Source organism: Indicator indicator, chromosome 8, assembly GCF_027791375.1.
Source record: "Indicator indicator isolate 239-I01 chromosome 8, UM_Iind_1.1, whole genome shotgun sequence".
Taxonomy (NCBI): Eukaryota; Metazoa; Chordata; class Aves; order Piciformes; family Indicatoridae; genus Indicator; species Indicator indicator.
Window position 1 is genome coordinate 37,242,244 of NC_072017.1, and position 263,446 is coordinate 37,505,689.

The following is a 263,446-nucleotide window of genomic DNA, read 5'->3' on the forward strand; positions in this document are numbered from 1 at the left end:
AATAGCTGCAGGCATGGCAAAAGTACACACACCAAAAAGATTAGTCCCTACTAATCTTGGGAGTTGAATTTTGCTCAAAACACCATCAAAACTGCATAACAGGAATACACCTATTTCATTAAAAATGTAAGATTTGCTGGGGAAGCTGTTTCCTAGCCACAGCTAACTATGTCTTTGGGGCATCAGTTCAAATCCTCAGCATTCTGAATACTGACTGCATGGCTTTTTCCATGCCTTGGTTCTAAAAGCAACATCTCATACCTCTTACCAAGTGCATAAATGTCAGTCCAGGAAGCTCTTACATTAGTAAAGACACATGATACAATGGTCTTGATCCTCTATTCTTAAGCTTATTAGAAAATGAGGTAAACTTTTGTGTTGGAAGAATTTAACTTGAAGGTTGGACTAACCACCTGATGCTGTTAGTGGGGGCTGGTAAAAGCTTGAGGAGGGGAGATTTAGACTGGATATGAGGAAGAAATTCTTTACAGTGAAGGGTGGTGCGACACTGGAACAGATTGCCCAAGGAGGTCATGGGAGCCCCCTCCTTAGAGGTGTTGAAGGCCAGTTTGGATGAGGCTTCGAGCAACCTGGTTTAGTGGAAGGTGTCCCTGCTAATGGCAGGGCATTGGAATTAGATACTCTTTAAGGTCCCTTCCAACCCAAACCATCCTATGAATCTATGAAATAAGCTTATTTGTTAATGTAGAGCTTCATGGCAATGGAGAAAAGATGACTAGGGGTAGGTGATTTTGTTTGGGTTTGGTTTTCTGTCTGTTCTGTCAGCTACTTTGTCATTATTGTGGTTTTTAAAAAGCCAAAATCAGTTGTTAGTAATCCTGAGAGTCAGGAGCTCTTTAGTACCTTTACATATGGACTCAACATCATTTCAGACCAAATCGGTTTTCAGTATTGTATACAGAATTTTCAAGGTATGAGACAGAAGTGGATTTATGAGGGAAAAATTGCAACTTCAATCAGCAGTTTCTATAAGTAAAGTATTAACTCGAGTCCTGAAAGATCTCATAGATCTCATTTTTATTGCAGTTTTAGAGTAGAGAGAGAGTGTATTTGTCTCATTGCTGTGTTCTGGTCGTGTAACCATGTGGAAGCTTAACCACTTCAGTCATAGCAAGCGTGGAGGTCTGAGGTGCTAACTGCTGAGGAATTTATGGAATACCCCAAATATCTGTAAGTTTCTATATCAAAAATTACTTCAGCAACCTTTTTTTTGTTGTTGTTGTTGTGCAAAGCGGTTTTTCATATTTTAATGCATATTAAATCTTTTCTATACTGCTCTTTCTGGCAGTTTAGTCTGTTTAAACAAAAGAAAGGAGTTGTGTCTACATACACTATTGATTCCCAAGTTTTCATAAAGCAGGTAGCATCTAACAGCTCTTCTACAATCACAAGGATTAAGTTCTAATTAGAAGAATGTAATCATAATGCCTGCTGGGCCCAGATAATTCCAAGATGTAGCACAACAGTTTTTTTGTTCAGTTGCTTTGTTAGGAACACTCTAAAAGGGAGGTTGGTCAAACTGTAGTGACTAGTCGATGCCATTTCTTTTACCTATCAGTTCCTAGAATTAGACAACCCCACATAACGAAAAACTTTTTTGCTGTGAGGATGATACAACAACACTGGAACAGGCTACCCAGAGAGGTTGTGGAGCCTCGTTTCCTGGAGACATTCAAAACCCATCTGGATGTGATCCTGTGTGACCCATTCCAGGTGATCCTGCTCTGGCAGGGGTATTGGACTGGATGATCTTTCAAGGTGATTCTAGCAGCCTCACTTGCCTTGACTTAAACTGCCATGGTGTTACATTGACATGCAGGAATCTGGTAAGTGTTACAGCAATTGAAAATAACCAGCATTTGAAGTTCCTCTTGAGAACATTTTTATTTTCCTCACAAGCTACTGGTGATGCCTTTTCATGAAGTCTTGTTTGTAGCAAGCTTATTCTCACATGATGTGAAAGAAAATTATCACAAGAGCAATGAAAATTCAAATTACCAGGTGTGTTTTTTCAATTTATGTTCCAATTCTGAATTCTGAGTGATTTCCACTTCCAGGACCTTTGATGTCTTTTCCTTTACAATTCTGATAACTAGAAAGTATCAACTACTTCACAGAATTTATTTTCCTTTGAAGGTCCTTAGCAAAAGCAGGAGCTGCCTAATTAGCAGTATCAATAATGCACAAGATTGCTGCAGCAGTTGCACACTTGTACCGAAGATAAATAGAGGAGGTGGCAGAACTTGAAACGTTTCAGAACATGTTTAAAAAAAATTTGGAGGAGAATTAGTTTTTAAACATGTTTTTCTTGCACCTGTTTATGATTTTCTGGTTTATATTTTCTTAAAGCAACATATGTGTGTTTTATTTGTTGGTTTGTTGGGGTTTATTTGTTTTTCAGATGTTAGGAGAACACTACTTTAGAGGCATCAGGAAACAATATCTCCAATTACACCCTGAATCATGTTACCACTAAAAGAGAAGTGTCAGCTTTAGAAAGGTCAGGAGTGTTGGAGGGATGTCCTCTTTGGCTGGCAGGGAGTTTAGTATTTCTTCCCTTGTGTCTGTTGACATGAGCAGAGACTCTGCTTGTGAGAAGTTGAGGCTTTGTGGTATTATTGAATGAAGTGTTTAGTGGCACAAGAAGCCTCAAGCATGAGGAAGAGTTGGTGATAATTAACCATCTTGGCAATCTGCCAGCCATGGGTAATGGTATTCTCATAAACTGAAAAGATGTTCTCTAAATTAGTTTCAGTGTTAGAAGATGAAAAAAGGGGAGGAAAAATCAGACAAAATCCCATTTAGGAAAACATTTGTCAGTATCTGCTGTTTCCATAAACATTCTACAGGCTATAGGTCTGAGCTTTTCTGAATAGAGAATGTTATGAAAGGTTACCTGATGGCCTGGTGCTGACACAAAGGAAGAATAATGAATAGCATTCAGCTGCAGTAAAGGGATTCCCTCTCTTTTGCTTTGGCAGCTGAACATGCTGCCTTCGTTATTCACAGTAGAGCTTGGGAGCAGCCAGGAGTAAAAGTGGAACTGGAATCCCCGGTATGTGTGCTGGATGTTTTCATCCAGCCTGCTGAGCATGTGCAGAGCTTCTGAAGGGTTGGCACTCTGACTGCCTATCCAGATGTTCAAGCTTACCCATTTCTGGTGCTGTGGCTGTGTTTCTAAGTGCCTTATATCTTTACTCAAAATAGAAAGCCATTTGTTTCCAAGCTTCCCCTTTTCCTCACCCCGTTCAAACGATGATTTCTAATTAATAAAAGTATTTTATTTGCACCAAACTTTTCAGCCATCCAATGTGTTTGGGAAGTTGAGTGGAAAACATCTCTGCAACCATAACTGGCCTCTAGCAGTGTGGATGGATTGGTTCTGCAAGAGGAGTGCAGCTGCTGAGGAATGCAATGTGAGGGGTCTGTCCACTGCTCCATCTATGTCAAACTGCAGCTAGACCATGGAGCAGCGTTGCCCTTCCAGCTGCTTCAGCATCCTGTGTCCTTTCAGAGTGACTGGTATTGGATGATCCAGGGTGAAATGTGAGAAATCCCTAGTGGGCAGGTTGTCCTTCCTGGAGTTGTGTCTCCACCCAACATGTTTAGAAATCAGCTGAAACCTTGCTGATGTGTTTTTCTAATCAAAGTAATCAAGTATTGTTGACCTTGGATTGAATAATTTCATCTAATGAAGAGTTTTGCAACATAATCACATGTGAAGATAAGTATTTTTTTTCTTTCTGAAAGTTGCCAAACACTCCCTACGTTCCAGCTCTGGGGAGAATGGGAGGGTACAGAGAAGGACAGAGAATGTTTTACTATCTCCTGTTCTGGGGAGGAGAAAAGATAGCAAACTGCTCTGTATCCATTTTTCTTTGATACGCTGTTATGTCCTCTTCTTAATTTGCTTTCTAAGGCTTTTCAGTTTCTTGGTATTCTTGGTTTCTCGTGGTGTTCTGTCTTCCCACACTACCTGCTAGGACCATACTTGAGGTAGGGTGTCTGGTACTCTGCAAGGTACTGCAAAATGGTGTTGCATGAACTGATTTACATAAAGGTGGGTGTCACCAGCCTTTCCCCTTTTCTACTCTTTTTTTCGTCCTAATTTTGTTAGTGAACTCTGTTAACAGTAATACCTGGATCTTTAAATTAAAGAGTGTGATAAAAAACAAAATGTGTAGCTTCCTGGAGAAGTCCTAAGCAAAGCAGAAACAACCTGTGAGCTATTTTCCCTCATCAGTGGCAATTTCCTAAGGCAGCAGGGAGAATCTTCCAGTTAGTTTTTAAAGGCATGCCCTAAACTCTGAAGCAAGGAACTGAAAGTAACCAAAGTCTTGTAAAAACTCTGCACATCATGGAAAAGGTCTAGGCAGGACTTAGTGAACAGTTAGGACTTGTAGGAGTGTCCTTCAGCTTTAACTTGTGAATTTGACATGAATGAACTATAAAATGGCTTAGAAACCAGCCTTTTCTCCAACAGGTTGGCAGTCTTTCTTCCTGAGACACTAATGGGGCAGACAACACGTCACCTCAAAGGAAGCAAGAACTGTTACCCAAACAAAGAGTGTAACCACAAAGCCCTTGCACAAATGTGCTTTGGAGAGCAGGTGAATGAAGTATGATTTCCTGAGAAGGGAGTGGGGTTAGAGTATGTTCTCTTAAAATATTTAGGGATATAAATAAATTTAGGGATGCTCCCTAAATATTTGCATAAAATGGCAGAATATTTAGAATGGGCAGTTGTGACTCATAGTTTGCACTGAGCTCTGGTGTTTGTTTGTAATGACTAATGTGAAGTGACTTAAAAATAAGCTGTGCATCTAGGTGGTTTCCTCTGCTGTAATTAATGTTTGTTCTTGTCTGAGGTCACTTATTATTGCTATTTGGAGGTTTGGGACTCTATGTATTTTATTTCAATTCCACTCTCATTCTCTCTCGTGTATTTGAGTGGAGGGTGTCAAGCAGTGCATAGCTATTATTAACTCTCAGCTACTAGTGCTGAGTAATTACACAGGTTTCACTGAGGACCCCTGACCACAAGGACTGCACTGTGCTACGTTCTGAGCAATCCTTGTTTCTCTCAATGATGATGTGAAATTTACATATTCTCACACTTCAAGCCATGAGTCATTCACAGGTGGAGTGCAGGTCCTTCAGACTGCCCAAGTGCAGAAACCACTTGGGTAAATAAGGGATCCTCAGCTCTTTTTAATAGTGCAGGGGCCAAGTTAAGGACTTGAGCTCTGTCTCTGTGGCAGACTGATGCAGAGGGCTGAAGCACCTCTCCTACGGAGAAATAATTGGGGCTGTTCAGTCTGGAGAATAGAAGTCTCCAGGGAGACCTTAAAACTACATTTCATATCTGAAGAGGACTTACAGGAAAGCTGGGAAAGGACTGTTTAGAAGGGCTTGTGGTGATAGGGTGAGGGGCAGTGGTTTTAAAGTGGAGCAGGGTCAGTTTAGGTTGGACATCAGGAGGAAGTTCTTCCCAATGAGAGTGGTGAAATAGTGGAACAGGTTGCCCAGGGATGTGGTTGAGGCTCTGCCCCTGGAGGCATTCAAGATCAGACTTGATGTGGCCCTGGGCAGCCTGATCCAGTTGAAGGTTGCCCTTCTTACTGCAGGGGGCTCGGACTAGACAACCTTTTGAGAGTCCCTTAAAACCTGACTGAATTTGTAAAAAAAGAAGCCTGAAACTGGTGGATGCTCTACCTGATGCAGGGGGTGTATCAAGGGAAGAGCTGAACTTTTCTATCATGTCAGTGCTCTCTGATGACAGATTGTACTGCCTTCAGCAGGAGCCAGCCTTGGAATGGCTCCAGAATTAGGAAACCCTACACGAGAGATTGCTGCCTGTATTTTCCTGGCATGTCAGTTGTGTATTTCTCCATGGAGTTGTGGTTCCAGTGACAGCTTAGGCTGATGTCTCTGTGCAGTTATGCTGAAACGAGAGTCTCTGACCTGTCCCTACACATTCCCACCACCTCCTTTGTGGCAGTGGAAACAGTTGGGCAACTGCTTCTCCTGAGACACAGGATTTCACAACAGGGCAGCCAAATAAACTCTGGGAAAAGATGCCTGTGGCATTCACATCACTTCACCCATTTTCATGATTTCAGATGGCTGTTTTGGAAGGTCTTAAGTGCTCAGCACCTCGAGGAATGGTAAATATAAATTTCATTTTATCCCCCTGAAAAGACGTTAGTGATAAGAACCTAGAAATGAGCAAGACTCTTCACTTTGGGACCCTGTGCACCCACAGGATTGTAAGGCTCTTCACCACAGAGGTGCACTGGTGTTAGTACCAGCTGCACAGAGACCTTGTGGGCTGCAAAAATTGTGCTGGGAAAATGGAAGTTAAAAACTGATGTGCCATTTCCATAGCTAGAACAAACTTAACACTGAACTTGTGACTTTGAACATTAATGTACTCAAACAGCAGTTGTTGCCATAGATGGTTTTCTAAGTTAATTCCTAGTGAGTTGTCCTGTGTTACCACACTGGGGTCAAATGTCAAGCTGCAGCCTTTCCCTCTTGGGCTGATTCTTTCTTCATCTGAACTTTTTTTGGGGCATATTCTGTGCAGTGATTTCCTGCCCTGATGCAAGCCATGTTTGTGTGTGCAGTCCCAACCTGAATAATAGCTTACTGCTGAGCCATGATTGTTTCTGGGGACTTTCCTGTCTACCAATTTGTCATTCCTGTATTAAATTCCTAAAGATGAAAATTATTTCTTTCAGAATTTATGCTTGCAGTTCACCAAAGATAAATCTACAAGCGGGAGAAAGCACACAAGAAAGTCCAAGCCAACAAAGAGCCATTAAAAAGTCTTGGAAGAGGGAGGAAAAATTATGACTGTGGGTTATGCAAGCACCTTATAACTGCAGCTCAGGTCTCTGTGCTACTGGCTTAATGCTACAGAGCAATTTGGACAGGTTGGCAATGCTGTAATTAGAATGTAATTTATCACCTTCTGCCTAGCGTAAGCACTTCTGATTCCTTGAGTAAGAATTTCTCTCTGTAACTGGAGTCCAGGTCTTTTCCCATGTGGTGTCATGCCTCCCAGCATGTTTAGGAAATCTTACAGCCATAATCCACTGCTGTAGAGAAAATAGAATCTATGTTCAATGCAAGTTGTTGGTAGATCTCATAGAGATCTCATTAAGATTAGGTATCAGGAAAAATGTCTTTACTGAAAGAGTGGTCAGACATTGGAACAGGCTGCCCAGGGAAGTGGTGGAGTCACCATCCCTGAAGGCATTCAAGAAATGTGTAGACATGGCACTTCAGGACAGGGTTTAATGTTGGGTTGATGATTGGACCCTTAGAGGTCTTTTCCAACCTTAATGACTCTATAATTCTATGATTCATCTCTGTCTTCCTTTACCAGAGCAGAAGAATTACTATATTTGTACTGTCAGAGCTCACATTCTACAGTGAGCTCTTCTATATTTGAAGAGAGATTTTTGCACTTTGTGTACTGTGTCCCTGTTGGGGAAGAAAATAAAAAAAAAAAAAAACCCAACCAAAACTGTCTTTACATTAAATAGCCAGAGTGCTGTTACTACATCTGGAAAGAGGAAAGGAACTTTATGTGCTGCTCTTTTCATGGAAACACAGGAATTTGGGGTTCATCCTTCTGACTTCTGGGAAAATTCAGGCTGTTTATTAATGGCTTGTAATGGCCTTGCTGCAAGAAATGCTGGAGATCTTAGCTCATATTTGCTGCTGAAGGTGAGAGATTTTGCAGCAGCTTCTCATCACCAGACATGAGATAAATCTCTCAGTAGATACATGGGGTTTGGAAGATGTATCACATCTTCCAATGAAGATGAATCATATGTTTTATTCCATTCCACTGTATTTTCTGTTTTGAAGTGTAGTATGCAATTGTTAAAAGAAAGACCTTTGGCTATTGTTTTTCAAGTAAGATGCTTTGGAGAATTTTGTTGCGGGGGGATGCTGAAGGTGGGAGGAGGAAACCCTGAGAGGACAGCATAGAACTGCCTTAGCGGGAGAGCTTCAAGCTGTCTGCTGTGGATTTGGTATTGTACAGATGGGGGTTTTTATCTGCTAGTTCATTCTTACCTTCCACCTCTGGAAAGGTGCCTGTGAACAAACAAGGAAGCCCTGTGATGAAGGAAACAAGACAGAGGATGAGGAAAAGGGCTCTGGCATCCCTGTAATCACAACTGAAGTTACATCTAACCATATGATTTCCTTCATGATGGAAATATTCTGTAACTGGGCTCCTGATTAATTTTGTCGTTGTACTCTTATAGCTGGCTAATAAAGTTGTTGATTCTGTAATTAGGTTATGTGCTTTCCCCTTTGGAATGGGTTTGTGATATGATGCATAGCACCTTCAGTCATGTTCTTTCTGTGGTCAGGGGAGAGATCTCTGCTCTTGCAGTTTTGTGCCTCTGAGAATCCAGTTGGTGAGGCATGTTTGGAGTTACTGTGCTCTTCTAGAGTTTCTTATTTTGCCCAAGGAAAAAGTTCTTCAGAGGGTCACCTGTGTCCTTCTGTCCTACCTTAAAGCTTGTTTCAGGTTTTCTTTTTTATCATGACGAAGACTTGAATGCCCTGATATTTATGAAAGAGACCCTTTGGATTTGGAAACACTTTGGCTGGGGTCTCTCTTACTTCTTCTGAGTGTCATACTTCAGTAGAACTCTGTCTAGTTTTTTCCTAGTAAAGACTTCCTTGAATTAAAAATAGCCCTGAGACTATAGCTTGAAACATATCTCACTTTTGTAATTACCTGCTTGATTTCTTAACCCTTTTCTTGCTGGAACTGAGGTCAGTCATGTGTGTATAATTCAGAGACAAGAACCCTGCTGCTGTGCATGCATGAATCACTTTCCTCCAAGTGCCATTTCTTATTGGCAGAGCACATGGATGCCAGAAGGCAAGAGATTAATTTGCACCTTCCAGGAAAGGAAAGCTCATTCAACTGGTTTCAAGTTAGCAAAAGTCTAACACTTTTTTACCAACTACCGTGTAAGGATTTCAGTGGTTCAGAAGAAGCATGAAAATGTGTCGAGGAGCATGGAGATTCTGTGGGATAAGGTAATCTCAAACAAATGACTGACTAGGAAAGACTTGAGCCTTGTCAATTTCTTGTTTAACAAACTCCAAGGCTGTTTTGTGCTTTGCTGCTCTCTTCTGTGGTTGTTTCACTGAAGCAGAGGGATAGCAATAGTCTTGTTCCTCAAAAAAGGCAGATGTTCAGGTAAGGCACAAATTTATGATTACCTTAATCACACTTATAAATCATTGTTATGCCATGATGGCAGCCTGGTATTGCATATACTCATCAGATTCAACTCAGCACCATGCCATTCATACAAACTGTTAGGTGGAAAAAACCTTTAAGATCGTTGAGCTCAACCATTATTTAACTCTACCCAGTCTAGTGCTAAACCCTGTCCCCCAGCAGCACATCTCTGTGCTTTTTAAACACTTCCAGGGATGGGGATTAAACCACCTCCCTAGGGATCCTGTTCCAGTCTTTGAGAATCCTTTCCTTGAAGAAGTTGTGTCTAATATCCAACTGAAACCTCCCCTGGTGCAACTTGAGGTCATCATTTCCTCTCATCCCATCCCTTGCTACGGGGAGGAAGAGATCAACACCCACCTGAATCCAGCGTCCTCTCAGAGAGTTGTAGAGAACGACCACGTCTCCCTTCAGCCTCCTTTTCTCCAGACTAACCATCCCCAGTTCCCTCAGCTACTCCTCACAAGACCAGACCCTTCACCAGTTTCGCTGCCCTTCTCTGAACCCCTCCAGCGATACGTAGCTATTGAAATCCTTTGGTCAATTGCAAGGAGAGAGATGCGGGGGCACGCACACGGACGGGACACCACCTGTGTCCATCGGGCGGTGGGTTGCGCCAGCTGTCACCGCAGAAGGCCGCTGCCGTACCGACTCCCAGCCGGGCTGCGGGCTCCGCCTGCCCCGGGGATCGCCCCGTCAGGCAGGACGGCGGGGAGCTGCCCAGCCCAGCCCAGCCCCTCTTCGGTGGCTGGCGGGAAGGGGAAGAGGAAAAACACGCACAAAACACCCTGACCGCCGGAGGAGACGCCCTCCGCTGGGGCTCGCCCACGCCCGGCGTGGCAGCCAGCGCCGCCCGCCCTAGCCCAGCGAGCGTACCCGGAGGCGGCCCGCTGTCTTGCCTCTGGAGCAGGAGAAGGGCCAGGACCATGCTAACAGGGCTGGGGCGGGCGCTACGGAGCGGCTGGCCGCCGGGCAAACGGCATCCCCCGGTCCTGCTGGGCGGCCGAGCAGCGCGGGGCAGGTGGAATGACTGCCAACCGCACGCAGCGCCTCAGGTAAGACAGGCAGCGGGGCAGCGGGCGAGGGTCATGGCGGGAGGAAGCACAACTCCCTCCCGCGACTGCTGCCTTCCAGCCTGTTTTTCCCAACGACGGCCAGGGGGCCCGGGGCTGCCCTGAGGCGTGGCGGGGCTCGGCGATGGCGGCGCCGGGGGTTCAAACTTGGGGAAGTTCAGCACCGGCGTCGTGTTACCCAGGCCGGGCTGGAGCCAGAGCAGCTCTGGCGCTTCACTGAGGGGCTCTCCCTCCCCGGGGAGCCTGGAACAGCGACCAGCTGCGGGACGGCGCCCCCGGGACGCGGCCCCCGGGACGCTGCCTGGCCGGGAGAAGTCGCGGTCTGGGGACAGCCGGAACGCATGGTGTGGCGGCGTGGCTGCTGCTCCTCCCTTAATACAGCTTTAAGAGTTGTTTTTTCGGTGGTTGTGTTGCCTTTTCCGAGCCCGGGCCGGCTGGAGAGTAGTCGGTGAGTGGCAAGCTGCTGCGGTATGGTACAAGAGGGAAAAGGGAAGGCAAGTTTCCTTTAGGAGCTCTCCTGGTACTGCCTGTGCATGTGAAAATTATTAGATTCATCTGCCCCCGAGTTTCTCTCGTCTTTAACAAGTCTCAGAGAACCTAGGACTAGGAAGAATGAAGGAAAGCACCAAGCCATAGAATTACTTCGGTTGGAAAAGACTTTGAGGTCATCACTTTGAACTGTTATTTTACTCTGCCAAATCTGGTGCACCACATCTCTGGCTTTTCAGCACCTTCAGGGATGGCGATTCACCCATCTCCCTGGGGAGTGTGTGCCAGTCTTTGAGAAGCCTTCCAATGAGGAAGTCACATGAAAGCACAATGACTTTAGACATCTGCTAGGACACAGGACAATGCAGTTATAGAGGCCTGAGTGGCTGCCCGCTGGGAGAGGAAACAGTTTAATCCTTGGTTATTGTTGTTAATAACAGTGTTTATGCTTGCAAACGCTGATGAAACACAACAAAACCCTGCCCCTGTGTCCAGGGCCAGTCCATAGGAAGGAAGTTGGTGTCATGCCATGTGGTGGCATTGTCAGAAGTCCAGGGTGCCCTGGGTCTTCTTAATGAGCAACTTTAACAGCCAGAGTCTTGAAATGTGTGGTGGCAGTTGGACTCAAGGAGTAGTGCAGAATGATCTCTGTGCTTTTTGTAAGAATTTCTGCACAAGCTGTTCAAACCCCCTTTTTCCAAATCCCATGGGATTAGTTTACCCTGCCTCAAGTGAGTGGCCCTTCTTTGCTTTGTCATGTGTGTATGAGGGCATTTAAGAAGGGAATTTAAGATAAATATTGGCTTAGCCTCTTTAATCTTCTAAGGTTCAAATGGGGTGTGCTAAAAACATCTTGTGCCTCACTGACAGCATTGTACGCTGTCATTCAGCATGCACTGATATTACATATTCAGTTTGTCACCTCTTAGCTTCTCTAGGATACTGCTTTGCAGACAGGCTTCATGCTTTTTTAAGGCTCTAAAATGAGACTGAAAGCTGACAAAGACTCAAGAAGAGGAGGAGGAAAAGCTCTTGCTTTGGCAGTCCTGCCATTATAAGAAAGAGCAGGAAATGATTGTCTCTGCTACTTTGTGGGATGCAACACGATGATGATATGACTCAGGAGTTCAATTCTTGCACCAAATAGGTTAAGGAGAGGAATGTAGGGATGTTGTGATGTTGAGGGAAACTAATTGGGAAAAGTCTTTAATGCAAGATTTTACTTATTTCTTAAATGGGATTTTTGCTGTTGTGTGTTGCCACCTCTGTTGCTTGCTATTACTGTCTGAGATATTTTTGCCTCTAGCTCTAGGAGGAAAGGTTAGAGGGCCACAAAGGTGATGAGGGCATTGGAACATCTCTCTTATGAGGAGAGGCTGAGAGACCTGCAGCTCTTTAGTCTGCAGAAGAGCAGACTGACAGGGGATCTTATCAGTGCTTATAAATACCTAAAGGGTGGGAGTCAAGAGGATGGGGCTGGGCTCATCCAGTGACAGGACAAGGGACAATGAATACAAAGTGGAACACAGGAGGTTTCGCTTAAATATAAGGAAAGATGTTTTTATTGTGATGGTGACAGAGCACTGCCCAGAGAGGTTCTGGAGTTACCTTCTCTGGAGACTTTCAAAACCCATCTGGATGCATTCCTGTGCAACCTGGTGTAGGTGATCCTGCTTTAGATCATCTCTGGAGGTCCCTTCCAACCTCTACCATTCTGTGACGCTGAGTGGCTAAGGAAAGCAGAGCTCTATCACATGTTGCTTTTGTGTTTGGTGTGGTCTGGTGCCATTGCAGGGCACGTTCTCCAGCTTGTTTCATGCTGTATTAGGTGATGGGAAATATCTTCTGCGGCACTGACTGCAGGTTTCCTTGCAAGGCTGGAGGTGAGATACTCCAGTGGCTGTGCAGGGTTGTAGTATGTGTACTAGGTCATCACATACTGCAAGACGTTCAAGTGTTCCTGTGTTGGTGGGCAGGTGTGTAAGCAAAACCCTCTTGTGGGTGCACAAAACCCCCTTTATTGCAGTAGCTAATTTGCTGTAATTTTTCTGTACAGTCTGGGATTGCTGTCCTAAAGAGCTGTATCCTTAATTGTTAGCTTCTCATTTCCTCATCTGCAACTCCTCAGATGGCTTTGATGAGCTGCTTTGCCTTCTGAGCCATGCTTGTACAAATTCATCTTTGTTTTGTGAAGTTCAGTTTTTAGTTATGTGTGCTTTTTGATATTTGTTTATTTTTAAACATGAGTTGTCCAAGCTATGTGAAGCATGTTCTATTGTGTTCTTTGGACAGGCTGTCTTATTCCACAGGGTTTTGTTCCTGGAAGGGTGCAGTCTCATTTTGCTCGAGTCCCAGATTTGTAACGCTGCTGTTATTTTGCATGTGGTGAAACCTGAAGGTTGCCAGCACTTTCCCTTCGTCTTCACTTGCATGTTTTAACTCCTGCAGCTCATACTGATGGAAATGTCCTGCTTGCACTGCTCTCCAGGAGGAAGAGCTCTCCTCACTGTATTGCAGAGGAGAACAGAGGTGTTAACACAGAATCAAGGCTTATAATTGATGGGGATTTTACAGCTTCATAAAACTTCTAAGCCAGGAAAGATTGAAGCAACGGGATTTAATTTTCACAGAATCACAGAATGTCAGGGGCTGGAAGGGACCTTGAAAGATCATCCAGTCCAACCCCTCTGCCAGAGCAGGATCACCTATACCAGATCACACAGGAATGCATCCAGGCAGGTTTTGAGTATCTCCAGAGAGGAAGACTCCACAACCCCCCTGGGCAGCCTGTTCCAGTGTTCACCCTCACAGTGAAAAAACTTTTCCTCATGTTTCCATGGAACTTCCTATCCCTCAACTTCCACCCATTGCCCCTTGTCCTGGCATTGGGCATCACCAAGCAGAGCTTGACTCCATCCTCTTGGCACTCACCCTCTGCATATTTATAAACATTAATGAGGTCACCCCTTAGTCTCCTCCTCTCCAAACTAAAGAGCCCCAGCTCCCTCAGTCTTTTAGATGATCCTAGTTAGTTTCTCTGTAGTGCTGAATCCAACTGATGTAAAATTGGTTTTTTATGGTCATTTGTGTACATGACATTCTCAGTTTAGTCTGTATTATGGGAGACCTGTACCAGCATGCCTGCATCACTTGGGGTGGGCAGCAACTGTGTAACATGAAGCCTGGGTTGTGCAGTTTCTCTTTGCTTAAAACCAGGTTTCTTTGCAGTGGCACAGCTCCTTTCGAGATAAAACTATTTCTGTCCTATATGAAGACGCTGAAGTGGTGACATTTCTCCTGCAAATGCCAGGGCTTGCTTTGAACAAGTATGGGTGAAGAAATTGAAATGGGAAAACTTTCATTTGATCCAAAATTTGAGTTTTACATCATTAATTCAGAGCACCATTCCATTTTTGTGTGCAAAGTTCTCTTAAAATTGTGCCTCAGGAATATATTGGTGAGGGGAAGGAGCGTGTGTAAGCTGGCAAGATCAAATTGCAAAGGCTTCTGTGAAAAACATTCCAAATTTGTTTTCTTCCTTGATTAGGATATCACATATGCTTGTTGCTGAGGGGAATTTTCTTCCTACTTGCAAACTGCAGCCAGTAGCAGAGTCACTGGTTTTGTTTATCTGCAGAAAGCAGAATAGAGAGAGGTTTATTTTGGTTTGGGTTTGGTTTTTGTTTTTTTTTTTTTTTTTGTCAGTTCCCAGCATCATCCATATCTGTCAAATATGTTTCTTGTAATGCTTTCAGCTGATAAGTTGATTACTAACCAGTTCCTTGGACTGACTTGAACTTTTTTCCTGTTCTTTAGTTTTTATAGTTCTTTAGTTTTCCTGTCCTTAGTTTTTATAGTTCCTCTTCTTGCTCCCAAATTACCATAACGCCCCCAGCCTTCTACCTACCCTATCTGTCTTCCAGCTTTGTACATTCTTATGAGCAAGGATCTAAAGGTGTCCTAAATAGCCACAGGGTATTAGGAAATATTTTGAGTTTTTTGTCTTCTCTTTTGCACATACTCAGAACAAGTCTTAGGAGAACCAGTTGAGGGAACTGGGATTGTTTAGTCTGGAAAAGAGGAGGCTGTGGGGAGACCTCATTGATCTCTGCAACTACCTGAAAGGAGGTTGGAGTGCTGTAGGGTTTGGTCTCTTCTCTCTACTATCAGGTGATAGCATCAGAGGAATTGGACTTAAATTGTACTGGGGAGGTTAGGTTGGATATTAAGAAAAATTTATTTACAGAAAGAGTGGTCAGGGTTTGGAACAGGCTGCCCAGGGTGGTAGTGGAGTCTTGAACACCTGTGTAGATGTGGCAGTATGGGACATGGTTTAGTGGGCATGGTGGTCTTAGGTTGACAGTTGGACTTGATATCTTAGGGGTCTTTTCCAACCAAAACAGTTCTAGGATTCTATTCTCTTTTGTTGGGAGTTCGAAGATACTGTGTCAAAGCAGTAACCCCAGGACAATCCAGGCAGCTACAGAAAAGTGAATTGTGCAACTGAGTGTTTCAGATAAATGTAGGTTACTCCCCTGCTTTGTATTTTCAAGCTACTCAGGTTCTTTGGAAATCGAGGTCTAATTGGAGCCAAGAAGTAATTTGTGGCTGCTGGGCCTGTGTTCCCTTTCTTCCCTCCACTTTGAAAAGTCTTGCATAACAAAAGTTAGTTTGTTGATCCAAGTCTTGTTTCCTAAATAGAAACCTCATGCTAATACTGGCATGTGTCAACAAAAATACACAACCCACTGAATTATTTGTTTATTGCAGTACTATTTACTGTTCCCTCTTACACATGCTAATTTCAAAGTGCCTTACAAGAGCCATTTGGAAGTTCTCTGCCTCGCTGTAGAAAATGTGCCTGTCTCAGCAGGTTGGTTTATTTGCCTTTGATACTGTGTCTGTGCCAGAATAACAGGATGGCGTTGGCAATGGCTGCTCTCCACAGGCTCTTCTCATCTGGCAGCTGGGAGATGGCAGTGTTTTCTCTGGTAAATACACTTTTGGGGAGAGATGTGGTACATAGCACAGAAATTCATCATCCTTTGCCATTCTGCACGTGCTATCATAGAATGGGTTGGAAGAAACCTTAAAGATCACATAGTTCCAACCTCCCCCTTCCCCACCATGGACTGTAACATCTTCCACTAGATCAAGTTGCTCAAAGCCCCATCCAGCCTCACCTTAAACACTTCCATGGAGGCAGCTTCCATAGCTTCTCTGGACAACCTGGAACATCTCTGGAGCACCTCTTCTATGAGGACAGACTGAAAGAGTTGGGGCTGTTCAGTCTGGAGAAGAGAAGGCTCTGAGGTGACCTTATTGTGGCCATTCCAGAAAGCTGATGAGGGACTTTCTAGGGTGTCAGGTAATGATAGGACTAGGGAGAATGGGGGAAAAAAAAAGAAATGGTAGATTCAGATTGGATGTTAGGAAGAAATTCTTTACCATGAGGGTGGTGAGACACTGAAACAGGTTGCCCAGGGAGGTGTTAGAAGCCTCATCCTTGGAGGTTTTTAAGGCCAGGCTGGATGTGGCTCTGAGCAACCTGATCTGGTGTGAGGTGTCCCTGCCCATGGCAGGGGGGTTGGAACTAGATGATCCTTGAGGTCCTTTCCAACCCTGACAATTCTGATTCTATGATAATGTCTTACCACCCCACAATAAAGAATTTCTTCCTAATATCTCATCTAAATCTATCTTTTTTTTTCAGTTTAAAACCATTATCTATCACTATACTCCCTGATAAAGGGCGCTCCCCAGCTCTCCTGTAGGCCCTCTTAAATACTGGAAGGCTGCACATGCAGCTTTCTCTTCTCCAACTCTCTCAGCCTGTCCTCATAGGAGAGGTGCTCCAGCCCCCCTGTTTGTCTTCCTGGCCCTCCTCTGCACCCGCTCAAGGAGGTCCATACCCTTCTGGTGTTGGGGGCTCCAGCACCGGACACAGGCCTCACCAGAGAAGAGTAGAGGGGCAGAATCCCCTCCTTCAACCTGCTGACCATGCTGCTTTTGATGCAGCCCGGGATACAGTTGGCTTTCTGGGCTGGGAGTGCACATTGCTGGCTTAACTCAGTTTTTTATCCACCAGCTCTCCCAGGTCCTTCTCCACAGAGCTGTTCTCAGTCCACTCACTGCTCTTCTGCATACTGTTGTCTGTGCATGTAAAATTACCTGCAAAACACTCATTTCCTTGGAGGGTTAGGAAACTTTTAGTAACCAGCCTCGGTGCTTTTGAAACTGGTATCAGCAGTGTGAGTTCCCAAAATAGCTGGTGGTTGGTTTTCTCTCCAGCAGGGCAGATGACAAAACCGCAGCAAACTGAGATATGTAGATCAAATGAGCTCTCCTTCCATGGAGTATTAAGATGCTTTTCTGCCTACTCTGAGTACGTGTTAGTAGGTTGTGTGTCTTTGATGGTTGTGTGATTTGGACAGTTCCTATGAAAGGATCAAAACCCAGCTCCTGCAAGGCTGGAGAGACCACAGTCCTGCTTTTCAGGATCCCAGGATTAAAAGCAGTTGGAGCTTTTGTGTGCTAAGTACAGGCTGTGTGAAACTGCAGAAGATAGAAAGAAACTCTAAAACTGAAATGCTGTCTCCTGGGTGATAATAGGAGTATGAGGCTGTGCTTCCCAAAGGTTGGGAAGTACATTACTCCATATACATGCAAATAGGCTTATCATAAGGGAAAATAAAACTCTGCATAACTTCCTGCCAATAACTGTAGTGACATTGTTAATTTATTTTAAAATATCTTGTTAATTTAAAATGAGGGCTGGATTAGTTACACCATGAAGTGATCCCTGTATTGGGTGCTCTCTGGTTAATAAAGCAGATGACAGAAAACGATGCTGTGATTTAATTTGAAGTAGATGCTGTGGCCACACAAACAGTGCTCTAAGTGTGAGCAATTTGTTGTTGTTTCTCACCAGATGAATATTGAAGTCTGGCACTGCTCCTTCCAGCACTCTGGGCAAAGCTTTTACTCTCAGGTTCTGTCTATCTGTAAAAAGACTAATACTAAACCTCCAGAGGATGTCTGAGAAAATTGCTTTGCAGAAGTATCTTAGCTGCTCTGAAGATTTACCACAAATCACTGAAGTGCTGAGTACTTAATGCTGTTTACCAGCCTAGTGCATTTTTTAAGACTCTGAGTCTTTTCTGGTGATGTTTTGGGGTTTTTTGTTTGTTTTTACATTTTTATGTTTTAAAAACATGTTCTAAAGCTTACAGGGTCAAAAGCCAGACCTTATTCTGGAGTTTATATTATCTTAATTTCTAGAGGAAAGAGAAACAATTTGTTTTGTTTGGTTTGGTTATTTTTTATGTGTGTGGTGTTTTTATTCTTGTGGTGTGGACTTTACCTTCTGGAATCCTTCTTGCACAGTAAGATTTTTGGGCCTTTAAGAAGAAGCAAACAGTACACCTGTTGTCAACATCAAGTTAAACATTAAAATCTTGATTTTTCTCCCCCCCACCCATTCTTGAGGGGATATGAACTGAAGGAAAAGAAGTGGAATAGTTGGGCTTGAGCCAGGGTTGCTTTCTCTAGGATCATCTTCACCCTGATAGCATACCTGCAAGTCAGCAGCAAAGGTGACTTTCTCATTGGGTTGATCACTGGCACAGGGGTTCCTACAACCAAGTGAGAAGGAAGGCTGTGAAACTCTTCTGAGCCCAGAGGTGTTTCACTGTCACTCCTGGGCCCTGTTATATGATGTTAATAAAGTGTCTGTTAAGGGCTTGTAACACCAGCTGGTGCTTCAGGTCGGTTTCTCGTCTCTTTTGCCCTTTTCCAGAAGGACAAAAGAGAGAGACAGGTTGTCTGTGTTGCTACCTTGTCCTCTATCTTGCTGTCAAGATACTGAGTAATACATTGGTGATTAGGGTTGTATGGGGAAGAGGTGGCTTTTGTAGGGTTGCTTCTGCCACTCCTGTGACTGCTCACTGTGTTGTTTGTGGTATCCCAAGCTAACATGAGGAGCCCAGTGAACAATTCAATTGTTTCTTCTGTGAGCTCGTAGGAAGAGGGTGGTTTTCAGGCCTGCAAGTTATTTGCTCTGACTTTTTCCATTCTCAGCAGACAAAAAGTCCTGGATCATCTTGAAATTGCATCCAGTGCAATTCTTACATGTATTCTTACATGGTGTCTCCAAAACAGTTTGTTTTGTTTTTCCCAGACAGGCCACTCTTTAATTCCTGCCATCTTTGGAGAGTGGCTTGGTCTGTAAAAAATGCTGTACACCCATTTCTAACTGATACAGCATGTGAGGTATTTCTGGTGTGATCATGGTGAGGATAGATGGTTTATAGGGGGGATGCTCGACCTAAAGTCCATAATCCCCAAATGCTGTGAAGGTGCAGATCTATCTCTGAAGGTCAGGTCCATCACTAGTAAAACGAATCCTTCATGTTACTCTGTTTACTGTAACACAACAGCTGAAGAAAGGAGTAGAAGTTAAAAATGAGCATTGATCAGATGCCTGCCTCCTAAAGATGGTAACTTTTGTGATCCATAAACTAATTCCCCTCCATCCAAGTGGAGCTGGCTGGCTTAAGTGGCCCTGCTGCTCCCTGCAGATGTGTCCAGTGTCAGCAGTAGGTGGGTGGATAGAGAAATAGCTTTGTGCTTGTGTGATAATGACTGGCAAAGTACAACCTCCTCTTGCTGATGAGGAAACATTCAGTACTCCCTCAGCCTGAGATGGAAAAAAGATGTTTACTGTAAAAAATGGGAAATTTATACCTTTTAAAAGGTGCATTTATCATCACAAGCATAGACAGTGCCTTTTCAGAAGGACAGAAAAAATGAGTCCATTATACACAGGCAAGATATAATTTACTTTTTTTTTTTAAACTTCAGGTAAAGAATTTTGAAGCAGTTATCTTCACATTTTTTACTGTCTGGTCATCTTAGATCAAAATTACTTCAGTCTTCATATTCTAGTCAGATGGAGAGAAATAAATAATCTTCTTTATTAAAAATGTTTTGTTTATCTGTAAAGTAGGCAAAGATTTCATCTTCCCAGTATCTCCCTATTGGTACTTAACAGTCTAGTAAAACACCATAAATTTGACTTAGAGATTACAAAAACATCTGTAAGTGTCTTGTGTGTTTGCCAGAGTGGAGGAGAAGTTACACTGCATTTCTTTCTGGCAAATCAAACTTTATATATCCTGAGGACATCACTTTGGTCAGAGTGCCATGATGGGAAAAAAAAAACTGATTGCTATCCCTGTTGCCTGTTTTACCTGAAGTGCTTATGCCATGCTGCTCACGGAACAACATGCAAATGGTTTTGTTTGAGGTTTCTTTTTTTCTAGGGCCTGACCTCTGTAGGTCAGGTCTGTAGAACCTCTTTTTTATGAAACATATCCCTCACCTTGATGTGTTTGTTCTAAGCAGAAGTGTAAAGGTGCCAGGCCCCTGACATGGAGGAGCATCTACACTCCTAGGGACCTCTGTGGTTGCAGCTGCATCTTATCTGGCCCCTCTAGGCTGGAGCCTCTCACGTGAGAGGGGGTGAAACATCCTCCTTGTGAGGAAGGGCTGAGGGAGCTGGATCTCTTTAGCTTAGAGGAGACTGAGAGGTGACCTCATGTGTGAGGGGTGAGTGTCAGGAGGACTGAGCCAGACTCTTCTCAGAGATGCCCAATGACAGGACAAAGGACACTGGGTGCAAGCTGGAGCATAGAAGGTTCCATGTGTACATAAGGAAAACCTTTTTCACTGTGAAGGTGACAAAACACTGGAGCAGACTTCCCAGAGAGGTTGTGGAGTCTCCTTTGGAAACATCCCAAACCCACCTGGACGTGTTCCTGTGTAATCTGCTCTAGGTGATCCTGCCCTGATGGGGTGGTTGGACTGGATGATCTTTTGAGGTCCCTTCCAACACCTAATGTTCTGTGATACAGTCATGACAGGATTCTTTGATCCAAGAAGCAAGCCTAGCACAACCATGGGCTTGCAGCTGCAGCACCTTTGAGGGTTGCAAGGACAGGAGTGGAGGGAGGGTTGGTGTAGTGTTGGGCTGATCTCCAGGTTGGCTAAAGAGAGGCTGGGTGCTGAAGTGGTGACTCAGCTGGGAGTGGGGCAGAGATTTTGGCTAGCCTAGGGTATGTGGTTGATTAAGTGTTAGCAAATAATTAAATTTTTAGTTAATTGCAATAAATTAAGAGGGATTAAGTGTTTAAAAGTGGCTGAGAAGATGGCGAACCCGCTGCATAACCACAAAGTAGTTCAGCTTCCTTTTCTGCAGATAACATCAGACTCTGCCTTGCCCTAGATAAGGAGAGAAGCTGAAAGAAGTGTTTACAAACAGTAAAATGGAAACAATTACAAACAGAATCACAGAATCATTCAGGTTGGAAAAGACCCTCGGGATCATCAAGTCCAACCATTAACCCTACTTTACAAAGTTCATCCTCAAACCATATCCCCAAGCACCACATCTAAATGACCTTTAAACACACCCAGGGTTGGTGACTCAACCACCTCCCTGGGCAGCACATTCCACTGTCTGACTCCTCTTTCTCTTTCTACAGAATGACAACACAAACATGTAAGGCCAGTGGAAGAAATGCATCTGTAATAAAACAAATACTGTGTGAGAAGTTGAAGTTAGTGGTCTTCTTGTCCCTGAATCAATCACAGGATGGTGTAGGGCTTGGAAGGGATCTCTGGAGATCAGCTAGTCCAACTCCCCAGATGCTGTACCCAAGGCCCAAGTTCTGAATCAGCTTTGTGGTGGGAATCTTGATCAGTGTCTGAGGTAAATACTTGATGCTGCTAATACAGATAAAATAGCTGAAACTTTAAAGGCAGTCATCTTTCACAACTGCCTCATAAGAGCTGTGTGTCAGATTTGTGTATCTTGCATGTTTCAAGGGGATAGGATGCCTGTGAAATGGCAAGGTTAGGAGTTCACAGAATCGCCCAGGTTGGAAAACACCTTCAAGATCATCTAGTCCAACCTATCACCCAACACCATCTAATCAACTAAACCATGGCACTAAGTGCCTCATCCAGTCTTATTTTAAACACTTCCAGGGACTGTGACTCCACCACCTCCCTGGGCAGCCTATTCCAATGGCCAATCACTCTTTCTGTGAAGAATTTCTTCCTAACATCCAGCCTAAACCTCCTCTGGTGCACTTTGAGACTGTGCCCTCTTGTTCTGTCACTGGTTGCCTGGGAGAAGAGACCAACCCCCACCTGGCTACAGCTTCCCTTCAGGCAGTTGTAGAGGGCAATAAGGTCTCCCCTGAGCCTCCTCTTCTCCAGGCTAAACAACCCCAGCTCCCTCAGCCTCTCCTCACAGGGCTGTGCTCCAGAGCCCTCACCAGCTTTGTTGCCCTTCTCTGGACACATTCCAGCAGCTCAACATCTTTCTTGAACTGAGGGGCCTCTTAGCTTCTCAGTGGATCAGCTTCAATTTACCAGCCCTTCCTCCCCTCCCACCCCTTCTCCAGCAGCTTTGCAGAATTTTAAAATTCTAGATAAAACTACCAGGAAATTCTAGATAAATTCAGTTAACCTACCAGGTTTTAAAGTTTGCATTGAGCTCATGAATTGACAGAACCAAGGGAGATGAATTCCCCAGCCCTGTTTTGTCAGCACTACTCAAGTTAATGTTTGTGGCTAAAGGCAGGCAGTCTCTTAAATTTGGGCAGGGAGCAAACGGAGACACAGCAATTAGAGATCTTGAGCAATCTGTTTGGTGCAGCTGCCAGAGGCAAGAGAGTGAGTGTGTCTCATCTGCATTTCTCTCTCTGGATTTGGCTGCTGGATTGCCCCAAACTGTATTTAAACAGGAAAACTGGATCAAGTCCTTGGAGTTTTTTTGTGAGAAGCCTTTGTGGTCAGTAACCAAAAGCCATTATTGAACCCTGTGCTGTATCTATGTTACATGGGAGTTTGCTTTTAGTTTACCTGTTCGCTTTTAATCTTACATGCACCTTCCCAAAGGCTGCTTTTAAATGAGTCCTGACCTATGCAGGCATCACGTTACTTGTGTTTGTGGCACACCTCTTGGCAGTTCACTTGCTGGTCTGGAGTGAGTTTTTGAAGTGATAATGTGTTCCCTATGATATCCCCAAGTGTAAGCCTTGCTGAAGGTGGAACACAAGGAGACTTTGAAGGTTCTGAGTAGGGAGGTCCTGGGGCTTTTGTCCTCAGTTGACCTGGGAGATGGCCTGCTGCAGGATGAGTTCCAACTCATTTAAGCCCTAATCAGAATCTTGAGACAGGATTCGTACCAAAACATTTTCCCAGGCATTGGCACCACAGCAGTATCTTTTATCTTGCAGTCAGTTCTGACTGGTACACTTCCTCAGCTTGCTGCAATGGCTTTCAGTCCAAGGCAGTTCCTTCTAGGGGAGGTAACACTGGTTTTTACAGAGCTGGAGGCTAGTCACAATTTAATGTGCAGACACTGAAATTCCTGCACTGAGGTTTCTACTCCTTCCTTTCTCGCTTTAAGCTGTTCATTGTGAGAGCATTCTCCAGTATTCTTTAGTGTAGTAACCTTATAAACATTTTATCTCTGAAACCATGAAGTTTGGTGTATTGTAGGATATGAAACTACAGTTCATGTTCAGCTCTGTGTGCTTTAGTCAGAAGACAAAGGTGTGCACTCTGTGTGGTAGCTTTTCTGGTGTAATAAAATCAGGGGTGATTAGAGGATCAAAGTTTGAAGGTTGACGTTTCAGGCTTGGTCTTGCAGTACCCTGTGGCTGTAAATACTGGATATGTGACTCAGCTGGAGTCACAAAAGACAGAAAGAGACATCTAATAACCCAGGCCCCAAAACTGAATTATATATGTAGTCCTTTGAGTGCCATCCCCAAGCTGCTCTTCCTGGCAGTGGAAGTGTAAAGTGAGTGTATTTTGCTATAGATCACACCCTGACAGGACTTTAATTTGGGTAAACCATCAGAGTGGTGCTGTCCTTCAGCATTTCAGAATGCTGCACCTACTGTAGCTTGTTTCCTTGTAAGTTGATTGCCTTTCCTTCTGCCATGGCTGTGCTGTTTTTCTGGTAAAGAGGGATGTAACTGACTGTGGGGATTCCTCTGAGCCAGCAAGTGAAAGCTGTAGCTTTACTGGCGTTGAAACAGAAAAGCAGTTTTGGGTTGTTGGGAGGCAATCTCTTACAACCATGCACTCTACCATGCACAGCCATGGCATTAACCATCAGCAGTTAGTAGTTTTCCTGTCATATTACAAAAGCTTTTGTGCAGGTTATGAATATTCATAACTAACGCAAGAACTAACTGCATGAGGTTGCATAAGGTAGATACTATCAAAAGTTATTAACAGGCTGAAACAAAAATGCTGGTTATCAATATGCTGCTTAAAATTTTGAATGTCAATATAACATTTGGAATTCCAACCCTCAGATACTCGTGTTGGCCTTTGTGGTGTTCCTAGTGGTTTCTAGAGTTTGGATGGGGCTCTGCAGTGGTGGGGCAGCCTGTTATGCAATCCCATGGCTCAAGGATTTGGGATTTAAGAAAGCTACACAGCACCCTATGGCAACAGTCAAATGAGCAAGATCCACTAGAAAAAGGCAGCAGCAGTTTGCTGGGTCAGAGGTCAGTGCATGCTCCTATTGTACAGGCTAATCTTACCTGCAAGCCTGCAAGAGAAAAGCTGGATTTTCATGGCACAGATGTGAAATGCTCCCCATACACAAGAAACACAATGTTCTGGGAGTGGCTGTCAGAGGAACCACCTTCTCTGCTGTTTTATTTCATTTGTAGTCAAACTCAAAACTGGGATGGCAGGTCATATATTGTGTTTAAATTGGAGGTTGCTAGTGGCAAAGTGGCTCCCTTGCTACTGTTAGGATTTCATGGGATCGCAGAATTGTTTCAGTTGGAAAAGACTTTTAAACTCATTGAGTCCAACCATCATCTAACTCTATCAAGGCTGTTGATAAACCATGTCCCCTAGCACCACATCTCTGCCTCTTTTAAACACCTCCAGGCATGGGGATTCAACCACCTCCCTGGGGAAGCCTGTTCCAGTCCCAGGAACAATTTCAGTGAAGAAGTTTCTCCTATTGTCCAACCTAAACCTTCCCTGGTGCAATTTGAGGCCATTTCCTGGTGTGTGTCGTTTCAAAGGAAAAAAACAAACACCCCAAAACCAAACAAATGAAGAAAGAAACACAAAAAAACCCAACCAAGAAACCCACAAAACAAAACCCAGATAGGGTTACTGACACCACAGGTAGCAGTTTGCTATCTCTGTCTGATGCCTGCTCCAGAAGCCTTGGTGCTCTTTCACTTGAGCAGTCACTGTCAGGCTCAGCCTAGAGCCCTGCAGAGTGTGAGGGTTGTGCTGCTGCTGTGCTGGTTTCTCAGCCAGCATTGGGTTGTGATGTGGTTCTCAGCGTTCTCAAGGGGTCTGCTTCAGGGGGAAGCTGCAGTTGGAAGAACTTGCTTTTGTTTTGTTCCCTGCTTCTGTGCTTTGTCCCTGTCCTTCCCCTTCATGAAAGCAGAAAAACCTGATGTCTGAGCTGTGGAAAATATGGTTAAACCCCAACAGCACACATTCAGAGGGAGGGAAATGTTGAACAGCAATGTTTGCTTGAAGGCAATGGATGAAAGCTCAAAATTGATGGATTCTTGCTTCCAGCCCAAACTATCAAGTAATACTTGGTGGGCAGTTTGTCTACATGTCCGTGGTTCGTTGTAGCATTCACTGCTCAGTGTAAGGTGCACTCTGGTATTTATATCCCCTCATCAGTGCAGAACTACTCAGGCTGTCTCTTTTCATTTAAGTTATTGTTTAATAGTGTTAATCAATGCCTCTGTTTAAATTGGAGTAGTTTGTGTGTTGCTTCAGAGACTTCAGCTGGTCTGGCAGATGGTATTTAACTGAACTTCAATCATCTTATTCTGAGAGTGAAAGAAAGATAAGAGGGAAACAACCTACAGAGATTCATCAGCCTCCTTGTGCAGACAGAAAACAATTGAGGAAAGAGGTTTTTCAGTACGTTTATTAATGCATATCAAATCCTTGCTCTTGGAAGTGGCACGCTGAAAAAGCATATTGCAACAAAATATGGTGTTGTCAAAGAGACTGTCACTCTGTTTCCCTTTGTACTTTCTTCCAGGGTGATATATTGCCAACAAGGATATGAGTCTCTGTTGCTCACTTGTTGGTGCTCAGGTGTTCTTTCTTATTTGCTATTTCTCATTTTAATCAACTATCACTGAAAAAAAAAAAAAAAATCAGGAACTATTTTGCCCTCCAGGAAAACTCAGTAATTACCGAATCCTAAAGGTGTTTGTTACAAGCTACTGCAGCTTCTCCAAACTGCAGTCTGCTCAAGGAGATGCAAGTTTTCTAATGTGAGAAAGATTTCCAAGAAACCTTTTCCTGTGTATTTGTGGGGAACTCAGCTCAACTCCCACGGTCTTTCTTCCTCACAAGAAGGCAGCAGTTTGAGACCATGGCTGATGCCATTTTCTCCGTTTTGCTGAGGAGGATGGAGAGCCCTGGGTGTCTGCATCTCATACTGTGGATGGTCTTGGATGCAGATTGGGCTCTGTGGGCATGGTTATGCTTTTGACTGCAGCTATTTCTGAGTGGGCTGCTATATCCAGAAGAGATGTCCATATGGAGAGACTAGCTGGGATCCTGGAACCAGAAAGCCCTTCTGTACTGTGCAATGTGCATCTAGTGTGCAGCTTCTCAGCGGGTTGGGAAGAGAGCAGTGGTGCCAGAACTTGTTTCAGGCCCATGCTTCAAGATGCATCTTTCTATCTGAGTGTCAAATTCAACAGATGACACAAAACAAGCCAGAATATTCTTTAACCAAAGTTTGTTCTAGGGTGGAGAAACTGTAGAGATACTGTTCACTCTGTATTCCTGGCAATGAATGTCTTCTGTGTCCACCTCAGTCACTTAACAGCAAGCAGTCCTTGAATATTTTTTTTGTGCATGTGTGGTTTCTTGGGGGTTTGTTTGTGAGTTTGGGGGGTTTTATGTTGATTTTGTTGTTGTTTGGAGGTTTTGTTTGGTTGGTTTGTTTTGAATGTTTGAAATTCTCAGAAACGTTAGGCACTTACTTTCTAAACAGATAGTTCTGTGTACTTGCCTCCCCTGGGATTTGAACCTTTGAGATGGATTTGAATAGTGGCTTGGGAGTTTTTTTTCCAAGTTTTTCCATAGTTAAGAGGGTGTCACGTGGATGGGGCCAGGCTCTTTTAAGTGGTGCACAGTAATAAGAGAAGGAACAGTGGGTTCAAACGTGAACATAGAAGATTTCACCTCAGCATGAGGAGAAACTTCTTTACAGTGAGGGTGACGGAGCACTCCCAGGCTGCCCAGGGGGGTTGTGGAGTCTCCTTCTCTGGAGACTTTCAAAACCCACCTAGATGCATTCCTGTGTGGACTACCCTAAATGATCCTACTCTGGCAGGGGAGGTTGGACTCAACGATCTCTTGAGGTGCCTTCTGACCTCTAAAATACTGTGACAAACGATTCTTGTGTGAGAATCTTTAGTCTTACTGATATTCTTGTCCTGTAAACAGGCTATTATAGACGATCCAAACAAAAAAATAAAAGCCCTCAGAAAGATTTGGAGCCTATACAAGCCTGTGAGTAGCTAATGGATATGTTTTGCTGTTTGGGATTGGACTTCTTTTTATTTTTTTTTTTTAACTTGGTCAGCACTACTGGCCTAAGTTAAAGATTAACTTGGCTGAATGTGAGGGGTGTTGTTTCAGAAGGGAGTGAGTTTCAGCTTCAAATTGATTTTCCAAACAAAGGAAGTCTAATTATTGCCTTGATAATTTTTCAAGTATTTTTTGGTCTCATTCAAAGACTGAAAATGCTTTTGACTTTAGCGTTTGGCCTCTCCTACATAATAAAGGAGCCACTTAACTCATCCTAGCATGATTTAACACAAAGGAGCCTGAACAGACATCGTTTTGCTAGTAGAATGCTTGAATTAATAAAGGTGTACCAGTCAGAGCACTGCTTGTGTTGATATAGCTCCATCAGCAGCAGGAATTCTACCTTTGGAAGCCTATAACAAACAGGAAATTTTCCAGACAGACTCCAAGAGTTGGTGAAAGCCAAGGAATGGGTGTTAGTTCTAGTTTAAGATCTTTGAAGGAAATATAATCAGTGTAATTATTTACCTGTATTGTATATGTGAGTGTTTCTGTACTGAGAGGCTTTGTTGGTATAACTACACTGTGGACACTTTGCCAAACAGAAGACAATGTTTATAAGCACAGTTTTTGAGCTTAACTTACAGCAGTTACTAGTCAGCTACTTTCTGTTTGCTGTGAAAGTTCTAAGCTTAAAGTGTTTAGAATAGCATGCTATTATAATACCAATATGCTTACACGTTTATTTTAGGGTAGAGTATTTAAAATAAGAAATATGAAAGAATATGGGGGGTGAGCTCTGATAAACACACAGTCAAGTCTCAGCATCTAGCTTTGTAATTGCCACTAGATTTTGCTCTTGATTGATCATTTTCTCATTACAGCTGATAGTTTTGGTAATTAAGGGGGAAGCAAAGTTGAGTGGATTTCTTATGAGACACTTCAGAGCCAGTATTAGGACTCCCACAGATATCTCAACAAAGACACGGGATATATATTTCCTGATAATTCCTATATCAATAAGCTCTTCCTAATGTTGACAGAGCTAATATGAAAATATCTTAAACACACGTAACTGCTTCTCTAAGATCTTAGTTATAGTGAGGCAAGAGCTAAATGCAGTGTTGAGCCAGCTGGACACCACTGGCTTGTATCTCGTGATGCTGTGAATCAAGGTGAGCAGCTTGTCAAGCATAACATGTCAAACTGTCTTTTTCTTTGCTAAAGCAGAAGTGAAGCATACTGATAGGTACTCAGTGGAAGCCAGAGGTGCTGTCTCTCAAGGATGTGAGATGCTGCCAGCCAGTTAATTGATAATATCTTGCCTGTAATTGAGGCAGTGACTCTGTTTATGTTCTGTAGAGCTCTGTGGGAATCAGGACCTGGGAGCTGATGACTCTCAATGCACTGAGATGCCAGCCCTGCACCACCCTGGTCTTCTACATTAGCCATAGCACATCTTTGTGCACCAGCACCATGGGATGTTGATCTTTGTTTTATAGAAAGAGCAGAGATCAAACTGGAAGCTGTTTTTTCTGGCCCACTGCTAAATGTAATATAATAATCTCTTTTGTGGCCAGTAATGCTGAAGTAAGTGTAGCTCATGGTAATAAAATGCCTGCAGAGTGAGTCCTGTGCACTTAATACAGAGGTGAAACAGCTGGTGTGATAATGAGATCTGCTGGCTGTGTATCTGCAGTTATATTTGGGAGTGCTGTCCTGGTGTTACTCTTCTAATGGTGCACCTGACAGTTGAGCTGGAGTTACAGAAATAAATGATGTTCTAAATTCTCATTAAAAAAACATTTCTTCTGTGGCAGATGTTCTGACTAGAGGGGGTTGCTGCAAATCAGAGATACAAGGGAAAACTGCTTTGTTCTATCATTGCAGTGGCACCTAAAAGACATAAAAAGAAGTTGCAGTGTTGCTGAGACTCACAGATGTGCCCAGAACTGCACTTCAGATTGGCCCTTTGGATTTGATGCCTCTGTAACATTTTAATCAACGTGAATGTACTTGATTTTCTTACCAAATAGATTTACAGACTGGGATCCTGTAACTCCAGCTTGCCAGTTTCTGAGGTTGTGTGCCTGTTCTTTTCTGTGAGCTGCTTCAGTGATCCCCTTCCAGTTTTGGATGTTGACAGGAGGAGCAGAGCTATAGAGAATTCAGCTGACTCTCTTTCCTGGGGAAATCTGAACATGCTGGATACTGTAAGTAGAGTTTTAACAGGCTCAAGACATAAGGAAAGAGGAAAAGAAGAGGGAGAAGTGTTAGTTGTAATGCCAGCCACTCCTTCCTTCAGACTCCCCAGGGAAGGAAATGCCCGAATGCTGGCGTGGAACTGTGGGCACTCACTTTCTGTCTGGCAAGGATTTTTGCATCCTCAGAAGGGTGCAATACATTGGGGCTAGTCTGTGTTTGCTCCTGACCTTTCCCTGTAGCTTCTGGGGCCTGGAATTGGCTGATGGGTTTTACCATGTCTGCCCTTCACCACCATGGTCAATACTGAGCTGGAAAACAGTTGATTCATAGCTGTGAAATGCCACTCCTCTGTCTCCTCTAAATAATTTTAGAGACTAAGAGCCATTCTCCTCTCTTCCTCTTGAGGAAAGAACAAGTTTTTCTAATTTGTGAAGCTGAAGCTCATAAAGCAATAAGTGTAGAACAAACATGCAGATGATTCCTTATCTGAGCAGATGAGTGACCAAAGTTCATTTCAGATTAAATGCTGTTGTAATCTATGAGTAGGATGCATTCACCTCCTGAAGGCAGAGTATGCTTATGTTGCTAAACATGATACACTGTCAGCCTCAGACTACAGGAGAAGATGAAAGCATAATGCTGGAGTTAAGGAGAGCCAAGATGAGAAGTATGTTGGCATGATTCTAGCAGTTAAATATTTACTAGAAGCAAACTGCTCTCAGAGACTCCTTTTTCTTCAACCATCAGCATAATAAGGTAGTAAACCATGCAGAGATCGTAGTGCTCTGGAGAAATGGCTGCAAAAGGTTCTGCTTCTTGAGCAAGGACAATGAATGTCTGGTTCGTTTTTAAAAAAGAAACCAGAAAATATTGAGTATTTGTTGAGAGTCACTGGAAAACAAAGTTTCTACTTGAGCTGTAGAGCCTGCGTGGTACTGCCTAAAGGAGTGTCCTGCCTCTGAGTTCACTTCTGGGAGTATCAGGATGGTGGCTGCAATAGGATGGCTCTTAAAATGGACATGGATCTAGTAGGTTGATGGGATTGGATTTTCACAGTATTACAGTACATTAGAGGTTCGAAGGGACCTCAAGAGATCATTGAGTCCAACCCCCCTACCAGAGCAGGATCATTTAGGGTAGTCCACACAGGAATGCATCCAGGTGGGTTTTGAAAGTCTCCAGAGAAGGAGACTCCACAACCTCCCTGGGCAGCCTGTTCCAGTGCTCTGTCAACCCCCACTGTAAAGAAGTTTCTCCTCATGTTAAGGTGAAATCTTCTATGTTCAAGTTTGAACCTATTGTTCCTTCTCTTATTACTGTGCACCACCAAAAAGAGATTGGCCTTGTCCACTTGACACCCACCCCTCAGATATTTATACACATTGATGAGATTCCCCTCTCAGTCTTCTCTTCTGAGGACTAAATAGCCCCAGGGCTCTCAGTCTCTCTTCATAGGGGAGATGCTCAAGTCCCCTGATCATCCTCATGGCTCTCCATTGGATTCACTCCAGCAGGTCTCTGTCTCTCTTGAACTGGGGAGCCCAAAACTGGATGCAGTATTCCAGGTGTGGTCTCACCAAGGCAGAGTAGAGAGGTAGAAGAACTTCTCTAGACCTGCTGGACACACCCTTCTTGATGCAAGTTCAGTATCTGATCTTAGAACCGTAGAATGGTTTGGATTGGAAGGAACCTGGAAGATCATCTAGTTCCAACCCCCCTGCCCTGGGCAGGGACACCTTCCACTAGACCATCTTGCTCAAGACCCCATCCAGCCTGGCTGTGAACACTTTCAGGGTTGGAGTCTCCACAATTTATCTAGGCAGACTGTAGCAGTGCCTAACCACCCTGGCGGTGAAGAACCTTCTCTCTCTTTAGCCTGCCGTTTGTAAAGGAAAGAGATTTCAAGCCTGTGTTCCTGACAGTAGTTTGTGCCAGTGTTGTGTCAGTCGGCAGAGTGATTAAGCAAGGCCTCCCTCCTTACCATAAATTGCTTTTTCAGGCATGCTCATGAGTTTGATGACTTGATTTGGTGTTTTCTTCCTTCACAGCCCCATTCGTGGTCACTCTGTTTTCTCCCTCTGGACTGAAATCCTTTATGCTCCTACAGAGGTCCAGCATCTGTGTGAGGTGGAAGAAGAAGAGCAGCATGGCAGCAGCTGCTGTGTCTTAACACAGCTGCTAACATCACCCTGCAGCTGCTGCTGCTGAAGAGAGAGACCATGCCTATGTGTACCTTGTGTTTTGTTTATGTACAACTGGAGGTGAAGTTCCAAAGGGGTCAGTATATTTTTTTCCCAGGCCTTGCTGTCTCACTGATGCTGAAAAAGACAAGAGTCATTTGATAAAAGAACTGCAAAATCCTCTTATGGCCCGGTGAAATCCAGTGGCATAGATGTTGAGACAGAATCTGAAAGGTATCTGAAGAGCAACATAAAAGTGACAGACTTCAGAGGGATTGACATCATACTTATTTTGTAATTTTTGTTATAATAAAGTAAACTTGAAGGCACTTGATATTCCATTTTACTAGGCACTATCTCAGTGCTAGTCAGGAAATTGCTAGTCAAAGGAAAAGAGCAAATGCAATACCTCTGTCAAGCTCCTCTCCACTGGGAGGAAACCCGCTGAATTTTGGCACTCCTGAGAAAAATGTTTTAATGCTGAGGAAAAGCTTTGTGAACGTGCTGGAGTGATAGGAAAGACCAGTGCAAATTTGTATTACCTGTGCATGAGGAATTATTTCAGGGGCCAAGAGAATACGAGGGCTGGTATGCCAGTACCTGAAATATTGTATTAGGCTTCAGTGTTTCTATTATCATAAAGATATTGATCACTGAAGGGAAATCAAAAGCAATGTAAATGGACAGAAGCTGTAGAGATTCATTTATAAGTTAAAAATTAAGCATTAAATATGTATAACTTCCAAAGCAGTGACTACAGGGGTTCATAAATCTAACAGGCATGAGAAGTACAAGCACAGAAAAAAGAAAAGAACTCTGTACAGAGTCAGGGATAAGGCTGAAATGGAAACTTGGAGTATCCTAGGCATGAGTTCCTGAGAGCACAATGGTCTGAGCTATTACATACCCTCCTTTGGGAAAGGATAGGAATTCATTACTTGATGTACACAGAGCTACAGAAAGCTAATAAATATGTAGTAAGAAAAATCCTGTCCCTTTAGGGTGATTAGATACATGTATTGAGTCTGGCTTCGTCCCATGACGTTAGACACATTAGCTCTCAGCATTGTTTGAATCTAGTGTGAAGGACACAGAACACAAGAGTTAACTGTGCTGCTTTGGACCCTACAGACAAATGTGGATATATAAACCTGACAGTCTCCTCACTCTCTGCTTGTCCTTGAACACCAGGTTGAGGGGAGGAGAGTGTCACAGTCCTTTTGGATCTCTCAAAAGCACAGGACAACGTACTCTAAATTAAACTATTTCATGAGTTCATCGAGAAAGAAAACGAATGTGTCAAAGGAGCTCAGTCCCCTTTGTACAGACCAGTGGAAATGTGAATTCACTAATTCATCACTTCATGAGGGTTGTGGCTCCCAAGTTCTCTAATTTGTAACTTGTGCACCTGTGAACAAAGATTGCCTTGCTGAGGGTGACAGTATTCATCCTTCCTCCTCTCACATGGAGTGGTTGTCCCTCTGTCACACTGGTGATATGATTTATGATCCTCCCCTCGACCACAACAGTTGGGAAGCAGGAAAGTCCCTCTGCTGCCGGATGTGCTTCAGAAGCTTTTTGGGGAAGCTCAGGAGGCTGACTCTGTACCATTTCCACAGGTTAGTGGATTCTGAAAAAAATGCCAGATGATTGAAATGCAAGGATGCTGGCTGCAGGAAACGGCAAACTGCAGGTGCTAACAACCTGACCATTGTGCCCTGCCAGTGCATTGTTTTCCCTCTGACCATCCCCCAGGTGGGATGGGCTCCAGGTTAGTCAGAATCTGAGCAGGAGCTGAGTGAGCATGCACAGAGAGACTTTCTTAGACCTGCCTCTCCATCTGATGGTCAGGCTGAAGCTAAGTGGCAACAACTCCTCCCCCTTTGCTGGGGAATCAGTCTTGGACCTTTGTGCTCTTCCTTCAGGTTCTCTTTTGAGAACGTACCGGTTGCACTTTCTGCTATTTACAGTCCCTGAAGTGTGCAGGCATGATTGAAGTCTACCTGCAATGGGCCAGGGTCTGAAGTAGGGCTTGTTGCCATATGGTTGCTCTCTCCTGCACTTGTTTCTTCTGCTTGTTGCAACTATTTAGTATGTTTAGCCAAATAACTGAAGACTATGAAATCAGATCTCCTAAAGCCAAGTTGCTCAGTGCCTTTCATATGTGTTGTGTTTGCAGTTATAATTGTGAGGCAAAGAGAAACATAGTGTGACAAGGACATCAGGCTGCCATACTTTGTGAAACCCACATTAGATGCACTTGCCTTTTGCTCTTCCAAAGAGCAGATGTGTGAGATGCACTGTGAAAGGAACTGAAAATGTGCTTGCCCTGTTATCATTCCTCCCTGGGCATCCCTAAGGGTTCTGCCCACTCACAGTTGGGTGGGGGAATGCTGAGGGAGCTAGACTCTTGTCTGGACCGCGGGGGACATCTGCAGGGTGTGAGATCAGTTCCTGGTTTCAGTGTTTTTCCTGTGGCCCCAAAATACAGGTAAAAAAAAAAAAATCCAGGGTCCTTTGATTAAAAAATAGGTAAACAGCCAAAAATTCCCACTTATTAAAGAAGTGGGATTTAGACATTACAGATTTAAAATTTCAAAGTTGTAGGCAGATAATTTAAAATGTAGTATTCATCTTGATATGGTGTTCTGGGGAAAGAAAATTAACTCTATCCCAGCTGAAACCAGGATGTAAGGGTTTCTTCTGCTGAGTCCTAGAAGAGGCAAGCCCACAGTACCTTTTCATATGTGATGCAGAGATGATACTTTGATAGACAAGCTTGATTCTTTACTCCACCACAAGCTTTACTTTTGGCAAGTCACTGAAAACAAAGTCTTTTTTCTATTTGGCTACAGAAGTAATTGTATTTCCCTGCCTGCAGCAGTTATTTGAGGATCAGAGGCAGAGATACTCAATAATAATAAGAAGAAAGAGATTTAATCAAATTAAGTGCTCTAAAAGATAAGGGCGTGTTTGCTGCTTCCAACCTTTCCCTCTTTTCCAAGATTTTTTTATTTCAAACAGGTCTTTTGGCAGGGTTGCTGCTTTATGCTGAGCTGCCAGTACTAACAGCTGTTATCTTCTGGGTTGAGGTGCTCTTTACTATCTGTGCCTGAACACCCAGCAGCTGAAAACAAAGCACTGGGGAGGATTAAGATGCCAAGTGTTCATTCTGTTTCATGTTTAGGATGCCAGCTGTGATTACCATCTGGAGTCAGGCTGTTGAAGCAGAGGCATCCTTCAGACAATGTGAAGCAGGGAGCTGCAAAGGGCTGTCTTAGGGCACCCCATTCTCCTTTTTTGTCAGGTGTCAGTCAGCTCCTGACTGTCACAGGCTGGGACCTATCAGAGCAGCTTCTTCTTGGGCATCTGCTGTAGTGAGACAAGAGCATGACTGTCTTTGTGCAACAGGAGGTGAACAGCAATGTAAAATAAAGCTCACAGTTTGGTATAAAGATAGAGCACCCTATGGAGACATAGGAATCCTGCAACCCTACAGAAAATGTTTATAGTTTAATTTCCATAAAATCATAGAATGGTTTGGGTTGGAAGGGACCTTAATTATCATCTAGTTCCAACCCCCCTGCCATGGGGAGGGACAACTTCCACTAGACCAGGTTGCTCAAGGCCCTCTCCAAACTGAACTTGAAAACTTTCAGGGAGGGGGGAATCACAGCCTCCCTAAGCAACCTGTTCCAGTGTCTCACCACCCTTACTGTAAAGAATTTCTTCCCAATCTCCAGTCCAAATCTACCCTCCTCCAGTTTAAAACCATTGCCCTCATCCTATCACTGCAAACCCTTGTAAAAAGTCCCTCCCCACCTTTCTTGTAGGTACCGTTCAGGTTCTGGAAGACTCTTCCTAAATTTGAGCTATTTTGTTACAGTTTAAATGCAGCTGTACCTTGAAGAGTTGGATTCACAAAGAATGTTGTTAATTCAGTCAGGTGGTTAACAATTACTTTATAAAATCCCAGTGAATTTACCCAGTGCAAAGTAAATGTGCAGGTTTTCAGCACTTTGACTCTGCGTAGGTATCTTATTGGCTCCTGGAGCCTGGCTAAGTCCTCACGCTCCAAGCCGTTGGATATTGTCAGTAGTTGTTCCAGTTCAGTCATCCTTGCAATGTCCACAGATTCCCAGTCAGCTGAGAAGTGAAGCTGTCAAAACAGCTTGCCTGGGGATGGTAAAGAAAGAGCTATCAAAGAAGTGGCAGGCAGCTTCCGGGCTCAAGTGTTTCACTTCAGGAATTTCAGCACCATTTCCATTTTGCATCATTTCTGAGAAATGCATCCATAAAAATTCTCTCTCCCCCCTTTTTTTTTTTTGTTGCTGTTTTTGTTGTTTGTTTGGAGTTTTTTTTTTTGTTTGGTTTGGTTTTGGTGTTTGTTTTTTTTTTGTTTGTTTTGTTTTGTTTGTTTGTTTGTTTTAAGGATTTTGAAATGTCCAAACTTGCCATCTGGCTTTTTGGTTTTGGTGGATTTTGACTGGCTTTTGCCTTGGAAAAGAAGAAAGGAAGAGGATTTATGTATGCTGTAAAAAAATGTACAGTGATGGATACATTTTTACAACTTAACTACCTGACCACATTGTCTGCAGGCAAGTGGTTGGACCTTATTATTTTAAAGTTTTCCAAAGAGACTGTCATATTAATAGTAGGATTGGCTAAGTACCCACAAGTAGAAATGCAGCAGTTGAGGTCAGCTATTTCCCACCTGGTTTTGTAAATACAAGTCTGCTTTTCAGATGGAAGAAAAGAAAGGAAATGGTGCTTTTGATTTGCCTGGCCCCATGAAGGTGTTACTTTCACTCTCTAAGGAGAATAGGAATGGGATGTGACAATGGTCTGATCAGGGATCTAAGTGAGGTTATATCAAGGTCAGGTTGGACAGGGCTTTGAGCCACCTGGTCTCCTTAAAGAGACTTCACTGCAGGCTGGTTGGACTAGGTGACCTGTGAAGGTCCCTTCCAACCCAAACTTTAGATGATTCTGTATTATGAAAGCAAGCACAGACTGAAAAAGAGGGCAGCTTAGAGAAATATGACAAAGCTGCAAACAAAAGGTCACCCTTCTGGGCAGGAGGGATGAGGATATTGTGCCTTTCTCTGCCACCATGCAGTGTCTACCTCAGAAGTAGCTGCTGGCTTTGGTGACTCATTTTAAAAAAGGGAAATCTGTGTAGTTATTGTAAACTTGGTCTGAATACTGATCACAGGATGTTAGGGGTTGGAAGGGACCCCTGGAGGTCATCAAGTCCAATCCTGGTTGGGCAAGAGCTATAAACTCAGTAGACTGTGACAGCACCTGCTTTTTTTTTTTGACTCTTTCCCCTTGGGTTTTAAACCTTTCTGAAATGTCTGTAGGTAATTTCTTCTGAAATTGCAGATCATTACTCCAGTTTAAGTAATTAAATTAATAGCCTGGCTTGCTTCCCCTGGAGAATCAGATGGGAGCCAACATCATTCATATGCAGAGAACTTTTAGGTGTGTTTATTAGAGATAGAAGAACATATAGGTCGGTATGGACAATATAAATGGCTGTTTAGAGTATGTGCCCACACTCCACAATGGCCAATATGTACCTGCCCTCAGTTTCCTCTTGGTGCAGACAAGCAAGAAGTATCTTAGAGAGTTGACTTGTCTTGCTCTCTCCTTCACAGGCTTGGCAAGATCAGCACTGGGGAGAAAGATGAATATGGGGATACTGGCTCATCCAGTGACACCTGGAAAGAAAAGCCTCAAATTCATTTGTAGGCATTGCAACTGCTAGTTTCCCCTGTGAATTTACTTCCCCAAGTCCCTCTCTAGCACCTGTGTGGAGGGCACTGTAGCAGGACATAACAGAGGTCTCCTCTTCTGCCAGGGGAAAGGCTGCAATATTGCTGTTGAAAAACAGACTGCAAGATACGTTTTAATCAGTGTTTGCTGTGGTATAATTAAGGGTACAAAGCTTAGTGGAGTAGTGAGTTTTATTAGTGTGCTTTTCTATTTCAGATTGTTAGTGTTGTCTTTGAAGGAAATGAGAGTATGGGAGGCCATAGCATTCATAGCAACAGTCTGCAGGAGTAATTCTTTGTGAAAGCTGCTTAGAAGTTGGACTTGAGGCATTCTCAACAACATCTCATGCTAGAGGAACAGAATACTTCAGTTGTGGCATTGCAGAGTTGAGTTGCCCCTATGTTTTGGTTTTTGTTTTTTTTTTTGGTTAGGAAGAACAGCTTTCTACTAGTGAAACCAAACTAATGGGGGTTTGAGTGCTGAAGGAGCATTGCATTATTTTTTGCTGTTGAAATAACAAATGAAAATTGCCAGACCTTCTGAGATGACAAACCAGAGGCTGCTTGTGTGGAACAGCTAACTGCTGTCCAGAACCTGCAGTGTAGGTAGGTTCAGTTAGTTGCCAACCTCAAAAGCGAAAAATGCAGTATTGCTATTCCTGTCTCTCCCACTCCTTGTGCCTGGCTGCTTGGTTTTTCAGCTCAGTTATGCTGCTGCTTTAGTCCCTAAAGCTGTGCTGCAAATCGGGTCATTGACGTTTCCACTCTGACTTCTGAAATGGTGACTTCTTTGCTGTTAGAGACCAGAGGTACCCTTAGCAGAGAGGTACTTGTTTAAAAAGGATATATATTTTGTGTGAGACCAGCTGGTGTTCTTAAGCAGAACAGATTGGATTACCTTTTAATCACAATTAACAGTCTGTGCCTTAAATTCTCATGAGTTTTCGTTCTCTGAGTCCATGTCTTGAACTGCATCAAGAGATGTAGCACACTGTGGCCGACTGCTGCTCCTGGGTGGAAATGGTTTCAAGCTATGCCAGGGGAGGTTCAGAATGGGTATTAGGAAATATTTCTTCACTGAAAGGGTTCTCAGACATTGGAATGGTCTGCCCAGGGCAGTGGTGGAGTCACCATCACTGGAGGTGTCTCAAGTGGCACATGGACATGGTTTAGTGTTGACCCTTCAGTGCTGGGTCAAAGGTGGGACTGGATGATCTTGGAGGTCTCTTCCAACCAGGTATATTTTGTGATTCTGTGTTAAGAAGCAAATACAGCTGAGGGAAGAAGGATGTTTCACAGCCAAATGCTGTTCACAAGCTTTTGGCTTGACTCCTGAGCACAGCTGTGATTGCGTTAGAGGTGTTTTAGGCAGCTGTCCTGTCATATGTACGTTTGGGCTGCAGAAAGATGTAGAAGAGCTTTCTGTAGCCTTCATGTGGTTGGGTGAATTAGCCAAGAGGTGTGTGTATTTGCATATAAGTTAGCAGTAGGCTGTTCTCCTGGCAGTATCTCAGTGTTGAAATCATGATACAGTTAATTCAGGTTACACTGCTCCTATTCCAGCTCCCACTGATTGTGAGGAGAGCCTTGTTGGCTTGGTCCTGTAGTTCAAGTCTTTCTTTTAGCTGTGGTGGTTTCTGTCTTCATTTCTTTTTCAGTTGTAGGGTAGGAGTCATTCTAAGCAACTTGAAAGGGACACAGGGATTTGGCTGTAGGGCACAGGCATGGTTTAATCACTGAAAACAGATTTAAATCTGGAAATATAGGGAGAAAGCCCTAACTCATCCCTTCATAACTCCCAATCAATCAACCTTGAGCTTTGATGTGGAGAGTTCATTATATGGAACTCAGCTCAACTTCATGGCTCGGTGGCTTTTGCTTATTTTAGGCTTCACTTGTTCTTTGCAGATGATTTTAATGGGTAGGCTGCGTTAGGGTGCTGGTTGATAGTAGGGTGCTGGTTGATAGTAGGCTGAACATGAGCCAGCAGTGTGCCCAGGTAGCCAGGAGGGCCAATGGCATCCTAGCCTGGATCAGGAATAGTGTAGCCAGCAGGACAAGAGAGGTTGTTCTTCCCCTGTACTCAGCACTGGTCAGGCCACACCTTGAGTCCTGTGTCCAGTTCTGGGCTCCTCAATTCAAGAGAGATGTTGAGGTACTGGAACGTGTCCAGAGAAGGGCAATGAAGCTGATGAGGGGCCTGGAACACAAACCCTGTGAGGTGAGGCTGAGGGAGCTGGGACTGTTTAGCCTGGAGAAGAAGAGGCTCAGGGGTGACCTCATTGATGTCTACAACTGCCTGAAGGGAGGTTGTAGCCAGGAGGGGTTTGGTCTCTTCTCCCAGGCAACCAGTGACAGAACAAGAGGACACAGTCTCAAGTTGTGCCAGGGGAGGTACAGGCTGGATATTAGGAGGAAGTTCTTCACAGAGAGGGTGATTGCCCATTGGAATGTGCTGCCCAGGGAGGTGGTGGAGTCACCATCACTGGAGATGTTCAAGAGGAGATTGGATGAGGCATTTGGTGCCATGGTCTAGTTGATTGGATAGGGCTGGGTGGTAGGTTGGACTGGATGATCTTGGAGGTCTCTTCCAACCTGGTTGATTCTATGATTAACAGTCTAAAAAAGGAGGATGGGAAAAAAAGAAGAAGTTTCAGTATATGGAGATTTTTTTCAGTGGCTCTTGAATGGTAATATTGAAGCCCAAAGAATAATACAATTAAATATCTTAAGGATGTTATTTCAGTAAGTATAATTTAATACATTAAATATGTTTAACTTAGTATATTTAATGTATCTAAAATGTTAGCATGTATTAATTGTTGAATGCATTGGTTCCTTTGTAAGTAAAGTAGATACTCAAATTCACATAAAAAGAAACTAAATTACCTTCAAACACAGGCTGAGTGCAGTTCAGTGCCTGGGTCATGTTGGATGATAGATACCTAGATACTGATTGCAAAGTAACATGCCAAGAGTCTATAAGAAAGTTAATTCCTTAAATATATCACAGAATGGTAGGAGCTGGAAGGGACCTCTGAAGATGATCCAGTCCAGCTCCCCTGGTGAGCAGGGTCACCCAGAGTAAATCACAGAGGGATATCTCCAAACGGGTTCAGAATGCTGACAGAGATGGAGGCTCCACAATCTCTCTGGGCAGCCTGGTCCAGTGCTCTGCCACCCTCACAGAGAAGACTTTTTTCCTTATGTTTAGGTGGAACCTCCTGTGTTCCAGTTTGTGTCCACTGTCCCTTGTCCTGTCACTGGACACCACTGAGAAGAGTGTGTCTCCATCCTCCTGACACCTGCCCTATAGATATTGATCAGCATTAATGAGATCCCCTCAATCTGATCTTCTTCAGACTAAACAAGCCCAGGTCTCTCAGCTTTTCCTTGTTAAGGCAGGTGTTCCAGTTCCCTCATCACCTTAGGGACTCTCCATTGTACCCTTTCCAGTAGCTCCTTGTTCTTGAACTGCAAGTCCTCTGAAGACAAACACCACAGTTGTTAGATTCAAGGCTGTGGTGCCCTACCATGGACCATGCCCATCAGCAGTTTCAGAGTCTTGTGGCAAAGCAGATGACAGACATGTTGAGTGTTGTCTCCCTGCTGCTTGGCTATGTGTCACTAAATGTTCTGCAGGTCCTTGTAGATGGGGTGATAACTGGTGAGCTGAGCTGTGTCCTGCTCTGCTCCAGGGAAAGTCTGTTGCTGTGCTGGAGAAATGGATGAGTTACTGCACGAGTCCTAGCTCTGGGTGTTTGTGCATTCCTGGTGTCTCCCTTTTTAAAACAATACTCTTGTGTTTAAGGTATTTTGCTGTTTAGTTTAGGTTTCTGGCTGCCTTGGATGCCTGAAGGTTACAATACACAAATTTCTCAGTGTTGCAAACTCCCAGAATGGTTTATTTTCTTTGTGTCCTGAAAAGTCCTTGTTCCAGAGAGAAAGTTGGGGTGAGGTCAGCATCACTGAAACACATCCATTCCTTTTACAGATGGATTCTTTCTGTACCCTAATACCATATTCCTTTCCAAACAGTCAAACTTGTGATTGTTTAAACCCAAACCACGTGGACATGGTGAGCAGTGCCTGCCATACGGAACGGGCAGAGGCTTCTTGCTCTTGCAGCTTTCCTTTTCCTGCCTTGGCGAAGGAGATCAGTTTGCAGACTCCTGAAATGCTTTGGCCTTCAGAAAGATGAGCTATAAAGCTCACCAGAGGGAGAATAGATCCTTGTCATCTCTCTCCACATCGTTTTCCACTTCCCTCAGCTATCATATTTCAAACCCCAGGCCTCAGGGCGTTGGTCCAGCCCCCACACAGTTTTTGTAACCAGCTTATTCAGGGATGTGATTTCCTTTCCTGCTTCTGCCTGTTACCCTTGGCTGTGTGGGAGTCACTGCAAAAAAATTGTTCCTCTCCTTGTGCACAGGGACTAGTTATAGAAGCAGAGGACTTTTCCTGTGGCAGTTGTTGCATCTTCCACAGTCTGCCTGGAATGCTTTAACTATGTAAATTCATAGAATTGTTTCAGTTGGAAAAGCCCTCTGAGAGCACTGAGTCCAACCATAGAACTAACACTACCATGGCCATTAAACCATGTCCCAAAGTCCCATGTCTATGTGTTTTTTGAACACCTCCAGGGATTGTGACTCCACCGCTTCCCTGGGCAGTGTATCCCAATGCCTGACCACTTGTTCGGGAGAGAATTTTTTCCTAGTATCCAACCTAAACCTCCCCTGGTGCAACATGAGGACGTTTCCTCTTGTCCTATCACTTGATACTACAGAGAAGAGACTGACCCCCACCTCATTGCCTCTTTTCAGGAGGTAATGAGAGGTTGCAGAGAGCCAGAAGATCCGCCCCCCCCCCAGCCTCCTTTTTGCCAGAATAAACAACACCAGGTCCCTCAGTCTCTTCTAATATTACTTGTTCTCTAGGACTTTCAGCAGTTTCCTTGCCCTTCTCTGGACCTGCTCCAGCACCTCAATGTCTTTCTTGTAGTGAGGGCCCCAAAAAACGCAGCATTCGAGGTGTAGCCTCACCAGTGCCGAGTACAGAGGGACAATCAGTTTCCTGGTCCTGCTGGTCACACTGTTGCTGATCCAAGCCAGGATGCTGCTGGCCTTTGTGGCCACCTGGGCACACTACTGGCTCATCTTTGGCTGCTTGTCAGTCAACACCCCCAGGTCTTTCTTTACTGGGCAGCTTTGCAGCAGCTGCTCTGCCCCAAGCCTGCAGGCTTTATGAGGTTCTTGAGACCCAAGTGCAGGACCCAGCACTTGGCGTTGTTGAATCTCATACAGCTGACCTCAGCCCATTGATCCAACCTGTCCAAGTCCATCTGCAGAGCCTTCCTACTTCTGAGCAGATCAACACTCCCACCCAGTTTGATGTTGTCTGCAAACTTACTGAGGCTGCACCCAACCCCCTCATCCAGATCACTGATAAAGATCTTAAACGTGGGTCTCATCAGAGCAATTTATCTTCTCTGTTTTGACATGGCTGGGGTGAAGTGTGTTCAAGGTTCTCACCAAGGTCTCTGGAAGGCATGAGCTTGGGAGCTCAACCACTCAAGTTCAAAAATCTGCTGCCATCCCTTTCCCAGAGCATAGGGGATACTTACTGCGTCTGGGTGTGCCTCCTTCAGTGTGCTACCAGAGGCTTGTGGTGCTCTAAGTTGCAGCAGTAGCTCAGCTGGAGAGGAGGATGGATTTGGAGAGGATATTAGGAAGAAATTCTTTCCAGTGAGGGTGGTGAGAGACTGCAGCAGCATGCCCAGGGAAGTGGTGGATGCCCCCTCCCTGGAAGAGGTCAAGGCCAGGTTGGGTGAGGACTTGAGCGACGTAGTCTAGCGGAAGGTGTTCCTATCCGTGTCATGGGTTTTGAAACATTGAGGTCCCTTGTAACCCAAACCATTCCATGATTCTATGAAACAGCCAGGTTTTGGCAAGCTGCGTTGTTGCTGTGGTCTTTTAACACCATGAGTGTAAGCAGTTAACTTTTGTCATGTGGTATATAAATAGGAAGCCAAAGGGAGCGACCTCAGTCGCTTGTGTTTTATTGGAGGTCATGAAGAGTGCCATTCTTTTCATGATTCAGTAGTAAAAGGCTTCACTGAAACCATGCCTGCTGCCTGTGGATTCTGAACTGCTACAGAACACTTCTGCCTTCAGGCACCACGATTTTGCAAGCAGCTGCTTTTTGGAGGAGAGGAGAAGCCTTGTTGTAAGAGTTGTATAAAGCACTTCAGAAGCACTGTAATATTCCTCCCCTTCCCTTTTTTCCCTGAGTTATTTAAATCATGCTAGACAAAATGTTTAACTATGGACAAGACCTTAATATACCTTTGGAAATGTTTGTGTTTCTGTAAGGATGGTTCTGTCCTTTACCTAGAAATTGTGAAGCAAAGGGACACCTCTGCTGTGAGATCATACAGAAGCAGATCACTTCAGCAGGCTGGATACTGCCTTTGAACAGATCATTCCTGCATCCTAACCTTTCTGAAGCAAGCTCCCTGTGTTTGTGCTGCAGGTGCTGCTGTGGAGGTATGGTGGAGCTTGGAGGGGCTGGGAAGGAACACCTTACAGCACACTGGTGCCATCTGATGGTAAGCTTTCCCAGCAGGTTTCCCCCCTTCCCATCAATGCCAACAAGCTTTTATTTATTTTGTGGGAATGGGGTAAAGTGATATTACTATATCTACATATCTCCCAGAAATGGAATCGTAGATTTGTTTTGATTGGAAGAGACCTCTGAGGTCCTTGAGTCCAAGCAGTGACCTAACACCACCATGGCCATTTATCCACTTCCCAAAGTCCCATTCCACTGTATTCATCAAAGACATGTAAAATGTTTTGTGTGGTTTTCTTTATTCATCCCCTGGTTTTACAACAGCTTTTAAATGAAATGACAACTTAGGATATGACATTTTCACTTAGTTTTCTTCTCTCTCCTCCCTCCCCACTGCTCCCCAACCCAGTAACCGTTAATTACAGACATGGTCTTCCTGTGATAACTCTCATGCTGCCCACAAGAAGTGAACGCTGTCAGTTCACTGTGAAGCCAGCACTGACCACCGTGGGAGCATTTCTGCAGGATGTGCAGAGAGAAGATAAAGGAATTGAGAGGGCAGAGGTCTTTACAACAGGTACCTGAGATTTCTCTCATTCCTCAGAATGAATTAATCCCTTTTCAGAGGGGCTCTCCTGAAGCACAGGTTCAGTCTTCCCTTAGGTTTAGGATTGTTGCTGTTGGAGTCACTACTGAATGTTTCAGGGGTTTAAGTGGTGTTTCAGATGTAGTATCTGAGCCTTCTTGGAAAGGCTGATGAAAAGTGCAGAACTGGATGTATTACTGTTACCTTACTTATATCCCAGTAATATCTTCTATTATCTTGTAGTTTCTCTTTGCAATGCTGTCTTTTAAATGAATGTCTCTCCTTTGCTTTCCTTGATACCTTTTTCTATCCTTGTCATGTATGATTATTCTTAAAGACAACCAGTCAGGCTCTTGAATGGGATGTCTGCCAGTTGTTCTGTGTCACCCAGAGCTGCAAGAATCTGTTTGCCGTACTACAAACTAACTTACATGGAAAACTTACTAAGAGCTAAGCAGGCAGATAATGGGTTTAATGATAAAGGGCAACTTTTCGAGTCTTTGAGCTCACAACCCCACCACTAGTGCTAAGCCACTGCCACTAAACCACATCCCTAAGCACCACATCCATACGTCCAGGGATGGTGACTTTACCATCTCCCTGCCCAACCTCTTCCAATGCTTAAAAACCCTTTCTGTGAAGAAATTTTTCATAATATCCAACCTGAACAAGTTAGTTAAATGAGTTTTCTATTTTATTTCCAAGACACCTTGGTTGGTATTTTGGCAGTGCTTTCTAGTTTTTACACCAAAGTCTTGCAACCTCTGCCCTGGTCCTAGAGAAGAACTCAATGTCAAAAGCAGAACTGAGATGAAGCTTTCTTGTCTGAACTTAGTAGAAGAGGTACTTGAATTTGGCTAACTAAAAGCAACTGTTTATTCCTTTCCCTCTCACCTCCCTAAGAAGGAAAAAAGGACAGAAACCCCAAAAGGATAGCTTCATCCTTACACAAAGACTTATTTTCCATCAGTTAACAGATGAAGAAAAGAAAGGGTGGGGTCAAAGAATCATAGAATCATCAGGAACCTCAGGGGTCATCTAGTTCCAACCACTCTACCATGGGCAGGGACACCTCACACCAGATCAGGTTGCTCAGCGCCACATCCAGCCAGGCTGTAAAAACCTCCAGGGGTTCTACCACCTCCCTGGGCAACCTGTTCCAGTGTCTCACAACCCTCATGGTAAAGAATTTCTTCCTAACATCCAATCTGAATCTACCCACTTCTAGTTTTGCTCCATCCCCTCTGGTCCTATAATTACCTGACACCTTAAAAAGTCCCTCCCCAGCTTTCTTGTAGGCTCCCTTCAGATACTGGAAGGCCACAAGAAGGTCTCCTTGGAGCCTGCTCGTTTTCAGACTGAATAGCCCCAACCCAAGAAAGTTAGTCTAGTCCAAAGTTTCCTAGCTGAGTACATTCATAACGTTCTTTTTTCTTCCTGGTTGATACTACAGAGGGTTGCAGGGACTTTTAAAGGAGCTGAAAGCAGTTTGATACTCCTGGAAGATCAGGAAGCCACGGGTCTAAAGGAAACTCCTTTAGTTGCCTTTGAGACCATTTAGCACAACAGGAAAACACCCCTTAGAGCAAAACACTTCTACCCTCCAGAGCAGTGGACACGTGGTCTCTGCAGATCAGAGTGTGTGCATGAGCTTTGTGTCCACAGGATCTTTGGCTTTGTTTTGGATTTCTGAATGCTATGTCTGCTAGGCAGAAAAGGTAGAAGATTCTCTTGAAAAGGTAATTTTGTAAGAGACTTGTATTTTCAGGAGATAACCAGTGGTCATTGCCAGCAGATGGCCTTCCCCTTGACAGGGAAGTTTTTACCAAAAAGGATTCTCAGCAGGGTGAGGCAGGGCCAGCCAAGAACATGTGCTGGCAAACAGTTAACCTCAGGGTACTGCTATCTGGCAGAGCCATCCATGAGCAGAAGTGTTTGTGACTCACTGCTGAGTCACATTCCTCTGTGCTAGGTCAGCAACAGCTAACTGCTCCTGCTGCTTCAGTGCAAGCATTGGGTCACTTGTGAAACAGAAGATAATTTCTGTGAGGAGCTTTCCAGTCCGATATTTTTGGCATGGACAGGCAGCAGGTTCAAAAGTAAAAAGGAATTTGAGTGATTTTCACCTGTTTTCATCTGTTTGAACACACCCCTTCCCTTCACCCCCCCATCCTGACACTGGAACAGAAGCATTGTCTGCTTTGATTAAATCAATGACTGTTAAACAGCTCTCTGGTCTGTAGGCTTCAAGTGCTGGGCAGTTGTAATGTTAGAGAACAGCTTAGATGTTTAATTTATTAGGAAATCGATGCTGTAAAGAGAAACTAGTGGCCAAATACTGAGAGTTGAATTTAAATATTTATCATTAAAGAAAAAAAATCGCAAAACCTTGACTTAGTGCAGACTCTTCTGTGTCATGGAGCTATTAAATGAAACCCACCCTTAGCTGAAAGTGTGAGTGCTGTGTATGATGACTCACTTCCATTTGCAGTTCATTTGATTTTGATCCTGCACACCTTCTGTAGGCAAAACCCACCCCTTTGTCCACATTTGAACACTTGTGTTTGGGTATAGGAAGGATGGTAGCAGTTTACTGAAAGTTTGTGGGGTATTTTCTAAAACAAAACATCTCTCTTCTCCCTAAACCTTTCTGCTTTTCAGTTAATGAGAGGTTGGGCAGGTCAATAAATCTGTGTGGTATCACATCCAGAACAAAAAGCCTGACTGGCACTCCTTTTGAAATACGTTTTGCTCAAATGTAGCTTTTTAAATGCCACTTTAATTATTTACATTCAAATGAGCTTTGATGTTCTATTACACTGGGGGGGGGGGTGTGTTTGTGGAAATACATGAGTGGATGGGCACATTAAAATTTCAGATTTTGGATTGCAAGTGATAGCTGTTCAGGTTTGCTTTGCTGCCCACACAGAGCAGATTAGGGAGCCAGGTGGTGTGTTAGCTCACAGAGCTCTGTAGTCCCAGCCTCAGCAGGTGGGGGCCAAGAATAGAGTTCCAGTGAATAAATAATTGCAGGTGTGGAGCTGTCGCTGATGCCTTTCTGTCATGGGCACATAGGGACAGATGGAGGAGCTGGGGCAGCAGCACTGGGACAAATATTTACATAAAAATCTTATTGTGTAGCCTGTTCATTATTCATCTTAGGAGTAGAGCAGAGCTGCTGCTTCCCACCCCTTGGCAGGGGAAGATGCCCTTCATACGTATAGGGAATAAACACCAGATCAAATCATAGAACCATAGAACATTAGAGGTTGGAAGGGACCTGTAGAGATCATCAAGTCCAGCCCCCTGCCAAAGCAGGATCACCTAGGGCAGACCACACAGGAATGCATCCAGGTGGGTTTGGAAAGTCTCCAGAGAAGGAGACTCCACAACCCCCCTGGGCAGCCTGTTCCAGTGCTCTGTAACCCTCATTTTAAAAAGTTTCTCCTCATGTAGAGGTGAAATCTTCTATGTTCAAGTTTGAACCCATTGTTCCTTGTCCTATTACTGTGCACCACCGACAAGAGCTTGGGCCCCTCTGCTTGCCCCCCACCCCTCAGATATTGATAGACATTGATCAGATCCCTTCTCAGTCTTCCCCAGACTAAACAGCCCCAGGGATCTCAGTCTCTCTTCATAGGGGAGATGCTCCAATCCCCTAATCACCCTTGTGGCTCTCCATCAGACTCCCTCCAGTAGGTCTCTGTCTCTCTTGAACTGTGGAGCCCAAAACTGGACTCAGTACTCAATACCCTGTGGTTTCATCAGGGCAGAGGGGGAGAAAAGCCTCCCTAAGACCTGCTGGACACACTTTTCTTGATGCACCCAAGGGTACCATGGAGCAGCAGCTGATTTTTTTTTTTTTTTTTTTTTTTTTTAATACACCCCTCCCAACCTTCCCCACCCCAATTTCCCCCCACCCCAATGCCACAGCAGCACTGGTGTGTGGCTCTGGGGGTTCTTGGGCCAAGTCTGAATGATGATGTTGGAGGAAGCCTTCAGGCACACACTCAGTGTTGATATCTTCCTCCTTGCTGTTTACTATCAGTTCCCAGATTTACTAAGAGCATTAATGATGTTGGGAAGGGTGCTCTTAAAAACCCTAGCACTTTTCCAAAGGGATATCAATGTAATACTTAAAATTCTTTATAATAAGTTATTTCGAACTTAAATCTTTCTTCTGCAGATGGTAGCAAGGTCTCTGATGCAACTTTGATGGAGGTCTTATTGTTGAATGACTTTAAACTTGTTATCAACAACACAGCATACAGTGTGTCACCTCCTGTAAAAGGTAAGAGCAATGCTTAGGAACTCTGACTATTTCACTTCACCTAGGGGAACACATGGGAGGTCTCAGGAAACTGGAACCTGTCTGGAGAAAGGGATTTGATTTCTTTGCTGTTTTTACCATCAGATGGACCTGCTTTTGGGAGTTAGAGGTGGGGAAAGAAGGAAGGAGAGCAACTTCTTGAAATGTTTTATATGACAAATATTTTCCTTCCAGAAAAGCTGAGTAGTGAGCATGCTACTGAAATGGAAGATGTCAAATCCTTGGTGCACAGACTGTTTGTGGCTCTACATTTAGAAGATCACCAGATCAGGAAAGAGAGAGAATTGCTACAGAAACTGGACCATCTGAAAGAAGAGCTGCTGCCTCTTGAACAGGTTGGAAAGTAGGGTTGTTGGGGTTTTTATAACTCAGGAGCATTTCTTTTAAGAGTAAGTCCCGTGATAGAAGCAAACGAGTGTGAACAGCTGGGGTGTGTCTGTCTGGTTGGTTTTGTAGACAAAGGTCACTTCGAATGTCATTTGCATGATTTTCAGATCACTTTTCCCTCCTGCTGTGCTGATTCTTTGAGTAGAAACCACACCACCTGGAGAAAGCTGTCATGAACAAGTCTCAGCATGGCTAGTATTGGGTGTGAAAATCTGCTGCTCTGGCAGTTCTGAAAAACAAAAGTGGAGTGAAAATAATCTGAGGCTTAGGCTAAGGTTTTCTGTATCAGCAGTCATGCATATTAATGGTTGTCAGAACCCAAGAAGGGAAGGTATTCATGTTGATCTAGGGCAGGCTAAGCTAACCTAGCATGAGGGGAGGGAGCCAGTAAAAGCCTGACAAAGTTTTGGCTTCAGACCTGCTTTGTGAGAACCAGCCTCAGAGTTAACCAGAGCTGCCTTTAATGGTAAATGGAAGTTCGGTGGACAAAAATCCCTCATAGTGGGAGGGGGAGATTAAAAGAAGGATTTCTTGATGCACAACAGCCAGGAGTTATGGTCGTCCTTGGATTTCAGTCCTGTTCTTTCTCATCAGGCTAAGTTGGTAAAGAAGAGTCACAAAAGATGCTGAAAACAGTCCTAGCCCAGCAGGAGAAAACATAATTGAGGAGCACTCAGCAGGTTTCCATATTTCTTTTCCTTAGATGAAAGCCAGAATCATGGACAGTGCAGAAGCCAAGACTTCTAGGCTTCTCTGGATTGGCTTAGCTCTGATGTCAACACAAGGGGGAGCGTTGGCCTGGCTCACCTGGTGGGTCTATTCCTGGGACATCATGGAGCCAGTCACCTACTTCATCACTTACGGGAGTGCCATGGCTTTCTATGCCTACTTTGTGCTTACTAAACAGGTAAGTCCTCAGTTTGTAAATGCCTGGAGTGCTGTAAAGGAGGAAACACAGCTCTAAAAATCAGTGTTTGGGCTCTGTGGGAAACACACTTCACTGAGTAGCCTGGCCATCAGTCAGGGGCTTGTTTGATCCCCAGCGCAGCTGGATATATGAATGTTGTGTTACGGAAAATGAAGCCAGGTCCTGTTACACGTGAGCTGCAGACCAGCTGCTGAGCATGACTACTGTCTGTAAGGTTTTTTAATCTAGGGAACGAGAAGTGATGAAAGAGGTCTCTCCTTTTACATTTTTGTAGATCCCTTTGAATAGTAACTGGCACCTTGCTCACTGCTGCACAGGGAGGGCAGCTAGTGGTGCTGTGCCACTTTGTGAACGTCGCTTTATAAAAGCAAATCACTGACCAGCAGCTTTCATCTGCTGGAGTTTATCTATAATGGGTGCAGGGTACCAAACATTTTGGAACCCTGGCAGTTGCATTACTGAAATACACCTAATTTAGTGCCTGAAAAAATATATTGCTTTGCTCTTTGTAATCTGACTGCTTTTCCATGACTGTGAATGAATGGAGTGAAATCAAGGACAGCTGGAGTGGAGCAGGAAACAGGCAGTGTTTAGAAGAAAAAGATTTTGTTGAGCAACAAAACCCACAGATCTTAACTGAGCTGCACAATACAGACTTGTCCTGAAATCCTGTTAAGGTTTGGAAAAATGCTGCTTTTTCCTGTTGTAGCTCTGTACTTTACTCCCAAAGTGGATATCTTGATAATGTTGAGCTTCCTGTGACACAAAACTTTTTGTTATGGAGGTATGTGGAAGAGTAACCAACACTTGCTGCCATATCACCAATGGATCTTGTGAGATATTAGTGAAAAGGGGAGATGTCTGTTTTTGTGAACAGCTGGTTCTGGATGTGAATTTTAGTCCTCCTCACTGATTTTTAAGAACAACTAAGGCATTCCTACTTTTTCTGAGCAGATAAAGACATTGCTACTTGGGCATTTTTTAACAGCTGCTGATGTCATTGCTTGCAACTTTCATAGAATCATAAAATGCTTTGGGTTGGAAGGGACCTCTAAAGGTCATCCAGTCCAATTCCCTCTGCAGTCAGCAGGGGCATCCTCAACTAGATCAGGTTGCCCAGAGCCCTGTTGAGTCTCACCTTGAATACCTCCAGGGATGGGGCCTCAACCACCTCCCTGGGCAACCTGTTCCAGTGTTCCACTACCTTCATGGTAATAAGTCATTGAGAAATAGTAGCTGAACTTTCTCAGGCTCCTTGGAAGTAGTATCCATTTACTCAGGCAGCTCCAGCCATGAAGATCACACTGTCTGTATTATACATGAAAAATCCTTTAAAATCCATAAAAATTATTCCTTGTGTGTGTCTGAAAGGCACTTAAGACCTGTTAAGGTAGCCTCCTAACAGAACATGTGTCTGTGTGTTGAACTAGATAAATCTTCCTGGAACAGGCTGAATTTCTATTGAAAACTCAATTCTGCAGATCATCTTCTGCTCTCTATTCGTTTTTCTGACTAACCTCAAATATGTGCCCTGCTTTCTCCACCAGGACTACATTTACACTGATGCCAAAGATAGGCAGTTTCTCCACTACTTCTACCGGAAATCCAAAACCCAGCATTTTAATGTGGCACGATACAACAAGCTCAAAGAAGACCTAGCAAAGGTATTTAAATACAGCCCTTAAAGAATGAGGTAGCCTCTGGTTTAAGACTTTTTTCCCAGTAAATTCTAAGCTAACAGAAAATTGACCTCAAGCTTTGCTACCTGCATTCAAAACAGTGCACTGCTTATCAGCCCAGTTCCAGCTGTTCAAATAACCAAATGGTGTTTGCCACTGACATAGAAACTACTGCAGTAAGTCAGCAGAAAGGGAGACCTTCATGAATTTAATTTAAACCCAAGTCAATTTATCATTCTTAATTCCTCTTTTTTTGCATTCTCTAATGGTGTTTTTGGCCATTTTGATAGAATAGCTGCATTGCTTTAGGAGACAGTAAGTTTGCTATGCTGCTGTGATAGTAACAGGCTCCTCCCTTCCTTGGAAGGAAACTGTCTTCCAGAGTTCAGCATTTGACATCTTAATCCTATTCCTTAGGCAAAAGGCTTAGATTTACAGAATACAGGCAACTGGATGGAAAAGGTGAGGTCTGCACCTAGAAGAAACCTTGTGGTCTTCATGACGGAGTGTAGGAAATCTCTCACTGCTCAGTTCTTACTCTACCAACCCTGTGTTCAATGTCCTGTAAAAGAAAATTGGAACTACCCCTAATTACAGCTCAAGAGCTTTGGTTCAGGGTATCATTTCCTGAGCCACATTTAACACAAGGATGTTTTTTTCAGTAGCCTGCAAGTTCTGTAATTGGAATTTCAGGAAAATGATACTTTGGGGGGGTTGGCAAGTGGGTGAACTGGCAGCATACTTGCTTCTCCTGAAGATGGGCTGAATGACCTGAGCAGGTCTGTAGATGTTTAGCATCCTCCATTTGATTAGTTTGGTTTCTTGCATAAGGTCAGTGCCTTCTAAGAAAGGAAAGATACTGATGTGTGAAAAAGGAGGCTAAAACAGAGCGCTGCAGAAGGATGAACTCTCACTCTCTCTTGCATTGGCAGGCAGAAGAATCCCTGAGGCGTCTGCGCCAACCTCTGCACCTGAAGCTTCCAATCCAGGAGATCAATGACAAGGACTGACTTTGGTTTTGTACATATTACAACTGCCCTTTGAAAGCTGATACAAACCTTTAGTTACTCTACAGAAACTGGATATTTTTGACCACTATAGTTTTGAAAGTTGCAATAAATATCTGTGAAAATGATTTGGTCCCTCAGTGGTGTGGGTTCGGTGGTGGTTTCTCTTAAGGCCTTATGAAGAAGCTGCTGAAGCAAAGTTCTTCAAGGTATTTGTTAAATCTCAGTAAAATAAATCACAAAATGTTAGGGATTGGAAGGGCCCTTGAGAGATCATCCAGTCCAAGCCCCCTGCCAGAGCAGGATCAGATAGGGCAGGTCACACAGGAACACATCCAGGCAGGTTTTGAATGTCTTCAAAGGAGACTCCACAACCTCTCTGGGCAGCCTGTTCAACAGAGGCATTCTGCCTGCTGGTAAAATGAGGGGGATGTTTCTAGAACAAGGGCTGTCTCTTTAGTACCACTTGGTCTCAGGTTGCACCACAGGAGGTTTAGGTTGGATATTAGAAGAAACTTCTTCACTGAAAGGGTTCTCAAAGGCTGGAACAGGCTCCCCAGGGAGGTGGGTGAAGATGTTTAAAAGATGTGTAGATGTGGTGCTGAGGGACATGGTTTAGCACCAGCCTTGGTAGAGTCAGATAATGGTTGGACTTGATGATCTGAGAGGTCTTTCCCAATCAAAACAGTTTTATGATTTACTGTAGCACAGCAGCAGCTCATAGAACAATCAACTTCTGCATTGAGTATTAAAGATTTTTTCCCTTCACATGACTGTTTCCTTTTCCCTAGCTCTATGAATTGACTCTGTAGGTGCAACACCACCAGTGGAGGTTGGACCTGCATCACAAGTAAGCTTTTTGTAGTAAATACTGCTCCAAAACTCACATGTATCAAATTCATTTACTATAAAATCAATTCTATTTCACTGCTGCATTTTATTGAAAGGCTTTATCAAAACATTCAAACATACATGACTAAAAAAGCTTAAAACAGCCATAGATTTCAGTAGTAGCCAAGACTTAGCATTTACTACTCAGAACATGGTATATGGAAAGATTTAACTAAAGCAAAGGCAGTAAATTGATTTTATACCCAGGAAAGTGGCTTAAGACACTTTTCTCAGCTTGAGTTCTCCATTGTTCCCCAGAGTTAAGCATATATACGAAAAAATGTAAACAGTAATAAAAGAAATCCTGACTTCTAGTCAGTATCATGGAAATCACTGATGCTGCAGTAGGAATGGTCCTATAGTGACAACCCCTTTTATGCACACATAATCTCTGTGGCTAGGAGGAGAAAGAGGCTGACCCACCACCAAACCCTGAAATATGAGGGTTCCTAGAATGGCTTAGGTTGGAAGGAACCTCAGAGATCTTCTACTCCAACCCCCCCTGCCATGGGCAGGGACACCTCTCAGCTAGACTCGGCTGCTCAAGGCCTCATCCAGCCTGACCTTGAACACCTCCAGGGAGGAGGTATCCACTACCTCCCTGGGCAGCCTATTCCAGAGTCATATCGAAGAGCTTCTTACATGGAATGGTTTGGGTTGGAAGGGACCTCCAAGGTCATTAGTCCAACTCCTGCTGGACTTTCCCCATTCTTCCTAAGATCCTGTCTAACCCTGGTCTCACTCAGCTTCAAACTATTCCCCTTTGTCCCATCTCTAGACACCTTTATGAAAAGTCCCTCTCCAGCCTTCCTGTAGGATCCCTTCAGATAGTGGAAGGCAGCTCTAAGGTCCCCCTGGAGTCTTCTCCAGGCTGGATAACCCCAGCTCCCTGAGCCTATCCTCAGAGCAGAGGTGCTCCAGCCTGTGGATCATCTTTGTGACCCTGCTCTGGACTCACTCCAACAGAGTTTGTATATATTGTGCTTTGCAGAACTGTCTAGAGGTGTCCCAGCAGTCATCAGTGAGCCTGGAAGCTTGAAAAGGTTTTGCTTTAGCTTTAGAGATGTGTACAAGGTGAGCTTACCCAACGTGATGCTAAGCAAGCTGTACCAGCTCTCATTTCACTACTGCTTGCTTTTCCCCAAAAAGCACCAGCAAGCTCTAATTGTGCCACAAACATAAATGATGTGCAAGCAAAAAGAAGCCCCTTTTCCATAACAGTGCTACCATTGTGCACAAGGAATTAGGTTCCTCTTTAATGTTGGTTGAAAATAAAAAAGTATCTAAAAATCTCAATAAATCCACAAAAATTGGAGAGTGGATCTTGCTGTCCATAGCTTTAAAAAGATGCCCTGTAAACTGTGCTCTTGGAGCCAGACAGGCTGATCTAATGCAACCATTTGAAATGTGTTGGAAATGCTAAAATGTGCCATAGTTAGATGGAAATCAAGCAAAAAAGGGAAAAAAAATAGAGTACCAATTTCAATAACATCTGAGCACCTTTTCCTGGTTTTGCACCAACTTCTCCCAAATTCCCTGAGATGGACAGAGTGGCAATATTAGCCTTAAAATTGCTTCAAGATTTGAGAAACTATTGATGTATACAAACTCCTAACACCTGATCCCACTGTTTTTACAATCAATCTTGTGGAGTCTTAGTCTCAGGAACTAAGATGGTGTGGGGTTTTTTTTTTATCTCCTGCAGCCAGCACTAGTTAATGGCTGTCATCGGTTAATAACAATCTACTTAGATTTTGGATGAAAATACAATTTTTTAGTTAACATTGAGGCAAAACAAGGAATCTGCTTTTTTCCTACAGCATTGATGTCTCTGCACACATCCACTCTGCGATGAGATACTTTCCTGTTCACAACAGTGAGCAGCTCTGTGAACTCCAAGGATGAGCCATGCTTCCTAAGCGCCTCACACAGATCTTGAATGTACCAGGAGCCATTCACAGTTTCACGATGAGAGTAGTAACCTATTGCACAACAGGAACAGAAAGGTGGTTCCAAATGTAAGTAGTGGTGCCACTGGGAAAGTGTTTCTGAGTTCCTGCTCACAAGCTGCATCTGGAAGGCCTTTTACTAGTGGGTATAAGTCTGTCTTTGCCAATTATGTGATTGCACTGGAAGTCATAGACGGGAAGTGGCTTTGATAGTGCTCAGCCAAGAGGAGCAGAGCTCAGGGACTGGTAGCTTACAGAATTTTATCTGTGCAGATGAGATTGAGGACAAGACACGTGGAGGACTAGAAAAGACAGCCATGGAGTGCAGGGAAATTTGTAAGCCACCAAAATCCTCAGATCCTGGAAAAGAGGGGAAGGGAATGCTTGCTGTCAGCAGACAGCTCAGCAGCAAGATCGGTGAGAACGTTTCTGCTTGGCAAGTTTAACTACAACCTCGATGGTTTATTTTCACATTGTCCTTAATGTGTCAGGCTCTCTCTCAGAGATGTCACTTTTCAGGCATATCAAATGGATGCCCTGGAACTGTTCTTGTTAGTTTGACTGGAAAGTGAAGTCATTCAAGATGGTTACAGCGAAGTACCAGATGAATATTAGAACTTACCTTGTGCCACAGAGTAGCACATGATAAAATCTGCACCAGCAGGCAGGGTATAGACACCAGCTGCATCCACTTCAGTCTCATTGACAACGGACTCAGTGCTACTGTCTGTTGAATCCTGGGCAATAACTGGGTCATCGTGCTTGTCGCCTCGGCAAGCCTGTTGGTGAGAAGTTTTGGTGTGCTTTCACCTCTGCCTTAGTGTGATACTTCTGACACTAACCAGAGGGCCCTTCGGTTCAGGTAGGTGTTCCATGTTACCACCAGTCTGGATTCATAAAGATCCATTTACTTACTTCTCTGTCAGTTAAAGTACTGGTGATGAAGTCCAATGAAAGCTCTGAGATGGTCACAGAATCACTAAGACTGGAAGGGACCTCTTGAGATTGCTTAGTCCAACCCCCCTATCTAGAGCAGGCTGTCCAGGACTATGCCCAGTCAGCTTTAGAGCATCTTCACAGATAGAGACTCCATAATCTCTCTGGGTTACCTCTTTCAGTGTTTGACCACTCTCACAGTAAAAAAAGATGGTTTCCGTCTTGAGATGGAATTTTGTGTTTTAATTAGTGCCAGCTGACATCCTGTCACTAAGCACCAGTGAAAAGAGCCTTCCTCCCTCTTCTTTTTTCCCCTCCCACCAGATGTTTATGACATTGGTGAGATTCCCCCAAGCCATTTTCTCCAAGCTGAAGAGTCCCATCTCTCTCAGCTACTCCTCACATGAGAGATGCTCCAGTCCTTTAATCATCTTTATGGTCCTTTGCAGGACTCACTCCAGCAAGTTCATAGTTTTGTTGTACTGAGAAACCTAGAACTGGTCACAGAAGTTCAGATGCAGCCTCACCACTTCTGAGTAGAGGACAAATCACCTTCCCTGGACCTGTTGGCAAGGCAGCATTGAAGCACAGCCATCATTACATGCTGTGACACTTCTGCTGTTAGTTCAGTCTCAAATGTTAGTTGAAGGAGAGTTTTGTGGTGAGAAGCCAGTGAGTGAGCCCAGTATTGTCAGTGTTGCAGAAAGGCTCTACATGGAGGATAAAAGGGTAAGAACACTCAGAACACACAAAGTAGGTAAGGAGCATTACTTCAGAGCAATCACTAAGGAGAGGAACATGAAAGTCTTTTTTCATTTACAGTAATGAAGTTCCATCCTTGCTGTTTCCTCTGATTTCCAAAGAGAAACACTAAGACAATTGTGCTGTAAAAGAACTCAGATGAACTGAACTAAGTTAATTTACTTTTTGATGAGTAGATATTTAAAATATTCCCAGGTCCTTAAAATATGTAAATACTTTTTTATCTTTGGGATCTGGTTAAAAAAGCAATATTAAAAATCAAAGCTGAATGAGTCCTAATGAAAGGATGAATGCACAATATGCTGATTCTTGAAGTGGCCTTGTGAATCTTAGAACTGCACTACAAACTACTACAGTTACAGGCTGCTGAAGGCCAGGTTCTCATCTAGCTTTGCCAATTGTAATCTGGATAAAGATGGGATAAAGCCCTGTGTAGCCTGGTTTGACCCTGTAACTGACTGCTTTGAACAGGAGGCTGGATCAGAGACCTCCTGAGGTCCCTCCCACCTTGCATTATCCTATGAACCAAGGAGTAAATCAGGAGGCTACAGGTGAGCTTTATTTGACTGCTTAGCACAAACAGTATTTCTGAGACAATAAAGCCTTACACTGATTCTTTAAATTCTACAGAGATGCCAACTATTTGTCACAGACACAAAAGAAGCAAAATAAATCAACAAAAACCCCAAACCATCATCACCACCAAAAAAACATGAAATCCCATGAAAAAACAATTTCTGTAAGGATGAACTAAAGGGACCTGGAACGAAAGAGTGAAGGAAAGAGGTTTGATACCCTCCTATGGCCTAGCCTAGGGCTGTGAGATGTGAGGAGTAGGAAGTAAACTGAGGCTGTACACCACTTTCTCCAAAAAAATCTTAGTCTTTGCCATTAGACACTGACAGGCTAATATGGGCTTCTCTTAGGTTGCTCTTCATAAAATTGCTTCTGATGAGATACAGCTAGAATTATAATATTAATACTTGTATGCATATTAAAAAACAAAGCCAACAAAAAAACCTCAAACAAAACAAAAAAAACCAAACAAACATACAACTCTTCCACTCCCCACGGAGTCAGTGTTTACTCCACTGGATTCAGAAACAAACATCTTACCTGGATGATAAATATCTTTGGTTTTCCTACCAGACTCTGGCACTTGTCTCCTCTGAACATGTCTGTGATTGTCTCAATTTTGATTTGGGCATCATAGGCATAAACATAATCATTCTCACCATGACTCAGGAACACACAAAGCAAGCAGTCAGCATTCCTGTGGTCATCCTTAGAAGCTGAAATAAATAGTCAAGTGGTGTTTAGATGACTAAAGAATGATCTTCAGGTTTGCAAAAGATGTTAAATTTGCTTTGTATCAGTTAATCTCCAATCAGTCCGTTCCCAAAACCAACTTATTTTCAGGTAATGAAACACTGCAGAGATTTGGAGGTGCAATGATTCAAAATTGCTGAAAGTAAAGGCTTCTAAAAGTAAAATTAATTGGCTGCACATGGCTTGGATGGGTGGACACTTTGCTTGGTTAAGAACTGTGTGAATAACTGGGTCCAGAGAGTGGTGGTGAATGAAGTTAACTCCAGTTGACAGCTGGTCACAAGTGGTGTTCTCCAGGGCTCAGTATTGGGGCCAGTTCTCTTTAAGGTCTTTATCTGGATGAGGGGATCAAGGGCACCCTCAGTAAATTTGCAGATTATACCAAGCTGGGTGGGAATGCTGATCTGCTTGAACATAGGGAGGCTCTAAAGAGGGATCTCAACAGGCTGGATTGATGGGCCAAGGACAGTTGCATGAGGTTCCACCAGGCCAAGTGCTGGGTCTTGCACTTGGGTCACAACAACCCCGTGAACACTCCAGGATTGGGGCAGAGTGGCTGGAACGCTGCCCAGCAGAAAAGGACCTGGGGGTGCTGGTCAACAGCTGACTGAAGAAGAGCCAGCAGTGTGCCCAGGTGGCCAAGAAGGCCACCTGCAACCTGGCCTGGATCAGCAATAGTGTGGCCAGCAGGACCAGAAAAGCGATTGGTCCCTGTGCTCAGCACTGGTGAGGCCACACCTCAAATACTGTGTTGAGTTTTAGGTCCCTCACTATAAGAAAGAAATTGAGGTACTGCAGCAGGTTCAGAGAAGGGCAATGAAGCTGGTGAAGGGTCTGGAAAACAGGTCTGGTGAGGAGCAGCTGGTGGAACTGGGTTGTTTACTCTGGAGAAGAGGAGGCTGAGGGGAGACCTCAATGCAGTCTACAGCTCCCTGAAAGGAAATTGTAGTGAGGTGGTGGTTGGTCTCTTTTCTCTGGTAAGAAATGGAGGACAAGAAATGGCCTCAAGCTGCACCAGGGCAGGTTTAGGTTGGATATTAGAAGAAAATTCTTGACAGAAAGGGTTCTCAAACACTCAAATAGGGAAGTAGCTGAATCCCCATCCCTGGAGGTACTTTAAAGGGACAAAGATGTGGTGCTGAGGGACATGGTGGAGTTAGATAGTGGCTGCACTTGATGAACTTGAAGGTCTTGTGCAACTGAAACAATTCTATGAGTCTAAAATGAAGACTGCTATTAACTTCTCCCAGCTCCAGGTACTTTCTCTCAGCTCTTAGTGCCTTCATTAGTTCTCTTCACAGAAGCTTCATTTACATTACAACACATTAATCTGAGGTCTAACTCCTTCAAATGCTAAACAACTTCCTTCTGCACAAAAATTATTTTACATTTAGATGGACAGAGAGAATGGAAGGAAAGAGGCTCTGGCCAGCCTCATCTAGTGTGAGGTGTCCCTGCCCATGGCAGGGGGGTTGGGACTAGATGATCCTTGTGGTCCCTTCCAACCCTGACTGATTCTATGATTCTAACATACCTGGAAATTCTGCTACAATTAGATATAACCAAAATACAGTCTCCTACCTACCTTTATAAATTTCCTGAAGCACATCTTCTGCTTTCAGATCATCAAAAAGTCTGACTTCAAATCCAAGGTCTGTCAAACTAGAGTTAAAATACATCAGTATTAGTTAAAAACCTTGCTCAAATTGTGTATCAGTTTCTTTCTGAGAGAATGAATATCCATACTTATGCATGAGTTACAAAAGAAAAAAAACCCCACTGAAGTTGATTTTGAACTCAAACCAGTATCAAGTGCAGGTACAATAGCTAAAGTTACTTCAAAGAGTTTGTTACTTCAAGAGAGCTCTGGACTCACTGTAATCACAGGACTCTGTCACAGCAGTTTCTGTGACTTGAAGAAACATGCCTTGAAGCTATTTTACCATGGCTTTCTTTGCTGAGTTTACATAGGTTCTTATGCCTGCAAAATCTTTTGTTCTATACTTAAACATAAGATTTAGGAAACTGCTTCTTTGACCATGAATTCTGAAGTTTAACTTTTAAAGCTTCAGTGGAGAAACCAAGTTTCTTACCTGCGTTTCAGATTATTTCTGTCTGCAAGAGTCCCACGTCTGTCTGGCAGCCTTAGATGCCAAAAAAAGTGTTCATGATTGAAGATTAAGGCAATTCCCCTTCTTTGGTGGTTCATTTTGTATTGCACTTCAGGATCCAGTGTTTGCCTGTTGCCAGAGATGGACAACATTCTTGGTTAATGAGTTTGTAACTAATTGAGCTGCCTTCCAATATTCCTACAAGCTGAGATTTTTTTTAAATGACTAGAGACTTGAAGGATCCAATTTCAGAAGACATCATAATGTGCAGTATTTTAGGAAGAGCCTAAATCACTAGATCTTTTTGAAAAGCTTGGGCATGTTAAGCAAGTCAGTAAAAACAAATGTTGGGTGTCTACTGGGCCCTGTCAAGGTAAAGGGAACAGTTTCTCTGCAACGTGTTTGTAGTTTTCTCTTTAGTAACACAGTAAGCCATGTAACAGTGTACTTCAGACTGGGCTCTCATTCTTCATGGTCTACTTCAGCCAATGTTTCATTACCCTTACAGTAAAACATTTCTTCATTAGATCTAGTTTTAATCTCCCTCTGTTAGTTTAAAACCATCACCCCTTGTCCTGTCACAACAGGCCCTGCTGAAATGATTGGCCCCCTTTAAGTATGTGGAAGGCTGCAGTAAGATCTCCATGGAGGCTTTTCTTCTCCAGGCTGAACAAGCCCCAGTTCTCTCAGCCTGTCCTCATAGGAAAGGTGCTCCAGCCCTCAACAAACTTCTGTGGCCCTCCTCTCAGCCCACTCCAACAGGCCCTTGTCTTTCTTGTTCCAAGGACTCCAGAGCTGGACACAGTTCTCCAAGTTGGATTTCATGGGAGCAGAGGGGCAGAATCACCTCTCTCAACCTGTTGGTCATGCTCTTTTTGATGCAGCCCAGGACACACTTGGCCTTCTGGGCTGCAAGCAAACATTGCCAGCTTGTGTCCAGCTTTTCACCCACCAGAACCCTCAAGTCATTCTTCATAGGACTGCCCTCAATCACATCATCCCCCAGCCTGTGCTGATACCAAGGATTGCCCCAGCCCTGGTGCAGGACCTCCCACTTACCCTTGTTAAACCTCATGAAGTTCACATACATTTTTAGCAACCACTCAACAAAATCCTAACACTGAAGGACAGTATCGATGGAAAGAACAGATGACCTAGGACAGTGTTGAAGGAAAGAACAAATGACCTACTCAGCTTCAAGCAGAGGCCTTCAGACTATGATGGCAGCAAATGTGTGGAGCACCTGTGTGTTTGAAGTAGCTTTCAGCAGTTCCATTGTTTTATGAGCAAAACACAACATAAAAGTCTGCAATAATGCACAACAGACTGTGTACACTTGGACCTAAAAGGTTGTTTCCAAGTGTTGGCATGGCTCTATTTCAAGAGACACAGACAATCTTGCTGCTCTTTTAGGCAGAAAACAGAGAATAAAATATTTCTGGCAATAGCCCTGGCAGTAGACAAGGCCAGTGTTGAAGGTACACAGGACAGTGCAGGTCATGCTGCCATAGGACTGATTCTAGTCAGAGCTGTCATTTTTGCCATGTCACTCTTGTTCTTCCTCCTATGGAATATTGAATTTTGATACAATTGGTGGAACAAGTTGCTTAGAATATTTGCTCACAGACATTACTTAAAACTTCTCAGTTTCATGAGCAAAATGCATTTGTTTCATTACAAAATGGCCAGAGTTACCCATAAACTATTTGTGCTTCTCCACTGTTATGAGCAGCCCCCTAGTAAAACAGCTTTCTGCAGCAAAGTCTGCATAAGAATTCAAACAAGGAACAGGAATTCTGGATTCTGATTTCTACGGTGTTGGCTGGATAACCAATAAGAAAAGTTAAGTGAAGTATTTTACCACAATCTTCTCAGTTTAAGTACTTAACATGATCAAATGCAAAGATCATAACCTTTAGCCCTGTAATGGTGAATGGTATTTCACCTGCACCAGGCTTTATTTGGATTTTGGCAATTTATCTTCCTTAGGATTTAGTTAGACATAGGGCCAGTAAGGATTTTGGACAGTTAGGTCTCTAGATCCTGTGAGTGACTGCTAAAGGTTGGTTCACTAAATGTTCTCTTTTTGCTCATTTGTATTCACTGAGTGGGTGAGGCAAAGGAGGTTATCAGGCAGGTAGTTTACATTTTTCAGGGCTAGATGATTAAGGCAAAGTAGGAAAAATTCACTGTCCTGTGGTCTCTGTGTTACACTCTGCCACTTAGTCTGCCCAACTGTACCTTCGACTGTGATAATGGTTTTGCCACAGTCTCTGCACATTGCCTAACTCTTCTGCATGCCTTCATGATAAGAAGGGTGGTTCTAACTCTGGTATAGCTAAAACTAGAAATGTGTTCTGTGAGTGGGTGGAGTTGAGTTGAATAATCCAGTCACATTCTTAACAAAAATCAGAAAACCCTGCACTGGCTTCAGTGCCGTGGACCATCTCTGGCACTGCCATCAGAACTTTACCTTACATCAAGTGCATCTACTTCTGTGATGTTTTCATTTCCATCTGTAAGAGAGATGAGAAAGTAATTTAACTGCTAAGTCATTCACTGAAAAGAAACAATTTGAACTCATGCATCTAGCCTTAAAGTTCAGCTGCTAATATTAACCAAAAGTTCATTCACACAGCAGGTAAGCAGGCATGCAGTTTAACAGCTTCGTTACCATTTGTCTGATCCCATAGCTTTCGGAGCCTGTTCTTAAAGTTTTGACTCCAACAATCTGAATTTTAGGTGCTTGAGATTTGTATTTTATATCTGTGTATCTATATAGACATATTCAGAGATCATAATTTTATATAACTAGCTAGCTGGCTGTATTTCTTTAAGCAGAGTCTCTAATTCAATAGTTACGATTTTAAATAATAAAATACCCACACTGCTCACTAATGCTGCTAATGTAAAGCTAAGCACTCTTTTTGAGGCTGGATGCAGCATGAGTCACAGAAGGTATTTAACAGTATGCATAGATAATGACAATTGAGAAGATGCAAGATTGAGAGTTTTACTTCTACGAAACCATATAGAAGTAAGTTACTCCAGTAACTGAATGCATATACAGGTAGCACTGTGGGAACAACAAAGGCACATGCATGTCTTGGGAGTGTGCAGAACTAAAGACTTGGAAATGGTTAGGTCAAAATAATTATTCCTTTTGATTAAACATCTCAGTGGGCTATAAAATCAAAGCTCTTGTTATTACTGGTGAAAAGTAACTACCACACTACGAGGACAATACACTATGCTGTACCTGTGGTGGTTAACGGTGGTCGGCCATCCAGTTGGACCTGGCCTGCAATTATAAGAGAAAACAAGCCATGTACACGCATTTTGTAAACCGCTTTGTATATACCATCTTACCCTTTCACATCTGGTTTTCACATCTGATTAAAGCCTTTTGCAAAATAAACTAACGTGGCTAGGTATTGATAGAGGAGAAAAGTTCCTAAAGACATTAGAATAAGCTTGTAGAAATCTAGACTTTAGGAGCTGTTTAGTTGAACACCATAGCAACAGGGGGAAGGAAGGCTCAAAGGAAGTCACATGCTTCTAAGTGTTACTACTCACATGCAAACTTCCACAATCAAACATCCATCACTTCAAGTGTTGAGTTTTATCACCAGTAAACTGAGCGCACAAAAGAAGCACATAAACCTATTTCAGTTTGCTTGAAACTTAACACATAGGTCAGGATGATTCTGAAGTGTGGAAAAATTCGTGTAGATAGAATGTAGCAACATCACCTGTGCCTGTTGATAATAGAAATCGGAGATCTTTCAGAATGCATCTGTAGACTTAAATTTACACTGTATTTTATTTTTACTTGTGCACCTGAGATCTGGCTTGCACCTCAATGTAAGGCGGGGGTGGTGGTAATCTACTCCCCCAGAAACCAAAAGACTATGATGTTATAATCATCAAACTTCTAGAAAGAATCATATATTCATAGAGTGCTAGGTGTTGGAAGGGACCTCCAAAAGCTGCCACATAGGTACAGGAAGACCAGCCTTTTGGGCCAAAGGAAACTGGGGAAGGGTGGCTTTCCTGTTCTCTTAATCCTGTTTAGTCAGTTCCCAGACTTTACCTTTTCACTGTCGGTGTCATACTTCACTCAAGTAAACACTACTTCGATTAGCATTACTTCTGAAAAGCTTCCTGCTTACAAAACGCTTGTTCTAAAACCTTGATTGCTCTCAATGAGACTACTTGGTTTGTATCTTGGTTTCCCTTCCCTTTACGATGCTGGCTTTCTTCTGTGTCGACAAACAACCCCTCCCCAAGCACCGTGTCCTATGTCGCGGCGCAGCGGGGCCCGGGCTCTCTGTCGTTAACCCCTCACCCCTCTTCGTTTCCTTCAGCTGTGGCAGGACGAAGCGCAAGACTTTCCCCTCGGCGGGCTGCGAGGGATTTAAAGCTCAGACCTACTTCCGCCATGGCTGTGGCTGCGCTGCTTCCCTTCTTTCTCTCAAAGGAACCGAAGGATCCTCTCCCCACAGCCCCTCGCAGCTATCCCTTTCCCGCTCTTCTTCCTCTCTGGGGGACGATGGACACCGTATCAGCCCCGGGCGCCACAAGCCGAGTCCAAACTCCTGTCGCCAAGAGCACGGTGGGCGGCCCACACCGTGAGAGGGCCCCGCGTTGACGAGGACTTCGGCAAGCTCCGAATCGTGCAAGCCGCCGCCGTGGGCGGCCGCCGCCCCGCTCGGTTCCCCTCGCTGCCCACCTACCTGCCGGCCTCCGCCGCTCCGAGCCCGACATGCCTGCGGACAAAGGCGCTCCTGCTCGGCGCCGGGCGTGCGCACCCTGCCTCGCCTCCCCGGCCCGGCCCACCCCCTCGGCTCGGCCTGCCCCAAGCACCCCCTCCTGCGGTGGCCGCTACCTCTGTGAGGAGTAGGGCGGGAGATGGGAGAAAGCGCTGAGAGGCCGCAGGAATCCCAGAGGCAGAGGCAGCAGCACCCAGCACCACCCCTAATGCATGGGCCCCAGGCCTCCCGGGACTGCAGCCTGAAGGTAAGGTAAACCTGTAGTGCTCGTGGCTGCCTGCGGGGCAGGCTGCTCTAGGCCGAAATTCAGCCGGGAACATTGCGGGGTGGTGGCGTCTTAAAGTGTCTTCTATTACTTTTTAAGTTTGTCGTCTCATCGTCTGTATTCTTGGGATATGTACTTTAGAGACCGCGTTTCATTAACTGCGCTGCCATAGACAAAGGCATCGTCGTGAAATAGGGTGAGAAGCTGTTTGTTGAACTGAGGTTTCTCAAACCCGCCCTAGAAGTCTAAAGGCACATACAGCTTCCTTTGCTGTAAGACTGCTGCTACTCAAAATGTATTTTAATTTGGGCATCTACAGATAAATGTTTAGGAAACTTGGATGTAGATAGAATCAAAGAAAAGACCTTTAAGATCATGAAGTCCAACCATTCCCTAGCTCTACCAAGTCTGATGCTAAACCGTGTCCCTCAGCACATCTCTGCCTTTTTTAAACCCCTGCAGAGATGGAGATCCAACCACCTCGCTTGGCAGCCTGTTCCAGTGTTTGAGAAGCCTTTAATTAGAACAAGATACTGTTACAAGAATTTAGCACCTTCTTCTGTGAAACTTTTAAACTCCTATTAAGCAGAGGGGTTTTTTTGTTTGGTTGGTTTGTTTGTTTGTTTTGTTTTCTTGCAAGCTGCAAATCCCAGATCTCTCAACTCACACTAGAGCTGTCCCTAAACCCACTGGCAGCAAGAGTCTCGTGTGGAGTAGCAACAGAATTTGAATCTGTAACAACTCGGCAGTTTGCACTTGCATCAGTTATGTTCTTCAGTCCAACAGCCTCCTTGGATCCTAGTCAGACAATCAAATGTCTTACCACTTTGTTTTGCTGGAGGACGAGAGCCTACTCATGTCAGGCACGGTATTCAGATGAGTTAGCAGTAACTTGATCACAGTGTATGAAGCCTAAGGTAATGTTTGATTGCTGTGTGTTTCCAGTTCTTTTAATGTAGGAGAGTTTTTGTTACACATGCATGTTCCTATCTTGAAACAGTTGCAGATTGTTGCAGTAGGTCCACCATAAATAAGCGGGTGTTTTTTGGAGAAAGCATTATGGATCTATCAGAACTGCAGTTTGAAGAAGTTGGATTGTGAGGACACTGTTATTCAGATCAACCAAAAAAGCAAATCAGCCCGAGAAAGGTAATTGTATTAAGGCTTTAACCTGTGGAAAAAAAATCATCTCACTGCAACATTCAATGACTATTACTCAGTAGATAAAACCATACATTATTCAGCATGGATGTGCCATATAGTATGGAATAGCCCTTCAGGCAGCTTGGGTTGGCTGTCCTGGCTGTGTTCCCTCCCAGCAGCCTATGCCCTTCCAGCCTCCTTGCTGGCAGGGCAGGAGAAGCTGAGAAGATCTTAAGTATAACTACTGCTTAGGAGCAGCGGAAAACATCAGGGTGTTATCAACATTCTTCTCATTCTAAATCTAAAACACAGCACTGTACAAGCTACTAGGGAGAAAATTTAAACCCATCCCAGCCAAAACCAAAGTATATATATATATTTTTAACATATATATATATAAAAAATACATAACTTGTTAAATGGTATTATTAACTCTGGGTGTGATAGCTAGCCTTCATTTTGGGGCTGTGGTCTGTAAAATGCATTTTATATAGTTTACAGATGACTATAACTAAGGATTTTTGCTACAGTTAAAGCTTATGCAAAGCAGATTGTCTAGAAGAAGTCAAATGCTTCTCTCTTGCCAGCAGAACTACCAAAGAGCTGTCCAACATTGTCAATGTTCTTTCCAGTGCTATAAATGGTTTGAAGGAAACTCTGTAAGGTATAATTACAGGTCAATACAGAAGGAAACAAAACCCAGCTCCTTCCAACAGTGACAATTTTCAGTGTTCATTTAAGCATCTATTTTAAGCCCTTTACTACCCAAGAACCAACTAGTTGATTTACAGTGTTTTGGATTCATTGTGATACTTCTTTTAAACAAGCAATTCTATTACCATTCCCTGCTTTGGTGGTAAAAATCTTTTTTAGTTCCAACCATGGAATTCCAGGTTAATACAGAGTTGTTTTAATTCTGCAGCAGAAAATAAATGTCACCAAATTTAGAGGAACTACAAATTCTTCAATCATGTTTTGTAGAAGTTTTTTGTAATGCTTTTCCCACAATGCTACTTCACAGCCACAAATACAAAAAGTAACTCTGAAACACGGCCAAAGAATTTTAGCAGAAACTTTATTCTATGAGGCACTTCCATTCAATGTCATGTACAGTAAGTTTTAGTTAAAAAACAAAACAAAAATACCACAAACAAAGAGTAAAGAACAAAAAAAGTAAAAGTAGCTTCAGAGAAAAAAAATCACATTATAGTCTGTGAGTTGGGTAAATGTTAGGCTTTTTAGCATGGTTTCCACTCCCTGTTTGCAGATGCAATATTTTAGTTTTCATCTCCTGTGGATTTTTTTTTTTTAAGGCAGAATCAAGGCAGCAGGAGAGCAAGTCAAAATCTTCATGACCGAGAACCTACCACAAGTGACTAAGGACTGACAACTGACGGTGAGCAATAAAAGATCGCTACTGAGAACAAATCCCAAATAATTCAGCCATCAGGTGATTTCAGCTAGAGAAGTCAGAGAGGGAAGAGATGACAGACACACAGGCTCAGGTGTTTCTCAGCCTCACAGAGGTCATGGGAAGAGATGACAGAAATACAGGCTTACATATCTGTCAGCCTCACAGCAGGCATTTCAAATATAAAAATTTGTTTGGCACACTGATCCTAACTGTGGAGCTTTCTTTTTGTTTTCATCAGAACAGGCTAAGTGAAAGCAAAGATGACTACAGCAACCAGGCTGTTCCACAACACAAAAAATAAATCAACTGCTTTGAATAATACATAAGTTCTTTTGCATACAATACACCACACAGAACATTTTATTTGAAAAATAAACATTTGATTCATTTTTAGAAATAACATAGCAACTACTTTCCACTGTTTTGTCCAATCAAAAGTGTATCCTTAGGTTGCAAACTCTTCATTTTAGTGGTCTAGCCTTAAAAGGATCATTGTACTTGATCTGAAAAGTCCTGCAGAAGTCTGATATAGAAGCAGGTAGAAATATGTAGTGCCACTGTATACCCTTGCCAAGGGCTTGAGACCTTGTGTTTGTTTTGGCTTTTTCAGTCGTTTGTTGTTGTTGTGGATTTCTTCTTTGTTTGTTTGGGGTTATTTTGGGTTTTGGTTGTGGTTTTTTTTTTTAATGGGACTGTATTCATCTGAGAGAACTCAAGGCAACTGTATCACAAGCATGAAGGTACAGTCTATTTAAGATGTCATTAACACACACACACACACAAAATGCTCTTTCAGATGCATCTGCCAGTAAACTTAAAATTTGACCTATATTTATAATAATCTGAGAATTCTTCTTCTCTGATTTCCCCATTATGGGGTTTTCTTAAAAGCTATAAAAAAGCACTAGTGCTTTTATGATAGTGTACCCTGAGTGGACATACACCAAAGGAAGCTGGTTTCAGTTTCCAAGCTTCTGGCATAATGGGGAAAGAAGACTGGTGTGCGTTTTTTTTTGTTTGTTTGTTTGTTTTCCATTAGGAAGAATATCTTAGTGACTTTAAAAGCAGTATATTCATCTCAGTGTTTTATATAGTACTGTCTGAAAAGCATAAAGCTTTGTAACCAGACACTTGCTTCATTCCAGCTGAATCTTTGACTTTATACTACACCATGAGGTCTGGGTGCCTTCTTTCTCTCAGAGGTCTGTCTTATCCTCATATCGACACATACACGCAGCTCTCTGACTATCCAGGTATGGTTTACATCCTAAATGTATAACCGCATCAAACAGCAGCTGAACAGTTGATTCACAGGCTGCAAGCAAAGAGGAGTTCAGTTAAAAGCACTCTTTGAATGGAATATAAAACTAATTACTCTGGCAACCTGAGAATGATTCTAAGAAAGAAGCAATCTCTGGCCATAGCAAACAGACTGAACCAATAATTACCTTAAGTAAGAGTAAAGGCTTTTCATATGCCAAACAAAATGAACAAGAAAATTTATTGCATATAGAATGTTATCAGTGTTAGAAACATCAGCTAGTCTTGGAGAGATCAAAGAGTTGTTCTACCTCTTTCACTTTCTGCATCCCAGATTATGCTGCCTTAACAGCAGCTCCACAGACCTGAACTCACCAGTTCTGACACTGAACACTAATATCATGATTTATTTGCAGTTAAATGAATTTGAGAAGCTCAAACACAGCCTTGCTCTAAAAACTTACTGCTCTCAGTGGGACTACTTACTGTAAAAGCGTGGCTGTGTCATGTATTCATCAGGTGAAGGACAACAACCAGGAATACTGAAAGGCCTGTTACTAAAATTTATTCACTAAGTGATAGAGTATCAATTACTTCCATTATGAAAATATATTATTCTAATATTTATTTCATAAAAGGAAACAATTCACTGTTTTTCTACAGTTTACTAGCCATGACACATAACAGACATTTAGAAATCCTCCAGCAGAATAGAACATTCAGCTATGCTACAGTAAACGCAAGGATTATACAAGCATTTTGATCAAGTTGTGTTCCATATTCATGCTCTTAAAGGGTAAGCATTGTTTTTTTTCCTCAAAGTTGGTTTTAACCCTGATTATTTTCCAGAGTTAATGCTCTGTTGCACAAGTGTCTGGGCTACACAACAGAGGGACAGAGCAAGGCTTCTTTCAGCAATAGCACCAGCTATGTCATTCCTGGGCTGCACAAAGATTCTTTGCCAAATAAGCTCACTTAAACTTGGGGGGAAAAAAAAGTCTTTTCACACTTACCCTGAACACTCTCTGAGATTCCAAGTGTCTTCTGCACATTTCTGCAAATTTTGGAAAGGCAGGATTGAAACTGCTCATCACAATCATTTTTTTTATTGCCACAAGTGTCATAGCACCTGTCATGATGATTGCAGCACTTTGTCATTGAAGGGATACCAATGTCAAACTGTGAAGAAAACACACACACTCTTCATTGGTATTTCAGTTAAGAAAGATATACCCTATGCATAGACTAACAGAAATTAAAATCTATTACACTCAGTCCAGCTGGGTTGATCTCTGTATTTTACTGTTCACCTCTGGTAAACTGTAGTGGTTTGGCCCTGGCCAGCAGCCAAGCAGCTACATTGTTGCTTGCTCTCCCCTCCACAGAAAGAAAGTCCCAAAGCTGTGCAATCACTTTTCAGCACTGTCAGTACTGGTTTAGCCCAAAATTTCAAACACAGTGACATGCAGCCTGCTAAAGAAAGTTAACTTCATCCCAGCCAAATCCAGTACAAAACTTAACCGTGTTTTCTTTCTAGTGTTAAGGAAAATGGATTATCATCAGTAAGGACAGCAAGAGGCAGAGCCGAACTCTCCACTCTCACAGGGCTAGTGTTGGGGTTATGCAATGGTTTCAAAGTCTTGAGAATAAAACACTAAACGAAACATTAAAAAAAAAAATCAGAAATTATTCATCAACATTCCACTTTATCCCTGGAATATTTCATGTCAATGATGAAAATAGGTATGCTATGTTTGTTTATAATACTAATACTTTCCATATGTTGTCACCAAAGCATGTGTTGGAGCTGATAAAAGCAGAGACATTGTATGTGGATGTTGTCTCATCCCCAGAATGCTCAGGAGGAGAAAAAACAAACACACACACACACACGGAGAAATGTTGATGTATGAAAGACATAGAAAGAAGGCCCAAAATGGAAATACTAACCTGAACTCCAAATAGAGGGGATCCGCAACCGTTTGGTGGTGATGGTTTATATCCGTAGCGAGGAAAGGGCTTGGATCCTGGAAAACGTTAATTTATCATGCCTTAACTGGATTTTTTAATTTTAGTACTGTTAAAACTCACCACAGGCTTTTGCTGGGCTTCAGACATTATCAGTTTTATTTTTAAGTTTAATATTCAGGCAGTTGAATATCAACAATTCTAACCAAATTACCACTTCAGAGTAGTAAGCATTTTTTTTAAGAGAGGGCCCAGACACCTGAGGAAATATGTTAGCTTCTCAAGTTAAAAAGAAAAAACAATCAAAACCCAACCAAACAGAAAAATCTGAGTCACTAAAACTGATGTGTCAGTTAAGTTTGCAGTATGTAGGATTACATTAAAGAACAGAATACTGTAAATTCATCAATACTTTATAATTTATTAATGGTTTCTATGCTATCAACAGCTGTGCTCTTATTTCTATTGTTTTTTTTAGCTTAACCTTTAAAACCAACTGGAATAAACCATCTTTTTTATTTCTAGCACTGGGACATTGTAATAAAATTTAAATTAGTAGAGACTGATAAAAAGTCACATCTCCCCAAGCACTTACTAGTACAGCAAGGCACAGAATTCTGCACCCCAAGTTAAGGAAGATTGTGGAGTTTATCTGAATTGCAAACAAACCAAGGCCACAAAAATAATGGTGAAGAAAACCTGTATTTGGAGAGGGCATATTCTACTACAGAGGAAATGTCATGGTGCCCTGACCGCTCTTGTGGAGCCCGTCAGTGCTCATTTCCTGACCCACTAACTACTTCAACCCAAGTAAGCTCGGGGTAAGTGGGTTCAGCTAAGAGAGACCAAGAGGGTCTACCTGAACCTCCCCTTTTAAGGTACTCCTGAAACACCGATGAAGCCTGTCAAGAAACCCCTTTTCTGGGGACAGTGCCCGCCTGAACAACCCTCTGCGGCAGCCGGGGAGCCGCCTCCCGGCAGGTTATATAAACATACATATATCGGCGTAAGACCGCGTTACTGAGGGTTGCCCTGCGGCTGCGCCCCGTTTTCTTGGGAGCAGCGGCCCTGGACCGGCGGCAGAGCTGCCGCCAGCCACCCGCCGCCTCAGCCGCTGCGGCTCTGACCGGGCCGGCCCCCGTGGAGCGAGCCGGCCAGCGGAAGGACAAGGGTCGCGGCAGCCCGGAGGGGTCTCTGCTGCCCCATCAGCCTCCCGGCCCCACCGCCTTCCTCACCGTCGCTGCACTTGTACTGGCAGAGGCCGTCCTCGCCGCCCAGCAGGTCGAGGGCCGCGTTGAGGTACACGTCGATCTTGTGCACCCCGTTGCGGATGGTCTTCAGCGTCGTGCGCCAGTCGGGGGTCTGCGGCGCCTCCTGGCACCGCGCCGGCCACGGGCCCAGCCAGGCGCAGGCTGCCGCCAGCAGCAGCAGCAGCAGCAGGGCGCGGGCCATGACGAGCGGCGCCCCACCGGGCGCCTGCTAAGCCGCCGCCTGTCCGCTCCCGCAGCACCCTACCGGCCCGGCGCGGCTGGCCGCCGCCATCATCGTTCCTCCGGGCTCCGCCCGGCGGGGAGGAGCTTCCTGCTGGCGCTCACGGAGGGAGCGTAGGGTCGCGCAGCCCGTTCCCCCGCAACCGCCCCGGTAAAAAGGGGGTGCTGCCCGCCTTCGGGGGCCCGCGCCGGAAAGGGGCAGGCTTGTGTGAAAGGACGGCAGGAGAGGAGGTCGCTCCCCCACGGCCAAGCCGTCTGTTTCCGGGCCGCTGCCGCCGGTCACCTGTCAGAGGTGGGCTGGGGAGAGAGAAATCATAGAATGGCTTAGGTTGGAAGGGACCTTAGAGATAATTTACTCCAACCTCCCTGCTATGGGCAGGGACACCTCTCAACTAGACTTGCTTGCTCAAGGCCTCATCCAACCTGGCCTTGAACAACTCCAGGGAGAGGGCATTCACAATCACTCTGGGCAACATATTCCAGAGTCTCACTACCCCTGTACTGAACTACTTAGGATCTAGTCTAAACCTACTTTCCCTCAGCTTAAAACCGTTTCCTCTTGTCCTATCGCTAGACACCCTTATGAAAAGTCCCTCTGCAGCCTTCCTGTAGGATCCCTTCAGGTACTGGAAAGCAGCTATAACGTTTCCCCGAGAGTCTTCTCCAGGCTGAACAACTCCAGCTCCTTCAGTCTATCCTGGTGTGCTTCAGTCTTTCTATCATCCTTGTGGCACTCTGGCCTTGCTCCAACAGTTCTATGTCCTTTTTATGATAGGGACACCAGAACTGGATGCAATATCCAGTGATGTGTTAGGAGGATGGAGCCATACTCTTCCCAGTGGTGTCCAGTGACAGGGCAAGGGTGTGGACACAAACTGGAGCACAGGATGTTCCACATAAACAGAAGGAAAAAATTGTACTCCTTGAAGGTGGCAGAACACTGGAAGAAGCTGCCCAGAGAGATTGTGGAGTCTCCCATCTCTGGAGGCATTCCAAACCTACCTGAATGTTCCTGTGTGATTTACTGTGTGATTCTGCTCTAGCAGGAGGGTTGGACTAGATTTTTAGCAGTCCCTTCCAACCTCTGCTGTTCTGTGATTCTGTGATGATTCTGAAGGGGGGAAACTGGGGCCAAGCCTTTCACCCCACATACCCTACAGAGGCATTGTAAAGCACAGCATGACACCTTCCCCGTTACAGCATGGCCAGTTTCAAAAGGAGAAACATACCATCTTCAGCAGGTCATAGTGCCCCTTGTTCTGTTATATTTCCCAGATACAAACTGGGAGAGCACCTGGCTACCAGTTGGCATAACACAGTGGCAATGGCTGGGCAGGGCCTGGGGGAGGTACTGGTACTATCAGATAACAAGAAACCCCAGGCCTTTTTTATTTGGAAAACTTTAATTTGGTGACTGTGTTACAGACGCGGTGAACTTGGCATTGCTAAACATGAGAGAAACAGCAATAGCATTTTGGAGGAAAGATGGACAGGCTGATTTTCTAGCTAGCCATTAAGATATTGTGACCTCAGGGCTGAATAGAATGAAGGAAGGGCAGTTTTAGTGCCAGTCACATCAGGGCTTGCTTAGTGTGGTGGTTCAGAGCAAACATCACCTGTGGAAAGAGCATGTCCAAAGCCACATTGCGCTCTCCTTCGACACAGTCTGAGGGAGAACCTGTGCTAATACAGCTGGAAAAACATGACCTTTGGAAAGGACATTTCTTTAGAAGCCAAACCAAGCAAAAACAAAAACAAAAGGCAGAAGGGAATCTGTACTTGAAGTGTTAAAACTGCAACCTATTTTTCTGGTGGTGTTCAATGTGAAGGAAACAGATGCAGTGATTTTTACACATATCAGTGATTCACTTTCAGGTAACATCATCAAACATGCAACACCAGAAGTGTGCAAAATGAAAGTATGTTTATTAAACATTAAAAGTCCATATTGGATGAAAAATCAGACAAAAATTAACTTGATTGCAAAATATCCTGTTTGGCTTTTTATTTTTTGTTTGTCATTATAAAAGGTTTAGTATTTTTTTCAATTTAAATTCTAGATGCTTCACAGATAAGCTGAAGTGGAGCTATGTGAAAATTGTTACTTTTTTTTTTTAAATGAAACCAGCAAATGGAAAGGAAACTAGGGGCCTTCCAGATCAACAGGTGAATATTCTACTGGGTTTTCTTCTTTTGAGCCTCAGTGTTTAAAATTATTTGTTAACTGAAGAAATAGGTGGAAAAAGTTCTTTACAGAAGTAAATTAAGTCAAACAAAAGAGGAAGCTCTTCCTAAACATGGATGATCCTTCTTGGCATTACTGTTTCATGGTTTTCTATTTTGGTGTAGGAAGCTTGTGCTAATTTGAGAATCTGGTGGAGGGAGCTATGACTGAGGGTTTTAGTTTCTAACTTAGATCTGTAACTTGGTTTTATACAATTAAGTCTGTAAGTATAATATAGAGACTTTTAATTTTTATATATTTATATTGTCATAGAAATTGTGTGTATGTGTATGTGTGGTGTAGATACATATGAATATATCTATATACACATATGCAGTAAAACTCTACTTGCTGTTAAGAGTTTGTTGGATACCAGAAATACACTAATACATACACAGAGAACTTAAGATAGTAAAGATGCTTTTTATTAAAGAGTCAAGTTCTTTGTTGTTTGTGACGAGATACAGTTAAATTAATAAAACTTAGAGCTACAAAAATTGACCCAGGCTGGATGATCTGATGAGGTGTATTAAAAGTAGATAGAAATTGTCAGAGTTTGTAGCTGAAAAAACTGTCACCCGACAGAGTTGCTACTTGGGTAACTGTGGCATTGCACCAAATCTCATGATCATAGTCAGTGTGTCAATGGAAGGTCTGAAGTCTGCTATCACAGTAAGCCTAAAGAATCAACCTCAAAGCAAAACAGCACCCTGAAGGTTTCTGCTGACCTAAACCTTGAGGTCCTGGAAGTTCTTTAAAGTCCTTGGGTTGATGTCCTTTCTGTGAGGTTCACGTACTGCCAGTATAGTCATTTTCAAACCACTGCTTCAGTATAGTTGTCCATTTCAAATAAATAAACAACCACAATTGAAATGCAATGTGAAATGTGGGGGGGAAAAAAACCCAACCAAACAAAAAACACAGCAAAGAAAATATATTTTAATTTTCCCTGCCTTTTTGCTGTGGACTCATATGACTGTAAAATTCTCTTCCTGCAGAACGGTAGTGTTGCTAGACTGTTAAGAATCTTCAGAATATATTCTGTAGGGATTTGTGCTTATTGTTGCTAAGTTACATGGGTGCTGATTGTAAAAAAGGGGTAGTGTTCATTTTTGCATGGGTGATAAGAAGGAAGTGTTTGATCTTCAGGTATTGTAGCGTGAAATGAGACTCCTTGTCACATGATGGCTAATCCAATCATAGTAGCTGGCCACTTTTGTGTACACTCCAGGGTGACCAGCATCCCCACAGTTCTCACCCCAGCTCACAATACCCCAGACATGTGCCACATTTTCTGCATCAAAACACACCAAGGGCCCTCCTGAATCACCTTTGCAGCTGTCTATGGAGCCATCATAAGTACCTGAGGCAAAAGAGGAAACAAAAAGCAAAAGTAAGTTTATACACAAGCTAGCACACAAAACAGAGCTCAGACAGTTTTTAGGGTCTGTATGGCTTCCTCACAGATGTTTGCTTAATGGTCACCTGTAAAGGAGGCTCCTAACTTCTTCAGTCTATTGCTCCCCAATTTCTTTCAAGTGCAGGGCCCTGCTTAAGTTCTGCGGCTGGCCTGAACTCTTCTCAGTGATGCAAGGAAAAGTGCAACAGAGAAGAATTCAGCCGTATTGCTTATTATATCATTACAAGTAGCTCACAAAAAAAAAAGTGAACAAAACCAGGAGGAAAAAGGGTGAACGGATTTGTGGGCTGTTTCTTGTGGAAATGAAGCTATTGTAATGTGTGTATGCCCACATGTCTGCCTTTGGCATCCTCTCTACCCAAGAACTCATTAGCCAGTTTCATCTGTGCAGAGCTGCACAGAGATGCAGAGGTCTCAAAATTATTTTCTCTACTAGCTTGATGAAGTGGGCAGGTACAAGAAGGAGAGCATGTCAGTGCTGGGATGGGAGGGATAGCAACTATGTAAGTACCCTCACTGCAAAGTCTCAGTCACAGTGTGGCCCATTTGCACCACTAGACAGCAGCACTGAGGCACAAGTGTATGTAGGATCCAGTGCTCTATGTAAGTGTCAGGATTTATGGAACTGTTTGCAATTCAGCAAGTAGAGTGCTCCTGAGAAAATGAATGAAGAGTGAAGGATATGATAGACAGACTGCTGCAGAGCTAGAATACGGTTTATGCTTTGTCCTATATACTTAATATATTAATCAGCTTATTAATTCCTAACACCCTTACTACACTTTCCTGCTTGGTTGATTGATGTAGCATGAAGGAACCCATACTAAGAGTAAGCATCCAAGTTTTAAATAAAAGTGTAACTAACCTCTTTCTTGAATCTCTATGTGACTAAGAAAGAGTTCTGTGAACTTTCCAGAGTTGGAATTACTAATCTATAAAGCAAGACTTTATTGCCTTTACGCAGTTTAATTAATGTTTGCTTTATAACTAACTCCTAGAGAGTTAATTCCAAGATTGTATTTGCCTCAGGGAGGGGAAGCTAACCCCTGATACCCCCTTTCTGATGTTGTCCCATGTGATACTCTCTTTGTTCCCTCCTGGTAAAGTATGAAATAGATTGAAGATCATGGAAATACATTATGGAACTTGCACAATAGACAAACCCAGTATCTTAATAGATGTCATGCAGAAGTTATAAAAAATTATTTGGCTTTTACATCTGTTTTTTAATTTTTCTCATTAAGTAGTTTGTTTAACTACTGCCTTTACTTCTGGATCATAGAATCATGGAATGGTCTAGGATGGAAGGGACCTCCAAAGGTCATCTAGTCTGACCTCCCTGCAGTCAGCTAGATCAGATCAGATTAAAAGATCAAAACTCTCTGCCCTGTGAATGGAATATGCATTGCTCTTTTAGTCATGTATATGGTGATGATTTTGTTACTTTAAGAAGCAAAAAAATGTGTATTCAGAATCCTTATTTTAGCATTAGGAGTGTCAACCGGTTTCTTGGCCAGACTAATCTTAGTTGGAAAAGTGAATGTTGTTTTTTTCCTGATGTGCAGCGTGGTAGTAGTAAATGGCCAAACAGGTGAGTAGTCAGTCACATTCTAGTCAAGGGGACTGCTAGTGTCCTCTAAGCAGACATCTGCTTAAAGGTCACAGAATCACATAGAATCACAGAATGCTAGGGGCTGGAAGGGACCGCAAAAGATTATCCAGTCCAACCCCTCTGCCAGAGCAGGATCCCCTGTACCAGATCACACAGGAATGCATCCAGGTGGGTTTTGAATATCTCCAGAGAAGGAGATTCCACAACCCCCCTAGGCAGCCCATTCCAGTGTTCTGTCACCCCCACAGTGAAAAACTTTTTCCTCATGTTTCCATGGAACTTCCTATGCCCCAACTTCCACCCATTGCCCCTTGTGCTGTCACTGGGCATCACCCAGCAGAGCCTGGCTCCATCCTCTTGGCACTCACCTTTTACATATTCATAAATATTAATGAGGTCACTCCTTAGTCTCTTCTTCAAACTAAAGAGCCCCAGCTCCCTCAGTCTCTCCTCATAAGGAAGATGCTTCACTCCCTTGATCAATTTTGTCGCTCTGTGTGGGACTCTCAAGCAGTTCCCTGAGGTCCTACTTGAACTGAGCAGCCCAGGACTGGACACAATATTCCAGACATGGCCTTACGAGGGCAGAGTAGAGGGGGAGGAGAACTTCTCTCAACCTACTAACCACACACCTTCTAATACACCCCAGAATGGCATTGGGCTTCTTGGCCACAAGAGCACAAGGTGTTGCTGAATCACAATCAAATGTAGTAAAAGTAGGAAGTTCAGTGGGCTGTAAAGTGCTTATGTCCTTAGCAAACGTATCTCAAATTGCATGCCAAAATTTGCTCACATAATCATAGAGACTTGGCATGGTGTCATCTTAATTCTGTGTATAAATAGATATACAATGGTGGCTGCATTCAGGCCCCAATGGCTGTCATTTTGCTAACAACCATACTGTGACAATCTCTTTATTGTCTTTCCCAAGGCTAAAAGATGCCCATCCAGTGTGTGTGACCTTATGAACAGTAGATTTGATGGTAGAGAAATTCTAATAAGAAAATTGATGCTTACCTGCACATGCCATTTTGTTAAAAAATCGTCCTGGATACAATTCAGAACAATTCTGAAATAAATTAATGTTGCCCCACTTGAGGATATATTGTTTGGTATAACCTAGAAAAGAACAGAACAGATTTTTCTAAATGAAAAATGGTAAGTAGGTATTAGACACTTTTAAATATCATAAATTAAAAGTTACATATTTGCTTGCAGAATATAATCTTGAATATTATAAAGTAGATACCATAAACTGCCACTATAACAGTTACCCCATCGGAATTGGAGTACATTGGCCATATATTCCAAAATAAAAGCAGAAGGGTGTAAATGCAGTGTTAAATACATTATTTCATTTTGAGTTTTTCACCCTTTCCTTGTCTTCCTCAGTTTTTTTGGACTTGATGGAAAAAGTCTCTAAGACTTCGAGGTTTTCAGACCCTGGGAGAACTGGTGTGTTGTTTTCTATGAAATGGAGATGTGGCTCTGATCATCCTTGTTATCTTTTTTCCCAACTCTTACTCTCTTTTTGGGATGAGTGGACCAGACAGTCAAGACACCTACACGTAAGCTAGGTATTCAAGGTACTCACAAGGTTAAGGAGATTCTTTCTTTTATTCCTTGCCCTTTTGCTAGTAATTCCCAGCTTTGCCTTTACTTTATGATCTGCTAATGAGCATGAATAGAAGCCTCACAAACAGAGTGCAGTAGCTGCAGCACCGGGCTGTAGTGACTGTGATACAAAAGAAACACTTCCCAAATCTTCTGATTACATTTGGCTGACCTATCTCTGCAGTCTTTTCTGGGCTAAACTCACACATGGCTGAGACAAGATGTGCTGAGTTTTGCAGCTGTTTGCTGAAGCTCCCATTCTCTTGGGCAGGGGACAGAGGACAAGCTGTGGCTGTGGGCTACTGTGAGCTAACTGCCATGTGTTAAATATCATTACCAGGTCTCTACAGCTAATATAAATTGGTTTGCAAAAGGAACATTTCTGATTGTTGGGGTAGTTTGCAACCAGGAGTGTCCTTCAGATCAGTTTATTAGGTGGCTGAAACAGCAGAGGAAGCAGTAGAAGAAGAACCAACAGTGACAGCTGAATGCCAAACCATAGCCTATGCTTTCTGTACTCAGCCTCTTCTGAGTGCTTTGTGCACAACTACTCTTCAGCCTTTTCAAAATGAAAGCTCACCATAATTAGAAAATGAGTGGTAAAAATTACATCTTGTAGTAAGCACTAAAGCAAATACCTTTCTCTAGTCCCCATCCAGAAACCTTGCATCTGTCACCAGTCCTGAACATATACTCTGACCAGGGGATACAGGCAGGTGTGGTGTATTGCAGGGAGCATCCTCCTGCCCCAGAACCTCTCAGCTCCAGCAGAGCAATGTCATTTTCATAAGTGGATGCATTATAATCTTGATGGATTATGAGCTGTTTTAGCCTGAAAGTGTCTGTCTCTTCGTCACGCTGCACGGTATGCAGCAGCGCAACCCAGACACGGTACAGGTGGACTCGCTTGGCGCTGGAAAACAAACAGTTGGAATCAAGTATGTTGTGGTATTTAACACAAGGACTGTACAGTTCAGCTAGCTGTAAACTTCTGCCTTTTGTCAAAGGTTCTCTAGAATAAAAATATCATTTTACATACATATAGTTTCTTTCTGGACTTGATGTCCGGGTTTTTCTGAAGTGTAGCAAATGCAAGGCACAGGACACTTATATGACCCCAGGGATGTTCTCAGGGAACAGATACTGGATCTCTCCAAGGCAGAGATGGGGAAGAGAGGAGGTCCTTTGTATACCCCTGTCAGGCACACCTTTCCTGCCTGCCTGCTACCTCACTGAAGAATGCCAGGTCTCTTCAAGCGCATAATTACTTTTTCATCCTTCCATTCACTGGCAAAAGACCATAGCTTCTCTTAATCTTCCCCATCGTTAATGGGGGTAAATTGGTATTTTTAATTGTTTTATTCAACAGGCAAATGGGAATTAGCAAACAGGTAGCTACAAAAGGCAATAATATCCAAATCAATCTTTCTGCTTTACAAGAAGAAAGCAATTTCCCAGTCTGTTTCCTCAGTTTTTACCTGACACAGTGTGCAGCAGTCAGAACCCAACAGCCACCAATATAAACCCCTCCACAGTACACTGTTGAACCTTCATTGCCAGTGTCTTTAATTGCCACTTGCCAAGGGAATTCACCCTGTTCAAACAACAAACACACAAATAATAATTACATCATAATAATTACAATTGTAGTGCATAAAGTGAAACACACTTCTTAGAACAACCTTATCTCCTTGACTCTATCTAACTGTACAGAAAACACCTGCTATCCGGAAACCGTGAATTGGGCTCCATCTGATACAAAAGATATATCTACTAAAGTGCAGTAATTTTCTTCCATCTTCTGACTTTGCGTGTTGCCTTCTCCCCTCCAGCTTTCTCCCATGAAAACCTTTCATAGCCTGGAGAAACAGATGTAGAAGCTGACCTGGTATGATCAAGTCTATCGTTTTGGACTGTATTCTCTTTCAAAGGTGCAACTTTAAAGTCCATTTTGTTATTCCTAGCTATAGTATTAAGCATTTTGCTGAATCATTTTCAACAGGTACTGTAATGCTCAATTTCACAACTCTCTATTTTTACTGTATGAATTGTGCTTCTCTTTACTTTTGTTCAGTGCACTGCTACCACTGCTGCAAAACATGAAACCAGCACTGTAGCTGATTATTGCTACTTCTGTACATTTTACCAGAAAGACAATAATGCCTATTTAATTATGAATGAGCTAATATCTAGTAAGGTGTTTTAATTTTTTTTACCTTTTTTGCAGTCTCTCCACCTACGATTCTTTTCCGTCGAGTTAATGTGTGATTTGTAAGACCACACTGTACTTGGGGAAGAAGTTTCTTTATCGTTTTTATTTCTTTAACAAAAAGGAAAGATGTATCTCAGAACTCAGGTATCCATTTGGAGGCAGGCTTATGTTTGTCTTGAAAATTTTACTCCTGTTAGTATGCCAGTAGCTGAAGTAGCAGGAAAGCAAAGAGCAGAACTTTTGGCATGTGTTTTTTGCTTGGAAAATTACACCACATTACGTCTCATTTTCCACTGCTGCTTGCATTCAGGCAAATAATTTTAAAGCAATTCCCCTAGATTTGCTGAGACTTTGCCTCCACCAGTTGCCAAGACATGCAGACATGGGTTCCTGAGCCAGGATGAATTATTATGGCATTCTTGAAATTAGTGGAAAGTGAGACAAATAGTAAGCTCCAGAGTGTACAGTACTAAATCACAAAGTCCAAATTTTTTGCGTGTTCTGGATCTGGACAGCTCACTGTTAGTTAGGAAGCCACTAATGAGGGACTATGCTGTTGGTTTTGAAGGGTTAGTTACACTTACCTTCATCCATACTGCCATTTTCAACATCTTTGTATTTGCCTGTAGTAGAATAGCAAAATACTGAAAATACTGGCAGACATTTAAATTTATTCTATTACTTGACTGTATGTTTGTGTGCCAAAATCATTTCAAGTGCAGAAGGGCCCACCATGGTACATGTTTTAAATGCAGAAGGGTACACCGTTTCACAGGGACAGCAACAGGCTCTCAGCCTGGTGCCTGCTCTGTCCTTTCCTATTTAGCCATTCTTTGGCTGCCTCAGCCTACAAATGACTTACATTAGCCTACAAATGACCTACATCCAGCAACCACTCATTTGCACTTCTGCTCTACTTCTGTAAAGAAAATCTGAGAAATGCTCTTTTATTGTTGGTTTGGTTTTTGATCTCTAATGTGAAATCTCATTCTCCTCTACCAGGAAAAACCAGAAATTCCTCCTCCTGACCTATCAACCTTTTGAAGCTTTCTAAAGTGCAAAGGAGCATCAGGTAACAAAGTTTTTTTTGTTTGTTTGTTTTGGTTTGGTTTTTTTCCAATTTAGATGATTCTGTTGTGTACTGTATGCTTCCTTTCAGAACGTAAGGGAAGCTATTCAATATGAGAGGTAAATGAAATGCTTCCTGAATCTGGTTTGTCAGCTTTTTTACTCAGACAAAATGCTTGTTAAATTCAGCTCCTGAATGGAGGCTGAGAGCTGGGCCTGTTCTTGTGTTACTGATAGTAATGTTTACACTGGGAGTTCAATTTACCTTTACCAATTACCAGTTACCACTAGTGTTTACCTTTTGGCTTTAGACTTTGTCGCTTATCAGAGCAAGGAAAAACACTCTAATGTCAAAACAAAATCTTTTCAACAGTGAGGAGAACAGCACAGAATTATTGTATTGACAAAGCAGTTGAATTCAGAACTGTGAGGAAACTATTCCTGCCTGCCCTGTCTAAGCATTCTGCATAAATAGGGGTTACTAGTTTGAGAGATGGCCATGTAAGCATAGGACATAATCTGCCTTAAGCCTCCTGAAACATCATCTGTTTTTTCCTGCCTTTAGTTTTCTTTCTATTCTTTTCTAGAAGGAATGGGAGGGAAATTACATAATCTTTTCTTCCTACTATGTGTAACAACATTTGGAAGACTAATTCTTGTGTGCATTTTTGTTTTGCTAATCTGCTAAATAATTTGACAATATGCATTGTGTGGTCTCTTATTATAATTGAGCAGAAAGGGAAGGAAAGAAACAAAAACATCTTTCAGAAAGAAACCTGCACAGAGAGCTTGAGCTTCATCCTCTCCTGTGAGGCAGTCGATTTCCTTGTTACAGACACTCTCATTTGGAATACAGATATCTGACCGACAGTGGAAACTGTTCTCTCTGCACTCTGTAACACAAAAGAATTACACATGGAAATCACAGGACTGTCATAGTTAGATAGAGGTACATAGTTACATACTTAGAGAGCTTTGAAAAATATAAACACAATATAATATCTACATTAAAGAGATCCTGGCTGTTCATAAACATCACAAAAGCAGGCTCTGTAAATGTATCACAAAATCAATACTTGGCTCTACTCATTTTACAATCTTGAAGTTTTAAGACTTACAAAATGTATCTGTTACCTCTTCACTGCTGTACTTCTAGGTTTGGTATCGCTTCTTACCAGTTTCATCCACAACACTCAACTTGCAGCTAAAGAACCCTCAGTTTTGCCAACAGTACTGATCATCTCAAATGAGGAATTTCTGATGCTTTGGTCAAAGGTGCCCCCCAAAATCAGAGTCTAAGCTGGAATTTGATTGAATGAGCCAAATGCCTAAATACAGGGTTAGGAATCAAGAGTCCTGTTTTGAAGATACTGGATTGAATAATTTAGTTATTCTAAAATTCTTGATTATCTGGAATGTTATAATAAACCCAAGAACCCTCTTCCTTTTAATTCTTGTTATCACTTTGTATGTTATCAAAAGCAAAGCAAGCCTTCAATTCATGGCTAGGGTTTTTGAGCTACTTTATAACTTATGTCAATCTCCTATTTAAGATCTATACTGTAAAAGTAATTCTTTAAAAGTATCCAGATATCTCAGTATGATCCAGAGACCACCAAACTCAGTTGATATGTTTTTTTTTTTATTCCAGGAAGCATTGTTTTCAACCCATACAGCTGGAACAGCACCATTTTGGTCAAGCGGAATCTGAATAAATCTGTAGATAGATGAAGCCACAGGTATTTATTTTCTTTGTTTTCTACAATGCCTGTGACTGTGCTTCCATGATTATGAGATTAAATTTACTGACAATTGTAAAACTACAAAATTAAGGTGATAGAGGGACAGTAACAGGATTTGTAACTCACATCACAATTTGGCACCTGAAACCCAACTTCTGAATGCATTCTCCTGTGTTCTGATAATGCTAAAACCCATTCCTAGTTTCTAATCGAAATTGCTACACCTGGAATTGCAGATCCTGAAAGAATGGCTGCTCATGAACAAGGCAGGAACTGTTCACAGATATTCTATGGATAATCTTGCATTAGCAATAAATTTAAGAGAGGTCTTACTTTGGTTTTAAGAAAAATAGTATCTTTGTTTAATTGGATCTTTGTTTAATTACTATTGATTTTTCCCAACTAAAAATGCATTTTCATTTTAACAGGGTTCTTTTTTTTTTTTTTTGTATCATTGTTTAACAGCCTCCTAAAAACATCTTATTGCATTTCCACATCCCCCAAAGAAATCCACATTCTCAGAGATCAGTTACCCACTTCCAAAAATTCTATTATGCCTACTTTTTTTTTGTACTTGTGTATACTTACACTATGGTTTGATTCCTTTAATGTGGTTACTGACTGGAAAAGAGACTTCAGCTGTTACATCACTGTAAAAATTCTTGGGGGGTAGTTTTTTTGATGAAATTATTTTCAAAGAGGTGAAAAAGGAAACGATTACCTCTACAGCACAGCTCATCACTTAGGTCTCCACAGTCGTTGATTCCATCACAGGTCTTATCCAAAGAAATGCACTTCTCGTTGACACACTGGAACTCACCGTGTGAACAAGCTGTGGAGCACGATGCAAATGAACTTACTGTGAAAATGTCTGCAGGTTCACAACTGCCCAGGAAAACATTCTGCTTGTGCATTTTATTCTACCAGCCCTTTGGTCTATCAACAGAAGGCGCTTGAGTAATATCAACTTTTTTTTGCATTGTTTTAATTGCCTTCTCATCAAGCTCTCGATGTGACCACTTATTTTCCTCCTCCAACCTGCAGTAGCCTGGCAGGAAGAAATTTTTTTCTAGATGTCTTCTAGATGAGGACTAAACCAGAAATGATCAGTTCAAACCCATTTGAAATTATTCAAGTGATTAAGATGATGTATATTTCCCCTCTAAAAGGAAGTCATCAAAAGTCTCTGAATTTCTGCTTTTGTGGCATTAGAAAAAACTGAGATGCTAACCAGCAGCATCTCAGGCTGATGCTTGTCAGTGCCAAAGAAAACTCACTACAGAGAACAGAAAACTGTTAGCAGGCAAAACAAGAACTTCGATTCCCTTACACCAGCAAGAAACTGAAGAGTCCCAAAACCCCCCAGAAGACTGGAGTAGTTCTGCTGTAGTGATGCTTGTCTGGTTACAGTGCTACTCATATCCTAATTGATGTCTCTGAGATAAAGCACCTGTCTCCTCACCAGTTAACCCTGGAGAGGAAAGATTTATGGGATACAATATGCTTTGATACCCTTGGAAGGGATAGGCAAACAAATAGAGCCATGGGTGAAATATATTTACTTTTGGGAAATATCTGTAAAAATACTTTAGGAACAACAGTGATTTTTCCAAACTCATAAACTCATGAGACTGGTTTGGCTCAAAACTACCCCAATCGTCTCAAAGTCTGCAAAAGGAGTATTAAAAAAAAAGTCAAAAGTTTTTGGTGCAGGTTTGCTGTGGCTGAGAGTTCAGCAAACTACATCCTAATTATGTAGAATAAACTTAAAATGTAAGAACCCCAAATAGATACAAAATTAAGAAACTACTAACTTCTGAGATTTTCATGGCACTGGAGGCTAACAAATCCCTCATGACGGTCTCTTGATTTTACTTCTATGTGACATTCAGCAAGAGTTGTCTCTAGGCCCCTGCAAGTTATTTGCAGACACTGCAATGAATTTAAGGCAGATGCTGTGATGCTGGACTTGGCTTGGTAATATTCAGCACCTCTGTGAAGATACAAATGATAATAACAACAAATGATGCCATTTCTTAATGGATTGTCCACTGCTTTTATTGTTTAGAATTCACAGTTTTTTTGTAGTGTTAAAGAATTTTGGTCATGGCTAAGAAAAAGAGCAAACTTCCCATGAAAATGTCTGGGGGTAAGGAGGAGATGTTTGCTTTGATAGAAGAAGAAAATAAAGTACTGATTTTTGCAGGTTGCTGTGCAGAATTGTCCCCAAATCCATATGAAGCTCTGTGACAGTCCCTGTGTATAATGAAGGATAGAAAAGTCTCCTTCTGTAGCAAAACTTGTGAGCTCAGATCTCTGTGTAGACACAGGTGAGCCATAATTTGGAAACCATCCTGTCTGGGGTCAAGTATCCTTGATGTCATCAAAACCAATGCATATTGAGGAAGCTCAGGCCAGTGCACAGCTAGGATTAATAAATCCTGTCTTCCTTGGTTTTACCTGAGCAATATCCTCCTCACAGTGTTTGTGATCCCTACCTTAAAGAAATATGGATGAAGTAAGTAGAGAGGCTTACAATGGGACTCCAGGGCTGAGTGCTCTGTCCCAGGAGGAGTCCTCCTCTGCCATCTAAGGAAATACTGATCAGAACTAGGAAATGTTTGTTTCTTACCTAAAGGGAGCAATAGCACTCTTAGTCTTCAGGTAGGGTTTGGGAGGTAGCTACATTAAACTAAATTAAATAAGGTTTTTATGTGTAATATGTGATACATGTAATACCAAGTTGACTCCTTGTGAGAAGCTGAATGTGCAACTCAGATCATCAGTGTAGTTGCAGGGAAAAGAGCAAGCTCTGTGTGACTGCAGCCATTCCTGGGGCCATAGGAGCAAAGGCAACAAGGGCAAGGGGTGAAGGAAAAAAAACATGTTCTCATTCTGGCTGGTGCAAGTGGCAAAACAGAGCTGTACCCTGTTGTCAGCTATCATAAGAAACTTTTCTTTGCATACAGGCAGCTCAAAGCTACTTTGGAATGGTTCATCTGTGCACTTTCCCTTACATAGACCTGATAGAAAACTGCGTTGGTCTTCAGCTCTATTTTAAAAGTGAAAATAAAGTTCCCCAAACTTACAATTCAAAGCCGAGGTCCTTGCAAGCCACATTTGCTTCATTCATAGTCCACTTACTGTCACATACAAAGAATTCATTCATTTGATTCACAGGTTTGACTCGAAGCAAACGTGAATCACCATGGTCCACAGAGACTGAAAATGTTTCTTAGGAAAAAAAAAAGGGAAAAAAACAGTCCCCAAATGAAATCATATTATACAGATCTATCTAGTGTAAAGACAGCAAAGAAACAAATCAGGATTAACTTTGTGCTCACAGCCAAAGTTAATGTGGAAAGAATGGCAGATTGGGAATCAGAAGCCTCAGGTATTATTCCTGGTTGTTTTGAGGACTGACTTTGCGGTTTTGAGAGTGCCACTTTTTCAGAATACACCAGTTTTGGGATAAATGAAGGTATTGGTTCCTACTGTTTAAGAGAAACAGAGAACCTGGAGCTCTGCTGAGGAAAGTTTGCATCTTGATATAATGACTTTCATTAGAGGACTTTTGATAACGAACCAGTAACATTTTAGCTGAGATGGCCAGGCCCTCCTTCTATATCTAGGTAGCAGCAAAACTTCTGCTGTTTACAGTGGAGCTAAGGTCCTCTGCTTCACTTTGTGAAGACAGAGAACACACCGGGAACACACAGAGGCTCTTCAGTCTTTTTCAGTGAAATAGAAAAATATGTTGCCACCCTGAGGTCGATGAGTTGAGCTGCTGCTTCTGTGGGGAAAGGGCCGGATGGTGCTGGGACAGAGACTGGGCAGGAGAGCCCTAGGCTCTGCTTGCTGCTGTTCCTGCTGTGTTTGGTGGAGGTGGGGCTGCAGGGTGGCTGTAGGAACAGCGACAGCTTTGTCTCAAAGAGGCCATCTACCTAGTTAGCACTCAGATGACAAAGCAGCTTAGTGCAGCCTAAAAAACACTTGTCAATGCACAAACCATCAACTGGTTTGCAGGGCAATAGCTTCCCATTTTGATGAAATCCACAGCATGAAGATGATTGAAGTGCATATGGCTTACCTTCTCCCCTTGCATTCCCACATACACCTCAGCAGTATGGCTCCACTCCTTGGACTCTTGTTCCTGTGAGATCTGTCCTTCCAAATGTTACCCTCTCTGCTAATGTTCTCAGCAGACCCTCTCCCATTGAGCCTCCCAGCACAGACAACACCTTGCTTGGTGTTGCTTTGAGCTCTTTCCTGTGTCTATTTCTTCCCTTTCTACCTGATGATTTGAGAAACCTACCAGCAGCAGGGTGACCTGGGCCTATCAATCACTTTATTTTTATGAAATTCAACAGACACTGCCCATTTTCAATGACTTCTGATTTTTTGTTTCTTGCTCTTACCAGCCAATGGAGACAAACAGACTTTCTGAGCTGTACATTGGAAGCATCTCCCTGGCCACAAACGACTGATAGATTTGGGAAAAGGAAGTGATTATACCTTCAGACACGCAGTTTCCTTTGTGCAGGAACTTGGCTTCGGGACGCTGGCACTCATAGCTCTTCAGCTGACAGTAAGTACGGAAGTTCTTTCCATTGGTAGAACAAACTGAAGAGCCATTCTTAAGGCACTGGTAGGGGAGCTTACAAAGGCATTTTCCCTCCACACATCGTTCCCATGGATGACAAAAAACTTTCTCACAGGACTTGTGTGTGAAGTGCTTGCTTAAACATTCTTCTATGAGGTATGAGTCTTGCTCAGCTTGCTGGGCAGGCTCAACCTGCTGAAACTGTCTTTCTTCAGTATTAGGTGTTGCATTCTGCAAGACACACAAAAAGGAACTAAGACTAGGAACTGCACCAAGAGTTCTGCAGATCCCTTTACTGACCTCAACAGAGTGTTCATTCATAAGCCTTCTCCTATTTTATGAGCACAAAGGTGCTAAATATCATTTAGGTGTTTGTTCTCTTGTCTTCAGCCACCTCAGCTTTCCCAGGGTTTCTGAACATTTCTTTTGGTTCATTCATCTGGTGTGACCTTCACTTTTAGGGGTCTCACGTAAACGTTATACTCTTTACACTTTAAATATCAGAGGAAGTGCACAGTGGATTATAAACATTTTTTAAGCCAATGGTTTATAACACACCACAACAATGTGATTAGAAGCAAATAAAAACATAAGGGGACTTAAAGACCAGAAAGCTAAAAATAAACAGCAACTTGTATTTTTCTGAGACTTTTTTTATTGGCTCGATTGGCTTTGAGTTTAAGTATCATCTGTAAATAATTGTGAACTACATAGAAGCAAATAAAGAAATCTAAAATTAATGATCTGTTTCATTGTATGGCAATTACAGTCATTGTATGACTGAATTAACAAGTACCTTAAAGAAATTGGAAATTAAGCACCCTTCCTTATCAGTTCGTTTCCTGTCTCTTGCACAGCAGTGGCTTTGCAGTGTGGCTGCTGGTCATCACTGGACTGCAAGCACAGATCCTGACCCTTTAACTGCCTCTGCACCTGTATTTGTGCAGCTCTCCAATGATTTTGTTGCTGGCTGAGTGCTTTTGCTTACTACAATCTATGGGTAGGAAGAATGTTGAAACACGGAAAACCTATGTGGGTAGACCTAGCATTTAAAAATAGGAAAGAACAGTTAGTCCTGAGATGTGATTTACCAGCTTTGACTGTGTCAACTGAATCAATACAGCTGAAGTTTAAAGTTCTCATGAAGAAAGCCTGGCCGTAGTAAAGTCAGTGGGGATCCAACAAACCCCCTTTTAACATTGTATAATCCTTCTAAATTTGTCCTGCTGTACTCAAGTCAGTAGAATCTGAACTATGAGCCAGATCCGTCTTGGCAAACCTCCCATCCTGTACTAGGTGTTTCTCCTGAACAGGAACAAAAGGTGCTGATTGTCATCTACGGGTTTCTCTGAAAGACTCGGAGCATGCTGAACCCAGATGGGCTCAGCCATGATGGGTTTCCTGGTGCTCTTCTGCAAACCTTCAAGCAGTGCAACATACCATGGCCCCATGTTAGAAGATTGCGATCTCATCTCTCACGAAAGAGGGGCAGGGAAAATTGCAGCACCTTTCTGTGGTCAACCATGCTTGCAAATTTGGTTTAGGATAGGATCACGATTCAAATCTTTTCCAGAAGCCTGTTAGTGTAAATCCCAGATGGAATAAATACACAAAAAGAGAAATAGCAAGCTTCCAATGTTCAGGCTGGGCTAAAACAAATGGATGAAACACAAATACTATGGAAGGAAACCTAAAGCAATCAGCTGGGTTTATTTTTGTAACAATAAGCTGATTCTTACTGTTTGTTTCTTTAAGAAATAAACTACTGCTACTACAACAAAATAAATTCTTACCTTTGATCCACACAAACAAAAGAGTGACAAGAAAACCAAGAAAACTGGGACCACTTGCATGATGAAATTCTATCTCTCTCTATAGACAGACTCTTCTTTTGAACGTCACTTGTTAGATTTCTGTTTAATTTTTAACCATTAGTAAAATACTTTGAAGTGTGTTTAGAAAGTACAAGAGCCTCAACTATTAACTGATAAATCTGATCTCTCAAAAAAAGGATCCCACCTCAATTTAACCAGTTTGAGTGTAAGTGCAGGACTAAATAGGAAAAGTAAAGCCTTTAGCCTTAGGGTAAATGACTAAAAGGAAGCAATTATTAAGAATACCCATTTCCTTTTCTTTTTTTTTTGCCAGAGGAGACTGAATTGTCATGCTGGTTTTCGTGATTATAGGCATTGTGAAAGATAAATGTGTTCTTATGTAAGAAATATGTATGTGGTGATATATATGGGGAGAGGGAAACACCCCTATCCATGTAATGTCTATTGTATACTGAGCTAGATTACAAACTCACATTACATGTTTTAGAATAGTTTGGGTTGGAAAAGAACTTTAAGATAGAGTCCCCCATTATCTACCTGTTGCCAAGTTGGGTGCTAAACCATGTCCCTCAGCACCGCATCTGTGTCTTTTCAACACCTCCAGGGATGGGGATTCAACCACCTCCCTGGGAAGCCTGTTCCAGTCTTTAAGAATCTTTCCAGTCAAGAAGTTGCTTCTAATATCCAACCTAAACCTCCCCTGGTGCAACTTGAGACCATTTCCCGTCCTCCTATCACTTGTTGCTTGGGAGAAGAGACCAACACCCACCTGGCTTCACCTCCTTTCAGGGAGTTGTAGAGAGCCAGAAGATCTCCCCTCAGTACCTTCTTCCCAAGACTAAACACCCCCCTTTCCCTCATCTGTTCCTCACACGACCTGTTCTCCAGACCCTTCTCCAGCTTTGTTGCCCTTCTCTGGACCCGCTCCTCACTGTCTTTCTTTGTATAGTGAATTTTCAAGAATTTGACAAACGCTCAAGGTCGGTTTCCCGGAAATCTTTTAATTGAAGCCAGCAAAGCCAAGCCACACCACCCACTCTCTGAATCACTGTAGCCGGTCTAAAGTATCGGGGGAACAGCAGAACTGCTCTCCCAGACTGGGCAGGGGGTGCAAGGTCCTCTTTGTTAGCAGAGCTGCTGAGGGCACCGTCACACCGGTGTTTGGAGCTCGGGGTATCACACCAGTGCCCGCGCACCGAAAGCGAGGCTGTGATCGGGGGTGCTAACAAGTGTCTGTCACGAGGGGCCGGGTTGTCAGACAGAAACAGCTGTGTAAGGAGGCAGATCGGCAGAGCGACGCCGTCACCTGCAGCTGGTACAAACTGCACACGACCACATGTAGGCCAGCGGCGGTGCTCAAGAGCTTCCGCGCTAGCGGCGGAGGGGCGGGACTGAGGAGTTCACGCTGTACTGGGAGCGGGGAAGCTCGCCCCGCTGCGAGGCGGCTCTAGTCCTGCTGGCAGCCCTGTTTAACATGGGGAGCCCGTGCTTGTGAGCGGGGCTGCGCCCCGCGAACCTGCCTGTTTTGCCCCCGCAACGCCAGGACCTGCGGTGCCCCTTCACCATGACTCGCGCTGAGACTCCTTTTGCGACAGTGTCGCCCGCAGGTACCGCTTCATTTACGGCAGACAACCTCGTTTCCGGCGGTGCGGGCGGTTTCCCGGTGACGGCGACGCGCACGTGGAGGTTTGTACGGCTCCGGACGTGTGTGGGGGCGCGCGGGGGGTGCGTGTTTCTCTCCCGATCCTTCTAGCGACCCTTCGTCTCCTCTCAGCGCTCTCCTGCGGGCAGGGATCCCGCCTGTCCCGTACCCCCAGGGCCCGGAGCAGCCCTGAGGGAGGACCGCGCCGAGATGCGGCAGGGGAATCGGAGGCTCGGGGGCGGGTGCCGTTCGCGGGCATCCCCATGCACAGGCCCCAGGCGGTGCCCCGTGAGCTCTGTGAGGTGCTGGGGCAAGGTGGCGTCGGTGTGGGCAGAGTCTAGGTGGAGGCCCGTGGCTGGTGGTGTTCACCAGGAATCAATAGTGGGTCCAGTCTTCTTCAATATCTTCATCAGTGACCTGGACATGGGACATGGTGGGCCCTCAGCAAATTTGGTGACGATACCAAACTGGAAGAGTGGCTGACACCCCGTCGGGCTGTGCTGCCATTCAGCAAAACATGGGCAGGCTGGAGAGTTGGGTGGGAAGAACCGAACAAACTTCAGTAAGGGCAAGAGTAGGGTCCTGTGCCTGAGGAAAAACAGCCCCATGGATCAATGCAGGTTGGGGGCTACCCCGCTGGAGGGCAGCTCTGGGGATAAAATGCTGGGAGAGTTGGTGGACATCAAGCTGACGATGAGCTGGCAATGTGTCCTCGTGGGCAAGAAGGCTGGTGGCATCCTGGGGTGCCTTAACAAGAGTACAACCAGCAGGTTGAGCGTGGTTCTTCCCCTCTGCTCTGCTCCGGTGAGGCTTTATCTAGAATACTGGGTCTGGTTCTGGGCTTTCCAGTTCAAGAGAAACAGGGAACTACAGGAGAGAGTGCAATGGAGGGCCACTATGATGCAGAGAGAATTGGAACATCTGCCTTATGAGGAAAGGCTGAGAAAGCTGGCACTGTTTATCTGGGAGAAGAGGAGACTGAAGGGTGATCTTATTCATGATGATCAATATCTAAAGGGTGAGTGTTAGGAGGATGATGTCAGACTCTTCTCCATAATGTCCAATGACAGGACAAGGGGCAGTGGGCACAAACAGGAAGATAGGAGGTTCCATGTGAATAAAAGGAAAAAAAATCTCCACTGTGAGGGTGGCAGAGCACTGAAACAGGCTGACAAGGGAAGTTTTGGGGTCTCTTTCTCTGGAGACATTCCAAATCCATCTGGAATTGTTCCTGTGTGATTTGCTCTAGGTGACCCTGCTCTAGCAGGGGTTTTGGACTAGAACCTCTTCAGAGGTTCTTTCCACCTCCTACCGTTCTTTCATTCTGTGATGTATGTGTGCTTGGTCTGTTCTTGCTTTGTGTGGCTCCTTTGCGGGGCTGAGACTGGAGAGTTGCAGTCTTCTGGGGCTGGTGAGTGCCACATTCAGCCTTCACACACATGAGCAAAAAGCATGCCATTACTGCTAGCCAATTTTTACAGGGAGGTGTTGCAGTGAATGACATCTTAGGTGTGAAGTTGCTTTTTTTTAACGTGCCTATGTCTTCTTAGTGAGGAACTGAAGTGGCTGACTGTTAAAAGAACAAACAATGCTGTCAGGGGACTTCAGTTTGTACAGCAATTCACATGTGCAATATCTTTTACATTTTAACTGTTGCTTTTTGTCCACAATTTAGGAGGTAGCAGAGAATGTCTTTTCGTGGAAGAGGAGGTGGAGGAGGAAGAGGAGGTGGCTTCAATCGTGGAGGAGGTGGCGGTGACAGAGGTGGCTTTAATCGTGGTGGACGAGGTGGCTTTGGACGGGGAGGTGGACGAGGAGGCTTCAACAGAGGCGGATATGACCAGGGGCCTCCAGAAAGGGTAGTTTGTAAGTCACTTAAAGAGATGATATTTCTTCCATTTGCATTGACTGCTCCAGATTTTTAGCTCGCTTGTTCTTGATTTCAGTGTTGGGAGAGTTCTTGCACCCATGTGAAGATGACATTGTTTGTAAATGTAAAACAGAAGAAAACAAGGTGCCTTATTTCAATGCCCCAGTGTACTTGGATAACAAGGAACAGATCGGCAAAGTGGATGAGATCTTTGGGCAGCTGAGAGATTTTGTATCCTTCAAAAAGTGTGTGATGTACTGTATGAGATTTTTAAAGGCTGGTTGATTATTAAATGGAATTTCTGGAGGAAAGTGCCTATCTTAAAGCTTTTCCAGTATGACAGAGTACCTTATGTCAAGCAGAGGTTTTCAGTCAGTGCAGGTGTCCTTGGATCCATCATAGTTCAGGATGTTTCTTTACCTAGTTACATGACCAAATTTTCTGCTCTAGATTGCTCACCTGTAATGGAGTTGGATCAAGGGAGCAGGGTTTTTTTTGTGCATTAGGAGGCCTGGTTCACAATCCAGCTTATTAATTATAAAGGTGAGTTTGTGCTCAGGTGTCCTATTGCTTACAGTCCATCTTGTCACTCATACTGCCAATAAGAGCGAGCTTGTGCTAGGACATCATTTTGCAAAGCTTGTTGAGACCGAGGCAATGTCAGTTCTGTTGTCACTGCCACATTTACAGAATCCATGGCAAAACTGGGTGAGTAACCCTGTAACATAGCAGTAAGACTTAGCTTCTGCTGGATTTTGCAACTCCTTGCTTCCCCAATTAAACTTGGAGTTTTAATCAAGCAGAGCTGGCCAGCTGCTCTCTTTTAGGAACTGCATACCCCAGTCCTTGTGTACTGGAGAGCCGAAAGATGTGTGCAAGACTGCATATGGGGTTACTCAGAGTGTCTGCGTCTTCACTGTACGGTGAGGCTGGACACTCTGCTGGCTGCTCACTTTCCACAGCCAGGAAGTTCTGCTACCCAGCAGCAGCAGCAGTGGTGGAGCCCCTGCAGCATGTAAATTGTTCCAGATAAGCTTTGAGGTCACCGTGGGGCTAAAGGAGTTGTCACTTGCTGCACAAATTCATTTATTTACAGTTATGGTTGCAGGTGCTCTTGTCACTGGTATGTTCTTCCTTATGCCTTAGTAGATGGAAGGAAAACATAATTTTACCACAATTTGTATGTGTAACTCTGAAAAAAACCCTGAGGGATAGTGGAATTCTGATTTTTATTTGATCTTTAGCTTTATTTATTAAATACTAATTTAGAAAATGTCTGAATGGGCCTTTAATGTAATAAAAACTCACAATTTTTGATGTTTTATTCCTGCTATGTTCCTTAAAGAAGCTAAAAGTATTTTTCAGTGAAACTGTCTGACAACATGAAAGCCTCTTCATTTAAAAAGATGCAAAAGGTGAGCCAAGCTCCATAACAGAAGCTGACTTTCTCTCCTCAGTTAGATAAATCTACTCTGTCATCAGATAAAAGTTTTATTCAGTTTTTATTAACTTTAATAAAAGCTAGTTCTACTTTGTAAACATAAACATTAATTTCTTTTTCCCTTTCACTTTGATATCTGCCGTATTTCTTAATTTTCCCTGCCCTGCAAAAATATAGAACAAATTAAGCCCAAGCAAATATCACCTATTAATAACTTTGTAACCCTGTGATTTATTTCTTGCATGCTTGCTTTATTTGGCTATTTGCAGAGGTCAGTTTGACAGAAAGGGTTAAGACCAAATTGTGGGTGTTTGACATAATGTATTCTTTAGCCTTGGTATTTTCAAAGCCTACTGGAATTCTCTTCCTACAGTTCTACATCGATCCAGCAAAACTGCTGCCACTTCAGAGGTTTTTGCCAAGGCCACCTGGAGAAAAAGGTGCTCCCCGAGGAGGTGGTAGAGGAGGACGTGGTGGTGGACGTGGAGGAGGAAGAGGGGGTGGGAGAGGTAAGATCCCAGAATGTAGGAGTTTTTTTGATGTGGATTGTTTCATTATTCTGGTTTGTTGTTTTGGTTTGGGTTGTTTTGGATTTGGCTTCTTTTTTTTTGGTTTTGGTTTTTTTGTTTTTAAAGCTGCAGTTCTTGAATATTAAGAGCTGTATTGCAAGAAGAATGTTATGCATATTTCTGTTTGATTCAGTGAAATAGGCAGTGGTATCTTTCCAATGGGAGGACCAAGGTCCTCTAGCCTTAGCTCCAGTAATTGGGAAGGGAGTGTGCTGATGTCTAACAGTCAGAGAGCATAACTGCTAACCACACTTCTGCTAAAAGGTAATGCACACTCAAAACTGTCAATGAAAGCTGCATTTTTAGTGTGTTCTGAAAGTCTGGTTTGGACAAAGTACTTGAAAGGCAGAGTTTGAGAGAGGAGTGAATGACCTGGTAGTGGTTATCCTTTGCTTTTTAAGCATCATCTGTCTTGTATTCCTCCACTAAAGCTGAAGTTTGTTTTTTGCTTACATTGCAGTTTCTTGCCTCTGTGCCCTACCCTGCCCCTTTGCAGCATGGCACGAGTGTTTGAAAGCTTTCTGTTTGGTTTGTTTTAATCTTCTATTCTAGTTTTTGTTTGTTTTTTTTTTTTATCTCATGAGAGAAGTTTATTGTGGAATTCTGTTGGTGTGTTTAGTATTTTGAACATTGCAGAAGAGATATTAAAAAAACAACCAAAAAATGCTGCAGATAGTCCCTAGAAGAGACATGGTGCCAGTAATTGACCCAGTATCTATCTAGTAGCTGGCAGTTTCTGGTGGTTTGTTGTTCTTTTTCGTTCAGAAGCTGTCAATGAAATAAGTTGTTGTGCACAATGAAGAATTGATATGTACCTCGATATGTATTTTATTTCCTATGTTTAGGAGGATTTGGAGGAGGAAGAGGTGGAGGAAGAGGAGGAGGTGGCTTCAGAGGAGGAAGAGGAGGAGGAGGCTTCAGAGGAGGCAGAGGTGGTGGAGGAGGCTTTCGGGGTGAGTGTGCAGTTTTTAAGTTTCAGTAATAAGAATGGCTCCTAGTTTCTAGTACTTTAAAATGTTCTACAGAATGTTATATTTTAAATCTCTTAAGAGATATTTGTAGTTTCCTGCAAAACTATTTCTGTGCATCACAGGAGCCAGTTTAAACCACATCCCAGGGTCCTGCATTTTTTTATGCTTGGGTAATAAGGTCATGCTGCTTTTTGCATTGGAAAAGGACTGAGAGAACAGATCATGATAACTACTTTATTCTAACAAATTATTTAGTATTATGTATATAATGTATTTGTTTTAAATGTATCTAAGATATGAATTGTTTGCTGCATTTTTCTTCTCTCTTAAAACAGGAAGAGGACATTGAACACAGAGCTGCCAGTATCTCCCAGATGGTTTACCTTATCTGCAGCAGTGAAGAATAATGATTTTTTTTATAAAGGACACTTAAGAAGTTCTTCTTATGAAAAACTTCAAGCTGTAAGATGACAATTTCTTTTTACACTCAGTGACTGTTGATCTGCACATGAGGAACAGCTAGCCCCAAGTGAAGAACTAAGACTATACTTGAACTTTTTAAATTAAGCCAGGGTTAATCTTAAACCTTTTGTTTGGGACAAAGGACACAGTAAATGCTTTACTTCGGTTGGAATCTGGAGTAAGCAGTGAACTGAAAAGTTGTCAGTGTGAACTCACCTATGTGTGACTGATGCCTAGTCCTCATCCCCTTTTTGTATTGAATCTTTTGGCTTGCCTTCAAGTGTGACATACTGTTTTAACAGCCCTTTTAATCTATTTTTTTGTTACAAACAACTTCATTTTGTGTTTTTGGGGTTTTTTTAATAATACATACCATGTCATAGGAAGACAGCAAATGACATTTTGTGGATTTTTCTGTACAAATCTCAATGAAAGCCAAAGGCATGGGGGTTTTTGTCTCTGCTTTTCTAAATTATTTATTTCCTTTAGAAAAGCAGAGCCAACAAAAGACATGTTCTTAAAAGGTGCTGTCTAATGAATAAGACAAGGTTAATTAAGTCACCTAATTGTATCTAATTACACTGATACTGACATTGTTAAGCGTTTTTAACTGCCCCATCCTCCCCCATAGCCTGCTTCTCTTGAGGATTGTTGAAAAGCTAGGAGCTGCCTTTTTCTTAAGGATGGAGGAGATTAGGGTGCATCTCTGTTCTTAGCTTTGGAAATAAAGTAAGAACAGAAAAGTAGAATCTCCCTGGATTTCATCTGGAGCTAGGATTCTGTTCACAGACTCATACCAGACTACAGACCCTTCTGAAAAGGGGTCTGTAGAATACACAAAAGTGTTTTGAGCATGTTCAGTGGGGAAAGATTTACATTTGAGTTGATCATACTGTTACACTTCTCTATTAATGAGTGCAGTAATGAGCCAATGAGTCACAAGAGCCTTCTTAATTAAAACAATTTGTCAGGACTGGACAGTTACTGCTTGTTTTAACAAATATGAATAGCTTCTGAAAACTATGAAAACAGATGTTCAAGAATTAAGTCTGAAGAGATGCTGCATAGGACGAAAGATAAAAATGTTCACAGAATCACAGGTTGTGAGGAATTGGAAAGGACCTCGAAGGCTCATCCAGCCCAACCCCCCCGCCAGAGTAGGATCACCTGGGGTAGTTCACACAGGAACACATACAGGTGGGTTTTGAATGTCTCCTCTGGAGACTCCACAACCTCTCTGGGCAGCCTGTTCCAGTGCTCTGTCACACAATGAAAAGGTTTTTCTTTATGCTCACATGGAACCTCCTATGCTCCAGCTTGCACCCATTGCCCCTTGTCCCGTCATTAGACATCACTGAGAAGAGCCTGGCTCCATCCTCCTAATGCTTACCCTTTGCATCTTTATAAACATGAATGAGGTCATCCCTCAGTCTCCTCTTCTGCAAGCTGAAGAGATCCAGCTCCCTCAGCTTTTCCCCATAAAGATCATGTTCCACTCCCTTCATCTTTGTAGCTCCATGCTGGACTCTTTCAGGTAGTTCCCTGAGCACGATATTCCAGATGTGGCCTCACCAGGGCAGAGCAGAGAGGAAGGAGAACCTCTCTGGACCTACTAACCACACCCCTTCTAATACACCCCAGGATGCCATTGGCCTTGGCCACAAGGGCACATTGCTGGCCCATGGTCATCCTTCTGTCCACCAGGACACCCAGGTCCCTTTCTACTACGGTGTTCTTCAACAGGTCAGTCCCCAACCTATACTGGTCTGTGGAGTTGTTCTTTCCCAGATGCAAGACTCTACACTTGTCTTTGTTGGCGTTCATTAAATTCCTCCCTGCCCAGTGCTGTCCTGTCCAGGTCTGGCTGAATGGCAACACAGCCTTCAGATGTGTCAGCCACTTCTCCCAGCTTTGTGTCATCAGCAAACTGATGACAGAAATCTCTGAGAACTTGAAACAAGCTAGCAAATAGAATGTTCCAGAATTCAATTAAGTCTGAACAGGTGCTGCATAAGACAAAAGAAAAACGTTCAGCTTATAAAACCAAATCACAAACTGTGGGAATTCCTGGTAGATTTGCTTTTGTGAGAAGAAAGTGAGTCTGCTGTTCAGCCCCAGCACAGTCAAGAATTGAGGGATACTGATTACTTTCTCAGTGTGGCTACAGACTTCACTTTAACCAGGTCAGTTCAATCCAGACTACTGAAAATCTCTAAACTTTTGTTACTCTGTGTCACGGAGCCTAAGTGAATCAAGGCTCTAAGGGCAGTGTAGAATTGTCCTTTATCCAGACAAAGTCCTCTGGAAGTGGTTGCATCTCTGGCACACTATGTCCAAGCTGAGCAATACCACCCTGCAATGGAGCTGAAATTGTCATTACTTTGGTCATCTTTGTATCTGCCTCTGCTGTGCTGTGTTTCTGTACTGATGCTTCAGTAGCTAGTTGTGAGTAGCTGACTTGGATATTTCCTTATTCTTCTGGCTTTGGAAGACTAACACAATACAGGTCTCACTTTTATACCCAAACTCATGCTCTGCTTTGCTGTTCTCATTGCACACTTTAGGGACATGCTCTTTCCCAGGAGATTACAGGACTCTGCTGCCATTCCATTTTAATTGCATGATGTGACAGCTGATGTTTCAGTTGCATGAAGTTGCATCTTGGAGCCTCAGCCAAGAAGCCTATGCTTTGAGTCTCACAGCAGATGGAGCAGTGAGTCAGGCTCAAGCCACTGCAGAGCCAAAGCCAAGGCTTTCCCACCCTTGTGCCAGGGGTTGAACAACAGTATCTGCTACAAGCCTGGAGAGAAGGTTGGCCTCTTGATGATAGGGAACTGAACTGCAGCCCTGGCTGAGAAATGCGTAAGAAGCCTTCTGCAGTACCCTACACAGACAATGTGGGATGAGATTAACACAAACACCCAGAGAGAATTTAAAATCTTAGATCTTTGTGAAGGTTTTAGGATGTTCAGGTGCTGGTGGAAGTGCCTGGGTGTGAAATCTGCTGCCCTGTGAGGAAGCCATGTCTGGACATGTCTGCCATGTGATGATGCCTTTTCTAGTTTTGTCTTTTTCTTCCCTGTTTTGGGTAGGCATCATATTTGGTTGTGAGAAGGCCCATCCAGTCCTTGTGTTCTGTGCTATGGCATGGCCTTGCCCTCCTGGTGCAGGTAATTGCTAACTGTAAGAGGTGAAAATTCTGGGTTTTAAAAAATTAAGACTGTGTCTTGTCTGCAGTGTAATACTGCAACGAGCTAAAATCCAACCTATCTAATTTTACGTGGCACCTTCCTCTCTGTCTTGAGCTTTTCATTCAAATCCTGTCTGTGACTATTGCTGTGCTCCTAACCCCAGTAAGCACAGTGAGGTGTGAGTTTTATGTACATGCTACCACACATCCCTGGCTTCTGCAGGGAACAGGACAGGTGGGCACCCTAACACCACCCTGGCAGGAAGAGGTATGTTGGCAGAAATAGGGAGTTCCAAGTACCTGTGGTGTCCGTGAGGGGAAAAAGTCACAGTATGGTGTGCAGTGAGGGCATGGGGGAAGCTGTTAAGTGTCACCGAAGGCTGTAGGTGATAATTTGGTGTTCCCCAGATTTCCCCTTGCTAGTAGCCATTGGAGCAACTGGCTGGTCCACCCAAACAGCTTGTCACCCATCACGTGCTCCAGCAGCATGAAGGGCATTGCTGTTCTGCACTACTCCCCTGAAGCTCAGGAAGGAGGTAGGCTTCAGTGCACTCCACAGTGCTTGGCTCTTGTCCTGGTTTTGCAGTCCAGGACTTCAGGCCATTAGCAGATCTGAGTCAGCCAGCACAGCTGACTCACAGGGGTATCCCATCCCACTCAGTACAGAGGAGAAAGTCTGATGTGGAGAGGGAGCCTCCTGCTTGGACTTCGTCTCACGCTTATACAATTATAGAATTGTTTCAGCTGACAAAGACCTCTAAGATCATTGAATCCAATCATTGACCTAACATCCCCATGGCCATTAAACCATGTTCTGAAGTGCCATGTTTGCACTTCTTTTGAATACCTCCAGGGATGGTAACTCCACCACCTTCCTGGGCAACTTACTCCAATACCTGACCACTCGGTGAAGAAATTTTTCCTAATATTCAGCCTAAACCTCCCCTGGTGAAACTTCAGGCCGTTTCCTCTCATTCTATCACTTGATATTGGAGAGAGGAGCCTAACAACCACCTTGCTCCAACCTCCTTTCAGGGAGTTGTAGCAAGTGAGAAGATTTCTGTTTAGCCTCCTTTCCTCCAGGCTGAACACCCCCAGTTCCCTTAGCCACTCCTCACCAGCCCTGGTCTCCAGACCCTTCACCAGCTTTGCTGCTCTTCTCTGGACCTGCTGGAGCACCTCAGTGTCCTTCTTGTAGTGAGTGTTTATCTCCTTGTATTTCCTGTGGTAGCTGGGTGGGATGGTTCAACAGAGCTCATAGACTTGCTGTGTTAGTTGCACAGAGAAATGTAATGAAGTTCAGAGAATGATTGGAATACATCAGCATAGGTTTGCATGCTGGCTGTTGTGGAACCAACGTGAAGTCAGGGACGTTCACCTGCAGCAGTGCTGGGCAGTCACACACATACTGGTGCAGAGCTGCCTGCAGTTGTGCAAAGCATTTTGTTGGCAAGAAAATGTGTTGTCTTTCAAAAAGACAGAGCTACTGTATCAAGTACGGCAAGCGAAAACCCTTGTGAGGTCATCTTTTTCTGCAGGTTTTCCTCAGTCAGCTGAAAATTTCCTTAGCTTAGAGTCAAATCAACAGTAAAAATTTAGTAAATGTCTCTGAGGGACCACAAAAAAAGAATAATTCATGTTTTCCAGTGGGTTTGAACGTTTTAAATCCGTTTGTGAGAAGATTAAAGGCAAATCCTGCCTTACAGAGCCCTCTGCTGGGGATGTATTTGGCATTAGAATCAGAATAGAACCATATGGTTTTGTTTGAGTTTGAAAGGACCTTTAAAGCACATCTTCAACTAGATCAGGTTGCTCTGACCTGGAATGTTTTCAGGGATGAGGCTTCTACCACCTGGGCCAGTGTTTCACCACCCCCATACCTATACAGATGCCTACAAATTAAAGACCAGATTTAAACAGCAGTTGTGTTTTATTGCTGCTGCTCTTGAACAAGTGGGAAGGAGAAGCATCACTTAAGAGTACAAAAAGCCCCCCTGATACTAGTAATCCTGACTGTTACTGCAGGATGAAAGCAGCCTGAGGTTTGGGATTTTTATTTTGCTAACTTTTTTTTATCTGGCTTAGGAATTGTGGTTCCAACTTCCTGGATTATTTGCGTACCTTAATATTTAATTCCTTTGTATTTTTGGTTCTGTTTTGTGAACTGCAGTGTTGTGGAAAAAAATTACTTTTAACAATAAGTAATGCCTGCCTTTAATTTTGACTTTTTTTTTTTTTCTCGTCTCTCACCTCTGTTGCTGTAAAATTAGCCAGATTTAAGAGAAGAGGAGGTAGAGACAGTGTGATGGGATGTAGGATGGGCTTGCATTTTAAGCAGCAAGTATGTATAAAATCTTCATGGTCTCATTAACTGCTGCTCTAAGTCTGGAATCCTGTCTGAATAAAAATAGTAATGGTTTGCTTTTTCTGAGACAGTCAGCATTGCAGGCTCTGACTTCTGTGGAAGCTGCAAGATCTGAGATGCTTTTGAAAATCTTGCCAAAGTTTCAGGGGAGGAAGGCAAAGAGATCAGATTATCACTCTACTTTTATCTTCCAAGGCAGGACCACGGGGCACTAGGGAAGTGGCTTCATTGCCAAACAGATCATCTTTCCTTTCACAACCCTCCCACTCTGTTCCTGCCTAATCCTCTTATGACAGGCAAAATGCCATAATAATACAAGCACCCTGAGGACTGGAAGAGTGGAAGTAGATCAGTGGCATTAAAGGAAATGTTTGCTGGTAGAACATGCTGGTCTGTGGTGATGATGACTCTATGTTGTGACTGCACAAAGTTTTGTAGGAATTTTTTCTTACCTTTAGAGGCAAATTTGTGAATCTATGATTCTATGAAAGTTGCAGGATGTCTGTTTTGGAAAGCTGAGGAGTTGGAGGGATGCTGTCTGAGTATTTTGTGGGTTAGAGAGGGGAGAGCTCTTCAGATCTGGAGACCAGGTCATACAAGGAGCAGCTGAAGGAACTGGGGTTGTTTCACCTGGAGAAAGAGAGGCTGAGACCTCACTCTCTGCAGAAGAAGGTAGGAGTGAGGTGGGAGATGGTCTCTTCTCCCAAGTAACAAGTGATAGGAAGAGAGGAAATGGCCTCAAGTTGCACCAGGGGAGGTTTAGGTTAGATATTAGAAGCAACTTCTTCACTGAAAAGGTTCTCAAAGACTGGAACAGGCTTGCCAGGGAGGTGGTTGAATCCCCATCACTGGATGTGTTTCAAAGAGGCAGAGATGTGGTACTGAGGGACATGGTTTAGCACCAGACTTGGCAGAGGTAAATAATGGTTGGACTGGTTGATCTTAAAGATCTTTTCCAACTGAAATGATTTTAATGATTCTATCCTTCCTATCTGTGGATGGTTAAATTCCTCGATAGTGCCCATGTCACTGTGTCCTTAGTGCTGCTCAGAAGACACAGTCCTAGCCTGGGAGCCTGTTTGAGCTGCCTCTGAACTGTATCCACATGAAGAACCACTGACTGCTCCTCCTTGTCACTCATACCCAGTATGAGTATAAAAGTGGAGGCAAAATCTGTGTGATAGTGGAGTGATGGGAAGCACCTTCTTTGATTGCTTCTACTGATGCTGTTTGTCAGCTCTTTTGGCAAGAGCTTATTGCAGCTAGAATTTATACAAGGTTTTGTAAAAGCTCTTTGACATGCTGCTGCCTTCTTGCAGAGCAGAAAACATGAGCTTTCGCTGCTCAAGACTTTGGAAAATGCCTAGTAATTTTCTCCTTTTGACATGCTTTGGAAAAGTTACCCAAAGTAGGTTTACATGTGTGTGTTTGGGAAGGGGACGGTGTTCCACAACCATTTCAAACATTTTTCTGCAGACCAGGCTATTTTAGAAATGGAGCAATTAACTTTTTCTGAAAGTCATGCTTCACTTTGGAAAGTATAACACACACACATATATATATATATATATATAATATATATATATAATGGTCTAGGTTGAGAGTGACCTGCAAAGGCTGTCTAGTCCAACCCCACTCTGTAGTCAGCAGGGGCATCCTCAACTAGAGCAGGTTGCCCAGAGCCCTGTTGAGTCTCACCTTGAATATCTCCAGGGATGAGGCCTCAACCACCTCCCTGGGCAACCTGTTCCAGTGTTCCACCACCCTCATGGTAATGAACTTGTTCTAAAATACACTGGGCTATGTTCTTCTTGTTTCTATTTCAACCTGAGAGTTTGTATCAGACTAAGAATCTTGAAGAAGCAGGTCTTTAAGGACTGTAGAGTAAGCCTCTCCTCCTTTTTAAAGGAGCTGACATTTGTGTCTCTAGGTTGTGCTGTGGTTTTGTGCATTTGCTGTGGTGATGGGAATTAATTCCAAGCCAGGCTGATGGCCAGCTGACCTGAGACAACTTTTGTTGAGGTTTCCGAACCATTGCACAAGAAGTTTGAAGAGAAAAGTTTGGGGGCATGTGACAGTTAATCTCTTTAGCAGTAAGAATGAAGTTTAAGCATACTGTTGAAAATGTGCTGGGTTCTGTGCTGCTCTTTGTTTGAATGAACAATCTCCTGCACAGATTGGGAGTGTAAACTTCTTTGTACCTTAGTCCAATTAAATCGTGCTTGGAGGCTGTCAACGGTGGTGGTGGTGGGAACTCCCCCTAGCCCCCTTTTTTTTTTTTTTTTTTGTAGTGTTTTTTTTCTAATTGTCCAGTGAGTCTATTGAATAATGAAAGAACTTGCCTGACAAGGATTTTGTAGTGTTCCTCCGCCTTGATGAATTATTGCAGAGGACAGAGGACGCTCTCTTCTGTCCAAAATGCACTGGAACGATTCAGCCAATTCCTCAGAAAGTGACAGCGAAGCTCATTCAGCCTTTACACAGACTGAGCACAACATAGTTGCAGCTTACTTAATAACAGCAGGTATGGGCATGGGTGGGTTGCTGCTTAACTTTTTCAGGTGGAACTGCAGATCCGGATGCTCGTGTTTGTATGGTAACAGCGAGGCTATTTCGTTTTGCCTTACAGAAAGGTCTGATGGCTTTTCCTCATAGTTTTGCTGACAAGCCAGCAATCAGCAGGCTGGCTGCAGCGGGCAGAAACATCTGAGTTTTCTGCTTTAGCTTTGAAGGCAGTGCTGCGTCTTGAAAAATGCATTTTGTTGATATGCAGCTACAGAGGAGACCGAGAACTCATTTCTGCCAGCTTGCAAAAGAGATAAAAATAGGGCATAGCTGTCACATCTTGCATTTTTCTGTGATGTGCTCGAAGCTATCTTGAGATTTCTCCTGGGCCGCATGTTCGTAGTAATATATGTGTAGTCTGAGCATGCGAGCGGGTGTCTGCTGGGGGCTGTAATGGCAAGGGATGGAATGTGACTTAGAGGGAGGGAGCTGGTTGTTAATCAGAGAAGAGCAGACTCCAGTTGCAGCTGTATTTTTCACTGATGACACATGTTAGAAGCAGCATGCTGGAAGGCTTGACATCGTGTTCGTTCCCTGTGGCTGCACTGACCTTTGGCTAAACTTGAATCATTATGGAATTATTATTATTCTCCCCCTCAAACTTTCTCATTATTGTAACCACAACAGCTTCAGTAATGTTTTCTTGAAGCACTGTGTGCTACAGCAATGAAATATCAACTTGAAACTTACTGGGTTTGCAACTAGACTTTCAATACCTTTATTATGGAAAAACTAAAGCTGTTTATAAATATTTTATCCAGGGACTGTACACTATACATGTTCTATGCTACAATTAGCCTTTAAAACACTTTAAAATATTAATGTACTTTAGCTTTATGTACAATAGTGTTGCTGATGGTCACATTTTATTTAACATATCTGTTTGAAGTGGTGAGTATCAAATTGCTGGCACAGAGGCTATTTTTGAATGCAAAACTCAGCTACACAGATCAGTAGTCTTGTTAAGAAGCTGCAGAGATGGATGATGATCAAGTATCGGAAGGCTAGATACATTCTGCAGTACTTCCACACTATTTGGAGGTAACTGGATCTATAGGGTGCTGCAGATGTGTGGGATAGTTGTTATTATATTAATTAAACTTGATTACATTGTCTGTGACAAGGTGTTTTCTTCAGATAATTTGACCATTTGCTGTTAGGGGCCAAAGCTATCCTAGGTGATCAATGGCTTTAGCCAGGATCAACCCAGATGTTTCTTAATCTTGAATGGAAATGGACTTTGTTGTTTAAAAAAAGAAATAATTTAAAAAGTTGGGTTACTTTGTGGGATTTTTCTTTTTTTCTTACTATAATTGGGAGAGTGCAGTGAAGCTTTCACCTGTAGCTTGGATTTTGCTTTCTTAATGAGGAGCATTTTTGACAGTAAGGACTACAACATCTTTGAAAGTGTGATTGATTGCTTTGCAAGTGCCTTGTCACAGCAAATCTCCCATCTGGAAAATTTTAGCTGTGTTAATAAACAGCTGTCTGAGAGTAAGAATAAAGTACAAATAGTGTGTTCATCATTCTGCTGCTTTTTAAACTTTATGCTACTTTTTGAGTGCTTCTCTCTTTTGCTGATAATTGTTTTATTTTCTGAGAAGGAAGTACTTATTAAGTAGTGCACTCTCCAGTGGTCAGTGTAGTCGTTTTGGTGATGACAACAGGGATACTCAGGTTGCAAGAAGCCATACAGCCTCCTGGAAGTCCTTCAGCTTATAATGGTGAAATGCTCTGCTGTAATTTCAAAATGCTAACTGGAAAACTATATTCCGTGACCTTCATTGTGTTGATGCTGCTACCCAGGTGTATTGCTTAACTAGGTTAGGATTTGTATTTGGTCTGCCTTTAATTTTCATTGCTTCCCTGGAAGATCTGCTCTTTATTAGGTCTTGAGGATTTTATCTTCATCTTCACAAAACTAGAAGGTTTAAATAAGGAAATATGGGAAGAGTTGTCTAAACCTAAGATGTTTCTCAAACCAAGTGGCATCATCCATATGCCTTTTTTTTTTTTTTTTGGATCTCATGAGCTCCTCCCAGATGATGATTTCAGGTTATTCAAAGTCTTGGCCTTGCTCTGCCTTCCCTACCCTCTAGCAAATTGCAGAATCATTTAGGTTGGAAAAGAACTCTAAGATCTTTGAGTCCAACTGCAAACATAACACTGCCAAGTCCACCACTAACTCATGTCCCTAAGTACCACACCTACATGTCTTTAAAATACCTCCAGGGATGGTGACTCTGCTGCTTTCCTGTGTGGCCTGTTCCAATGCTTGACAACTCTTTGATAAAGCATTTTTTCCTAATATTTAAACCTCCAATGGTGCAACTCGAGGCCATTTCTTGTCCTCTTACCCATTATTACTAGGGAGGAGAGACCAGTGCCCACCTGGCTCCAACCTCCTTTCACAGAGTTGTAGAGAGCAAGAAGGTCTCCCCTCACTCTTCTTTTCTCCAAGGTAAATAGTCCCAGTTCCCTCAGCTGCTCCTTGCAAGACCTGTTCCTCAGACCCTTCACCAACTCTGCTCCAGCACCTTTCCTGTAGTGAGGGCCCCAAACCTGAACCCAGGACACATGATGTGGCCTCACCAGTGTGCCCCCCCAGGACTCATCTTCAGCTGTCTGTACACCAACACCCCCAGGTCTTTCTCTGCTGGGAAGCTTTCCAGCCACTCTGCCCCAAGCCTGGAGTGTTCCTGGGGTTGTCGTGACATGAGTGCAGGATCCAGCACTTAGCCTGGTTGAATCTCATACAACTGACCTGAGCTGGATCAATGGATCCAGCTTGTCCAGGTGCCTCTGCAGAGCCTTCCTACCCTCAAACAGATCAACACTCCTCCCAGCTTAGTGTCGTCTGCAAACATACTGAGGGTGCCTCAATCCCCTTGTCCAAATCATTGATGAAGATAGTAAAGAGAACAGGCACCAGGACCGAGCCCTGGGGACCACCACTTGTGACTGTCCATCAGCTGGATTTATCTCCATTCAGCACCACTCTCTGGCTACTAATTTACATAACTGGAACGGAGAAGTATCATTTAAAAGCTGAAGAATTAGTGCCTGTTTCTCAAAATGTCATCTTTGTTATATATGTCTGTAATTACGATTGCACTGCCTTTCCTTCTGCCCCTTTTCATATCTGTCGTGGCATTACCATAGCTCTTGCTGAGTGTGGTGGTTCAGGTGGTACTTCTGATGTGAGCCTAGAAATGTCTGCCTTAGTTTGATGCACTGGGGTGTGTGCTGGTATTTCTAAAGCTGTGGATCATGTTCCTTTGGACTGCCAGTGACAGGGTCCACAGGACTTCTCACAGTTTGAAGGGACTGCCATACTGACATCAGTTGTAGCCTTCAAAATTCAACTGTGGAACCGAAGTGCCCAGAGTCTTGCCTGCAGGGTTTCTAACCCTGCTTATTTGAGGTTATTTGTATGGTGGCATGTTTAGTCTGACTATAAACTGATGCTAAAGATTTTTAACTCTGTGCTGCAGCATTGCCAGTGACAGAGATGGAACAACATTGTATAAGACTGAAAAACCTCCTTGCCCTTTCCACAGAGGCATGTCAGCAAAGGCTAAGCTGGGTGTGTCAGGCTTTTGCTGAAGCCAGTAGAGGAGGAGAAATCCCATCAGTGATGGATTGCTAGGTACCAGAGCAGGATGGGCAGTGGCTGTGAAAGAAGATAGATCTGCTTTTGGAAAACAGAACTATGCCTCAAATCTGTGATGATGAAAGTATTTTGATTCATGCATAGTTGATACTTTTTAAATTAAAAAAAAAAAAATTCTGAGGGGCATGTCTATGGATAATGTGCTGTTGGGCCCAAGCATTCCACTTGGTATTTTTAACTAAATTTTATGGATTTTTAACTAAATTTTAAGGCTGTGCCAGACTAGGGTAATCTATGAACAAATTGTAAATTCCTACTATTATTTACAAGTTATTTTCTAATTGCTGTGTTTGCTTGAATGTGTTGGAATTCTCCACTTTATTGAATCTTTCTCTGCTGAGATGCAAGGGGGAAATTTTCAGCTTTATTAGCTGTTTATTAATAGCTTGTATTAATAGTGGGTTAAGTTTAGAGAGTGGGAGTTTGTTCTGGGTATCTCTGCAACAGGTTAGAGTCTGAAGAAAATACAACCACAACAAAAAAGCAACCCTCTTTTGTGGGAGTGCCATGGAAACTCACTCCAAGAGCCATCCAGTAAGATTTGGCTAAGAAAGAGGAATAGCAGTAGAAAAGGAAGAGCTGGAGGTTTCAATGTAGATCACCAGGACTGGAAAAGTCTTGCTGATGCAACCCACCCAGCTCTAATGCTTGCAAAGAACTAGGGCCTCATGAGCAGAGAGGGAAGTTTAGTCTGGCTGGGATAGTGATAGCAAAGTCAAAGCTTCTTTATCTTTTGTCCAAGATTGTTGTCCGAATGCACAGTGTGAACAGAAGATCTCAGCTGATGTCATGGACCTTCTGATAAATCAGATGCATCATAATCACTGCCTTTTTTTTTTTCTTTGCTAGTTTCTTGGGGCTTTTTTATTGTGTGTGTGTTTGGTTTTGGTTTATTTTGTTTGTTTGTTTTTCCCATGGAAGACAGCACTGTACTTGGTGGTTTCAGATTTTGAATCGTGATCCTAGATGGTTTTGAATTTCTGCTATGCTTGTTATTGCATCAGAAGTCCCAGGTTTGGCAAAATACTTCACATTTTGGGCCTTTCTGAACTCAAGTAAAAGCTGAAATCTAATTGAAAAGCTTTTTTTCTGCCTTTCAAGTGCCTGTCCTCAGCGCAAAATTATGCTTGATTGAAAATAAAACTTGTTTAGAACTTAGATATTGCAACAGGCTGCATTTTCTTCTGTGGGTGTATTTCTGGCTGGTGTATATCCTCTGTAAAGCTTCCCTTTTTCTGTTTTTGCAGGAGTGATCAGCATTTTCAGTAACATTGTTGTGTTAGGCATCTTTGTTAAGTACAAAGAGCTTCGGACAGCAACCAATGCAATTATCATCAACTTGGCTTTTACTGACATTGGTGTTAGTGGCATTGGCTACCCCATGTCAGCTGCCTCGGACCTGCATGGAAGCTGGAAATTTGGATATACTGGATGCCAGGTATGGCAGAGAAAGTTTTGAGCACTTAAAAGCAAACTGAGAAACGAGTAGTAGCCCTGCCTGGTATGAATTCTTTTAAGAAATAAGATAGAGATACACAATTTTTGTCTATGCCTGAAGCTGATGTTTTGTGATGTCAGCCATTTCTGGATACAGGGTTTTGTACAAGCTCAATTCCAAACTTCTCCTCTAAAAACATTAAAGTGCAACCTTATTTATCAATGAGAGATTTAAAAATATCTCTAAGAATGCTTAGGAAATGAAATCCTCAAATGAAGGAGGTTATAGTAGCATGTGCATATTCGATGACTTATTTGACAGCTAAAATACTTTGGATGTGGCTACTGTTTTGATAATAAGCTTCACTGACCTTAATGAGCCTAGATTCTTTTGGATGGGACTATTAGGATATCCAAAATAAAGGCCTGCAAAGCTAATGATCTCCATTTAAAGATTTAAGCTGGGTTTATTGACTGTCTACTTTTAATAACAGACTGACTGAAAAATTGAACTTCTGTAGCTGAAAGATGATTCTTTTGCTTGGTGTGTACTGTGATTTAAGTCTGCTTGTTAGTAAGACTGTTGGGCTTAAAAATGTGACTTAAGGAAAGTATAAGCCACACATTTTGGACCTTTATTGCTTGGAAAATCTGACATCACTTTCCTGAGTACACAATTATTTCAAGCTCAAAATTCAGTCACTATTTGACAGGAAGGCCTCACTTTTAGCATCTTTTGATCTAGACTGGCTTGTATTGGGTTGAAGATGTGAAACATTACCACCAATGCTTTGGGATTTAAGATCTCCTGAAGCACAGTTCACATCAACCTAAATTAATGAACCCTTGTGAACTGAGATGGCTAAATACTGTATGGTTCTATTATAGCCACTGCTGACATATGGTCTGGTACAGAGCTCTGTGTTTCCAGAGTGCCAGTGGTAATTCAGCCCTCCCAGTCATTTGTCCTTCCTGGTCAGATACATTTGGAGCATGTTGGGATTGCAGCTGGGATTGCAGCATGTGTTACTCTGTGCAGTAGATCTGACATGTGAAAATGGGAGCTGGTGGGGAAAATGAAGGGGCCTTATCTCTGGAATAAATGTAGTTATACAACAGAGGAAAGAGTGGCAATTTGGGATCTTACATTTGCTAAACCCTTAACTTTTTGAATGAATCAAAGGCTTTTCAGGTTTCTTTAATTTACATCAAGAACATGAATTGAACCACCTTAACCCCAAAATCTTAATCTCTGAATCTCAACATTTACTTGCTGAGTTAGGATGTTTGTTTGCTTTTCAACCTAATCTCTTTAGAATTTCTGATGTGCACACAAGCAGGTTGCTTTTGAAATGTTTCATTTTAAAATGAGCCAGCTCCAAACTGCTGGGACTGAATTAATTCCTTCCATACCTTGCTTATGGAAGAGAACTTTGGCTGATGTGCCATAGTGCCTTTGATTGAGTCCACTAACTTGTGCTTAAAACTTTGAAAGATTTCTCAGAAAGGGTTTTGCTTGTTTGTTTGTTTGAATTTCAGATCTATGCTGCCTTAAATATCTTTTTTGGGATGGCCAGTATTGGTTTGCTCACTGTGGTTGCCATTGACCGTTACCTGACAATCTGCAGGCCTGATATAGGTATGGTATCTATGGTTAAATATTGTTCAGTGTTGGGCTTCTACGAAATAAGAGTCTAATGGTATTGTTTCCTCATGAATGACTCTAGAATTACAGTGCTGGGCATGATATGAATTTAGGGCATGATCCTGAAGTACTTCATAAGTGCTTCCATGCCAACTAGATAAGTTATCCACCTGGCATGAATGGTACTGCTTGTGAAAATGAAAATGTCACAATTAGGCTGTTTTTTCTCTTTGCAAGTTGTATTTTCGTGGCTGTTTTCAGCTTTTAGAGGGCCACATCCATATACAGAAGCACATGAAAAGCCTCTAGCTGTGGGAGGTTTTGACTTCTGTCTAGAGACTGTGTCTTGAGTGTTAACACTGTACCAGATGTTTTTCTCTCCTCTCTGTCACAGCTGTAATGTAATAGCAAATCCCACTCCTGAAATTGGGCAAAGCTGGCCTTGAAGGCACTGTTGTACAATAAGCTTTTAACGGGGTTAACATTAGGTATTGCCTTTATCATAGAATGATAGAAAGGCTTGAGTTGTAAGGAGTCTTTAAAAAACATCTAGTTCTAAGCCCTCCCACCTCCCGCTAAACCAGGTTGCTCAAAGGCTCATCCAGCCTGGTCTTAAACAATTCCAGTGATGAGGGATCCACAACTCCTCTGGGAAACCCATTCGAGTGTCTCACCACACTCATAGTAACAATCTTCTTTCTAATGTCTAATCTAAATCTATCCTGCTCTAGTTTAAAGCCATTGCCCCTTGTCCTACTGCGACATGCCCTTATAAAAAGTACTTCTCCAGCTCTCCTGTAGGCCCCTTCAGGTACTGGAAGGCTGCTGTGAGATCTCCCTGGAGCCTTCTCAAAGTTGGAACGGGTGATGGCTTTTAAGTGGTGTTAAAGGCTGAATAGCTCCGGATGTCTTTTAGCAGTATGAAACAGCTATGCTGCAGTGAAGGTGGGGCAGGGGCGGGGGACAAGCCTTTGAAAGGATCATTACCCTGGTAGGTGCTTGCCACTTGTTCAACACTTGAAAGAAATAAAAGATGACAAGTTGAACACTGGGAAAAAAGCCAAAGATGACAATGGTTTGTGATTGTCTGTGCTTGGCCACAGGAAGAAGAATGACTACCCGTAGCTATACTGCTCTGATCCTTGCCGCTTGGATAAATGCAGTCTTTTGGGCTTCCATGCCTACTGTAGGCTGGGCTAGCTACGCTCCCGATCCAACTGGAGCAACCTGCACAGTAAATTGGAGGAAAAATGATGTGTAAGATTCTCCTTCACCCTTTCTTTTAAATTCTGCTCTCTCCTTGAAGGCTAAAAGTATTTTATGCACTGCTACTTAAGCATAACTTGTTCTTTTTGAAGTATGAAGCATGGTTGATAAAACAATGGAAATAATGTGGAACAAGTCTAAAAAGAAAAAAAGAAAAAAAAAATAGGTTGAGCCCTGCTTGAAAACTGCAAGACTTGTAGTTGCTTGTGATGGTTTGAAACTGTCTTTTTAATTTTTCTTCTCAAAGTTCAAGCAAAGAAAGCAAAAGAGTGTAAATAAGTCACTATTGGGTGTAAGAAAGCAAAATAATGATTGTTCTAAACACTTCCATTGGATAGATAGAAATGTTTAAGAACTACTCAAAACAAAATAGTCACAGTCAGGGCAACTTGCTGGGCTGCCTGACTGCTTTTTCTTCTCTTCTGGCTGAAGATAACACACTGACCTTGGCGAGCTAAGTTAACAATCCTCTTTGCTTTTACCTAACTCTGCTTTCTTCCAGGGGGCCCTGGGAGAGAGGCCCCCTTGGGAAAGGTACCCTTTGGGGGGAAGTGAAGGGAGCTTGGTTGTGCTTTTCTGTTGATTGTATATATTTGTAAATGTTGTGAATCTCGTATATTTGTACACATTCATTGCATTTTATCATAGATTGTAGATTTTGCTTGTAAATACAGATTTCATTCGCTTCCAGACTGGGCTAGCCTGGTTGTTGTTGGTGTGGGGGGAATTTCAGCTCACACTGACACATCGCTGATGAGACAATTAAAACTCAAGAAAATGTCCTTAATTCTTTAAAAGATTGTTTAAAACTGTCATAATCAAACCTCAAATGATTTAGTAACTTTCCCTGGATGGCTATTTGTAAGTTACTGTGTTTTGTTTTTCTGTCTTATCAGGTCCTTTGTTTCCTACACAATGAGTGTAATTGCTGTTAATTTTGTTGTACCTTTAACAGTCATGTTTTACTGTTATTACAATGTTTCCCGGACAATGAAACAATATGCCAGCAGTAACTGCCTGGAGAGCATCAACATAGATTGGTCTGACCAAGTAGATGTGACAAAGGTATGGTAAATGAAGGCATTTTTTTGTTTTAAGCATGTTCTTTCATGTTGAAGTCCTGGGGGCAAAGGAACAGAGTACTTTTGTTTCCTATATTTCCTCCTCTTCCTCCTTATAATACGAACTAGTAAGTGAAATTTATTCTTGCTGAAAAGTTTTGGCTTGACTTACACCACCAGATTCTTTACTTTTGGCCTAATATTCTTTCCAGATGAGGTTGGGAGCAATGTGAATTTTCCTTGCCTCTGCCCTCTGTCATCACATAGGTATTTCAGAGGTGTCCTAGGAGGACTTTGTGTCCACAGAGTCTTTGGACCTTCTACTAAGTTCACAGGGGTATCTGGTCTGCAGTGGGCTGGCCAACAGGATTTAAACTCATGGCCTTGAACTAACAGCATGTTTCCAAGTACCCAAGCTTTTCAGTCTGTTGATCTTACCTCTTTCTTATTTAAACAGCATCAGCTGTGAGTTATGGCATAAAATGAGATCCTGCCTGGAAGGTAGATTCAGAGATTCACAGATTGCACTGGGTTGGAAGGGACCCTCAAAGGTCATCTTGTCCAACCTACCTCCAGTGAGCAGGGACACCTCCAACTAGATTAGGCTGCCCAGGGCTACATCAAATCTAATCTTGAATGTCTCCAGGGACAGGGCCTCAACCACATCCCTGGGCAACCTCTTTCTTGTAGTGTGTAAAAGTCCTTGAGAAAGCTTGATGTTCTCTAGCTCCTTTGATTTTGTGTAAAGATATGATTTATGGCTGGGCATCATGAAAGTATGAGAAAGAATTGGACAGGAGATCATCTACTTGTTTTTTGAATTGCTTATCAATGTAAATTTAATATTCCTTGGAAGAGTTTCTTGTTAAAATCTAAAAAAAAAGGTTTTTTAAACTAAAAATAATTTAAACATTTTGTTCTTCTGAAGAGCTTTCAGAATGCTTGAAGATAAGGATTCAGTTATAAATTTTATATACATTTATATATACATATATATATATATAAAATTGTCTTCATATTTTTGAAGAAAAGAGAATTTGTGAAGAATTCCGTCCCCCCCCCCCCCCATTTTACAGTTGACAACATAAAGTTTCATTTTTTAAAAAAGAAAAAAAAAACAACAAAAGATTGAAGTTTTGGAGTTAAGCAGTAGCCTTCTTTAGAACTGGACTGCTTGCTTTTCTAAACATTAGTATCTTCTAAGCTTACTACACACAAAACTCCTAATTGAAAGGGTTCTTTATGTTATCATCAGTAGGAATTGCCTTTTATATCTGAGTAAGAATCTTCTCTGGAGAAAGGTACTGCTTGTGTATTGTTCAGGCTGTAGAACAGCTCTCACAAAGCAGACATTTACTTCTTGTTTCTCATGTTGTTTGTTGCCAAAAAAACCTGAATAGGGGGATAGGTAAACAATGCTAAGGAATCTTGCTCATACAAAGAGCCCTGCAGTTTCATTTTGTTTCCTAAAGGTTTGTCTTCTTGATTAATTTGAGATTTCCATTCCAATTTCTATTTCCCATTCACGTCTCTGACAACAGCCAGAAAATGTGTCCTGGTTGCTTTCTCTCCTACCCTCCCACTACATCTAATTTGCCACTGTTCAGTTCTAGCTGTCATGTGATGTGTTCTGGGGTATGAGCCCAAACATGTCCGGGTTGTTCTCCCTGACAGGCAGGCAGAGAAGATATGACTGCTCAAGTATTGCCTCAGTATGAGGCTTGAACATGGCCATCAGGCTTCATTAAACCACTGAGTTCTTTAAATATATGGACTGAGCCCTTGTGTCCTACAACATTTACTTTTATTTCTGTGTCCTGTAGTAAAGTCTTATGAAACATTTTTATTAGAAGCGTTATTCAACATTTGGCTTAATTTTTTCTCTCTGTATTTATTGTTTGTAATAGCATCCCAAGGCTACCTGTTGTGGTGGTCATAATTCATGTCTGAAGCCCTCTCTGACTGTTTAAACTTCTGATGGACAGATTCAACATAATGAGTAGTGCCAGCTGTGAAGGAAGACTGTATATAATGGATAACACCATGCCCAAAAATATATGGAAGTGTAGATGTGCTATTAAATCCCCAAAGTAACATTTCATTATAACCTGCCAAAATTCGTCAGATGTGCTTGGTTACATGTTGTTATTTGGGTCTAGATAGCTCTATTTTCACACATGTGATTTGGAGGATAGGTTCTGGGGTCTGCAGCTTCAGGTAATACTACTTATGTGTCTGTTCCCTTTGTTTTACAGATGTCTGTTGTGATGATTTTAATGTTTTTGGTGGCATGGTCTCCATATTCTATTGTGTGTTTATGGTCATCCTTTGGAGACCCAAAGAAAATTTCTCCTGCAATGGCCATCATAGCTCCTCTGTTTGCAAAATCTTCCACTTTCTATAATCCCTGCATTTATGTTGTTGCAAACAAAAAGTAAGTGTTCCTAATTTGGTACCAGTCTACTTCATGATTTGAGCATATCATTAACTATAGGAAGATCAGTTTTAAAAAATGTAAGCTCAATAGTGAAGAGATCATCGAGTAAGCCACAGCTGATTAAACAAAGATGATCTTTTGGACAGCAAAGTCTAAAAGAAATTGTTTTGGTCACAATCAGAACACATTCATGAAGCTTTCATAAGACAGGTCTGAAAGACAGTAAGGCAGTTTTGTAAGACACTTTAGGTTTCTCAGAGGGACTCATAACAGGTTTCGGGCTGCATCAGCAGTAGATTGGTTTTAGTAACTATGGCCAAAATGTGTGGCAGATTAGTGACCTGTAACTTCTGAAGATTTCCTTGCTGGATTTGGGATGTGTCACGTCCTGACTCATTAAGATGAACTGACTGACTGAAAAACTAAATGAAGCCTATTCCTCTGTTTTGAGCAAACATATCAAATGCTTTAGCCAAGCCAGTGCCTCTGACTGAGATCTGATTTTGGCAGAAGCATAGTTCCTTTTGGTACTACCAACTTAGAAGCAGAGTCTGTGATCTCTCTCTAGGTGAACTTATCTGATCCTGCTGAGGCAATGGAAAACTGTCTGGTTTTTTTCCCATTCTGTAAGTTCCTCTTTGTCATGGCTATACCATGTCCTGGGATAACCAAAAGCTGCTGTGACCCCTCTTGTAGATAAGCACTGAACTTAACTGAGTTATTGCTGTACATGAAAGTGAAAAAGACTCAGGTCTTTTTGAATTCCAAATGCTCTATTTTTCATTAAGTAAGTTTTACTAAGATGGAAAACTGTTGTGATACTTAAGGTCTGCTTAGTCAGTTTTCCTTTTGATTTGGATCTCCAGCTCACAATCTTTCTGCTATCCCTTTCTTGTCCCTTGCAGGTTTCGGAGGGCAATCCTGGCCATGGTGCGATGTCAGACAAGACAAGAGATAACTATAAACAATGCCTTGCCCATGAGTGTGTCTCAAAGTGCATTGACATCCTAGAACTCATGTCATTTGCCTGCATAAGTTACCTAGAAAGGAGTGAAATCTGTGTTAAAATACATTAGTCTTCTGGAAGATCACAGAATCATAGAATTGTTTTGGTTGGAAAAGTACATTCAGTCCAGCCATTGACCTAACATCACAGTGCCCATTAATCCATGTCCCAAAGTGCCATGTCCATGTGTTTTTGAACACCTCCAGGGATGGTGACTCCACCACCTCTCTGGGAAGCCTGTTCCAGTACCTGATCATGAATCTTTTGGAATAACAATCTGCCCCAGCCAGCTGGTTTTTCTTAATCACAATAATCTTTTTAGATAGGTTAAGAAGACAAAAAGACAGAATCCACTAAGACTTTATTTTTGAAAGTGAGATTTATTGGTCCAGTTTATCTGTCTCAAATGAAAAAGGTGAGTAGAGTGATCACTGTCACTCTCACAGGACTTGACAAGGTGATACAGGGACAGGAAAAAACTGAAACAGGAAGTGCTTAGGTTTGGTAACATAGATTTTACACCTGTAATTCCTTTCATGAATTACTTTCCCTTACCTTCCCTTGAAACTTTTCCAGACTTGAAATATTCTGAATTACCCCTGTGTGAATATATTTCTATACCAAGTGCCCAGGTTAATATGCTTTGCAGAGTTTTGTTCCTGTGAACATGTTATCAAGATATCTAGCCGAACCCGATAGAACCTGTTATCAGCTTTTAGGATTTTGAAGGAGTTTCAGGGTATTTAAAAAGTTTTTGCTCACAAAACCAAAGGAATTTGGAGGAAAGACAGCTTTTTTTTTTTTTTTTTTTTTTTTATTAGCAGTAGTACATTTCTAGTGTTTGTGACTGCACAGCAAATCCTGAAAATGAGACAAAATGCACCCTAAAGCTTGACACTTGGGAGTCACACAAACCTGCGTAAATACCTAGGGTCACTCATCATCATTTCTAAGCCAGACTCATGGCTCTGTAGATCTGTTCTCTTAATTTTTTTACCAGTACCTTTGGTGGTGTGAGCAATGGTTTTATTCAGGATAGAAAAAATGACTCTATATAGATCTATTTATGAATGGTAGCATATGCACTCCTGATGCTTCTCAGATTTTGAGAATAAATATCTTCTATTACTGTGTGTGCATTCGTCCTAAGTTTGGCTTTGCAGTGTGTTAGTTATTTAAAATACACATGGGTATTTTTGGTAAAAGCTTGGTTTTGCAATACTTTTTTTTTTTTTTTTTTAAAGCTCTGGTATCTAGGCTTCCTCTGAATTTGTAATTTTTAGTATTAAAGCAACTACCATGCAATATCTTCATGCTGTACTAGATTTCCTTCAGGAACCTGGAAACACTTTATGGACAATAACTGATGCATTGCCCTTTAGAGGGAGCAAAGAGATATTTTATTACATGCTAACCCTACAAGCTACATATTGAAATAGCCTTGAAACATGGTGGATATGATTTGAAACAGAGCATGTTCTTCTGACAGAATAAAGATTGAGCTGACTGAACTGATCCCTTTCAGGATACATTTGAAGGTTAAGCAACTACAGATCTCAGCTAATCTGTTGTAATCTGCTGTTACTAAATGGATGTCTACGTTTGCATTGGTAGCACAGTGCATATAGTGTGCCTAGGAATAAAGTTTTCACGTTTTTTCACCTCAGTTCTGCTGGGAGGAAGCCATGTATTTGTTTATTTACTTCTACCTCCTCATGAGCTTTTTTGAAGAAGCACATGGGTTTTGTCCTTCACAATGCACTTGCGTTTACCACGGCAGGAGTGATGGCACTGGAACAAGGTAGATCCTTTTTTTCCCTTATAAATTGCCTTGTATAATGAATAATAATTAAAAGGGTTAAGAAATTGGAAACAATGTTCTCATACATTGCAAATTAGTTCGAGCATAGCTGAAATAAAAACGTATTTTGCACTGGTGTTATAAAGTTATCAGTATTCCTGAACAGGAGCAGATGGTGATTATGGCTTTGTACTTAGCAAATAGCTACTCTAAATCATCAGTTTTTGCAGAAGGTGCTTTCTTTCTGCTCCATGATTTTCCTGTTATTGTAGAGGGGGGGGAAATCTTTTATGTTTCTAGAAACTAGTTGTCTAAGGTGATTCTGATTTAAATAAATAAAATATCTTCTTCCTTTTTAACCTGCAGGAAAAACACAATTTTTGGTAAGAAAGAAGTTAATTTGGAGTTTGATCTGGGTACTGTCACATCAATTTTGGAAGATACTGTTTGTCATTACTACTTATTGTCACAACATATGTATCAGAAACCTGCACGAGGAGAAAGTAAAATAGAGGAAGAATATAGAGCAAAGGGGGAGAAAATTAAAGATGGGCTTATTGAAGGGAGGGGAATTGTCAAGCTAATATGTACAGGCAATGCAGTCCAAGGAAACAAAACCAAACTAATTCTTGAAAATGCTGAGAAATCCCAGGAGCACCTCTAAAAAATAGGTAATTTCCATATGGACACTAGAAAGATGGCTGGAAAGCTTTTCTTTAGGGAAATACGCTAACATTTTCACTTTTCAGTCTGTTCTGCAATGTAAATATAGACAAATATTTGAATCTTTGTCATGCAGAAAAATGGAAAATCAGTAATCCCGTTTTCTGAATTTTACTAAAACGGGGCATGCAGCTCCCACTTGAGATACATGCATGCATTTATTCCTTACACAGTGGCCTCTGGTTTTCAGTTATCAGTGGAACAATGGGCAGAAGATGGTGCTTTGGTGCTTTAGAATAAAGCAAATCTAGCTTCCTGGTGGAAATATCATTGCTTTTTTTTTTTTTTTTCCTGTAGAAACTCCATGTTTGTCTTTTCAACTTTTAAATGCAGAGGACTGCTCTTGATTTGATGCTCTTTATTCTGCTAGTAGTGTTGCAGAAAGTGATAGTATTAACATTTAAATCCGAAATACAAATATCTGATAAAGAAATGCCAATCTCTCCCTCTCTCTCTTTTTTTTTTTTTTTTTTTTTTTTTTGGGGTGGCGTTGTTGTTTGTTTATTTTGTCTTTTTTTTTTTTTTTTTTAAATGATGCCAGGTCTGTGCTCTGTAACGATCCTGACATGTATGAGATCCCTGTGAATGTTCCTGTGGATACTGTAAAACTTCGTATAGAGAAAACTGTCATACGAAGGATTCCAACTGAAGCCTTTTATTACCTAGTAGATCTCAAGTACCTGTGGGTAACTTACAACTGTGTAGCCAACATTGATATCAGCAGTTTCTATAACCTGAAACAACTGCATGAGCTACGTCTGGATGGTAATCTGCTCTCCACTTTCCCTTGGGAATCCCTGGCGGAGATGCCCAGCCTACGGACTCTTGATTTACACAACAATAAAATGACCAGCATTCCTGCTGATGCTGGCAGGTACCTGAGAAACCTCACCTACCTGGACATATCCAGCAACAAGCTAACCACCTTGCCATCAGACCTGATGGACATTTGGCCTCCCTTCTCAGAAACCATCCCGTCGAAGAGCACAGACATTCTGGTGACCCAGCGAGTCATTTTGGGTATGCTTGCACAGCTTGTCTTGTTCCTTATTAAAGGGTATCTAAATGTTAAGTTGCAAGTGATACTAGGCAGGGGACCAGCCTGGGATTAGGAGGGCAGGTTTTATCCAGGTTAGTCTTCTGTTTTCTCTATTTATTTTCTGTTGGTGATAGAAAATATAACATGTCGGTGATTATAAAATGAAGATGTCAGGTGACTTCCACGTTGTTATCGCAGGGCTACAGAGCAGAAAGTAAAATCTATGGATCCTGTAGATCTGTGGTCTATAAGAATATAGGCCATATGGCATATTCAGTATCCATATAAATGCAAGGCTTCCAAAAGTTGTTTCTGATGACATTTCTCTCATCACCAAATGCGGTTACAACTATAAGCATGTTAATTTGTAACTGCTTTTTCCAGTGGCTCACACGCCAGACAAGTAGCTAGAGTTGATGCTTGTGCAGAGTTCATCCTCAGACACAACATTAAAGACAGTCTTGGTTGCTCAGAGTAAGGCACCTCTGCTCTCCCCGTGATTCCCTGTGACCTTGCATTACTCTAAAGATGACTTGTTATCCTGAAATTTTCCCCAGTTTATGTGCTGAATATGTGAGAGAATGGGAATCTGATCTCTACAGTGAATAGTATTTAAGGTAACTATATAAGAATAGTTTGACTAGACTGAGTCTTTTCATACATCTATTCCATCTCTGTAGTATACCATCACATCAGTTCTGATTGTGCCTTTGTGTTTTATCTTACACTTAATCTCCACTTCCTAGTCTTGCAGGTAACACCTTCAGCAGTCTCAGAACATGGCTGGAACACCTCTGTTGGTAGTGTTATGTAACTGTTTATATATAAGAGTATGTTTTGATGTTTGTGTTGTGTAGTGCAGTGGATGGAAGGGAGGATAAAAGACCTTTAAGATCACCAGGTCCAAGTATTTTCTAACTCTACAACTACTAACTACGGTAGTTCTGTAGCCACTTGTAAAGGTCTGCGCTGCATTGTAATGCTCAATATTTCCAATTCCTTGATCTAAACCCCCACAATTCAGTGTTCCTTTGTTCAGCTGACTTGTTTCACAGCAGAAGATGCAATTTGAACCTCTCATTCAGATAGATTGTGTGTAAGCAACAATAGATGCAAGGGGGGCAGATGAGTTCCTCACCTACATGGCAACTGTAGGTTTGCAGCATTAAGAGAATTGTTTTATTCAGAATTAAAAGAAAAACAAATGTAAAAGTCCATCGCAGTTCCCCTTTTCCTGTCCCCACACTGAAGGCCACAGGAGGCAGTAAAGAAGGACTGACTGTGCCAGATCTGATCCTCCTGATGATCTCATGTGGGAGTCCCAGAGGATATTTGGTTTCCTTGGTTTACATAGCCCTCAGCACTTAAATAAAACCCAGCAGAAGAAGCAAGCAAACAAACAAACAAAACCCCCCAAGCCAAAAAAAGAACCCAAAACAAAACAAACCAACCCCAGGGCTGGAAGGAGGACCCTGGGGAACTACTGAGCTATCAGTCTGACAGTGATGGGGAAGGTCATGGAGAAGACCATCTTGTGCCCCATTATGCAGCATGTGCAGGGCAACCAGCAGATCAGGCCCAGTCATCATGGGTTGATGAAGGGCAGGTCTTGCTTGATAACCTGATCTCCTTCTACAACAGGGTGACCCACTTAATGGATGAGGGAAAGGCTGTGGGTCTTGTTTATCTGGAGTTCAGTAAAGCCTTTGACACCATCTCCCGCAGCACCCTCCTAGCTGTGCATGTGTTGGACGAGTGGGCACTTTGCTGGGCTAGGAGCTGTGTGTTTGGCTGGCCCAGAGCGTGGTGGTGAAGGGAGTCAGCTCCAGGCAGCAGCTGGGCACAGGTGGTGCTCCCCAGGGCTCAGTGCTGGGGCCAGTTCTCGTCAATGCCTTTATCAATGACCTGGAACTGAGGCATTTGCAGGTGACACTAAGCTGGGTGGGAGTGGTTTCTGCTGGGGGGTAGCAAGGCTCTGTGGAGGGGCCTGGCCAAGCTGGATCAGCAGGCCCAGCTATGAGGCTCAACAAGGCTGCGTGCAGGTCCTGCACGTGGGTCACAACAACCCCATGCAGTGCTCGAGGCTTGGGGCAGAGTGGTTAGGAAGCTGCCTGGCAGAAATGGAGCTGGGGGTGCTGGCCAACAGCTGGCTGAAGATGAGCCAGCAGTGTGCCCACATGGCCAAGAACACCACCAGCATATTGGCCTGGATCAGCAGTAGTGTGGCCAGCAGGACCAGGAGGTGATTGCCCCCTTGTACTTCACACTGGTGAGACTGCACCTGAATATCTTCAGGTTCTAACTCCTCACTACAAGAAAGACATTGAGGTGTGGAGCATGTCCAGAGAAGAGTAGTGAAGTTGGTAAATGCCTCAAGAATGGGTCTGGTGAGGAGCAGCTGAAGGAACTGGGATTGTTTAGTCTGGAGGAGAGGAGAGTGAGGGGAGACCTTATTGCTCTCTACAACTACCTGAAAGAAGGTTGTAGAAAGGTGGGCACCAATCTCTTCTCCCTAGTATCAAGTGACAGAATGAGAGGAAATGACCTCAAGTTGCACCAGGGAAGGTTTGGATTGGATATTAGGAAAAATTTCTTTACTGAAAGAATGGTCAGACTTTGGAACAGGCTGTCCAGGGAGGTGGTGGAGTCACCATTCCTGGAGGTGTTTGGAAAATCTGTAGACGTGACACTTTGGGACATGATTTAGTGGGCACGGTGTTGTTAGGTTGATGGTTTGCCTCCATCTTAGAGGTTTTTTTCCAACCAAAACAATTCTAACAGTCTGTGATTCTGTGAAAAGGCAACCACCAAAAAAACCAACCCCAAGCCACACACATTCTTCCTTCCTTCCCCTTCCCCCTGGTAACCATCTGCTGGCTCTATTGCTGTGGGTACTTTGCCAGCCTCCTCTAGTCCTGGTGCTAGTGTTGGCTTCTCTAGAGACTTGGGATGTGATCTTTAGATCATTTTCATTTAATGAGCTGCAATTGGCTTTGAACACAGATCCCTAGAGGGGAACACACAGAGGGTCAAGCAGCACCCTGCTTCTCTTGTTTCAATGTTATGTGCTGAGGGAGACTCTGTGCAGTCATAAACTTGGATCATAAACTTGGATCTGAGAATGCAAAATGCCAGGCTGCATCTTCATTGTGAGTAAAGCTACCTGAGGTAGCCTGTGAATTTTCCTTCATCGATACCATAGCCTTCTGATGAGTATAACCCAATGCAGAGAGACAGTGCTTGCTATATAAGAAACTCTATAGTGAGTAAGAAACCATCTCCTTCCTCTGGAGATGAAGTGGTGCAGTGCTCTTTGTGTCATGGGTTAATCTGAGAAGTTTACTTAGCTGGCACTAAGGTTCATAATCAGTTACTGGCACTTGTGAAGTTGTAGCTAGGCCACTCACAGTCACTGCCAGAGGCTCATCATGTGGTTGCTGTTGATGGGCTGTTACAAAGCAGTTGTTTTTCAGGAATGAAATGGTTGATAGAAACTATCAGGCTAGAAATTTGAGCTAGAAGTTGGGTATGTTGGCATAGAAAGACAGAAGCCGGATGTGTTCTGTGATATTGCTTCCTCTCTGATGCCCCTCCTGTGTCTACCAGGATTGCTGGAGAATGAGGGAGGAGAAAGTGTCCCATGGATACTCTTTTCCTCTGAGATGAAGATAAGGATCACAAAGGTGATCAGGAAGGATTTTGGAAAGGCCTCTAACCCTCTGCAATGTAGATTCAGATGAACAGAACCATTTTAGTTAAATCAGTGCTGGTCTTTAAGCCTGCAGCCAGACCCTTCCAGAGCATTCTATAGTAACCTCTTCAAGTGCTTATCCATCAGGGGAGTGAGAAAGTTTCTCCTAATATCTAACCTCAATCTCCCTTACTGCAAACTAAGCTGATTACCTCTTGTCCTACTTGAGATGGACATACAGAAAAATGAATTGCTATCTCTTAGAGTAATTTTTTATACATTTCCCTTCCCTTAATTAATCACATTATTTCTTTCACCAGTTTCTTGCAGACCCTGAGTTTTTTTTTTTTTTCTTATTATTTGATGTCAACTCTAGTTACTGGTTCCCTTTAGACTCCCTTGGGTTTTAAGATAAGGTTGCTCTTAAAATATGATGCACACAAGTCTATGCTTTGATGCTCAAGAGTGTCCTATGTGCTCCAGCTGTTCTCTGTGGGACCATTCACCCTGATCTGTGTGCCTGCATGGAATGGTAACTGCAGCCAGAACTCTGCTAGAAGCTGGAACCTAAAGCAAATAAATGCTGGTTTTATCTAGACAGGAAAACAGTAACCACCATTCTGCTTTGTATAAGCAATGATGGCTTGAGCTGGCTTCTCTTCTAGTTCTGGCAAAACAAGATTGCATTTAATTAACAAAATCAAATTAAAACAAAATCAAAACCACAAACCCCCAAACTCAAATCTTTGGGCATATGTATATTTCACACCAGAAGGCAATTTTGTCTTCAGTGTCTTGACTGAGCATCAAGGGGTTTGCATGTAAAAGAAAGTTTAGGTTCCCTGTGTTTACTTCAAGGCTTCTTGGAGGAGCCACAACTGCTTTTGCCAGGGGACTGGCAGATTAGCATTTCCTTATTCAAATTCATAATCTCTGTAATTAGAGTTTAGGGCTTTTTGTTACCCGCCACTGCAGGATGTTCTTCTGTGTGGACACAACACTAAATGAAAGAAGGTCAGGGAATGATTCCTGGTCCAATGGCTAAGTGACTCACTCTGGCTCTCATTCACACAGTTTAGGGCCAGCTCTCTTTACAGCTGATGGGCATTCCACACTTTGTAAGATGCAGCCCTTTGTTTTCTGTGGGCTGTATGGGATGCTGCAGTGACTCAAAAATGCAGCTGTGTGGGTAGGGTGGTTTTCCTTTGGTTCAAATTGGCTGCAGTAAGGTGAGAGTTGCATTGTGAAGTATGGAATTGTGCTTTTGTAATTAAAAAATAGCAAGGGTGTATTGTATGCCTGATAGGTATGCAGGATAGTTTGAAGGTGCAAAGTCCACTTGCATTTACACTGGGGCCAAGATCAGGATAGAAAAGGCTGTTCTTGGTGTGGTCTCATCCATGATCTTTTTAGGGAGCAATCTTTGGAGTGTGAACCTGTCCCTGTAGCAACATCTGGCTTTATCTTGGAGAGCACCCACTGAAGTAGCTGACTAGTGTGAGCTCCTCTAGCTCTCTGTTGTTACCTCTGGAGCTACAGTTTGATACTTTGATCCAAATCGCAGATAGGTTTCAGCACTGGCTGCTGTGCAGGGCTGAAATTTCTGGTGTGAGTGATGGCAGTAGCATTTCCCGCATGCAAAATTACATCTAGTGAGTCATTGAGAGGAATGGAGGGATCCAGGACTTGACAGAGCGACAGTTGGATGAGATCTTGCCTCTGTTGCATGTAGATGTGCCAAAAATTTGAAATGCTGCAGCTCCATCATGCTCCCAGCTGTTATACTGGGCCATTTAGTAGATGCTGCTTTTCCTGGAACTACTCCTTAGCAATTACTTTTTTGTGGGAAACGCTGGGACACAGTGTGGGAAGTGGGCTTTGCAGTTTAGAGCCGTGGATCAGAAATGGTATAGCTTCATTTGGAAGAGAGCCTTGGGTAGGTTGGCCCAAGCTGTGGTGAATATTTCCATTGGCCTCAAACATGAATATTTCACATACTGCCATTTTACAGCAACTGAAAAGCATTTTGTTATGGAAGCTGTGGTCTGAGATTGGTTACTGATTTACAAAGGGAATTCCATGCAAAGCTATTTCAAGTGCTAAAGTCTGTATTGACACAAACCAGGGAAACCCTGTTGAGAAGACTGCAAAAATGTGCATACACAGGCACATATGCATGTGTTGGCCATTTTACATGCAAAACATGCATATAAATAGCCTGAACTTAGAATAAAGACAGGTTTTAAGAGCAATTTATAATCCATACTTCCTGCTACAATACGCTGCATTGCTATGTTGCAAAACATTAATTTTTATCAACTTTTTTTTTTTTGCCTCAGCATTTTTTTCCCTTCAGGCTGACAAGCTGCATTAATAATTCTGCACACACACACACACACACACACAAAGTTACAGGGTTTATAATGACTTGCTATTCCATCAGATGCATATGGCATTGGAGACTTACCATGATTTTTATTTTCTCTTCTTATTTTCCCCAGGGGATCCCTTCTCATTCTTTTATTAAAGCTCCCCATTTTTTTCCCAGGTTTGTTGATATTCCCCCTCTCCCCCTGCTTTTAACCATTTCTTTCTAGTGTTTGTTCTCACTTTTACCATTTTGTAAACACAAGCTGTTAAATTCCAGAATGCCCTTTGGAAGCTATGTTTACATTCCACTTCTGTTCTCTTTAATAGCTAACTGAAGTATGATCTAACTCGCTTGATTCTGACTCACTGTTTTATCTTTGATTCCAACTCAAGAGGGCTTCCATCTTTTCATTTGGTGAATTCATCTGACCTGAGGACTTAAAACAGTGGTGCAAATTTACTAAAAATATTGTGAGTACTGTCAGATATTGGCAAGACACAGATAAATGTAAGGACTGAGCCATGGAGGCAAGGAAGGGACTCCTGTAGCTGTATATATTATATATGTAGCAAAGAAGTAAAGAGTCTTCTGGGACTACAGCTTTCTTCTGAAGCTGAAACCAGGCCACTTAGGTGTTGGTCTCTTCTCCCAAGTAACAAGTGATATGAGGAGAGGAAATGGCCTCAAGTTGCACCAGGGGAGGTTGAGATTGGATATTGGAAGAAACTTGTTGACATGAGGGGTTCTCATGGACTGGAGCAGGCTCCCAGGGAGGTGGTTGAATCCCCATCCCTGGAGGTATTTAAAAGATGAAGAGATGTGTTGCTGAAGGACATGGTATAGCATCAGCCTTGACAGAGTGAGGTAATGATTGGACTCATTGATTTTAAAGACATTTTTCAAGCAAAATGATTCACCTGATTTAAAAGGTGAGTACAAATAATTACACATACAGGCTTGATTGAACAGATTTTTTATCAGCACAAAGGAGTTGATGTGCCTAGACATATGGAAAACATTCAGATGCTATCTCTTTTGCTTGTGAATATGCGTGAGGTTCACAGGAAATATTTTTATATTTTGGAGGTTTGATTGCCTGTTTTAAAAAAAAGAAACAAAACCAAAACACAACAACAAACAAACAATAAAAAAATCCCAGCAGTTGCTGATACAGTTTCCTTGATTTCTCCTTCTCTGTTCCAGTGAGCAATAAGTAGTGAATAGATGTGAAATCTCTTATGTCTGGAAAGGGTGAAATTGGATTGTGATGTCAAAGTCATGGAATCGCTTCAGGTCAAGCCTTGTTTTAAAGAGTGGGGATTAATTGGGGTTTACCACAGTTTGAACCAATCACTACCATTGTGCTTAAAATAGCCTAATCTTGGTCAGGCAATGAGAGGAAACAGTCATTAATTATTCAGGTATTCTTTCACCTACAGGTTTCTTCCAGAACCAAAAAAAAACCCAAAAAACCCAGAATTTTTCTGTTAGCTGTTTTGCTAATACCTAAAAATCCACATCGAACAATATTAGCAGATGTTTTGGGGTTGTTCTTTTTTGATGTGGTGTTTTGTTTCTTTGGCTATTTTTTTTCTTTTCTTTCTTTTCATTTTGGTATAATTAATATGACTTACCTGTTGAACTGATCAGTAAATTGAGTAGTGAGAGGCTCTAGCATACCACAGCTCAGTTCAGGCGGCAAGTTTTGTTTGTTGTTATTAATACTTGAAAAGTATGACAAAGGTATGCCCAAAAGTCAAATGTGAAACTAATGGAATCTGTGGATGATATGCTGTGTGGTGTTCTGCTTGATGAAGCCATTGTTGCTCTATGAAGGTCACCATAGCAGAGGAATCAATACCAGCTGAGGATTTAGACATATTCCTCAGAAATGGCTTTTTTTCTTTTGCCACAATGAGTTCACCAGGAAGCAGAAACCTCTCATTCAAAGATTTGGAATCAAGAAGCAAATATTACAACCTCTAACAGAAGAGGAGAAATAACATTCTTGTGTGCCATCATAAAAATATTATAGTCATCACCTTTTTCATTCCCATTTTCTACTCTTCTGCTGCTCTTTTTGAACATATTTCAGAGATTGCCCTAAGTTGAAGCCAGATTTCTAAGTATATTGTTATAGTTCAGTGCCAGATTAGAATTTTATCTGTCTAAAGCTTTTTCTCCTTAGCCTTTATCCGTTTTCCAAGGGGCAGAGATTTTGGTGTAAGCTCTAAACCCTTAAATTATCATCTTCTCTGCAAGCATTGAAAAAAGGGTCTGGGAAGATCAAACTGTAACAGCCCAAAGAAGGACCAAGAGCAGAGGAGTGTGACAGGATACAATACCCCTGAGAAGAAGAATCTTTCAAAAGGCAAAGGCAGGTGAAAATGTATCATCAGCCTTAAGACATCTCTTCATTGTTTTTTTTTTTTCTAGATAAATAGAAAAGTTAAGCAAAGATGATGCTGTTTTATTAATATGCTCCTGTAAATTAAAAAAAAAAATAGCTTAATAAACGTTTTGTACTATTCTTCCTCACCTCTGCAAAAACATCCCCACCAATCAGCTGAACAAAAAAAAAAAACCAACCAACCAAACAAAAAAACCCCAAAAATCCCCCTGAAAGACAGATTAACTCAGGTCATGGTTTGTCCTGGTGTCATGCTGTAATAACAATATCCTTATGTTGTCTGAGAACATTTTATATATTTTTTTAAATTTTTTTCCCCCCTTCCCTCCCCTCTTCAGGTTTTCAGGACAACCCCTGGTTTTGTGACTGTCGCATCTCAAAGCTTATTGAGTTTTCCAAAATTGTGGACAACTCAGTTGTTCTTCTTGATCCGTTGATTTCATGTAGTGGACCTGAGAGCCTGGCAGGAATCTTGTTCCAGAGAGCTGAGTTGGAGCAATGTCTTAAACCATCCGTGATGACATCAGCAACAAAAATCACTTCCCCTCTGGGAAGCAACGTTCTGCTCCGCTGCGATGCAACTGGGTACCCAACTCCACAGCTTACTTGGACTAGGTCAGACAATATACCAGTGAACTATACAGGTATAATTGCTCTTTTATAGGAACTGGGAGAGTCTGAAATTGTTGGGTTGTTTGTGCTGAAATGTGTCCAGAGAAGTGCCACAAGGATGATCAGAGGGCTGGAGCACCTCTCCTGTGAGGACAGGCTGAGAGAGTTGGGGTTCAGTTTAGAGAAAAGAAGGCTCCAAGCTAGAGGACAGGAGATTTAGATTAGACATTAGAAAGAAGTTCTTCCCCAGAAGGGTGGTGAGACACTGGAACAGGTTGCCCAGGGAGGTGGTGGAGGCCCTGTCTCTGGATTTTTTTTTAAAGGCCAGGCTGGATGTGGCTCTGGGCAACCTGATCTAGTGGAAGGTGTCCCTGCCCATGGCAGGGGGGTTGGAACTGGATGATTCTTGAAGTCGTTTCCAACCCTGACAATTCTGTGATTCTGTGCTTTCATTCATTGTTATGAATGAGAATGGACCAAGTATTGCACCAAGCTGCCAATTGTATCTGTGCAACAACCGTTAGGAGATTCTTTGTCAAAGTTTGGTCTGAATCAAACAAACTGTTTTGATTCTGAATGTGTTCTGTAATGAGAACAATGTGCATGGAGGGGGTAAATGGATGAAGTGGGGGGAAGGATAACAAAAAATGGAGGTTAGGATATTTGTGCCCCAACTCAGAAGCTGAATTTGTTACTGGAATCTCTGTTTTGGTTCAAAGCGTTCATGTTAAAAAAAGCTGGTGAGGCCATAACTGAGCCACATACAACTCAGCACAGGGTTTCCCAAAATTGTGTTTTCTATGTTATTAGTTAGGGTTGGCTGATTGGTTGGACTTGGTGATCTTGACAGTCTCTTCCAAACTGGTCAATTCTGTGATTTGCAAGTGTTTATTGTTTATTTGCAACAATCATCTTGAATGCTGAAGAGGCTTTGATTATCTGATCTTTGGGCTTCTCACTCCAAGAAAGACACTTGAAGTGCTGGAGTGGGTCCAGAAAGTGCTGAGTGACACAGTTCAGCACCAGCCTTGATAAAGTGAGATTATGGTTGGATATGATGATCCTAAAGGTCTTTTCCAACCAAAACAATTCTATGATTCTGTGGCATCTCTCTAGCTGCTAAGGTAGATATTATGTGCAGTGGCTTAAATATAATAAAATGATCCAAATTGCAGTTACCTTAAACTGGAGGTCTGAAGAAGCCAATAGCCCAAAATACTGAAATATCTTTAAGACAAAGGTACCTTCCAAAAATGTTTTAAATGGTTTGTGTGTTCAGTATCCCTTGAAATCAGTAAGACTTGTGTTTCCCAGCCACTTAGCAGCTTTAAGATGCTTGATTTCTCTTGATGTGTTTGTTTTACTTGGTGATACTGCAAATTATACTGTAATGCTTCCAGACATTCAATTCCATTTTGACCCAAGCTGAACACTTCTCTGCAATAATATAATAAGTCAGGGAGTTCCATAGTTTGTGTGTGGGGGTTGATTTGGTTTGGTTTGACCTGGGATGCTTATTTGGCATGGGGCTTTTTTTGTTTTGTTTTCTTTTCTTTTTAAGAGTTTAATATACATGACTTCTTCTAGCAAAAATAAGAGAAGCAGCTCCCTTTTATAATGTTTTGCTCTTTGCATTTTCCTGTAGTAATTCAAGAATCACCTGGAGAGGGTGTCAGATGGTCCATAATGAGCTTGACAGGGATTTCATACAAGGATGCAGGAGAATACAGATGTAAAGCCAAGAACTTAGCAGGAATGTCAGAAGCTGCTGTTACTGTCACAGTGGTTGGTGTTGTTACTACAACTGTGTCACCGCAGAAGTACGGAAGGAAGCAAGAGGCAGAGAGACAGAATACCACTCAGGAGGAATCCAAGCAGGAACCTGAGAGGACAACCACACCTCTTCCCACCACACCAACCACCACAGCACTGGTTAGTACTGAAAGATCAACGAGCAGCAAATTTACTGACAAGAAGCAATCCAGGCCCGTGTTTGATGGAAAGAAAAATTCAAAGGCAGTGACAAATGGAACCAAAAAGCAGACTGTGCAGCTAAGCAAGAAAGTGGAGGAGATTCCACTGAACACAGCAGGTATTGCTGAGCAAACTGTTGCTGTGAAGAACCTAAGAGTGATCAGTGAAACTGATGAAAGAGTGACCTTAACTTGGAAAACTGTCAATGCCACAAGCAGCTCAGCAGTGACTGTGTTATACTCAAAGTATGGTGAAAAAGATATGTTGCCTCTCAGCACTGATTCTAGCAAAAACAGAGTCACAATTGATGGTTTGGAACCTAGTACTCAATATATGGCATGTGTCTCACCCAAAGGAGTGCCACCTACAAAAGACCAGTGCATTATTTTCTCCACCGATGGGTTAAATGATGAAAGTGACTCTCAGTTTTCTATTCTGATAGTGGGCAGCAGTGCAGCATGTGTAGTTGTTTTACCTTTGATATTTTTCTTGCTCTACAAAGTTTTAAAACTTCATGTGAGACCCAAAACTGCAAAGGAAGCTGACCTGGCAAAAGAGACCTATGTTAAATTTGAAACACTCTCTCTGAAGCCTCGAACAGTGAGTGCAGGAGAGCAGCTCTGGGCGCGAAGATACACAGATGAGTCAGAAAGACTTCTCCTTTGTTCTAGGTCAAGCATGGATTCTCAAATGACCTTCAAAAGTGAGGGCTCTAGGTCGGAGTATCTGTGTTGAGCATGGGGGAGGGCGGAGCAGACAGAATATAAAATAGGTAAAATTATGATACTGCAGCTGAAACAAGATGGTGCTAGATGGTGGTCAGAAAATATTATCTGGTGTAATGCAGTCTACTGGATGGGTAGGATGGTGGGTAGGTGGGAGAATAGAAAAAAACCATTGCCTGTTAAATTTATTTTTTTTTTTTATGTTTGTGACTGTATGTGGAGGAATGATATTTTTCAAGAGATATATACAGCATGAAATGGTTGCCTGGTTAAAGATCTATTATTTGTTTTAATTAAAACATCACTCTGTTTTCTCTTTTCTTGTTTTACTCTGACATGCTAGTTGCATGTATCAAACAAGCACAACCTTCATAAAAATGATGTGCTTAAAAATAACAGAAAACCAGTTTAAGATACTTCTATTGAGGTCAAAACTTTATTTGCAAATGCAAGCTTTCATCTGACATCAGCTGTGCTTTGAGATGTTACACAGCTCACAGAGTTTATACAGTGTCTTGGAATGGAAGCGATCTCAGGGCGATCAAGTCTGAATCTAGGGAGCCACAGCTCATGGACTGTTAAGTCAGTGCACATCATAGTGTCATTTTGCAGATGCTGAAGGAAAAGAGCTTCTTCAGTATTCTGAAGCTCAGGTAAGATATCATCACGAGTAACTCTGTGAGAGATACTAGGTATTGACAGTGCTAATTTACGTCAAATGATCTTACTGCAAAATCTCAGCCTTAGAATTTACTTGGATACATATATCTATATACCTCAACTGCAGAAATCTCTGTACAAAATATCTTGTGGTACTGTGTAATACAACACACACTCTTATATGTACCTTTATATATAGATATATAGTACATAGATATTGCACAATATTATGTACTACACTGTAGTGATATAATACAATTTGCGATACAGTAAGAGGAGGTCTTGTCCTCGGGTCCTATTGGATGTGTAATGAGGTTCAATGAGCATAGTGAAAGTTCATTTTGAGCATGCTTCCCAATGTTTAAAAACCCAGGTATTAGTATTAATAGTGACAATGAATGCAGAATTGCCTATTAATAATGATTTGTCTGTTCTGAAGCAGCTTTTTTATTGCCTGGAGTAAATAACAGCTTTTATTGCTGAAGGTTCAGATACTATGGTTAGGTGTATGGATGAATTCTCTGAATTCAGTTCTTCCTAGTTCTTCCTAAAAATTACAACTGCATTGTTTTCTTGGACCTTTCTATGCCTAGAAGAACCGTTTGTATTGCTAGGAAATTTGGAATCTTTTCTTCCCAGAGTAAGAAATATTACTCAAAGTTACAAAGCAAAGTTTAGTTAGCTAACTTTAAAATAGTAGCATTTCTTGGTGTCACCAGGATTAAATTTTGCCTGCTGGAATGCTGGAGAGTGTATCTTGGAAAGCATAGCCTGGTGAGAGGAAAACGTTTTGTCAAAAAACCTGCAGTATAAAATCATTGCAGAAGATGAACACCTGGAAAAAAATCTTCATGGCAGTTACACGAGAAAGCTTGATGGTCAGGAACAACAGAATGAATAACGAGACCAGAGGAGCTGTAGGATGCAGGTGAGATGTTCAAAAGTGCAAAATTACCTTCCCTGCATATGCTTTTAGAACCAGCCTTGCTGTTCCTTTCTGTGTTGCATGCCTGGTTAAAAAGGGATCCTTCTTTTTTTTCATGGTTGATTTTGATTGCAGGGAAAATATTTTCAGTTTTCTGAGTAAACTATCATTTTTAATTTTCAGGTTTGTTTTTTCTTTAAGGAGAGCAGATTCTTTTTTTGTGTCAAAACCAAGGTTCATCTGACAAGCAGTTTATGATAAACTAAATTCTTGACAGTATCTGGAATGTTGCTTTACTTGCCTTCTGTTTTTCATATGGGTAGTAGTAGCCAGTAGCTATTGCTGAAAGTGTTTTGAATTAAAGCCACTAAGTTTATCATTAGTGAGAGCAAATATTTTAACACTGTTTTTTTTAATTCCTGGAGAATATTTTCTTTCAGTTTTCACAATTTTGCAAGAAATTTGAGTCTAATACTGGAGTTCAGCAGTGCTATCACCTGACTTGTAGGTGACACATCAAACTCATCAGACTCAGGTAGTACAAAGCTCTTTTGAGAGAGCTCACTTGCAAATGTGAAACCTTTTGGTTTGACTAATCCTTGTGGAATTAGCAGGTCCTAAAGTTAGAAATTAATCTCTATGACCATGTGTACTATCAGTATATCAAGGATGGAATGTGTTATAAAGGGCATAGAGAACATGAGATACATGATTTTTTTTCATAGTTTCAGAGACAACAGAGTTTTGTAACCCAGATGTGCTTCTGTACCTCATGTCAAAACAGCAAATAAGATGGGGAATTTCAACTGGAATTTGATATAGAGGCCAAATTACACTCTGTGGGTCACCTAGGCTTAGTTCAATTAAAGAGATGAAGAAATACTTCTGGTAACATGTAAATTTTTCTCCTGTAAATTGTTAATCTCAATGATAGAATCATTCTGGCATAGCTTTGTCACTTGTAATCGACTTATGTAATATATTCTGAAACGCAATTCTGAATCTGGTTGCAATGAAGGAAGAGACAGCCTCTTCTCATTTGTGCCCTGTGATAGAACAAGGGGCAATGGATGTAAACTACAGCACAGGAGGTTCCATCTCAACATGAGGAAGAGCTTCTTTACTGTAAAGGTCACAGAGCACTGGAACAGACTCCCCAGAGAGGTTGTGGAGCCTCCTTCTCTGGAGACTTTCAAGACCTGTCTGGACACGTTCCTGTGCGACCTGAGCTAGATTCTATGGTTCTGCTCTGGCAGGGGGGTTGGACTCAATGATCTCCAGAGGTCCCTTCCAACCCTTAATATCCTGTGATCCTGTAATTCATTGTGACTGTGAACAGTGCTGTCTGTAACCTGTGCTTGCCTGGTAGGTGAATTTGGAGAGAATTTAACCAACGTTTTTTCATCGCCTTTCATATATTTTGCACTTTGTTAGCTCAATTCACCCTGCATTTCACCAAAAAAAGCTTAGTTCCTTTTTTTTTACACATTACCTACAATGGGCGTGTCAAAGTGTGATGGTTAATGAAATAACTGAGCAAGTTGAGCTGAATTCCAAATAGACCTCATTTTTACTGAAAGCTTTAAGCGCTTGGCAGGGTTAGCCACAAATCTGGCTTCAATGTGCACTTACTAAGCCAAACTTTAGGCATTTTAGTCCTTGCTGTTGGTCATAGTGGACTTGGTTTTTCTTGTGCTGTCATCAGATGCTCACACTTTTCTCAAGCAGGGGATTAAGAGAGAAAACTCTTGTATGTACCATTAAAATGTCTGTAATACCAAAACCACTCAGACTTGGGCTGCATTTAAGGGGCTAAACAAAGGACATTTTTAACTTTTTACCTCTACAAAGAAGCAATTGTAATAGAAGCTGTTTTGATGTGAAAATAAAAGATTGATTTTATACATGCCATTGTGTTTGCCTGACCCTTTCCTCTTTGTTTATAGCTTTAGACAGTATGTGATGAGTATAGCTGTGGGGCAAGAGGAAATCTGAGAAGAAATGAGGAAAAAAAATACAAAGAGAATGCTGAGAAGTTCTGGAAGGGTAATACTCTAGAGAATTCTGGAACTGCACACCAGAAAGGCTTTTGCTTGCAGTTCTGCAGTGTACATGGCAAGGGTGCTGGGATGTCTGCAGACAGGTAGTATAAAGAGGTGGTTGAAGATACTGCCAGTGTATTGTAACAAGTGGAGCTCTGTACATGCCTAGTTTCAGCAAGGTGGAGGCAGCTATTACTCCAGAATATGCAGTAGAGACACTGGGGGAATTTGAGGAATGTACTAGTCTTAAAGCCTGCCTGTGTCCCATTGAAAGTTGTCAGAGCTTTTTTGAAGAACATTGCCTATAAACTGGAAAGAGAAGAGTGAGTGGATTATGCATTTATTGCAGGAAAGAGGATTATGCATCAGTAGCAATTCTGACTAGGTTGTAAACCCTAGATATAATATACTACAATAGTCCTTCATGGTGCAGTTATAGAATGCAGTGGATTGGAAGGGACCTCTAGAGGTCACCTAGTCCAACCCCCCTGCTGTGAGCAGGGACAACCCCAGCTAGATCAGGTTGTTCAGAGCCTTATCAAGCCTGACCTTGAACGTCTCTAGGGATGGGGCCTCCACTACCTCCTGGGCAATCCATCCCAGTGTTCCCCCACTCTCAGAAGTAAAGGATTTCTTCCTAATGTCCAATCTAAATCTACTCTTCTCTAGTTTAAAACCATTGCCCCTTGTCCTAGTGCTACATGCCCTTGTAAACAGTCCTTACCCAGCTTTTTTATGATTTTCTTTTTTAAAAAAACAGATTTGTTAGATTTATGGCTGGGAGGTAGACCAAATTGAATTTCCTTCATCAGCACAGATATAATTTCAAAACTAATTAGTTTAAAATATTTTAATTAATTAAAAAAAAAATCTAGCTGGGTGTGGCCTGGAAACTTGCAGACCTGGATGCCTTTTCTCACAGAATTCATTGCATTGTTCTAGGTGTTATAGTCAGTGACCATCACTTTCCTTTGTTGAAAATGAGCAGCTTCCAATAGAACATGTGCTTTCTTTTTTGTTGTCCTTGGGGTTTGTTTTTTTTTTTTTTTTGGTTGTTTTTTTTTTTTTTTTTTTTTGTTTTGTATTAAATCACTGGAAGAATTTTCCTCTGGATTACAAAAGATCAAAATTGACATCAGATTGGAGGCATGGTTAATGTGCCATTTTTTATAAGTTTTTTTTTTTTTTTTTTTCTGTGCCATGGTCTAGTTGATTGCTTGGGGCTGGGTGATAGGTTGGACTGGATGATCTTGGAGGTCTCTTCCAACCTGGTTGATTCTATGATTATATGATTCTATTCTAGAAGTAATGAATTGATGGGTAATTAACTATCTGCCACATCTGTTTAAAGAGGGGTCAAAGGAGTTTGGTAGTGGTGTGGAGAATTTTGTTTTTTATAGGTGACTGAGACAGGTGTTGGTGAAATACTTCATGTTGGTCTAGTGGTCATGGAAGTGTTGGGTGGAAGGTTGGAATTGATGATCTTGAGGTCTTTACCAAACTTAATGATTCTATGTCCAGGGAAAGCTGAAATGGAATATGTTTTGTTGTTTCATAATGCAGCTTTATGTATGTGTGTATTGAAGGCAGGAATAGAGTATTCCAGTGCTGCCTCAAACAGAGCACAAGTAGTTTCTTCTGAGGCCTCTGGTATGGGCTGCTGGTATTGCAGACATGCTACTGGAGTAGATGGAAAGAAAGAACAATCCAAAATGACAATTACTGCTAGATTCAGTGCAACCAGAACTGAAAATCAATGAGTTGCTTGTTCAGTCAACTAAACAAATGCTTTGTTGATGTATTTTTAGTCTTCTAATTCGTTTAGACATACAGTTGTAGGAAACTTAGAGTCCTCAAACAGCTGTTTCTCTAATCATTCAAGAGAGTAAACTCCTAAATCTCCAAATCAGGTTCTTGCTTAACTCTTTCTCAATCATTCTTTCCAGTTTAATATTGTTTTGAAAATCAGGAACAGCCCAGTGTGTATAGTCTGCTTTGTAATGTTTCCCAGTCTGTAAAACAATTACACCTTTGAAGAAAAAGGAAATTATGCCCAATACCCGTGAGTACCTCTATTATTTATTTTTCTTTTGGTAAGACCCTGATTTAATTAATGACGCTGCCAGTCTAACGCCATGAGCTGATCGGATTGACTTCTGAGTCATGTGTCTTGAATTTTGTGCTACTAAGATTTGGCCAAAAGTTTGAGCCTCCGAAAGTAACTTGTACCAATTATTTGTATCATAGCTCAGTCTCTTTTGTTTAAGATCATGTGGAAGTTAAATCACAGAGGGAGAAAGAGGACAATATAAGAGCATGGTAAGCAGCCAGCTATAGAGCATAGCAAAGCCAATTCAGAATAATATTACTTTCTCTTTTAATGTTACTTTTCTCTGTCTTTTAAATTTTATCCCTACTTGACTTTGGATAGAGCTTTCTTATGTGTTACATTATTCCTACAGAGTGAGAGGAAATAGCCTCCAGTTGCACCAGGGGAGGTTTAGATTGTGCATTAGAAGAAACTTCTTGACTGAAGGGCGTCTCAAACACTGGAAGAGGTGCCCCAGGGAGGTGGTTGAATTCCCATCCCTGAAGCTGTTTAAAAGAGGCAGAGATGTGGTGCTGAGGGACATGGTTTAGCACCAGACCTGATAATGTTTGGGCTTGATGATCTTAAAGGTCTTTTCCAACTGTAATGATTCTGTGATACAGCATATTGTTACCTTCAGATTACAGTTGCAGGACGTTATCCATGGGTATTTTTCCAGAGTGTGCTCTCAGGTCTTGAGAGACCTGTTCTGTTTCTCACTGATTTAAAAACCAAAATTACTTGGTGTTTATAGTTCTTCAGCATAATAGTGACGTGATGGAATGATTTCCTTCTTGCCAAAACAGGAAAAAGAGGAATCATAACGCTCCTGCTTGTTCTGGGACTCAAGCTTCATAGCTGAGGCTTGCTTGCACCTTGCAGTTGTAGAGTTTGCCATCATGTCTGCATTGCACCAACCTCCACCAAACACTCCATTCCAGGACTTTTGTGCCAGTTGTTCTGTGTCTGAGTGTAATATCTTCTACTAAAAGACTGCCCCAAATTATTTCTCAGCATTAGGAAAGAAACTCTCTAGAATGGCAGAGGCACATTTTCATGCACAAAAGTGCTACTCATTTGTTCCTTAGCTTGCTTGAGCATTCTTTGCTCTTTGACAGAGGAGCAGACATTCCCTTTGGATAGGGTAATCAGCAGCAGAAACAATGCAAGCCACGTTTTTCACAAGGCAGAAAAATAACGTTCTTTGTTCTGGTAGGGCACAATGATTGAATAGACATTATGGCCTTTATCCAGATGAACTGTGTCCTTGAGACTCTAACAGGGGCTTCATGAGAAGAGGTAACTAATACGGTTCCTTGTTTATTGATTAAAAAACCAGTGACATTTTTTTCTTTTAACAATGAGTTAGTTCTAGATACGTCCTGAATGTGAAATGGTACAGACAAAAGTTCAGCCTGTCACAAGATGATTAAGTTTTCAGTTTCTTCCTGTTGAAGATTCACATAGAGATGAAGTCTGCATCAAATGGTATGAGAGAAAAAAAAACAGTGATTCTTAAAGCTCATTAACTTTCATAAATAAGAAATTAGAAGAATGGTAATGAATTTTTTTTTAATTTTAAGACTGGATCAGCCTAAAATGGTGTAAAAAAAAAAAAAAAGAATAATGGTTAGTTTTTAAATTTTTTTTTCCTAATGAAAGACTGGAAAGGCCCAGAACCAGCAGATAGACATTTGGAAAGAAGCTCAGTAGAAGCAGAATGCATAAATGATAATTTGGAGCCTGAGATGTGAAACAAGAATTTTTAGTATAACTATTTGAGTGCAAGTTTGCCTTGGAAGAGAGTATTAAATTGGCAATCTGATCAAATGCAGATGCTAAATGAACCAAAAAGCTGTGTTGAAGGGGAATGCATGAGGAGCAAAGAAGAAATCCCTACAGGAAACATAGAAGTAAGATTAACTAGAGAATAAAACCATCCTACTGAAGAAGGTGTTCCCTAAGTGGAAAGCCCTCATTCACTGATCTTTTGGCTTATAAAGTCACAGTCTAGAATATGAGTATTTACCAGTTCAAATGAATGGATCCAGGAAGGCTCGTCAGTAGAGAGAAGAAAAATCTGGTCTGGGGAACAAAAGATTGTGCTCTTGTACATGATTTTTTCATTATTTACTATCAATTCACAAGTTAAGGTAGCTGCTTTGTAACAAGACTTGTGGAAAGGGAAACCCTGGACTTAGGCTGGAGGGAAAAAAAAGTAATTGGCTTTCTGATTCTGATGAGGCTGTAATCAAGGAGCCATATGACTGACAGCTTTGCCTTCAAAGGAGTCTAACTGAACTGTAAAAATGAGATGGGGCACGTGTTAAGTGAGAAAAGCCAGGACAGTATTTGATGACAACCACCAGCTAGAAAGAGAACTACAGTGAACTTGGACAGGACTGCCTGAAGGTTTTTCAGTTTCATTGAGAAGAATACTGAAAGAGAAGAGAAATAAACTATGTACTTTTTAAGGGATCTGTTATAGTCAAAATATGTCCTTACACGTAACTCTTTCTGATTCTTCCCAATTCTAGGGAGCTGTGGGCAGAATGAATTGACTAAACTGTAACTATAGGAAGCCTATTACAGTACAAATAACTTGTGACTCATCAAAAGGGCAGAGGGACAGGCCTGGAGGAAGTTGAAGTCAAATGTCACCACCTAAAAATATATCTGAAATGATGAAGTTTATTCCTCTGATGAATATATGGAGTAAATTTCACAAAAGGCTATGCTCTTTATGAACTGTGTGATGCCAACCTTGTGTGGGCTGGGGATAAAACATAGGAATGGGTTCTGAAAAGATGCTGTAAATAATTTATTGACCACATCCTGGGAACTGGCATCTGATGATGTTTTCAGGCCCACAGCCGTTTCAGCAAATGCCAATAGCTCAGGACTGAGTGGAGTGGTACTCCAGTTACAGTGAGATGAATCCTGTTACACGTCGTTTCAGGCAGCTTTCAGATGCCAAGAATAAGTATGCACAAATAGTGTGAGTGTCTGGCAAGAGGCTGGGCCATGGGGAAGATTCAGAAGATGCTTCCACATCTTGGTAATTTCATTAAAGTGAGAGGTAAGCTGCTGGTGGTATTGATAAAATAATAACAGTCAGACAAAGTGCCCCTTAACTAATGTGTTTCAAAACTATTTCAGAGAATAGCATCCCAGGAAAGGCTGAGGATAGCTGCCTGCCTGCTAGGGAGACCATACATGATTGAGATTTTCAGTATAATAAAGGAGCCTGTGAAGATACAACTGAATGGCCTCCTTGCATCACTGTGAGAACCTCATGTATGTAGGTAACCACTGATGGCCACAGGCCAAAGAAAAACTGTCCAGGGTTTTTTTTTGGGTGGGACTTAGTATCCACCAGGGACTTGTGTTCTGCCTGACAGTTTCGTGCAAGACAGAGGCAGCAGTTTCATAGCAGTTCTACCACCCTCAAAGGTCAGCAGTGTATGAGAAACAGCCCTACCTGTTGCCATGAAGTTGCAACTCAGAGAGCTCACAATACCCACTGCCTAAGTAATAAACCTGTAGAAAGGTGAGGTGACTGCCATTTTACCATGCAGCATACCGTTCCCTTCTCTGGTGCTGGCTCACCACTTTTTCTAGTTTGGTGCAATTCAGCTGGTCACAGAAAAACAATTGCTTTGGGTCCAGCACTCTCACCTCAAAGGTATTTCTTCAAGCCACTTTGCCTGAGCATTTATTGCCAAGAGTTTGGTTGCACCAAAAAGATGTAGTTTTGTTGTTTGTTTGTTTGGGGGTTTTCCCTAATTTTTATTTTTTTTGTATTTTGTTTGTTTCTTTGGTTTGTTTGTGGGTTGAGTTGTGTTTGTTTTGTTTTATTTTGTTTTGTATTCTTTTAAGCTACTGAACAGTGACAACATTATTTCTAGGAACAGACCAGTAGGAGAAATCCTGACAACTTTGGAGCTAAATTTTCATCCTAAATTGATTTCTATTACACAAAAAATTTTCATGGAAGCTTTCCTAACACATGGAAGTTAGTATACAGCAGTTTTTTTACTATCTGTACATTTGTCTGAATTACCCATTGTGGTTAATCTGCTGTGTCCTGGTATAAAGAGTGATGTGAAACATGAATGCTGTCATTTACTCATCAGGGGTGCAGCTGTAGCAAGAGTTCTCTGCAGCCATACAGCAAGACGTTCAGCCTCAAATACTTCTAAACCTTTCCTCTTTTGAGTTGTTCTTCATGGATTGTTGTTCTTCATCTAATGATAAAAACATTAGTAGTAGCTGAATACTTGATTCACAGGACACTATGATGTGAAGAATTTTTACTAACTGACAGTTTTTGGAGGTATAATTACTTTGTTGTGTAGTAGTCAACAGGTGCCTGATATTTGGCAGTAGAGGAAAAAAAGAATGTTAATTGCCAGATGAGGTATAGCATGAAAACCATACCCTGAAGCCTTTATCAGATTGTTCTCTTACTCTGTAGTTACTTTTACTAGTATTTTCTAAAATATTACTAGTATTTTTCAATACTTCTTTCATTTCTGAGTATCAGGTCTAAGCTAAATGACACATTAATTGTATGTAAAACAAAACGAAAACAAACAACAAACACTTGAGTAGCACCTGGAGAGCATATGCTGGAGAGATTCTCTTACCCAGGGACCTCATCTCTTGATTTCCATGGGACAAAAAAGAAATGTACTTATTTACAGCTACCATAGAATCAGAATGGTTTGCTTTGGTAAGTACCTTAAAGACCCTTGATACCAGGGAGAAAAGACCAACACCCACCTGATTCCAGCCTCCTTTCAGGGAGTTGTAGAGATTGAAAGGTCTCCCCTCAGTCTCCTTTTCTCCAGAATAAACAACCCTTGTTCCCTCAGCTGCTCCTCACCACCCATGTTCTTTAGACCCTTCAAAAGTTTCGTTGCCCTTCTCTGGATCTGTTCTAGCACCTCAATGTCCTTCTTTTAGTGAGAACCCCAAAATTGAACTCAGTAGTCAAGGTGTGGCCTCACTAGTGCCAAGTACAGGGGGCAATGTAGATAGAATATTCTGTGCATGTGATTATAGCAGCCAGAGAACTTCTCTGTGCATCCATCTGTAGACATTTTAATTTATGAAGTCTAATTGTGCCTGATCTCATTGTTCCTTTTCCTGGTTTGTAAGCTGACAGCATAATCCAAGACAGAGGCTACACCAAGGAATGCATACTGGCAACCTTACAGGAGTTAGCTTTATATTTCAGGAGCCTCTTTGTTCACTCCTCAGCTAGGCAGGCATTGCTCATAGCCATGTAGCTGAGCAGACATCTTGTAAGATTGTATGTGACTGCTCATGACCACTTTGCTTGTTGTTTGTTCTTGGTTATACAATCGCTTGTACACTCCTGCTCCATTACAAAATGGGTTTCTCTGGTTTGTAATACTTAACCCAGTCCCTGAGAGCAAGCCTCTGTTAGGTTGTTTCCTTTTCTTCCAAAACACCCTGGGAATAATGCTATTTCTGAGTCCTACAGGTAATCTCAGGGGATCCATGTGGTTCAGTGGGTTTTTTGAAGGCTCCAGAGACAAACAGACTACCACAAAGAATTGCTTCTCCCCTTACTGAAAGCACCCCTGTCACCTGAGTCTGAATGGGAGCCTCCATCTTCACCCCCCCACAATCAACACAGGATCTATCTGAAGCTTTGGAGTATGCAGAACCATTATCTAGAAGTTAAATATACTGTGGGCTCTTACTTGTGCTGAACACACTTGCCTTTTTCCTCGCAGCTCTTCTTTCCTTGTCTCTGTCTCAACAGAGACCTGACAGCTGTGGCCTCAAGCAGGGTGTGTTTGGTAGCTGCAGGGTTTAGATGCCACGTTCTGGGATATCATGCTCACAGTGGTATTTGGGTCTGTGCTAGGCTCTGGCATTGCACTGCCCGCAGCTGTGAGGCTCTCTGAGGTGGTGTCGGGTCAAGCTGCCTCCTCCATGGCAGAGTCCCTTGCTGATCACTTGCCACTTTGTCTACCAACTATTTCCTGATATGGTAGAAGAAATCCACATGCAGGACTCTTATGGCCACGGTGGGTAGGGTCTGCGAACTACAGGTTGGTCTGCTTTAGATCTGGTGCTGAGCCTGTAAAATCATCTCAGAGACTAAATGACATCACATCAAAAACTTGCACTCCCAGTGCAAGCTTATGTTCATCAGGCTCTGGGCAAATTCTTCAGGAGATTCTCAATGCTCAAATATTTATTAATTCAGACATGCTTGCTTCTGGAGATCCTGTGAATCTGTTCTACAAGTTGTAGGGGAATGAACATTCACAGCAGTTATTTTATTACACCTGCTCTTGGTTGCCCACCAGTTAATTCACTGAACAATTCCCCTGGCCCAAGCTGCATGGCCATATCCAGGAAAATGCTGAATTTCCATGAAGTGAATTGCAACATGCTTAGGAAGTCCTTCCCTCCTCCAGATTGTTTGAGTCTGGCAGCAGCCTAGAGCAACTTGCAGCACCTCAGTGCTAGACACTAACAGCATCTCTGTTAATTCCAGTATCTTGAGTTCATCTCAGGTGCTTTTGCTGTGGAAAGGTGACTATAACAGTGTTTGTTTCTACTTCTGTTTATTGTCTGTTTTGTTTGATCCTGCCTTTGATACGTGATACACAGACGTGTGCTTGTGTAGGTGTGTCAAACTGGTGCAACAGGCTTCCTTGATGAAACGGATTTGATCTGACAGGGTGAATTAGGTAAATACAACAATTTTTTTCCACAGAGCCACTGAGGCACTGTTAAATTACATAACATGTCCCCTGAGGTTTGCTGTCTAGAGTGGATCATGGTCACAAGAAGAATGAACTATCTGTAAAGGTCTGTAATGTGGAGACAAAATTTGACTGGAAAAAAAAGAATTTCTATTATTCATCTTCCCAACCCAACACTCATGAGATAAAAAGAGTAAAAGCAGCAATATTTGATAGATGGACTCCAAATAAGAACCTATAGATGGATATTTTAAATCCTGGTCTCCCACTGGTATTGGGGGAGGTGGTTAAATTCTTAGCAATGCTGAAAATCAGTGACATCAATTTCAGATAGTGCTTTGCTCTGAGGGATCTTTTAGAGCGGCTATTCTCGTTTGCACACCAGAAATCACTTGGCTGTGGGTGAAGCAGAAGTGTCCCTGGGATGGACACAGCAAATAACAATCAGAAGGATACATTTTTTGACTCTGATAGTGAGGCAATGCCATGCCTGCCACTAAGATCTTCCCTTAAATGTTCTCACTTAGAGAACTGAGTAGACCTTATTCATGGTAAGAAATGACTTGCTTTATCTTGTTTTATGCTATGTTTTGTCTCCACCTCAGCTAAATGACTGCTCAACATGCTGCTTTAGCTACTCCTTTATGTCTGCTAGTGCAGTCATCTAACATTGATGAATGTCCTCAGTCAGTACTGTGCTATGTGGCTTCCCCAGAATGTTTCGCTCTTGTTCGGACTGTCTGGATATGAGAGACAGGAGATTTAACTGGCTTTCTGGATGCTTCTGTGGATTCCAGTGTGGTCTAGCTGATGAAGTAAATATTCACTGGAGAGCAGCTGTTGAAAGGTGCCTATTAAAATGTTAAATGTAAAAGTGCTTCAAAGGATAAGATCAGTTAGAGTTAACAGTATGGTTTTAACCTGGATTTTGGGGTCTGAAGATGGGATTGCAATAGGAGAAATTGAAACCTTAGCAGAAAGGACATGAGACCCAAACTGCCCCCAAAAACCCCATAGGTATTTGCTGTAATTGCTGCTGTGGAGCAAATTGGGACAACTGAAAAGAGATTACCTACAATAGCACCAGATTTTTATAAAGCTTTCATGTTTTAAAGCCCCACTCTTTAATTAGTTTTACCAATATATTAAGTCACAACATCCTGCCAGCCAAATAGCCTCTTCATGTTGTTGGAGAAAACAAGGAGTGACATGCTTGAGGACAGAACCAGAATGGCCATCATACCTCAGGAGGAGATTTCAGGCATCCCTGGCTTTTTGAGATCCTTGGAATACTCCTCTCCCTCTCTTAGGCTGTGCCTCCCCCTGCTCTGTCTGACAGGCAATTTAGTAGCACCTAGTGCCCCTTTAGTCAGAATTCTGCACAATGCAGGAGCCGCCTGCTGAAATGCCATTAGCAGAATCGCGTTGGTTGGAAAAGAGCTTTAAGATGATTCAGTCCAACCATTATCTACCTCTGCCAAGTCTGGTGATAAACCATGTCCTTCAGCACCACATCTCTGTGTCTTTTAAACACCTCCAGGGACAGAGATACAAACACCTCCCTGGGGAGCCTGTTCCAGTTTTGTGAAGCCTTTGCATGAAGTGGTTTCTTCTGATATCCACTGCAAACCTCTGCTGGTGCAACTTGAGACCATTTCCTCTTCTCCTGTCAGTTGTTACCAGGGAGAAGAGACCAACCCATACCTGGCTCCAACCTCCTTTCAGGGAGCTGTAAAGAGCGAGAAGGTTCCTCTCACCCTCCTTTTCCCCAAACTAAACAACCCCAGTTTTCTCAGCTGCTCCTCAGCAGACCTGTTCTCCAGACCTTTCCCCACATTCATTGCCCTTTTTGGGACCTACTCCAGCACCTCAATGTCTTTCTTGTAGATATTTCTCTGGAGGCAACACCATTTCTGACATGTACATGTGCTGGGGCCACCAGGGGTGGTCTGGAAGCTGTTTCATGTGACCTGAGAGTTTCTCACTGCTCTGTGCTGTTTGTACTAGAGATAGCCACTACACGTTTCCTAAGCTATTTCAGTGAACTCTTGCATTTAATAATTAACCTCTGTTGGCAATAATTGGGATTGTGATGACTATAAAATGCAATTTTAACCAGATTAGAATATGCCTAAGGCCAGAGTTGAACTTTAAGAGGCTGACAGAAGAAGTCCAAGTGCTGATAAGTTGGTGCAATGTCTAGTAAAGGAAGAATAAAAGACTAATAAATGATTTAAACAATGTGCTAATTACTAGAATATAGATACTGAACACCCTGGGAAACTGATGGAGGGCTCTGTTTGCTTCAAAGTTTAGAAACTGCAGCACATACTGTCCTTGAACTAGGTAACCACAGATTTTTGCTAGGTTAAGGGAGAAGACTCTCTCCCTTTGAATCACTAGCTGGTCTTTCCAACTTTGGCAAAGAGAGCCTACCAAAGCTAGCTGAGATAGCAGGAATTTAAAAATAAAGGAATAAGTTGTGTATTTGTTGTTTAATTAAACAGTTCCTTGAGTCAGCAGGTAAAATTTGACTGCATTTGATATACTGGGCCAAGTAATTTTAAGATCACTGGGACTGATTCTGTGGTAAGCCTTAGAAATGAGACTGCTGAGGTATTTTAGTTGAATTTATCAGATGAGTATTAGACTAAAGTAAATTACTGTGCTTCATACCCAGAGGTGAGCACAACAGTTTGCTTTGTGGGAAAGTGTTTGAGCAACTTTTTAAATGTTAAAAGGCTTTAGGTGTGAAGGGATTCTTGTGTGTGTTGTGCTTGAACCACTTGGTGAAAAATGGTATGTTTGAAAAGTTTAGATGTGGTACAGCCTGGTGTAGTTCAGATTTTATTGAAAACTTTCTGGTTTGGTCTAAGGGGAGGTGATTAGTTCCACAGGCTTTAAAATAACTTTCTTTCATCCTTAAACCTAGATCATATTGTACCATATTTTGGGGCTGAGGGTTTGTTTTCAGTCTGAACTATATTTGTTTTTTTAAGGCTTAAAAAAATATAAGAGAGAGAAAGTAATTTTGTTATTAAGAGATTTCTCTTACTGTTTTTAAACCAGTCCTGCACTTCTAGAATGGTAAAATTAATGACTTTATTAACCACTCTTTACTCGAGTGCAGTGAAAGAATCATTTCTTCCAGAAAAAAAAAAATCATTGTGATGTGGGCATGTCAGACAGTTTTGTCTTCAATTTTACCTTAGAGACAAAAAGAGAACTTCTAGGATGTGTCTTTGACTGTCTTTTGAGTAAAGACAAAGGGAGGAAATGGAGCAGTGGGGGGAAGATTGGGGGAGATTTGTATAAATGAGAGATTAAAAGCATGTGAGGAAGACAGAAATTGTTTCTGGCTTTTAATAGGAAAGGCGGAGCTTATTCATTTTGTCTCCTTCTGAGTCTGCCCTGGAAGAGGTCAGGGCTGTGTTGGGACAGCCACCCTCATGGTCTAGCAAACACTCTGCTGGTGGTTGCTCGCAAAGAAGTGACACATTCCTTTTGAGCTGTTTAGGTTGTGTGCTCCAAACTTGAACACTGAAAAAAATTTTGTGTGAGTAGGGAGCAAGGGCTGCAGAATTAGCAAAAAAGAGATTCATGTGGAACGTACCACAGCTCCCAGGCAGGAGCCTCTAATCCTAGATGGGATGGCATTATACTGTGCTTCACATTGGCTGCCCTTTTGTATTATGAGGGACTATTTGGAGAAGCAAATGCTGTTTGGCATGAGTCTGGCCCTGCATAATTCACATTACTGTTATTGTATTTTATAGCATGCAGGATAGAGGCTCGGTTCTGAACAGTCTGTGGAAATGTGGCTGCCATTTGTCAGTCTGCATTGAATGAGTTGCATTTGCTGGAGCAGTGAAGACTGAGTGAGTAAAATGTGCCTACACACAGGCAGAAACGTCAAGAAACAGTTATGTTTAATGGAGAGTTGTCAAATTTATAATCAACTTTCACATTTCTTGGTTTTTTGATGGTGCAAGCCTGAACTCTTAGCAATTCATACAAATATGAGGGGTGGTGGTGGAAATTCTCCGAGATGGGACTTGTACAGCTGTAGGTTACCATCTGACACTGCTCCTGTATCCAGCTGCTATAGCAGAAGCACAACACCGCAGAAATTAAGGAAAAAAAAAAAAAAGCAGGGGAAGAAAAAGGACAGAACCAGCAAGCTTCACAGTAGTTATCTCAACAAAGCCTGGCACTGTCAACCATTTAAACACATGCTGGAATCTCAGCACCGTTGAAATTCAGCAGATCACTTATGATTGTGCTCTAGAGCATTGCTGTCTGTGCCAAAGGAGTGGGAAAAAGGAGAGGCTTTTTCAATACAAAAATTTCAATACAAAAGAATTATCAGCTTGTTGCACCTGGTGCTTCCCCAGTTGACATTCCTCAGCAAAACAGGTGTAAAAGAGCACTGTATCACATAGTAACCTCTCACACCACTCAGGTGTGCATATAAATGACTGCAACATGTGCAACTCAAGGTGCAGGTTTAGAACATGTTGCCTCAGTCTCTGACAGCAAGTATTTTCCTGGAAGTGCAGAAGGGCCAAACTCAGACCTGAGAGAGATCACAGAATGGTGTGGGTTGGAAGGGACCTCTGGAGATCATCTAGTCCAAGCTCCACCCAAGCAGGTTCACCTGGAACAGATTGCACAGGAATGATGGCTTCAACTTACTTGAAATCAGAATTACAAACACATACTCTAGATCTGCACATGACTTTAAGCCAGTTTGTATTTCCAGTTGAACTGTATCAGAGAGAGCAGAGGGATTTCCCTTTTTTTCTCCTTTTTGCATGAAATTTTCTGAGGACTAAGTTTGTTTCTACTGGTAAAACACATGACAGTGTTAAAGTAATCATGATTGACAGGCATGGTATAAACCTGCCTGCAGCCTCTGAGAAATAAAACTTAGCTGGCATGCAGCAAGGTACTTCTCAAGCTGGAGGAGAGGCTTTCTAAATAGACTGTATTTATTATGGGTAGCTGGCTATCTGCATTCTGGCTCAGTTCCCTGTAGTAAGGAACTGACCACATTACTATTTGCAAACACAGGGTTCACTCAAGTGGTACTAAAAAGAGAAGAGGTGGGGCAAGCAGAGCTTTAAAAAGAAAAGAGGAGTCAGTCCAAGTTTGTACGTGAAAAGCAACTGCGTTTTGCAGAAGGAGGGTACCTGGAGATCTCGCTCCCTGTACTCCATTGAGGGTTGTGGGGAACAGCTTTCCAAGACTTAAGATTTTTAAACAGCAGCTTTGCCTTTTGTGAGGAAATCTGCAGTGATCCTTGCGAGCTTTGCTTTTAAGCTGTGTTAGATTTGTGGCAAGAGTGTCAGGCATTTCATACTTGGCTTCCAAAACAGGGTGGGGGGAAGGGGGAAGGAAGAAGGGAAAAAAAGAAGAAAAAAAGAAAAATAACAAAAAGGGAAAGAAACAAAAGAGAGACTGAAGAAAACCTGACATGTGCAGGGAAGAAATCTCCCAGGAATTTCTTCAAGGTTATAGTCAGACAGAGTAAGGGCTAAAGTGACAAGAAAAGCAAGGCAAAGATAAAACTTGGTATTGTGATAAGATGTCCGAATATCAAGTGGGAGACTGCAGAAACCTTTTGGGATTACACATGCTCATCTTGTCCTGGATATGACCGAACACAAGCTATTTTTTCTCTAGTGACAGTTCAAACCCCCTCAAGATTATGTTTCTCTTCCTCGTTGCTTTTTTGCCAGTGTTTTTTGAAATCGGTTTTGTCAGCCTCTCAGCTCTGCAGCACTGGAACTGTCCTAATGGATACAGATTAAAGACTGAAATCTCTGCTTGTATAGGTAAGTTGCTGACCATAGGCTGAGAAAGCTGCATTTGTATTCTCTTAATTGAGCTTTGTAATTTCAGAGTTGGCTTGTTGGGTTTTTTGTTTGTTTGGTTGGTTTTTTTCCCAGATTTCTTGTTCATTGTACTGGCAGAACTTATAAATCAACTTTGCAATGTCTTTTGCTTCTCACAAAATCAACAGAGCAAATGCTATTTAGTATGTGTTTCAGAAATCACTCGTCTGTTAGTTTACTAGAAAGCAGAAGAAGCTTTTATGTGATGACTAGGAGATATGAACTATTCCAAAATTCCTTGCCATAGCTTTAGTATCTCTGTATTTTCAGTACATGTGCACACATTCAAATATACATTCAATACATGCGTATTTGTGCCTCCATATATGTTAAAATTGTGTATGGGTGTAGCCTTTTATTTCTGTATGAATAGAGAAAGAATATTTCAATGATTATATATTAGGATATACTAGAAAACTAAAAAATACTCTTTCTACTTTTATGTAGATATGTGTGCCTATGTTTAATATTGCATCTCATTCAACTCATGAGTTGCAGGTGTGCTGGAATCTGTAGTACTGAAGCCTGGGTGTAATGTATGACAATGATATTGATATAATCACCTCCTGCGTTTTGGACCATGTGAAATGCAGGTTACTAAGTGTAAGACAAAGAATGGCAGAATCTTTCTCCCTACCCTTCTCCCTTGAAGTCTATTTTTTTTAAAGAAAGCCAGAGCCAATGAAGTCATGGTCTTTGCAGTGAGGGGATGAGGAAATGCTCTGCGAGGATTCAAGCAAGCAGGTATACTTGGAGTTAATGCTTTTGCTGGATTGCCTGAGCTTCAGATGCTCTGACTCAGTTCTTGACATGATTCCAGCGATTTAATAACAGGTGCCTCCTCTATGCATTCTGCCAAGAAATACCATCCTGTAAGCAGAAAACAAAACTGTGCATGTTAAATGCTCTTGTTTTGAGAGAGGAGGAGCTAGGCAGTTTTGTGTACAAATGACGAACCTGACCAAATATTTCTTGGAGAGCCAAACACACCTAGGGTGTTTCCACACCGATGATTGAATTCAAATGAGAAACACACTTGTGAAAGGAATATCCCTTCTGCCACCTCTCCCTGGGCTTGTCTGCCTATTGCAGAGCACTCTAGAACTGCACAGACTGGAGACCCTTCAGGCCAACCTAAACCAGAAGGTGTTCCTGCAGAAGAGCATCTACCCAGTCTACTATTGATAGCCATTCGTTCCATGCAACCAGACTAGACCTGGTTCTTTGTAACCTCAACCTAAAATATAGGCAATGTGTATGTCATATAGTCAGCAACCATTGCACTTAACTCAGCCTTTCCTATAGGTCCACACTATATGCTGATGTATATGTAGCTTCTACAAGCTAGGTGGGTGGATATTAGTTATCACTTCTATGTTGCTGGGTTATTCAAGTAAGAGCTCACATGTAACAGGAAAATCCTACTGACATGAAAGGAATTGCTATTATTTAGTGAGTTAAAGGGCACTCTAAATACTGACATTCAAAAGGCTCAGAAGATATCTTTTTTTATAGTTCAATTAACATATTTCACATATTGATGCACATCACCCTTCCAATAATGGAGGGAGAACCTGCCCTGCTTTATGTTTTGTCTGTTGAAAATCAGATGCATTCAGCTGCTGTATGACTGGAGAGACTCTAGGTAAAGCACCAAAACCGGAATGGCTGGCAGCTCAGCACACTCTGCAAGAAGCAGTAAGAGAAGAGGTCTTTTGTGTAGGAGCTAATGCTGCTACACCATACTCTGAGCAATCCCATACAACACACTATAAATGAAAAATGACTTGCATGAGGGTATCTGCTTAATGAGAGACCACTGGATTACAGCAGACCAAGCAAAAGTCAAGCTTTGATATGAAACTGAAGACTGAAGGATGCTTTGGTGGAGTCAGTTTCCCTTGTTCTTTCCTTTGTGTACTGGATACCGATCATGTTCTGGCCGGAAGACCGGATGTGAGATATTCTGGTTCATTAATTATGTGAGAGAGAGAGTGCAGTGGAAGCAAGTGGTAGGAAGCTGGAGGCAGGCTTTGAAGGTAATAGTGGGGATAAAAAGGGTGAGTGGGAGACATGAATCATAACACCAAATTGTGAACGATGACAGCAAACTGAACTTGTGGCTTGGCCACCATTCTTGGTCAGCTGTAATAAATACACCAATTGTAAAATGTTCTTTAGCGTCTGTGACTGTGGTGGCACCCTGCCAGCCATGAGGACTACCCTGAATTGAGAAGGTGTCTGCTCTCTGATGGTGAACTCTTGCAAATGGCACTTACTGGGAAGTGTGTAGGCTGATCTAGATTTGTTTTCCATTCTGCCACCACAGATGAAGGTCTAGGTCATGCTCTTCTTGCACTGCTAAATAGCTCACTTCTTAATTATTTCCTTCTATTTCTAGGGATATTTAGAGATCAAAGACCTTCTCATCCTGTAGAAGGATAATGAAATCTAACCCTAAATGTCTCACATAATTTTATAGAGTTATGTTAAGAGAGATTATTTGAATCTTGACTTGGTATGGCAAGGGAGAAGAAGCCTTTCAGAGGGGACAGGTGTTCCACAATGACGACTTTTGTAAGAGAAATATGAGAGAAGAGATCATGAGTTCAGTCAGAACAAGGTTAGTCTGGTGAATGAACGTATCAATTATCAGCAAATTATGGTAGAATTGGAAGCATTTCTGGAATTTTTGACATTGCCACATTGATTTAATCATGTCAGGAGTGCCTTCACAGCTTCTATTCAGACAAATAGAATTGAGAAGCATCCCCGCCTGTGGCAAGGCAGTTGGAGTAAATGAACTCTAAGGTCCCTTCCAACCTAAGCCATTCTGTGAAAGGGAACTCAGTTACCTTTAAAGAACTCGTCTTTTTTATACCCCACTGAACATGCAGAATCTTCTACCTTTAAAGGAAAATGGTCTGGACTATTCAGGAATCATTATTCCTACAAGGAAAAAGCATGTGCCTAGCTGGTCTTGGGAGAGCTTTAATTGCTAAGATATTTGACCATGCAAGCATACATGGTACACCAAAGGATCGGCCTTATGCCTGTTGGAATTGGCTGCCTGTGGCCTCCTGAGGTACCACTCTAACAACACTGGGTTTTATTCTCACATGGTGTATAGACACTTTCCCAACTCCTGACCAAAAAGTTTTCCACATGGCGTTTGTATATCTGAAAAGGTTCCTAGAACAGCCTCTTGCATTATCAGTTTTAGCAAAGTGGCTGTTAGTCTAGGGCTACCCTAGGTAAATACATTGTGTTCTGGATGCTGCAAGACTTGAGGTTCATTTTGGCTTCAGGGCTGACTTGAAACGTTCACTTTGTAAGTTTTAGAAGTGAAGGAAGATAGTTAAAAAAAAAAAAAAAAGAAAAGAAAAGATTGTATAAAAGTACTGCAGATCTACCCAATTGTAGATTCTTAAATTCTGTGTCTGCTAACTTCTGACATTAACTGACCAGATCTTGTCACTTCTTCAGGGCTAATATGCTGCTCATTCCTACAGAGATACAGCCTGCAATTGAAGGTGACAACTGCAGCTATCTAGGTCAGCTTTTTTGGTCAGATGTGTCTCAAGTGTTCCTCCTTTCTTTTTTTGCTGTTCACCACACTCCAGCCACAGAGCACTGATGATGCAGAATATTAAGTTATTCCTCTTTGTATTACATCTTTAAATTCACCTGACACTTGAAAATATTGTTACCAAAAAGTAATTGAGAATTCTTCAACATGGGTCTGAACCTACAGACCAATTCCTGAGAAGATTCACTTTAAATTCTCTGGAAACTGGATCCAGATGAATGTCGTCAAACATTATCTTTAGCTGTAAAAACTTAGATGAAAGTAGGAAAGGGGCAAATATGTTGCAAGAAACAACAGAAATGGTCACACACCACATGAAGCTTAATCCTAGAGAGGGCTAAGGAACAGACTCCAGGACCAATGATTAATACCAGACTTACTGTTTTGCTCAGTGGAAAACAGCAGGTATTCTGTTTGAAGCAAAGCTGCCTACATTTTAATGTCTGATTTGAAACCTGACTTTAGAGGAGGATAGATGACAATATTTACTGATGCCTTTCAAAGAGATGGTAGTCTCATGAACTTCATCTTTGAAAGGCAGGCTGTGATGGAAGTTGCATGATCTGGGAAGTAAAGGTCCATTTCATTGTTACTAATTTACACAGAGAATTTATTTCAAAGAAAACAAAATATGTATTTATTTCCATTCTAGTGCGCAAAGTCTTGAGATCTGAGTCCAGAAAGGTAGAAAATTAAAAATATTGTAGTATGTTGAGATCTCTGAGCTGTGCCTCCTCTATTCTATTGTGACCTGCTAATAGATGGAACATGTTTTTCCATTCTGTCTGTGGTCAGTTCTTCGAGCTCTATGCTTTTAGCAAAATAGATAAAAGGGATGGGCTGCGTTCTTTGTAGCCCAGATGAAATTTCATGTTCAGCCTTGTTGAAAAAATTATAGTGGTTGCTAGGTATTGTGAATTGAACTAATCCCCAGTCCAACACCACAGGAACCAAATTTGAGTGAGGTTATTTGAATGTGTGTATTGCACATGTATTTTTAATGTATATAGTGTGTGTATTTGGGAATATCAAAGGCAAGTTCTGGCTCACTGTGGTTTCTCTGTGTCCCTGCCAGGCATGCTAATTCTTCACCTTCTACAATCAGAGCATTTCTCAGGACTCTCAATAAAGTGGCATATTTGTATGCAAAGTCATTGAGAGCTGCCAACATCATGATGACATGATTCATCGTTTTTGCTGAATCTCAAGGCATTTTTTGCATAAAGAAGCCTTTGAGAATGAAGCAGAACCTCATTCTTCCTTTCAGGACTGGCTGTCAGGGCACTGCAGACAGCTTTTGTGTTCACTAAGCCGATTTCTTTCACAGGGTAAAGTTCCCACTGGGGGATGTGGTTGCCAGGACACATTAAACAGCTACAGCAGGATGCAGCTCAACGCTTCACTTTGGCACTGTCAGTGCAGGTGACGGCACTGCTATCTATACCTGATGGATGGATTTATGAGTCAGTTCCCCTAACTCTTAAGAAATATTTTTGGTTTATTTTGGTTTGGGTTTTTTTGTTTGGTTTGGTGTTTTTTGTTTAGTTTAGACGTGGGTTTTTTTGGTGGGTTTTTTTTTGGGTTTGTTTTTTTTTTTTACATTAAGCAAAGCGAGCAGGTTAAGCACAGGACCCACTTCCATTGTAAGCACCATAAAAGCTGAACGTTTCACAGTGTTGCAGCATGTTTTACAATAATGCGGTGTCTGTGGGTCCTTCCTGTTTACCTCTGGAAGGGGCATTCCCCAGTGACTGAGCTGCCTATTGCCAGTGTGCCCCTCATCTTTTGTTGGCCACTTATTCTTCTACTATGGCTATGCTTCTGCTATAACCTTTCTTACCCACTAGAAGCATTTTTCCACCATAGCCTTTCATCAGCTGGGGTGGCTGCATGCTTTTCAGTATGTCTGGGATTTCCTTTATTCTGTGAACTCTGACAGTGGTGAAAATGGGCAGATTGATAACCCTGAAATCCTCTTTTTATGTACAATTACTGGGGAGGCAGTGTAAATTCTTGTAGCCTGATCAATCAACATGCTTTTTCTTGGAGAGGCGGTTTCGTGCACTCATGTAAAGCTGCAAAATCCATCCTGTAAATAACAGATTATTGTCCAGTTACCATGGTACATAGCTCAGTAACCTGTGCTTGGTTACAGAGTGCCTTCCCAGTCTGATATCTGCTTGAGAATATCCAATGATGTTTTCCACACCTTCCCAGCTTTTCTTGGTAGCTAATTCATTCAGTGAATCACATTTCCTGTTAAAATATTCATTAAGAATCATAAATGCATTGGGTTGGAAGGGACCCTTGAAAGTCATCTTGTTCAACCCTGTTGCAGTGAGCAGGGAAATTTTTAACACAGAAATGTCTACATGTTTCATGTCTAGATTTGATATCCCTGGCTGCACTTCTCAGCCAGCAGACCTTATTGACTCTTTCCTGCGAAAGATTATAGTCTCCTTTAGAAAATCTGCTCCTTTTTCTTTGTGAAGGTATTTGTATACTGGGATCAATCCTTCTCCAAAGCTTCTTTCTGATAATCTAGGCAGACTGAGCTCATTAAGTGTCTCATGTAAAGGCAGTTTTCGTTACCATCAGATGAAGTTTTTTATCCTTATTGTACACACTTTCTAATTTCTCAGGATCCTTTAACAACCTATATCTGAGAAATACAAACAACATGCCAGTAAAGCCTGACCACAGCCACACACAGAAGTAAAATTATTTCCCCACTGTCATTCACTTCTCCTCTGTTTATATGGGTTGTGGTTTGAATTTTCTTGCCCGATAACATGCTAAGAAGTCAGTAGATGGATGCAAATGCTTTTGAGAGTAAGGATTCTTCCAGATGCAATCTGTACCTCAGGCCTGTCTTTTTAATTTTTACTTAATGTGCTCTTTGTTGTGATAAAGTATTAGTTCTTTCATCAGGGTTTCACATTCTTTAGTCAAATGACCTCTTCCTTTGGCAATCTTACCTCTGCACAGTTGCCTTTATCACCCATATTTGTGAGCTCTTCAGAGCAAATAACATCAACTTTATTCACCAAGCCATTATTATCATAAAAGTGTACTGACTAATGTAAGGTGAATTGCAGCCTTTACCAACAGTGCCTTCCACCAGCTTTTGTACTGGTGCCTAGACCGCATTAACTGTCCAGCTTAGCCAGTTACTCCATTTGAAAACCAGTGCATCAGGGAACAGCATTCATGCCCACATTCCTGTCTCTCCTAATGCTGATAGCAGCTGTGGCAATGAGCTAACATCACCCAAGCCATCCCATCAAAGAGCCCTTTGGTTTTAATGACATCCAGGCAATGTTAGCCAGGAGTAGCTAGTTTTAAACTGGCAGCTTAGAGCTTACAGTTTCTGTAGCCCATTAATAAACTTGTAAGCCAGTCAAACCTTTCTAGAGGGGATTTGGAGGAGTTATTCCTTTAATGCTGTGGAGAATGGCATGTACATCCCTGGTACATGTGGGAAAATATGCTCCTGAAAGCTGATTGTTTGACGATTGTAGGTCAGACTTAGAGTGCTTTGTGGAAGTAAGTTGCTGAAAATTCTTCTGCTTTACCTTCTTGGGGATAGGTTTAGCGGTGAACCTTGTAGAATAGGGTTATAAGTTGGACTTGGTGATCCTGAGGCCCTTTTCCAACCTGAATGAATGAATGTTTCTGTGATTCGTAAACTGTTCAACAGAAATCAGCTGCATGTGCTCTGATGACATTTCATACGTTGTCAGGTTAGGTCATCTGCTATGTGGAACATAATGTGCAAAAACTCTGAAAACAGTATGGAAACCTTCCCTGGTCTGTAAAGATACATTAGGAGGCTGTAAAGAACAGATGATCCTTTTGAACAGCTTTGATACCTAACACAGAAGAAATCCCTTCGCATGGTTTCTCTGAGCAGTTAGAGGAGACAGGTATCTCTGGGATATCAGAGGTCTGGTCACTCAGATCTCTCTAGGTTACTGAGAGAGGAAGTTTCATTTAGAGTGCTGGTGTGAGTCGTTTAAATTGCAACTCCTCATGGTGACCATGAGGTGCCGTTTCTGACTTTATTTGAACTGGAGATATCCTCACCTAACATAGCTCTCCTGAAGCACTGTGGCCATTTGCACTTGATACAAATGATCATTTAAGATAAGTTACAAGAAGAGAAGCTCTTCTTTCATTGCCCTAAATTCTTGATCAGGAATACAGGATAAAAAGTGAAATTGCTGTGACCTATACTGGGAATAACATAACAATGGACAATCAGAGACAAGAGTGACCAAAGTGTCTTCAGGGAAAAAAAAAAAAAACAACAACAACAATTTTGTGAATGAGACAACAGACAAAACAATAATTCTGAAACCAATCATGGAATTGTTTTGGTTGGAGAAGACCTCTACGATCATGGAATCCAACCATCAACCTAAGGCCATCATGAAGCCATACAGCAATTCTTCTCTCCTCTTCTACTGATGGGATAATAAATTATGTGACCAATTTATTATTAGATAACTATGTCAAGGGTATTTTTTCTCTTTGTTGCTTTTTCTAGCTCAATTGTCCTGATCTGTTTCAGATATTGATGAATGTCTTGAAGGTGGTTTGGGAACCTGTGGCCAGACCTGTATCAATGTTCCAGGCTCCTATATCTGCTCCTGTTTGCCTGGCTACACTTTGGATATTGATAAACGATCTTGCTACGTGAATGGTAAGGTCTTTTTTTTTTTTTTTTTTTTTTTTTTAATTACTGAAGAAGAGCTTTAGATATGTAGGTAACATTGTTTTTCAAAGTTAAGAATGCCTGACTGATCTCTACTGGAGAGCAACTGGTGTACTCTGGGTTACTGATGGAAGAACTCCCTATTTTACTGTGTAGATAAGTGACAAAACCAAAAGTGGGTGCTACAGAAAGGTAGCAGTGAAGAATGGAAAGTATGGTGGTGGGAAGAGGAATGAACATATGAAAAGATATGAAAACTAAGAAATAAAGCTAAATAATGACTTCCTGTTTAGCAGACATACTTTCTGTGTGCTTGGAACTGCAACCTCTTATCCCATCATTACTAATTCCGGGGAAAACACAGCAATATGCCAGATTCTGTTGCTTTTGCCTCTTTCAATTTCTTGGCATTGTTGTCTTTGCAGTATGTTTAGGTTCTGTGCTGTGAAATCACAAGGAGGAAGCCCTTACTTTTAGTTTGGTCCATTCACAGTTTCTTAATGAGGGTTATTGTGAGTTCTTTCTCTCGTTCTGTCCTGAGTGGACAAATTGATTTTTGAATGTCTAAGACAAATTAAATTTTAAAAGGTCTTTTTTCCCTTCTAAGAGGCAAATAGACACAGTTGAAGCCTTTGAATAACCTTCAATTTGTCCTCAACAGATGATACCTGCGGAGACAAATCTGATTGGATTTTATTGGTTTGTTTAATCCTATATTGCATCTGGACTATAAGGTGGAAGTGCTCAGAAGTTCTCCTCTCATCTCTCCACCTTGGTTTCCTGAATGTCTGGTTTTGGTTCCTGTCTGGGATATGCTACAGCTCCCATCTGATCCAGGAGCTCAGACTTTCTTTTTCAGAGATGGGATGTGACAGGGCATGTTTCTGACCCAAAAAATAGATGCACTTGAGTCTCCAAACATGTGGCCTTTTTAACCATGAACATATCCAAAAATGTTCTATGTAGTTTGCAAACTGGCACCAACAGAATTACTTTATCTTCTAGCATCATGACCATTGACAGCAACATGTGACTTACAAAGACACAAGCTGGATTTTTTGTCCTCCTGCCTTAATATCTCCAGCCTCTTAAGTAGAATTTTTAACTTTCTTTTAATCAAATGTTTTATAAACTCCTCATTTCTGAAGAGGTGTGAAAGCAAATAAATTATCTCACAATATTTGTGCACAGGTATCTTTCACAGAACAAGCCTACCTTAATACTGAGGAACTTGAACTTTTTTGTAGCATTATTACTAACCTTTATAACACCAACAGAAAGCTACTGAAGGTTCAGGAGATACAGTGATGGATAAGCAACCCTTATGCTAAGTGTAAACTCCCTTGGAGAGAATATTTTAATTGGGTGAAGTGTTTTAAAGAGAGGAAATTCTCAGGTGCAGGTGGTGTTTATTTGTTCATTAATGCCCTGATAAAATTAAGTCCCAAATCTGGCCGGTGCTTCTGCAATCAAAGCTAGACTTGTTCCATTTACAACCCTCATTCACAGGCACCTGATAAGAAATTCAGAGTGTGGAAAGGACCAAAACTTATACACCAAAAAGTGTATAAATGCTCTTGGTCAGCTAATTGTTGAAAATGCAGGCAGCAAAGCTGTCAGATTTGTGAGATAAATTGATCTTGCCTTCATCTTCACCTGTCATTTACCATTTCCATAAAACAAGTCTTCATAATTTAAATGTTCTAACACAGGGTTGCTCAGTGCAAATAGCAGCAGAAAAAAGGAGTCACTAAAACCCTAGAAGCAGCTGTTGGAACTGGGTGATAACTTGAAAAGTTGAGATACAAACCAGGCTGTTAATGTCGGAACAGTATGCTTCATGTGAGCAGAAGGAAATTACATCTTGGGTAGTTGTCAGAACTTTCTTCATCTGGAGAAACCAAAATCTCTCCCATTCCTCTGCTTTGAAAGGGGTTGAATTAACCTTGCAATCATGACAAAGGCAGAGCATTTGGCTGAAATTTGTAAAAGTGATATCTGTTGAAACTCTTAGGTTTCATGCTAGTAGGAAAGATACTTAGTTAAAAGGTTGTGAAAATGGTCAATAAACCCAGTTTAATTTTCAAAAGTGTAAATGCAAGAAAACCAGTGATAGTGCATCTTTGATAACATCCATCCCTGATAAATGGAGAGCTGCTTCTGCATTGCAAGGTCAGTTTAGCAGCTGATTAGAAGGCTTGAAAGCTGTGATTCTGTTGGATCTCTATCAATAACTGCACTCAATTAAAACACTACTTGTTTGCCACGGTCTGTTATTTCAGGCAACCATGTATATAAACCCTCACCATTGCCACCACAATGGGCTTTCTTCTTAAAATGTTGTTTCAGTGGTACATTAAAGACTGGGCTGTATACCCCCTCATTTTTATTTATTTATTTCCAATTAGACAAAATAAAAAGTTTATTTTTATAATGAAGGCTAAAATGTGACCGGTTACATAAAAACTTCTTTCCTCTTCTACACGCTTGATAGGTACCCATACTATTCAAAGTGCCCACATAAAAACTATTGTGATTTGGAGATGCAATTAAGGTTTACTGGCAATCATAACCCTACCCTGTGGTGATATCACAAAAATAACGAAGAGGACTTTATAAAACTGGGGTAGTCTCAGTTTTATTAAATACTAAGTAGAAGTCTGCAGTCCAAACTATTGTACTTCCATATCTATTACTTGGTTTTAAGTCTGTATTAGGCTATTTGGGCCATCTTAGCTGCTCATAACTTTCAGCCTCAATTGCTTTTCTAGATTTTGGAGGATAATTGGAACTTTAGTATATTTGATGTTCAATTACTGATACACTCTTCACTTAGTGTGAATGCAGTGTTTGTCTGGAAGGAGTTGTTGCTGTTGAGCTGTAGAAGTTGTACATAGAGGTATTTCAGTTTCCTTCAGCCTTCTGTATCATAAGGCACCTCAACAGTCTCTATAGCTTCTTCCTTTGCCCTGTCTTGTGACGGTAAAAGTGAGACTCCAGACTATCTCTCTGTGATAAGTTCTTACTATGGCACAATAGCTGAAAGCAGTCTTCAACTTGGAGATGCATCCCTGCGTAACAACAACTGCAGTCTCAATTTCATGACTCAAGTTTTGGACCTAATTTTCAGCATTAAATGTGAAAGGACCATTAAATATATGCCTTATTGATCCTCTGCAATATGCCTAGAAAGTTATCATTAAAATATATAGAGAGATAGTTAGATCCTGAATTTTCTCGTTGGCTAGTACAATGCTGATGAGAACTTCATGCAGCAAAAATGCAATGGTGATCTATTAAGTTGTCTCTTTTATTGTTGTTGTTTTCTTCACACCAGACCCTGCACCATTCCTACTCTTTAGCCATGGAAATGCCATCTTTAGAATTGACACTGAAGGGACCAATCATGACAGATTGGTGGCTGATACTGGTCAGTCAACACTTATGGATTTTCATTATGCAGAAGAAAAAGTGTATTGGGTAGACTCTGAAAGACGATTGCTTCAAAGAATTCACCTAAATGGCACAAAACGAGAGGTAAAGTAGTTTGTCCCCTGGAATTATCCAACTTAACGGGCATAAAGCCCTCTGCAGAAACCACCTGCTCTTTAGGTACACTTCACCCCTTTTTTTTTTTTTTTTTTTTCCAAATAGCTTCAGCTGTCACAATAGTTATGGTCCTGAGTCAAGGTTGTTTGACTGCTATTCACAGTTCATTCAGTATTTTCTGTGGATCAAGTGATAGGGAGTCAAAAATGAAGGAGTGGAAATTCAGACAAACGAAAGCTTTGAAGACAATAATGTTTCTATGAGCTTTAAATTAATCTCCTGAATCAGGGAAGTTTGTCTTCCAGATTACTGTAACTCAAGCTGGCACAAGTAGTGTGAGAAGAATGTGCTTGAATTCTTACTCATTTTTTCTCAAACCTTTGACTGGTTTCTATGGTTACAGAAATGCTTCTTTTAGCACTTCGCTCTTTGTTCAGGCGAAGTTGTGCAGTTCAGTGAATCTGGCTGATTAAGAAGGGCAGACAAGCTGTTGTGGCTGAACTTTAGTGCTGCAAGAGCCTTTTTTTTTTTTTTTGTTTGGTGTTTCTGGGGTTTTTATTTTGTTCTGTTTGAGAGAGATTGACAGTGTTTCTATATCTATGTGGAGTCTTCACCGATGTATTTTATGCTGAATTTTTAGGGATCAGGATCCAGCAACACTGTGTTAGGAATTCTTCCCTCTGTAATAGAACAGGTCTGAGTTCTTCATAGTGTGCAAAATGCAAAATCACAGAATGTCTTAGGTTGGAAGGGACCTCAGAGATCATCTACTCCAACCTCCCGGCCATGGGCAAGGATGCCTCTCAACTAGACTTGGTTGCTTAAGGCCTCATCTGTAGCTAAAAGATTAGTCCAGAGTGTTTCTTGTGGAAATCTGTTTTCCTTTTTGCAGACAGTCATTCACTTCTGAAGGGGTATGGGTAAACACAAAGATCAAATCAAAGTGATTAAGGAAAAGAAATATTTACATGTCTGGGAGAAAATGAAGGAGGTAGAGGAATGAAATGGGAAGCTTGAGTTGGGCACTCTGCTTCCTATACTGAAAGTCAAGTTTAGGGCAATCATTAGGATGCTCCTTGTTGTCAGCATGGGATTTTTTTTTTTATTACAGAGACTATGTTACATAGACAAAGGCACTTCAGGATTTGCTATTGACTGGATAAATCAAGACATTCTCTGGGCCAACAGGCAGAAAGGAACCATAGAAGCCACAGACTTGACTGGGAAGAAACGCCGAGTTCTTCTAAGAGACGTTGGTCGTCCCATGAGGATTACTGTTGATGCTGAGCAAAGGTAATTTTAACTAGGTTAGTAATTTCATTGAAATGGACTCAAAATATGCTAAGTGCTATGACTGTGGTTTGTAGGGTGCTGGGCTGCTCTGTTCATAGTGCATTTTCTGTAGTCCAGTATCTCCTTGAACTCTGACAAAAGAGGATTAAAGAATAATTCATATGTGAGAGGTAAATAAGGAAGAGATAAATAGAGAAGCAGATGAGAAAAGCCCACCAATCTAATGCAGCATCTATACCTCTTGGTCATCAGGGAAAATTTTGCTAGTGTGGAGAGCTAAGGGAAAAGAGGCATTGATGGTCCTTGAAGAAAACAAAGCTTCAGGGCAGCAGAAAACAGGATTAGAGCAGCAAGGGGAAGGATGCCTGCAAATGCTAGGAGTCCCTGTGCTCCAGAACAGGCATGCTTACAATATAAGTTAGGATGTTTTCTGAAAAGAGGTTGAAACTTAGTTTTCCCTCTATTTTCCTTTTTTCTTTGTAATTTGATCAGAACATTGCTTCTGAATCTACTGCTGCTACTGTATGTCATTACTAATTTGGCCTTTACAAAAGCCAAACCTCATCCAGTTTCCAGCCATTTAACTGAGAACCATGCTCACATAGGAGATTTGGTCTCAGGAGTTATCAATATAAATTGTCTTGGTAGTGTCTCCATGCTAGTTTCTTTTTAGACCTAAACCTCTTCCAATAAAGCTACAAATATTAAACCTTGAGGAGTCTTTGAGATGCTTTGTTTTGTACAGCAAGAACATGGTTTTGTTGCCACATTTCAGTTCCAGTAACACACTGTTGCAAATTTGAATTGCTTACAGAGTGTGGAAATATTTTAATATTGACTTATATGTCATTTCCTAGTACTTTTATGCATAAACCAAGCTTCTGATGCTAGCAGCATTACTAGTATTCTTTGGAGTCTTGTTGTTTGGGTAGGATTTAGAGGCCTGAACATCAACCTGTATGTGTGTATCTATATATATACATACACACACACATATATAAAATAATAGAATTGTAGACTTGTTTCAGTTGGAAATGACCTCTAAGATCATTAAGTCCATCCTTAAATCTAACACCACCATGTCCATGCTTTTCTTGAACACCCCCAGGGATGGTGGCTTCACCACCTCCCTGGGCAGCAGGTTCCAATGCCTGACCACTCTTGCAGGAAAGAAACGTTTCCTAGTCTCCAACCTAAACTCTCCTGGCACAATTTCAGTTTGTGTCATTCTAACACTTGATATTAGGGAGAAGAGACCAAACTCCACCTCACTACAACCTCCTTTCAGGGAGTTGTAGAAAGCTCCCTTCAGCCTCCTTTTCTCCAGACTGAAGAGTCCCAGTTCCCTCAGCTGCTCCTTGTGAGACTTATTCCCTACACCCATCACCAGCTTTGTTGCCCTCCTCTGGACATACTCCAGCAACTCAGTGTCTTATATATTTTTTATTTTTTCCCCCTAATTTTTCTTTTGAAGATAATATTTACCAATTTTGGAAATATTCACAAGTCCTCAAACCCACTGTCAAATGCCACTGTGACGCGTTATACAAATGGCATCATAGGGATTTATTTGCTCAATGTATGTGAAAGTTTGGAGAGACTCAGCTGTGTATATTCACCTAGGTGAGACTGACTGTGCAGAAGAGCTGTACATGTGTGCTTAGAGGGAGGCCAGTAAGATAGCAATAAACTGTAAAGAAAGTAGATTCCAAAAAGTCTATTTTTTTTTTTAATGCCCTGTGCCAATCTTTTTTGATATGAAAAGTCTAAGAGCTCTGTTGTTAATTTGAAGTGAATTATACCCTGTTTACAAGGCCATGTAGCAATAGGATAAGGGCAACGTTTTTAAACTAGAGCAGGGTAAATTTAGATTGGACATTAAGATGAAGTTCACCACAAGGTGGTGAAACACTAAAACAGGTTGCTCAGGAAGACAGTGGAGGCCCCATTCCTGGGGGCATTCAAGGTCAGGCTTGATGGTTTTCTGATCGATCTAATTGGGGATGTCCCTCCTTACTGCAGGGCAGCTAGACTGGATGACCTCTAGAGGTCTATTCCAACCCAATGTATTCCATGATTAAGCACCCCAGTATGTTTATATGCACCGGCATAAACATGAACTAAATTTGGTATTTAACAAAGTCTTCCTTCAAATGTGTGCAACTGTGAAGTCTGATACTCTAGTAATAGAGTTTCTCTGAAAAGATGTGTCCAGGTTTTAGCAGTAACAGGACTATTTTTGTAGTAATACTGTAACTATTGCTGTAAGGTTGATCTGATTTTTTTAGTGGCATTTAGAAATGTCAGAAGATAAGGATTAAGACTAAATAAAAATAGAGGACAAATACAGTAATGCTGGCAATTACCCAAGCTGTTTTTAATCTTCATTCTTCTGTCTTTCTGTGTTCATATCATTATCTTGTCACAGAATCACAGAATGTTAGGGGCTGGAAGGGACTTCAAAAAATCATCCAGTCCAACCTGCTGCCAGAGCAGGATCACCTATACCAGGTCACACAGGAATGCATCCAGGCAGGTCTTGAATATCTCCAGAGATGGAGACTCTACAACCCCCCTGAGCAGCCTGTTCCCAGTGTTCCATCACCCTCACAGTGAAAAAATTTTTCCTCATGTTTCCATGGAACTTCCCATGCCTCAACTTCTGCCTACTTCCCCTTGTCCTGTCACTGGGCATCACTGAGCAGAGCCTGACTCCATCCTCTCAGCATTCACCTTTACATATTTATAAACATTAACGAGGTCACCCCTTGTCCCTACACTGGCTTGCAAAAGCAATGCATAGAGACTATAACCACCTTGGTTTCTTAGTGTCCTTGTCTGTAAAAAGTGAATGCTAGGATTTGTCCAAACCTCCAGAATAGTGACATTTCTTAGGTACCAGGTGCTGCAAAATGCAAACAGATATTACTGAAGTGTTTGAAAATGGCAGTATAAAATTGGACTGTCTTTCTGGAAAGATGCTTTCCCCCATATATTAATAACCTATGAGAACTGTAGACCATGTAAGAGTGAGAAAAAACTGAGACAAGGCCTGATTCTTCCTGCTGGTTCAGCATAGTCTCTTGCTGGTAAGATCTAATCCATTTGGGAGCCTTTGACAAATTATTAACATAAACTTAGTAAAGCTGGATTTGTGCCACATTGCTCCATTCATATAAACTCTACAGTTTTGTGAAACCAAGACAAAATGATAATGATTCTTGGAATTTTTTTTTTTTTTTTTTTTTTGCAAAAGAAACCCAAGAAGAAAATCTAAATCCAAACATTAATAAAATGTGCATGAATGTGGGATAAATTGCTGTCTTGGAAGAACTCTTGTTAACTTCAGTCACATTGGTATATCTGGATTCTGATCAATGAGTAATTTGACCTACACTAAATTCGACTCTTTGGAGCATTGGAGCTATATTTTGACTGTGTCTTAATTTGATGACAGCACAATCTGGTTGCTATAATCATCAGGAAGGTAAAGAAATGAGAACAATAATAGAAGGGGTATTTTTAAGTTAAGCACTGAAGTGATATGTTCAGCTAGGGTTTCTGGAGACAGATTCCTCCCCATGCCTTTCCCCAGGTTTGCAGGAGTTCCCCACTGATTTGAGAGGTTGTTCCAGTCTCTTTCCCTGGCTGCACAGATGAACAAAGCAGAGAGACAGGCATTAGCCCTTCGTGGTTAAAATCGGCTGATTCCTGCTTGACCTATATGAGAGAACTTTCTCATCAATCCATTCTCCCTACGTACAGAGCCACAGAGTCTCTAATAGAAACATATTTTTTAAAATAAGAAAACAACTGTAACAAAACTTCAGTAGTAAAATTGCTTCTGTTAAATAGACAACACTTTGCTGTAAAAAAAAAAAAATCCCTTCTTTATAGAGCTATATTAAGGGGAGATGTTTATGGGGCTTTCTTGGAATATGTGAGTACATATTAAGGAAGTCTCTTGCTTTATTATTAGACTGTTAGAATAATTTCCTTTTTAAAAGACCTTTAAGACCATCGAGTCCAACCTATTAGTTTGGGTTCTGAAAGCACTGTGGTAGGACTGAAAATTTCTGTATATAGAAACAACTAAACAAGGAGTGTGTAGCAGCGATGTGATCTTGCAAACATGGAGTTTGTTTGCTGATGGTTTTTTTTGGTTCAAAACATGCCTCTCTTGTCTGCAGGCTATTATTTTGGTCTTCAGATGGCACGGTTTCTAGTATACACCGAGTGTCCCTCAGCGGAAGTGACGTGAGAAATGTTTTAAGAACCACAGAAAAAATCAAGGCCATATCACTAGATCTGGTTGACACAAGACTCTACTGGATACAACATGACCATGGGAAAGAGATTTCCCGCATTGGATCATGTGGCTATGATGGTGGAGCTGTTCGTTTGCTCAAAAATTCTGTCCGGTGAGTTTTCTTGTCAGAAATAAACCACTCATTTCCCAGGGATGTACTTAGCTCCCTTCCTCTTTCTCCCTTTTATTTTATTAGTTCATGACACTGTAAGGATTATAAAGTGTGGTAACTGTAAATCTAAAAGCACTGATAGGAAGATGGAAAGAAGTCACTGTTGTCAGGATAATACTGCCACTCAGTGCTCTCCATCTTCCAAGCTTTTTAGCAAATGATAACTACTTAATGCATAGAAATCCTCTCTGAATGTTTATTAGTGACATTTTTCTGCAGATAAAGAAGCCAAAAGCAGAGACTAAATTATTTGTCGAAGGTCACAACAGGTGAGCTCTGCTCAAGAGACTGAGCTCTGCTCAAGAGACTGAGCCTGATCAGCCTTTTCCTATCCTCCTCTAAGCTCGTTTTCCTCCTCAGGTCTGTGCTCAGGCTCTCCAGCAAGCATCCGTAGATGTTAGGAAAACTGTCCTACACAAGAGACTTGTTCCCTTCATGCTCTCTGCATGACTTGGGAGGCTGTCATACCCCTGTGCTTTTGGGTGACTTTAATATTTGACCTCCATGCTTTCCAGTGGTTCCAGATGCTCCATGGTGGGCCTGTTCTGACTGAGGTGCTCAGGAAAAAGTTACCCTGTATTACTGCAGTTTGTGTCACCATGGCAGGACCAACATATGCCTATTAGGGACTGTCAATTGCAAAAGGAGAAAAATACATGCTCTCTCTGGCGTGCTGAATTAAACACACAGCACACTGCTTGCATATGGTGAACACAACGCTAGTTGGTCCCTACCTTGCCAGCTCTTATGTTGGACTTGTCGTTACCCTTTCCCACTTTCTCCCTTGATTTGGCTGGTGTTCACGAGGGCTTCAGCATGTTCCCTGTGAACCTGGATGATATGGGTTCTCCTTTTTCTACCTGGGAAGCATAGAAAAAGTGTATGTACTGGGAAGTAGAGAACAAAATTCCCTCTTTCAGTATAATTTTCTGCTTTCCCTTTCCTTTAACACTGAGCCCTTTTATGGTTCCTGCTGCCTGCTCTAACTGGCTAGCAAACACAAACTAAATTCCTGTGATAGGAGAAGCAGCTACATGGGTTTTAGGAATGCTCTGCTCTTACCCCTCCATCTCTATTCTGACTTCCTGGGACAGTCAGAAGTGTCAGAGCAGACACTGGAAATTGGAGAATGGAGGAAATTATTTGGCCTGCATCCTTCAAAAAAAGCAGATGTCAGTTTGGCTTGCTCAGGATCATGCCCAGGCTTTTTCTGTCTATTGAGTCAGTCCTGAAACCTGTGAGAAATACAGGTTACCCATCCTGCATCTGTTTAATAAATATATAGGGATCAGGTAATGTGCCACTTTATGTTATCTTCTCTTTGCTGCAGACATCAGTTGCTTGGAATGTCTCTCTTTGCTGAGCACCTCTACTATTCAGAGATGAAATCTGGTATGATATGGAGAGCCAATAAGTACACTGGAAAAGTTGTAGTGACAATTAGCCTAAAGCCACTGTTTTTCCCTCCAGTGGAGATAAAAGTGGTACACCCATTTAAGCAGCCAGGTGCAAGAACAGAGTATCAGGATTTTGGTAAGTAAACTGTAATGACACAGCTGTTATGTGTGAGAATAATAATGCCATACACTCTGATTTTTCACAGTAATAGTTTTCCCTGACAAAACTCCAGGCTTCAGAGAAGCCAAGGAAAAGGTTTTCTTTAACTTTTCACTTAGTGTATGTGAATCCATCTGGAATATCAAACTGGAAGTGTGCTGGGCATGAACCATCATCTCATTTTGTTGATCTGAATATACATGCAGATAAATGTGATTTTTCTCCTTCTCTTCCCTTTGTTTGAAATCTTTTCTGCTAAATGTACAAAGCATACAGATTTTTAATCCTCCATGTAGATTATCTTCAATCAAATGTCTGCTCCTTTCTGGCAGTTTTATTCTAATGTGCATCTAAACACCTCTGATGATCTCGGCACTGAAGGTGTTAAAGTGCATAGTGTGCCCTACAAATAATACTTTTGCATGTCTCAATTTTGCTGTGAAATGGCTGGATTAGGAGTCAGCCTGTTTTAGACAGACTTCAAGTTGCCAGAATAACTATGAAATAAAGTGCTTTGGGTCTCTTTGATAGAGATCAGTTACCTACCCTATGAGGTGGTGCTGTCACTGCCTTTCATTGTGGATCAGAAAATGGAAGTCATTGACTATGGATATCTCATCTTCTTTGAGAATTCCTGCTGAGGCAGTAGTAGAATGTGGTGGGTGTGCAAGGGAAATAGTGTTCCCTGATCTCTGGAAGGCAGGCAGAGTATTCCTGCATTAATGGAACAGTTTTTGTCACCAGTTTTGCTTTGATATGAACGACTAAGCAAATGTCTTAGAGGCAGTTGTGTGTTGAGCAATGGCTGCAGAGCTCCCAAGGGAAGATGGCCATGGGTTCCCAGAGGTATAGGTAGAATAAAGGCATGAAGATAAAACAGTGGTTGTTTCTATGAGCAAAAATGAAACTCCTAAGTATCTCTCTTGAGCCATATCTAAGTATTTGCTATAAAGTAGCCTTTATCCTTCTGCATGCTGACCAACAAGTTTATATGACACCATGCCGTCCTGAGGCTTGGTCTGAGTGGGAACATCTTCAAGGGAATTTTCTTCTTCAAATGATTTCTTTTCAGTTAAAGAGCTGTTGAGATGCAGAAGAGAAAGCGTTTTGGGAAATCAAGTAAACTTGTAAACAAAGGAAGGCTCCATTTGGAGACAATACTTGTCCCATGCCTCCTTTGAGGAAAGCAGTCATCCTGGCAAATGGAAGCACGTTTTTCCACTGATATATTTGATGCTCTCACACAGAGTAACTAGGGAAGGACACATTCGTGGTGCAGATAGTGCCTGTGCACACATCTCAGGATTGTTTCAATGAGATTTGGAAAGCCTTGTGAGGCCTCCTTGGGTGTCAGTCACTGTGCCTGCATATGCATGGAGGGGAAGAAATCATGACCGAGAAAGGTCGTTCATGATAGCAATCTCTCAAACCTTAGGGGCTGTTGGTTGTATCACAGATGTCCTCTCCGCAGGGGTATGCAGCATCGTTTCAGTGACCCTTCACTCAACTACACAAGTCATCTAAACTTTTATCCTTCTGTCAGAAGATTAGCTCCACTTCTTCCACCAGAACATGCTGCTTTCTGGTGTTTCTCTTTCCACTGGAAAGAGGATTTTCCCACCCTGGTTAGTAAAGTACCAGTATATACTTACAATATATACCTACAGTATACACCAGTATAAAGTGGAACAGGCTGCCCAGAGTGGGTAGTGGAGGTACTCCACAAACTGAAGATACTCAAGACCTGCCTGGATATGTTCCTGTGTGATCTGGTATATGTGATCCTGCTCTGGCAGTGGGATTGGACTGGGTCCCTTTCAGCCCCTAACATTCTGTTATTGATTTCTGTGAAACTTACAGTATATACTCCTGTATTTTCAACGTGTGTAGTAAATTTTTGTATGGTAGTAAATGCTGCCTGCAGTAGGAGCTTTTTTTGCCCCCTTTTTGGTTTTTTAAATGCCAAATACCTTCTTGTAAAACTGTCTGGGAGATGATGGAGTAGAAAGAAGCTTAACAGGCTGAATCCAGATGAACCTTTTGGACTTTGCCTGCATGTTGTTTGGCTTATTCAGTGCAAGAACTGGGATGAAAGGAGGACTAATGAGCCTGGAGTACAAGTGAGATTTATAGCTGTTCTTACAACTGAGAAATCTGGAGATAAAAGCATACCTAGGCTAATTGGATGTTCTGAAGAAGCCAAGAAAGTGTATAATGCAGTGTAGTGTCAGCTGTGAATTATCAGGCTTCTTTAAAGCTGATAGTGAGTGAGTTCCTTCAGATGAAAAGGAACTGAGAAGTTCTCAACTGACACAATTTGATGTTTTGCTGGAATTTGAATTACTTACTGTACCACTTAAATTCCTCATGTCCCCTCTTTCTCTCTCTAAAGACTTTCCTGGATTGGTCAGGGACAACAAGTATAGTGAAGAGCATTTGTTGAGCAATGTACTTGCTGTAACCCCACACGAGAACTTTGGCATGGCAGTATCTGAATGATAGCTTCTTATTTACCTTAGCTCCATTTGACAGCTAACCCTAGATTTGATGGCAGTATGTGTATTTGTAAATGCCTACTGGAGTGTTCTTCACACTGTTATTAACGGCTCATGAAATGTCTTCATTACCTTAGAATCTCAAAGAATGCCTCTGGAATTTTTTTTCAAGGTTCTTCTCTTGCAGATTAACATTAATGTCATGATAGTTTTTTGGAAGGAATTATCTTGTGTTTCTTTCCAGTGTAAGATACCAGCAACAGACTATTATCTCACAACATCCATCCCCATATGAGAGGTGATGTGAGGGAAAACACCCAAAAAACCCAAACTAGAAAATGTCATTCATAAGCCTTGTTCTTCCAGAAAAGATTACCTTAAAATCTTTGTGATTTATAACTTAGTCACTGTTCATTTAGCACTCTGAAATGTGATTTAAATTTTTTAATTTTTAAACTTTTTTTTTTTCTTTTTATGTTTTGATTTGGCTGTATTGAGATTTTAATGATTATTCCATTTTAAAAAGTAATATTTTCTTGAGGTTGCACAGATGGCAAAATTGCTTCTGTTATTTCTTCTGTAACTCCTGGATGTCTCAGGAACAAGTTATTTACCATGAATGAAGTAGTGGAACACTGGAACAGGTTGCCCAGGGCAGGTAGTTGAGGCCCCATCCCTGGAGATACTCAAGGTGAGGCTCGACAGGGCTCTGGGCAACCTGATCTAGTTGAGGATGACCCTGCTGACTGGAGAAGGGGTTGGACTAGATGACCTTTGGAGGTCCCTTCCAACCATTCTGTGATTCTGTAATGGTACAAGTAAGGGCCAAAAACCCAGCACCAGTGTTAAGCACAAGAAGCAGCAGTGAATGTGGTCTTCTTTCTGGTTTGTATTGTGTGATTGCACTTCCACTTTTGTTTTTCTAATGAATTATCATAGAATCACAGAATGGCTTGAGTTGGAAGGGACCTTAAAGATTATCTAGTTCAAACCCTGCTGCCATGGGCAGGGACACCCCCATTAGACCAGGCTGCTCAAAGCCTCATCCAGCCTGGTCTTATGCACCTGCCTTGGAAGATTAGAGACCTCATTACTATATATTCCTGATTCAGTTGCAGCAGGGACAAAGATTCAGGATCCAGTTCAAAACTAGTTCTACAATAAAGGTATTTCATGATAGTGGTCTTTTAAACCTCAGGGGTTGTTGGCTGTGTTATATATGTCCTCTCCACAAGAGACAAGACTATGTAAAATTCAAGTCTCTCCAGAAGGTAACATGCTCAATAACATAGATAAAATCCTAGTTATCCATTCTTCATTTCTCATTTGGTGGTATAGATGTTGTGAGAGAAGACAGTTTGGTGCAAATAAGTGCAATGTCAATGATTTCACTCAAGCTGAAGAGTCTGTCTGGGAAATTATTTCTGTCTTTTATAGGTGTGATCTTTCATTCCACTACATGGCTAGCATTTTCTCTTCTGTGGCTAGCAGAAGACTAAATGGCAGGCTCCAATATTAGGCTGCTTTCCATCTCTTGGAAGTTAGAGGGTAAATTCGAACTAGCACAAGAAAACTGTTGACATACAGATTTCTTTGCCTGTATTAGGCCATGATTCCTTGTGTGTCACACCAACAGCCCAGGGCAAAGAGAGAGCGTTGTGTGTGGGTGGCTGCATACCCACATTCAGTAGCAGCAGTTCAGCTATTCTTAGCTTGGGAAAGGGGCAAGCAACCCCAGAAGGGCAGAAGAAGATTAGGAAGATTAAAACAAAAATAATAGTTTGGGAGACAAAAATAAAACCATGAGTGTTGCATATCTAGGAAAACACCAGCTCTAAAATGTAGCTGAGCATCTGCAAATCCCTCCCATGAAAAGGGATACTGGAATACCTGTTTGCCTTTTTCTGTGAAACAGGACAAGCAGGAAGGCTTCTGGGGATCTACTGGGTACTTTTATTTCTGCCTCCTTTGAAGATATTTTGAGTATATCTGAGTTAAATCTGAGTTCAAGATTGTATTTCTCATAGTCAGAAAGGAGGATTCACTCCATGACAAAGACTCTCTAGACTATAGTAATTGTCCTTGTCCAAATGAAACTTATGGTCTTTTTATTCTGTCCAGCTGGGGTGTTTTTTTGCTAAATAATGTGACACCTGAGCACTGCTTTCTGCTAATCATTTCCAGTCTTTGTGTACTCTCTCTCTTTTTAAAACTCTCTTCTATCCCTTTTTGAATGTATGCTCGCTCTCTTTCTCTGTCACCTTCTTCTTTTTGAGTGTTTTATAGGCCCTAGTAAAAATTAATACTTAGCAGGACTGGTGGCTTATGAAGCCAGCTATAATTTTTACAGTGACTTTTTGGCCTAATTTTACCAATTAAAAAAGAAAAGTAATTTTCAATTAAAAAGAGCTTTCTTGGGTTGAGAAGACAGCACATCCCTGAGTATCTTTGTTCAAGACAGTTTTTCCTTGTGTGTTGATATGGTAAGAACTGGATGACATTTGTATGACGTTTGTTCTTCCAGAACGGGGAGTCTATGATCTGAACAAAGACAATTGCAGAAGAAGAATCTGCAGGCCAGACTGGAAGTCTCTTCAGCTTAAATGTTCAAGTGGCTTTATTTTAAGTCGAAATAAACAGTTCTGTGAAGGTAATACTTGAATGTCCCCTCAGCTTTGTTCCATCACATGAAAAACTTTTTCTGTTCTTTTACTTTCTTATATCTCTACTATGAAGAAATACTCTGAGGCCATAAATTCCATTTCAGTGAAATTCCATTTCCATTATGCCATTTCAGTTTTGTGCCCTTCCAGGTTCTGAAATAATCTATAAGGAGACCAGTGAAAATGCTATTCTTAAGAGAAATTTTGGTCCTTGCCTGAACAGTTAGAGGAGCATTAGATAAGGAGACATGCTCATGAGTGCTTATTTAACTTTTAAATTAAAAAAAAAAAATAAACAGATGTGTTACCATAGGTGAAACATTGAAAAACCCTGTAAGTCCCACTTTCAAAAAAATATACATATTCTTAACAAGCTTCTAAATGTTTTAATCTGGACTGTTTCAATAAAAATCTAACATTGCTAATAATAGTAGTTAACATATCACTTTGAGAAGCATTGTTTTACTACATGACCAGATTTGAAAAGACTTAAAGGCATCAAAACTCCTAGCCTACAAGATTTCCAGACCTGCCTGAGCAGCAGCAGCCATCCAGGATTCAGGACATTCACCAGGATTGGTTTCTGAATGCCAGCTTCTATACCACTTCTGTGTTTTGGGGATTTTACTGAAGTCATGTTGGAATAGAATTTTGTTACAAGAATTTTTATCCAAAGATAGGGAATTTTTTTTTTTTTTTTGGTGACTAAGATTTAACTGACACTGGAATCCATATGGGAAGGCACAATTCCAGATGTTCTCCAGGCACCTATGCTGGACACACACCCTGGGTAGTTTCACTAGAAGGTTTTAAAAGCTTGTTTGAGTAAGATCTGCAAACTTCTTGTGTTTTTGTTGTTGTGTTTGGGTGTTTTGGGTGGTTTGTTTGTTTTGTAATTTATTAGGGAAAATATATTTCTTTCAAGTGAATGGGAAAAAGAGGTGTTTCTTGGGAACTGTTAATTTGTTTCATTCATCTCATGCCCTGACACTGGTGGTTGACACTTTAACACAGCAAGTCCTTCTTTTGGCAGATATCAATGAATGTGGCTTCTGGAATCATGGCTGTACTTTGGGCTGTGTGAACATCCCTGGTTCCTATTACTGCACCTGCCCAAGAGGTTTTGCTCTGCTGCCTGATAGGAAAACCTGCCATGGTAAGCAGCAGTAAGGCACAAATGCTTTGAGTATCACGTTGGAGAGAGTCCTGGTTTAATGCTGGAATTGCTGAAAAGTTTTGTGCATTGCATTGCTTGCTTCCAATCCCTCATTATGTAACTAGGATCAGCTTAAACTGAGTGAACCAAACTCAGATGTCATGTTTAAGGAAGTGTGAGTTACACGTGAGTAATCAAGTGTGAGCCTCTTCAGGAGCAAAAAAAAAAAATCTCAGAGCATCACGTCTCCAGAGAGACCTCTGCTCAGATGAGGCTCTGTGGCACAGTCCAGATGGATAAGCAGTTACAGCTTTTGAAATGTGGTCTCTGAATCCGGCTCACTCTATCCTGCAGAAGAATTTGCAGTTGCTGAATGAGCATCATCTTTTTCTTTTTCTTTCTTTTTAGCATCGCTATTGTGCATGACATGAATAACATGAAATTAACGTGCATCTGTTCACAACAAATAAGACACATGGAAGTATTCATAAAATTATTTTCCTGGGGATCTGCTGCAAATATGTTGGTTTTTTTTTTTTTTTTATGTATCAGTTAAATTGTGTATAATAAGTGTGCTTGAGAGAACTTAGCCATGGGATCATAGGATAGGATCATGGGATGTTAGGGGTTGGAAGGGACCTTCAAAGATCATCAAGTCTAACCCCCCTGCAAGAGCAGGACCATAGTATTTAGCACAGGTCACAGAGGAACACATCCAGATGGGTCTTGAAAGTCTCCAGAGAAGGAGATTCCACAATCTCCCTGGGCAGCCTGTTCCAGTGCTCTGTGACCCATACAACATAGATATATACCCGTGTACTCATGTGACATAAGTATGTGCATCAGGAAACTCTCTGAAGCTGAATAAAGGTGAATAAACTAAGTGCAGGGAATAAAGAGAAGTGGAGGGAAAAAAGATGAAGGCCTGCCAGTAAGCTTCAAGAACCATAAGTTAGCCAAACTAGGAGTCAGGGGTGAAAGGATTCGTTTGTCTTTATGCAGCACTGTGTATAGTCAGCCTGCAAATGAACAGAGCCTTTCCAAAATAAGTCTGGAACATAAAGTGTGAACTGAATTAAAATTTTTAGGATATTCCCAGTCACTTTTATATTTCATAATGAAGTGAAACTTAGGCACAAAGATCTTTCCACTTGTTTCCATGGAAATAAAGCATTGGTATATGCCTCAAGTAGATGTGCCATTACACACCAATGAGTCTTATCCAGTTCAGTCTAGATCATGGCAGGATCAAGACCTAGGGTATGGTAAATATCACTATCAGCAAATAAATGTAGCTCTAGACTCTAACAGACTCTAGCAGTCAGTCTATATCTATTTTAGACCTCCAAGATACACTTCTCCCACCCTATTAAGAGGGAACAAGGATCAGGTTCCATTGACCCAAATGTAGAGGTCCAGGGTGTGTGCAACAGCTGCACAAGGCAGCCAGATGTGACAGAAAACCTATGGCAGACCTGCAGGCAGAGACTCTTGGAGGTGGGATATCCTTTTAGATATCCTTTTTTTTTTTTTTTTTGTCCAAAACAACAGTTAGGAACTGTGCAGCTCAGTTCTACTCTGGATAACTAGCTTGAACTATGAGACTGAGTTTTGAGTGGCTCAAATTAGATAGAAAATAACATTTTTCTAACACAGGCTAGGGATGCAGCATGGACAGTGTAACTCCTTAAGTACTGCAGCACAAGGCAGATATGTCACCAACTACACAACCTGAGAAAGAGAGATGCAAGGTGAGAAATCCACATGCTGACCAGATGTTTTGATACTTTGTGGTCCAAGTCATTTACTAAACTCTTTTGACTAAAGCTGCCAGCTCTGGTCAGAAAGAAACACAAGACCAGCTCTGTGCTTAAGGAGTTAGAACAATCCAGTCCAGGGCATAGTTGCCCTGGAGAAGGAACATTTGCAACAGCTATGCTCCATTTAAGCCATTTTAAAAAATGGCAGCTGTGGGAAACTTACATTAGTTCAAATCACCCAGTGGATGTTGCCCTATAACACAAGAACTGACCTCAAGAAATGCAGCACTGCAGTACAGAAAGTGGAAGAAGCATATCCTGTGAAATTGCATTAAAGAAATACTACCAAAAATGTTGACGCTCCAATAGTTAGAAAATAAAGGAAAGCTATTGCCAGGACCTCAGATGGTTTTGCTCCCACATGTCACTAATGAGCATAGCTTTACTTCTGGAAGGTTGATCTCCTGTTTTCATTGAGTTTTCTTCTAACCAGTTTTTCCTCATTCCTTTTGTGTTTTATACTTATGCTTTTAGTACCACTTCCTTGTAGCTTTCCAAACCTGATATATTTTTTTTTTGCATTTCAAGAAAAGAAAGTTCTCTAAATTATTTCTATTTTGGTAACACATCTTAATATAATTTTGGAAAATTTAAAGCTTATCAGTATAATGGTTTTCAAGACCCAAGAATTTTGGCTTTCATGCTCATTATAATTAGGAGAGAGTGGGGGAAAAAATTGTAGGAAGGAAAAAAAGAAAGCAAAGCAAACCAAAGCATAAAATCATGGAATTGTTTTGATTGGAAAAGGCCTTTAAGATCATCAAGTCCAACAGTTATCTAACTCTACAAACCTTAGAAATAAACCTCAGAAAGACCACAGAAGTGTTGTAATCTTAATATCACATTTTAATTTTTGTTTTTGTTTTGTTTTGTTTTACCTTTTTTTGGCTTTTTAAGAAAGTGTTAACATGTCTTTTGTGCAAAGTAGTAAAAATCTATCGTAATTTAATTGTTTTTTTCTTTCCTTCTTAAATTATTGTAGAGTTAGTTTTCTGTACAAGGAATGACACTGAATGTAGCCATGGTTGCCTTCAAACATCTAAAGGGCCTGTTTGCTTTTGTCCTGAGGGATCTATACTCAAAATGGATGGCAAAGCATGCACGGGTAAGTAACTTTTTTTGAAGCTGTAGTGACTGCCAAAATGCTTATTCCTGGCACTAAGAGCCAGAAGTGAACGAAGGCATTTTTCACTCATTTTGCACAGTACAATCTTGTCATGATTGTATAAGATAGGAGGCAATGGAATGTCAGACACTTTGAAAGCTGAGAAGAGCGATCTTCATCTTCATTTTTTAATAGATGTTTTTTAGCAGCAACATCCTGGGTTTGCAGACCAAATTCTTTTGTTGTCAGCACAGATCAAGGCATCTCCCAGATGCATGTTGCAGGAGACATTTAAAATTTATGTTCGAGTGGAAATAAAGGTACAAAATTAGAACTTGGGTGAAAACTGAAGATTATTGGCATTATGCAACTCAGATTCAGATTCACTTTAACTTAAAGCAATTTCCTCTCATTACCCACAGATGGAATTTTTTGCAGTCAGAATATTTGAAGCTGTTACACCCACTAATCTGTCATTCCCCAGTCCAGCAAGCTTTCCAGATTCAGGGGACTGTATCTCTCAAATCTTTTCAATTTTAGCAATCAAGATAGCTCCATTCCTGCCAGCCTTACACCTTGAAAAATCCCCTTCCCCTTTACCCCATTTACATATTGTGTAGATTTAGTCAGCGTTACTGTTTTGCTAGGTACACTCCACTGAGTAAGCTCAGGTCGACGTTGAAGCTACAACCACTGTACAGCCCCAAGAATGGTTTCTCTTTGTATGAAGTCTTGGTTCGTTGTATTAAAAAGTATTAATTCACCATCCTAGCCTAATGAACTACTGGGGAGAAAATGGCATTAATTTCCTGTTTCTTTATACGGAGAGCAAAATCTGATAAAATTTGCTACTTTGTTGTAGATGGGATGAGATCTACAAAGGAGAAAGAGTTCTCTGAAACAACAAACAAATGGAAACCCTCTTCATATACCCCACCCCATCACCTTCCCATCTTAACAATCATAGAATGGTTTGTGTTGGAAGGGACCCTAAAGACCACCTAGCTCCAACCCCTGTCATGGACAGGAACAACTCCTGCTAGATCAGGTTGCTTAAGGCCTCATCTTGGGTTGTGAATTTTCAGGAAAAGCTCTGAAAGACTTTACTACTAATTTGCTTTCACTTCACTAGACTTCTGCTTTCATCAGGAGACCTTCCAGTGGATCTATCAGTGACTGAGATGCTTTGCACTGCAGAAATCTTAAGCAGAGTGAAGCATTCTCATACATTTGGTTATTGGTTTTGTTTTTATTTTTGTTTTTCTTATAATGGCAAAGTTAAATGTCTCAAATATTCTGTTTAAGGTTGTACATCTCCAGACAATGGTGGCTGTAGTCAGATATGTTCTTCTTTAAGTCCATCCTCCTGGGAATGTGCTTGTTTTCCTGGATATAAGCTTCAGCGAGACAGAAAGCACTGCTCAGCTATAGGTTGGTATCTTGGTATGCCTGTTTATTTCTGCTAATAAAAGCAAAAATATTTTAGAGTCCTTTAAAGCTAATTGCATAACTGGAATGCAATTTTTTTCACTATTTTAAAATTATTTTGTCAAACTTGGAATTGTTTGGAAAATAACCTATTTAGTAAACACACCAAAACTACCACCAGTATGTATGGTTCAGTCTCCCTCAGAGAATATCTGGTCTGTTACCCACCTTCTGCACTTCATTCTGGGCTCCTGTACTGCAGAGTTCTGCCTGTAGTAGTCAAGTTTTTGTGCCTTCATATAATTGTGGGTTGTGGTGGGTTGAAAATTACCCCCAACATTAATTTTGCTAGACCAGCTCAGTAGAAGCAAATGAAAGCTGTATATACAAGCAAATCTACAGTCTACAATGGAATGCAATGAATATGTACAAATATACAGTATTTACAGGTACTTACAATTAACAAGCAGCACTAGGACCCTCCTGGACAAAGACCAGGGCAGCTGCAACAGCTTCTCTCTCCCTGCCTCCCCCTTGCCCCCTTGAACAAAAGCAATGAGAGAGAGAAGCAGAGATATTAGCCAAAATAAAAGCAATGCAGTCAAAGTCAATAAAGCCAGTTAGTATCTCCCAGAGTGAAGGAGTGAGAAGAGAGTGAAATTGTTTTGGGAACCAAATCTTATGGGAGATATTTCTCCAACAGAATTGTTTAGAACAATAATTATTTTCCTTTTTACACCCAATAGTGATTTATTTACATTTTTACTGCTTTCTGCTCAAGATCTGTGAAAAATTTGAAAGGCATAGTCTAAAACTACCACGTGGGTGTAGTTTCTGCCCAGTGTTACAGATAGGAGGTTGAAACATCTACATTTGGAGAACAGGGCAAGGAATCATCTATTGAAGGACTTTCCTAGGATGATATTTCTTCTTCACTGGCCCCAGGAAGCCCAGGCAATTGATGTGTATGTTTGAGAAAAGGACAGATCCTGATGAACAGCAAGGTATCAGCAATTGCTTGAGAGAGGGGAGGTAGGAGAAGCTTGTGGTTTATTTTAGGAATAAAGGAAAAGCCTTGTTTTTTTTGAAGACAGGATTTTTCTTGCTTTCACTGTGACAGGCAAAATGTGCAAAAGTCAAGTGTTCTGGCACTTATGGTGATGCTATGAAATGAAGAGGGAATATTGTCTTGAGGTTAAGTGAACCAGAGTGAAACACAGCAAGGCTTGTGGCTGCCTTTATCACATATTTTGAGGCTAACCTTGAGCAAGGCACTGATGCTGAAAACCTATATTCATGTTTAGTTTTCCTTTCTGAGGCAAGTGGAATGTAGAACAAGTGCCTTCATTTCTTTGTGCTTCTGTTCCTTCTTGCCTTCTATGGTTAGCGGTTAAAACATTAGCTGGGCAGTAATGCAGTCTGGAGATGACTTTGAACCTGGTGTAATTAACATGTGTGCAAATTTTCATCCACAGGTCCTAAGCCGTTCTTGTTGTTTGCAAATGGCCAAGATATCCGCCAGATCGGTTTTGATGGAACAGATTATGCAAGTTTACTTGACTGGCAGATGGGAACAGTCTTAGCGCTGGACTCTGACCCGGTGGAAAATAAGGTAAGGCATTAAAAACCAGAGGATTTTGAAGTGTTGCAAGGACAAAGGGATTGGGCTTTCATGTGCCTTAACCTTTCTGCTGTCAGTGATCCAGATTACATGTTGTGCTGCTCGTTGTTCTCTTGCCTGTCCAGGAGTACAACTGGTATAGGATGAAGACACTAGTTGAACACTGAGTTTCATCCTTTAGTTACCAGTTCAGTGTGCTTTGTACATTGACATGGCTAGTTCACAGAGAAATGGGATTTCTAAAGTCACTTTAGGTATAACTGCAAATACAAAGAATTTTTGTGTGATTGTTAGTTTTCTCTCTTCAGATTTCAGCACTGTTTTCAGGAAACACGTTGTGCTTTTTTCACCATGTAGCTGTAAAAGCAACACTTTCGTTTTTTCCTGTGGAGCTACATCCAGTCATCACTGCTAGGAGTAATCTTCACAAGAATTAATTCCTGTATTCTGACTGTATTGAACTAAACTGCTGAATGATCACTGGGTTTGTGGCTCTTACAAAAATGTATTCCTCATGTTACAAGATATTGCTGTTGGAAATGGGAATCTTTTCTGCATAAAACGTTGTTTGAGGCCACTTCCAGTGTCCTACTCCTTGTCTGCAGAGTGGAAAAGGAGTTCAGCTGTGCTTTGATAACCCTTCTGCGGCAGATAGTTATTTTTTCCCATGGGGAGACTTATTTACACTGTAAAGTGGTATAAAAAGATAATGGATGGTGCAGTGAAAGCTGATGAGCAGCTCAGTTAAGTTGCTGGAAACATCTCAAAGCCTGGATGGACACAGCTAAACACATGTGAATGTTACCAGATCCGTGTTAAGGGAGGACTGTTTCAGGCCCTGCTGGAACATTGCCACTTGCTCCTGAAATAGGGAGTCAGCAGTTGTCCTGTGCTGTGCCCAGCATAAATCAGCTTCCCCAGTGACACTGGGAGCGTGCTCTTCTTCCGCTGCACTGGGGTGGAGGTAGCAGAGCCAAGGTGGGGTGATGTGCAGGGCTGTAGCGGTCTGGTCCTGCTGGCACAGAGCTGAGGTCCAAGATGAATTAGCTCAGCACTGCTTTGTGCTCCTGTGGTAACTGAATTAGCTGGTCTGTTGCTGGGGGCATCCCTCCTGCTTTGTTCAGCCCCATGGTTAGCTTTAAAACAAAGGTGTTTGCTTTGTTGTGACCACTTGCAAAGAAAGCTTCTGCATTGCTTTGCATACCCTTTTGCCATACAGTGTTTGGCTCCCTTTGGATACCAAATATGAGACTTTTCTTTCTCTTCATCCTTGGAAAACACAAACCTACTGTCCTCACCAGCAGAGAACTTTTATTTTGACCCAAAACTAGGAAGCCGGTTTCAGATATATTAGAGCCTTACAGAACAGATACTTGGTAAAAAAATCAAGATAAGCACAGGCTGAAAGAAGGAAAAAATAGAAGCAAATTCTCTAACTCCTTTTCCCTTCCCACCTCCTTGACACAGACACACACAGACACGCACAGGCACACTACTACACTCTTCTCCTCACTTCCCCCTTTTAAAAATGAGCTGCCAGCCAAATGTTAACACGCTTCTTTTTGCCTGCTCTTACTTTTGCTTCCTCAGCTATGCTTCATGTGAGGTAACTGCTTGCTGAAACACAACCACAGGATATTCAGAAGGCTGTATATAGGGCAACCAGGATTTACAGCTAAGCACAAGCTGCCTGTAGAAGTCATCCTGGTTGAAGGCTAAGTGTCTTTTTCCTTGATCAGGGATCACAGGTTACCTCTGCAGCTTTTGGTTAACGAGCAATTCAGGGAACTTCAAGATGGAAAAAGTTATTTTAGCAGTGGATCTATAAGACAAGGGAAATAGAGCAGAAAGTGAGAAGGGAACTAATAACATCTCATCTATTATTTCTCCACAGATTTATTTTGCCCACACTGCCCTGAAATGGATAGAACGAGCTAATCTGGATGGCTCACATCGTGAAAAAGTTATTCATGAAGCTATAGACATAGCCGAAGGCCTTGCTGTGGACTGGATTAACCGTAAATTGTACTGGACAGACAGAGGGTACATGTTCCACAGGGCATCTATGTTGGAGCATGCCATAAAATATTTGGAATAAATGACTGGTGATACAGAAATAGCTGAGATATCACTCTAAATACAGGCAGGCTTTGCATTCTGTTTGGCTACTGTAATCTCAAGTATACACAGTTGGAAGGTTCTTTAAAACTGAGATGCTGGAAGTTCACTTCGAGTCTGCTATTGTATTTTTATCTTTGTCTTTCCAAGAAGCAAGGGTTTGGACTCAGTTGCAAGGAATTTGAAGCATGTGATACCTATATGCATATATTTATGTGCACATGTGCATGGGAATATATGTGTATGCACTTGTACTTAAAGATATACACTGTATGTCTGTATATATAGGTATATCTCTGTGTGTACATATATATATATACACATTTATATATATATAAATAATGAGTATTACTGAACTGAGTACATCTTGGGCAGAGTCAGAATGTTGTTGACAACTGGAATCATGCCCCTTTAAGCTAATGGAGGGTCTTTGTCAATCATCTCTGATAAAAGAGGAATGAGCACTGGCAGATAATGTGACTTCACATTTCATCTGATGCCTAACATTATGTGCAGAGAGAAACAAAAGTGACCTGTGGTGAAAAGACAATGTCAGATCAGAACATGTAATGAATACCCCTTAAGAATGGTCACAAATAGTAGAGGTTAGAAGGGTCCTCTGGAAATTTTCTAGTAAAAAACCCCTGTCAGAGTGGGTTCACTCAGAGCAGGTTGCACAGGACAGCCTCCAGACAGGCTTTGAATGATCCTGGAGAAGGAGACTCCACAGCTTCTCTGGGCAGTCTGTCCCAGTGCTCTGCCACCCTCAAAGTAAGAAAGTTCCTGCTCATGTTTAGGTGGAACTTCCTGTGTTCAGGTTCATGCTTCTTGTCCTGTTATTAGGCACCACTGAAAAAAACCCCTGACCCCATCCTCCTGACCCCCACCCTCAGTCTTCTCTTCTCCAGTCTAAAAAGCCCCAAGTCCCTCAGCCTTTCTTCATGAGAGGTGTTCTAGTTCCCTGATCATCTTTGTAGTTTTTTCCTGTACTCTCTGAAGCAGTTCCCTGTCCTTTGTGAAATGGGGAACTCAGAACTCATGCCCTCGATACTTCAATACAAGCCATAATTTATGAATCAAACCAACAGTGGTTTTGAATGTCCAGATCACCCTCCATCTCCCTTTCAAATATGCTGCTAGTCTGTCTCCTCACTGGTAGGTACCATCTCATCTACATGATTGGGTTCCTGTACCAGCATACCAGTGTCTCATGTGAAATGGGAAATCATGGTGCTCCCCTTTGTAAGACAAGAGCCAAGGGTGTAGCTGTGAATTTGCATCTGCTTCCTCCTTCTTGCTCACTGCATTTACCTGTTTATAGTCCAAAGCTGCACAAATTGATTTCTTTTTCCAACTTTGCCTGGCCTTTCTTTGCAGGTTCAGATAGGCATGAAAAGCTGTAGGCTTGCTTTCAGGTAGAGGCTGATATTTATCTGGCAAAGTGAAGTTTGTAGCAATAAGTACAGTTTTCTGGAAAAGTGGTTAGGAGATTGGCAGTGCAGATTCTATACATGACTCTGTCATAGATTTATGATCATAAGGATCTTAGCTTCATTCTTTCCTGTCAGATAGATACAGTATGTCAAATGCATGGTGATTTCTGTTTGAAAAATGCTATGTAAAAGTACTATTTAAAAAATAAAATAAAATAAATCCTTATACATTTGATAATGCCACTGAGTTAGGAGCTTTTTTCCCTCCTGACTCCCCTTAAAGCTAACAGTTATGTATTAGTTATCATACTTCCAACTCGTTATTTGCCCAAAAAAGGAGAACTTCATATCTCCTGTGGAGCAGCAGGTATTCTATCATCATGCTCTAGAGGAGATAACATGAATTACTTGTTGATAACACAACTAGACATCCCACATTACCAGAATTATTTCTTGTCATTGTAAAGTTATTTATTGGTTTTGTGCTAGACTGAATCAGTGCAAAAACTTAGTGTGTTCTGCCTGAGAAAGTATTTTTAAAAGATAGCAGGGAGGACCTAACAGTGCTCTGTGTGTGTTACAGGAAGGCATGCATTGAAGGAAGCAACCTGGATGGAATGCAGAGAAAAATGATCATCTGGGAGGATATCTCCCAGCCCCGAGGGATTGCCATTCACCCATTTGCTAAGTAAGGAGTGATAAACGTGGTTAATTTTGTAATGCCTGGGGAGGCTTTTTAAAGATGAGCATGTCAGCCTTGCCTTTGGGCAGTCAAAAAGTGCATCAGTCTCAGGATAGCCATTGCGCTGCAGAAGTGTGAACTGCAGTGTTCTGTTGCCGGGATCCTTCTGTGAGTTGAGATGTGTTCATTTCTGATATGGATTTGCCAAAACTTCAGGAGCATTAACGACACTGCATGCAGTTTTTAAGCTGAAGAAAAGCATCACAGAATCATAGAACATTAGGGGTTGGAAGGGACCTCAAAAGATCATCTAGTCCAACCCCTCCCAGAGCAGAATCACCTAGAGTAGGTCACACAGGAAGGTGCCCAGGCAGGTTTTGAATATCTCCACAGAAGGAGACTCCACAGCCTCTCTGGCAGCCTATTCCAGTGTTTCATCACCCTTACAGTGAAAACGTTTTCCCTTGTGCTCACATGGAAAAGCATGAGCTACTGAAGTCACCCTGACAGTTGTAAGCACCACACTACAAACTTTGATGATTTCATATGTATTAGTGTGGAGAAGGTTGTCACTTCTAACCAACACTTCACTACAGGAAGGATGGAGAGGAACTTTTCACAAGGGTTTCCAGAGATAGGAGAAGAGGAGGAAGGTTGTGGATGCCTTCTCCTTGGAGGGGTTTAAGGCCAGGTTGAACGAGGCCTTGATCAGCTAAGCCTAACTGACATCCATCCCTGCCCATGGGGATGGTTGGATTAGATGATCTCTAATGTCCCTTCCAACCCAAGCCATTCTATGATCTTTCTGGCCATGTTTCAATTTCTGAAGAACCTAAACCAAATTTGCTGTTGTGGAGATTTGTTGATTTAAATTCACCTTGTATCTTGTTTAGTGCTCAGGTGATCACAGGAGTTCTGTATGTGTAAACTCTTGATGAAATTGTGGCCATTTTAATCAATGGCAAAGCCTCATGTATTTCAGGCAATGTGCCTGTGGGAGGATGGTTTTAAAATCTATTGATTTTATTTATCCTGCTATAACTAAGTATTGATGAATGAAGGTGTGAAACTGAGTTGGGGAGGATGGTCTGCTAGCTTCACCCTGGACATGAAAGATCCGAAAGAAACTTTCAGTAGAGGTTGAACACAATGGAGACATTGTGCAGGATAACTTTTAGGAAGATTTATTGGTGGAAGTAAAGACTACAAGGGGAAAGGGAAAGGGGAACATGAGTAAAACTTCCCTTATTAGAAAGTTAAGAGCAAAAGGAGGAAGAGACATGATAACAATGCCCATAACTGTAGTCACAGAGAGGTCTGAGACTCTATTAAGGCTCTTGACAGTACTGACCCCAGAACTGGCTACAACTTCTCATGTAAGTAAAGCTAAGTCAATGTGAGGGTTATTTCAGTAAACCTAACAGGGCCAGCTGATGCCTGGGAATTTGTGGTCTTGAGTACCCCCTCTTTTTGAGCTGCTATCTAGCACCACCTCTTCAATGAAAACAGGTACACATGCATAGAATCATGGAATCATTAACGTTGCAAAAGACCTCTAAGATCATAGAGTGCAACAATCAACCCAACACCATCATGCCTGCTAAACCCTGTCCCAAAGTGCCATGTTTACATGGTTTTTGAACACCTCCAAGGACGGGGGATTCAACCACCTCCCTGGGCACTCTGTTCCAATGCTTGACCAGGCTCTTCCAGTATATATTTTTTTTCTAATATCCAATCCAAACCTCTCCTGGCACAGCTTGAGACCATTTCCTGTTGTCCAATTGCTAGTTACTAGGGAGAAGAGACCCAGCCATATCTGGGTCCAAGCTCCTTTTGGAATTTGTAAAGAGTGAGAGGGTCTCCCCTCCTTTTCCCCAGACTAAACCCCAGTTCCCTCAGCTGGTCCTCACCAGACTTGTTCTCTAGACCCTTCACCAGCTTTGTTCCCCACCCAATGAGGAATGTGTAGGACTCCTAGAGAGACAACCTGACCAGCGCCCTTGCAGTGAGCAGGGACACCTCCAAATAGATTAGGCTGCCCAGGGCCACATCAAGTCTGATCTTCCACATCTTCAGGGACAGAGCCTCAACCACCTCTCTGGGCAACCTGTTCTAATATTTCAATACTCTCATTGTGAAGAACTTCCTCCTGAAGTCCAACCTAAATCTACCTTGCTCCAGTTTAAAACCAGATACAGGCTTATTTTGTTAAAGCATAGCAAGCTAAGGACTCTCCCTTGCTTTCCATGGTTGGTGGGTAATTTTGTTCCTGTTCGTGCAGCCTTCTTTAGCCAAAGGGCTGGCAAATACATTGTCTGCTATTTGGGTTTGCTAAAGTGCTATCAGCAGTCACATGAAATTGCAAAAAGGAGCTATGAAGAGACAGCAGTTAGTATATATGGGAGTTGTTTATTCCAGGGTTCTGTGCCAATTGACAGAGCAGGGATTCTGCATAAGTCCCAGTGCAATCACCTGGAATCTTATGGAGCATGTGAAAAGATCAGCAGCCAATATATTTGCTTGAGGTGTGCACTTTTCCTCATGTACCTCAGGCTTGTATTGCTCTGATCTGATCTTTCTGCTTTGAAAGAGCTCCACGGAGAGCAGGAGAAATACTTGGTTACTGACTTCCTGCACGCTTTTTGTTTTCTAAAGGAGATTATTCTGGGCTGACATGGGGGTGAATCCTCGGATCGACAGCTCGTCGTTAGAAGGCATCCATCGCCGGGTTATAGCCAGCACTGGCCTGCTGCAGCCCAGCGGAATAGCTCTGGACTACTTGGCCAACAAGGTGTACTGGTGTGATGCTAAGCAGTCGGTGGTTGAGAGCGCAAATCTGGATGGCTCTGGTCGTCGAATTCTTGCACAGAATGATGTAGGTGAGGCCTTGGGGTTGATAACTACCTACTGCTGCTTGTCAGTGTGCGTATGGCTGTGCTGTATACCCTGTGCAAGCCTGTGCTGAGGTTAATGGCATCGCTCGCTGTTACCCAGTCGACTTCTGTTTATTCACCGTAGCAAAAGGACACTCTGCTAACGCTCCCTGCTTTTACTAACCAGACATTTATCATTGTACAGAGAACTTCTCTGGCTTCACAGAACAATGAAGAGAAGGGAAAAGTTTAAAATGTGGCTTCTTTTTCCCATGCATGGCTGCTTAGTGTAATTCAGGTTTTGCTATATTTATTACACCACTGATTCTCTTCCAGTTTATATCACTATAACTCACTATAACTCATAAGCTGGAAGAGAATTAATGTTGACCATTAGGGTCCTTGAGCAGCAAACCTGCATCTGCACAGTGTTGACACTAGGATGATTCTAAATATGTAGTAGATCCTGAATGGAAAAATTATTTATGCAATATGCTGGTAGTTGTCATGGCTGAGATTTCTTTGTTTGACATGTAAATGTGTTGCTCTGGAGCAGAAGAACAGAAGTATCAGCAATGAGGATCTGATGTTCTACCACACATAAAGGGAACCACATGTTTGAGGATCTTTTATGTGGAAAATTAGTGTCTGGAGAGGACAATTGCCAATCTCTCTGAGCATCACTTTGTAGATATGCATACAAAACATGGGCAGAATGAGGACTCTTGGCTCAATACCACGTCTGCCATGGGTAAAGACCTCATGGTTACTCTGTTGAACAGCTGCTGCCCTAGTCTGTGCTTTGAGAAGGCTTGTGTTCATCTCCTAAGCCAGATGCTCTCCCACTTGTTTGATACTGAGCAGAGTGAGGTTTTGAGGGAGAAGTGCTTTCCAGTTCATCAAAAGCCCTGAGCAGAGTGACTTCCCAGCATTCCTGTCTTTTCCCCTGCTGCGTATATTCTGCTGTATGATTCACCTTGTGACTGGTCTACAAAGGAGGATCTTGAAGCCTGTTGAAAGTTTTCAGGCAGTGTTTTGTGTGTCAAAAACAGAGGAGAGTTATAGGTGCTGGAGAAACACAGGGCACAGGAAAGGAAGTAGGCTTGGAGCAGTAATATGGCTGGTTGGAAGTAGGAGAAAAAGAACATCAGCACCTTATGGAAAGAAGTGAAAGAAGTGAAGCACAGAGCTGTAGGGGTACAAATTTAAAGAGGCAGAGAAACTTGGTATCCTGATGTTTTCCTAATGCTGTTAGTGAGATCAGAATTCGGTTTCTGTTCTTGGACAGCTGTACACTGAAGCATGGAAAGGTGGCATCGCCTGTTGGGTGTTCTGCAGAACATCAATTTTTGTTACAGCAGCTCCCTCTAGTGCTCCTGTACTGAGAATTCCTTCACTACAGGTGCATGCAAAATAGAGAATATTATTTCTACTCTTCTGCTAACCCTGCTATCAAATGTAAGTAAAACACTCTATAACCACCTGCCCAGGGCAGCAAACAACATGACCTTTCCTTTTAGTTATGCAACGGATTGGATTTGCACTGTTGTGGAAAACCTTCATGTGATTATTAATTTTTCATTTCCTTCTATCTTCTTTGATGATGCCACACTTCTATTTTTAATCCTGACTGTGTTTATGAGCTCCTCTCCACCTTGTTATGTGAAGACTGTGAAAGGAGCTGTGTACTTCAGCATCACAGTACATTAAAGGTTGGAAGGAACCTCAAGAGATCGAGTCCAAACCCCCTGTCAAAGCAGGATCACTTAAGGTGGTCTGCACGGGAATGCATCCAGATGGGTTTTGAAAGTCTCCAGAGAAGGAGACTCCACAACCTCTCTGGACAGGCTCTGTACTGGGCCACTTACTGGCAGAGGAGGGAGGTGCTCCACTTCTGAAAGGCTAGTCACAGTGCCAGCACCTCAAGAAAATATGATATTTAGGTAGAAGCAACTGGTGCACTTGGTCTGGTTGGAGGCCACCAGCAGTTCTGAGACTTTACTGAGCCAAGCAAGAGTCATAGCCTCCTCTTCTAGGCATATAAGCAACGTGTGTCCATGGTCCACTATTCATAGACGCTTATCCCTCCACGTGAGAAAAGAAAGTGGAGAAGTGGCTATAACTATGCCACAGTGTTGGAAGATGACCTGTATGCAGATACTGCTTTTCTTTACATGGTTGCTTGTGCCTGCTCTATAGATATAGAAATGAGAAATCTAATTTCTTTGTAGGCCACCCTTTTGATGTAGCGGTGTTTGAGGATCACCTTTGGTTTTCTGACTGGGCTAGGCCATCACTGATGAGGGTGGACAAGAAGACCGGCCAAAACAGGGTACGTCTCCGAGGCAGCATGCTGAGACCCTCATCAGTGGTTGTAGTTCATCCTTTGGCGAAACCAGGTATACTGCAAAAATCAAGCAGGCATTGCCTTCCAGCCTCCTCTTGTTCACTGATACCAGTAGAATAGATGTCCTTGGGGAGAGGATGATCTCCACAAAAACAAGCTCTTCAAAATGCCTTGCATAGTCAGACTGGCATTCACTGAAAGCATCGCCTGGCCACGTGTCTCGGGAATGCTAACAGATTCTGCACATTTATAATCATGCCCCAAAATAGAGGCTGATCAATTGCCATGAGGCTTTGACAGTCTTCTAATTCCTATTTACCTTGGATTATTAACACCCTTCACACACAGAAACAATGACAAATGACATAGTGAAATATTTTCGTAAGGTTTATTAGCTTTGGATCAAATAATTTGATTTTCAGTTGGCAACAATCTCCCTGTAAGCAGAAAAAAAGTAATTCAGTAGACAAGGAGTGAGGGAAAGTAACCAGAGGTTCCCTATGCCTTTGCAATGTTCTTTTAGGGAATGCTGGAATTGAAAATATTAAAAGAGAAATAATAAATGTTTTTTGTTTATTTTTTTTTCAAGTGATACATTTATTAGAGGGTGTGTAAATCTGCTTTCCTGCCAGAGGATAGGTGATATCATATGTTATTATTTGCATCTAAATTTACTTAACAATATAAAAGAAGGTGGTTCTAGTTTTTGTCAGTCCTTATTCTTTTTGTTTTTCAACTATTTCAACTCTGCACAGCTAAAAGGAGATGTTGACTGAAGAAGCAGCTTGTTAAGTTGCCTGTTTTTCTGCATTAGGGGCAAATCCTTGCCTTTATGAGAATGGAGGCTGTGATCAGATCTGTGAAAACCATTTTGGAGTTGCCCATTGCATGTGCTATCCAGGATTTGGGAAAAGTGAAGATGGGAAAACCTGTCGTGCTCTGAATGCTTCTAGCACATCAGCAGGTACTGTCCTCTAGTTCCAAAACCCCCTTTTCCAAATCCCTGAGGATTCTGACAGATCACACTGGAAAATATTCACCTTGTTCTACATAAATTTATGATTGATGATGTGAAGAATGTGAACACTGGGATGTTATCCTAGGATTATGGTGCTGTAATTCTGATTACTGTAACTTTTCCCTTAAGATTAAGAGAGATATGTGCAGTGCTAACAAGTATTGTGAGCAATAAGTTGTATTCCTTGTCTTCTGTATATGAGAAAACCCACCAGTAAGTGGTTTTAGGAATAATTTGAGGCCAGAAACAGGGTAGATCGGGGAGATCACTGAGCCACAGAATGGTAGGTAGTGGAAGGGATTTCTAAAGATTGTTTAGGTCAAGCCTCCTGCCAGAGCAGAATCACCCAGAATAAATCACACAGGCACACGTCCAAGTTGGTTTGGAATGCCTCCAGAGATGGAGACTGCACAACCTCTCTGGGCAGCCTGTTCCAACGCTTTGCCATCCTCAAAGTGAAGAATTTTTTCTTTATGTGGAACCTCCTGTGTTCTCATTTGTGCCCACTGACCCTTGTCCTGTCACTGGACACCACTGAGAAGAGTGTCTCCATTCTCTTGACATTCACCCTTTAAATACTGATAATCATTAATGAGATTCCCCTCAGTCTCTTTCAGGCTAAACAGCCCCAGGTCTCTCAGCCTTTGCTCGTAAGAGAGATCTTCTGTTCCTTTCATTATGCTCATAGCCCTCTGCTGGACTGTCTCCAGTAGCTCTGGAGAGCCCAGATCTGTATGCAATACTCCAAATGAGGCCTCACAGGGAAGAGTAGAGGGAGAGGAGAACCTCCCTTGTTCTGCTGGCTACACTCTTTTTAATGCAACCCAGGATGCCACTGGCTTTCTTGGCTACGAGGGCACATTGCTGCCTCATGGTCAGCCTCTTGCCCATCAGCACTCTCAGGCCCTTTCCTCAGGATACTGATGTTTATTTTAAAAGGAAACCACCAAGATTATTGGAAATTGGACAAGTAATAGAAAATCAGGAAGTGAGTTCAGTAGATTTAAAGAGCCTGCGTCACTTTTTCTCTTACCTTCTTCAGAAAACGTTGCTGTGCACAAGGAGGTGGTGCCGATGCCAACACCAGAAGCTTTGCTCCCGAATGCACAAAGCAGTGGGATGTTCAAGGGTACAGACAGTGGGGAAAAGCAGAAAATGCTGATGGCTGAGATCATGGTGTCAGGTAGAGTCTGATGATGCCTTCCTTTGCTGCAGGGCTTTGAACAGGTTTGTGGAACAGACAGAAATCAGAGCCCTTAAAGGAAGAAAAGGCTCAGCGTTAAGACTAGTGGCATTCATGCTCCTAATCCACCTTCAAGAAGTTGGGTCTTTGTAATTAGGCCAGGGTTTTTGTTTGTCTCCCTGGATTTTTGCTATCCCAACAAATCTTGATGATATTATTCAAGTTTAGAGAACAAACATCTCTGAAACATTTGTAAAAGTCTCTCATATTTTATAAGTATATTAAATACCTCTGAACAAAACTGCAGTCCAACCACTGAATTTTGCCTATGTTAGGTGACACTTCATCGTTTAGTTGTACAACAGGCTTTGCATACAATATTCAGAAGTTCTGATCCTAAATGACATTTCATTTCCAGCTAGACAAAGACAACAGCCCTAATCATAGAATAGAATCATTTTGGCTGGAAAAGACCTCTAAGATCAATGAGTCCAACCATCTACCTAACACCATCATGGCCATGAAATCATGTCCAGAAGTGCCACATCTACACATTCTTTGAACACCTCCAGGGGTGGTGACTCTACCACCTCCCTGGGCAGTCTGTTCCAATGCCTGAGCAATCTTTAGGTAAATAAACTTTTCCTCATGTCTAGTCTAAACCTCCCTTAGCATACCTTGAGGCCATTTCCCCTTGTTCTGTCACTTGATACTAGAGAAGTGAGATGAACACTCAGCTCACTGCAACCTTCAGGTTGCATTGGCTTGTCATTAACCCTGGAAAGCTATGTTTCAAACTTTGTCTGGATGTTCTGTTTTTTCTTGTTGTTTTGGGGCTTTGGTGGTTGGGATCTTTTCTTAATACCAAGAGCCTCCTTTGATCTATGCAAATGCATCTATTGGTACTTTTGCTTTTGTTTGTGCTGCAGATCAAGATGACTGTACTACACTAGAATGTGATGTCAATGCACAGTGTGTGTTGCTGGAAGATGGAGCTGTGTGCCAGTGTTTGAAAGGATTTACCAGGAAGGGGAAATCATGCTATGGTAAAAAAAGACATTAATACAACTTTCTGGAAAACTGTAGACTGAAGGAGAGGATGAAAAAAACCCTATCTTTTCTCACACTGATACCTCTGCTGCGTGAGCCATCACAGAAAGGTCAATGGTATTGCTTGTTTTGAAAGGGATGGTGAGCAGAGAGTGAGATGAAATGGCTAATTACCACATGCCTTCTTTTCCCCTGAGTCATGAGTGTTAATCCTATTAATATTAACAGGCAACAATGGGGATAGTAGGAATAAAAGCATAATGCATTTATTTATAAAAATTGCCTGATTATAAAAACTCAGCCCATGGACATAATAGCTGATGTATTATTTAGAGGTATGTATTCATGATTCTCTTACAAATTAGTATTCTTGTTATATGTTTGTATAAAAGTGCTTCTTTTTCCTTCCAGCACTAGACAGAGATTCTAACAACAGGATGACACATTGCTCAGAGTGGTTTTTATGTTTTTGGACTTGCATGTAACATAAATGCATGCTCTTTATTCACTCCTAAAGGCTAAGTCTGGAAGGCATTAGAAACAGCATGATTTACCATTTGGGATCAAAGCATGAAGACTCACAGGAGTCTGTGTTGCTATAGAAAGGCGAAAAAAAAAAACCCAAAACCCACAGTGGTGAAATGGGTGTAATTTTATTTTTCACTGCAATATCCCTTTTTTGTTTGTTTGTGGGTTTTTTTGTTTGTTTTGAGCTTATGCATTCTTTCTCAAAGCAAAATTTCTCTCTGAGTAGGGCTTAAGAATATAAAGGCTAGTTTTGAGTAGAATCATTCCCTCCAAAGGGAATTTTTTTTTTTGAAGCAAGTGGTATTTGTGGAACTTCTAGGTCTCCAGTTGAAAGCAGCTGGTTGACTGTCTTAGGCTCTTATAGAATCATTGAACTGTTGAAGCTGGAAGATACCTTTGAGATCATCAAGTCTAACCACTCACCTAGAACTTGCAATCCCATGACTACTGATAAACCATTACCACTAAACCATGTTCCTAAGCGCCACATCCACTCATCTTTTAAATACCTCTAGGGATGGTGACTCCACCTACCTTTTGTAGACCTCCCCCATCAGATTTCATACCAAAAAAAGACCACAAAACCCTTCTCCTCTTCCTGTTTGCTTCCAATGCACAAATGACAAGTGGGAGCATAGTTGAGGGAAACCCGTGATATCCCCAATTCTTTTTCTGGATTTACCTGCTGGTTTCAGGACCCATGTGTCTCCTCTCCTTGTTCTGTCTCCCAGATGTTGATGAGTGTGCTGTCAGTATGGACCACTGCAACCGTAGCGTGTCAAGCTGCATCAACACGGAAGGAGGCTACGTCTGTAAATGCCTGGAGGGCTTCACTGGAGATGGAGTCCATTGCTATGGTACAGGCATGTCTGAGGGCTATGCTGTCTCTGGGAGGCTGAGGCTGGATGAATGAGCAAGAGCCGTGTCTTATGGTTTGGGCTATCCTTGTATCAAGCTGTGAAACTGTCAAATGAGCTGTTTGGGTTCTCCATGAAAAATCTAGTAGGGGCATGGCTCCTAACTTTGGCTCCTCCAAACAGTCAACACCTACAATTTCTTTTTGATTCTTTTGTTACTATGTGAAGTCTGGCAGCCTTAGCAACTGATCAATATGCAAAGCCTGTAGTTGTCAGTGGATACCCTCCTCTCAGTGTTTGCACTCTTTTTAGTAGCTATAGCAGGAGAGAGAGGAAGGCTGAAGGGGAGGAGGGAAGTGGGGGTGAAGCAGTAGAGCTTTATTGGAAATCGTTTCCATGAATATAAACGAAAGCAGATATTGAGTGTGTCATAATACTCATCAAATAATTCCAGGCCTGTTTAATAGGCATGAGGTTCAAGGTGTTGACACTGACAACTCGAGTACATTTAGAGTCTTGTTAATAATCAGAGCCACTGATTTTCTCATCCAGCTCTAATACATTTCTTTAGTTTATTCCCTACATTTCTTAATTTTTAAAATCCATTCTAGCAGTAAATATGAAGGATCAGGAAGTTTTCCTGCCTTCCAGTATTTGAGTAGCACACAGCATGTTCAGAACTTTGTAAGAATCTTGACTTCTCTTTTGTCCTTTTTCCTTCATAGCCTAATTCAAAGTCTGCTAAATTTGACACAATTTGTACATAGCCTTTGCTGGACTTTGATTCTTTAACATAGATAAGGATGTCTGAAACATGAAGAACAATGCAGTGTTGTTATGATACAGAATCACAGAAATCACAGAAACATTTAGGTTGGAAAAGACCCTCAGGATCACCAAGTCCAACCAATAACCCTGCTCTACAAGGTTCACCCCTAAACCATATCCCCAAGCACCACATCCAAATGACCTTTAAACATCCACGATTGACAATTCAATGTCCTCCCTGGGCAGCCCATTCCAAATAGAACTGAAAAGAATTTGGGGTTTGATGACTTGAAATCTACTATAAAACCCAGAAACTGACAAGCAAGTGAGTTTGTACTTCAGTTTAAAATGCCTGCATGCAGGCACACTCTCCAGAAATGTGCCAGTGTATTCAGAGATGCTACAAGATGAGTTCATCTCCTATTGTTGACATCACATTTCTTCGAATATTTTGCAACAGTTTTCTTCCTGTATTTTTGCTTTAAAAAGTGCTCTGAATCCTCCATACTTTTCTGGACTAGATCCTGTTAATTTTACTCTAGGAAAAAATTCCAGTGGCTTAAGCAATAATTTCACACACATTGAGATGGTAGATTTGTGATTTTCTTTCCCCAGAGTAGGTCTGTCACATATATTCTGCTGACTGTTCATAAAATGAATCAGAGGGTCTCAGTTTCTGGCATGTGAACCCTTTTTAGAGTTCTCACCTTTGAGGGGAGTGCTTGGGCACTTAGCATCATTCAGATGCCAGCCTGAGGGGTAAGTACCAACCTGGCAGGAGCTGCCACCAGGGGTTGCCACCAGCAGAGTTTGGGTGAGAGGTGTATATGAACCTTAACTCTTGTTGCAATCAGGTAGCCTTTTTGTAGTAATTCAAAGACTCACTTCATTTTAAGTGTTTGCACAAGATGGATAAACCTGTAGGTTTCTAGACCCCTTCTGCCTAAACCTTTTGTTTAGGCTGGACCAGTTGGGTGGTACAGTGGTGGCCAACTCTCCTTTCCCAAAATCTTCTGCTGCTTTAACATAGAATGCCAGCTGACAGCATTCCAGCACTCATCCAGGGTGCATGTTGTGACTAGCTACGCCAGGAGAATGTCTCTTTCAACTCTGCTGTACTCATTATGGTTCATGGGGAAGCCTTTTATTTCTTCTCCTATGGAGAGCTTCTGCAGCAGTAGAGCATGCTGTGAGGGGCTGGGGAGGCTGTGACTACTTGGTGTAGAAAGTATCCTGGTTGCTTTTCCATTATGATTTCCATGAGGCACATTGACAGAGGGAGAGTCAGTGGTGTTCTTCCCCACTGCCAGGAATCTGCACTGCTGCAGCTGCTGCTCTTGTAATGGAAGATCTGAAGCCTTTCATTTTTCTGACTGCAGACTCTTTGGGTGACAGGTATTGATGAGTGCAAGATGGGATCTCACACCTGTGGAAAGAACATAACCTGCACAAACACAGGAGGAAATGTTACTTGCTTGTGTGCTGATGGTGCTTCTGGAACTGGCATTGGCTGCAGTGAGTAGATGGAGTGAGCAACTGAAATGAAGCAGCCCTTAACTAAGAACTGGGTCCTTGGATAAACTGTTATATCTGGAAATTAAGGAAACCCTGTATAATGACATACTGGGCAGCTTGTGGATTCATTTATCATCACTTTAGGAGGTTGTGCTGAGGTGGACTAAGGAGATCAGATTGGAGTTTAATTTGGAAATACCTACATGAAGGTTCAATGCTAATTGTCACTGGCAAATCTTTCTAATGGCCTTCACAGTCTATGACAGAAGTAAAAGCTCCTTGGAGGTAGCATTTTTGGATGTGATTTTAGTCTGTGTCATTTTTCAAACTTCCAAGCTGCACCAGGGGAGGTTTAGACTGGATACTAGGAAATATTTCTTCACTGAAAGGGTTCTCAGACACTGGAATGGTCTGCCCAGGGCAGTGGTGGAGTCACAGTCCCTGGAAGTGTTTAAGCAGCATGTGGTCCTGGTGCTTAGGGACATGGTTTAGTGTTGACCCTTCAGTGCTGGGAGGAGGATTGGACTGGGTGATCTTTGAGATCTTTTCCAACCAGATGTATTCTGTCATTCTTTCCCTCTGCAGAAGGCTGACACAAGAATTGCACGTAAGTCCCAATTAACTCTTCAGAACAAGCTAGTCTTTCACAGCCAGCAGCTAATTTTTCAAAAAGGCTCTGAAACTCTTTAGAAAATCTGATTGCCAAGTTAATGAAGGGAGCTGCTAAAAATTCAGTGCTATTGACTATCTGGCCATCATTTCAGTATCTCAATGTGACAGCAGCAATCTCTGAAAATGTGGAGCTGAGCGACTCATTGTCTTGGTGTCTGCCCTCTTCATCAGAGTGAATTTTCATAGAATCATAGAATTTGGGTTTGGATTGGAAGAGGCCTTAAAGACCACCTAATTCTTGCCTCCCTGCCATGGGCAGGAGCACCTTCTGCTAGACCAGCTTGCTCAAGGCCCTGTCCAATCTAGTCTTGAACACTACCACAGAGGGGGCATCCACAGCTTCCCTGGGCAATCTGTTCCAGTGTCTCACTTCCCTCACTCTCAAGAATTTCTTCCTAATATCCAGTCTAAATCTGCCCTCTTCCAGCTTAAATCCTTCCCCTCTTTTTCCTATCACTGCAAGCCCTTGTAAAAAGTCCTTCCTCAGCTTTTTTTTCTCCTACTCTAGATCAAATGATTGCCTGGTGGTGGAAGGACACTGTATAATTGTCACAGGTCTGTTTCTGCAGGAAAGAAGAAGGAAATTATGCCTTTTTAAAAGCAGAACACCTATGAAGATCCTCCTCCCTCCCCTTTCAGTTACTTAAGCTTTCAGTAGTTTCAGGTGTCACTCAGGAAATGATAATTGCAAGTGATGCATGACTTGGAAGAAAAGCCTTCTAGGTCCCTCAGCTATAAGTTTGATCCTATGTCTTCATGGGTGTTAACCACATAGTGGTTTAGCTCTTTGCCTAATAAGCTCTTAGAGCAAGATGAAATTTTCTTTGCAGAGCACAGTCACATCTGTGGTTCACTAAAATCACTCCTTCCTTTCCATTCAGGCTCTTTGCTGTGGCAGTTCTCCTGCAAATGAAATTTTAAAAAACAAGTGTCATTGAAGGTCACCTTGCAATAAAACTGGTGTGAGTCATAACACTCATCCCATGAATGTGTGAGAGCAATTAGGTGTGCTTCTGCTAAGCTGTACAGCTGGAAAGTCTTTGGTTCTGACCTATAGATTTGCTGTAGATGTTTGCTCCTCACCTATAGATTTGCTGTAGCATTAAAGCAGGCAAGAAAGCGTTACATTTGTGTGAGGGTATGTCTGTACTGTAGGTCATGCTGTGCAGAGATCATAGTCACAAAATCATTAAGGTTGGAAAAGACCTCTATGATCATCAAGTCCAACCAACAACCCAGCAGCACCAAGCTCACTAAACCATGTCCCTAAGTGTCATGTCTATAGGTTTTTTGAACACCTCCAGGGATGGTGACTCCACCACCTCCCTGGACTGTTCCAATGCCTGACCACTCTTCCTGTAAATAAATCTTTCTAATATCCAATCTAAACCTCCCCTTGTGCAACTTGAGGCCATTTCTTCTTCTTATCACTAGCTACTTGGAAGAAGAGACCAACATCCACCTCACGACAAAACTTTAAAACTGGTTAATTTGAATATCTGTGCAGGTGACCATGAGTGTGATTCAGAGCAGACTGCAGAACCCTGTGAAGAACTGGGTCAACACAGTTCCCTGCTTCCCCAGGGACATACCTGATAACATTCCTAACAGGGCTGTTTTCCTGTACCTGAGCTAGCTTGAAACAAGAAAAAATATTATCTACAGCCACACACAGATGGAATCAACTAGGACAAGAGGAAATGGCCTCATGTTGCACCAGGGGAGGTTTAGATTGGCTATTAGGAAAAATGTCTTCCCTAAAAGAGTGGTCAGGCATTGGAACAGCCTCCCAGGGAGCTGGTGGAGTCACTGTCCCTGGAGTTGTTAAAAAAATGTGTAGACATGGCACTTCAGGGCATGTTTTAGTGGGCATAGTGCTGCTGGATTGATGGTCTGAGAGGCCTTTTCCTACATTACCGATTCTATGATTCTGTAACTGGATGGCAGCAGAGCAGCAATAATCAGCATAGTGACAAGCTGCATGTGAAAACTTCTCAGTCTGAGATCCAAGTGCTTGAGATAGAGTCGCCCTTCACTTGTACATCTGACTGGTGCTTTGTGATGGTGGGTATTTACCACACACTAAACCTGCACAAGTTGCAGAAGTCATCTAAGTGTAGTTAAACAGGCAGGCAGTGCAGATTATTTTAAGACCTTTACTCACACACCTAAACAGGCAGAATGCAGCCAACCTCCCTGGGTCATTCACTGCAAATCTAGAATCAAGCATATTTATTATTTTGATCTTGAGTTCTGATATACAAGGTAAGGAAATGGGTAAAAGACAAGACATTGGTTGAAATTAGAGGTTTTAACTACTTTCCTACCTTGAAGTTTTGACACTCTTTCATAAGATCATGTTGCCAGTGCTGCCAGAAGTTTGAGGTATCCTTTTCAAATCCTGTGTTTCAGAATCTACTGTCCCCCCCACTGCTGTCAACAAGGAATATTCCACACACCCCATGCAAGTTGATGTTGTAGGATGCCCTCCTTCGTACGAGTCCTACTGTCTCCACGGTGGAGTGTGCAATTATGTTTCTGATCTCCAAGACTATGCCTGCAAGTGAGTAGAGGGATATGTATTGTCTGTGCTGATGAATTGTACCCTTAGGGCTCAGCTGAGTGCCGGCAGTGAAGTGTTTGCCCATAAATTATCTGTTCATCACTCATGATAGCAGTTATCATTACTCTGTTCTTTCCTGTAAGTGATCACTCTAAGCGCTCACTCCAAGTGCTCACTCCAGCCACCTAACTGATCGTAGGATGGGATTTGCTGCCGAAGCACTCAGATCTTTGCTTTAGGCATGTAAGATAACTTGTTAAATGCATTGGTGCTCATGGCTTTAAAAAGAGGTGCTGGTTGTCTCTCCTGTGTATATTGTGCTGGTTTGTACTGCTGGTCTTGCTGTTCATGTGCAGGATGGGGTGGAAGAGGACACCTATGTCTTGTCTTCTCTGATTGAGTCCAGGGATAAGTCTGGTATCAGCATCTTCCCTTACAGTTTGAAGAATCCTGGTCCCTCCAGAAAGGGTAGAACATGATGATCCTCTTAAAAATAGGGAGAGTAGAAATGAGACCTCAAAAACAAGGCCTTCTTCCTCCTGATTATATTTTTGTGAAGGCTAATTCCTGGTTCCCTAAATGCAGTTACTGATAAAACCAAAGAGAATCTCGTATCTCCAGAAGCAGAGCTTGGCCCTGGGCAGTGTGATAGCCTAGTCCCTTGGGGTAATAATTTCTTCAAAACTGTTAGTGCTGGGGTTTCGTTGTGTGACTTGATTATATTTGAATCTGTGTTATATCCTTCTTGCAAATCAAGCATTAAAATGTTTATTGTGGGACAAATCCAATGCCTGCCTTCTTCCCTGGGATCTCTTCTGGGAGGACTTGTTCAGAGGATGAGTGCTGTTCTGTAGTAGGCAAATCTCCCTCTGTGTCTCAGTAACTTGAGTGGCCCTGGTATATGGCCTGACTCACCCTGGAGTGAGGAGAGCAAACTTTCTGCTGAAGGGTTTCTCTGACTCACCGTTCTTCCAGACCTTCCTTGTACTGCACTGAAGGAACCTATGCATGCAACCATTCCTGCAAGCACTGCCAAGTCCTAGAATTTCTTAGTTTCAAATATGAGGCATCTCCCCTGCCTACAGATCTCTGTACCTGCAGGAATATGAAAAGTACTTATTTGATGTACACACATGGAAAAAAGTGGATAATTTGTGCCATGAATTTAGAATCGTGGTGCATATGTTTCCCTCTGGCTGAAAAGTGTCCAGAGAAAGGGCCATAAGAACAAAGCCCTGCCATAGGAGGAAAGGATTAGAGAACTGGGTTTGTTCAGCCTTGAGAAGAGAAGGGTTAGAGGAGACCTTGTTACCATGTACCATAAAGGGTGGCTACCAAGAGGATGGAGACTCCCTCTTTACAAGGAGTCATACGGACTAGCCAAGGGGTGATGAGGACAAGTTACTGCTGGGGAGATTCCAGAAGAAAATATTTCCCCATGAGAACAGTTAGACATTGGAATCATCTTCCAAAGGAAGTAGTGGATTTGCCTACACTGGTCTCAGATTCTCAAGGTCTTAAGACTCAGCTTGGCGGGTGCTGGGCCAGCTCCTTTCAACTACGCTATCAACTAGAAAGGTTGGACCAGGTGATCCTCGATGTCCCTTCCAACCTGGCATTCTGTGCATTTCATAAGTCCAGGAATGCCCTTTGTCAAAGCCATTACAGGAGCTGGACTCATAGTCAGATCTGGTATTTGTAATGAATTAGTAGTGTCAATTTAGAGGCACTGAAAACTATCATTTCATACCTCACTGAGTTTCTTCTATTGAAACTGAAGGGTCTACAAGTGGAGAGCTTTCAAACTGGATCGCATCTGTTTTCTTTTGTTACTTGTTAGTGTGTAACAAGAATCCAAATGTAAGTATTCTTCAGTTCTGGAGGTGGAAGCTGTTTAATAAATTGCTGCATAAGCACAGCTTAATTATGTACTTGGGGGCCAGGATTTGTGAGTTCTCCCCTTGCTGGAGTCTCACACTGCTGAATTTTTCACTAGATGGCAGCCTTCATTCGTGTAGCCTGTAATATGTTAAACCTCCAAACCAAGTAGTGGAAAAATGTTATCCACCAAAAATATCTTGCAAAAATCACACACCAGATAGGATTTGTATTCAAATTACTAAAAATTCTTACAGTAGACAGTAGATCTCCTAGCTTGTCTGGATTTTCTTGTGATCTTACATCTAAAAATGAGCATTTTTTTGCCTTCCAACATACATACCTTTCTAATTTGTGACAGCATCAAGAGTGCTTGTGCCTGAGTCAAGGAATGCTGATACAATGTTTTCAGGACACTAATTAAAATCTGCTTCAGGTCAAGTCCTGCTTTTTTCACTCATTTGACTTGAGTAAAATTAGACCAATAAGAATTGTGAGAGGGATTTGAGTGTACATTGCTGAGAGATTGTTATGAATTGAATAAAGATTTGTTTCTTTTACTTTCATTATTCCCTTTTTTTTGATCTCTCACCTTGGACAGGAAAACCAGACTGAGATAGTTTTTGACCTATTTATTTCTCACTTTCTAGTAATTTTTATTTGAGGATTTCATGCACTGTAAAGATATTTCTGTGTTGGGTTTGACAGTGTTCCAAACAAATAAATAAACAAAATCTACCTACAGAAGAATTACAATATAAAGATATTTCTAAAACTACCTACAGAAAAAGCTGGTATTAAAACTAAAATATAAAGATTTTTTTTTACAACTACCTACAGAAAAAGTTTGCATTAAAATTAAAATATAAAGATGTTTCTAGAACTACCTACAGAAGAAGCTTGTATTAAAATGAAAAGATGAAAATATCTCTAACTCACCCAAGTTGTTTTTTCCTTTGAACACTTTCATTCGTCTTTTATTTTTAAATAAGAATTCAAATGAAAATTTGATTCTCTTAACCAAATGGTCCTGAAAATACAAGTCCTCTATTTCAAACAAAAGGAGGCTTCCTGCTAGAAGCAGTTAAGTGGAGAAACACTACTGATACAGAAAGATTCAAGAGAAAATTATTTTTTCTGTTTTTAACCAAGGGAATCTGGAAATTATAGCCTCTCTGTATAATTAAATAGGTGATTTAATAGGTTTACAAAAAACAAACAAACAAACAAACAAACAAAAAAACCAACCAAACACCCAACCCTTTTGATACTGGATTCTACAGATTTTGACAGCTCTTCCTTTAAAGTCATTTTGTCTTCACCACTATGAAATTCAGCCAGATATTTCCATAGAGGTTGCCAATGGTAAATCAATAGGCAAGGTGAGTGAAGTGATGATGTGGGGCCTTTTCTGTGCTGCCTGTTGCAAGGTGTGCTCGCTTCCTTTTGGCAGCTGTGTGACCGGCTACGTCGGGGAGCGGTGCCAGTTCAGCGATCTGGAGTGGTGGGAGCAGCAACACGCCGAGCGGGTGAAGATGAGGAACATCACCATCACAGTCTGTGTAGCAGTGCTGGTTCTCCTGCTGCTGCTGGCGTTCCTGGCTGCCTACTGCCACAGGTAGTGCTTCCAAATGTGTGCTGTGAATGTGTGGCACAGGGCTTGAGCTGTTGTGCCTTTTACAGAGGGCTTGTGGAGAACACCGTGAGCTGTTCCTCAGCTGGTGAAAACTGCCATATCATCCTTGTTCCTCCTTTGCTTTTCAGTAACTGGATCTATGAATAATTCAGAAATTTCTGTGAGTACTCTGTGAGTACCTGCAGTACTCACATTGGTGTCACTGAGTGATGTGTGTCTGAGGGGAAGGAGAACAAACTTTATTAGGTTTGAACAACATCCATAATTTGTATTGATGAGAGAGATCAGGAGCATGACCTTTACTTCTTCCTTAGTTTCCATTAAGATTTCTGTATGTCTGAAATTCTCTGTTAGGGTTTGCCTCTTCTCTGCTAGCTATCCCATCACTTTGGTTTTGCTTCCCTTTCAGTGTAGAGTCACACCTGAAAGTTTCCTTGCTGCTGAGAAAAGCAGTGTACTAACCTTCTAATAACAAACTCCCGAGCTGGTACCTCCAGCAGCGAATGTGAAAGCAGTTTTCCTGATGTCAGAAAGAAGAAAAATCAGGGATGTGAGCCTGGGGCACATCTGTTGTAGAGGTATTCCCTGGAATTTTCCATGGCTGTAGTGAATTGTGCAGGTTTGGAGTTCTTTTTATTTTTTTTTTCTCCATGAGAAGAATCCTTACAGTCACTACTTAAGAACCCAGTCTGATGTGAAAGTAAATGTCATTGATGTCCCTTGGACATTCAGCATTTAATAATTCAGAGTCTTTTGGCCATGACCTTGGCAGATAACTGTTCTCAGAGGCTCTTATTCAAATGCATATTTATATTTATATTTAAAGGTAAACAAACAAAAAGCCAGACAGCAGCAAAATCAGTTCTGCTTCACGCTAAGCTGCCCTCCATGTGCAGGAGTTTGGTTTGTGGTTGGGGTTAATTTTAAAATTAGACTCTCCTGGGCATAAAAGGTTGAGCTACCAAAGAAGTTAACTGTGGAAACTGACATTTCCTAGTCTTATTAAATGGTTCCTAGTATATTTAGTCCATAGAAGTAGAGAAGCTGCCACACTTCTTATTTCTATAAACTAATGGTAGAGACCCAGAATTAAAAACAAAGACCAACTGATGTGTTTTCATGACCTGGGACTCAGAAGTGGAAAGATACATAGAAAATAGACAAATTGTGAGATACTTGTGTTTCCATATATACCATATGTTTATATGTCATATAAACTATCATGAAAAATAGCCAGAATATGGCTTGGTTTAAGGTGTGAAGATATTAAATCTCTCCTCTTTTTCTTTCTCATGTCATTTCTGTCCCCTTTCTCTCTTGCCAAATGCTTTTGATCACTATAACTATTTACCTCAACAACAAGTTTCCAATTACATGATTGACAGAATTTCTACTGCAGCTATTACTAGCAAAACCAGCTCAAAATGAAAACACTGACCTAAGATGTCTATTTAACTGGCATCCTCCAACCCAGTGTTTGGGTTGAAATTTCTGTACTGCCTTTTCACATCATCTGCCATATTTTGAAAGCTACCAATTAAGTCTGTGATAGTCCTGTTCCCCTGTAAAATCATAGAATTATTAAGGTTGGAAAAGGCTTCTAAGATCTTTCAGTCCAACTGTCAGCTGATGACCACCATGCCTCTAAACCATTCCTCAAGTGCCATACCTACATGTATTTTGAACACCTCCAGGGATGGTGACTCTGCCCCTTCCCTAGGCAGCCTGAGAGCAACATCAGACCATCCAATCATCTACCTCAGTAGAGGCTGGAGTGACCCAAAACATGACAGCTTATTAGCCAAAATTTCACATATATGTTACAGAAAAGTCTTCCTTCTACTCAGAACATAAATTATAAACTCATAGAGACGTAGAATTGTTAAAGGTTAGAAAAAACCTCCAAGACCATCAAGTCCAACCGTTGACCCAGCACTGCCATGCCCAATAAACCATGTCCTGAACTGCCATGCCTACACAGCCCTTGAACACCCCCAGGTATGATGACTCCATCACATCCCTGGGCAGTCAGTTTCAGTGCCTGACCAACATTTATCATGTAGAAAACATACAGCAGCATATAGGCAGGTCATGGCTAAGCATCAAGAAAAACAATCTGAAGTGCCCTTCAAATAAAATACAGATTGTTTATGCTGGGCAACCTGTTCTGTCATTAGGGGGTCCTAGTGTTGGGGGAAGGTTGACCATAAGCCAGCAATGTGGTGTTGTAACCAAGGTCAATCTATTCTGGGGTGTAATAGAAGGGCTGTGGTTAGTAGGTCAAGAGCAATTCTCCTCCCCCTCTATTCTGCCCTGGTGAGGCTGCATCTGGAACATTTGTGTCCAGTTCTGGGCCTCTCAGTTCAAGAAGAAGCTCAGGGAACTGCTTGAAAGAGTCCCACACTGAGCCCCAAAAATGATTAAGGGAGTGGAACATCTTCCTTATGAGGAGAGACTGAGGGAGCTGGGGCTCTTTAGTTTGGAGAAGAGGAGACTGAGGGGTGACCTCATTCATGTTTATAAATATGTAAAGGGTGAGTGCCAGAGGATGGAGTCAAGCTCTGCTGGGTGATGTCCAATGACAGCACAAGGGACAATGGGTGGAAGTTGAGGCATAGGAAATTCCATGGAAACAGGAGGAATTTTTTTTTTCACTGTGAGGATGACAGAACACTGGAACATGCTGCCCAGGGGGGTTATGGAGTCTCCTTCTCTGGAGATATTCAAGACCTGCCTGGATGCATTCCTGCGTGATTTGGTATAGTTGATCCTGCTCTGACTGGATGATCTTTCGAGGTCCCTTCCAGCCCCTAACATTCTGTGATTCTGTGATCATTTTACTACTATTTTACCATTTTTCATATTAGCAGTCCCAGTCTCACCTTTTACTGGAGAGAATTACTATGTTTTTAAGAAAAACATTTGAATGCACAGGAACATGTTACAGAGAACCTGGTGAGAAAGTTCATGGTGGTGACAGGTTCTTGGTTTTAGCAAAAAAACCCAATTGTTATTTTCATTCTAATTTCACAAAGGAAGCAACATATGGTAATTACTGCAGATGCTCTCTCCCTGTGAATGTGATGTGAAAATAAAATAATTTTTCCCACTTCGTTTGGTACATATCTATTAAATTTCATTTCAAATAGATCAAGTAAAGGGATATTATAATGTGAGACTTCTGGAATTAGAAGAGCATAAAGATGATTTTGTTAGCTGGCATCTAGGAGGAGGAAAAACCATGCATGTAAAGTCAGCAAAGATGTACTGATGTGGATCTCCAGCAGCGTAAATGAACTCCTTTTCCTTATGACTGTGTTTTCTATGTTGGAATTTAATACTGCCTTATAAATGATTGATGTTTAACAGCAAAAATAATAATTTTTGTATTTATGGAACTAACCATTTAGAGGTGATTATTCATATCGTTTTCCAGCTCCAGGTTGTACTTTTGGCTTTTTTTTTTTTTTTTGTTCCCCCATGAGATATTCTGTTGGTCATGCTTTTTCCTGCCTGAGATTAATGTCCTAGCTCCAAGCTTTTTGAGGCTTTCAGGACTTTTTAATAGACATTTCTGAAATTGTTGTTTTTTCATAAGTGATGCAGATGAACATAGGAGTGGCTGTATTGGAACTCCACTACTTAATGACTTCTTTTCCTGACAAGCCACTTTGCAGTAATTGACAGTAACACACCCTTTCAAATCCATGAAAGGAAACAAGCTGTATGCCCCTTCTACAATTACTAAAACCATGTGAAAATGATTAAAATATCTCCAAAACCCATTTCAAAACAGCCTGAAAATGATCAAAATATCTTCAGAAATCATTAAAAATGCCTGAAAATAATCCAAATAGCTTGAAAAGACATTAAAAAGTCCTGGAAAAGAAAATCTCTTAAAAATAACTAAAAAGGCATGAAAAGAATTGAAATCTCCTCAAAAGTAACTAAAAAGGCATGAAAAGAATCAAAATCTCATTAAAAATAACTAAAAAGGCCTGAAAATAATCAAAATATCATAAAAAATAACTAAAAAGGCCTGAAAATAATCTAAATCTCATCAAAAATAACTAAAAAGTCCTGAAAAGAATCCAAATCTCTTCACAAATAACTAAAAAGGCCTGAAAAGAATCAAAATCTCATTAAAAATAACTAAAAAGGCCTGAAAAGAATCAAAATCTCTTAAATATTGTTAAAAATGCCTGGAAATTAGCAAAATATCTTAAAAAAATCATTAAAAATACCCCAAATAAGCAAAACATCTTCATAAATCATGCATAATAATGTGAGAAACGAAACAGCATCTGTTTCTCCCAGAGCCAAATCCTTTGTTTCAGCTTTTTTTTCTGTTGCAGAAGTCAGAACGTGTATAAGAAGAATCTCTACGCAGAAGCGATAAGAGACGCCAGCAGCTGCGCTGACAACGAGAACGTGACACCTACCAGCTACAAGTCTCAGGTGACTATGCTAACGTGGAGTGGAAAGGGAAGCAGGAAGGATCAAAGAGTGTTAGGGATCCACTTGAGATTATCCATCAAATAATTCACATCTTAAATATATTAAATAGCTGCTAGAGTCATCAAGCGCTTTGCTGTGAACCCTAGTTCAGCTTACCTCATTGTTATCCCTCAAAGTTCACAGCTGCCTGGATGTATTGCAACCATTAGCCAGTGTTATTGTTAGCTTTGAACACAACACTCGGGGAACTGTGTTCTAAATTAAGGAAATGGCAATGTGATGACATGGCATATCACAGGGTTGTTTGCACAGGATAGTGTGCCCTCTGTGGAAAAAAAAAAAAAAAAAAAGGCTTCTTGGAAGCCAAGTATTGTGTGCTGCATGAGATGGTGAACTCTGTTTTGGGCGCTGATGAAGTGAAAGGTCTTCATATTAGAGGCTGCTGCCTTGTAAAGACAAATAGCTAGGGTGTTACTGGGTAGTTTGGGAGGGAATGTACAATACCAGTTTTGCACTGGTGTAGGTAGAAATGCCACCATGATCTGGGTGTACTGGCCTGTTTCTGTTCTTGGTGGTGAAGCTGCACCAGAGAATTTGGCCCCATAAGAACTGATTTAAGGACATGGTTTTCACTGGCAGTAAAATATTAGACTGCTGAGTGAAACCTGAAGTTGGCAATGTGGCACAATTATTACCTGTGGCTACTTCTGTGCCCAGTGTGAGACTCCTTTCTTGCCCTGAGAGCTTGCCTGTGCATACACGCTATTCAGCTCTGAATAAGCCACTGTCCAGGTAGCATCACATAGCTAAACAGCCTGCACTCTTCAGAACAAGCACAGTTATCCCAGTGGAAAAACCTACTGAAAGAGTTTATACTTTTACAAGATCAGCAACAAACTCCAGTGAAGCATACACCTTTTTACTGGGGTACCTGCACATGTTTTTCTAGTATAGCTACTACTTCGAGGCTTTAAAGCCTTCCCCACCCAACTAGAGTTGGAAACGCACAAGAACCATGTGTATAGTAGTTGTGGTCACAAAAGAATTTGACTTCAAATGGCCTGAGGTTTGAATATTCTAAATTTTTGGGTCCAGAAAGAAATTAGCTTGTTCTAGTAAGAGTCTGCTTGAGAGATTGAGTATCATGAAATATTTATAGTGCAAATCCAAGGATTTTTAATCAGCCCAAAGAAGGTCTTGCAAATAGTTTAGACTTGAGTGTCTGGCAGGATTTGTGAGTGATTTTGATACACGCTATCAAACATGCTTTGGGAGTACTGAATTGACTTTACCCTGGTTACAACATATTGTTCCTTGGCTGGTCAAACACATACTCTTATGGACCTTTCTGACCAGCACTTCACTTCTCCAGCAAATGTGCTGAGTCATGGTGATGCCATCATTTGTTCACAGCAGACACCAAAAAATGCAGCTTGCAAAGTATCTGGGGATAGGAAAATCAGAAACATTTGTTGGGACAGAGAACGGTTCGTTGCCAGAGGGCAGTGCTCTAGAAGACCTGTGGCTCATCAGTTCTGTCCCCACCTGCTGTTGTCCCCACAGTTAATGCTAGCAGGCAATTACATTTTCGCTGAGTATAGGAGCAATTAGACAGCTAAGCAATGAACTGAATCAACCAAACCAAATCCAACCTGCTCATCTATTACACACTTGTGTTAAATTCTACCATGCATTTGTGAACTGGGAGACATGAAACACATTAACAATTTACTGCAAATGGTTTGTTGCAGGCTGGAAGAGGAAGTCACTGACACTTTGCTAATTATTGCTGCTTGCACACTAATGGATTCCTGTGGTTTCATGCATATGATTTTTTATTTATTGTTTTTTCTCTGCACTGATGTAGCCATCGAGTGTTAAATTCACTGGGGCATCAGGATTCCAAAAAGCAGCAAGAAGTTATCCATTTCTACTATTCACTTAAAGTGGTTTATTGGGGAGCTTTATGTAAAAAAAAATAAAAAAAAAAAAAAGATTGTACAACAGAAAACTCCACAACTGTTAAGGTACTGGAATAGGTTTTTGGGTGCTGTTGATTTACACAGCATTAACAGTCCTAAGGCAGAACTTAGTATGGTGACTGGATATAATTATAAAGAGCTCTTGAAATTCACCCTTGTAGCTTGCTGCTACTGCTTTTGTACTACTGCTCAGTTGTGAGGCTGGGGAGAGGGAATGGAAAGGCTTTCTTGCTCTTTCTAGGCTAGTGTAAAGAAAAACAAGATTTTACACAGTCACAAGTATCAAATTCTGGGTATCATGACACTGAAACTATTCCTATAAATTCTCCAAGTGTCATTCACTTTTCCTTTCTACTCTGCCAGCAAAGGCTACATTTACATGAGAGTATATCTGGATATATTTTTTTCATTCATATCAGCCAGGCTAGGCTTGTCCTAAGGAAATGTAAACTTTAGTACACTTCTGCACATGCTTGGATTTTGATGCTATTCTGAGACTTTTCATCCAGCAAGTGTTCTGCTTTACACAGCCAAAGAGAATTTGCAGAACTGTACGTAGCTGCATCTCTTTCACAGGTCTGTCACATGTAGGTTAGCAGCTGTAAACCTACAGATTTTATGTGAATGAACTTGTGCCTAAATAGCTGCACCTGCTATATCTGTGATCTATCCACATAAATCCACCCATTATCCACCTGGACCGCTGAATCTGTCAGTCCTTCTGCTGGAACATCTTATTTACAGACCTTTTCTCCTCTGCTTCTGTCCTTTAAACATTCCCCCTTTACAGGATCTCACTCTTTCCTTCTAAACTATTTCAGTACCGTGCTTCACCTTGGTTTTCTCTATCTCTGTTTTTGTAGTTTTCCCTCTGATTTTTACAGCATGTTCCCTTGGAGGCTCCTGTCTGAGGTGTCGCTTTGACTGTCACTGTGGGACAATGAAATTGCACCCCCAAAGTAGTGCTGTGAGCCAGAAAGCAAGACTTGCTTCTTTCCCTCTCCAGTTTCCTGCTGTCTGGTTGTGGGTCTTTTTAGTACTTCAAAAGTGGCCCTCAATACTATGGAGAGGGTTTGTTTTCATGAATTTTTGTTCTTTCATCTGGAAAGGTTGATGTGCAAGGAAAGAGAGTGGATAGTTCTTTACTAGACTGGGACTGCATGCTTTCCAAAGAAAGATTGGGGCTGTCATCAACTCAAATGTTTAATTATCTGCAGGGGAAGGGTCACCCCAGAAGCCAGGATGACCTTTTTCCCCCTGCTGTGGTTGGAGCATGTAGCCCTTCCAGTCTGCCTCTTGGGTTTCAGAGAACCAGTCCATTTGATATTAACTTGGGTTCTGTGTGTTTTGTGCACCCTGTACGTGTTTGCAGTTTGCGGTTGTGAAGGAGTGTAGCAGCTCTCCGGAGGCTAACGTGGTTGATCTGATTGAGTGTGAGACAGCAGATCCTCATCCTGCCTGCCCCTCAGAATGTGGTGAGTAGGATTTCCTTCTTTGTGAGATCTCTCTTCACCTTTGTAACAGCAGGAGTAGTGCATTGTAGAGGAGACAGAGAATTCAGAATTTTATTTCTGGCCCTTTTCTGTGCACAGCAGAAGCCATGGTTGTGTTGCTGTGAGGAGACCACTCGGTCCTTCACTTTGCAGATCATTCATGAGGAATTACACTACGACAGAGTTTTCACTCCTGATAGTATCCTATCGTATTTTTGCATTTCTACAGAGCTTTTCACAGCTTTGTTTTGTCACAGGTGAACTTATACCCAGCATACCGATGGGGAACGTGTATCCGTGCAACTGTGTACTTTGACATTCCTTCTTCATTCAGGCAGGATAACTGGAATGGTGTGAGGAGTCCAGGTCTCCCCAGAAACCTTTTGCCCTACAGCAGCAACTGCAGTTCTGCTTTTTATGTTAAACAAGATGTCTGATTGCTTGGGGAGTGTTGGGTGTTTAAACAGAGATGAGATGAGTGAAGATGTGTCTCCAGTCCCTGGATGAAATATCAGCAGGCAGCACAGAAGCACACAGCAGGCTTCTAGGGCCCACTGGCTACCACCTGGACCACTCTGAGTTTTAGGAAGTGCTGCCTTCTAGATGGCAACTGAGCCTCCTAATTGCTCTGATGATGAAAAGCTGAGCATGAGCCAATAACATGGGCTTGCAGCACAGGCGGCCTGTCGCATCCTGAGCTGCATCCAAAGGAACATGGGCAGCAGGTGGAGGGAGGAGATTCTCCCCTTCTGCTCCACTCTGCTGAGACCCCACCTGGAGCACTGTGTCCAGTCCTGGATCCCTCAGTCCAGGAAGGACATCATACTATTGGAACAGGTCTAGATGAGATCATAAAAACAATCAGAGGGGTTGGAGCACCTATTCTATGAGGACAGGCTGAGACAGTTGGAGTTGTTCAGCTTGGAGAAGGCTCCGGGGGACTTTTTTTGGCCTTTCAATACTTACAGGACCCGATAGGAAAAACGGGGACAGACTTTTTAGCAGGGCCTGTTGTGACAGGACAAAAGGTGATGATTTTAAACTGAAAGAGGGAGATTTAGACTAGCAACAAGGAAGAACTTTTTGACACTGAGGGTGATGAAACACAGGCCCAGGTTTCCCAGAGAGGTGGTAGATGCCCCATCCTTTGAAACATTCCAGATCAGATTGGGCAAGGCTCTGAGCAACCTGATCTAGTTGCAGATTTCCCTGCTGACTGTGAGGGAATTGGATAATATGACTTTTAAATGTCCCATCCAGGCTAAAGCATTCTATGATTCTATGAGAACTGATGGAGAAAGACTGCTGTCACTCTAACCATTTATCATGCATACCTCCTAACTGCAGAAGTTACTGGAGAACCTGGTTTGCCTCAGTCAGTTACAAATAGGCAAAGACAAAGGTTTGAGGATATTTGAACGGGCAGGCATCTTGCAAGAGTTTGAAAATTGCCCATCCTGTCTCTAGACATGCTGGGGAGTCATTTTATTAATCAGTAGAAAATATGCCTCACATTTACTTGATTGGACTAATATTGTGAACATGTGTAGAACTGTATTGTCCAGAGAAGGATGCCTGATGTTTCCCATTAGAAGGCTCTGTTTTCATTTAAAGCTTTATCAGATCCAGCTATTGCAGCAAAAATTTCCCATAGCAGGTGCCTGATTTTTTTGCCTAGTTGAAAACTTGAGCAAAACTGGTTCAACCATTTTAGGCAACAAGACTGGTAAATAATCTGATGTCTTTTCTAACATGTTGAATTTCTCATACTATGCAGTGAACAACTCTAAGGTCTCTTGACTTTGGAGAAGGTGGTTTAATTTTGACAGGCAGTTAATCTTCCTGTCACAGACCTGATTTTTCCTGTTCTCATGTATTAAACCCAGAAAGCCACGAAATTTTTCTAGGGCAAGTAATTTCTTAAAATCTGAAGAAAGTGCTGTATTTTGCCTCCTCTCTTGACATGAGTTAGTTTTGTAATTTTCTGAACCAAATTCACAGAATCACAGAACAATAGAGGTTGGAAGGGACCTCTGGAGACCATCTAGTCCAACCCCTCATGCTAAACCAGGTTCACCTAGGGCAGGCCACACAGGAACGCATCCAGGTGCGTTTTGAAACTCTCCAGAGAACAAGATTCCATGACCCCTCCGGGCAGCCTGTTCCAGTGCTCTGGCGCCTTCAAATTATTTTCATAGGTTTCCTCTCTCAAAGCTGCCATTAGTTTTCTTTCGGTTTAGTTGTTTTGAAGCTTCTGAGATGGTTTTTGGTAATGTGTATCTGTTTTCTGCGGTAGGAGAACAGCGTATAACATATGACAGAGCAGCAAAGACTTCTTTGGTGGAGGAGGAGAAACAACAAGACTGTCAACAAGAGGTTCCTCTCGGTGAGAAATCTTGTCAGCCCATGCGAATGGTGAAGGGTAGTCCCCAGGCTCCCTGGAGTATCCACCATAAGCCTCTGCTAGAAAGGGAACCCTGTGAGCTTGTCCCAGCCAGCCTACTGATGCAGCCAGACTAGAGGCAGCCTGCTCTGGAGTTGGAAAAGGAAGAAGGATGAAGTCAGTAGAGAATGGGAACTCATGAAGCACTGAAACAAGGCTTGTTTTTTGTTTTTTGTTTTTTTTTTTTTTTTAATTAAAAACTGCTCTAGAAGAAAAGCACAAATCAAAACAGAACAGAGAAGTCCTTGCTACTCCTTTCCTGTCATCTCTGCTGGGAAGAATTACTGCGAACAATGTATTAGCAATGAGTTTTCTCAAGTATCACTTTAAGGTTCACTGCTGCTAACTTCATTAACTGCCTACTAAAAGGACACCGAGGGGAAAAGAGATGGGTGGATGATGTATCAGAGATAAGTACTTTCTAATGGAGTGGTCTTTATGCACACACAGAGTCCAAATTGCCTAGAAAATGGTCCGCAAGGACAACTGCAGAGATACTGCAATGGAAGATGATGCAGGAAAATGAGTTTAAAATTCATCTTGTTATTAAAATCTTGTCTGAGGACACTTTAAGCCTCTCCCTAGCACTGCTGTCAGGCCTGGGTAACTTCTTAGACTTCACCAGAGATATTCTTGTACCTGCTTCTGTAAGTGAGCACCAGATGGCATCTTGCATTTGTCAGGGTCAGTGGGCTAGAGGATTGTTTGTGAGCATATGGTACTAATGATGGTCACATCTATGAAGTGAAACTGAACATTTGAAGGGAAAGGTCTTCCATTAAATTTTCCATGACAGGATTATTTCTGGACTGAAGCAGCGGGTCTGCTTTCTGCCCTGTGAGGAAGCATGTGCTGGAGATGTCCTTGCTTGTTCCATTCGCTAGGACTTAGTGTGGAGAAAGAAGCAGAGCCAGTTGCTGCTCCAAAAGAAAAGGAGGAGTGGGACAAGAAACAGAAAACCCTCCTCACTTTGGACTGACTTCCACGTAACTGATTTGTGCTGCCTGCTAAAATCCATGGGAGTAACTGGACAAAACCCAACATTTTTTCTTGTAACTGGCTTTCTAACAGCTACAGTTCCCTTCCAGTTATTTACTAAGAACTAACTCACAAAGCTCTGTGGTATATGGAGTTGTAGCTTGTTTATCATATCAAGTGATTGTCACCATTGATCTTGACTTCCTAAGGATGTTTTCAGAACCTTTGGGAAGGTATCTGGATATCAACTGGGTTACTAATAATGATTTCATTGTAGGCAATGATCTCTCAGTCCTCTTTTTTTTGAAGTCTACCATCAGACATCATCTTTAAACTCTGTTACAGTGCCCACCACTAGCTGGGTAATAGTGGCAAATGTTATTAATTTGTATGTTTCCATCCTGCGTTTTGGGGTTTTGTCAAATTCTGCCAGGAAGGTATGGGATGTTTCCATTTAGTTACCAGCTCTGTAGGCCAGTGATGGGAAAGTGTATTGAAAGGCTCTTACCTCTTGTCCAAAACACTTGCACACTTGACTAACTTGGTGGAATCAGTTCTGATTTCTGTTGGTGTAAACAGTAAGAGCATTGAGCCCAAGGTGCCTGAATTACAAGCATTGTAATATTCTGTTGTGTAGAGAGTTGTCACTTGTTTATCTTCTAAAGTGATTTTTGCAGGTGGTTTTGAATTGTTGAGTCTGTTTTCTAATCATGTCAGTTCTGAATTCAGAATAACCTTGTAAAATAGCCATTGACAGAGGTGAGTTGGAAGTAGGAACAATGGAGATGCACTCTCTTGTGTAAACAGCAACAAGGGTATTTCCATGGAAAAAGAAGTGGTTGAGGAGAGCTGGCATATTGGGCTGTGTTCAGGAGAGGGCAACTGCTAGCTTGAACCACTAGGTTTGGTAGCTGTGATTTTAAGATCAGTAGAATTCCATTAATATTGTTGAAAGCATCTGCTCTGGACTCCCTGGTCTTTCACAGTTCATTACTGGTCTTGTGTATTTTGATGGGAAGAGAGTCCAATTATTAAGTCCCTGATTCAATAAAGCATTTTATTTCCATGAGAGCTAGACAATAAAATAGCTTTGGTCCCTGCATTTTGATTATCTCTGGTGAAATATGTTTGTGTGCCTAAACCCAAAGTGTTGTGTTGAATGACAGTCAACAATGGTTGGAGGTTTTCCTGATCAAAGAAAATAAAGATTTGTAACTTTAAGTCTTGTCTAAACAAGGGTGCTTCAACACTCCTTACAAGTTAATTTTGTATTCTACCCTCTGTTTTGTTTACTTTGCTTTCCTTCAGTGTAAGGATCTCCATTTAAATTTAATAGTGCTCCTCACAGAATAAGACAGAAAAATCCAGCTGATCTGTTCTTGTAATTAGGGTGTTCCAAGATTATAAATGTTTCCCAAACTCAGCCCTAAACTCAAAATAATCCTTAGTGTAAAAGCTTGAAATGCTATTTCAACACAAATTATAATATATTTGGGTTAGTTGCATGTTTATAAAACAAAGTAAAATCCCTGGTGTCCCTCTTGTTTTACAAAAAGAGACTCATAGAATGATTTGGGTTGGAAGAAACCTGCAAAGTTCATCTAGTCCAATGCGTCTGCAGTCAGCAGGGACATCCTCCACTAGATCAGGTTGCCCAGAGCCATGTCAAGCCTGACCTTGAATATCTTCAGGGTCCTTGAATATCTCATCTACGTCCCTGCGTAACCTATTCTAGTCTTCCACCACCCTCATGGTAAAGAACTTTTTTTTAACATCCAGTCCAAATCTACCCCTCTCTAATTTCAAACCATTGCCCCTCATCCTGTCACTACAGAACTTTGTAAGCAGTCCCTCTGCAGCCTTCTTGTAGGTCCCCCTCAGGTACTTCAGAATGGAAAATTCTGGTTTCAGGTAACCCATGCCATGTTTGTTGACTGTTCCTTTGTTTTCATACAGCCAGTTTGAAATGTGTTGGTGCAGCATGTGCAGATGTCGTGGGGGTTTTGTTCACCTCTCAGAGAATCTCTGCCTACAACGATTATCTTCTGCAGCTCAGAGGTAGATCCCAGCTGGACTATTGGAAGCTTTTATTTATGTTTTTTGTTAGTTTCAGGCTATGCTTATAAACCATCAGAAGCTGTATACTCCTTCTTGTGTACATTTAAATGAATGTTGTGGCTGTTGCTATTTGTTGTCTCTAAATATTATCCATGGTTTCACAATATGTTTTTAAACTGGTCTCCAAAATGTTATTCTCAGGCTTTACATGGAGATCAGTTGTAAGCAAATAGTTGAAGCCTGAAGGTTCCCCAGGGTTTATTTTGCTAAATATTTTTCAGATATGCAAACCAAACCAAACCAAACCAAAAAGCTCAAAACTTTAAAAATTATTAGGCTGTATCTAACTTAGCATTGACCTCAAATCCTGCTGGTGTACTCTGAGGTTTAAAAATTAAATTAACATGTTATATCAATCTGTAAAAGAGGAATTTATAAATATAGGCATAAAATGCTTGACAAGTCAAAAGGGAGAAAACTGTTGGGCAGTTCTAAAGAGCAAGGGAGAAAATGAGTTTGCTTAGTGAATCTGGACTTTATGGAAAAGGGCATTTCCATTCTCTAAAGTCATAGTTTCACAGTAAAAAGGTGAGGAATGATTCATGGCCATTCACAATGGACATAAGCAATGCAATGGTTTCCAGTCATGGGAATGCATGACACATCTCATTTTAAGTCCCTTTTCCAGTCACTTGCAGCTTTGCAGAGGTTTATCTGTTCAGGCAAAAATTTTCTCTCCTGGTAATGTCTTTCAGGATGAAAATATATAAAAACAAATAATAATAACAAATTCTAGGGAGAGAATAAAAAATGAGATTAAGGGAAGCCTCTGCCCTGTTAACATACATTGTGGTTTTGCTTTATTGGGAGTCACTTTTATCCCATGGTATTTCAGAGTGATGCCTACACTTCTACGTTAGACTTCAGGAAACACTTGGTGTTATTGCTCCTCTCCCTGATAGCTTGCCATCTTTATCTCTGTGCATGTGAAAAGCAAAGATGTTAGTTGCATTAGAAACCTCTCCCAGGGCCCCAGGAATGCACCCCAAACACAATCTTCATGGTGATAGCCTAAGCTGACTCACATTTCTCTGATCTTTTATTGAGACTGCTGTTTAATGCCAGGTTTGATGTGGACCAGGAGCAGCCAACTTTGTGAAGACCATTCATCATGGGATTAACTTTCAGGCACTCCTCAGTACTGAGGTGGATGAGATTCAGGCCAGTAGAAAAGCTTAGTCCTTTCTAACCAGCCTTAGGAGTCCTCAATATCCTGCAGTTTCAAGACTTTGGAACTTGATTTTTGAGGCAACTGCTGCGATAATCATCTATAAAGATGCAGAAGCCCTTTTGCATTGAGAACCTGGCCACTATCATGTCTTCCTCATCAAGCTAGGTGTTGTAACCAGAATATCTTCTCCCTGCCTACTACTTCTTTGGAGGGGGTAGTTCTTACCCTTTCATTCTATTAAGTGCAAACAGAAGCTAAACCAAAGTCTAGAAGGAGTTTCTACACTTCATAGATCAAGATCTTGTATTCTGACAGCTGACTGGCTTTCAGGTAAGAAGTGAGGGTATGTCTCCAAGAATAATTTTAAGAACATCGAAGTCCTAGACCTTTGTTTTTGCTCTCACCCACTGCTGCAGGACAATGTTAATTTATTCAAGTAGATCCATCCAGGGTCTACTGTTCCCAGGCTGTCCATGCTACCTCTAGTCTGGCCCCATCAATTTGACCCTCACTGTACACCCCTTATGGTCTGTGGGGCCCTGTCTACCAGCCAGTTTTCAGTCCCTGTAGCAATACTGGTTTTACCTATATGGCATTTACCCAAACCAATTTGGAATGGTTTTAAAAGTAAATCAAAGACACCATATAAGGGAATTTCTCACATCGATGTGAGCAGCTACTGGAAATAGAGCAGCTGGAGTCCTGGTCCATTAATAAGTCCTCTAGGCATTAATATAATGCAAACAATGAAAAGAATACTTAATAATGTATAATAGAATTAGTTACTCATGCCTACATAAAGAAGAGGAAGGTTTAATAGGTTCATAGTTTCATGACCCAGCAATTTTTGTGCAGCTCTGGGCTTTTTATTGATTAGAGCCAACAAGTTTTATGTGCTGTATCCAGGCTACAGAAGAGTGTGCACATTTTAATGAACATGATCTCTTTTAATATTGATTGCATTGGAGGGTGATGTAATGAATTGAGAGAATGCACAGCTGCTATTTCATTAGCCAATGAGTAGTCATTAGCCACAATGTAAGAGTGGTGAAGTGGTGCTATATATAAATTCATTCTTTTTCACTTAGTAAAGAATTAGAAGTGTTTAGATTAAGATTTCAATGGCCATTACTTCTTGTTAGCATTGGAAAGTTGGGCCCAGTTCTGTGCAGCCTTTGGGCACTGTATGTGCCTGCACATAGAGAGTGAAACAGAAGAAACTTACATTTTTACATGGCTCTTGGAAGGTGACCATTTGAAAGAGAAATCAACAAGTTAAACACAGCCAAATACTAAACATCTCACTGGAGGCCAAAGTCACCAACAACGATGGGGAATTCAAGGATCTCCACAGCATTTGTATGAAATAATAACAGAGCTCAAAGTTCTTTCTGCTGGCCTTAATGTTACTCATTAAAGGTTTTTTGCAGAGACCTGGACACAGTCGCATTCAAGTGAGGTGTTTGGAATTAAAATACAGATAAAAGGCAAAAGGTTAATCCAGGTCAAGGGAACAGACCAAAACTGGGATTGCATAAGATTATAGTATCTTTCCTCATTTCTTCAATGGTCAACAGCAGTTAGCTTTCAGTAACACTATTCTCTGCAAAATCTGCTAAATGAGAGCCTATCCATGGTATTAACTGTGCAGTTTTTGGCCTTGTCAGTATCTGTAAGCACTATGCACTGATTTTTGACCCCTGAGAGAGTTTTGTCTGCCTTAACGCAGAAATGTGCTAAACACAACCTCTGGGAGACCAGCATACAGAATTGCTTATTGTCTGATGTAATCATAACATTTCTTTCCTCTTTTCCCATCCATAAGAATCTGTATCAGTTACAGGAAGTACACCAAAACACTACTGACCCCATTTTCCTGATAGTGAGTGAGCCAGGACCCCCCAGCTGAACACTACCAAATGCTGAGGCAGATGTATCTGAATACACCCTGCCTTGTGGCTGGATGTAGTAATGAACCAACCCTGAAGTCTTCAGCCAGACAGTGCTTCCCTACTCTTCTTCTGAATCCCATATAGCATCCCCTCAACATGCAAATTCAGAGCTTTGTGGCTGAGGATGCTGTTACATTAGAGAGTGACAGTGAATAATCAGGAGCTATTGTTTCTGTTCCTCACTCCACTATGCATGGGGTGCTGTCAGGCAAATGACTCAGCAGGTCCTTGCAAGTGTCCTCCCACTTGGAGGAAAGAAAGAAAGAAAGAGGACACAGGAATTCTTACCTGTATTCTAACAGCTGTCAGTGTGGCATCCTTTTTGATCTTTAAAAGAAATTCCCAGAGGAGGGCTATTCTTATAAACCAAGCTTACATTAAAACCATTGAACTTGGAATCAAGCTGATTGAGATCTGAATTTCTTGCTGTTCCAGATACAAATTAAGACCTATTTGAAGTGGATGCAGCTTTAGCACAGTGGTTAGTATTGACTCATTTTGCACCAGATCCGAATCTATCCTCATTCTTCCATTATTATGTGCAAAGAGTGAGTAGTGTGCATCCTGACTCACTCAGTATTTTATGTTTGAGTGATGTTAATCCATCTTTCTTGGTAAAACTCAACCATTTGTCTAGAACTTGTTCACCACAGAGTCCAACTTAAATGCTAAAACAGTTAACCTTTTGTGCAGAGATGAATCCAGCCTCTGTTTATATGTGTAATGATAAGCAGATCCAGATCTCAGACTTTAGAAATGCTGTGCAGGACAGAAGCACTGAAGCTGTGCATTGGGAGGCTTTAATAAGCAAAATACAGGTATGTTTGGCTCCATGTATATTTTAGGATGAAGGGAGCATTAGAAGCATTCAAATGTATTGGTGCAAGGTCTTCTGATCTACAGTAACACAAGGCATGCAGTGTGCAGTCTGGCTCAAGAGTTTTTTCAGTCAAAGACTTCAGCCAAACCTCTAGTGTGTAAGCTGGGTTATGTGAATGTGCTCAATACCACCCAGCTTGCTAGGAGCGAAGGAGGGAAGGGTGGCTGGGTTCTTTAAACAGTTAGACCTAACAAATGACTCATTTTGAAGTCTTAGGAAAGAATGTGTGCTAGAGTGCACTAATACTGGCAAACAAGAGAAGAGAAACGGATACGGCCAAAAGTTGGCAGATCTTCTCTTGGAATGTAAAGGAGAGGGGGGGGAATGAAGCCAAGAATAAAAAGACTAGGTGTTATTTTTTCCATAATTGTTTGGAGAAAAGGAACAGATTTCACTTTTCACCTTTTTCCAATTTAATGTGTATTTTTTTCTTCTAGTTTGGTTTTTGCTACTTTTTTTCATTCCCCCATCCATTGTTCTATTCCAGGTCATTCAGCGTTACATACAGATGGCTTTGTAACCCGGGTGGTATCCCTCTGCTTCCCATCTGCAAAATCCAAGGATCATATTTAGTACACTGCTAAGCATTTGCATTTATCCTGCATGCTGTGCAGAGAAAACAAGCATCCACAGTCGGTTTCTTCAAGGGCATAAAGGCCAAACAAATGCCCAGAAGGATGGGAAACATCTTAAATGCCAATGGCTGGCAGATTTCAAATCTCATCATCATAAGTGTAAGGATGAAATATGAAGTTTATTTATTCTGGAAGTGGTCTAGAAGAGGGAGAGGAAATGAACAGTGATTAAAGGTAATGGCTCATCAGAACAGGCCTTCCTAGATCATCTCTCATATTACATAAATGAATATAAACTCTGCTTCTATTATTTCTATGTGCGAAATGTTTCACATTCTGGGGCAGCGTTTTGAGGTTCTTTCACATGCATGTTTGTGTTTCTGTCTTTACATTAACACATAGTGAATTAGTTTAAGGATTTCATTGAACAGACTGTGTTATTATATGAAGGGACAGTGGATATATCCAAGAAATAGCACAAAGCTGAATGTTGTGTTCAGAGGAACTAAGCTCTTTCCAAGGGTACAGAGGTTTCTGAAAGCTCCAGGTGCTGGATGAATGTGGTCTGTGCTACCTCTGTGGGTTCTGTTGAGTAGATCTGGGTAGGGCAGTGATCACTCTGCCACCTATATACACACTGGATTATGATTCACACACATGCCCACTGTTGCATTCACGCCGGCAGAGAATGTAGATCAAGCATCCACATCCTTTTGTTGGTTACCTACCCAAGCTGTATCTTCTTACCACATACTGAGTGACTACCTAAACCAGACATTTATATAGGTTTTTTTTGCCTTCATCATCACCACAGCTGAGAAGCGACATCAAGTGACCCTTCTGCATTTAGGAACTCTGGATATTCCCAGAAACATGTAATTTCATTTAACATTTTCCATCCTACCAAGTGTAAGGGCCACAGCAGTGAATTGTTTCAGTCCTTTGGGTGTCAGATGAAAGTGGCATCCATCTGCTGGTAGTTTGGGCTGTAGGACACATTCTTGTTTAAAACTCTGAAAGGTAAAATATCATTGTGAGTGTTTGATTTTTCTTGGTTCCTGGATAGACAAGTGATGGTAAGTTTGTGGTAGCATCTTTCTCTTGCTGAATATAAATAATCAGTGCTGTGAAACCTGAGAAGCCAGGTTAAGTGTATGTGAGATTTCCACTCACAGATCCAGTCCTGCAGGGTATCAGACTTTCAGCTTCTTTTTTTGGTTGGTTGGTTGGGGTGTTTTTGGTGGTGGTGGTGGGTTTTTGTGTGTGTTTGTTTGTTTTGTTTTGTTTTAACTTCAGGACATTCTGAAAAGTTTTTGCAGCAGAACATTTCAGGCTTTGGCTAAGCTTCAAAGAAGAGTTATGTGAATGTATAGGATCATAGCTGGAAAGAACCTGTCAAGTTCCTTGTAAGTATCTGGAGAATGCTACTGAGCCTCTGGTTTTGCAGAACTCTCAAACTGTTGGTTTTTTTTTTTTATTATTTATTTTGAGAGTGTTTGTGTTCGTTAAACTTTCTTCATATATTCAAAACTCCATCTATTTTCTTGTGGATGGTTTTGGGATCTAAGTTTCAATCAGCCTCCTAGGTGAGGGCATACAGGAGCAGAGAAAAACCTTAGGAAAAAGAACAATGAATTGAGTAGGCAAATGCTATCTATAAAACAGAACACTCATACCCTTTCCCACCCCTCCAAATGAATATCCACTCATTTACTAGCAAAGGTGATCAATTGAAAATTATTAAATACTGTGCTCAAAGCTTTCTGTCCAACATCCATTCAATCACTTTACGTGTGTTACAATAATTTATTTTCTTTGCTCCTATGGATTTTTGCTTCACTCATGAACAAAACAATTTAGCATAGATTTGCATGAGTAAATTTATGCTCATTTGTTGCTCAGTTTTAATTGGATTTTACCAGCAAAATCCCTGGTGTGGTTTTAGAGAAAGGAAGTATTAAATTCATTTAAACAGAATCCTAGAAATCATGAAGCTAATTTCAGGTGGAACTTGGGTCTGAAAGTTGAGTTCACATGTGCCCGTTTGCAACAGTAGCACCGTTGTATAAACTATTAGCAATTTTTGGTCTTTTTGTCCTGCTGTTCAAGTTGCTCCATTAGAAAACCTCAAAAAGTGAAGTTGTCCCTGATCCATCACCTAACTCCAAACCTGTATGCCTGTGGTGCTTGGCTTTTAGCATGGGCAGCGAGGCTTTTGTAGAACCTGTTCACATTCGGGTTGCAGAGGTTTAACACGAAGAGTTTAGGAAAGGATGGAGTTCCAGCTCATGCTTTGAATTTCCTGGCTTCTTATTAAAACCAGATGCTTGGTACTGTTCTAACATAGATTTTTATGGGCGAATACAGCAATATTTTATTTCATAAATGCGTGCTTTACAACAAATCTATTGTAAAACAGTACCTGACAATATCAGTGTTTAAGTGTCCCAGTGCAGCATATTAAAACAATAGCAATTCTTTGCTCATGACACAGCTGAGGTGCAAATCCATCTGCTGATATCCTCTGTTAAATGTGTCAGATGGAAGAGAGAAACACAATCTCTCAGGACAGTATTTTGGGGCCAAATGCAGTCTCTTATGGGATGTCTTTACAGATCGATTTCTTGGGGGTATGAAAAATAAATGTAAACATTCTTGCGAGACTCTGTAAGCATTTATGGCTTTGCATTATGCATAACTTCTGTCCATTTATGGCAGAAAGAAACACCACAATGTGTCATGCAGACTGTTCCATGCTGAATACTAGATGTTGCATTGGTATGTCAATGGGATTTTAAAAAAAATCTTGTCCAGCTCCATGTTTGCTTTCTCGGAAAGAATTAATTGCACACCTACCTCCTTCTCCAATGGGAAAATACCATGTAAAGCACTTTTTATTCCCCTTTTTTCTTTTTCTTTTTCTCTTTTGTATTTTTATTTTTCACCCCTTCCCCCTGCCCCTTACCCCCTACTCCCTTTCCCCTGCCCCCTTCCATCTGCCCCCTTCCATCTGCCCCCTGCCTCCTTCCCCCTGCCTCCTTCCCCCTGCCTCCTTCCCCCTACCTCCTTCCCCCTGCCTCCTTCCCCCTGCCTCCTTCTCTCTTCCTTTTATTATTTTTCTTCCTTCCCCCCCTGCCTCCTTCCCCCCCTGCCTCCTTCCCCCCTGCTTCCTTCCCCCTTCCTTTTATTATTTTTCTTTCTTCCCCCTACCTCCTTCCCCCCTACCTTCTTCTCCCCCTACCTCCTTCCCCTCTACCTCCTTCCCCCCTACCTCCTTCCCCCCTACCTCCTTGCCCCTACCTCCTTGCCCCCTACCTCCTTGCCCCCTACCTCCTTGCCCCCTACCTCCTTGCCCCCTACCTCCTTCCCCCCTACCTCCTTCCCCCCTACCTCCTTTCCCCCTACCTCCTTCCCCCTTCCTTTTATTATTTCTCTTCCTTTGATTTTTTTTCCCTGTCTTCTCGTTGTGGGAAGACATCCAGCCATGTTGCCAAGCACTGAGAGATGCAATCCCAGCCAGTAAGTGGTGGAGCCAACCTGGCATGTGTCAGCTTGCTGTCCCCCTACCTGACCTCTTCATGCCAATGGCTTGCATAGGAAATAAGGATCCTTTGGTTGTAGCAAGGCTACTTAAGCTTGGTGCCTCAAGTTTTCACCTTATATTGCATTTTATAGCAGAAGAAACTGTTGCTTCTAGGCAAGAACTGGACCTACTCTACAGGCAGAGATCAGAGTGTGATTTGTGGTCTGAGCAGCTGTACTGACAAAAAATCCCTCTTGTGAATGTATATGCATAGACTAAATTTTCTATACATAGGGGCTGCTGATCAGCTGTGGTGCAAACCTTGCTTTCTAGGTCCACCTTTCCTTTTTGCTCTTGCAGCTCTTTCTGCTTTCTGTTTCCTTTAAACTTAGTATGAACACAAGCATATGAAGGCAGATTTCAAACCCACAAGCAGAACACCATTGCAGCAGCAGATTCAAGAGTTACAGTGTTTGCACTCTATAGAGTGTAAAATCTATAGAGTTTACTCCAAAGCATTGAAGAGAACTGACCCAAAACATTAAACACCATTTTTGTTTAGGAATGAGAGTCAGGACAAAGCACCACTGTGAAGTGTCTTCCTCATTTCAGAGTTAGTCTAAACATTGCAGTTGTTCAGTTCCTAAACCTGGCATTATGCTTTTGTTCCACTTCACAGTAGATGTGGCTGAGATTGAAAGTGCTGGAATGAGTTGGTACCTTCAGCTTGTCCAATGATTTCTGTGCCAAGGAGTCCATAGTTCTCTAGGGAGTACAAATGAAGGTTTTATATGGATGAAAGTCTGGATCATCCTAGGCAATGTCCATCACTGTAACATTTTGGTCTATGAAGAAAAACAAAAAGTGTTCTCTTATGTGAGATCTATTTGGTGTTTGTGAAGACATATGGAGTGAGAACACTGGAAGCCACATTCCTGCATTTATCTGAGGGTTGGGGATTATCCTTCCTGATGGGTGAGAAAGAAGTTGTCTCAAATCTTATTCAAATGCTTCCTTTGTTTGAGTAAATCTTGGAAGAGAAATCAATTATAGCAAATATGCAATTTTGGCATGAAGAACAGTCCAAAAGGGCCTAAAATTAAACCACAAAGATTAAACCACAAAGCACAGAGATTGAGCAGAGCTCTCTTGCAAATGATCTGCTCTCACATGTCAAAATGCCAAAGGTTGGTCTTTCTCTTTCTTTCTCTCTTAACAGGGAAAAAAAAAAGGATTGTTGCTCCCCCACTTCATTAGCTCTGCCAGTCTCCAGTATTAAATCTCTCTTCTTAGTAATTTAAAGCAACAGTTTTACATCATTCTAAACATATACCAACATCAGCTTGGTAAAGGTCCTGCCTCCAGGTGTCAAGTTGGGAGTGGTAGTAAGATCAGGACCTCGGGGAGAGGATCTTCATGTTCTGTCACACTCTTTCTGACTTTGACCTTAACAGAGAAAATACTACCTAAGGGACTGCATGAATCCACATAATCCAGCAATTTTTCTGTTCTGGTTACAGGTTTCCCATGTAACTGCTCCTTGATGTTGGACAATGTGGTGCTTTGTTTTTATCTCTTGAGACAGAAGTTTTCCGAGTGCATGAGAATCACCCCCTGTGCAAAGCCTACTTATGCCATGCCCTGCAGTGCTGTGCCCAGAGACATGCCCAGTTTTACCTGAGCCAAGTCCAGAGCATCACCCTGTTGGTGTGACAGCCTGGGCAAAGGGTTCAGCCATGCTCTTGCTCTTTGGAACAGACCTGAAGGTGGTCTGGATGATGCTGCAGCACGGTACAGCTTCTCTAGCTGATCCAAAAAGGGTAATCATAACAATAAGATACATGGTGTTGCTGAAGCTCTAGTGTTTATATACAAAATAGACCATCGGGTTTCTTTCCACTTCTTTTCCCTGGAAGGCATGTTCTTGTTAGGAAAAAAAGGTGTACCAGAAAGTAGCTGTAAAAATTACCCATCTGAATGATCATTGCACCAGCTGTTGCAGGCTCTAATATTAAACTTTAATATGTTTAACATAAGAATATTTCAGTGGATGTCAGCTGCCAGCATGCTTTTTATGAGTATCTAGGCTGTCACATCATTGCTTTCAACACTGGAACTTGATCCCTGAGAAGCATAGGAAGCTGCTGTTTGGTCATCCACCCTCACCCCACTGGAGGTCCTTTTCCTCTAGGTTGTGTCATTTGAGCTGGAGAGCAGCATTTTGCTTTGCTGTGGATATACTTAAGGCAATAGGAACAGTGGCAGGCTTTCTGCTCCTAACCTTGCTTCCACAGCAGCTTTGAGACCACTCCACTTCTGGTTTTGACTTCTCCGGCATTGCCCTTTAGGATGTAGCAGGGAAAAATATACCAAACCCACCATAAAGTTCCTAGGTAAGCAAAGTAAGATATGTGGTTAAACAGCTTGCTAGAACTGGCTGAAAGCTCTGCATTAAGAGGGAAGCCATGTGTTGGATGGATTGGAACTGGTGTGAGGAGGAATCTGCAACACAAGGCAGTACTTCTGTGCAGGCCTCCAGAGGAAGGGAGGGAAGTCTCCTCTTTTATTATCTCATGAACATCTGTCCCTTTGGTCAGACTGCTGGGCGCCTTCTGGAGCTTAACCTCAGATTAACATCTGCTTCATTTCAGTGTCTGTCTGATAGTGGTGTCAATAAACATCATCATCTTACAGTCCAACCTGATAATTAAAACTGGGCCTGCTCACTCACTGTCGATTGTGCTCTGGGGAATAATTGCAGATAGTGAAAATTAAAGAGATAAATTTTAGATTTCACTGAATAATGGATATGAAGCTCTTGTAAAAACAAATAACCTTACATAATGTGTGTCTGAATGCCTCAGTGCTGGAAGTCATGAGGATGGGGCTGAGCTCTTTTCACTGGTGCCCAGTGATAGGACAAGGTGCAATTGGTACAAACAGGAATAGAGAAGGTTTCACTTGGACTTAAGGAAAAGATCCTTTGAGGATGCTGTGGCACTGGAGCCAGCTGCCCAGAGAGGTTGTGGAGTCTCCTTCTCTGGGGACTTTCAAAACCCACCTGGACGTGTTTCTGTGCAATTTGCTCTAGGTGATCCTACTTTAGCAGAGGGGTTGGACTAGATGATCTCCAGAAGTCCCTTTCAACTCCAAGCATTCTGGGTTTCTGTGACTGTTCAACAAGAGAGTGGTGGAGACTCTCTTCCAGCTGGTGGTTTTCTATGAGCTCAGTGAACCGGAAGGGAAATTATTTTGAAGTCACCAATATCAAAAGGTGTCTGTTTCTTTTCTGTGTGATTCTGGGCAATCTAAACATGCTTTACATGCTGGGCAATCTAAACTCCTCTTGCTTTAGCAGAGGAGTTGGCCTAGATGATCTCCAGAGGTCCTTTCCAACCCCTACCATTCTGTGACGCTGTGCAGTGCAGCCAGAGGTAAACTGAGCTTCCTTGTGCTGATTTAGCCCTTCTGTAAATGTCTAAGTCCTGTGGACCAGATTTGGAGTCATTACACAATTATGGTACCTGCAGGTCTGCCCCCTGCTTCTTTTCTGCTATCCAAAAGATCTGTGGCAACTGAAAAGAGTGTATTGGAAGCAAAACTCAGATGAGCACAGCGTCACATCACATGTACGTTCACAATTAATAGCTCTTGCCCTCTCCAGTAGGCAAACCTACTGCCAGGCTTCAGTTGGACAGACTTGCTTTTGAGCTACAAAAATCCATTTTTCATTACTTTCCTCTAGATCACCACATGGTGTCTGGTAAACAGACTCTTGAAGTGATGAGGCTGCACCTCCCACCAGCGATGAGAAGCAAGGAATATCCTGAAAGAAAGCATGAGGCACAGAGTACTTTGAGCAAGGTGAGGGCTGACAAGTATTACATCTGAGGCCCTATAAGAACTGATCTTGGTTCAGCAGGGAGCACTATCTCCTCCCACATGGTAGTGGTTGAGCATCCTGCTGAAGCCAGTGTGCAGCCCTCAGCACAGAGAGTGTGCAGTGCTGCTGTCAGCCTCCATTTGTCACTCATCCCATCTCTTATGGTCAATGTCATGTTGAACCATAGAAGACAGGCAGCTAGGTAGGGCTCAGTCCTCAGCCTTGGAGAAGTTTATGTAGGTGTTCAACTGCGCACTGCCAGAATGAGTGGTGCTCAAAGCCTTGAGCTGAGGGGTTTTTGTTGTTGTATTGAGAAGACAGACTGGGAAAAAGAGAGAGGAAAACAAAAATTGAGCATTTAATTTTGCTCTTCTAAGCAGCCAGCCCACTTGTTTGTATATTTGGATAAAGTCATTGTCAGGAAATGAAAATGCAAAGAGTGAATCAGAACATGAGTGCAAAAATGTAACTCTGCCATAGGCAAGAGAAAATGAAACAACTTCCAGATCAGTTATGGGCCCCTCATTAGAAGGAAGGCATTGAGGTGCTGAAGCAGATCCAGAGAAGGGCAACAAAGCTGGTGAAGGGTCTGGAGAACAGGTCTGGTGAGGAGCAGCTAGGGGAGGTGGGGTTGTTTAGTCTGGAGAGAAGGAGGATGAGGGGAGGCCTTCTCACTCTCTACAACTCCCTGAAAAAAGGTTGGAGTGGGGTAGTGATCTCTCTCTTCTTCCTGATAACAAGCGATACAAGAAGGGGAAATGAAGTTGCACCAGGGGAGGTTTAGATTGGATATTACAAGAAAAATTTCTTTACTGAAATAGTGGTCAGGCATTGGAACAAGCTGTCCAGGGAGGTGGTGGAGTAACCATCCCTGGGGGTGTTAAAAAAAATGTGTAGATATGGCACGTGATGGTGTTGGGTTGATAGTTGGATGTGATGCTCTTAAAGGTCTTTTCCAACTGAGATGATTCTAAGACTCTTGAGTTTTCTATCAAATTCTGTCCTTCTGGTTTGGGAAAAAAAGATATAGTAGGGATGCTAAACTGCCTACATAGGCATTGATTTTGATTTTGATAAAGTGTTTAAACCAGTTGAAATACTTCAGTTGGGTGCACACTTACTACTTTTTTTCAGTCTACCTGTTCAAGAGGGGCGTTTGCAAGTCACGTAGTGTTATTTCTGGAGATGGATCAAGGAACACAATTTGCTCCCTCTGTGGCACCACATCACTGAACCACATGAGGTGGGCTTGCCAATGTGTGCAGGGTGATTCGGGTGCTGTAAGTCGGTACACAGAAAATGTGCTCTTGATTTTGGGGTTTGTTCTGCATCCCAGGTCGTGGAGGCTGAGGCGTACCTGAAACTGTGCCTGGAACCCTTCAGAGCTGTGATGGTTTGAAACTGTCTTTTTAATTTTCCTTTGCAAAGTTCAAGCAGAGAAAGCAAAAGAGTGTAAATAAGTCACTATTGGGTGTAAGAAAGCAAAATACTGATTGTTCTAAACACTTCCATTGGATACATAGAAATGTTGAAGACCCACTACTCAAAACAAGTGGGAGCAGTCAGAGTGGGGAGTTCGCTTCCTTGCTGGGCTGTCTGGCTGCTGTTTCTTCTTCTCTTCTGGTGAAGGTAACACACTGACCTTGGTGAGCTAAGTTAACAGCCTCTCTGCTTTTCAACTAACTCTGCTTTCTGCCAGGGGGGCCTGGAGGGAGGAGGCCCCTGGGAGAGAGGCCCTTTGGGAAAGGTCCCCTTCGGGGGGAAGCAAAGGGAGCTTGGTTGTGCTTTTCTGTCGATTGTATATATTTGTAAATGTTGTGAATTGTGTATATTTGTACACATTCATTGCATTTCATCATAGATTGTAGATCTGCTTGTAAATACAGATTTCATTTGCTTCCCGACTGAGCTAGCCTGGTTGTTGGTGGTGTGGGAGGAATTTCAGCTCACACTGACACAAGAGTTAAAACTGAAGGTTGAATTTGGTGCAGTTTCAGCTGTTTATGAGTAAGGATGTATAAATGCCTTAATTAGGCATTGTTAAATTGCAACACGGTTAAAGGTTACTTACATTTAATTAAAAACCCACAGACAAGCCCCTGGAACCCTGCAGTTCTGCACTACCACAAGATTAAAGCAAGAGGTAGGTGAAAGAACCACATGAGAACACACAAACCAGGGATCTGCAGACCCACGTTAAACAAATCTTTAGAGATCTGACATAAGCAATTCCTACTCTGGCTGATCCGCATCGTTAAAACATGTGCATTTATCATGGATCAATAAATATGTTGGGAAGGCTTTCAGAGATTTCAGAGAACAGCTTGGGTTGGCAGGAGCCTTAAAGATCATACAGTTCCACCCCTTCTGTCACAGGCAGGGACGCCTCCCAGCTCACCAGATTACTGAAAGCCTCATCCAGCCTGGTTTTAGTTCCAGGGATGAGACATCTACAACTTCTCTGAGACAACTCATTCCAGTCTCTCACCACCTTCATAGTGAAGAACTTGATTCTATTAAAATCAAAGACAATTTGGCCCTTGATCTTGATAGGCTATCATTTCAGTTATTTAACTCATTTCTACTGAAAAGAAATAAAATAAACTCTCTGTAGCTCTGAATGTGTATTTAAGACAGACACCCAACCAGAGATCAGTACATATTTTATGTAATACTTCCAAAATAAAAAGTCAAAATGTGATCTTCCACATTTCACTAGTGCCATTCTGCCACTGTTTAGACCATGTTTTTTTCCCAAGAAAAGTTGGGCCATATGATCCTTGAGGTCCCTTCCAACTTGGTGTTCCATGATTCTATGAAAACGTGGCCCAGGCAGCCCTGAAATGGAGTAAAGACAGCAAAGCATATTCATCAAACTTTTTATTGACAGGGGAAATCTCCTTTGCTGAGATTTAGGCTAAAAGCTTTTGCTAGAAAAGGTAGTCTTTGGCTTGATGAAATACCATGGGTAGCTGAGTGGGCTGGAGGCAGCTAGTCAGCATACACAAGGTCATAACATCCATCTTCCTCCTGACTTGGAGTCACAGGCCACACAGGTGGGCACTGACCTGGCAAGTGCAATGGAGCAGGAGAACCCTGAGCAGGTGGGTAATTTGTGCATGTTACTTTGAACATATGAAGGTGCCAATTAAAGTTAAAACATTAAAATGTCGATTAATATTCTGAGGTGTCTAAAAGCATTTTTTAATTTACTGATGGTGTTTTCTTTAGCATGCATTGGTAAAGAGCTTCTGGAAAAAAAGGACTATTATTGTTAATGTTAAGAAAAGGAAAATGTTGGGTTACATGTCTAGTGCTGTCTTGGAAAAATCTGATAGCTTGTCTGATTAAAGTGAGACCAAAATTAATGGAGCAGGGCTTACATTAATGGAGTAGAGCCAGCTCATAGCCTTCGCTGTCTGAGCCCTGTCGAAAGTTCTGGAAGCACAAAGATCCCCCAGGAACCTTTCTACTCCACTAAATGTATTTCAGCTACAGCTCTTAAAGGAATGGTAGCTCGGGGTGCAGCATTATTGGCCTCCTGTATTTATACTGAAGACACTTCCATCCAAACTCTGAAGTGTTTTGCTGATGTTAATGAATCCTGGCTGGAGAGAAACATTGTTTGTATTTATGAAGAGGGCACCTGAGGCATGGAGAGAGTGAATTAGTTTTGTGAGTGCAGAAAGGCACTAACATCCACCCACACAACGTGCTCCTCTTTGTGGCTGCATTAACTAAACCTGGGTGGCTTCTACAATGTGCCTGTGGCTCAACAGCACCCTCATGGATCATATCAGCACCATATCTCCCCTGTCCTTCTCTCCTTGTTTTCAGTGATCTCACACCTAAAGTAAAAATACCAAATGCTTTCAAAGATCTTGCTGCTTGGTGCATTTTCATTGCTTCCAGTAGTTTCTGTTTGGGTTGACTGAGCTTCCATAAATAGATATAGTAGGAAAAAAGCCACACCTCATACTAAGGTTTGTGTCCAAACCAGGATCACTTTCCAGCTCCTAGGTCTTCTGCTTGCCTTGACCAAATCTGCAGTCATCACTCAGTGAGACCTGCACACATAGAGATGCTGGCACCCTGTTTTCTGAGTGACGGAAACCCAAGTGGATAGGAAGAGAAATCAGCTGTGGCAGCCTCCACCAGGCCCCTGCACAGATCATCAGGGCAGCATGATCCTGGGCCATGAAAGTGGAACATGTACCAGAGAGTATAGTTAGAGAATCATTGAGCAGCAACTCACTGAATCTGAGTGTGGTCCTCCAGACCTTCTTTTTCATCTCAAGGGGACTGCTAAGTGAGGCATGGCAGGATCACAGCTTATCGGTGACTTATCAATGGGATTTTATCAATGCTTATAAATATCTAAGGGGTAGAGGTCAATAGGATGAGGCCAGGCTCATTTCAGTGGTGGCCAGTGACAGGACAAGAAGCAATGGGACAAACAGGAACACAAAGAGGTTTCACTTGAACTTAAGGAAAAACAACTTTGAGAGTGCTGGAGCCCTGGAACAGGCTGCCCACAGAGGTTGTAGAGTCTCCTTCTCTGGAGAATTTCAAAACCCATCTGGATGTGATGCTGGGCAATTTACTCTACTTTAGCAAAGGGTCTCCTGAGGTCCCTTTCAGCTCCCATCACTCTATATTTCTGCGATTCTGTGACTGTTCACCAAGGGAGTGGTAGAGACTCTCTTCTAGCATGTGGTTTGCCAGGAGCTGGGTGAATGAGAAGGGAAATGAATTATAAACCAGTGACACCAGAAAAGGTGTCTGTTTCTTTCCTAGATCCTGTTTCTGGTTCCTGAGTTACTGCTCTAACTTCTGCATCTGGAACACAGCTCAAGCATGAGAAACATTGCTATGAGGTAGCAACCAGATGGATGACTGTAAAGGCAGTGGCATCTCAGGTGAATTTCACATTGGCTTTTCACAACGTTTCATCCCTTGTCTTGTCTTTCATTTTCCCAAGCTATAAGAATTCCTGGTACTGGCAACAAGCACATCAAAAAGCATGAATTCAGGTGGCAAAGCCAGGGAAGTCATTGTTCCTTTGAAGCTGTAAAATCAGGTGTCATTACAAGCCCAGCCTGTGCTGCTGCCAGACAGTGCCATTAAACAAAGAGAGAAGGACTCATTCATGTCGTTTAAAACCCTCTGCAGTGTTTCTCCCAAAGCTCATATCGAAGCTTTTGAGGACACATTGGGAGAATTTGAGAATTTAACACATATTTGAGAAAATGAATACCAACAGCCTTGAATACATTTGGGTATTTGTGCTGAATTTGTTTCTTTTTTGGGGGGAAAGGAGGTATCTAAACATTTTTAGTTATTTTAATTTAATTTATTGTACTGTATTCTCCCCAAAGTATCAGTTGGGATGAAATTTGATGAAATGTGCATGAGAGGAATAGAAACTAGAGCTATTGTTTTAATGTGGCAGGTATTAAGGTGAAGAGATAGAGAACTGATTTAACTTCTGTTTAACTTTGATTTAATTTCTATCAAATTATGAATGGCTTTAAACTAGAAGAGGGGAGATTTAGACTGGAGAGTAGGAAGAAATTCTTTACAGTGAGGGTGGTTAGACACTGGAACAGGTTGCTCAGGGAGGTTGTGGATGCCCCCTCCTGGACGTTTTCAAGGCCAGATTGGACAGGACCTTGAGCAGCCTGGTCAAGTGGGAGCTGTCCTTGCCCCATTGCAAGGGGATGGAACTAGATGAGGTCCTGTCCAACCCAAACCATTCTATGATTCTATATGAAAATGTGTAACTGGGGAAAAATGAAAAAGGAGAGAGCATTTGGGGATCTTGGTTTAGAAAGAAGATTTTTTTTTTTTCCTTCAGGAAAACCTGAGGTTTCACGTTCAAAACATTCAAAACCAGTTTGACCTCAGCCACTTCTTAACCCTATGGGCTACCAGGAAATTGGGAAAAGGGAAAATAGAAAATACATACCATATATAATTGGGAGACATCAAGGGTCTCTGTAAAGTGCAAGAGGCAGCACAGCAACTAATGCAAATGCTGCATTCTGAGTGATGGCCAATGGCTTCTTTTTTTGAGAAAGCAGTGCCCCACTGAGCTGCAAACTGGATAATCTGTTCATGGTCACCCAGGAGTTAACTGTAACTCTGATAAAATGAGCTCTTCAGCTTGCCAAGGGGCTCAGTGTCTGTCAAGACTTCAGTGTGAATATCTTGCAGAAAGGAAATTGGGCTTTATACTCTGTTGGAGGCATGTCATGTAGTTTTTATTTGTAAGAGGATTGTCTGCTGGGGTTTGGTTTTGGGCATTTGTACTCAGTGCTAAGATCTCCTTTCATTTCATCGACTAAAGCCTTTAGATGCAAGGTTTTGCACAGATTAAATTAGAATATAACAGCCATTGTTTAGCCTTCTGTTCAAAAGTAAGTATATGTAAAGAAAAGAAGCTGTAGCATTTAAATTAAAAAAAGGAGAGCAACAAGCATATACCCAGAAGGGCTGTCACTTCAGATAAAAGAGAAGGCAAGTTCTGTAGTGTGGTAACAAGGAGAGGTGGCTTCTTCATCTGATAGTTTTGCTCACCACTTGATGGAATCAGGAATACAGGAACTGTTGAACCTGACCCAGTAGGAAAAAAGCTAGTCAGAAAAAAAGCTATACAGAAATACAGTGCTGGTAGGTATTTGGGATCTGATGTAGATGCCCTAAGACAGAGGGAAACAGGGGTCCCAATCTGCATTCAGCAACATAATAGTGAACATAGATTTGGTTATTCACCATGTTTAAAAACCATATATATTCAGTAATAACATATACAGCTGGACTGCTGGATTAGTCTTTTCACCAGGATTTATAGACCTGCTAACAAGCCTTCCCATTCTCTCTGAAGGAAGATGGGATAAACACTTAGTTTAATCACAAAGGTTTTGACCTCAGCACTGTCAGTGAGAGTCTTCATTGCTGGCTGAGGATATATATGCTTGAAGGTGGCTACTGCAGAAATATATTTATCAGAAATGAACATTTTGGAGTGAATTTTGGCAGCTAGTTTTAGTTTTATTTTTTATTTTTTTACTTAGGTCAGGGTTGGAATGGGCCCCAATTTAGTTTCAACCCCCCTGCCATGGGCAGGGACACATTCCACTAGATCAGGTTTATGTTTGGATTTGTCTGTTCTCTGGTGAAAAAAAAAAAAAAAACAAAACCCCAAACCAACCCAAACCCAAACCACCAGCAAAACCTAAAAAACAACCAAACAAAAAAACCCCACCACAAACTTTATTATCTGAGAATGGTCTAGTGGTCATGGAGGTGTCAGGTAGAAGGTTGGATCTTAGAGGTCTTTTTCAACCTTAATGATTCTATGAGAAGACTTAAATTCAGACTCTAACACAAAAACATTCAGTGAAGCAGAAATGTATATAAGCTATAGAATTATTTTTCCTCTCTCAGCCAAAGGCTGGAACCAGTCCCAGGCATGACCAATAATAGCTGATCAAGGCTCAGCCTGGAACATTAAGTGTTTGTTTACAAGCTGGCTTGCTAGATAATTATACAAGTACTTATTGAAATAACTGGTAAATTAAACAGTTGCATAGATGCTTGCAGGATGATGTTTACAACTAAGGCGTTACAGAACAAAATAATTCTTTTGGCATTGGAAGAACAAGAAACTGCATTTGAGGAAATTACCATTGGGCTCAAATATTCTGCAGATGGAAAGACACTCTTACATCAGAGGATGCATTATGTTCCAGCTCCAGTTGTGGATGAAAGACAAAATTTAAACTGATCAAAAATGACACAGAGCCATAGCTATGAGGTTTAAAATTCAAGTAGGTGAAAGCTCAGAAGTAAAAATGAGCTACTTCCACATGGCTGAACTGAAATAACGACTTGGGATGAGATCCCTTTGACACAGCCTTGGTCCAAGCAAGGAAGTGGTTGGAGGGAATGAGTCACAGAATCACAGAATGGTAGGGGTTGGAAGGAGTTCACCTAGTTCAACCCCTCTGCTAATGCAGGGTCACGTGTGTTAGGCCACACAGGACCACAATGTTTGGGTGGGTTTTGAAAGCCTTCAGAGAAGAGACTCCACAACCTTTCTGGGCAGCCTGATCCAGTGCTCTGTCACTCTCACAGCAAAGTTTCTCCCCATGTTCAGATAGAACTTCCTGTGTTCCAATTTGTACCTGTTGCCCCTTGTCCTATCACTGGGCACCAGTGAAAACAGACTGGCCCCTTCTGCTTGATGCCCACCCACCAAGAGCACATAGGGAGAAGAAGAAGACAAAAAGGTAAAGGTAGCTGTACTGTTTCAGACTTCAGTGAATGCTTTGAAGGTCAAGGAGCTGAGTTGTAAAAGCTTTGCTCATATCCTGTTGTGTCTGATTTTCCCTTCCCTTTGTCTCCTATTTCAAGGAATTTAAAGATGGAACTTGGGAAATGTTATGTTAGCTAGCACTGCTGACCAGGACTAGTGAAGGCTTGGGGGCCAAAAAGTTGGTGGGTTTTAAAAGTAGACTTTGAAGTGGGTTTTACTGATCTGTTGATTTCCACCTGGGTTTTGAGATCAGTTGGAAGAAGAGATGAGGCAGCGACTACAACAGCAAAGCAGATACAGTGCCTCCTCTTTTGTCTCTGAGGGATGGGATCTTCCTTTCTGGAGCAGAAGGCCTGGTAAGAGTGCTTTGTACTGATCTCTTTCAGGATACCACTATGCCTGAGCCCTCACAGTCTTGGAGTATTCACCCTTACAAAGCTCTGATAAAGCAGGACAGTGCTATTGTTCTCGCTTTACAGGTGATGGAATCAGGAAGAGAAAGAGTAAGTAACTTTTGGCCACTGTGACAGAAGAAAACTTAAGGCATCAAGTGTTCATTATCTCACAGTTTGTCTATGTGGAAATAAGTCATGAGAGGGCTGAGGTACTCATTTATAAGATGTTTGCCAAAGGAAAGGGATATTATTGATTTTAATTCCTTTCCAGGTGTGGCAGTTCACAGCGAATAGTTTACACGTCTGTATGGAACACTCTTCTTCCAACCCCAGGATGCTCTTCTCGGAATCCATGCCACCTCTTCCACATCTTGATGATATACCTCTGTGATGTTGTCCTGTGCTGAAAATGCTGGTTACATTTCTTTCACTGCTACTGACTCCATATGAAAAACTACAGTTGTAAGCTTTTCTTTGAGTACTTTACCTCACATTTGTTTCACTTAAGTCCTCACGAAATGATGAGGCTACTTTCTCTTCAATCATGCCAAGAGGCATCTTGTGTCATATATTTCAGCTGCTCCTCAATCTCACCTTTCAATGGTTTGTGGACCTTTCCTCTCCAATTCTTCCCTTTACTCACTGAGGTGCTTGCTCTTTTTGTCTTTCTGAGATGCTGTCACACAACTCCAGCAAGCCACATGTAGGAGAGATTCATTGCAAACTAAGGATAGTCCTTGTGTTAATTTGAGCTGATATCTTGTGTAGTCTCTATCAGAGACTAGTCAGAGTGAGTGGCTGCATTGCTGACTCTCACTTAAAGGCTCGTGTTAACATGTCCTTTTTCAGCATGTGTTATGAAGCATTGCATGGTGAAGATACTTCACTTTGTTAGTTCTGAAGCACAAAACTCCTCTCACCAGCCATCAGGAAGAATCTCACATAGGTTTTATAAATGGCTTTGTTATGGTCAGGCTAGTTGCTGAACTCATAGATTTGTACAATCATTAAGTGTGCAAGCAGAAGTGCCTGACAGGAAAATTCACACTCACAGTATAGCATAACCTGATTTAAGACTAAGACAGATAGCAACAGCATTCAGGTTTGCTCAGCAAGCACTAACAGGCCTTCTTGCTTGCTAAAAGCTACATCTGCTGTAGGCAGCAGCTTGTTGAAAAGAGTTGTATTAACAGATGTCCAAATGCATTATGAGCACATGCACAGGAATTGTCCCTGGGTCCAGCTTAGATACTGGGTGGGGGTTCCAACAAGGAGAAGAGGCAGTTGGGAAGCTTCTATTGGAGTCAAGATCCTGAAGAAAGCGATCTGTAGCTCACCTCATAGATGGGATAGATAAAGCATTTGTCCATGAAAGTATGATGAATTTTAGGACAGCCAGGAACTTTGGCTCATATTGGTCAGGAGAAGGGATCCCATCAGGAGCAGCTGATGGAGAATTGCTTCACCTACTTGTCCATTTTTTGAGGGGGAAAAGGATGATCTAGTTGCATGCATTTCTTACAGGACAGGCTGGCCCAGCAGAGGGGGCTTTGACACAGAGCAGAGACAGCTCTGGGGTGCAGGGTTGGTAAGACCCAAGTGCAAGTGCTGCTGCAGTAGGAAACAGCAGCTATGAGCAGAATCCACTTACAGCACTTAGTCTGTACACACAGTGATGGGTTTTATTAGATTAAATTTGTGATGCAGGACACATCTGGCATTTCTTATTTGTGCCTGGACCAGTCATCTCACAGTGACCAACACAGCATTGTTACGTCTCATAACAACATGTTCCTCTGGTGTCCCTCCACCCTCCCAACATAAGATGTTTAATAACTGCTATAAAATATGCTCATGATGAAATGTGGCAGCAGTAATATGATCTTGGACAAAGTAACGATCTAAAACCTCAAAAGGTGTTAGCATTAAATCTATGCAGCACCTAGAATTGGTCATCTATAATGCAGAACAAGCTTTATTTATTGCACTGAAATGTCTTGTTTGAAGTTAGTTGTCTGCACATGGAAAATTAAAATTCCATGACATGAAAACTGGTTATTTGTGCAAGCAGAGCCTCAGTGGCTAAGAGAAGCTTATGACCTTGTTTTTGACCACTAAACCAGTCCTTGCAGCCAGCTCACTATGGGTATGTTACCTTATTCAGATTTCATTTTACATCCCCAAAATCATGTGCCAGGTCTGGAAATATCCATACAGATGCTCTACAGCAGCTCCTGGCTCCTCCTTTTATCAGCCAGTCTCTGTGCAGAGCCTTGGGCAAGCTCTTCCTGGGGCATGACTGGCCTTTAGAAATTTCCCCACTGATAAACTAAAAAACCCCAAGCAAACAAAACAGCAATAACAAAACACATACACACAAAAACAAAACCAAACCCCCCCACAAAACCTAGTAAATAAACAAACAAACAGGCTATTTCATTTTATGCAGAGGCAGATCTGAGTTATGACCAGAAAAACTGGATGCATTTCCAGGTGTTCCCAGTGTGATTCATCGATTCATAGAATAGTTTGATTTGGAAAGGATCCTAAAGATCATCTAGTTCCAACCTTCCTGCCATAGGCAGGACACCTTCCACTAGACTAGGTTGTTGAAGGCCTCATCCAACCTGGCCTTGAACACCTCCAGGGAGGGGGCATCCATGACCTCCTTGGGCAAAATGTTTCAGCATCTCACCACTCTATTGTGAAGAATTTATTTCTAATACCCAGTCTAAATCCACCCTCCTCAAGCTTCAGAGGTTTGGTATAGATCATTTTAGATGCAAAGTGAGAAATGACAATTCAGCTAAGGTGGCTTCTACTGCTGAGCAGCCTTGGCTATTGGCATCCAGGTTTGACTCCCACTGACTCTGTGTGTTCCCTTGTGATGTATATTTTTAATCTCCTGCTGCTTGCAAGCCGTTAATCTTGAAAGATTTCTATATACTGCTGCCCATAAAGCATTAAGCATTCTGGTCAGACTCATATTTACATCTTAATTAGGTTAATATTTTTGTACTTGCTGGTCTATTTGGAGGTTTTTTCATGCTATAACTTCATAATTTTCATTGGAACTGGTTTGCAATCTGCACATCTCCTGGCATTGCCTCCTCAAATAACATATTGTCAAGCAACGTTTAACAAGAAGAAAATATGATTTAACAGACCAATATGAAGAAAAATGTATTTCAGCAACAAAGTAGAGGGGAAAGAGGGAGAAAGTTCTGGGATATCCTTAAAGCCTGAGAGTGTTTGTAGGAGGGCCGTGGCTGCTGGATGAAGAGTTGATAGGGAGGTGAAGTGCTTCATGAGAACCTCCCCCTGCAACTCACTCTCAGAGGGATCAGTGTTTCCTGAATGTTTATGTACGTTTTGTTTGTTGTCAGTTTGGCAAAAAAGTAGCCAAAGGGAAAAAAAAAATAGAAAAAAAAAGGATAAAGAAACAAACAAACCAGGAAACTATCTGGGGCTTTGGATCCAAGATTCTGCAAGGCAGAAGGATGTATACAAGGGAATGCAGGTGAAATAGGTCAAATCTGTAAGCTGCTTCCACAGTGGAGAAAGGAGGTTGTAGAGGCTGTTGGTTTCCTCTTCCCGATAAAAAGTGAAAGGACAAGAGGAAATGGTCTCAAATTGGGCCAGGGGAGGTTTAGATTGGATATCAGGAAAAGTTTCTTTGCAGGCATTGCAACAGGCTGCCCAGGGAAGGTGGTGGAGCCACCATCACTGGAGGCGCTCAAAAAATGTGTAGATACAGCACTTTGGGACATGTTTTAGTGAGCATGGTGGTGGTGGGTTGACAGTTAGACCTGATGATCTTAGAGGTCTTTTCCAACCTTAATGATTCTATGGTTCAATGTCCAAACTGTGATGGAATATGCTTGGGAAATTTGATTTTTTTGGCGCCTCTTTCTCCCTTCATATCATTTGACCCCCTGTGACAGAGTGGGATCAGTATTTGTACTAAACTGTAGCACAGACATAAAGAATAACAAGGTGGCACAGCATAGCTTGCTCAAGTTGCCCAGGGAGGTGGTTGAGGCCCCTTCCCTGGACGTAGTCAAGGTAAGACTCGGCGAGGCCCTGATCTAGTTGGGGATGTCCCTGCTGACTGTGGGGAGGTCAGACTGGATGACTTTTGGAGGTCCCTGCTGGCCTGGACCATTCTAAGTAACCCAACTCCAACAGTGTTTCTTTCAGCTTCTTCTTTTCTCGGATGTTTTTCTCCCACCTCAGGCAGATCCGATAGCAAGACTCCAAAGCTTCCTGTGCACTGAAGTGAGCAAACAAGCTTTGCTTATTAAACATGACATTTTAATTCAGCAAGTTTTCAGCCATGCACAAAGCCCATGTGCTGTTCTTTACTATTGGAGCCTATTCTTCAGCTGCTGTCCTGCCCTCAGTCAGGGCAGTGGTTGGATCCTCTGTCTCTGTTGTGGGTTTAAGACTGGATGTCTTAACTGGGGAGCTGAAAGTCCTCCAAGTTCCAGCGAGGTGCAGGGAGGTGGACACCGAAAAGACTGATCTTTGTTATTTCATTTCCAGAATCCTGCAACCCCTTTGTAAAGGGGCATGTCTATCTGTCTGCCCCTTTTCCCCCTCTCTCCTGCTCCCAGTGCAGGCTGCTGTCTTGTGTTTGGTGTTCCGGGGGAGCTGAGGCTTCCAGCCTTCAGCGGTCTGGCTAACTTTTACTGCGTCATTCGGGCCTGGGCAGGGAGGTGTGGGGGAGGAGGGGGCATCGGGTGAGGGCAAGGTTTTGGGAAGGTTCTGGGAAGGTTCTGGCCTAGTGAGGTTTTGGTAAGCCCAGGATGGAGAACTGGGCTGAGGCTTAACATGATTTCGTATGGTGTTGTACATAGCTGTGAACAGTATTTCCATTTAAATTTCTGCTTCTTTCCAGTCTTGTGGAGAGTTTTCCTTTTACTCCTTTGGGGAGGGGTAAAAGAGCTTCTGTCTGCTCTCTAAAACTGCAACAGCCTCCTAACCCTGACCCTGAACCTCGGTAGGATGGCCTCATTATGTTAAAAAAAAAAAAAAAAAGAGAGAAAATTGAAAATGGACACCAAATCTTATACACTAAGAGTTGCTATTAAAAGTCCACAGAAATTCTGTCACCATCACTGCCCCAGGGTGACTACTGCAGAATTTGAGAGGGTTCCTTCTTCCTGCTGTAACTTGCTGTTGATTTCATGTATGACATGCAGGTTGATTATACTTTCAAGGCTATTTTTCCCAGTAGCTTCTTGAGGGTTTCTTTTAGCCATTTTCTGCAAGCTAAGTACGTTTCTTTGGTCCTAGCTGATCCTCCGGAATCACAGAATCCTTTTGGTTGGAAAAGGCCTTTAAGATCATGGAGGCTGTGCTAACACTCATCTGTTCATTTTTAGAAAGTGAACCTCTGCAGCTTTATTACCAAGCATATAGCTTGGTAAGCACGAGTTTTATGTTTCTTAACAAATGCCTTGTGTAGTTCTAGCTTGGGGGGGGGAAAAAAAATGCCCAGGAAAACTATTTGAGGGTTGCAATAAAAATCAGAGAAGCAGTGCAGGCCTGAAAGGCAATCTCTGTGTTTTACCTTTACAAAAATACTGTATTCTGTTCTCATATGGTATCATCCTCACACCTTCTTTGATACTTCCAGTGATGGAAACATTGCAGCACAGCCTTGCCCTGCAGTCTGCTGCAGTGCTTCTCTCCTCCTACGACTACCATATCCCTTGAAACAGTGTGTGGGCAACAGGCACAAACTAGACCATAGGACTATTTGTTCAAACTTAAGGAGAAACTTTACCTTGAGGGTGCTGGAGTACTGGACCAGGCTGCCCAGGCAGATTTTGGTCTCTGTGTCTGGAGACTTTCAAAACCTGTCTCTTCCTGTGCAACCTGCTTTAGGTCACCCTGCTTCTGGCAGTGGGGCTGGGCTAGATGATCTCCAGAGGTCCCCCCCAAACCCATTCAGTGAAAACAAAGACTTTCAGTGAAGTGATTGTGCCCCTGTACTCAGCACTGGTGAGGCCACACCTTGAGTACTAGGTTCAGTTTTGGGCCCCTGACTACAAGAAGGGCATTGAGGTGCTGGAGCATGTCCAAAAAGTGCCAGCAAAGCTGGGGAAGGGTCTGGAGAACAGCTCTTGTGAGGAGCATCTGAGGGAACTGAATTGTTTGGTCTGGAGAGAAGGAGGCTGCTCTCTACAACTCATTGCTCTCTACAACTACCTGAAAGGAGGCTGGGGGGAAGGGAGGGTGGCACTTGGTCTTTTCAACCAAGTAGTGAGTGGTAGGACAAGAGGACATGGCCTCAAGTTGTACCAAGGGAAGTTTAGGTTGGATATTAGGAAAAATTTCTTCACCAAAGGGATATTAGGCATTGGAACAGCTTGCCCAGGGAGGTGATGAAGTCCCCATCCCTGGAGGTATTTAAGAGTTGTGTAGATGTAGTACTTAGGGACGTGGTTTAGTCAAGGACTTGTCAGTGTTAAGCTAATGGTTGGACTCAATGATCTTAAAGGTCTTTTCCAATCTAGGCAATTCTGTGATTCTGTGATCTCCAGAGTTCACTTCCAACCCCTACCATTCTGTGATGATTCTATGATTCTATAAACTCTTCACTCCTTCCGTGGGTGGTTCAAAATATAATAGAGGAGCCTAAAAAGGTGAAGCCACCTGCTGGCTTCAGAGCAACATTTTCTGAATGATATTCCTTAGAATGGTGAAACCAGCATCACTGAAAATGTTGGGGCCTTCTGTTTTATCAGTAATCAGGACGATGATCAAGAAACATGATTCCATTATAGCAAATGACAACAAGACTGTGAGCAGTGAAAGGAAAAGGCTTTGTACACCCTGTGAAATGAAAAATGGCCTATACTATTGCATACATGTGCATGTGTATGTTTGAAAACAGGATTAGTTTCCTATTCATCTTCCGAGAAAGAGTTGCTCTGTGGTTTGCATGATTCAGAAGCAGCTCCATGAGTGATGTTTCACGAAGTTTTGAAATGACTCAACAGCACAGAACAAGATGTCCCACTGTGTTAAGTCATTTCAGCTGGAAGTCACTGAAATGTATCAAAAACTGTCACTGCCTCTGTAAAATTTGCACTTCTCCCCAGGACATGTACAGAAAGAATGAGGGTAAAGGAAGGAGATCACTAGGACAAAACCCCCAAACATCAGTGTTAAAAGCCAGGTTGGACGGGGCCTTGAACAACTTGCTTTAGTGGAAGGTGTCCATACCCATGGCAGGGTTTAGAACTAGATGGTCTTTCAGTTCTCTTTCAACCCAAACCATTCTATGATTCTTTGACCTTGTTCTATTTGCAAGATCTTCACAGTCTTAACAGTAACTGAGTGATGTCTTAGAATAAGGATTCTTTTGTTGGTTCTTAGCACTATCATGTTAAGCTATTTTTTTGATCAATAATACAGCCTCTTTTCTTTTCAATACAGTTGCTGAAATTCCATGTGACAGTCAAGATATTAGGGAAGATATATTTGCTTCAGTATCTGATAGATATGATACATATGTCAGATTCAGGGAAAGTAAATATCTGCATCATAAGAAAGAAAAACAAGAGTCTATCTTGTCGAAAGCTCTGAGCATCCACTCCACTTTGACTGTGTATGTTCATTCCTTCTTTGATCACTTCATTAATGATGGAGAGATGATTGAATTGCTCTACTTTGTTCTGGCATTAGCATCTCAAGCTGTGCTTTACAAACAAAGAATCCTCAGAAAGGAGAAAAAGGAAAATTGCAAGGAAAGAAAATGCTGAAAGGTCTCCTGGCACTGTGAGGCGAAGCAAAGAAATTCGATTATGGCAGGTTTTCATAGAATGGCTTGAACTGGAAGGGACCTTAAAGATCATCTAATTGCCGTGGGCAGGGACACTTCTCACTAGACCAGATTGCTCAAAGCCTCATCCAGTCTGACCTTAAACACTTCTAGGCATGAGACATCCACAACTTCTCTGTGCAACCCGTTCCAGTGTTTCACCACTCTCACAGTACTGATTTTTTTTCCAAATCCCTAATGTAAATCTACCCTGCTTTAGTTCAAAACCATTGCCCCTTCCTCTAAAACCATTTTTCCAGTGGCAAAGCCCAGACCTGCAGAAACCAAGTGTTTAACTTCTCAGGAAGCTGGTCTCCTGGCTGATGTACTGCCTAACAACGATGCATGCCATTCATGCTCCTCTGCAAACACTTTACCATCCTTGTGCTGGAGCTTTCTGGGGAGGAAAGGATCCAAGGTTACTCTCTTGATTCAGAAAAAAAATGTTTAATCTGCTAAAATTCCTTATGTCATTGCATAACTGCTTGCCTCTGCCAACAGGGCAATGTATGAGCTCTTCCCAAACTGAGTGAAACAAATTTCTCTTTTCCTTCCTTTCTTGAGTCTTTTTTTTCCTCATTACTCATAATCATATATTAATTCTTGTTCTCCCTTACCATATTTTATGTTAGCATAGTAATTTATTTTCTCAGTGACTTAAGCTCTCAAATCAAACTCTTACTGTTAGTTCTGTCACCAGAGTTTGTCCTCCCACGCCATAACTCAAATTAAATGGAAAAAAAAATAACATTCACAGAGAGCCCAGGTATTACAGCAGCCTGCTTCCTTCTCTCTGAGGCAGAATGAAAGAAATTACAAATCCATTAGCCTGGAATAGCCAAGTTCTGAACAAAAGGATTGGCAAATAGCACCATTTCACAGCACTTGAGTCAAGTTCCCATAACACCTCTGCAGCCTAATTTCTTCAAAGAGCTTTTTATTCTCATCATTCTCAAGCACATTTACAATTGTTGTGGACGTTGGGTTTTGTTTTCCTACTATGTCTTATAAAAAAAAAAAAACAAAAAACAACAACTTTGCTCCTCTCTGGGGAAGCCCTGCTAGCAATTTTCCACTGCTTCAGAAGCAAAAAAGGAAGAAAAGAGGCAAGATGTGACATGGAAAGGGATGCAAAGTGCTGGATAGCAGTTTGTGGTAGTTGATCCCATACTATAAAAGGAACCGGAAGGCCAAGTTCTGGTTAGAACCTCTGTTTGCTCTTCGCGCTGCCATTCTCCACGTTTATTTCAGTCCTGGTGCAGCTGTCTTGACTCTGATGGAGCAGAGGTACACACTTAGAGGATCAGCCCCATTTCTGTGTTTACCATTTCCTAAGGGCTGGTTTGTCCCTTCGGGCTTTCTGGGTACCTCCTTCAAGGACAAAGTTTCATGAGGCAGTATTAACAGCAGTATGCAATATCAATCTATGAAATGTCAGGAAGGTTTGATTCAAAAAACCTTTAACAGGCAAGTGACACTGAAGCACTGAATCCCTAGTGAATGGGAGCTAATCGGTCTGGGAAACTTTTTGCTTCAATCTCATCATCTCAGGCTTGGGCCAATGTGGCTGGAAAGCTGCCTGGCAGAAAAGCAGCTGGGAGTGCTGGTTGACAGCCAGATGAAGATGAGCCTGCATTGTGTCCAAGAAGGCCACCAGCATCCTGGCCTGGATTAGCAGTAATGTGGCCAGCAGGACCAGAGAAGTGATCGTGCTCCTGTACTCAGCACTGGTGAGTCTGCATCTTTGAATACTGTATTGGTTTGGGCATCTTACTATGAGAAAGACATTGAGGTGCTGGAGCAGGTCCAGAGAAGTCCAGTGAAGCTGGTGAAGGGTCTGGAGAACAGGTCTGGTGAGGGGGAACTGGGTTTGTTTAGTCTGGAAATTAGGATGGGAGAAGACCTTCTCACTCTCTACAACTCCCTGAAAAGGGTGTTGGTGTCCTTTCCCTAGTAATAAGTGATAGCAGAGGAAATGGACTCAAGTTCTGCCAGGAGAGGTTTAGATTGGAGATTAGGAAAACCTCCTTTATTGAAAGAGTAAAGGAACAGGTTTCCCAGAGAGGTGGTTGAATCACCATCTCTGGAGGTGTTCACAAAATGCATAGAGATGGCATTTTGGGACGTGGCTTAGTGGGCATGGTGGTGCTGGGTTGATAGTTGGACTTAATGAGATCTTTTCCAGCCTTAATGATTCTGTGATTTTCTGAATCTTCTCAAGAGGATGCTGTCATCTTTGCCAATTTGCATTGGGAGGGTAGTTTCCCAGTGAGTTGCTGACAGGCCTGTATTGCTCACACAACTCAAGGGAATATTTGTCAGCCTTGCCTTCTGCCTTAACTTAGCAGCTGGCCCTGGTGATCAAGCCTATTGCTTTGATGCTCTTAGCTGGTTGCACTGACTTGCTAAACTAGAAGCTTACATGAGCACCTCCCACTCTATGATACGCTCCCCCAGTTCACATAAACACCACATTTAATGCACAGCAGTGCCTGGGGCTAGCTCATACTTCTTTATACTTTGTAGGTGTTGAGAACTAATCCAAAAGTATAAGAGATATCTGGGACCTGAAATGTTTCTTACACTAGATGAGAGAAGAGAACCACTGGGTTGACCTATTAACCGTGGATGTGGAGGATCCTTCGGGATACTTGCTTGGTGCAATGGACAAGGGGAGTGAGAAGGAACTAGGATGAGAGGGACAATAGGTGGGAGTGAGGATGTGCACCTGAAATGTAGAAGTCCCAGAAGGACACCAGCACATCAGCTGCGAATATTTCTGCCGTGCTGCCATCTCCAAGCTGATGCAGTTTCCCTGGGTTTGCAGTTTTCCCTCTGGTGCTCTGAATGCTGACAAAGAAATTGCAGAGCTGTGCTCATCTCTGGAGAGCTATTTTGTCCACCCCCTTACATGCAAGCAGCCAATGCTCACATCCATGTCCTGCTGCCTTTTTCTTTAACAGGGCAGCATGCTGGAAAGGGCACTGGGCATGCTTTCCACCACCAGAGCCACACTGGGTGATTCAGTCTCTCAGAGGCACTGGCCAGGAGAAATTCTCATTCCTGCACCTGCTAAAGGCAATGTAGAACTTCTAGGTGTGATCAAGCAGGGTGAGAGTAGGAGCAAGAGAGGCCAGGCTTTCACAGAGGTGTGGGAAATACTTCTCTCCCACTCTGCTTGATTCATATCAGACTTGATAAGAAAAGGCATTACTCATCAGGCAAACCCCCAGGCTACTAATTGAAGAGAGAGTGAGCAAAGCTGTTTTTCTTCACAGCTTCTGCAAGCACAGTACTTCCCTTTCATATACAAAATACACTCATGGGAGCAGGAATGTGAACTATGGTCATTTACACAGGAAAATCAGATCATAGAATCATAAAGGTTGGAAAAGACCTCTAAGATCAAGGCCAACTTTCTACCCAGCACCACCATGCCTGCTAAACCATGTCTCAAAGTGCCATGTCTGCATATTTTTTTAACACCTCCAGGGATGGTGACTCCACCACCTCCCTGGACAGCCTTTTCCAATGCCTGACCACTCTTTCAGTAAAGGAATTTTTCTCCTAATATCCAGTCTAATCTTCCCCTGGTGCAAATTTTCTCTCCTCCTATCACTTGTTACCTGGGAGAAGAGGCCAACACCTGCCTGGCTCCAATCTCCTTTCAGAAGTTGTAGAGAGCAATGAGGTCTCCCTTCAGTCTCCTTTTCTCCAGGCTAAACACCCCTAGTTCACTCATCTGCTCCTCACCAGCCCTGTTCTTCACACCCCTCACCAGCTTCATTGTCTTTCTCAGGCCATTGAGTGACCCACTCCACTGCAAACTCTCTCTGGTCTTCCAAGCAGCAAACTTTAACTATCCAGTAGAAATTTAATCTGTGTAAAAAAAAATGAAAGTGAAAAGTGCTGAGGGAAGCCATGGAGTAAGCAGCACTGAGCCAGCACTTACTCACTTCCCTTCCTCTGGATTTAGTGCCTGTCACCTTGTCCTGCTGCAGGAGGATTTAGAGAGCAAAACCAGTTCAATTAACTTCCCCCCCCCCCAAGCAGAATTTCTGAGAACTCCATTGAGAAAAGTTTGCAGGCAGGAGGAGAAAGATGACTTTTTTCCTGCACATTTTTATTCAAAGGACTGACAGTTCACTACCGAGAGAAGCAGAGTGATTAGCAAATTCAGGAGTATTGCTTTCACTCAAGCAAAAGCAAAATAGGGCAGCTATCCCTTTCCAGACTCACCCTGCTTTTAGCAGGGTCTCTACTCTCACATGTGCCCCACAGAGCATCCAAATTCCGTCTAGATTTCTTTTGCATTTGCAGTATTCATGGCATGGCCATGAGGATGATGGGGAGACTGGAGCACTTCTCCTGTGAGGAGAGGCTGAGAGATCTGTGGCTGTTTATAGTCTGGAGAAGAGCAGACTGAGAGGGAATATTATCAATGCTGATACACAGCTAAAGGGTGGAGGCAAGAGGATGGGGACAGTCTCTTTTCAGTGGTGCCCAGGGATAGGACAGGGAGCAATGGGTACAAACCTGAACTCAGGATCACAGGATATTAGGGGTTGGAAGGGGCCTCCAGAGATCATCAAGTCCAACCCCCCTGCCAGAGTGGGACCATAGAATCTAGCATTCCATCCAACATTCCAGAAGGTTCCATCTAAACATGAAGAGAAAATTCTTTGCTGTGAGGGTGACAGAGCACTGGACCAGGCTGCCCAGGGAGGTTGTGGAGTCTCCTCTGGAGTCTTTCAAAGCCTCTCTGGATGTGTTCCTGTGCAACCTGCTCTGCGTGACCCTGCAGGTATTGGACTGGATGACCTCCAGAGGTCCCTTCCAGCCCCTACAATTCTATGACTGACCATGCAGCTATGAAAGAATAGGATTGAAGCCTAACCTCATCCAGCAAAAGGCTGGGTGGGTGCCAGGCATGTCATGCAGGCTGGCTTCATGGCAGGTCATGTTTCTGGACTATGACTGCACTGCCTGTGAGCATTTGTGTTATTGTGGAGACCTACACCTTTGGTGGGGAGCCTTCTGAAGGAGGGAGCCTTCTGAAGGAGGGAGCCTTCAAGTCACCAACTCAGGTCCCTCCATCACCATGTGCCTAACCCTTATTTCAAGGGACAGCAGGAAAACAAGGAAGCCCTATGGGCTTTTACCCACACAAACCCACAGGTATTGCCCAGTTCCAGTGCTTCTCAGCCCACAGCTCTGCACTGCCCAGCAGACAGTGAGAGGGAGGATTGAAGAACTTCAACACACAGCATCCATTGCTCTTCATTTTTAATCTCCACAGCAAGAGAAAACAAAGATTTCTTCCCCCTCAAAATGTCTGCTGTTCTCCTTGTAAGGGCTACATACCTGGGTGATTGAAGAAAGCCCTTCCTCCTGATGATGTGTGTGTTGGCACATACATTTGTTATCCACTCATTTGCAGTCACTTCCTAGCTCCCACCTCATTCCAGATCTGTTATCTGGAAAGTAGGGATTTTTGTGAATGGAAGGTTTCTCCCCTTGTCAGTCTGACTGAGAGGGCTGTCAAACAGTTATTTTTTTTGTCTGGAAGCTACACAGCTTTTAGCAGCCAGATATTAGCCCCCAGGCATTTCCTCTCCCACCTTTTGTACATTACCTAACTGCAGGCTCTGCTCGTGGATCCCAGAGTGCCAAGCTGCACGGTGGAAGCATGCTCAGAATTACAACTCATCCACACCTTCCACAGCACTGGCTCAGTATAACACACAGCTCCTGAGGACACCTTGTTGCTTTCTTCTTTGCTTCATGTTCTCTCCAGAAAAGCCTCAGAAAGGCTTGCTTGTGACAGAAGACAGGGAATATGCAAGAGGCTTGACAAACCTGATCTAGTTGAAGATGCCCCTGCTTTTGCTGCAGAGGGGGTTGGACTAGATGAGCTTTGGAGGTCCCTTCCAACCCAGACCAGTCTGTGATTCTGTGTAAGAGCAAACACCCCTTCCTCCCTGCCGTGTCCCTCTTGAGTGTCCATGTTTCCTTCCATCAGGGCTAACTTTCCACACGAATAACAGAAAGTCATTTGGGTTGGAAAAGACCTTTGAGATCACCAACCCAACCATTATCTAACTCTACCAAGTCTGGTGCTAAACCATGTCCCTCAGCACCACATCTCTGCCTCTTTGAAAGAGCTCTGATTCGATCACCTCCCTGGGAAACCTGTGCCAGGCTTTGAGAACCCTTTCAGACAAGAAGCTTCTTCTAATGTGCAACCTAAACCTTCCCTTTGCATACTCAAAATCCTTTTCCAGAGCCTGAAGGAGTATTACCTTATCTTGTAACTGAGCATCATGAGACAGAGTATGAAATGACATCAAGGCAGGCAAATTGAAACCCTTTTGATAGCTACTCCAGAGGCTTGTAGCTGGCCTCCAAATGGAGAGCTGTCAGGCTAAGTGAGGACAGCCATAAGTCATGAGTGGCAAGAACTTTGTTAGGAGAGGGGTCAATGCTTAAGAGAGTAAGTCACACAAATCCTGTAATTATGTACCACCCTCTAATTATGCCATCAAGGTTTTCATTTTGGGTCTTTGAAAACAAGTTTAAGTGCTGATGCAATTGATACTCCAGAATCTAGAACTCATAAATATGTCCTGATGATGAAATATGTTTTGTTTGTTTTTGTTTTTGTTTTGTTTTGTTTTGTTTTGTTTAAGGAAAACATTGGGTCCCATTCTGCCATTTACATGATTAATGAAAGCATTACCTTTAGTTTAAATATCCAAATATTTTCTTCTAGGTCTTTCTCTATATTGGCTTGGGAAGCCTTCCCAGTCAGTAATGACTGTAATCATATTCGGCTCAGACTGCAACTGTGGAAGATGATTAAAGAGAGAACTGGTAAGTCCCTCTTGATGGCTGTTTTCTAAAGTCCAAGTTTTATAGCTTAACCTGACTTTGTTATCCTAACTATTCCACCCTCTACAGAAGTATGAGCCCTGTAAACTCTATATCACTGAACAGTATAAAGTCTCAATGAGTTCAAGAAGGACTATTTGTACTACACTTGCACTATTTACACTGCTGTGGATTTCAGGAGGAACAAGGAAGTGTGACTTGAAATAGCTCAACCAAACAGCATGCAGGACTGGAAATTTCACACTTGCAGTTCTTTGTAAATATTTATGCAAGTCAGTGAATAGTATTACCTTGCTTTTTGGAACCCCTCAAAGGCATCTAAGTGAAGCATGCCAACAAAAGGAGTATCCAATGATGAAACAAAGAGGTGGTCAGGCACTGGAACAGGCTGTTCCTGGTGCTTCACACTGTCACTGTCTTAGACAGGAGATGAGAAAGTAAATGAAGAAAGAACATTGAAAAAACCCCACACAGCTGAGAGCAAATAACAGTATCTCCTAGAGATCTTTCTGCAGCTTGGACTTAGTGAAGCTGTGCACAGTAGGAGTTCACTCCTTTAAAAGATGGACATGCTCTTCCCATGGAGGAGCACAGCGTGTCAGCAGTCCCTGCAGGGGAGGCTTATGGTCAGATTTACTGTATCTGCATTGTCAAAAAGGCTTTTGGAAAACTAATGATGACAATTTGTTTGTCTTTTCCCAAATACCTGCAGCTTTTACTTTTTTTTCTGCTTTATGCCTGAAGTTGTCAATTCCCTCCCCCCCAGCAATTTAGTGCTTTTCTTTCATAGAAACATTGAGGTTATAAAAGACCTCTAAGCTCATCAATACCAAGCATCAACTCAGCACCACCATGTCCATTAAACCTTGTCCCAAAGTGCCATGTCCACACATTTTTTGAACACCTCCAGGGATGGTGACTCCACCAGCTCCCTGGACAGCTTGTTCCAATGCCTGACCACTCTTTCTGAAAGTAAATTTTTCCTAATATCCAATCTAAACCTCCTGTGGCACAACTTGAGGCCATTTCCTCTTCTTCTGTCTTTAAGACCCTCTGGCTCACCAGGATTGCTCTGCTGTGGGAGGTGAAATGGAAAGGAGACATTTTCTTACCCATTTTTGGATGGCTTCTTCATTAGACCCTCCCTATGGTGGTGTGTGATGCTTGGAGACAGGTATGTCTTTGTTCATGCTGCTCTCCAGGACAGTACACAGCTTTAACACAGCAGTCACCTCCCTCACTCCAATGAATTACTTATTTCTTCTGCTTGGAGCACACCTCTTTGCCTCCCTCACCACTGCACAGAGAGTGGCCACATCTTGAGGTTGTGCAGCAACCATATTTTGTCAAGACAGTGCAAGAAGCATGCAGTCCCTGGATGCTAGAGAGCCACCACATGTTGCCCATCACCCCCTATGACAGCAGGAACGAGCAGTCTAGAAAAGGGAGATTGAAGCTTCCTACAGCTGCAAGAAAGCCAAAACCCAGTGCCAAGGCTATGTGAATCCTTGGTAGCCATCTTCTAGGGGTTTCTACCCAATCTGCTCACAGAGAGCAAGCCAGGTGTTCCTAGTAGTCTCTATCCACATCCGTACAAGACACTGCACACAACAATCCTGGCCAACTGCCATATCTCATTTCTTGTATTCTTCTTTTGCTTGAAGGAACAAATTTAGCTTCATTTAATTCAAACAAGTCTAGGATCGAGCAGAGAAAAATTCAGTTGAAGAGACAAATATGGCATAGGAACAAGTTTGGACATTAGGAAGAAATTCGTGGTGGAACAACGGAACAGGTTGCCCAGGGAGGTGGTGGTGACCCCATCCCTGGAGACATTCAAGGTCAGGCTTGACAGGGCTTTGAGCAACCTGATCTAGATGGGGATGTCCTTGCTTACTGCAGTGGGGTTGGACTAGGTGACCTCCCTTCCAAACTAGTGCATTCTTTGATTTTATGATTCTGTGATACATTCTGGAGTTTGCTCCCTGGCTGTAATCGTACTTAAAGATGTTTAACTCACACAAATTCAAGACATGTTGAACTGATGGTTTTGTACCCACAAGGCTGGCTGCAGTGGTGGAAAGTGGGGTGGGAGTTCATGGAGGTACTCAGCTAGAACTAAGACCTTAGACTGGAGTCTCTGTAGTTTTCCAAATTTTCTCTTGGATGCTCCATCAGCTAAAGGCAGCAGATGTTTCTGAGCAGCCAAGTTGCTTGTATGTGCCCTCTGTTTCTGTTTGAAATAAGCCCTTTTTGAAGATGGTGACCATCTACACAATCCTTCATGTACTAGCAGCATTAGCACACAGATTGCATCTAATAACCTCATCTATTCTGCATGGGTGAGTTGAGGTCCTCTTCTGACAACCCAAGACCAGCTGCGCAGGACAAGTTGGGGGTCAGAAGTCCTACCAAGAGCAGACCCCAGACTTCACCTCACAGTCAGCCCTCACTGACCAAGACAGGTTGGGTCTTCTCCAGATTCCCAGGGAGAGTGAGTGTGTGGGAGTCACTGCCCACAGACAAGGCTATAGACCCTCTGGGATGGGTGTTCCTCACCACTGTGCGAAGCTAGACCCAGCACATCTACAGATTCTCTAGATTTTGTGTGTGACTCCAGAAGCCAGGCTTGCATCATCATTCTGCCTGCCAGAGGTGGGGCAAATGAGGTGATGTTTACTTGGGGCTTGCAAAAGCTCTGCTTGAAGCAACAGTTGTATGAGCTATGCTTGAAGTGATGTAATGTGCTTCCAGCCCAAAACTCCACAGGTGTCAGCAGTCATGAATTAACCTGTGAAATGACACAGGGTTGCATTCATGAAATACACAACCCTCTGAAGTGATAACAGCCCTCAACTGCCTTTATCTCCCTAGACCTAGTCGCTGTTGCACAACAGAAAAGTTGTTCCCAAGCAAGCAGCACTTCCTGAAAGGGCTGTGATCTTACCCTCTCTTACAGCCAGACACCCTGAACAGGCATCAGCCTGCATGTGCTCAGTTTATCTCACACAGATAGAGCCACGCTGGAAGAAAAGTTTTAGTGAGAAAGCAGGAGAGGTGAACAGCAAAGTCTTTGTGAACTCTGGTTAGCTGTCTCTCTAATGAATACTGGGGGGGGGGGAAGGATTGAAACCCCCCCACCCTCAGCAGTGTCTCCAGCGTGGCTACCCTTTGGAGTGGGGGCACGCCAACAAAATTCTCAGGTTGGAAATTTCTTACAAAAGCCCAAAAAGCCAGCGCCCAGTTAAATACCTTAATAATACAAAAAAAATAACTAGCACCCTCCCTAAAAAATCCTTCCTTTAACGTGTGGGACCTATTAAAGATTCTTCTATGCCAAAAAAGATAAAAAAAAATCTTATATAACACATTAGAACACATATCTCTGTGTTGTAGATAACTTCACTGCTCCCCATTTACTATAGTAGAGAGTCCGAGACCGGACACAGAAGGGGAGGGCCACACCAGGTTATTTTTTAGCAGGCACTTTGTGAAATGTTCACCTTTGTCTTTGATGCAGGTCATAATGCAGGAGGAAAAGGATCGTGAAGGTAAGGGCTGGGGCCCATGTCCCCCCCCCCCTCCCCCCCCTCTGTGCAGTTACAGCCCCTCCAGTGTGGCCAGGCTCCTGCATGAGGTCAGCTTTGTTCATACATGCCTGGCATCTGCTCCGGAGCAGAAAACATTTCTTCTGTCCATAAAGGCAAGACAGCACTGCTAGAGCCGCACGGTGATGGACATCTTCCTGGCCATGTGGTGCCAAAGGGTGAGTGTGACACCGTTTCTTTCATCCTCATAGTGTCTTTCTGGGTGAGTGGCAGCTTTTTATGGGACAGTGGGATGACCAATTCTGCTGGAGACTTTCAGCATAAGGTCACAACAGCTTGACAGAGAGACTTAATTTCTACTTAGGGTGTAAAGGATGATCCTCCCCACCCACAGTCTTGCCAAAGGTACTGGCAGAGTGTGTAGTATGTCCACAAAATCTGTAGCCCCTTTGCTTTCCACAGACTCTTAAAAAAAGAATAATTTTCATGCTTCATCTCTGTTCCTACCTCAAATACAGCTGTAATCCAACCAGGGTCCCAAGCAGCTGTCAGAAACATTGGGAGGTGGGTGGTAGAGCCAAGGTAATGTAGTTTCTGCCATAGCCTGCAACAATCCTATACTGCCCTCATCCTATTTTTTTCCCCCTCCCTGGTTATTGTTAGAATTATTCCCAACAGCCATGTTGCATCCATCTTGGAAATCTCCCTCTGCTTTGCTGTGTTTGCTCTTCCACTCTCCCTGTGGTGACAGTGAAGATGGCAGACAGCACTTCCTGGTCCATATATCCAACTCCCTGTTCCTTCAATTCCAGACTGCTCCTTGGGGTGATTCCCAAACCAGTCCTCAGGATGGTGACCAGAGTCTCTCACAGCCCCATGTGTAGCCATTACAAGCTACCCACTCTGCTTTACTCATTTCCTTCTACCAGCTTATGCTACCTTCTCCTAGAAATATGTTGTAGAGCTGGAAACCTTGCCAAGGGGAGAGTGGTGGGGTTCCAGCAGGAAGATGGTGCAGATTCATGTTCTGAGTCCTGCCTCAGTCTTTGGTTAGTCCTGCAGCAGATGCAAGTCACTTTAGCAATTTGTGTTATGTGGCACAATAAAGCAGTTATTTTCCTTTCCAGGGTGGTTTGGCTTAGCTACAAAATATTAAGAGCAAAACAATCCAATAGAATGTTCTTGCTGGGCAGGGGGAAGATGGTTTTGTGCCCACCATTTAGCATGGATGTTTGTCTGCATGGGTGGTGATGCAGGCAGAAGGCTAAGGAAAAACGACGTTGAGGGAACAAAGGACTCATGATCATTCAGGAAGCAGCTGGTGCAGAATGTTAGAGAGCAGACAGTGCCACTGGGAGCTGTACAACAGCTCTGGCTGGACTTGCTGGTGAGGGCTGCTGTGTTTGCACAGAAGCTCAGGAGCTGTGTTTGCTGCTCAGAAGCTATCATGATGTGGATGAGGGGATTGAGTCCATCATCAGTAAATTTGCAGATGACACCAAGCTGGGAGCAGGTGTTGATCTGTTAGAAGGTAGAAGGGCTCTGCAGAGGGACCTTGACAAGCTGGACAGATGGGCACAGTCCAACAGGATGGCATTCAACAAGTCCAAGTGCCGGGTGCTGCACTTTGGCCACAACAACCCCATGCAGAGCTACAGGCTGGGGTCAGAGTGGCTGGAGAGCAGCCAGGTGGAAAGGGACCTGGGGGTACTGGTTGACAGGCACCTGAACATGAGCCAGCAGTGTGCCCAGGTGGCCAAGAGAGCCAATGGCATCCTGGCCTGCATCAGGAATAGTGTGGCCAGCAGGAGCAGGGAGGTCATTGTACCCCTGTACACAGCACTGGTTAGGCCACAGCTTGAGTACTGTGTCCAGTTCTGGGCCCCTCAGTTTAGGAAAGATGTTGAATTGCTGGAGCATGTCCAGAGAAGGGCAACGAGGCTGGGGAGAGGCCTTGAGCACAAGCACTATGAGGAGAGGCTGAGGGAGCTGGGACCGTTTAGCCTGGAGAAGAGGAGGCTCAGGGGAGACCTCATTGCTGTCTACAACTACCTGAAGGGAGGTTGTAGCCAGGAGGGGTTTGGTCTCTTCTCCCAGGCAACCAGCACCAGAACAAGAGGACACAGTCTCAAGCTGTGCCAGGGGAGGTTTAGGCTGGAGGTGAGGAGAAAGTTCTTCACAGAGAGAGTGGTTGGCCATTGGAATGTGCTGCCCAGGGAGGTGGTGGAGTCACCATCCCTGGAGGTGTTCAAGAGGGGATTGGACGTGGCACTTGGTGCCATGGTTTAGATAGGCATGAGGTTTAGGGTGACAGGTTGGACTCGATGATCTTTGAGGTCTCTTCCAACCTTCTTGATTCTATGAGATTCTATGATTCTATGATGGACAAGGATTTTATTACCAGGGATGCAGGGATTAGGATTTCCAAGGTGTAAAGAAGCAGAAACAGGATATTCAAACACTGATTAGCTGTGTGATAAACATTCCTATCATACAGATGGGTATGCACACCAAAACACATAGAAAAAAACATGGTACTTTTATGTGGGACACAAAAATAGGAGCTTTATGAAGTGAAAGCTGGAGTGGCCACACTCCAGTCTCAGAGCAGGAGAACCACTTCTCTTTTCCAGTAGCTGGACTTGGTGGCAGCATAGAGAACAAAATGGATGCTACAGATGATTAACAAAACACAGAGACAGGTTTCATTTTGAACCAAAAGTTAAAATTTTATTTGGAATACCAATATACCCCCAAAAAAATAAAAATAAAAACTTCCTCTTATGTAGTGAAATAGCCATTTGAAAATGGTAAAATAAAGATATTTCTCATATTATTCTTTCCTAGTTATTGTACACATATTTAAGGTTGGTTTTTTGTTTGTTTTGTTTTGGTTTTGTTTGTTTGTTTCTAAATATAAATCTAGCTTGAGCTTTAAGGCTCCAAAAAGCCTGAAACTGTAGTGGCTCTTTAGAGAGAAAGCAGATAAGTCAATCAGAGCTGTGTTTTTTCAGCAGACAGGCCTGTTTGAAGCTGTCCAGGACTGGACAGAAGTGAGACTTCTCAGGAAGGTCACTGTTTCAGGCAAATAAAGTTTTATACCCATTGGGAAATACACGCTAACCCCACTTCATGCAGCATTTTATTGAGCTTTATGATGCATTGGGGAGGGCCCTGGTTTCCCCTTAGCTGTCAAGTTCTTGTGCAGATCCAGACTGATTTGTGTTGGTATGGTTGGTTTAATTTAAGAAATCAAATCCTCCCCTGCGGTGTTTGCTCTGCTACAAGCTAAGTCTGTAAGAAGGCACTGATCCTGCCTTAGC

The 263,446-nt window shown here is 42.1% G+C and overlaps 8 protein-coding genes across 10 annotated transcripts; 5 read left to right on the forward strand and 3 right to left on the reverse strand.

The window, feature by feature from the left end:
* The first annotated feature begins 10,230 nt into the window (after positions 1 to 10,230).
* Positions 10,231 to 53,236, forward strand: MCUB (mitochondrial calcium uniporter dominant negative subunit beta). Its single transcript, XM_054382966.1, has 8 exons — positions 10,231 to 10,359; positions 44,195 to 44,270; positions 44,643 to 44,810; positions 49,006 to 49,110; positions 49,324 to 49,484; positions 50,240 to 50,443; positions 52,012 to 52,128; positions 53,076 to 53,236. Exons 1-8 carry the CDS (start codon positions 10,231 to 10,233, stop codon positions 53,151 to 53,153), a joined length of 1,038 nt encoding a protein of 345 aa, XP_054238941.1. The 3' UTR covers positions 53,154 to 53,236.
* Positions 53,237 to 55,784: 2,548 nt separating this feature from the next.
* CASP6 (caspase 6) lies at positions 55,785 to 65,895 on the reverse strand. 3 transcript variants are annotated; one of them, XM_054383155.1, is made up of 9 exons: positions 65,865 to 65,895; positions 64,388 to 64,429; positions 63,602 to 63,644; positions 62,315 to 62,317; positions 61,111 to 61,257; positions 60,603 to 60,679; positions 58,805 to 58,980; positions 56,613 to 56,769; positions 55,785 to 56,023 (listed from the first exon to the last, which is right to left on the reverse strand). In XM_054383155.1, exons 1-9 carry the CDS (start codon positions 65,893 to 65,895, stop codon positions 55,785 to 55,787), a joined length of 915 nt encoding a protein of 304 aa, XP_054239130.1. The 3 variants fall into 3 exon arrangements, with proteins under 3 accessions (XP_054239130.1, XP_054239129.1, XP_054239131.1); XM_054383154.1 differs by lacking the exon at positions 62,315 to 62,317; XM_054383156.1 differs by lacking the exons at positions 61,111 to 61,257; positions 62,315 to 62,317.
* Positions 65,896 to 68,398: 2,503 nt separating this feature from the next.
* PLA2G12A (phospholipase A2 group XIIA) lies at positions 68,399 to 73,402 on the reverse strand. Its single transcript, XM_054382914.1, has 4 exons — positions 73,186 to 73,402; positions 71,933 to 72,009; positions 70,996 to 71,161; positions 68,399 to 70,037 (listed from the first exon to the last, which is right to left on the reverse strand). The coding sequence occupies exons 1-4, from the start codon at positions 73,400 to 73,402 to the stop codon at positions 69,919 to 69,921; spliced, it is 579 nt and encodes a 192-aa protein (XP_054238889.1). The 3' UTR covers positions 68,399 to 69,918.
* A 3,407-nt stretch (positions 73,403 to 76,809) lies between these two features.
* Positions 76,810 to 91,788, reverse strand: CFI (complement factor I). Its single transcript, XM_054382967.1, has 12 exons — positions 91,729 to 91,788; positions 89,848 to 90,166; positions 88,422 to 88,566; positions 87,147 to 87,325; positions 86,054 to 86,164; positions 84,367 to 84,483; positions 83,107 to 83,145; positions 82,527 to 82,630; positions 81,789 to 81,904; positions 80,949 to 81,223; positions 79,714 to 79,815; positions 76,810 to 77,027 (listed from the first exon to the last, which is right to left on the reverse strand). The coding sequence occupies exons 1-12, from the start codon at positions 91,786 to 91,788 to the stop codon at positions 76,810 to 76,812; spliced, it is 1,785 nt and encodes a 594-aa protein (XP_054238942.1).
* A 3,312-nt stretch (positions 91,789 to 95,100) lies between these two features.
* On the forward strand, positions 95,101 to 98,636 carry GAR1 (GAR1 ribonucleoprotein). Its single transcript, XM_054383093.1, has 6 exons — positions 95,101 to 95,278; positions 95,359 to 95,513; positions 96,638 to 96,697; positions 97,097 to 97,232; positions 98,174 to 98,245; positions 98,599 to 98,636. Exons 1-6 carry the CDS (start codon positions 95,101 to 95,103, stop codon positions 98,610 to 98,612), a joined length of 615 nt encoding a protein of 204 aa, XP_054239068.1. The 3' UTR covers positions 98,613 to 98,636.
* Positions 98,637 to 106,698: 8,062 nt separating this feature from the next.
* RRH (retinal pigment epithelium-derived rhodopsin homolog) lies at positions 106,699 to 119,375 on the forward strand. The gene is made up of 7 exons (XM_054383243.1): positions 106,699 to 106,804; positions 111,766 to 111,956; positions 113,495 to 113,594; positions 114,704 to 114,857; positions 115,763 to 115,931; positions 118,183 to 118,361; positions 119,270 to 119,375. The coding sequence occupies exons 1-7, from the start codon at positions 106,699 to 106,701 to the stop codon at positions 119,373 to 119,375; spliced, it is 1,005 nt and encodes a 334-aa protein (XP_054239218.1).
* A 1,680-nt stretch (positions 119,376 to 121,055) lies between these two features.
* LRIT3 (leucine rich repeat, Ig-like and transmembrane domains 3) lies at positions 121,056 to 134,726 on the forward strand. The gene is made up of 4 exons (XM_054383252.1): positions 121,056 to 121,171; positions 122,436 to 122,914; positions 131,744 to 132,049; positions 133,663 to 134,726. Exons 1-4 carry the CDS (start codon positions 121,056 to 121,058, stop codon positions 134,724 to 134,726), a joined length of 1,965 nt encoding a protein of 654 aa, XP_054239227.1.
* An 18,168-nt stretch (positions 134,727 to 152,894) lies between these two features.
* EGF (epidermal growth factor) lies at positions 152,895 to 218,132 on the forward strand. Its single transcript, XM_054383097.1, has 25 exons — positions 152,895 to 153,021; positions 161,244 to 161,375; positions 164,725 to 164,924; positions 166,048 to 166,229; positions 170,420 to 170,650; positions 172,041 to 172,243; positions 177,287 to 177,412; positions 178,459 to 178,581; positions 181,384 to 181,506; positions 182,812 to 182,937; positions 184,410 to 184,546; positions 186,450 to 186,598; positions 188,690 to 188,794; positions 191,447 to 191,670; positions 193,896 to 194,063; positions 194,826 to 194,975; positions 196,072 to 196,212; positions 197,142 to 197,258; positions 198,522 to 198,647; positions 200,811 to 200,930; positions 204,015 to 204,165; positions 207,497 to 207,661; positions 212,035 to 212,137; positions 215,492 to 215,594; positions 217,909 to 218,132. The coding sequence occupies exons 1-25, from the start codon at positions 152,895 to 152,897 to the stop codon at positions 218,130 to 218,132; spliced, it is 3,756 nt and encodes a 1,251-aa protein (XP_054239072.1).
* The last annotated feature ends 45,314 nt before the right edge of the window (positions 218,133 to 263,446 follow it).

Coding starts and splice junctions, on each gene's coding strand:
- RRH (XM_054383243.1), top strand. CDS start 106,699: ATGCACTGGAACGATTCAGCCAATTCCTCAGAAAGTGACAGCGAAGCT. Junction 113,595..114,703: donor AATCTGCAGGCCTGATATAG/GTATGGTATCTA, acceptor GCTTGGCCACAG/GAAGAAGAATGACTACCCGT. Junction 115,932..118,182: donor ACCAAGTAGATGTGACAAAG/GTATGGTAAATG, acceptor TTTGTTTTACAG/ATGTCTGTTGTGATGATTTT.
- GAR1 (XM_054383093.1), top strand. CDS start 95,101: ATGTCTTTTCGTGGAAGAGGAGGTGGAGGAGGAAGAGGAGGTGGCTTC. Junction 95,514..96,637: donor TTGGGCAGCTGAGAGATTTT/GTATCCTTCAAA, acceptor AGAAGCTAAAAG/TATTTTTCAGTGAAACTGTC. Junction 97,233..98,173: donor AGGAAGAGGGGGTGGGAGAG/GTAAGATCCCAG, acceptor GAGGAAGAGGAG/GAGGTGGCTTCAGAGGAGGA.
- PLA2G12A (XM_054382914.1), bottom strand. CDS start 73,402: ATGGCCCGCGCCCTGCTGCTGCTGCTGCTGCTGGCGGCAGCCTGCGCC. Junction 72,010..73,185: donor CCAGTACAAGTGCAGCGACG/GTGAGGAAGGCG, acceptor AACGTTTTCCAG/GATCCAAGCCCTTTCCTCGC. Junction 71,162..71,932: donor CCCCTCTATTTGGAGTTCAG/GTTAGTATTTCC, acceptor TTTTCTTCACAG/TTTGACATTGGTATCCCTTC.
- CASP6 (XM_054383155.1), bottom strand. CDS start 65,895: ATGTCGGGCTCGGAGCGGCGGAGGCCGGCAG. Junction 63,645..64,387: donor ACCACCGTTAACCACCACAG/GTACAGCATAGT, acceptor TCTCTCTTACAG/ATGGAAATGAAAACATCACA. Junction 56,024..56,612: donor GTGCTACTCTGTGGCACAAG/GTAAGTTCTAAT, acceptor GTTGTGCAATAG/GTTACTACTCTCATCGTGAA.
- CFI (XM_054382967.1), bottom strand. CDS start 91,788: ATGCAAGTGGTCCCAGTTTTCTTGGTTTTCTTGTCACTCTTTTGTTTG. Junction 88,567..89,847: donor AGGAAACTGCGTGTCTGAAG/GTATAATCACTT, acceptor TTTTTTCCTAAG/AAACATTTTCAGTCTCTGTG. Junction 83,146..84,366: donor AGCTCAAGCTCTCTGTGCAG/GTTTCTTTCTGA, acceptor ATTCTACTACAG/GCAAATACAAAGATGTTGAA.
- MCUB (XM_054382966.1), top strand. CDS start 10,231: ATGCTAACAGGGCTGGGGCGGGCGCTACGGAGCGGCTGGCCGCCGGGC. Junction 10,360..44,194: donor AACCGCACGCAGCGCCTCAG/GTAAGACAGGCA, acceptor TTTGTGCTGCAG/GTGCTGCTGTGGAGGTATGG. Junction 49,485..50,239: donor AGCTGCTGCCTCTTGAACAG/GTTGGAAAGTAG, acceptor TCTTTTCCTTAG/ATGAAAGCCAGAATCATGGA.
- LRIT3 (XM_054383252.1), top strand. CDS start 121,056: ATGTATTTGTTTATTTACTTCTACCTCCTCATGAGCTTTTTTGAAGAA. Junction 122,915..131,743: donor GACCCAGCGAGTCATTTTGG/GTATGCTTGCAC, acceptor TCCCCTCTTCAG/GTTTTCAGGACAACCCCTGG. Junction 132,050..133,662: donor TATACCAGTGAACTATACAG/GTATAATTGCTC, acceptor ATTTTCCTGTAG/TAATTCAAGAATCACCTGGA.
- EGF (XM_054383097.1), top strand. CDS start 152,895: ATGTTTCTCTTCCTCGTTGCTTTTTTGCCAGTGTTTTTTGAAATCGGT. Junction 153,022..161,243: donor TGAAATCTCTGCTTGTATAG/GTAAGTTGCTGA, acceptor GATCTGTTTCAG/ATATTGATGAATGTCTTGAA. Junction 215,595..217,908: donor TGCCTGCCCCTCAGAATGTG/GTGAGTAGGATT, acceptor TTTCTGCGGTAG/GAGAACAGCGTATAACATAT.